The sequence below is a fragment of the Pleurodeles waltl genome, chromosome 9 (assembly GCF_031143425.1).
Source record: "Pleurodeles waltl isolate 20211129_DDA chromosome 9, aPleWal1.hap1.20221129, whole genome shotgun sequence".
Taxonomy (NCBI): Eukaryota; Metazoa; Chordata; class Amphibia; order Caudata; family Salamandridae; genus Pleurodeles; species Pleurodeles waltl.
This window is the reverse complement of record NC_090448.1, coordinates 654,089,350-654,350,791: the sequence shown is the minus strand read 5'-3', so window position 1 is coordinate 654,350,791 and position 261,442 is coordinate 654,089,350. Positions and strand designations below refer to the sequence as shown.

The 261,442-nt window shown below is 47.1% G+C and overlaps 1 protein-coding gene across 1 annotated transcript; it reads right to left on the bottom strand.

The window, feature by feature from the left end:
* Positions 1-23,045: 23,045 nt before the first annotated feature.
* Positions 23,046-220,393, bottom strand: LOC138259729 (uncharacterized). The gene is made up of 4 exons (XM_069207622.1): positions 220,232-220,393; positions 143,248-143,319; positions 30,344-31,657; positions 23,046-23,060 (listed from the first exon to the last, which is right to left on the bottom strand). Exons 2-4 carry the CDS (start codon positions 143,281-143,283, stop codon positions 23,046-23,048), a joined length of 1,365 nt encoding a protein of 454 aa, XP_069063723.1. The 5' UTR covers positions 143,284-143,319; positions 220,232-220,393.
* Between the last annotated feature and the right edge of the window lie 41,049 nt (positions 220,394-261,442).

Below are 261,442 nucleotides of genomic sequence, written 5' to 3'. Positions count from 1 at the left end.
ATCTGCCCTGGGTATAGGGTGAGCATCAGTTTTGGTTACAGTACTAAGACCCCTATATTCCACACAAAAACTCATTTCTCTCTTTCCTTCTTTGCTATGAGGTTTGGGAACAAGCACCACTGGGCTAGCCCATGGGCTATCAGAAGCCTCAATAACTCCTAGATCCAACATTTTCTGTACCTCTCTTTTAATGCAATCTCTGACATGGTCAGGCTGTCTGTAAATTTTACTTTGGACAGGTAAACTGTCTCCAGTGTTGATTGTACATTCACACCAGGTAGTTGTACCAGGTATGAGAGAAAAGAGGTCAGAAAACTGTCCTAGGAGATTTTTATAGTCTTCCTTCTGCTCAGCAGTAAGGCAGTCTGCCAGAACCACTCCTTCCACTAAGCCATCAGCTTCAGTGTTGGAGAAGAGGTCAGAGAGAGGGTCACTCTCTTCCTCCTGCTCCTCATCTGTGGCCATGAGCAGGGTTAAGTCAGCCCTGTCATAGCAAGGTTTCAGGCGATTGACATGAAGCACCCTAAGGTGATCTCACCTTTCTTTTCCACAATGATATGGGGTCCACTCCATTTGTCCTGGAGTGATCTTGGGGCCACAGACTCCAATACCCACACCTTCTGTCCTGGGTGGTACTCTGTCAGGACAGCCTTCTGGTCATGCCATTGCTTTTGGAGCTCTTGGCTGGCCTGAAGGTGTTTAGTGGCATTTTTCATGTAGTCAGCCATTCTAGATCTTAGGCCAAGCACAGAGTCCACAATGTCTTACTTTGGGGGTTTTAAAGGTTGTTCACAACCCTCCTTAAGAAAATCAAGGGGACCCCTAACAGGGTGACCAAATAGGAGTTGAAAGGGGCTGTAGCCCATTCCTTTTTGGGGTACCTCCCTGTAGGTGAAAAGGAGGCATGGCAAGAGGATATCCCATCTCCTTCTGAGTTTTTCAGAGAGTCCCATGATCATGCCTTTGAGAGTTTTATTAAACCTCTCAACCAGTCCATTTGTTTGTGGATGATAAGGGGTGGTGAACTTGTAGGTAACACCACACTCCTTCCACATTGCCTTGAGGTATGCAGACATGAAGTTACTACCTCTGTCTGATACAACTTCCTTAGGGAAACCTACCCTGGAAAAGATTCCCAGGAGGGCCCTTGCCACTGCAGGTGCTGTAGTAGTCCTTAAGGGGATAGCGTCTGGATACCTTGTAGCATGGTCCACCACCACAAGGATGAATCTATTGCCAGAAGCTGTTGGAAGGTCAAGGAGGCCAACAATGTCAACCCCTAACCTTTCAAATGGCACCCCAACCACTGGCAGGAGGATTAAAGGGGCCTTTGGGGTGCCACTGGCTTGGCAGGTGACACAGGAGCGACAAAACTCCTTTGTGTCTTCTGACATATGGGGCCAGTGAAAATGTGGAACAAGTCTGTCCCATGTTTTACTCTGGCCTAAATGTTCAGCCAAGGGATTTTCATGAGCCAGAGTTAGGAGGAATTCCCTGTACTGAAGGGGGATGACCAGTCTCCTGGTGGCACCAGGTTTAGGGTCCCTTGCTTCAGTATAGAGGAGATTATTCTCCCAGTAAACTCTGTGGCTATCATTGACATCCCCCTTCTGCTGTTTGACAACTTGCTGTCTGAGACCCTCCAGTGAGGAACAGTTTTGCTGTGCCACACTCATCTCTTCCCTGGCAGGCCCCCCTGCACCCAAAAGCTCAGCTGTATCAGCGTCCAGCTTCTCTGGTGTAGGTTCTGCACAGGGAGAGAATTCCTCTTCCTCAAAAGGGGACTCATCTGGAGAGGGAGGGATAGTGGACAAGGGTTTGCCCATCTTACCCCTAGTTTTTGGGAGCACTTGGTCCATTATTCCAGGATCCACGTTTCCCTGTCCTCTTTGCGTCTTGGCCTGAGCCCTGGTAAGAGCAAAGATATGCCCAGGAATGCCCAGCATTGCTGCATGGGCCTCCAACTCCACTTCAGTCCAAGCTGAAGTCTCCAAATAATTGCCTAGCAGACATTCTACAGGTAAATCAGTGGCTACCACAACTTTCTGTGGACCAGTAACCCCCCTAGTTGAAATTCACAACAGCCATGGGTTGGCTAACAGTGTTGCTATGGGCGTCTATCACTTGGTACTGATGACCAAGTAGGTGCTACTCAGGGGCAACCAGTTTTTCCATCACCATTGTGACACTGGCACCTGTGTCCCTGTAGGCCTCAACCTGAACACCATTAATCAGGGGTAGTTGTACTTATCCATATTAAGGGGACAAGCAACTAAAGTGGCAAGGTCAATGCCACTATCAGAGACTAAAACAGCCTCAGTGATCTCCCTAACTAGACCAACCCCAACTACATTACCAATGGTGAGCCCAGCTACACCCTTTGATTGGCTATTAGTAGTGCTCTTCCCACCACCACTATTACTAGGGGCACTAGTGGTTGCAGTAGGGGTTGTGGTGGTGGGAGGTTTGGTGTTTCTTTTTGGACAATGAGGATCAGTCGCCCAATGACCTTTGGCTTTACACAGATAACACCATGGTTTCTTATTATTGTGAGAAGAGGATTTGTGCCCACCACCCCCAGAGGATTTTTGTGGACCTGATGAAGACTTTTAAGATGTTTTCTCTTTGTCCCCACCCTTGTCATGTGACTTACCATCCTTCTTCTTGCTGTCCTTGTCACCCCCTGTTCACCCTTGTTCTGACCCATTTGTCTGCCTTCTTTCCCAATTCTTGGGGAGAGGTCAGATCTGAGTCCACAAGATACTGATGCAACAAGTCAGACACACAATTATTCAATGTATGCTCTCTCAGAATCACGTTATACAGGTTTTCATAGTCAGTCACCTTACTGCCGTTTACCATCCTTCTAGGGCCTTCACTGAACAGTCTACAGTCTGTCTAATCCTGTGATGACTCCTTTCTGGTCTCTCTGAACACTATCCTGTATTGTTCAGTGGTTAAGCTCAGACCATCTAAGAATGCACTTTTGAGAATTTGGTAATTATCTGCGTCATCCTCTCTGACAATAAGGAGTCTGTCTCTCCCCGTGCCAGAGAAGGATATCCACAGGATAGCAGCCCACTGAACAAGAGGGACCCTCTGAACTTTACAGGCCCTCTCACGTGCAGCAAACCACTTATATATGTCATCTCCATCCTTGTAAAGAGGAACAACTTTGTGCAGATTTCTAGAGTCAAATGAGGGTTCCCTAACATTTGAATTTCTGAAACTGCTGCTGCCACCATGGGGAACTGACCCCAAGCCCTTCCTTTTCCACAGCCAGGGATTCCCTGTCTAAGGCCACCTGTTGCTGCAATAGCCTCAGTATGGCCTCCTCTAACATCATCTTTCTGAGTTCCCTATCTTGGGATTGGTCCTCAGGGTTAGATGTGTGGGATACTTCTGTTTCCTCGATTCACAATTCCAGAACCTACACTCGGTCAGAAAGAGCTTGTAGTGAAGCATCCATGATGAGGACTTTTGGACTTTTGGTTGCAGTGAGTCAAGTGCGTGTTCTGTTGCGTTTACCTTGTTCGCAAGTTTCCGGTGGTCTGCGTGTAGCAGGCTAAGATCGGATGCCACAGTGTCTATTTTAGATTCTAGCGAGGACCTGGTTTGTTCAGTGGCAGATAGCACTGCATCTAGCTTCATCTCCAAAGAAGCAGGTCACACACCCTGGTTCGCGAGTCCTGCAGCGTTGTCAATGTTAAGGATGTTGCTTGCCCATGAGGAGTTGCCTGAGAGTCTGTTTTCCGGGTTTTCCCCATCTTGCTCACTGTGGCCTCTGCACCACTGCCAAGGGGGGTCTAGAGTGCCAATCCACACTCTGTTGCTTGGGGTTACCTGACCTAGTCCATCTATTCCCCGGTTGTGCGCTGAGGGCCAGTATTTCCAAAAGGCCGCAGGGGCCAGTACACACAAACACTCCCACATCAACAGCCACTTGGCCCACCTCAGAGGTTGCTCCTATGGGTCAGGAAATCACAATGTCTTAGCGCTTCACTCAGGTCGATAATCGTCTCACATTGCAGTGTCTATAGCAGCACTGTCTCCGCTGTCTGACGTGATTTAGTGATATGCAGCAGCATTTCTATTGCTTTGGCATCAGTGACTACAATGATCAGTCATCAGGCACCATGATTCCCACTCTGTGGTTATAGAACTTGCTCCGTATCTCTGGTCTGTCTGGTAGGTTTTCAGTGCCTCCTCTACCCAAAGTGGCCAGGGTCCCTGTTAGGGCACCATATTTACCCAATCTGCCCGGTGCCTCCTGTTGAGTTGGGTTGCCAACAGCTTGGTCCTACAGTGGGCGTAGAGCACGCCGGTCCTCCTGCTGGGCCACATACCTCATCTCAGTCAGGCAGTCCCACAGTTTTAGGCCCCGGAGTGTCGATTATCTGCTTTGCCCCTCAGGCCCGTTCAACATTCCTTCTTTGTGCGCCAGCAGGTGCTGCAACCCCCACTGCAGTAGCTTCCTCCGTCGTGGGGCTGTGCCCTGTTCAGCCCTCGTCTGCTGGGCCCCTGTACGGGTACTCCGGATGCCGATCCCACAGTGCAGGCCTCAACGCAAGCCTCGTAGGCCTCCCTCATGGCCCTGATCTACAAGGCTGCAGGTCGCAGCCGGTCAGTCTCTCTGTTCGTTCCTGATCGCTTGGGCTGCCACACAGTCCTCCACCGTCACAGAGCAACAGGGGTCGTTTTTCAGTGGCGGTCTGTGATTATGCCATGCGATTGTGGCAGATTATGGGGTGGCTGAGCGGAGCAGATTTAATTTGCATCCTCCCTGCTTTCCCGCTGGCCACACCCACCTCCTGTTTGTCTTATAATGTCATGTTCTTGTTGTCTGTAGTCTGCTTTTATTTTTTTTTCATTCCACGATCTTGCTTTGTAGAGATTGGTAACTTGGAGAGAACGAAGAGACGTCAACTATTGCAATTTAGCGTCCATAATCTGCTTGTCATAAATATTTTGCTTGTTACAAACTTCATAAAAACTATTTGAATTGTATCATTAGAGGATAAGTAATTAAAAAGTTTGGCAGGAATGTTCTTCAACAGTTTTGGAAACTTTAAGTTACCAATATATGTCATAAAATCACAAGAGTATAAGAGAGTAATCCCCTCACATTCTCCTGCTATGCAGTGGTGGGCATGACTCCTGTAATTCTGTGTGACATAAATATGAGAAATTATCACAAAATTAGGTGAAAGGCATCTCACACCGGAAAAATGAATTCAGGTAAAAATTCAACTACAACTGTAATTTTGAGTTGATTTCCGTTTGCTCATGTTCAAAATAACACAATGGAATTTGTGGTTTTGTGCAAAAAAAATTACTTGAACAATCCGATCGGGTAAAAAAAATCTACCTCAAAAGTTAGTTGACTACCCATGTTAAAGGAACTGCCACTCGGATTTGGATTGGTGGTTTCACGCTAAACAATTACCCAGACAGTCCGTGTAGGTAAAAAACTACCAGAAATAGCGCTCGTGTTAAATAATTACCCAAATAGTAAATTTCTGCTCGAAATTCCGCAGTGTGGTGTAAATGCATTAGCTCTGTAATTTCAAGTACATTTTTTATGTGAAATTACAAATATTAAGTCACTTAGTTCTGCGTAATTAAAACTTCACCAAGGCCTACTATTATTATTGTCAGTAAGAGTGCCGTGGAAAAGTTTGAGCTCCCTGCATTGGCTATTTGATCCAAAGTTCAATAAAAAAAAATAATTGCAATTGCTTTCTTCGGGGGGAATTATTTTGAAAATGAAACCCAGGGATATGAAAGAAGACATAGGCCCTCATTACAACATTGGCGGTAAAAGCCGCTTACCGCCGTGCAGAAGATCGCCAACACACCGCCGCGGCCGCGGAATTCCGCCACAGCTATTATGACCCACATCTTGGAATCCGACAAAATTCTGACACCCACACAAGTCCGCCACACCAAAGGTCAGTGATAAACTGGCAAAAACAAAACCGACACCGTCACGCCAACAGAAATACGCCCACACTATCACGACACACTAATCCACGCGGTGGTCTTTCAACCGCCGCGCTCAAAATACACACACTTTTACAAAACACCGCCACATTGGACAATTCGAAATACACACAACTGATACACATACACACACCACTCCCACACACCCAATACAATATAAAACACACACCCACATCACCCACAAACCCCTACCACTATTACAGAGAGAAGGCCAGAGAGAGACACCACCATCCACAAACTAGCATCCACAGGCACACAACACCATCACCCACACAACTTCCACGCACAAACCACACACACCACCCCACACATCACCTACACGGGAAACATCCTTTATTATGATGTTTTTTTAACAAAGTCGTGGTTAGCGAAAGCGCCACAGTGCTTTTTTTAACCACGACTCCATTATTTTGTGACTTAACTACGTATGTTCTTAACAACGAACATTCGTGGTTAAGGTACAAAGAAGGGAGTTAGGTTTTGGGGTGGGGTTGGGGGGGTGGGGTGTTTTTGGTTTTGGGGAGGGGGTGGGGGTGTGGGGGTTTTAGGTTTTGGGGCGGGGTTGGAGGGTGGGGCGTTTTTGGTTTTGGGGGCGGGGTGGGGGGTCAGGGGGTTTTAGGTTTTGGGGTGGGGTTGGGGGGGTGGGGTGAGGGATGTAGGGTCACTGGTGCCTTTTAGTAATGCTTTTATCAGGAATGCCTTTACAACGAAAATCGTTGTTAAGGCATTCGTGGTAAAATCATTAGTAGTAACAACGAGGTCGGTGTTCCGACCTTGTTGTTAAGGCACTAGTTGTTTTGGAAGTCGGTGTTCCGTCGTACAACCCACCTACACCACCCCATGGCACGGCAAAGACACCCCAGGTTCTCGGAGGAGGAGCTCAGGGTCATGGTGGAGGAAATCGTCCGGGTAGAGCCACAGCTATTTGGAGCACAGGCAGGTGCAGCACACCTCAATTGTAAGGAAGATGGAGCTATGGCGAAGAATAGTCGACAGGGTCAACGCAGTGGGACAACACCCAAGAAATCGGGAGGACATCAGGAAGAGGTGGAACGACCTACGGGGGAAGGTGCGGTCCGTGGTCTCAAGACACCACCAGGCGGTTCAGCGACTGGCGGCGGACCCCCACCTCCTCCCCCACAACTCACAACATGGGAGGAGCAGGTCTTGGCGATTCTGCTTCCTGAGGGCCTCGCAGGAGTCGGTGGAGGAAAGGACTCTGGTAAGTCAAACCTTTAACTACCATATCCCCCACCCTACCTGCATGCCATCACATACCCCCACCCTCGCCCCCACCCCTATCACTCCATCTCCTCACAAATGTACCAATATCACAAACCACACATCCCAACACCAAGCCCTGCATGCAACACCAACGCATGGACACCCATCACTAAAGCATGCCCATTGCACATACACATACACCCCCCTAAACCATCATCACACAAACCCCCAAACAGGAATGCCAGCACTGGGGTACACGCTCACCCACCCATTGCACACCATGACACACACAGATGCAATAATCATGCCTTTACACCCCTACAGGACCACTACCCAACGTCACCAGACAGGAGGGTCCAGGCATCTCCACTCCACCCACAGAAGAGGCCCACAGTGATGACAGCACCTCTGTCCTCCTGGATCTAGATGACCAGCCCGGACCATTGGGGGCCTCGGGACAGTCGGTTCCCCTCACACAGGCACAGGCCACCACAGACCTTCCCCCCTCTGGAAACACCAGCACAGCACCCACCCAGTGGGCCCATACCTCTGTCCCCAGGACACGTCAATCAGCTGTGTGTCCACCACTACAGGGAACCCAGGATAACCCACCACCCCAACAACAACAGGGACCTGGGGGCAGTGGGCACATGGTCCAGGGGACGGAGGCCCAGGAACACAGGGGGACTGGGAGGGCTGCTGTGCAACAGGGGGCGGACAGGCCAAGGGAACCCACTCTCCACGAGGCCCTCTCCTCCATCAAGGGAGCATACCACCACTCCCAGGAGATGATGGCAACGGTACTGGCCAAGTTTCAGGAGACCCAGCAGCTGTAGGAGGAACAGTATTTGGGGTTCAGGGAGGAACTCAGAACCATCAGTTCCGCCCTGGGCACCATCGTAGGGGTGCTGAAGGAAGTACTCAACACCAGGAGGGACACTGTGGCACTACAAGGGGCCCCTGACACTAGCATGGACGATGAACTGCCCACCACCTCAGCCGGCGCTAGTGGACAGGAGGCACCTCCACAGGACCACCACACCAGCACCCCACCCCCTGCAGAGGGAGAACCACCCCTCAAACGGTCCCTGAGATCCAGGAACAAGACAGAGCACGATGCCAAGACCCCCGCCAAGAAATGAGACCACCCTGATTGTCATCCCACTGTCCCACTTTGTCACCCTGCCCATATTGAAACTGCCCCAGCTCCACTTCCTATGCCCATATGGGCAATGCACCTGTGAGACTAATAGACTGGACTCTGCCATGGACACTCCTTCGCCATCACCCCTCACCATTTAACTTCCCCCTCCAATATATTGTCTTTAAATAAACACACCTAAAGCACCAAAAGATCTGGAGTCTGTCTGTGATTTCGAAATAGTATATTTTCAATTACAGTGACACAATGTTCAGGAAAAAGTAATGTCAACATACCTATGTCACACAGCTCTAGCCCCTGAGGAATCTAAATAGATGACACACGTTGGGACCCACACCTGTGAAACCGTAAGGGAAAGTGACAACTCAGTGACCATACACTGGGTGAAAACGACAGACAGGATAGAGGTAGAAGTGTAAAATTACATGTAGTGGGCAGGAATGTATTCTCACCTGTGTGTCACTGGAAATATTGCTGGATGACTGAGTCCCTGTTCTGCATGTCTTCTTCCTCTGCTTCCTCCTCATCACTGTCCACAGGCTCCACAGCTGCCACAACACCGCCATCTGGACCATCCTCTTTCAAAAAAGGCACCTGTCGTCGCAAAGCCAAGTTATGAAGCATACAGCAGGCCACGATGATCTGGCACACCTTCTTTGGTGAGTAGAATAGGGATCCACCTGTCATATGGAGGCACCGGAACCTGGCCTTCAGGAGGTGAAGGTCCGCTCGATCACCCTCCTAGTTCGCCAATGGGCATCATTGTAGCGTTCCTCTGCCCTTGTCCTGGGATTCCTCACTGGGGTCAGTTGCCATGACAGGTTGGGGTAACCAGAGTCACCTAATAGCCACACACGGTGCCTCTGGAGTTGACCCATCACATAAGGGATGCTGCTATTCCGCAGGATGTAGGCGTCATGCACTGAGCCAGGGAACATGGCATTCACATGGAAGATGTACTGGTCTGCCAAACATACCATCTGTACATTCATGGAATGATAACTCTTCCGGTTTCTGTACACCTGTTCACTCCTGTGGGGGGGGGACCAAAGCCACATGGGTCCCATCAATGGCACCTATGATGTTGGGGATATGTCCCAGGGCATAGAAGTCACCTTTCACTGTAGGCAAATCCTCCACCTGAGGGAAAACGATGTAGCTCCGCATGTGTTTCAGCAGGGCAGACAACACTCTGGACAATACGTTGGAAAACATAGGCTGGGACATCCCTGATGCCATTGCCACAGTTGTTTGAAAAGACCCACTTGCAAGGAAATGGAGCACTGATAGCACCTGCACTCAAGGGGGGATTCCTGTGGGATGGCGGATTGTTGACATCAGGTCAGGCTCCAACTGTGTACACAGTTCCTAGATTGTGGCACGGTCAAACCTGTAGGTAATAATCACATTTCTTTCCTCCATTGTTGACAGGTCCACCAGTGGTCGGTACACCGGAGGATTCCGCCATCTCCTCACGTCACAGAGTCAAACAACTCAGAGGTATGTACCCACAGTCTACACAGAACACCATTCACACACAAAATGTGGCCTGTATGTGTGTTGAGAGTAGGCCTAGGTATGCGTGACACAATTGGTAATTAGGCCATGTGGGCCCCTGAAATGGCGGCTGCCTGACCTGTAAAGTGGGACAATGGGATGTGAGGTAACTGCGCTGGCGTTGTACACCGTCGCGGTAGGCGATCGAAGACTGCGGCGCAATGCTGCATTGGTTAACATTGGACCCTATGTGTCCCAGGAGCCAATGACGATGTACGTCGGCAGTGATGGTACGCACCGCCGCGGACGTGACCGCCATTTTCTATCTGTTGAATCACTCGATACCTGATCTTCGACAGGAGAGGACCTACACTGCAAGTGCTGCTGTGACCTCGGTCTGGAAGAGACAATGGCTCGTGCTTCTGGGAAAAGGGCCCCTGCCTTCACATCGGAGGAGTTGGAGAAGCTCGTGGATCTACGCTACTCTACGGTCCTCCAGACCAACAGGTAAGTACACAGGGAGCATGTTGTATGGGCTATGCCTGTGTGGAGAGGGCTGGTTGTAAGAATGAAGGGGGCATGAAAGACGGTGGGTGCATGTGCCACATGGCAAGGGTAGGGATGGGGGCCACTCACTTTGACGGCGCAGTTGGTAATGACTTCTCTTCTTCCCCTGTATATTTCATGTAGGTCAGCGCCCACCAGAAGAAGAATATTTGGCGTGCCATCGCCAAGGATGTCCGGACCCTGGGGGTCCACCACAGACGGAGCACCCACTGCCGGAAAAGATGGGAGGACATTCGCTGCTGGAGCAAGAAGACGGCGGAGGCTCAGCTGGGGATGGCCTCCCAACGTGGGGGGGGTGCCGTCGAACCATGACCCCCCTGATGTTCCGGATCCTGGCGGTGGCCTACCCGGAGTTGGATGGGCGCTTTAGGGCATCACAGCAGACACAAGGGGGTGAGTACATTCTCATTCAGCTGACTTTGCGCGCAGTGGAGGTGTCTGGGTGGGGGAGGAGGGCTGTGGGTTTCCCTAGACCAGGGCGAGTTCCGTAGGGTAGGCCCCTTTGTAAGGCATGGCCCTGTGGCCCCCACCCCACCTCTGTAGAGTGCCAAGTACAGCTATTCATGCACCTGTGTCATCTATGTGTGCAGATGTCGTCCATAGCCTTGTAGGCCATTTCCCAGGAATTGCACTGTAGAGCCCAATAGCGCGACGTAGTGCAGGGGACTTCAGTGTCTGTCTTGTCCGCCAACTGTAGCGGTAAGCCATGCACTCAACATGTCTTCCTTCTGTTTCGCCCCCCCCCCCCCTTTTTGTGGTCTCCCTGTTCTTGTGTGCATTAGCATCATCAGGCGGAGGAGCAGTGGCACTGGACCACGAGGGAGCTGCATCCCACATGGCCATGGAGGGCCACACTACGGACTCTGAATACACCAGTGGGACGGAGGGAGAGGGGAGACCCACAGCGGTTACAGGAGCTGAAACCAGCGACACGGACTCGTCCTCCGATGGGAGCTCCATTGTGGTGGCGGCAAAATCTGTGCCACCCACTTCTACAGGTACAGCCGCCACCCCCCCTACCAGCACCGCCCTCCCACCATCCCCTCGGCCTTCGCCCCGTGCCCGCTCACCCAGGAGGGTGGGCATCCCCTTCGCCCCAGGCACCTCAGCCCCTGCCCCTGTCACCTATGCGGCCCTCAGTGAGGAGGCCATTGACCTCCTCAGGTCGCTCACTGTTGGGCAGTCTACCATTTTGAATGCCATCCAGGGTGTAGAAAGGGAGTTGCAACAAACCAATGCATTCCTGGAGGGCATTCATTCTGGTCAGGATGCCATTCACCGAACCTTTCAAACTCTGGCCTCAGCACTGATGGCAGCTATTGTCACTGTGTCTAGCCTCCCCCCTCCAACTTCCTCCACCCAGACCCAATCCCCTGTACCTCTGCCTATCCCAAGCACACCATCAGACCAGCCTGCACACACCTCACCACACAAGGGAAGCTCAGGCAAACATAAGCACCACACATCCCACAGGCTCTCACGCAAGCATCACACACAGAAAGACACACCAACATCCACTGCCTCCAATGTGTCCCCCTCCTCCTCGTCTCCCTCCTCCCTCCTGTCTCGTCTACACTCACACCTGGATGCACTACCTCTACAGCCACTACGTCCCGCACCAGCACACCCACCAGCACACCCCTCTCACGTGCAGTCACCACCCCCACTACCATTCACACGTCCCCTATGTCCTTTCCCAGTGTGTCTGTGACGCCCCCTCCGAAGATACACAAATGCAGGCACACACCCACCCAACATACATCCACCTCACAACAGCCTCCAGCGCATGCACCCGCACCCAAAGCCATAAAACTTACACCTCCTACAACCCCCACCTCTTCCTCCACTCCCAAACCCCCTCCAGATACCCATCCCAGTGTCTCCAAACAGCTTTTCCTGTCCACCCTTAACCTATTTCCCACCCCCCCTCCAACTCATAGGTCCCGAACTAGCACCTCAGCCACAAAATCTCCGGGACCAGTGGTGCCTGTTGTCACAGGTATGTGGAGTGCACCGGCCACCAGGACAGCCAGTGTGGCACGGAGCCACAGCACAGCCAGTCCCCCTCCTGTGAAGCACCAGAAGTTGGCCAGTGCCCGGCGGGAGAGGGAGAAGACTCCAGTCACCCAACCTGCTCCCAGGGGTCCCGGTGGGAGTGTGGACTCAGCTGTGACTCCTCCCAAGGTGGGGATGGGCCAGTAGAAACCCAGCAAGTCTGGGAGGAGCAGCACGGCGGAGAAGACCGCCATCATCCCCGCTGGCCAGGAGGGCCCCATCAGCCCCATCATCGCTGCCCAGGAGGCCACCGCCAGCCCCATCGGTGCTGCCCAGGAGGGCCCCGCCAGCCACAGCCCAGCTGCCCAGGAGGGCCCCGCCAGCCCCATCGTCGCTGCCCAGGAGTCCACCGCCAGCCCCATCGTCGGTGCCCAGGAGGGCCCCGCCAGCCACAGCTCAGCTACCCAGGAGGGCCCCGCCAGCCACAGCCCAGCTGCCCAGGAGGGCCCTACCAGCTGACAGCTGGGCAGTGAAGGACCGCCAAGTCAAGCACCGCTGAACAGGGCAAGCACCGCTGAACAGGGCAAGGACCGCCAAGTCAAGCACCGCTGAACAGGGCAAGCACCGCTGAACACGGCAAGGACCGCCAAGTCAAGCACCGCCAAATCAAGCACCGCTGAACAGGGCAAGGACCGCCAAGTCAAGCACTGCTGAACTGGGCAAGCACTGCTAAACAGGGCAAGGACCGCCAAGTCAAGCACCGCTGAACAGGGCAAGCACAGCTGAACAGGGCAAGGACCGCCAAGACAAGCACCGCTGAACAGGGCAAGCACCGCTGAACAGGGCAAGGACGGCTGAACAGGGCAAGCACCGCTGAACAGGGTAAGCACCGCCAAGTCAAGCACCGCTGAACAGGGCAAGGACCGCCAAGTCAAACACCGCTGAACAGGGCAAGGACCGCCAACTCAAGCACCGCTAGCCCATGAGCGGCAGGGGCACTGACGCAACAGGGACCGTCACGGGGTGAGTGATGCACTCTGGGCACCAGTCCCCCTCCAGAACCAGTGGAGACATGCATCCACTACCTCAGTCCTTGGCAGGATGAAGCACTCTGGGCACAAAGCCCCCTCCAGAACCAGTGGAGACATGCATCCACTACCTCTGTCCTTGGCAGGATGAAGCACTCTGGGCACAAAGCCCCCTCCAGAACCAGTGGAGTAAGGCATCCACTACCTCAGTCCTTGGCAGGATGAAGCACTCTGGGCACAAAGCCCCCTCCAGGACCAGTGGAGACACGCATCCACTACCTCTGTCCTTGGCAGGATGAAGCACTCTGGGCACAAAGCCCCCTCCAGAACCAGTAGAGACATGAATCCACTACCTCAGTCCTTGGCAGGATGGAGCACTCTGGGCACAAAGCCCCCTCTAGAACCAGTGGAGACTGTCATCCACTTGAGAGACTGTGGCTTTGCACTCCCCAGGAGTGAACAGTGGGCAACCCACCCACTGTAGAGACTTGAGAGACTGTGGCTTTGCACTCCCCAGGAGTGAACAGTGGGCAAACCACCCACTGTAGAGACTTGTGAGACTGTGGCTTTGCACTCCCCAGGATTGAACAGTGGGAAAACCACCCACTGTAGAGACTTGTGAGACTGTGGCTTTGCACTCCCCAGGATTGAACAGTGGGCAACCCACCCACTGTAGAGACTTGTGAGACTGTGGTTTTGCACTCCCCAGGATTGAACAGTGGGTAAACCACCCACTGTAGGGACTTGTGAGACTGTGGCTTTGCACTCCCCAGGATGGATCAGTGGGCAACCCACCCACTGTAGAGACTTGTGAGATTGTGGCTTTGCACTCCCCAGGATACATCAATGGGCATGGAGGCCCCTCGTGGATCTGGCATCGTACACTCATCCGGCTGAGGTACCCCCTCTTCCCTTCCCCCTGAGGTGCCTGTTGTGTTTCTATCTAATGCCCCTGCAGTGTTCTCTCCGTTTTGATCTGGTATCGTGTGTGGGCCTCGCCCATGCATTTTGGGCCCAGTGGTCCACGGACTATAAATGGTGCAATACCTGGACTACTAATCTTGGTGTATATTTTGTTAATAGTGTATATATGTATATTTTTGCTTACTGAATTTTGATATATTACAATGGTTACACTCATTTTCTTTGTCTTTGCATTCTTCCGGTGGGGGTTGGGGGGTGTAACTGTAATGTATAGATATGCATTGGTGTGTGTGTTGTAGTGGGTGGGGGTGGGGATGAGGGTGGGGGTGTTGCGTGTGTGTGTCCCTGTTTTTTGCCTCCCCCCTCCCCTGTGTCATAGGTGCAGTACTCACTGTGGTCTTCGCCGCCGGCGTTGGTGCTCCTGTACAGGAGCAGGAAGACTATTGCAGGGAGAATATGGAGTTTCGGCTCCATGGTGTCCTCGTTCCTCGTGGAGTGTGTAGAGGTGAGCGTTTTTCCTTCGAAGTTCCTGTTTCCGCTGTGTTTTTATCTGCTGTGAATCCGCCCCGGAAAAGGTGGCGGATTGGCCTGTCATAATAGTGTGGGCGGTACATTGTCCTCCGCCTGTCTGTTGGCGGTGACCGCCGAGCTGTTTGTTTGTACCGCTGTGGCGGTCTGATTGTTAAAGTGGCTGTCTTTGTTGGTGGTTTCCGCCACGGTCGTAATTTGCAAAATTTTTACCGCCGGCCTGTTGCCGGTCTTACCGCCGCTTTAACACCGTCCGCCAGGGTTGTAATGACCACCTTAGTCTAAAATTGTGCTGCAATCATGTGAGAATTGAATGCGGTCAGTAGGGCAATCAGGGCAATAATAACCATTTTAGCAGAGAAAGCCAAACTCTTGCATGGTCGAAACGGTCTGCATGAGATTGATGCTCCAGGTAAATAATGGTAGTGGTATATTGTTCTGATACTCTTGTGAATAAAAAAAAATGTATTAGGGTCACGTTGTCTTAGTAAGTTTGCATTGAAGTCCCCAGTTATTATTATTCAAGTATTGGAGTACTTTGCGGTCAAGTATTGACTTTTCAATAATGTATTTTTTAAGACAGACAAACATTTAAGAATTGCTGGAGCAAAAACATTAATTATTAGCTTCTAACCACTAGCAATTGCTTGAAATAGCATACCAGCACAATGTTTTTTTGCCCACCATGCCACCTCAGATTAGACTTGGCTATGTTCAAAAGTAGCCTGGGTCCAGCTCCAATAACAACTGTCCAGGCCAAACTGCCAATCCAATCCTTTCAGAACCAGAACGCAAGCAACCCAAATCAGCTTCTGCCTATCTGTGCCTCTTCAATTGGGTGAAGCTCGGTTTCAGTGGCACAGTGAGCATGGACCCATGTCTGGGAATAACCTTGGCCACTTTTGTATTATATCAGACACAAAAATGGATCTCTGTAAACGCGAACATGGTTTCAGGCAAAAGGTGATGACATAAATGATTGCAAATGCTATCCCGAGAAACTGTAGATTGCTAGAACATTTGCGAGCATTCCTTCCTTCGCCATCTCTGTGTTCGGTGTAATGCACTTTTATGTGCTTTTCATCTTCACATCTGTTATTTTGGAAATCTGATGATAGATGATCTTGTGTACGTGGCTGGGTCGAAATAATATAAGTAATCAGGACAGTTGTGACAATATTCTTCCTCAGGTTTGACTGGTGTTGATCAACAGCTACAGAGATTGGAGTAGTTTATCTGTTAATCATAGTCAAGGAAAAAGATTTGATAGTCTGCTACTCACTTATTTGAGGTTTGGCTTGGCACACAGCATCGGAAGCATTTTTACTTTGTTATCATCATTACCTTTGAGGGAGCGTAGCTTTTATACTCAAAATTAACATGAAATGTTTATGAACTAATGCATAATAATGCCGCATAGAAAATGTATTAATGTGTTTCTGCTAAACGTGCGCTTGAAATGTGCCCACTGGGAGTGACCGCCAATGTATACAATGATTAATGAAACTGACTAATGATGTAGAATTAATGTGTTAATGTATGGTTTTACACTAAATGTTAAGGGTTATATGTTAAAGTTCTGCAAATAAATCATTAGGCCTTAGTTAGCATGAGTCGAGGCCTAGCTGCCGGGTTTCCTATTAAATGTGTTTTTCTAACGTACAGTGTGCTGACTTGCTGAAGGACATGAACTCGTACTTTTCCAACAGCTAGAAAATGAGTGTAACCGTAGTAGATCCGTTCTCATGAAATTCGACTTACTCAAGGAAACATTCTTGCTGAATGCAACAGTGTAGACTAGTTACAGGTACAAGGTCGCCTGAACCGGTACAGACAATGGAACCACTGACTAGAGATGCGAAAAGGACCACGAGAGTATGAAATCATACCGGACATTTTACCCGCTGGAGACGTCAATCACACAAATCAATAAACTACGTGAGAACTGTTATGGGGTGACTATTTTGATGAAATCACTGAAAACCTACTGGATAAAGATAGTGGGGTGCCAACCCTACCCAATCAGAAATTCGGAGACTGTACAATAGAAAAGGGATAAAAACCTTTGACCCGACGAGCCGAGGAGGAGATGCCATTGCAAACATTTCCTATGACCCAGACACTTTGTCACTCTGCCTAGAGACTTTGCTGTTTGGTTCTTCAAACCATCCTTGCCCTTATCTTGCCCGTTAAATACTTTTCCCCCTTCTTACCTATCTTGCTGGATTAACTGATGTCCTGAGGACGAAGATTGAATCTGTATGCTGACCCATTACGGAGGGTGACTTTATGACAATGAAATTGTAATTGTTTGTTTGCTTTTCCTTTCTAGGTACCAACTGCTTCTTTTGACAGAGACCATAGTTAGATGTTTTCTAAATTGGTGTAGTCAAATTGTTTTGCATGAAGCCCAACATGCCAATGCTAATTCGAGGTTAGATAAGGGGTTCATTAAACGGACGCAAATAGACAAATGACTGAATCAAAGCTTTGTTGAATAATGTGCTAATAATACTCTGCTGGAGATAATTCATGTTGACGTCGTGCTGTGTTCTAATGTTTGTGATCTTTGCTTTGATGAAATCTTATTCGAGTTGTCATATTGTGACAATGCAAATGTGTTTTATGGTTTTGAGACTAATAAACTTACTAGTAGAATTGTAATCAATAGGGAATAAACATCATAAAATTGTATCAAACTGGTGTGGTTATTCATGACTGAAAGTTCATGGTGGTTCCTGAGTCTTATTAATGTCATTGATTAATCTAAATTGTCTTGTTATGGTAAATATTGATGACAATATTGACATATTGATTGACATGTTGATCAGTTATCTCGTCCTAAGGTGTCTTCAATCAGGGTCAAAAGATTCATTGGCCTAAAACGAGTCCCAGAGTAAATAAATTAATTATAAAGGGACCCGTTAACACCTTCATGATCAGCATGGTCACCTATGCCTGTTAGAAAACAAACGTTTTTCATGGAGCAAGTAATCAGAATTAAATAATTGCAACAAAATTAGATGTTAAAGGGAATGTAGTCTTAGAGATGTGCTGAAGGCAGGACAAAAGCTTGAGTGCAAAGAATGTAAAAGCTCTCTGCCTTGGAATACTTCACCCGGTGGTAGGAGGATAAAGTTTTACTGTGATGAAGGCTATACCACAGGATGCTTTCTTTTGCGCAATCAATGTTATTTTAGCAGGAGCAAGACAAATAAGAAACGCAGTGAAGCTTTACCTTCTACAGGTTTGAGGACTTTGTTGGGCTATTGATCAGTAAAAGGTTATCAAATAATCAGAAAATTGCTAAGTGGTGATCAAACTAGACACCAGTCTAATTTTGCAGGTACTGATCGACTAACAATCAAAGATTGTGATTTTAAAAAACACATAAGCGTTTATGCCACAGATCAGACTCTTCTCAAATGCCAACTTCTGTTTCCAGGTGCCTGGTAAAACCGCTTGACCACTAGCAACAAAGCTGCTATTGTGCCAAAAGACTCAGTTCATTCTGCAGAGCCTTCGTTGACCATGTCCCAGCCCAAACATGTAGTCAGACACCGCCTGTAAAGGTCCCACCTCCCCGACAAACAGTTCAGCAAGCTTACATTGGGCAATGGGCATGTCTGTCCAAGCAAGCTGACTTTAGCTGTAAATGTCACAGTGAGAAAGTTGAGTCCAAAGACAGTCCAAAATGACTGCCGCTGTAAATGTGGAGACTGCATAGAGGTGCAAACCAACGTGTCATGAACATCTGCTAGTAGTGGCAGCAGCAGCAATTGATCTATGATATCCAGTAGCAACAGTGGCATAACGAAATTGGAAAGCCCCCCCCCACCCAAAACATGGAGGGCACCCCTCTCCGGACTCACTCAGACCAGGTACTGTGATGAGGGGACCCCCATGAGCTCGCCCCCCCCTCCCGCACCACAGGGGCTGGGGGGCCTTTGTTACACCCCTGTGTAGCAAGAGACATTTGAACTTGAGACAGACTCCATGCAAACTTCAACCTCAAGGTCGAAACTCCAAGTGAGCTTTGAGTCTGTAAAGCAGCAACACTAAAACAGACCAGCAACAGAAATGAATGTGCAGCGTATGGATGAGTATAGGAACACTGACCATCATATATTCACAAAATTACTTTCTATGGCAACACACCAAGCAGCATTTGAAAATATACCCAGTATGATATGTCAACAAAAGCAACATCTATGCCTACTCCCAAACCATAAGAATAACAAAAAAAACTATGAAATCCCTAAAAAGACTAATATGTTAACATTGACTTCACCATAAAAACTAAAAAGTCATGAAACTGAAAAGTTATGGTGCTACCTAACTCAACTTTAACCTTGACCCCAGTATACAGTCTCAAAAACGCCAAATATGTTTCCAAACACAAAGACACACCATGTGTAATATGCAACAAAATAATTTCCATCATATGACAAGACACTCATCATTGTTTGAACAACCAGCCAAAATCATATTGCAACACCCACATTATGAATCACCAAAACACCCACCTTCATACATGTACCCAACCACCATCAAAGAAAAACACATTCCCCATTATATGGCTACTCACCCTGCATCCCATATGGCTTCATAAAGTAGGGTATATCCACCTAACTGCAAGTATATTTCCACACATATGTTCACCCTGCCACCAGCATATGTCAGGACACTCACCTTTATATGGCAAATAACCCTACATCATATATGGCGTCACCAACTAGCATAATTCCAAACAATCACAAGCATAATTCCACATACCAAACATCAAACAGCCACACATCATGGGCATCCGCAGGAAGGCGAGGGGGTGCTTGCCCACCCCCTGGATTTAGGTACAGACTGATGTGCAGGCTTACAGTGCAACATAACACTACGGCCGCAGGAGAAACATGGCACATCTGTAAAGCCTCAGTCTGTACTTTTGTAGTAGGCAAAAACAGTGAGTTTTGATAATGGAAGTAGTCCTGATCCTATTTTAATTGAGGACTCAAAGTATTCCATTCTTCAAGTGGAAGATACTGGTATTCTGATTGAACACGATCAAGAAAGGACTGAGCAACCCCGATGATACGACTGGATTCTATTATATTTGGAGAGGAAGTGTTAGCGCTTTCTGGATATCGACGGGATAGTGCATCAGCTACAAAGTTCTGGGAATGTAGGTCACAATGAAGTCATATTGGCTGAAAAAGAAATCCCATCTTGCCTGACGGCTATTTCGACATTGGAAATTTCAGAGACATTGTAAATTACGATGATCAGTTCTTGCTTCAAATGGTTCTTTAGTACCCATTAAGAAATGTCTCCATTCTTTACAGGCAGCCTTGAGAGCAAGTAATTCCTGTTCTAACACAGAATAATTGTGTTTGGCTTCTGTCAGTATGTGGGATAAGTAAAAGATAGGATGTTCCAAGCCATCGTCTTCTTGTTTCTGAAGTAAGACTGCACCAATTGCTCTCTCAGAGGCGTCAGTGACTACTATAAACTTCTTAGTAGTATCTGGCCATTTCAGCACTGTCAGTCCCGACAAATCCCTTCTTCAGATTTTCTCCAGTGATGGTCTGGGTGATAAAACTTTGTTGATGGGCAAGGTCTTGGATAAATTGCAGATAGAAGTTGGAGAGACCTAGGAAGCATTGGGTTTCCTTAACAGAAGAGGGAGAGGGCCAATCCAAAATGGCTTGTACTTTGTCTGGATCCATAGCTATTCCAGTCTGATTGATGCAGAACCCAAGATACAGAACATCAGTCTTGTTAAATTCACATTTTTCAGGTTTGCAGTATAGCTGATTCTGTCTGAGTCTTTCCAAAACCTGAAGTACATGCTCAGTATGCTGTTCAGGTATACAAGAATATACTAGGATGTCATCCAGATAAATTACCACACTGTGATTCAATAAGTCAGAAAATACAGAGTTCATGAATCGTTGAAATGTGGAGGGTGCATTGGTTAAACCAAAAGGCATGAGTCGGTTTTCACAATGACCAAATGGAGTACGAAAGGCTGTTTTACATTCTTCTCCTTCTTTGACACATAAGAGATTATAGGCACCCCTCAAATCCAATTTTGTAAATCTCTTGGCACCTTGGACGGCATCAAGTATATCCCTAATAAGGGGTAAGGGATATTGATCCTTAATGGTTATTTTATTAAGTCCACGAAAGTCAACACAGGGACGCAGATCTTTCGTTTTCTTTGGAACGAAGAAAAGAGGAGCCCCTGCAGGAGATGAAGAGGGGGCGATTAAACCATTCTGTAGATTATCATTTAGGTATTCTTTAAGTACCTTCTTTTCTTGTTCAGTCAACAAATACATCCGTTCAAAGGGAACCACCTCTCCTGGAATGAAAGGAATGGCACAGTCATAGATCCGATGAGGAGGTAAAACGGGTTTTCAGGACTTCTGGAATACGTCACAGTATTCTTGGTACCAACTTGGTACTCCCTGTACCATGTTGATAGAGCAACTTGTATCTTTGGAAGAAACAATTAAACCTTTTGGAAACCTGTAAGAGTTTGTGGAGTAAAAGTTCTGTTGGCAAAACTGTGATGATAAAGATATTGTTCTTGTTACTGAATTGATATATGGGTTATGCCGAATTAACCAGGGAATTCCTAATATCATGGTATGATTTGGAGAGGATATTACATCAAAGGTAATATGTTCCTGGTGACTCCCAAAACGCAGACAGAGAGTGGGTGTAGAATCCATCAACTGTATGGACGTGTGCCGACATTTCTTTAGGAACTCATTGTATACCTCTTCCTTCGGCCCAAGTCTCATCCAAATATATACCGCTGGCTCCACAATCCAATAAAGCAAAAACCTGCTCTTCTTGACTTTGGGAACATTGTACCGTAACAGACAGTATAAACAGAGCGGAGATATTCTCTCTGGAGGAACATATTGAAGGTAAGTCTACTCCTCCTGTCCCCTTCCTCCTCACAGGGGGCGGGAGATGGCATTTCGTGAAGGTCTCGAAGGACAAACAGGACACATCCGGATCAAGTGACCAGCTTTGCCACAATATAGACAAAGGCCCTTTTGTCGCCTGTCCTCTCTTTCTGAGTCAGATAAATAACCACGGACTAGATCTATCTGCATGGGTTCTTCTTCTGTAGGCTTATTCACCTCAAGATGGACTTCGTCAGAACGACGGGTTGTGGAACGGGGTAATCCGGACTGACACTGTAAGCGAGTCTTTTGCCTTTCCATCTTACGTTCCCGCAACCTATGCTCTATATTCAATGCTTGATCCATCAGTTCTTTCAGAGATCTAAATTGAGTAGAATGCACCAATTCATCTTTTATTTCTTTTCGAAGTCCTCGGCAAAACAGGATTACAAAAGTGCGTTCCACCCAAGTGGTCTCAGCTGCCAGCTGTTTAAATCGGGTTATGTATTGTAATACATCCTAATTGCCTTGCTGTATGTCACATAATGTTCTTCAGCAGCTGCCATCAACCTAGGTCATTCAAACATCTGCTTAAAGAGTTTAACAAAGGCAGGATAATTAGGTAATACAGGATCCTCAGCAGAGACCAAGGGGGTCGCCCAAGCTAGTGCCGGGCCATACAAGGCACTGACCAAATAACCCACCTTGGCTTTGTCAGATGAGAATTGTAAGGATCGAAAGGCAAAGAAGACTGTCAAAGAGTCCAGAAAGTCCTTTACTTTATGCGGATCTGCGGAATATCGAGGTGTTGCGGTAGACACATGAGGTGTATCTACAGGTTGAGAAGACAAGGTTTTCCGTAGTGCGGTATTCTCTGCCCGCAGCTGTAATTCTTGAGCTTGTTGCTGCACAGTATGGATCATCGATTGTGCATTTTCTACTATATCATCCTGTAATCCCTCCATGGTCTTCACACAACGCTGATTCTTTTGGCGTTGCAATATGTCATGGTCTGCACGTCTCTTACCACCGTAGGCTGAAGAACTTGAAGGAACACCCAGTCTTTTACTGGTTCTGGACTGGCCAAGATAGGGGCGACCCTTACTAGTAGCTGCAGTGCTGCTGACTGGAAAAGATGGCAAGGCAGACCGCACCCTCCAGAAGGAGTCCCAGAGGAAAAACCCCAAAATTGGGAAAAAACCTCTACCACAGGAACTCCTGAAAAAGAAGAAAAAAAACAATGAAAAAAGGGAAAAATAGAATATAATCTTGCAGGAAGAAGCAGGAGCACGGAAAAAACTGAAAACAGCAGCGAGGATCACCACCAGAACGGGAATGTTTGCAACGCAAGGAAGAAATGAAGTGCAGTGCTTATATACCAGAAAACAGGAAGTGACACAACAGGAAGAAATTACGACACCATCTTTGATTGGGAAAGACCATATATAAATGAATAGGAAAAAAGAGCAAGTAGAATAGGAAAAGGAAAAAGGCATGCTGGGAAGAAGAACACCAAGGAAGAAGACAATATGGAGACCAAGAAGAAAGAAGAAACAAAGACAGAAGAAAAAGAAAAAGGAGGAAAGAAGAGGAAAAGACCCAAGGAGGCGAGCAGAAAAATCAGGGAGGCTGTCAGGGGCTGTGGTGTGACCCAGAGCACGAAATGTGCCTCCTGGACCGCACCGCAGCACAATGAACACAGAAAAATGGACCGCGGTCCGATATTGAGACGCCGCAGTAGTTTGCTGCATCACATTCAGTCTACATGGGGGTAGGGGGGTTTGATGGTCAGAGGAGGAGCTTTGCCTCCATATCAATTGTCTGGAACTTCTAGTGGTTTGTTTGCCATCAGGCCTCTCGCATCCTTCTGCGGCTGGCAGTCCGCTACATCAACAAGCTGGAGGGCACCAGATCTTGCATGCTGGCAGAGATGGCCAAGGACTTTTGGCCTCTTTTCCTGCAGAGCAAGATTTTGGTGATTGCACAGCATCTGCCAGGTCAGGACAACATGATTGTGGATTGGAATTCCAGGTTTCTGAAGAAGTCCAGCGATTAGAGGTTATTGCCTCCTGTCTTTCAGTGGCTTCAACATCTTTGGGGTCTGTGTCAAATAAGCTTGTTTGCATCCTAGCTGAACTCTCAGATCCCTGTCTTCTCTATGGCCCAACCAAAATGGCTGTTGGGAGAAGGTAAAAACACAATCCCCCAACCACCAGGGATGTACAAGTGAAGTTTACTAGGAAGAAAACATGAGCTTTAACAGGTTCTGCGTAAATGCCCCATTGATGTGCAAATTAAGCCCCACAATTTGGGCAATATAGATTTCGATGAAGGTAATAGCAGCATTTTAGTCACAATTCATATCACTCAGATTTCTAAAGTCTCTAAAAACAATGTCTAAAAACAATGAAAATTTGCCTCCTTAATGAAAATAGCAGCAGTTTAAGAATACCGATTAGTAGTGCAAAGAAAAAGTGGGTGTTTCTGACCGAAGAATCAGAGCATCGGCCGACTCTTAAAGTTAGTTGGTCACGCTGGCAGAGTCAGCACTAGAATGCTGACCTGCTGTTCACCATGGTCCAACCAAAATGGCCGTCGGGAGAAGGTAAAAAAACAATCATCCCTGCATTCAGCAAGGTACAAGTGAAGTTTATTATCAAGAAAACATGAGCTCTGACAGGCTCTGTGTAAATCCCTTAAGGATGTGCAAAATAAGCCCCACAATCTGCAATATAGACTTTGATGAAGGTAATAGCAGCAATTCAGACACAATTCATATCACTCAGACTTCTAAAGTCCCTGGAAGCAATGTCTAAAAACAACTAAACTTGCAGCCTTAAAGAAAATAGCAGCAGTTTAAAAATACAGATTAGTAGTGCAAAGAAAAACCGTGTGCTTCTGACTATCATTTGCTTGGAGTTTCTAGGAGGTAAGGCCTAGCTAGATGATGGGCCTGCCACCTCTTTTCTGTTTTCAGAGGGGTTCTTTAAAGATTACCATCCCAATGTTTTCAATAGGCCATGCTCTGCTGGTTGTTTCTCAGTACTGTGCAACCTCAGAGCAGGGCATCTGTTGCCGCAGAGGGACTCAGCAGGTTTTCGACCTTACAGATTTGGTTACTGGATCCAGTGGTGCCCTGGTCTTTATATCTAAGGTGCAGTGATCCTGTTTGGTTTCAGATCCGAGGAGGAGCCTTTTATCTATCTTCTGTTCCAATTCTCAGGAACTGCATTTTTTGGGTATCCGTGTGCTCTTCAGCACACCACTGTTCTGTCTGTATACCTCATTTTGCTTCTCTTGTGGAGGCTCATGAGGTCATAAGGAAAGTGTTGGTGTGTGCTAGACTCTTCCATTGGTAGCACTCTCTATGGTTTTGGTATTGAAAGGCTTAGGTCAGTTTTTGGTGAAGCCCCCACTCCCTTGAGTTTTTCCTATCACTTTGGCTTTCTAATCACACAAATGTTCATAACTAAGGGGATAGCGTTTCTTTTTTCACAATAACTTATTCTTAATTTTCCTAACTGCTCTTCTTTTGTGACCTTTTGCTACACTTTCTCATTGTGCAGTGGGGGCTGCTGGTTTTTTCAATGTGAGTGGGCATGGTTTTGCTTATCTGTCCACTCTTGACTGGTATTGTATTGTATTGTATTGCATTGCATTATGCTATTTCTGTAGCTCTTACTACCCATATGTGAGGCAGTGAAGAACTTGTCCATGCAGGTAGCATGCTGCACTATTTGGGTGAGTGATTACAAAAGCGTTGTCTTTGCTTTGAGCCTACAAAGTAAGTGTGTCCAAGGTGTGCATGAGGACCACAGAGGTGGTAGTCAGGTTCACTGATGCTATTGCCTTGTACCGCTGATAAAGCATTGGGGTTTTGGGGCTTTCATAGATTCAACAGTTTTTTACCCACTAGGATTTGATGAAGAATCCCCAAGTTTCTGTCTGCTTCAAAACAGCTATTCTGGTCACTTCTCCCAAGGTATTGAGGGAGCTGCTGTTTGTGTGATGCCTTTCAGTTTTAGTAGATGACATTCTTATTTTCAGTTTTAGTAGATGACATTTTCTAATCTTGGAACTTTAGTGCACTGTATAACTTGTTTCCTCTGATGTACTGTGTTGTAGGTGTTGTTCAGGTGTTGCATTAGCTTGCCTCTGCAGGTATTGGTTTGGCCATGGCTTATCTCTGGTTGGCCAGCCTCTGTGGCTGCTTTGGTATTTTTCATATCTGTAAAAACTGTAACAAGTAACTGGACGAGGAGGTTCTATTATAATTACTTATCAGTAATTTCATTTCTCTGAGTCTATTTTTCCTTGTTACATACATTGCCCCTCATTACGAGCCGGCGGTAAGGATCGCAACATTAAGAGTTGTGGGGCTTGGCACATGCCAAGCCTCCACAACCCCGCCTGGCTGGCCGGTGCGGTCACACAGCCATGGCCGGCGGTGTAACCCTCCAACCCAGCGGCAGGCCTCAGCCTGCCATCTGGATTACAAGGCTGCAAACCGCCAGGCTCTCCGTGGCGGTCACCCCGCCATAAAAACCCTGGCGGTCACACACCCGGCAACAGGAATCTTTATTCCTGTCACTGCCACACACATGAACACTTGTCCCCACACATGCACACACACCCCCACCCATCCACAGACTCACAAACACCTCCCACCCCTTCACGCACGCATGCATTCACATACACAGCCATTCAGCATACGTGTACATGCACTCAGACACCCCCACTCACTCGCATTCATTCACACAGATGCCCCATAAACGCGCACATACACACATTCACATTTACTCACATACACGCACGCATTCACCACCCCCTCCGCAGACATACACCCACGCACCCACACACAAGGGCACCCCCCCTTTCGGATGCCCACTTACTTTCTCAGCCGAGGAGGACATCTGGGAGGGGATGGGTCCTGGCGGTCTTGCATCACCAGCACCACCACAGCAGTAGGACTCCGCCAAGCTGTATCACAGCTTGTAATACGGTGGGAGGAGTCCTGCTGCTGTGGTGGTGCTGACGATGCACCCGCCTCTGCACCGCCAGCAGAAGTTCAGGTGGCTTTCCACCACAAATATGGCAGACGGCTGCCAGCACTCGTAGTATGGCGGTCTGCAGACCACCAGCACTGGCAGTCTAGTGGCAGGTTTGGCTTTTGGGGGTCAGGGAAATTGACCGCCAAAGTCAAAATGAGGGCCATTATGTCCCTTCCTACTTCACATTTGGTCACTGAGTCTGGCTCTCCCGGTGTCCTGAGAACACTTTAGGATGTTTTTCCAGTAGGTGTTCTCTATATTCACACCCATTTGAAGGAAAGATGACAATGGAGTGCCTGTGTCAGAGATTTGTATGTGTATATAATTTGTATGCATCATTAATAACATGCAGAATGTATTTTCAAATGTGATTACACGTGCATACACTGGTATAGTACTATTGGCCCTGAAACATTCTCCATGATGTGTAGGAATATGATTTTGTGATATATGTTAACTAGGCCTCAATTTATGTATAAACGCCATTGTTTCTAAGATGGAAGTCACCTTTGTCACTGTCACTGATGTCTTTGCCCTTGCCCAAGTCTCTTCTAGCATTTTCTAGGGCCTAGTGTCAAGCTGAGATGTACTTGTTTATTTCTACTGTTATTGTTACGCTACTTTGGTTGAACTTTCCCTGAATAAACCACAAACTGCAACAATGACCATCAAGTCCATTTGTCTGGTTCACTGTGCCCTACTCATTCACATAACACTCTGTTGTTTATTAATCTAATTTGTTATAGCGTCTCCAGGTGACATTAGAATAGAGGGGGCTGAACAATTATTCATGTAGAGGAATAGTGCTTAGGTGTTAAGATAATATGAGGCTTATTTTCCATGTGCTCTGATTTGCTGATGAGATGATACATTTGCTCATACCATAGTGATTCTGTACTTTCTGTAATTTCATATGCAAAAATAATGTAAAAAAAAATAAAACTCAATTATGGGGGTTAGCCAAAAACATTCCTGTTTTACTAGGGTTGCTGTCTGTTACTCTCCTGCCCATTCAGGACTTAGAATAATTTCTAGTTTTGAATTTCTCTGTATTATCCTATTCATGGAGAGCCTTTATTGGATTGACTCTGTACCAATTGCTTTTTAATTTTGTATGTTTTGTACGGAAACTCCTTACCATTCTCTTTATCTAGAACTTAGGTATGGAGTGGGCTCATTTACTAAATAGTTTCCTAACATTTGGTGCACTGCGAGGTGTCTTGATGTGGGGATACTTTGCCTTCTTGAAACACTATCTCCAATCAAGTAAATGTGGGTATTCTGATTGAGGCGAAATTTGTAATCTATAATGACTTTAACATGGAAGAATGAGCTCAGAGTAATGGAATTACTGGTAAGTAATTAAAACAGAATACACCATCAGGATTCAAGCATGCTGTATTTACTAAACATTACCATTGACTACTAAGTTCAAAGGAATGAGCATCATTTATTGATACACCCATACTAGAACAGGCAGTAATTTAATGCAAACTCTTCAGACCAACCTTTGATGAGGGGCCACTACACCATTACTTAAACTAGTCATCTCACTGAGGTATAATGGTTGGGAATGTGGGAGCCTCCTGAATGGCGTTTCCTCTGGAACAGTAAAAAGATGTTTAGCACTCTGGGAAAAACAGCATAGTAAGAGGGCAAAAGGTGATGGAAGGATGCTTGCAATAATTCTAACCACTAGCAATCTACTGGGGAAGAATTTCAAATCCATTGTTTTTTTGCCTATCATGCCACCTCAGATTAGACCCAACTACATGCAAACCATTCTTGACCCTGCTCCAATAGGAACAGTCCAGCCTGGACTTCCAAGCCAGGCCCTCTATGAATTGGATCACAAGCAACCTAAGACCGGTTTTGCCCTGATTGGGGCTCTTCAGTCGGGTGTAACTTGGTTCCAGTTATGCAGTGAGCAAGGGGTCCACATCTGAGTATTCCCTTGGCCACTTAGGGCGGTATGTCGAACAAACAAAAGGTGATGGGAGGATGCTTGGAGCGAGGTCAAGACTGATTTCCATATGGCTTGGTCAAATCTGAGGTGACATGATGGCCCAAAAACAATGGGTTGGAATGCTACCCCAAGCGATTGCCAGTGGTTAGACTTATTGCAAGCATCCTATCATCACCTTCAGTGTTTTGTTGCTCACAATAGCTTATTGACAGCTGGAGTAATTTTCACACACTAATGTTTGTGGCCTTTTGTAGTAATCTGGCCATTCAGGGATGCATAGGGATGCTGCCTTACTACACATTAAGAAAGTGCTAGGGCAACAGCTGTACAGACATACGTTATTTTTCCAATAACAGGTAAACTGAATCTTTCAATGTACTTCTTTTACTAGCAAATCTACAGCAGATGGGTGCTACAGTACAGTACAGTAGTATCATTGTGGCTCCCCGACTTTCTTTCATTTCTACAGAGCAATGCTCCCTGTCATATGATGATATGTGATAAATAAAGCCCTACAATTCACAGGTGATATGATGTTAAAACTAAGGAGCCCTTCGCAAGTTGGGTTCTAAATGGCCTGGCAATCTTTGTCCCCTTGAGGTACAGATGCAGGAAGCATCAAAAACTCAGGGATGTGGTAATACTCCCCATCCCAAGTATTTAGGAAATATTGTATGTATGCATGTGGTATTTCTTCAGTGCGCAACTAGCTGGAATATGTGTTTCTGCAGAGTTTCTCAATTCTTTTTTTGTCAGTTGAAGCCCCTGGGTGAAATATTCCCCCTGCCATGCTACCTAAGATTTTGGAATGAGATGGGAAAGTGTGGAGGAAGCAACAGAAAAGCTGGAGGTAGAAGCTAATGGGAGAGGTGGAAGAGTTGGGGTGGTTAGGGGAAGCAGCAGATGGTAGGAAAGCACAAAAACCCATCCTTCCATTGAATGCTAAAATAAAAAAAACTGTAGTTCCCTGAAGAAAAGATACATGTTATCCAATCAAAAGGATGATAAAGAAGCTATCCTCCAGGGGAGGGACAACACTAGAAGAGGAATTCATGCCGTGGAATAAGAAGTAGGCAAATGAGATTGACAAGAAAGCCGATCACTGATAAGAAATGGGCTAATCCAAAGCCATTTTTAGTATTGGCATTTTACACAGTGGATCTTTCGGCAATAGACAACTAAAGCTGTCTGTGGGTAAGGCCTAAAAAGTATGTTTGCATAAGAAAACAAATTTTTAAAATTCCCATTAAATTTATTAAGAAATCTAACAAAGAAAGCTGCAATTTTGAAATAGAGGGCCAGGGTAGACAACATAATATAAAAATGTTTTTTTGAGTAAAAGGACATACTTTTGGATTCTTATCTCAGAACTGGCCTGATCTATGGATTTTCTAATGGAATTCACGGCACAAAAAAAGATTGGGTCTTCTGAGTGACAGCATTGCAAAGCAAACATGTCAGAGAAATGTACCTAAGTGGCTTACCTTCTCCTTCTCTATTGCGCCAGTGGCTATCTCCATCTGGATATTGCTTCCTTCTCTGCTTCCTGGGAATACATCACGCTGTGCACTCCCATATAATCTCCACCGAGCCAGACACTTCCTAAAGAACATTGACATGACTTCATCATCGTCACTGTTAAAGACAATGCTTTTCAGGATCGTAAAAGGATGTAAACAGCAATGCCGATGAAGGCCATCAACCACAACGTTTATATAATCCAGTTTAGAAAGCAGGTCACTCTCAATTTTCTGACCACAAATAGCCACTGAGGACAACTGTTCCCTCTCTGCAAACTCCAGAGCAAATCCTAGTGCCTCTCTCAGCACTAGTACTAGATCACCTACACCCCTCTCTGATGTATTAGATCTCTTAAGCAGAGCCACTAAGCTGATAACCCTCTGAAATCTCCCTACTGAAGAGGTTTGGGTTTGCAATAATACTTGCACTGCATGTCTCTGAGCTTCACCCAACATGGAAAACTCATTTTTAGCACTGAAGCCTTTCCACTCCTTTGTGTCTTCGATGCATCTCCTCCCTTCCTTAACTAAAGAGATCAAGACATCCACATTTGGAAGAAGCTTCCTGCTGTCATTCTTGCAAAGAGAGAGGGTGGTGTCTCCAGTCAGATGGAATGGTAGTTCATTTCCCTGCTTGGTTCTTGGAGACATTGCTGATACTGCCTCCTTGTAAAGGAGTTTGTCTACAAGGCTCTTTGCTTGCTCCACGTTAACTCTGGGCCCACGAAACAATATGGCTGGTGCTTTCAAATCAAACCATAACTTCAGTTCCACATGAAAAGGGGAATTTGGGAAGACACACTCCAAATCCTTAAACCGCAAAAGGTCTCGGGAACCCACAGTGAGCGACCCATCACACAGAACCTTTCCTTGCAAGAAATCCAACATTTCAGACTCTGTCTGGGTAAAACAATCCTTGAATCCCACTAGCTCTATCTCAAAGGTGTCCGTATCTCCATTCTGAACAACAGAAGCCTGCACCCTCTGTCCTGATTCTTTAAATCTGCGGTTGAGCCAGTTCTTTAGGAGCTGCCATTCATAATGCCTAAAACACTCCACTCCAATGGGGAGTTTCCTCTCACACAGCATATCCTGGAGTAACTTCTCAGCTTGTGCAACATTCTCCATAGAAAAAGAGGAAACATCAAGATACTCCCCAATTTCCAGTTCTGTTGGAACTCCCAGAAGACTGAACAATTCCAAGATGAGCTCCTTTAGATTGATAGATCTCAAAAACTTCATTTTCACAGCAGAAAACTTTATCGTTCTTCGACATTTCTGATGAAAAAAATGAAAATATACATTTTTTACAGTTGTAGGACTACAGTTTCAAAGAAAATAGTTTAAGCATTTGCACATGTCTATGCATACAAAGTAGGGCATACAAAGGTCCACATTTTTTAGATTTGTGTATATTGGTTAAAACAAGGAGACACTGTTTAAATAACAAAGGTGGTGTTTTCAGTATGTAAGAAGACATTTTCAACTCTTCTCCTATGTGGGAGGAGCACCCACATTTAAAAAATAAACATTGCCAAAGCAACTAAATCTGGCCCTTTGTTAAGGGAAGTGTTTCATAACAGTTAGGTGACGCTGTCTTGTGGCCCCATATGTCAGGCGAGAAGGTCGTCTGGCTGGGAATGGGAAGGGGCGCCAGCAGGACACCGCCAGACAGTATTAATAGTCATAATACGGCTGGCACCTAGGTGCCTCCAACCAGCAGCATGGATACTGCTGGATTTCCGTTCAAAGTGTGGTGGAAATCCAGCAGTACCCATATTATGGCGGGCAGAAGACCGCCAGCACTGGTGTTCTCCTGGCGCCCATGGTTTCGGCAGTCTTAAGACTACCGAAGTCATACTGAGGGCCGAAGTCTGTATTGTAACTGGTGAAATTAGAAGGCATGCACAGCAAAATACAGCACAGTAGATACTCTTGACAAAGACCAGTATTTCTACTTTGTGAACAAAAAAAAGATATAAATCTAACAACATGTTATCAAGACAGCAAAGTAAACAAACGAACATGCAAGTGCAATTCCTAAACAGCACTGTGTTTTTATATAAGGATAAGGAATCTAAACAGCAATCAGTTCCTAAACAAAAACATTCATACCCTGCAATTAAAATGCTGTTGCTTCAGCAATGTAAATACACCACGCAACGCACATTGATTTAATTGCAAGTTACACATAATGCTGCATCTCAATTGTAACAAAAGGACTACTTGAAGTTCGATCACCAAAACCTAGTGGGAATCACAATTGGGACAATGCAATCATCCACCGGGTAACAAAGGAATTATTAAGGTATCGCCTTTGATGATTAATTAAAATATGGCCACCTAACCAATTTAAGACATGTGGTTGCAGAGATTGATTGATGCGGTTTCTTGGTTTGTATCGAGGCTTTGGTACACAACTGTAAAGGGGCATACTTATGTCTACAGAACTAAATGTATCCCGGTTCGATAACACGGGCAGGAGTTTGGGGGTTGTATTAACACTTTTCATTTACAGAGAATTTACAACAACTTTTTACATAAACTGCTGTCAGTGCCCACGTGTACAGCCAACATAATCTGTAATGACAATGAACTATTTAGAGGACTTGATAGGTACGGCCACCACTCTTGTTAAGGTATACAATCTGCCATTTTCTGGAAACAAAACTATCAAAACTGTTTACGGACTGTTTAGCACTTGACAATGTGCCCAAATTCCATGGTTTACATATCGGATATGTACTTTCACTGCGTTGGATGTCCCTGAATATTGCAATTTTACGGAATCGCTGGAACAAGTCTCCATGGCCTCTATGAAACCAATACCATCTTTCAGTTATAAAGATAGATTGTGTAACTTAAACTTAAAGGCAAACTCTATGCAGACGGTTGATACCCAGGGGCAGCTCCTTCATAATGGCGAAGGAGCATCGTCACCCCGGCCAACAGCCAAGAGCCGAGACACGAAAAATAAAACAATAGTGTAATGTTGTTTTATTTTTTATCTGCTGGCTCAGACAGCAGGGAGGGGAGGGGCTGGGTCATGGGAGGTGGGAAAGGGGAGGAGGAGAGAGTGCACCTAAGTGTGCATGTGTGCTTGGCCGGCCATCTTAGGCCGGTCAAACACCAATTCACACTTAGGTTTTTCCAGCCCAGCCATGGTGAACAGCCAGGCTGGAGAAACTTCACAGATGCCAGCGCTGTCTCTGAGCGTCAGTCTGAGCCGCTCAGACCAATCCTGACGCTGCTTTAATGCCATGTTTATCATGAAAGCAGCACCAAGATTGCTGGGGAGCCTGTGCTGGTGTCCCAGTGAATGCTGGGACATTACATTGAGGCGAGAGGATCGAGGAGGCAGGAGACAGCGACAGAATTGAGGTAAGTTTATGATAATTTTTGTTTATCTTTTTTCACCTCCGTCTCTGTTCCCCTCCGCCGCCCCTCCCCTTGAGGTTTGCAGCAGTGGCTGCCTTTGGTACCCATTCTGTCCTCTGTACCAGTATGGTAATAGAACCCTATTTAACACATAGAAAATTCTCAGTACAGATTTTATCTTGCACATTTTAGATTAAGCACTTTACACGTTTTAACTGCCATCCTGAATCAGGGCAATTATTATGAACAACTTCCTATTTGTCCATGTGATGTTCCACAGCATCAAAGCACTAGTCGCTCTATGTGACTTTGCACACTTTATAGTACTCCTCGTAGGCTTTTTCTTGTCTTTTGTTTAGACGCTATTAATATCAGACAACATCATATTGCTTTACTGTTCCTACAAAAATTAGGCTACCCAGAAAATTGTTATGCTGTTCTAAATTATATTAGAGCAGCTCTGATTATTAGAAAACAATATGACATTTTTGTCACACTGTAAGTCTTTATATGCTGTTTTGATTGCACGTATGAAAAAGCTTTATCAGATTGTAACAATGTTATTGTTATATGATTGTATCTTACTATTGCACTAATGTATCTGTCTTTATTATCATGCTTTTATGACTTGCAGCCGAATAAAGGAATCGTGATTATGGAAGCAACATGTTTATTCATGTATTCAAAAACACATCATTTTCATTCATAATATACCAACACCATCCCCACATCCACCCACACTCAACCATACCCCATTAAACATTTATACATACATTCACCCACATATATTCATACAGCTATCACAATTATTAAAAGAACCCCAACCCGCAAGTCCAATACTGAAACTCAACCCATTCTTATAATTTCTTTCTATACTCCATTTTATTATTTCATCCAATGGGATTGTCTAAAGTGTTTCCTCCTTTTGTTCTCTGTATTCTCAATACAGAACTCCATTCAATGGTGTCATCTGGAGTATCAGAGTGTGAATGGGTGTGGGATGTTAAATACAAAATACAAAAACAGGAGCTACAGCATGACCCACAAGAGGCCAGAGCACCCAGAGTCAGTCACAGGCTCCTAGGTGCCATAGTCTCCCTTCTTAGCACGTGGCCCATGTGGCCCTCCAATCTCACAAGCCAAAGAGGGGAAAATTAGGGACTAGCCCATCTGGTAGTGGCAGCTCTTACCGCAGATGACAGTGGGTGCCCAGTGGTGGATCCGAAGGGGTGGCCCTACCCTGGCTCCTAATGGTGCTGACGTTCACAGGACGGGCCCGCCCTTTGCCCACGCACATCCTACACCATGGGAAATGGTATGTGCTTAAGTGCCTGCAGCACAAGCAATCAGGCTAAGCCCCTCCTTACAGCAGGCAGGCAGTATGGGACAGTGAGTCCCCTGGTTCCTGGCAGCTCCTGAGCGTCCTGCGCAACAGGAGGTGGTAGGAGCTGTAGTGTGTGCAGCACAGGGATTCAGGGTCTGCCCCTCCTCACAGCAGGCAGACAGTCTGGGACAGTGAGCTCCCTGGTTCCTAGCAGCTCGTGAGCATCCCACTCTGCGGAAGGTGGTAGGCACATAAGTGCATGCGGTGCAGGAAATCAGGCCCGGACCCTACTCACAGCAGACAGGCAGTCTGGGACCGTGAGTCCCCTGTTTCCCAGCAGCTCCTGAGCGTCCTGTGCCATGGGACATGGTAGGTGATTTAGTGTGTGTAGCTCAGGGAATCAGGCTCTGCCCCTCCTCATAACAGGCAGGCAGTCTGGGACAGTGGGTCCCCTGATTCCCGGTAGCTCCTGATCATCCTGCACCACAGGAGGTGGTAGGCACTTAAGTGCATGAGGCACAGGGAATCAGGCTTGGCCCCTCCTCACACCAGGCAGACAGTCTGGGACAGTGAGTCCTCAGGTTTCCCAGCACCTCCTGAGCGGCCTGCACCGTGGGAGGTGCTTATGTGAGCATGGCCCAGGGAATGAGGCTCAACCCCTCCTCACAACAGGCAGGCAGTCTGGGACAGTGAATCCCCTGGTTCCTGGCAGCTCCTGAGAGTGCCGGATGGTATTTCTGTAAAACTTTGATAATGAGGGTATAAAGTAACAGACAGTATATTATGTGTGATAATGATAGGTTTAAACATGAAATGCAGATAAAAGGAAATATAGGTCTGTTGGTTTATATTATGTTTCCTGAGCTTATATCATACACAAAATACCATGCCCTTGATGGGCATCCCATCTAAGCAATACAAACCATGAAAATCATATGAAACTGTTGTGATGGGGCTATCCCACTGCATGACTTTGAGCATGCATCTGTGCTCAGTGTGAACCAAGAGGTAAGCCTCTTGTATTTTGTCTCTTTTTAGCTATAACACATAGGACAATCATGTGCATACATTGAAAACTGCTCAATAATGGATTGACACCAAAAGCAAGGCCTGTGGCCCCCACCACTGAAGCACCTTTATTGGCTCCCCAACTGGCTCTGAGAGCATTCTAGCCTTCCTACGTTGCCTTGGAGAGTTTGGTGGTGTTACCAGATTGAACTGGCACTGACCATTAACCACGTAATGAGCTCTTTGAGTCTGGGATCTTTCTTTCACCAGGTGGGTCCTCCACAGCTAACCAAAGCCAGAAACGCCTAACTGAAAGCAACTGCAACTAAACCTTTTTCCTGTGGCCCACAAAACACCATACAGCACTGTTTTTATTGCAGTAATGTGACCTTGGTCTGTAGTCATCATGACAGACCAGTAAATCTGGAGTAGTGGCCGCAAGTGTCAACATTAATTCTCCAATAAACTGGGGAGATCAAATTCTAAAAAGTGTCAATCCGACCAAAATAAAAGAAAACCTGGCTAGGTACAATAGATTTATCATGAAGATGCAATATATCAGACAAGTTCATGGATGTGAGACGTTGAGGCCTTCACCTACCTGGGCACTGAAATGGACAAGCAGGGTGGCACAGATGCCGACATCAAGGCAAGAATCGGCAAAGCAAAGGCTGCCTTCATTTAGCTAAATAAAATCTGGAGCTCCAAGAGCCAAATGCTGCAAACCAAGATCAGTTTTTTTTTAAACATCAATGTGAAAGTGGTCCTTCTGTATGGAGCAGAAACTTGGCGAACAACAGTGACCACCACCAACAAAGTCCAGACCTTCATCAACACATATCTGAAGAAAATCCTCCTAATGCGCGGACCAAACATCACCAGCAACAATGACATGAGGCAGCAGACTTTCGAACTCCCCGCTCATGAAGAAATCATGAAAAGACACTATGGGCCTGATTACAACTTTGGAGGAGGTGTTAATGCGTCCCAAAAGTGACAGTAAAGTGACGGATATACCACCAACCGTATTACGAGTCCATTATATCCTATGGAACTCGTAATACGGCTGGTGGTATATTCGTCACATTTGGGACGGATTAACACCTCCTCCAAAGTTGTAATCAGGCCCTATACCTGGATAGGTCACACCCTCTGCAAGTCTGCATCAAACACCACCAGGCAAACCCTCACCTGGAAGCCTCAAGGGAAAAGGAAAAGAGGAAAAGAGGAAGGCCAAGATGCACCTAGCATCGAGACCTCAAGGCTTACTACAAGGAGATGGGTTACACCTGAAGTCAGACTGAAAGAAAAGCCCAGGAAAGAGATGGCTGGAGAGTCCAGGTTGATGGCCTATACCCTAGGAGGCATAGTAGACACAAGTAAGTAAGTAAGTTCATGGCTGAGATGTCCGAGGTCGAGACAGCAGCTATCTTGGGCATGGACAGCAACCAACACTTCCATGAAAAAAATCACCCATCCACAGGTCACCCATAACTCATTAATCTCAATTCAATCAGAACACCACAGACTTTTAAATCACCTGTCCCTCCACTATATATATATATATGTTAAAAAAAACACATAGTTAACATTTATGAATAAATTGCACCTACCTACCATTTGTGTCATCTCATGTATGCATAGCCATGAAGATGGGTATAGAGGAATAATGTAATGCACTGGGTTATAGCATCTGTATTATTTAACATTTCTTCTTAAAAACTTAAAACAACTCACATCAAAAAACAGGCTAGCACACTCAGATATGAACAACAGTACATTTAAGTTGGTTGTTAAAATAAGCTATTTTCATACTTAAAAAAAAAGAAATATTTGGTGATGCATGAATTTTGATTCAAGTTGACTGTCTTTGGTAAGGAGTAAACGTACACAGATAGTGCCTAAGACCAAGGAATTAAGGGCCAGATGTACGACCCAGAGTTTTGCGACTCACAATTTGTGATTCATTTGCGAGTCGCAAAACCATATATACAATAATGTACTTCACACTGTTTACGATTCCCAATGTGGTCGCAAATGACCTACCTTATTAATATTCATGAGGTAGGTCGTAATTTGCGACCCCATTGGGAATGGCTGCTCTCACGGGGATGGTGGTGTGCTGGGCTCAGCAGATAACCATGTCTGTGACTGTTTTTAAATAAAGCATTTTTTTTAAAATGTAGCCCGTTTTCCTTAAAGGAAAACGGGATGTATTTCAAAAACAAAAATTAAAAGTTTCCTTTTCATTTTTTCACAGGGGACCACTACCTGATCTGAAAAAATAATTTTGCTAATATTCACAATGTTTGCGAATGGGTTAGCACAAATTTGAAATTGGTGCTAGCTGCAATTGTTTTGTGACCACACTCATGGTCACAAAACAATCATACATTGCACTGCGACTCGCAATGAGGAAAGAAACATCCCTTCCTAATTACGACCTGCGAACCTATCATGTGATTCGATAAATAGATTACTGAATCTCAAAATAGGGTTTGTGCAGACCAAAATGCTTTTTTCTTGTCGCAAGCAGCCCAATTCTGCGAAGGTTTTTTTTGCCTCTGGATCCTGTTTTCTCTGTTTTTGCCACTGCTTGTGCTCCTATTTGCTGTTTCTCTTTTGCCACTTTCACCCTCTTTCTGCTCTTTTCTGCCATTGTCTCACTTCCCACTTTTAATCAGTTTCTGCTCATTTGTTCCTTTGTCCTTTCATACATTTCAGCCACTTTTCTCACTTTTACTTTCACTGTTTTTGTCAATTTCCACTCTTTTCTCCACTTTTCACCCATTTCTGCAGGTTTCCCTTCCCACCTTCAGTCTTTTTCCTACACATGTCTGCAGTTTTCTTGCTTTCCACTTTTGTGCTTTTTTGCCCATTTCAACCACTTCGATCACTTTACTTTTTTGCTTTTTCTCCACTGTTGGATCCTTCCCTCACACTCTCTTTGTTCTCTCCTCTTCTTGAGACCTTCCTCCACCCTTTTCTAATTCTGCACACCCCGTAATGCTTTGTCGCCGCCTATGCTCTCCACTATCCTAGTGACCTGCAAACCTTCCCACCTCCCCCTCCGCCTTCCCATGGCCTGCTTAATGGCAGCAGCATCACATACACAAGCATTGGGCGTGCATCGTTGGCATGCCAAATGCAAGCCTGTATACATCTGTTCATGACCTGTTAGCTCCCAGCCCCAGGAGCCATTGTCATCCCCAACCCACACCTAACCCACTGCGACTCGCTGCATTCCAACCCCAAATGCCACTCATCATGCTGCTGAAACACAGCCCAACATTGAAGGAGCATTCATCTGCACATTCTGCAAATTCTGCACCATCCTTTACCCTCAACTCACCTGGCTCACACCAACAACCTCAATCTCTCAGAACCCTTTTCAGAAGGCCATGGGGTATGCAGGGTTTAGAGGGCCCAACAGTGGTGGTTGAGACCTTTTACTCCTGATGTCTGGGAGCCCAACCTACTATGGGCCCTAAGAAACTGCGTCAAGTACCTCTTCTGCACTTGACTCTCATTGGTGGCTGTGGACAAACAGTCAAAGGCTCCCTTGCGGTGGTGAAATGTAGTTACAGGTTAGCGGACAAGACTTATAACTCAAAGTGCACATAGTATTGTCAGCAAATTAACGTCCAGTGAAACATTTGCTAATATAAGAAAAAGTTGGAATTGCTACCAACTCTCCACATTCAAACAAATAACATTTTTAAGCAATAAAACAATAGCCTTGAAGTCAGGGCTTGTTATGCAAATCCTTGTCCCACTCTCTTCCTTTTCAAGTGGTTGGGGTTATTTCCCGTTCACTGGTGGCCACATCCAGGGACTGTTTACTTAGCAGGCATTACTTCAGAGTTCCCCTTTGACTCTTTAGGAATTAGTCACAATAGTCTATGGTGCTGCAGCTCCATCAGCAGAGTCCAGCGGGAACCAACCTGCCCAAATCATGTCTTACCCACTCCTGCAGCACAGAACAGAAGTGTTCAGCATTGTACTGAGTGCCATGAGTGTGGGCACTCACAATTCCTGGTCCTATTCAGAGAGGTGGGCTGCTTGTGGTACATGCGGCAGCACCCAGCAGGTGCAGGCTCTGTCTCCCGAGCGACGCTGGCAGCTTTTCCCAGTGGGAGAAGATGCTCCTAGCCTGCGATATTCAGTAAGTTCATCTTTTCCCCACAGGGGCCGGGATGGGGACAATTCAGTCCTCTAGCTCCCATCTGGAGCACAGCAAGGGTGCAACATCCCGCATAGCATCTTTCACAGTCTTTGGGAGTCAGTCTGGGGCACATCTTTGATGGTGGCCTCAATCTGCTGGTTGCAGCCTCAGTCTTCTCGAAGGCAATGGCTGAACTTCCTAGCAATGTTGGTACCACCAGCCCCTCCTTTCATACAGGGTTGCTGCAGTACTTTAAGGATGCTACTGCAATCACCCACAGCGGCCACTCCTGAAATGCAAGGTCACCGCTAAGGTGTCACAAGTCTTATCGTACTTGTAACAATCACTTTAATTGTGGCCCCCTTTGGCATGCGGGTCCACCACAACAAGGCGGTACGGAGTCGGCAAGTCCCGTATGATGCTCAATGCACATCTCAGTCCATGGGGGCTCTCTCCTTGCATATGGTTTTTCTGAATCAATCCTGACATGAGCAATGAACAGATCAGTGCATAGTCTTATCCTCACACCTTGTTCCAAGAGCCGTCTTGGGGGCAAACCCCACTGGCCCAGTGCTCTCCTTTTCCTCACAAAGCACACTGGTCTTGGCAAGCAGGCAGGTGCTGGTGCTCCAGAGCAGGTGGTACTGGTTTCCCTGGATGGTGTCCCCTCACCCATCAGGGACACTAGCAGGCCTTGACTCCCAGTCCTGGAAACAGGCAGAAGTCTTGTAGAGTTTCCTCTTCTCAAAAAGCCCTTCTGGCTGCTTGACAGATGACATACTTTCCCAACCTCCCCTTCTTATAGACCATTTCATATCTGGGTCTTTGACGTGGTATGTTGGGGCTCTGCTTTTCAAGCGTTCACTTTTCTTTCTTTGCTTTCCTCTTGAAAGGCGGTCTGTCACAGCAGGACTCTAAAGTTGGTTGTTCCCACAACTCAGGCCATGGGAGTGCCTAGATTTCACACCTCAATGTCAGTCATAGCGATATGTGCATCAAAAGGTTAATCCCAGGCTCCCCAGCCCTACTCTTTATGATTCCTTTACCAGCCCCATCTCTTCCGGAGACATGGCTGGACCCCTTCCTTGTGATCTCTCACTGAATCAAAGAGAAACCTTGAGAATTGTAAAGAAGGAGTCTCTTTCATCCTTCCTCCAATGTTTCCCACCCAGCTCATACAAATGGGGAAACATCACTAACAACGCGGTCATTGCAACGTTATGCGTTGACCACTCTGCCATTACCACTCATATGCGTTTACTACGCACGCGTTTAGCACGTATGCCTTTACCACGCATATGCGTGGTAATGGCAGAGAGAGCAGTGCAGGCGGAACGGGAAGGAGCTGCACCCAGAAGAGAGAGAGGTAAGTGGGGCCGGCTTCGGGGGGGGCGGGTTGGGGTCGTTTTTAGGACAGGGTGGGGTAGGTTTTCGTTTTTAGGATAGGGTGGGGTAGATTTTAGGACAGCGCAGGTAGCTTTTAGGGTGGGGTATTTTTTAGGACAGGGTGGGGTAGTTTCTGGGACAGGGTAGGATTTAGGGTTTAGGGAGGGGTGGGGGGGTCAGGGTAGGTTGTAGGAAAGGGTAGGTTTCAGGGCAGGGTAGGGTGGGGGAGTTAGGGCTCAGGGGGTGGAAGGGGCAGTTTTAAGGGCCTGGGTGGGCTGAGTATGGTGTCAGGTGTAGGGGCAGGGCGGGGGAAAATGTTCCATGCATGTTCCTTTACCAAACATGCTTTTACAATGAAATTTGTTGTAAAGGCATGTCTGGTAAAGACATGCGTGATAAAGATGCGGTTGTTGTAGAGACCATGTTGTAAAGGCATGCGTGATATACGCATGCGTTGTTCCATCATACATCCATACAAATGCAGCAATACACAAATCTGTCTGGGCAGGATACTCCACGTCTTCCCTAGGCAGGCCTAGGCTTCCAAAAATGGAACCCAGGGTCCTCCATCTAATGTACCATTGAAGGCACACTTAAACTCAGTGTACATTCCCAGTACACGTACTGTCCAGCACTGTTCCCTCCATATGTTGTGCCACCACAGATACACATTTCATCTTCACGCACTGTTCAGTACTGGAGTTTTTCTGTATTGTACCAGGGTGTGCAATGTACTATTTGCAAACACGCATTGCCAGCACACACTCTCTGCATGTGCGCATTGTACAACACTTTATTCTTCATGTATTGTACTTCTTGCAAGAACACATGCATCCAGCACATGCTTTTCACTGCTCACGTACTTCACAACACTACATCTCATATGTAATATATTCACTGGAGGCATACATTCAGCACTTGCACCAACCATGCATGTACTTCACAGTACTGCTATACCCCTGTACTGTACCCTTCCCAGGCACACACAGACATATAGAGCAGAGTCAACACTCTTGCGCAGCATTCTACAGCTACCAGATGTAGGCCAAAGGTGAGTTGAGCCCACAGCAGCAGAACATTAAAAAAGTGAGTGAGCCTGTAGGTCTCACTCCAGTTAGACAGGGTAAAAAGTACTTGTTCTCTCACACTTATCACTACATGGTATACTGCCTCCACAGCTCTACGGCTGCATAACTTTTGGTGAAGGTGGTAGCTTTCCACCCCTAAGAGGGCAGCGCTTTGGGCACCCCTCTCGTCCAACAAGACTACAAACTGTGAAACAGGCCTATGTCAAGACGCTCACACATGATCCGTGTTTGCCTATGACAACTAAATCAGCATTTGAGATCCAGACAACAATATAGTTGGGCACTCAGGGCAGGGGTACACGTCTTTTACTACGCAGAGGACTTTTCCAGTCCAACAGGTGCCTCTCCCAGATCGAAACACCCCAAAACAACTCCTAACGTAGAGAGTTTAGGTGGTCATAGCTGTAAAACTAGACAGAAAGTCTTACAGCATTCCCATGGCTCAATCTGGATTTGTGCTCCTGTAGGAAAGTTCCCTCTTTTTGGCATGTTACCCCCAATTTCTGCCTGATGTCAGTGTGTTTGACTGTGTCACTGGGATCCTGCTAAACAGGACCCCAGTGCTTATGCTCTCACTCTTCTAAAATTTGTCACTGCATACTGGTAAACCAGTAATTCATCCCAGATTGGTATACTGGTCACCCCTTATAAGACCCATGGCATTGGAGTTCCAGGGGATCCCTATGGGCTGCAGCATTACTTTTGCCGTCCACAGGGAGCCCATGCAAAGGCTTCTACAGGACTGCCATTGCAGCCTGTGTGAAATGGGGCATGGACCTTTTCACTGCCATTTACACTGTACCAGGTCACTTATAAGTCACCTATATGTCAGGCCTAACAACCCTGAAGGCTAGGTGCAAAGTACCTGTGTGTAAGGGCACCCCTGCACTAGCAGAGGTGCCTCCACGTCGTCCAGGACCATTTTCCCAGACTTCGTGAGTGCGGGGATGCCATTTTTACACGAGCACTGGACATAGGTCAATACCTATGTCCATCTTCACAGTGGTAACTCCGAATATGGCCAAGTAAGGTGTCTAACATCTTGGAATTATACCCCAATGCTGATTCTAACATTAGTTGTATAATTCCATGCACTCTGGGGGCTCCACAGTGGTCCCCCAGTACTGGCATACCATCCTTCTGAGGTTTTCCAGGAAGCTCCAGCTGCTGCCACCTCACATACAGGTTTCTGCCCTCCTGTTGCTCAAGCAGCTCGAGCCCAGGAAGGCAGAACAAAGAATTTCCTTTGGGAGAGGGGTGTTACACCCTCTCCCTTTGGAAATAGGTGTTACAGGCATGGGAGGGGTAGCCTCCCAGAGTCTCTGGAAATGCTTTAAAGGGCATAGATGGTGTCCTCCTTGCATAATCCAGTCTACACCAGTTCAGGGACCCCCAGTCCCTGCTCTGGTGTGAAACTGGACAAAGGAAAGGGGAGTGACCACCCCCTGCCAATCACCACCCCAGGGGTGGTGCCCAGAGCTCCTCCAGAGTGTCCCTGGGTTTTGCCATCTTGGATTCCAAGGTGGTGGGGCACTCTGGGAGCATCTGAGTGGCCAGTACCAGCAGGTGATGTCAGAGCCCTCCCCTGATAGGTGCTTACCTGTGTAGCTGACCAATCCCGTTTTCAGGGCTATTTAGGGTCTCTTCTCTGGGTGTTTCCTCAGATTTGGATTGCAAGACTCCAGCAGGAATCCTCTGCATCCTTTACTTAATCTTCTTACTAATGGAACTGCATCTGAACCCTCCAGGAACTCTACGAACTGCAACAAAGAAGCTACCATGACTTCTGCAACATTGTATCTTCAGCTCCTGCCAGCAACTGCAACTGTTTCCAGGTCGTACATCCTCAGAGGACTGCCTGTCTTCAGCCTGCACCAGACAAACAAAGGAATCTTCCTTGAAATGAAGGAGTCACTTCCCTGCTTCAGCAGGCACCCCTCTGCAGCGACGACCAGTGGCTTGGATCCCCCCTCCTGAAGAAGTGTGTGGATTCAGAAACACCGGTGGTTGACTGAAGTGGTCCTGATGGTCCTGAAGTCCAGCTGTCCAACTCTGGTGGAGGTAAGAGTTTGCCTCCCCACACATGAGAGTACCCCCATGCACTGCATGTTTTGCAGTTGTCAAGGCTTGTTGGCATCCTTCCACGAAGTTCTTTGTGCACCGTACAGCTCCGGCCCCTAGTACTCCTTCCTGTGATGCAAAGCCTCCTGCGTGGTTCTCCAGGGTGGTGGGATCCCTTTGTGTAGCTGCATGGGCCTCCTTTTGTACCTTCTTTGTCCCCATGCTGTGGGACTCCTGTGTGTGCTGCCTGGTCTGAGGGCTCTCTGAGTTGCTTAGATCCCCCTCTGTCTCCCTCTCCTGGGTAGAGGCCACCAGGTCCCTCCTTGTCCTGGGCAGTGCCATTTTCTGCTAACCCCGAGCTTTGCATGTGCCAAGGCTTGTTGCCGGAGTCCAGTGACGCAAACCACTCTCATCCAACCGGCGAGGGACATCATCTGCACCAACCAGGAACCCGCATTCATTTTCTTGGGTGCAGTACTGACTGTTCTTTTTCACCGGTGGTTCTTCTTTTGCACCTTCATCTGGGTTAGCAGGGGCTCCTGTTATCCATGGACTCTTCAGTGCTTCTTGGACTTGGTCCCCTTCTTCCACATGTCTTCAGGTCCAGGAATCCATTGTTGGTGTCCTGCAGTCTCGTCTGGTTCTTGCACAATCTTCTATCATGTGTTCTTGTGTGTTCTAGGAATCTTACTGTGATTTACCCCAGCTTTCCTGTGCTCTGGGGTGGGTTCTATTACGTACCTTTGGTGTTTTCTTACACTCCCAGCGCCCCTCTACACACTACACTTGCCTAGGTGGGCAACCGACTTTCGCATTCCTCTATTGTAGTATATGGTTTGTGTTCCCCCTAGGCCCATTGCTATCTATTGTGATTTTCACTATTTACACTGCTTTCTAACAGTTTTTACAGCTATTTCTGCATTCTAGTTTATATACTGTGTATATTACTTACCTCCTAAGGGAATATAGTCTCTAAGGTATTCTGGGCATTCGTGTCACCAAAATGAAGTACCTTTATTTTTGTAACACTGAGTATTTTCTTTCATGTGTGTAAGTACTTTGTGACTACAGTGGTATTGCATGAGCTTTGCATGACTCGCCCACACTACCCTTAGAGAGCCTGGCTTCTAGACACTGACTACATTTCACTAATAAGGGATAACTGGACCTGGTATAAGGTGTAAGTACCCTTGGTACCCACTACAAACCAGGCCAGCCTCCTACGGCTCCACCACAAAGTCAACTTGGGATTCTCTCCCTTCATAGCCACCAAAGTCTAATCCTTGCAAAGAAGGAGACCATCTCAAAAACTTGGGATTGCCTCCTTTCATAGCCATCAACTATTTCAGTGGCTTATGATCTGTTTGCACCACAAACATAGTACCAAACATATATGGGTGTAACTTACGCAAGGCCCACACTATGGCAAATAACTCCTTCTCAGTAGCCACCCAGTTCTGCTCTCTGGTTGGTAATATCCTACTAATAATGGCTACCATTTTATTTATACCTTTGTCATCCAGTAGAGCTAACTACGCGCCAACTCCTTTGTCATAGGCATTGATCCGTACAATGAAAGGCTGACTGTAGTCAGGAGCTTTCACTGCCAGCACAGTGCATAGCGCCCACTTCAGTTCCTGAAATGCTTTTTGATACTCTGCAATCCATATTACTTTCCTGGACTGCTTTTAGGAGGTCAAAGAAGTCAATGGGGCAACTATACTTCCATAGTTAGCCACAAAGTTCCTGTAACACACAATACATCCTAGGGCACACACTTCAGTCTGGGTAGTAGGCACCTCCCACTCCATCACGGACTGATTCTTTACATCCAACAGTTTTTATTCCTGTTTCCCCACCTCATGCCCAAGGTGGCTACAAAGGAGTGCCCCACCTGACTCTTGGGTGCCTTGTTGGTCGGTTTTGTCTCCTGTATCCTTGCCAACACCTGCTCTAAGTGGCTCACCTGGTCCTTCCATGAATTGCAGAACAGTGCAATATCATCCAAGTAGGGTAAAAATAATTTTTTCAACCCTGAGAGAACATGGCTCACCAGGGCCTGAAATGTGGCAAGAGCTTTCTTCAACCCAATGGGCATTACTGATACATCCCCTCTGGCATAGAAAATGACATCCTTCCCTTAGCATTTGGTGTCAAAGAGATCTGCCAATATCCACTGGTCCGGTCCATGGTTCTCAAGTACTTTGCAGCACCTAATCGATCCACAAGTTCACATGTCTATAGCGGTGCACCCAAAATGATAACTGAAAGAATTTTCAATTCAAATATCCAATTTCCTATGTTTCTTCTTTATTTTGTATTCCAATTTGCTTTTGTATTTTCATCAATGTTCAAACTGGTATAGCCTCAGCCAAAGTGTTTCATCCACAATAGTGAACTTCTTCAGGGCTGCAATACAATCTAATACATAAAAATCATGTATGAAGATAATTTAAAAACGACATACACCACTCAATAAAAAAAATAACAATTGAACAAAATCTAACGTGCTAGGTTCTCAAGTACTTTTCAGCACCTAACCGATCCACAAGTTTATTCTCTATTGGAATCGGATGGGCATCGATTTTGGTTAACCCACTGAGCATATGGTAGTCCACAAAGAACCACAAGTCAGTAAACCCTTCTTCTGGTACTATAATCACAAGACAAGACCAAGGATTACAAGACCTTTCAATGACTGCCACATCCAATATTTTGGCAACCTCTGACCCAATGCATCCCTGAACCTAGTTAGACATTCCATATATTCTGTCCTTCACTCCCAGACTATCGCCAATGCCTATGTCATGCACACAGATGTCAACCCTGGAGTCATTGAGAAGAGTCATTGAGAACCATCCCAGCACCTCTGTACACTCTCTCTGCAATGCAGGCATGAACTGTGGGACTAACTGAACTGAACAGTGCCCTCCTTCATGTCACTATGCAGCAAGTCATGAAAATGCTCACTGTCTTTCTCATCTTCCTCTGGCATAGCCCTGTCATTCACTGTATAGTCTCTCTGGGGCTAATGCTTCAACGTGGTCACATGGAACACCCTCTTGGGTTTCTTTGTGGCAGTGTTGTTTCTTTGTGGCAGCAGTTTCCACCAAGTAGTTTACCTCAGACACTTTCTGAAGTAACTTATATTTCCCACATCATTTGTCCTTTAAAGCCCTGGGACAAAAACGCTTTAGCACTAACATCTCCTTTCTAATACCCAGCCAGCGTAGCTTTCTGGTTGCAACATTCTTTCATTAACGCTTGGCTAGCGTGAAGGTTATATATCGCCTGACTCATGTACTGCACTATCAACTTTCTGAGGCAAATCACAGTCTACCAAGTCCTTCTTTGGAGACTCTGATGAGGCTCCATCATATCCTTCTCTTACTAAGGCAAGTGGACCCCCCACTGGGTTCAAAAGGACTGAACCCTATTTCCGTCTGCAAATTCTCTTGGTAAGCAAACAAGAGACACAGCAGGAGAAGATCTCTCTTCCTCCCGAGGTTCTCTGGCAGATTTCCCATTATGCTCTTCAGTGTTTTGTTAAAACGCTGCACCAAACCATTGGTTTGTCGGTGGTATACTGTGGAGAAGTGGTATGTCACTCCAGCTTGTTATCACATCTTTGTCATATAAGAAGAAATGAAGTTGGTTCCCTGGTCAGAAATTACTGTCCTTGGAAATATGACCCTAGAATAAATCCCTAAAGCTCTTGCTACCACCTTTTCAATCATGCTCCTCAGATGTACAGCTTCAGGGTATCTGGTGGCATGATCTCACACAACCAAGATATACTTGTTGCCTGACTGCGAGGGGTTCAAAGGGAATAACATATCTATTTCCACCTGCTCAAATGCAACACCTACAACTGGTAGAGGCACTATTGGATCCTTAGTCCTCCCTCTTGTCGTACCACTCATTTGGAAAGCTGACCGGTTGTACAGAACCTCTCTGTGTCTCTGCACATCCCTAGCCAGTAGAACAGAGGGTACAACATATCCTGGGTTTTTCTAATCCCCAATTGACCTGCTAAGGGCACTTCATGGACCAGTGACAACAGGGCATGCCTATGCACTAATGGAACCATTAGCCTCTTCCTAGTTCCTGGCTCAGGATTTACCAGTTCACTATAAAGTAGTCTATCCTCCCAGCTAACAAAGGGGGTCATTATGACCCCAGCAGTCAGTGTTAATGTGGCGGTAGTACCGCCAACAGCCTGGCGGTACATAACCGTCACATTATGACATTGGCGGGTTGGCTGAAGCCAACCCGCCAATGTACCACACCGATCGCCATGGCGGTAGCAGCCGCTGGGCTGGAGATAACAATCTCCAACCCGGCGGCCGCTACTGTCCTGCCGGCGGCATTATGACCCTGCCTAATGCCATGGTTTTCGTGATGTTCGGAACGCCACGAAAACCATGACGGTAGGCCCTACCACTGACAGTGAATTCCTTCCCTGCCACTGGTAGGAGGCCCAACCCCCAACACTCCCCATACTACCCCCACCCTCCATCCACTCTCCCCCCCTTCCATTCCTCCCCCATACACACACTCTTGCAGGCACACACCACGCATTCACACACAGGCATACACACATGCATCCATTCATTCACGCACACACCCGTACACACATCTAAACTTACACGCAGACACGCATTTACATTTGCATTCATACACGCAGTCTCACACATGCACACACACAAGCAAGCAACACTACACACTCATGCGCATGCAAGCACACACTCGCACATACATGCACACACCCCCCTACACACACACACAACACCCCCGTCCCCTGTCGGAAACCCGACTTACCAGAATCCAGGGAATCGTCCGGCAGGGGACGGGACACTGCTACCGCCAGCAGCACCCGCCAGCAGAACACCGCCAGGCTGTATTATTTTTCATAACACAGCTGGCGGTGGGTTACTGGCATGGAGCTCCTGGTGGTAGCAGTGCCACCTTAACACCGTCTGCCAGCATGGCCACAGCCGGATTTCTGCCCTTCTTGTGGCGGAAATCCGGCTGTGGTCATATTATGGCGGACAGATGTTAGCCGCGGCGACGGTCTTTTGGCGGCCGTCGCCACAGCGGTAGGCGGTTTTACCACCAATTACATAATGAGGGCTACAGGGTTTCCCAGCCACTCCTTTGCTTGACAGTTTATTGGCTTCCTGCTGAAGTCCCACAAGCGTTGGACACTCTTCTCATGCCTTGCAGAAATCTTCCCAGGAAGGCCCCTCCAACAGATAAACCCTGCAGCACTAGATGTGACCCAGCCACCAGCAACTGGCCCACTTTTTAGAAGCCCCATTCTCCCCTCCATCTGGAGCAGAGGCAATGAACCCACAGCCAATGCCTTCCTGGGGTGAGTCCTTTCCAGCAAACTACTTTGTCCTGGTCCCTGCAAATCAGAGATGATCCCAGCCTCACTCTGAGACTTTTGTGTAACCTGTGCCCTGGTGAACACAGCTTATGCTGTCCAAGCCCTAAACACTTTTGGCCCTGGCTCCAAGCCAGAGGCAATCAAATCATTGTCCTGGAGACGTCCAAGCTCTTTGCTTTTCCATTTTCCTGACATCAATCATGTCCGCCTTGTCACTGAGCTCAATCTCAACAGTGGGAAGCGGATACTCCATGCCCTCTGCACTGGCTACCAAACCTGTATTCTTTCTTTCCAGGAAGTAGCTCCTCAGGCTTAAGGTACTTCCTCCCAACCACAGTGTAGAATGCTCCAGCATCCGTTAGGGCAGTCACTTTCGTCCCACTGATACTAACTTCCTGCGCAAGTTGCATTGTGTTAGAATGAATGAGCTTCAGAGGATCTGGGTCTTTTTCAAAATGTACATAGCTACTAGGTTGAGAACAACCTGTCCCCACTTGGGTACCTTCACCCACGTGTAACATGCTTGCTATCACAGGTGGCACTTAAAACAAGTCACCACCTTCTACTTACAAGGGCTTCCTTGCCTTCTCATGATGCTCCTTCCCAGATACACCTTTACCAATCCCATGTTTCCTGGGCCCTACTTGAGTCCCATGAGAACTACCCTGGCCCTTATCCTCTGGCTTGAATCAGTTTGGGGAGAGTTCTACTCCTCTATCCCCTTAAACAAAACCATTTGATATATGTTTTAAAGTTATTACCTTGGGAATGTAGCAGACATTCTATGGCATTCAGTGTTAGTTCCATGGGTCTATTATAGGATGTGGTGAAATTATGAGTAAATATTTTTGTGAATCCATACCTCATGTAAACACGTAGTCATACTGTGAGTTAGGTAAGGAAGAGTGCCCTCTGCATGCCGTGCAGTTGAGTTCCCCTGCATTGAGTGCCCAACTGCAGGCATCTGGTATTCTGGTTTCACCCTACACTAAGAGTGTGAGTGTGTAGGGTTGACCTTGACATGAGTGAGGTTCAAACCTGTGTCCTCTGACCTGGAGTGACACACCAAGTGTGTCCTTATTATACAAATAGTTGAATGCAATCCCTGCTGTGTGTTTAGTGCATAAATGTTAGTGGCATAGTACTGTGTTTTGTGAATCCATTGTTGTGGCTAGACCTTTTTAGTTGTGTCACTGGAGTGGAAGCCTCCTGGCCCACTTGTATAAAATTCCCCTTCTCTGTGCTTACTCAGATCCTAGCACCAATATCCCAAGTGCCTGCTGTGCATGTTTGTGGCCGAGTGGTACATGCCTGGCATGTATGAGTGAAGCAGAGTAATGGAGGACTGTTGGATCTATTTCAGATATTCCTTGCCTGGCCTTTTGTATATAATAGAGAGGGGGCTGTTTTCTGAGTGTGTGGAAGTGTTTTTGTGACATTCCTGAAGTTGGAAGTAGAAGATCTAGACATTGAATTGGGAAGAGAGGAAGCAAAGCTCATTCAGAAATACAATTAGGGCTTTTACTGAGAGGAACAGCAGATTTGTTTTCCTGTAGACGTACCATTTTGTAGAAGGTGGGGATACAGTGGAACTGCAGCTTCTGCTGTTCAAAGTGAAAGGAGCCTCTTTTATCTTTTTCTTGCTCACTCTGCAATGTGGCTGATAGCATCTAAGTGAAGAAAGCTACATCTTTTTGGTGTCTGTTATAAGTACCCCATACTGGAAAGCATCACTCTACACAAAGGTTGTGTATGGAGAGAGAGCAGCCTGAATAGGAATCTTGAAAGGGGAACCACTCTAATCAGGTCCTGAAAGTGCAGACTGGAAGGGGCTGGCCTGGTTTGTAGTGGGTACCTGTTAGAAATGGGGTCTTTGGTTGACAGTCAGGTTACCCCCTGTCCAAGGTCACTCTAGTCAGAGTAAAGGAGAATCGCCCTCAGCTAACCGCCACTCACCCCCTTGGTAGCTTGGCACGAGCAGGCAGGCTTAACTTCAGAGTGCTAGGTCGAAAGTATTTGTATCAACACACTCAGTAACTTAATGAAAACACTACAAAAATAACACAACACAGGTTTAGAAAAATAGAAAATATTTATCTAAACAAAACAAGACCAAAATGACAAAAGTCCAGCTTGTGTATACAAGTCAAGTTATTAATTAAAAAGCAAAAAGAGTCTTAAATCCTTTTGTAAACAGACAAAACACGGTTAGCGTAGAAAAGTACCTGGGTTGCGTTAAAATAACACACAAGGGTGAGTGTGCGTCGAAAAATGTAAGCAGTGCGTCAATTTCTCACCCGCAAGCCACTTCGTGCATCATTTCTCCTTCTCCGGTCGGACCGGTGTGCGCTGTTTTTCCTTCCGCAGGGGAGCGATGCATCGATCCAGGCAGCACTCGGGTGCTGGTAGTCATTGCATCATTTTTCCACCCCAGCAAGGATTGTGTCAAAAATCCTGCCACACGGTGATAGCAAAACCACGCTGTGTTGTTTGCAACGATACCAGCCTCCTTCAGCGATGCGGTGCGTCATTTCTCCAGCCACGTGCATCGATCTCCCAGCCGCGCTACAAGCGCTGCATCGATTTCAGCCACGGAGCCGGTGGCGTGTTGTTCCTTCAGCCGCTCTCTGAGGTTGCGTCGGAAATTTCCCCGCACAGCAGTCTGTGCGTGGATTTTCAGGCTTGGTCTGCCAGCTTCACCTGTCAAGGCCCCAGGAACTGAATAGGGCACCAGTTGGCAGGGCAGGAGTCTCAGCAGAGAGTCCAGGTGCTGGCAGGGGAAGTCTTTGATGGCCCTGAGACTTCAACAGGAGGCAAGCTCAGGACAAGCCCTTGGAGATTTCTTCACACGCAGGAATGCACAGCAAAGTCCAGTCTTTGTCCCCTTTTACTAGGCAGAAGCAGCAACTGCAAGATAGCTCCTCAAAGCAGTCACAGGCAGGGACGCTCTTCTCCAGGCAAAGGTTCCTTTTGATTTCCAGAAGTGATCTAAAGTCTGTGGTTTGGGGTGCCCTTCTTGTACCCATTTTGGCCTTTGAAGTAGCCTTAGTTCAAAGGAAAGTCTCTCTTGTTTGTGAATTCCTTCCTTGTCCAGGCCAGGCACCAGACACACAACAATGGGTTGGAGACTGCATTGTGTGAGGGCAGGCACAGCCCTTTCAGGTGTGAGTGACCACTCCTCCCCTCCCTCCTAGCACAGATGGCTCATCAGGATATGCAGGCTACACCTCAGCTCCCTTTGTGTCACTGTCTAGAGAGAGGTGCAAACAGCCCAACTGTCAAACTGACCCAGACAGGGAATCCACAAACAGGCAGAGTCACAGAATGGTTTAAGCAAGAAAATGCTCACTTTCTAAAAGTGGCATTTTCAAACACACAATCTCAAAATCAACTTTACTAAAAGATGTATTTTTAAATTGTGAGCTCAGAGACCCCAAACTCCACATGTCTATCCGCTCCCAAAGGGAATCTATGCTTTAACCATATTTAAAGGTAGTCCCCCTGTTAACCTGTGAGAGGGATAGGCCTTGCCACAGTGAAAACCGAATTTAGCTGTATTTCACTGTTAGGACATATAAAACACCTTAGTATATGTCCTACCTTAAACATACACTTCACCCTGCCCATGGGGCTACTTAGGGCCTACCTTAGGGGTGTCTTACATGTAAGAAAAGGGACGGTTTAGGTCTGGCAAGTGGGTACACTTGTCAAGTCGAATTGGCAGTTTAAAACTGCACACACAGACACTGCAGTGGCAGGTCTGAGCCATGTTTACAGAACTACTAAGGTGGGTGGCACAATCAGTGCTGCAGGCCCACTAGTAGCATTTGATTTACTGGATTTGGGCACCTCTAGTGCACTGTACTAGGGACTTACCAGTAAATCAAATATGCAAATCATGGATGAACCAATTACATACACACTTGCACTTTAGCACTGGATAGCAGTGGTAAAGTGCCCAGAGTAACAACATCAGCAAAAACAGGGTCCCGCACACATCAACAATCTGGGAAACAGAGGCAAAAGGTTAGGGGAGACCACATCAAGGATGCCAAGTCTAACAGTACCTATGGTACTTACACCTTATACCAGGTTCAGTTATCCCTTATTAGTGAAATGTTGGCAGTGTCTAGAAGCCAGGCTCTCTAGGGGTAGCTATAGCTGAGCAGCCAAGGCCTATCTAGGAGACATGCAAAGCTCATGCAGTACCACTGTTGTCACACAGTACTCACACATATGAAAGAAAATACTCAGTGTTACAAAAATGAAGGTACTTTATTTTGGTGACACAAATGCCAAAAATACCACAGAGACTATACTCCCTTAGAAGGTAAGTAATACACAAATTATATACACTAGTATGCAGAAATAGCTGTAAAAACAGTTAGAAAACAGGGCAAATTGTGAAAATCACAACAGTTAGGAATGGGCCTAGGGGGAACACAAACCATATACAAAGAAAGTGGAATACGAATGTCAGTTCCCCACCTAGGCAAGTGTAGTGTGTTGAGGGGCGCTGGGAGCATTAGAAAACACCAAAGGTACGTAATAGAACCCACCCCAGATCAGAAGTAAATCACAGTAACTTTCCTAGAACACACAAGAACCCGAGAAAGACGATTATGCAAGAACCAGAAGAGACTGCATGACACTAAAGATGGATTCCTGGAACTGAAAACCTGTGGAAGAAGGGGACCGAGTCCAAGAAGAACAGAAGAGTCGAGGGAGAACATGAGCCCCTGCTAACCCGGATGTGTGAGAAAGTAGCCTCTTTCTATTATAGTTACCCCCATTTTTGGCCTGTTTGTGAGTGTTTGTCAATGTGTTTTTACTGCCTCACTGGGATCCTGCTAGCCAGGACCCCAGTACTCATAGTTTAAACCTATTTGTCAGTGTGTTTTGCCTGTCTCACTGGGACCCTGCTAGCCAGGACCCCAGTGCTCATAGTCTGTGGCCTATATGTGTTGCCAGTATGCTTGCCTGTGTCACTGAAGTTCTGCTAACCAGAACTCCAGTTCTTATGCTCGCTCTACTTACCAAATTTGTCACTACAGTTTAGTGACTCCATATTCCAATTCTGATTGGTGCACAGGACCCCCCTTATACTGGTGCTTCCTTATAAGTCCCTAGTATATGGTACCTAGGCACCCAGGGCATTGGGGTTCCAGGGGATCCCTATGGGCTGCAGCATTTCTTTTTCCACCCGTAGGGAGCCCATGCAAAGGCTTCTGCAGGACTATCATTGCAACATGTGTGAAATGGTGCATGCACCCTTTCACTGCCATTTACACTGCACCAGGTCACTTATATCAATACCTATAGCAGACCCTCCAGCCCTGTGGGCAGGGTGCAGAGTATCTGTGTGTGAGGGCACCCTTGCACTAGCAGGGGTGTCCCCACGACCTCCAGGACCATATTCCCATACTTCATGAGTGCGGGGACGCCATTTTACGTGTGTACTGGACATAGGTCACGACCTATGTCCAGCTACATAATGGTAACTCCGAACATAGGCATGTTTGGTACCAAACATGTTGGGATCATACCCCAATGTTTTTGCAAGCATTGGTTGTATGAGTCCAAGCACTCTGGGGGCTCCATAGAGTACCCCCAGTATTGCCATTCCAGCCTTCTGGGGTTTTTCAGGCAACCCCAGTTGCTGCCACCTCTCAGACAGGTTTCTACCCTCGTGTTTCTTGAGAAGCTCAGGGTCAGGAAGGCAGAAAAAAGGATTTCCTTTGGGAGAGGGGTGTTACACCCTCTCCCCTTGGAAATAGGTGTTACAGGCTTGGGAGGGGCAGCCTCCCCAAGCCTCTGGAAATGCTTTGAAGGGCACAGATGGTGCCCTCCTTGCATAATCCAGTCTACACCGGTTCAGGGACCCCCAGTCCCTGCTCTGGTGCAAAACTGGACAAAAGAAAGGTGAGTGACCAGTCCCCTGTCCATCACCACCCCAGGGCTGGTGCTCAGAGCTCCTCCAGAGGGTCCCTGGGCTTTGCCATCTTGTATTCCAAGTTGGCAGGGAACTCTGGGAGCATCTAAGTGGCCAGTGCCAGTAGGTGACGTCAGAGGCCTCCCCTGATAGGTGCTTACCTGTTTATCTCACCAACCCCGCTTTCAGGGCTATTTAGGGTCTCTCTCTTGGGTGGTCCTTCAGATTCGGATTGCAAGACTCCAGCAGAAATCTTTTGCATCCTTTACTTCACCTAATTACCAAAGAAACTGCATCTGAATCCTCCAGGAACTCTACAAACTGCAACAAAGAAGCAAAGAGAACTTCTACAACATTGCATCTTCCGCTCCTGCCAGCAACTGCAACTGTTTCCCGGTCGTGCATACTCATAGGACAGCCTGTCTTCAGCCTGCACCAGAAAAACAAAGTAATCTCCCTTGGAGTGAAGGAGTCTCTCCCCTGTTTCAGTAGGCACCTCTCTGCATCGATGACCGTTTGTGTGGGACCCCTTTCCTGACGAGTTGCGTGGATCCTGCATCACAGGTGGTGGACTGAAGTAGTCCTGACGGTCATTATGTCCAACTGTCAAACTTTGGTGGAGATAAGAGCTTGCCTCCCCACGCAAGACCGTACTCCCATGCACTGCATGTTTCGCAGTTGTCAAGGCTTGTTGGCATCCTTCCACAAAATTCTTCATGCACTGTGCTGCTCCAGCCCCCAGCACTCCTTCCTGCGATGCACAGCTTCCTGCGTGGTTCTCCGGTAGTTGGGACCCTTTGAGTAGTGCTGCATGGGCCTCCTTTGGCACCTTCTTTGTCCCTGTGCTGTCGGACCCCTGTGCAAGCTGCCTGGTCTTCTGAGGGCTCTCTGAGTTGCTAAGAGCCCCCCCTGAGTCCTCCTCCTGGGTAGAGTCCACTAGGTCTTTTCTGGTCCCGGGCAGCGCCATTTTCCGCTAACCACGAGCTTTGTGTGTGCCAAGGCTTGTTAGCGGAATCCAGCGATGCAAACCAGACTTCAATCATCCATCCGGCATGGGCTGCACCAACCAGGAATCCACATCCATCTTCTTGGGTGCAGTACTGGCACCAGTAATTCTTCTTTTGCACCTTCACCCTGTAGGAGGCTGGCTTGGTTTGTAGTGGGCACCTTATACCAATTCCAGTTATCCCTTATTAGTGAAATGTAGGCAGTGTCTAGCAGCTTAGGCTGTCTAGGGGTAGCTGTAGCAGACCAAGGCTGAACTAGGAGACATGCAAAGCTCCTGCAATACCACTATAGTTACACAGTACTTATACACAATAAAAGACAATACTCAGTGTTACCAAAAATAAAGGTACTTTATTTTAGTGACACAAGGCCAAAAATATCTTAGAGGCAATACTCCTTCTGGAGGTAAGTATTGTACACAATATGTACACTAGTAATGAAAATCAGGTAAGTAAACAGTTATAGAATAGTGCAAACAGTAGAAAATACAATAGGTTGCTATGGGCCTAGGGGCAACATAAACCATGTACTAAAATAGTGGAATGCGAATGTCAAATTCCCCCCTAGGCAAGTGTAGTGTGTAGAGGGGCACTGGGAGTGTAAGAAAACACCAAAGGTAGGTAAAGTACCCCAACCCAGAGCCCAGGGCAGCAGGAGTAAAATACAGCAAGTTTCCTCAGAACACACTACAAGTCGTGATGAAGAATTATGCAAGAACCAAGCTAGACTGCAAGCAACAAACAATGGATTCCTGGACCTGAAGACCTGTGGAGAGAGGAGACCAAGTCCAGAAGTTGAAGAAGAGTTCAGGAAGAACAGGAGCCCATGCCAACCTGGAAGAAGGTACAAAAGTGGATTCTCTGGTTGGTAGTAAAGTACAGAAATGCACCAAAGAAGATAGAGGCAGATTACTGCTTGATGCAGGAGATGTCCCACGTTGAGTTGTTGGATGAAGGCTGTTTGGGTCATTGGATTCCACCAACAAGCCTTGGTTCAGCCAAATACACGGTTTGCGTCAAAGTGGAGCTGCCTGAACCCAGGAGGGACTTGGAAATCTCAACTTGGATTGAGGAGACAGAGGGGGCGCTCAGCACTTTAGAGAGCCCTCAGAAGACCAGGCAGCACCCATAGGAGTCCCAGAACACAGGGACAAAGAGGATGTAAAGTGCAGTCATCGCAGCACTTCAATGGAGGGTCCCATGCCGCCGGAGAACAACTCAGGGAGCTGTGCGTCAGAGGATGGAGTGCTGGGGACCTGGGCTACGCTGTGCGTGAATAACTTTTGGAAGAAGTGCACAGAAGCCCAAGGAGCTGCAGAAGACACAGTTCACAGGGGTACTGTCGCAGCACGGAGAGCCAAGCTCTTACCTCCAAAAAATGTGGAAAGCTGTTCCTTTGGACAGTCTGGGTCACTTCGGTCCAACACCTATGTTCTAGGGATCATGCTTGATGACAGGAGAGGAGTCCCAGAGTACCGGTTGTCGTCACAGAGAGGTGCCCGCTGAAGCGGGGAAGTGACTCTGTCACTCCACGGGAGATTCCTTCGGTTCCTCTGGTGCAGGGTGAAGACAGGCAGTCCTCAGAGTGTGCACCCCTTGGAAACGGTTGCAATTACTTTCTGGAGCTGAAGTTGCAGGTCACAGGAGTCATCCTGGATACTTTGTTGCAGTTACAGCAGTTCCTGGAGCAGTCTGCGGTTGATACGATGTTCAGAAGCTGAAGCAGAGTATGCACAGGAGTCCTGGAGGAATCTTGCAAACCGAATCTGAGGAAACACCCAGAGGAGAGACCCTAAATAGCCCTGAGAGGGGGATTGGCTACCTACCCAGGTATGCACCTATCAGGAGGGGTCTCTGACATCACCTGCTAGCACTGACTACTCAGAGGTCTCCAGAGGGTCCCCACACCTTGGAATCCAAGTTGGCTAACACCAGGGACACTCTGGAGGAGCTCTGGGCACCACCCCTGGGGTGGTGATGGACAGGTGAGTGGTCACTCCCCTTTCCTTTGTCCAGTTTTGAGCCAGAGCAGGGACTAGTGGTCCCTGAACCAGTGTAGACTAGATTATGCAAGGAGGGCACCGTTTGTGCCCTTCAAAGCATTTCCAGAGGCCATGGGAAGATACCCCCATGCCTGTAACACCTATTCCCAATGGGAGAGGGTAGAACACCCCTCTCCTAAAGGAAATGCATTGTTCTGCCTTCCTGGGATTGTGCTGCTCAATCTCCAGGAGGGCAGAAACATGTCTGTGAGGTGGCAGCAGCTGAGGCTGCAGGGGAAACCTCAGAGAGCTGGTGTTTCAGTACTGAGGGTCCATGGTGGAAACCGCAGGTTACATGGAATTGGTCCCCCAATACTACATTTGGATTGGGGGTGAATTCCATGATCTTAGACACCTCACATGGCCATATTCGGGGTTACTATTGTGAAGCTACATATATGTGTTGACATATATGCAGTGCACGCTTATAATGGTGTCCCCGCACTCACAAAGTCTGGGGAATTGGCCCTGGACAATGTGGGGGCACTTTGCTAGTGCAAGGGTGCCCTCACACACAGTAACTTTGCACCAAGCCGTCAGTAAATGAAGGTTAGACATATAGGTGACTTTTAAGTTAGCTGGCGCAGTGAAAAATAGCTGTGAAATAGTGTGTGCACTATTTCACTCAGACTGCAGTGGCAGTCCTGATGATAGGTTTGTATGAGCTCCTTATGGGTGGCAAAAGAAATGCTGCAGCAAATAAGGATCTCCTGGAACCGCAATGCCCTGGGTACCTAGGCAGCATATACTAGGCACTTAAAAGGAAGCACCAGTATGCCAATTTTGGGTGACATACTGGGTTACCAGTACACAGTGACAACATTTAGAGGAGATTGAGCATAATCACTGGGGTCCTGGTTAGCAGGATCCCAGTGAACACAGTCAAGCACACTGACATCAGGCAGAAAATTGGGGTAACTATGCTAAAAAGAGGGTGCTTTCCTACACAGACAGCAAATCCACATCTTTCGTCAGCTCTGACCTTATAAACTGGAATTCCCTGACCCACTTGTGTTTCCAGTTACAAGTTTTCTTTGACCAAGGAAGGGAGTGCTTTGCAGAGCACTAGTACTGCTGTGGAGCCAGAGCTATTGTCTGCCTGACAGTCAGTTTCCCAGAGGTGAGAGGATATCACTTGAAGCCTACCTTAGCTACAAGAGCTGATCAACTGTCCTGAGCCCCCAGAAGCCAGTCTTCTTCCTGAGAGAGTGACGAACTTTGCAAACCCTGCAGTAGAAGTGACTGTCCATGTGGAGTGAGGTTCACATGACCACGGTGCAGTGGATCTGCAGGAGCAGAGAATTACAGCGAGAGATCTGTATGCCCTAGTGTTAGAAGACAGTGTTAGTGGTCTGCATATTTTCCTGCAATTCATGGTCAGCATAGTGAAGGTGCAACATGGCTTTGCTACTATGCCAGACGATATTGGCGGTGTGACCTCAGCCTCAGTTCCAAGGAATCAAGTGTGGTGCGGCCTAAGCCACTGTGCCAAGAGATTGAATGCATCTTGAATGTCGTTTATGGTGAGACCTGAGCTGTAGACAACATACACACCTATTGTAGCTCACCTGTCGCCATGACTGCTGCCAAAGACCCAATTGACCCATGGTTGCAACTTTCCAGAACTGCATAGGTTGGCGGGGGAGGGCTGCAAAGGCACAGCCAGGATCGCAGCACTCCAGTGCCTTTCTCGGAAACCATCAAGCAACTGAGCAGCCACAGATGCAACCTTGAGGGATGCCTGCCCGGGAAAGCTGCCTTGAGCTCAGCCCCAAAAGTAGGCAGAGTGACGAAGCCAGCCGGAAGTAGGGACGGTGCCAAGACTCAGCCCGATCAGCAGCCTCACATCGGGTTTTGGGTGAGGAACTGTATCAAGATTGAGACACTGAACACTATTGAGTATTGTGGGTAAAACTGCAACTGATCTCGTTCTTGCTACATCATGCCAATCAGGGGAGCCACATGTGGCACAAGGGGACCCAAGGACATGGAAGGGAGACGGCCTAATGGGCTACAACATGAGCACACTATCTTGAATCCTGAATGTATCTCTGTGTATAATCTAATCTTAGAGTGTAATAAACATATAGTTATTTTACTGGAAGTCAAGTACTGGGTTGGACAAACCTTTATTGTACAGAAGTGAGTGTTCAATGCGGAGCTCGATAACCACCACACTACCTCCCTGAGAGATCTGTGGCTGCTTGGAGTGCTTGAAATTGTTTGCACTCTGAGTCAAGTCCAGAGGGAGTTGTACCTGGGCTGGTCTGCAGAGCCATAGAAGAACAGACCCCGAGACTTCAGAGGAAAACAATTTAAAACCCCATGGTTGAGACCCCATAGCCTGACTTACCCGTGCACCCCCAAAATGGGGTCTAACAACAACCTCAAATAAGGGCGCTTATTCAAACCAATAAATAGTACTGTATTCATACTTGCCTCATGGTTCTTCTCAATGGTATTGTCATGTGATGTGATATCTGACCTGCAAGATTATTAATTTGCATCTATTTCTTCACGGTTAGGCCATGAGTTTCCACTTGATGAGCCTATTATGGTTTGCATGACTGTCTTGTGAATTATAGAGCTGCCTATAACTTGGGAATGTCACTGTTTCTATATTTAAATTCATAATCCCAACTGCACTTCAGCTGTGTTTTAAGTGAATTTCTGAGGTTAATGAAACATTACACTAAGGTGTTATAACCCAAACTAACAATAACTTTACTTTAACTTTTTTTTTTCAGTGAGTATATCTTTATGCAATGCCAGTAAAAATAAATGTAGTCCCATAGTACAGTTATTAGTGCAGCTGTGCTAGTGCAAGGCATATTCACATATTTATTACTACAGTGCAAAGGTCAAATGCCATGGCATTACCGAAGTACTGCAAAACTTACATGAGAAAAACAATGTTTATTGCTTTACGAGTACATGCTATAATAACTTTGCAGAGGAAAGCAACTTTTCTAATAGTCAAGGAGCCTTTTCTAAGTGATTAAGGTGGTCATTATGACAATGGCAGTGACTGTTAAAGTGGCAGTAACACCGCCAACAGGCTGGCGCTAATTAGTGCCAAATTATGCCCATGGCGGTGATAACCCTCATAGACAGCCAATGTACCATACCAACCGCCAGGGTGTAAACACCACTGAACACGACGGTAGCCATCAACAGCCAGGCAGAAGACAAGGTATTGCCACCATATTATGACATAGCAAACCGCCACGATTTATGGGGGCGGTAATAACGCCATCAAAAGCCTTGCGGAAACACTTCACAGAAGATGAAATACTCACAATCAGAGACACAGAGGATATCAGCGCCGCCATGGAACCGGAACTTCAAGTCTTCCAGATGCTCATCTACTCCATGCTCCACCTGGAACACCAATGCCGACGATGACAGTGAGTACAGCCGCCTAGCACACAAGGGAGGGAGGGAGGAAAAGGAGAGTGACACACACATGCACAACACGCACCATACATGCACACACCATACACACAACAAGCTGCAGAGGAAAACCAGTCACACAGGACACACGTCATAATAAAGCAAGGACAACATGTAGCCAGAACTGATAGTGTAATTTGATGCCACCATATTGTCCATGTGACAAGAGATATTTGAATCACTGTTCAGAAAGTGCCAATGGCCAGTGCAAAGCACGAAAGGCCCACATGGCCACAGGGCACAGTCCAAGCCCCAACTTTTTCCCTTACGTAATCCGCACAGTCTCTGAAGTGGGGAACTTGCCCACTCGTTCTGGAGGGGGCTCCATGCCCATTTCTCTTTGCTGGAGAGTGAAAGGTCTCAGTCTCTGCAGTGGGGAACGTGCCCACTGGTTCTGGAGGGGGTTCCTTCTCCAATGGTCCCTGGAGGGTGGCCTACATGCCCTCTGCTGGAGGTGAGGGCTGCTGTGCCCCAGCTGGAGGTGCCCACTGCTGGTAGAGGGGAAACCCTGCCAGCCTCTGCTAGAGGTGAGGGTTACTTGCCCACTGCTGGTGGAGGGGGCCTCTTGCCTCTCTTAGTTGGTGGAGTGGGAACCTTCCCTTTCTTGGGTGGTGGAGTGGGATCCTTCCCTCTCTTGGGTGGTAGAGTGGGATCCTTCCCTCTCTTGGGTGGTGGAGTAGGATCCTTGGAGTGGGATCCTTTCCTCTCTTGGGTGGTGGAGTAGGATCCTTCCCTCTCTTGGGTGGTAGAGTGGGATTCTTCCCTTTCTTGCCTCCATGACTAGGAGGTGCCTCCACTATCCCGTGGACTGTTTGCCTGAGGTGCTGGGCTGGGGCATTGTGAACCTGCTCTTAAGGGCAGAACGGGGGGAGGGGGAAGGAAGTGGTCAAGTTGGGCAAGGCAAAGCTTCTTAGGGACAGTGGGGCAGGATAAGGGAGGAGGGATGGGAGTGGAGTTTGAGGGAGTGGTTGTTGGAGGTGTATGTCTGCTGGACTTGGGTGCAGGTGCATGGGCAGTGTACTGATGTGAGGTGGATGGCTGTTGGATGTCTGAGTGTTTGCATTTGTGTCTCTTGGCAGGGAGCAGACAGGGTGGGAGAGGACACAGGGGACGCGTGGATGGATGTTGTGGAGGTGTCCGAAAGTGAGATGTGTGCGCTCCTTGGTGTGGTGATAGTGGTGGCTGTTGATGCAGTGCATGCAGGTGTGAGTGCGGATGTGACAGTGAGGGAGGAGGAGGAGGAGTAGGGGAGACAGTGGAGGCAGTGGATGTTGTGTGTGCAACTGTCTGTTGTTTGTGTGAGTGCCTGTGGCCTGAAGTGTGCTGCCTGTGTTTGTCTGTGCCATTCTTGTGTGATGTTTTGTGTACATGCTTGTCTGTATGTGTGCATGGGATGGGTTGGGGTTGAAGAGATTAGGACTGGGAAGTGGTAGTTGGAGGGGGGATGGTAGGAACAGGGACAATTGCTGGCATCAATGAGGAGGCCAGAGCCTGGAACGATCTCTGTTGGGCCGCCAATCCACTGTGAATGCCCTCCAGGAATGCATTGCATTGCTGTATCTGGGATGCCAGCCCCTGGATGGCATTCACAATGGTTGACTGCCCTACAGAGATGGACCTCAGGCGGTCAATAGCCTCCTCACTGAGTGCAGCAGGGCTCACTGGGCCAGGGCCAGAGGTGCCTGAGGAAAAGGAGATGGCCACCCTCCTGGGTGAGCAGGCAGTGGCAACTCAGTGAGGGGCTACTGGGAGGGCGGTGCTGGTACGGGGGGTGGTAGCTGTACCTGTAGCTGGGGTGGTCCCAGAGATGTCCGCCACCACCAGGAAGCTTCCATCGGAAGAGGAATCAGAGTCAGTGTTGTCACCTCCTGTCTCCGCCGTGGTGCTCCCCTCGCCCTCCGTCCCACTGGTGCCCTCGTCGTCGGTGGACTCTGCCTCCTGGGTCCTGTAGGATGCTGCTCCCTCTGTCGCCGGTGCCCCTGCTCATCCGCCAGATGATGCTAAAGTGCACATTGACAGGATGACAGAAGAAAAAAGGGGGGGGGGGGGAGAAAGGGAGCACTGGGTCAATTACAGCACCAGCACCACAGATGGCATACACATTACCGTCACACACAGGGAACAGGATTGAGCACCATGCACCACACTGGCATTTCATTGGCTTGGTACCACAGCAAGATGTGAGCCAACCCCCGCCAACAGCACCCCTCCTGGGAGTCACTAAGCCCTGTCTGACATGGAATGCAACCTCGCTAATTTACCAGATTCTGCAATGCAACCATTACCCTTGAGCTGGATCAGGCTGCAATGTCTGACCTGGCATTAACGGGCACCCGCTAACTGACACCCACCACCAGGATCCTATGTCTCCTACCAATTATTGTTGTAACGCCCACTGCACTCAGACCCTTGTGGCTGCTGTGATGCCCTCAAGCACCCATCCAGCTCTGGGTAGGCCACTGCCAGTATGCAGGCCATCAAGGGGGTCAGGTTCCAATAGGCACCCCGCCCTCGTTGGGAGGCCATCCCCAGCTTGGCCTCCATGGTCTTCCGGGCCCAGTGTCTCAGGTCCTCCCACCTTTTCCTACAGTGGGTGCTCCCCCTGCAGTAGACCCCCAGGGTCCACATGTCCTTGGCAATGGCACCCCACAATACCTTCTTCTGATGGATGCTGACCTGCAGAGGAAACACAGACAGGAGGACACCATAACACATACAATCCAGCCTGTCACACATATGGCCCACAAATCCCATTTCCAGCTCCATTGGCACACACATCACCCAGTCCCCACCATGTACACTACCACCAGACATACCACCTCCCCAAATGACACAATGCTTGCACACACATCTCCATGCAACCTTGTCACATGCATCGTGCCCAAGGTGTACTCACCTGTTGGTCTGGAGACCAATCCAGCTGTCCATACTGGGGTAGGACCCCATCCACTAAGTGTTCCAACTCCTCCGAAGTGAAGGCTGGGACCCTCACCCTGGTCACACAGGCCATGCCAGGATCCAGACACAGGTCACAGCAACACACGCAGTGTAGGTGTTGTCCTGTGGAAAGTCAGGAATCAAGTGAGGATTTAGATTGAAAATGGCAGTCACGTCCGTGGCGGTGTACACCGTCACCGCTGCCACTGATCCCCATTGGCGAATGTACTCCATAGAGCCCCATAGTAGCCGAGGAGGATTTGCACGGCGGTGCAAGACCGCCTTCCGCCATGATGCCCAAAGTCGGCAGAGTTACCTCACTTCCACCTGTCCCTAGATACAGGACAGACGGACGCCATTTCATGGTGGTGGATTACATTCAGATAATCCATAACTGTGTCATTGCTACAATGTGCACATAAATTGACATTCCCACTGTCCCATTACATCAGTGCTAAATGTGCACTGAGGAGGTGGTTCCATTGTTCACATTGTGACACCCTACTCACTCATGTGTCCCTTACATACCTACCACTGTGGATGTATTTGAGGAGACAAGACCCCGTGTACAGACCCCTTGTGGATTTGGCTACACTGGAGAACAGGAACATAATACTGACCTATAGACTGGACAGGACCACAATCACAGAGCTGTGTGCTCAATTGGAGCCTGATCAGATATCAGCTATCCGTCATCCCACTGGGATCCCCCTCTTGTGCAGGTTCTATCAGTGCTCCATTTCCTGGCAACTGGTTCTTTCCAAGTGACAGTGGGCTTGGCAGCAGAAATGTCGCAGCCAATGTTCTCAATCATGCTGGCAAGGGGTTTGTCTGCGTTGGTCAAACACATGTGCAGCTACATTGTATTCCCCCAGGTGGAAGACTTGGCCACTGTGAAGGCAGGATTCTATGCAATGGGACATATACCCAATATTATTGGGGCGACTGATGGTACACATGTTGCGTTTGTCCCCCCCCGCCAGAATGAACAGTTGTTCAGGAATCGGAAGAGTTTCCACTCACTTAGTGTGCAAATGGTGTGCCTGGCGGACCAGTACATCTTCCACGTCACTGCAAGTAACCTGGGTCGGTGCATGACGCCTTCGTACTGAGGAATAGCAGCATCCCAAATGTGATGGCACGACTACAGAGGCACAGGGTGTGGCTAATAGGTGAGCCTGACTACCCACCCTATGTGTGTCAGTGTATGCCTTCTGGTGTTAGCCCCATACCACTGCGTAAGGCTGTTTGTCCCTCATTACTTGAAGGTGACTCTGGCTACCCACACCTATCGTGGCTCCTGACCCCTGTGAGGAATGCCAGGACAGGGGCTGGGAATCGTTATAATGATGCAAATGGGTGAACCAGGAGAATTATTGAAAAGACCTTCGGCCTCCTGAAGGGCAAGTTCAGATGTCTCCATCTAACAGGTGGATCCCTCTGCTACTCACCCGAGAAGGTCTGCCAGATAGTAGTGGCATGCTGCATATTGCACAACCTGGCCCTCAGATGACATGTGCCTTGTCTGCAGAAGGAGGGGGTTGGGAAATGCCCCTGTGGCAGCAGTGGACCCTGAGGACAGTGACGATGAGGAGGCAGAGAATGAGGATGAGAATGTGGACAACAGAACATCAGTTATACGTCAATACTTCCAATGAAACACAGGTGAGACAGTGGAACTGACCATTCCTCTGATTGTTGATGTTTTCAGTGTGGCTGTAGCAGGATGGCATTCACTTCCTTTGCATCCCTTCTTACTTTCACCTATGGCTTCTCATTTTGCAGATGTTAGTGATATAACAAGTATATACTGATGTGATGACTACAGACAGCTACAGGTCATTAAATGTATGCTAACACAGTGTTCCAGATCATTTGCACATGAAGTGACTGTTTCCTTAAATGCACATTTTCATCACATAAAACACTTTCACTAAAGTTATGTTCAAGGGTGTTTATTGTAGTGCAAATAATAGATGGGAAAGTGCAATGGAATGGGGTGATGGTGGAGGAAAGTCCAGGGTATTGTTGCAGTCTGTTTGTAGCACAGGTCCAGTGTCCAAGGGGCCATAGGAAGGGAAGCAAAGGCAGTTCAAAGTGGACAAGGTGACAGGGTGGCGGTGTTACCTGGCGGTGGTCTTGGTCTTGGCAAGTGTCTCTGGCTTCTGTCTGGGTCACAGGGAATGTTTGTAGGGTAGATCACCTTCCGGAGTGGGAGGGGTGCTGGTGGCCTGTTGGTCCTGTGGCCTCCTCCCCACTAGCTGCAGTGGAAGTGGTGGAATGGTCAGTAGACTGGCTAATGGTAAGGGCCCGCTGGTGTGGTGTCCATTCCCTCATGATGTTGGTCATATCTGCCAATACCCCTGCTATGGAGACCATTGTGGTGTTGAGGGCCTGCAAATCCTCCCTGATCTCCTGATGGTGTTCCTCCTGCAGCCGCTTGTTATCCTGCATGTTGGTAAGGATCTTGCCCACCTTCTCCTGGGATTGTTGGTATGGCCCCAGGACATTAGTGAGGGGCCTGTCGTCCCCCTGGCGCACAGCGGTCCTCCCAGTGTCCCTGTTCCCCTGTGCCTGTGTCCCCTGAACGGTGTGCCCACCGCCACTGACCCCAGCTCCCTGATTGTCTTGGGGGTGAGGTGTGGACTGGGGTCCCTGTACAGGTGGGCACACTGCTGATTGACATGTCCTGGGGACAGCGGTGTGGGGACGTTAGGTGGGTGCTGTGGTGTTGGATACTGATGGGGAGGCTCTGCGGTGGACTGTGAGTGGGCTGGGGTGGCTGACTGACCAGTGGCCCATGATGGGCCAGGTAGATCATCCAGATCCTAAAGTCCAGAGTTACTGTCATCACGGGGGCATCATCTGTTGGGGGACTGGATAGTCATGGCACCTCCTCACCGCTGAGATTGGCTTGGGCACCTGTGGGGATGTAAGTGATGTATTATGCTTCATATCTGTGACATATTGTACATCCCTAGCTTCCACTCTATCGTTGCTGTTGCCCTGCCACCTCTGTTTGTGTATGGTGATGTATTGTGGGATTGTTAGTTCTCCATGCTGTGCATGCTTTGGTGATGGGTTTACATGCAGGGCTGGGAGGGCTGTCCATGCATTGGTATAGCATGCAGGGCTTGGCATTGGGGTTAGTCAGATGTGTGGGTACAGTGTGTTGGATGGGGTGGAGTTGTCAGAAAAACTATTGCCAGTGTTGTTAAGTTCTTCCCTCAGCAAAAACGATTCCCCTTTTCCTTTTACCCACGTTGGTTGCAGCGGCGTCTTCACTCCTGGTGGCTCTTGCGGAGGCTGTTGTTAGAACTAGCTTCTTCAGGTTTAACTACCACTCAAGATGGTGGCCGCAAATCTTTGTGAGGTCAGTACTGTAGTGTTTCTGTCTCAGTCTCGTGCTGAAGCTTCCCTCCAGCTGTTTCTCTCTGGGAGCTGTGCACTTCAACTGTCATCCTGGGGATAATGAGCAGTGTTTCTGAGGCGCTTCGTTTCATAAAGAATTCTTTCAGTTTTGAGTAATTAATTATTTTTCTTGTTACGGTGTGCACACCAGCTACTTTTTCCCTTCTGGAAAATCTGAATTTCTTCCTTCTGGCTATCGGATTTCTGACGAGAATTTGTTTTGGCTTAACAGAACTTCAAGCAACTTCAGTAAGGAATCCTTTTGGATGATTTCCAGACTTGCCAATATATATATGTACATATATATTCAAAAACTCTTCGCCTTGCAGACTTGCCAGTCTTAGAGACAAACCTCAGTGCTCAGACTAATTCCTAGAGACTGTGAATGAGAAAACTGAACCTTGAGAAGGAGTTTTCGTTTCCTGTAAAATACATTAGTAGATTGTATATTTGTGAACCTTTGAACTGTTCTCCAGAGAACCTTGGATACCTCTGACTCCTGAAGAAAAGAAGATATTAAGTTACCATTGTTCTCTTAGAGAGAGGCTAGTTTCTCAAAAGATCCCGGTTAGCAGAACAATAGAATTGGGTGAATGTGAATGGCTGAACAGTTGAATGAGCAGTAGGACTGTACTTATCAATGCTCTTATCAACCCGACTGCAGGTCTTTCCTTTAAAGAAATCCCAATAAGAAGAAAGGTGCAGGTTACAGAAGCACACACTCAATATCCTATCATCAAGTGGGAAACACAGGCTGGAACTGGATCTAGAGACGGTCTCTCTTTTTCTATTCCCATTCCCCTTTCACCCTAGCGGATGCAGGGTTCAGACAATCAGTAAAGTCTGAGCACGCATCTTTTGGAGGGAGTTGGGTAAAAGGCATCTGCTCCTGTGGAAGTTTGATTTAATGGGTAATCTCCTGACAGGAGTGATGGGAGTGAGGGTGAGGTAGTGTTATGGCATGCAGGTATGGGGGATGATGAGTAGTAAATATTGACTCACCAGTGTCCAGGCCTCCGGTCCCTCAGGATGCAGTATTGCGAAGGCCTGCTCCTCCCATGCTGTGAGCTGTGGGGGAGGAGGTTGGGGTCCACTGCCAGTCCTCTGAATGGTGATCTGGTGCCTTGCTTCCACGGAACGCAGCTTCCCCCGTAGGTCGTTCCACCTCTTCCTGATGTCGTCCCTTGTTTTTGGATGCTGTCCCATGGCGTTCACCCTGTCCACAATTCTCCGCCATAGCTCCATCTTCCTAGCAATGGATATCTACTGTATCTGTGCTCCAAACAGCTGTGGCTCTACCCTGACTATTTCCTCCAACATGACCCGCAACTCCTCATCAGTGAAACGGGGGTGCCTTAGTGGGGACATGGGTGTTGTGTGGTGTGTGTTGTGCAGAGGGTGTTAAGTGATGTGGTGGGGTGTGAGATGTGGGGTGCATGACGGATGGATGAGTGTTTGTGGTGTTTGTGTGTAGTTGTCTCAGTGGTCTTCATGTTAGTCTTGTGGTGATTATTGGTATTCGTAAAGGGTTGTTACTTATGTGGGTGTGTGTTTTAGAGTGCTATGGTGGGTATGTGTTGTGTGTGTGTATCAGTGTCAGGTGTGTGATTTTCGTTTAGGCCAATGTTGTGTTGTTTTGTATTGGAGTGGCCATTCTGAGCACGTCAGTATGTACAGCCAATGGGTTACCACCAATGAATGTACGCCATGGTGATTCGTGGGTCATAATGTGGTGGGCGTTGTTTTGTTTGCGTAACGGTATGGGTGTTCATACCAACACTTTACCACTGACATTTGGGCTGGCGGATTTGTGTATGTGGCAGTATTCTGTCAATTTTGTGTGTGTGTATCATAATATGGTGAACGGATGTTCGCCACCGCAGTAGTATGTTGGCGCCAGTCACCGCGGCGGTATTTATCGCCAGTGTCATAATGAGGGCCTAAATCTCCCTGCACACATTTAACACATAACAGATTTCGTCCTGGTTTTAAGTAAAAACAAAATTGTAAAACTCAGAATTTTCACTGCATACACAGTATATGCAGATGTGAAGTGTGTTATGCTACTTACTACCATTGTGTTTTTTTTTAGGCTTGATGTACATTTATTCAGCACTCAGGTTTGCCCAAATAATAATTCAATGCAATTTACAACTACTAATCAACATGAACGTAAACATATTTCAAATACAATGGTCAATGCAGATGATATTTCTGTAAAAGAAAGAAAAGAGTAAACACTGTTGTAAGCACTCTCATAACATCTACGTGTGTATGAACAGATATTAGACTCCGATATTTTCCTTGCTGGCATAAAACTTACAGATATTAATGATCTATTAGGAGATAACTGTTTTTTTATTCGCTCAACAGCCTCATGTTTCAGAATTTTAACTTGGGCAGAACGAAAGCACTAATATTGGTTGATTACCAATGTTGCAGGGGCTGTTTCTCCTTTAGGGATGAAGGGCTGTGCCTCTCTGAAAGTCCTACACATTAATAGCAAAAAATATTAGATAGATCAATTTATTTAGAGATATACAGTCATATCTCTAAACAAATCGATGCATTTAAGTCGAGACTGCCTTTCCTAGGCTGCCTGACCTATCTCGATCTGAAGCAGGAGACGGAAGCCAGGAAGTAATTCAACTTTCTTCACTGTGACTCGTGATGCTGGGCTTACTGCTCTAAAGGCCTTCATTTTTATTGTGGTCTATGAGAGTATCCACTATAGGCCAGAGACGCTTTTAGCGTCATAGCCATGCATCCTACCCTTTCCCCATTCGTCACGCAGTAGGAGTGGATGCAAGCATGGGTAACTTAATGCCCTGTCTACGGTAATGGTAAGTGTCATAATGCTAATCTTGTGTTATTTTTATTATACTGAGACCCCTTGTCACAATAGCTTCCCCCACTGTGACACCACAGGCCTTGGCTGCAGATCACTGGCTCCTTTGGAAGTGGAGCTTCCGTATTTGTTCCCCCATGAAATTGTTACAAAAGATGAGCAGAGTACTAATTCTCTTGTGAAACTGATCCAAATATTGGAGTCAAGTGCAAAGGGAGAACTATGTGCTTACAGTAAAGGCAGTTATCTGTTGTATGGCATTAAAACTGGTCCTATCATCATGCCCTCAGCATTTATGTCAAAAACATGGTGTAGGAGGCTGGCCTTGGTTGTAGTGGGTACCTTGGGTACTTACACCTTATACCAGGTCCAGTTATCCCTTATTAGTGAAGTAGTAGTGTTCTAGCAGCTTAGGCTGATAGAGGTAGCTATAGCAGAGCAGCTTAGACTGAACTAGGAAACATGCAAAGCTCATGCAATACCACTTATAGTTACACAGTACTCATACACAAGACAATACTCAGTGTTACCAAAACTAAAGGTATTTATTTGGGTGACACAGTACCAAAAATATCTTAGAGACAATACTCCTTCTGGAGGTAAGTATTATACACAATATATACTCTAGACACGTACATAGTCATAGAACAATGCAAACAGTAGGAAATCCTATAGAATGCAATGGGAGAAAATAGGTCTAGGGGCAACATAAACCATATACTAAAAGAGTGGAATGTGAATCACATATTCCCCCCTAGACAAGTGTAGTGTGTGCAGAATCGCTGGGAGAGTAAGAATACAGTAAAGGTAAGTAAATTACCCCACCCCAGAGCCCAGAAAAGAAGGAGTAAAGTACTGCAAATTTCCTTAGGACACGCTACACCTCGTTTTTGGGATTTTGCAGCAGCCAACCAAGTCTGCAAATAACAACTGCTGGATTATTGGACCTGAAGACCTGCAAAGGAAGGGGACCAAGTCAAGAAGTCAAAAGAAGTTCCAGGAAGGACAGGAGCCCCTGCCAACCGAGAAGAGGGTGCAAAAGAAGAGTCCCCGGTTAGTCCTAGACTGCAGAAATGCACCCTAGGAAGATGCCAGTGGGTTTCTGTATGAAGCAAAAGATGTCCCTGTAGGAAAGTACCATCTTGCCTGGCATGTTACCCCCATTTTTACTTGTATGTATGTTTGTTTTTGCCTGTGCCACTGGGATCCTGCCAGCAAGGTGCCCTGTATGTGTTCCCTGTGTGGTGCCTAACTGTATCACTGAGGCTCTGCTAACCAGAACCTCAGTGATTATGCTCTCTCTGCTTTTAAAATTGTCACTGCATAGGGAGCTCAGACAATTCTTACACAGGACTGCCACTGCAGCCTGAGTGAAATAACGTCCACGTTATTTCACAGCCATTTTACACTGCACTTAAGTAACTTATAAGTCACCTATATGTCTAACCCCACTCAGTGAAGGTTAGGTGCAAAGTTACTAAGTGTGAGGGCTCCCTGGCACTAGCCAAGGTCCCCGCACATTGTTCAGGGCAATATCCCCGGACTTTATGAGTGCGGGGACACCATTAAACGCGTGCACTACATTTGGTCAATACCTATATGTAGCGTCACAATGGTAACTCCGAACATGGCCATGCATCCCCGGGGCTCCAGCATAGAGCCCGGGTACTGCCAAACTAACTCTCTGGGGTTTTCTCTGCAGCTACCGCTGCTGCCAACCCTCAGACAGGTTTCTGCCCCCCTGGGGCCTGGGCAACCCAGTCCCAGAAAGGCAGAACAAAGGATTTCCTCTGAGAGAGGGTGTTACACCCTCTCCCTTTGGAAATAGGTGTAAAGGGCCTGAGAGGAGTAGTCTCTCCTGGCCTCTGGAAATGCTTTGAAGAGCACAGATGGTGCCCTTCTTGCATAAGCCAGTCTACACTGGGTCAGGGATCCCCCCAGCCCTGCTCTGGCGTGAAACTGGACAAAGGAAAGGGGAGTGACCACTCCCCTGACCAGCACCTCCCAAGGGGAGGTGCCCAGAGCTCCTCCAGTGTGTCCCAGACCTCTGCCATCTTGGATGCAGAGGTGTGAGGGCACAATGGACACCTCTGAGTGGCCAGTGCCAGCAGGTGACGTCAGAGACCCCTCCTGATAGGTGCTTACCTTTCTCTGTAGCCAATCCTCCTCTGAGGGCTATTTAGGGTTTCTCCTGTGGGTTTCTCTTCAGATAACAAATGCAAGAGCTCACCAGAGTTCCTCTGCACTTCCCTCTTCGACTTCTGCCAAGGATCGACCGCTGACTGCTCCAGGACGCCTGCAAAACCGCAACAAAGTAGCAAGAAGACTACCAGCAACATTGTAGCGCCTAATCCTGCCGGCTTTCTTGACTGTTTCCTGGTGGTGCATGCTCTGAGGGCTGTCTGCCTTCACCCTGCACTGGAAGCCAAGAAGAAATCTCCTGTGGGTCGACGGAATCTTCCCCCTGCTACTGCAGGCACCAAACTTCTGCATCACCGGTCATCTTGGTCCCCTCTCATCTTGACGAGTGTGGTCCCCGGAACACAGGAGCTGGATCCAAGTGACCCCGACGGTCCAGTGGCCCTTCTGTCCAAATTTGGTGGAGGTAAGTCCTTGCCTCCCCACGCCAGACAGTAATCCTGTGAACTGCGTGATCTGCAGCTGCTAGGGCTTCTGTGCACTCTTGCAAGGATTCCTTCGTGCACAGCCTAGCCCAGTTCCCCAGCACTCCATCCTGCATTGCTCAACTCGCTGAGTTGACCACCGGCTTCATGGGACACCCTGTTGTAGTGTTGAGATGACCACTGAGCTCAGATTTCTTGAATGCTTGTTCAAGTGCTTCTGCGGGTGCTGCCTGCTTCTGCATGGGCCCCCTCTGTCTCCTCCTCCAAGGGGTGACCTCCTGATCCTTCCATGGCCTTGGCAGCACCCAAAACCTTCAACGTGACTCTTCCAGCTAGCAAGGCTTGTTTATAGTCTTTCTGCGTGGAAACAACTCTGCATCCTCCAGCACGCCGTGAGACATCTTCTGACCAAAGGAGAAGTTCCTGGCATTTTCTGTTGTTGCAGAATCTTTGGCTTCTACCACCCGGAAGCAGCCCTTTTGCACCTTCATCCGGGGTTTAGTGGGCTCCTGCCTCCCTGGACACTTGCGTGACTCTTGGACTTGGTCCCCTTCCTTTACAGGTCCTCAGGTCCAGGAATCCATCTTCAGTGCTTTGCAGTCAGTTGTTGTCTTTGCAGAATCCCCTATCTCGACTTTACTGTCTTTCTGGGGTAGTAGGGTTACTTAACTCCTACTTTTCAGGGTATTGGGGTGGGGTATCTTGGACACCCTTAGTGTTTTCTCACACTCCCAGCGACCCTCTACACACTACACTAGGCCTGGGGTCCCTTTGTGGTTCGCATTCAACTTTTGGAGCATATGGTTTGTGTTGCCCCTAGGCCTATTGTCCCCTATTGCATTCTATTGTGTTCTACACTGTTTGCACTACTTTTCTAAGTGTTTTACTTACCTAATTTTGGACTGTGTGTATATTTTGTGTATTTTACTTACCTCCTAAGGGAGTATATCCTCTGAGATTCTTTTGGCATACTGTCACTAAAATAAAGTACCTTTATTTTTAGTAACTCTGAGTATTGTGTTTCCTATGATGTAGTGCTAAGTGATATAAGTGGTACAGTAGGAGCTTTGTATGTCTCCTAGTTCAGCCTAAGCTGCTCTGCTATAGCTACCTCTATCAGCCTAAGCTGCTAGAACACTACTAATCTACCAATAAGGGATATCTGGACCTGGCACAAGGTGTAGGTACCATCAGGTACCCACTATAAGCCAGGCCAGCCTCCTACATTGGTGGTGCAGCGGTGGGATAAGTACTTGTAACTGCTTTACCACTTTGTCATTGGTATTTTTCATAAGAAAAACAAATACCAAATACTTAAGAATATGCACAGTGACCTAAACAGTTTCACTTTCCTTCTCTAAAACTTTCTAAAAAGTTTCTGAAAAATTCCTAAAACCTTTTAAAAGTTTGCAAAAGTTTTCAAACGTTTTTCTCTGTTCTTTAAAAAGTTCTGAAAACTTTTTTCTCTCTCTGTCCTAAACCTTTTCTATCATGTCTGCAGTAGAGCTTACTCCCACAGTTGTCCAGGCAACATATGGGAATCTAAACTTTAAAAGTTTGAGGGGTCTCTGCATATAAAGAGGTTTAGCAATTGGGAAGAATCCTACAAAAGATCTTCTCAGCCTTCTCCTAGAAAGTGACCAAAACCAGTCTGGCCCATCCCAGGATCAGGAGGTAGAGGAGGGGGGTACCCAGTCGTACTCAGAGGAGTCCCCTGAGGTTGCTGGGGAGGGTTCTTCTGGGGACCTGTAAGCTAGCAGGCCACCTAGTGACACTGGTAGTGGGAGGGGGTCACACATTAGTAGGGCACCTTTCACTCCTAAAGGCCAGGTTACTAGAGTCCAGTCAGTTAGAGACAGGTCCAACTCTGCCAATTCCCACATAACTTCTGTGTCTCACAATTTCCAAGCCTCCCACCCTGAGGATAACTTAATGGAAAGGGAACTCAGAAAGCTGAGGTTGGAAGAGGCCAGGCTGAATCTTAAACAGCAACAGCTGGCCTTAGACAGGGAATCTCTGGCTGTGGAAAGGGAAAGGCAGAGGTTGGGGTTAGTTCCCCATGGTGGCAGCAGCAGTGTGTTTTATAGTAATCCTGTTAGAGAGCAAGATTCCAGAAACCTGCATAAGATAGTCCCCCCTTACAAGGAGGGGGATGACATTAACAAGCGGTTTGCTGCACTTGAGAGGGCCTGTATGGTACAGTTGGTCCCTCAAAGGAAGTGGGCTGCTATCTTGTGGATATCTTTCACTGGTAAGGGTAGGGATAGGCCCCTTACTGTCAGAGAAAGTGATGCCAATAACTACAAAGTTTTAAAGGATGCACTTTTGGATGGATTTGGTTTAACCTCTGAACAATAGAGGATTAAGTTCAGAAGCACCAGAAAAGAGTCCTCTCAAGACTGGACAGACTTTGTAGACTGTTCGGTGAAGGCCTTGGAAGGTTGGTTACATGGCAGTAAGGTGACTGACTATGAAAGCCTGTATAATCTAATCCTGAGAGAGCATATTTTAAACAATTGTGTGTCTGATTTGTTGCACCAGTACTTGGTAGACTCAGATCTGACCTCTCCCCAAGAATTGGGAAAGAAGGCAGACAAATGGGTCAGAACAAGAGTGAACAGAAAAGTTCATACAGGGTGTGACAAGGATGGCATGAAGAAGGATGGTAAGTCTTCTGACAAGGGTGGGGACAAATATAAAAAACAGAGTCTTCATCAGGCCCACAAAAATCCTCTGGGGGTGGGAGGTCCAAATCCTCTTCTCACAATCAGAAAAAAGTCATGGTGCTATTTATGTAAAGTAAAAGGCCATTGGGCAAGTGATGCCACTTGTCCAAAGAAAGGCACCAAGGCTCCCACTACCACAACCCCAATTGCAACCTCTAGTGCCCCTAGTAATAGCACTGGTGGTGGTAAGTCTACTATGAATAGCCAATCCAAGGGTGTAGCTGGGCACACTTTTGGCAGTGTAGTTGGGGTTGGTCTTGTTAGGGAGACCACAGAGATTGTTTTAGTCTCTGATGGTGGCATTGACTTTGCCACCTTGGTTGCTTGTCCCCTTAATATGGGTAAGTACAAGCAACTACCCCTAATTAATGGTGTTGAGGTTGAGGCCTAAAGGGACACAGGAGCCAGTGTAACTATGGTTATAGAGAAACTGGGTAACCCTGATCAACACCTACTTGGTCAGCAGTACCAAGTGACTGATGCTCAAAATAACACACTTAGCCACCCCATTGCTGTTGTGAATCTCAACTGGGGGGGGGGGGTTACTGGTCCAAAGAAAGTTGTGATAGCCACTGAATTACCTGTAGATTGCTTACTAGGCAATGATTTGGAGACATCAGCTTGGGCTAAAGTGGAGTTGGAGGCTCATGCAGGAATGCTGGGCATTCCTGGGCATAATTTTGCTTTGACAAGGGCGCAGGCCAAAAAGGACAGGGAAACTTGGATCCTGGAACAATGGACAAAGTGCTCCAAAAAGCTAGGGCTAGGAAGGGTAAATCCATGCCCACTATCCCTCCCTCACCAGAAGATTCCCCTTATGAGGAAGAGGAATCCTCTCCCTGTGCAGAACCTACACCAGATGAGCTGGCAGCAGACACTGCTGAGCTTTTGGGTGCAGGGGGGCCTGCTAGGGAAGAGCTGAGTGTGGCACAGCAGACCTGTCCCACACTACAGGGTTTAAGACAGCAAGCTGTCAAACAGCAGAATGGGGATGTCAGTGATAGCCATAAGGTGTATTGGGAAGACAACCTCCTGTATACTGAATCAAGGGACCCTAAACCTGGAGCTGCCAGGAGATCGGTCATCCCTTTGCAAAACAGAGTTTCTTCTTACCTTGGCACATGACATTCCTGGTGGTAGTGGACCATGCCACTAGGTACCCTGAAGCCATCCCTTAAGGACCACTATAGCTCCTGCAGTGGGAGAGGCCCTCCTGTGAATCGTTACCTGGGTGGGTTTCCCTAAGGAAGTGATGTCAGACAGAGGTAGTAACTTCATGTCTGCATACCTCAAAGCAATGTGGAAAGAGTGTGGTGTAACATATAAGTTCACTACTCCTTATCATCCACAAACAAATGGTCTGGTTGAGAGGTTTAATAAAACTCTCAAAGGTATGATAATGGGACTCCCTGAAAAACTCAGAAGGAGATGGGATGTCCTGTTGCCTTGCCTCCTTTTTGCTTACAGGGAGGTACCCCAAAAAGCAGTGGGCTTTAGCCCCTTTGAACTCCTCTTTGGGTACCCTGTGAGAGGTCCCCTTGCGCTTGTTAAGGAGGGTTGGGAACAACCTTTAAGAGCTACTAAACAGGACATAGTGGACTATGTACTTGGCCTAAGATCAAGATCGGCTGAGTACATGAAAAAGGCCAGTAAAAACCTTCAGGCCAGCCAGGAGCTGCAAAAGCAATGGCATGACCAGAAGGCTGTCCTGACCCAGTACCACCCAGGACAGAAGGTGTGGGTATTGGAGCCTGAGGCCCCAAGAGCACTCCAGGACAAATGGAGTGGACCCCATCTAATTGTAGAGAAAAAGGTTGAGGTTACCTACTTGGTAGACCTGGGCACTGCCAGGAGCCCCCTTAGGTTGCTCCATGTCAACCGCCTAAAACCCTACTATGACAGGGCTGATCTCACCCTGCTCATGGCAACTGATGAGGGACAGGAAGAAGAGAGTGACCCTCTCCCTGATCTCTTCTCCACCACTGAAGCTGATGGCTTAGTGGAGGGAGTAGTACTGGCAGATTGTCTTACTGCTGAGCAGAAAGATAACTGTTTAAATCTTTTAAGTCAGTTTTCTGAACTCTTCTCACTGATACCAGGTACCACTACTTGGTGTGAGCATACAATCAATACTGGAGACAGTTTACCTGTCAAATGTAAGATTTATAGGCAGCCTGGCCATGTCAGGGACTGCATTAAACAAGAGGTTCATAAAATGTTAGACTTAGAAGTGATTGAACCTTCAGAAAGCCCATGGGCTAGCCCAGTGGTGCTTGTCCCAAAACCTCACAATAAGGATGGTAAAAAGGAAATTAGGTTTTGTGTTGACTATAGAGGGCTCAACCAAGTAACCAAGACAGATGCTCACCCTATACCCAGGGCAGATGAGCTGATTGATACACTTGCTGCTGCCACGTATCTGAGCACTTCTGATTTAACTGCAGGCTTTTGGCAGATTACATTATCAGAAGATGCTAAACCCAAGACTGCATTTTCAACCATTGGAGGGCACTATCAATTCACTGTAATGTTCTTTGGTCTGAAGAATGTACCTGCCACTTTTCAAAGGTTGGTGAACACAGTCCTGCAAGGGTTGGAAGCCTTTAGTGCAGCATATCTGGATGATGTAGCTGTCTTTAGCTCCACCTGGGATGATCACCTGGTCCACCTGTGGAAAGTTTTAGAGGCCTGCAAAAGGCAGGCCTCACTATCAAGGCCTCAAAGTGCCAGACAGGGTAGGGGAAAGTGGTTTATCTAGGCCACCTGGTAGGTGCGGAACAGATTGCACCACTGCAGGGGAAGATCCAGAGCATTATGGAATGGGCTCCCCCTACAACTCAAATCCAGGTGAGAGCCTTTTTAGGCCTCAGATGGTACTACAGGGAGTGCAGAATTATTAGGCAAATTAGTATTTTGACCACATCATCCTCTTTATGCATGTTGTCTTACTCCAAGCTGTATAGGCTCGAAAGCCTACTACCAATTAAGCATATTAGGTGATGTGCATCTCTGTAATGAGAAGGGGTGTGGTCTAATGACATCAACACCCTATATCAGGTGTGCATAATTATTAGGCAACTTCCTTTCCTTTGGCAAAATGGGTCAAAAGAAGGACTTGACAGGCTCAGAAAAGTCAAAAATAGTGAGATATCTTGCAGAGGGATGCAGCACTCTTAAAATTGCAAAGCTTCTGAAGCGTGATCATCGAACAATCAAGCGTTTCATTCAAAATAGTCAACAGGGTCGCAAGAAGCGTGTGGAAAAACCAAGGCGCAAAATAACTGCCCATGAACTGAGAAAAGTCAAGCGTGCAGCTGCCACGATGCCACTTGTCACCAGTTTGGCCATATTTCAGAGCTGCAACATCACTGGAGTGCCCAAAAGCACAAGGTGTGCAATACTCAGAGACATGGCCAAGGTAAGAAAGGCTGAAAGACGACCACCACTGAACAAGACACACAAGCTGAAACGTCAAGACTGGGCCAAGAAATATCTCAAGACTGATTTTCTAAGGTTTTATGGACTGATGAAATGAGAGTGAGTCTTGATGGGCCAGATGGATGGGCCCGTGGCTGGATTGGTAAAGGGCAGAGAGCTCCAGTCCGACTCAGACGCCAGCAAGGTGGAGGTGGAGTACTGGTTTGGGCTGGTATCATCAAAGATGAGCTTGTGTGGCCTTTTCGGGTTGAGGATGGAGTCAAGCTCAACTCCCAGTCCTACTGCCAGTTCCTGGTAGACACCTTCTTCAAGCAGTGGTACAGGAAGAAGTCTGCATCCTTCAAGAAAAACATGATTTTCATGCAGGACAATGCTCCATCACACGCGTCCAAGTACTCCACAGCGTGGCTGGCAAGAAAGGGTATAAAAGAAGGAAATCTAATGACATGGCCTCCTTGTTCACCTGATCTGAACCCCATTGAGAACCTGTGGTCCATCATCAAATGTGAGATTTACAAGGAGGGAAAACAGTACACCTCTCTGAACAGTGTCTGGGAGGCTGTGGTTGCTGCTGCACGCAATGTTGATGGTGAACAGATCAAAACACTGACAGAATCCATGGATGGCAGGCTTTTGAGTGTCCTTGCAAAGAAAGGTGGCTATATTGGTCACTGATTTGTTTTTGTTTTGTTTTTGAATGTCAGAAATGTATATTTGTGAATGTTGAGATGTTATATTGGTTTCACTGGTAATAATAAATAATTGAAATGGGTATATATTTGTTTTTTGTTAAGTTGCCTAATAATTATGCACAGTAATAGTCACCTGCACACACAGATATCCCCCTAACATAGCTAAAACTAAAAACAAACTAAAAACTACTTCCAAAAATATTCAGCTTTGATATTGATGAGTTTTTTGGGTTCATTGAGAACATGGTTGTTGTTCAATAATAAAATTAATCCTCAAAAATACAACTTGCCTAATAATTCTGCACTCCCTGTATAGGAGGTTTATTAAGAATGATGGCTCCATTGCAGCTCCTCTTAATGACCTCACTAGTAAAAAGATGCCTAAAAAGGTATTGTGGACAGCTACATGTCAAAAAGCATTTGATGAGCTCAAATAGGCCATGTGCTCTGCACCTGTGATAAAAAGCCCTTGCTACTGGGGTATGTGGGCCCAGGAAGGACCAGGAGGTCGCCCCTTGGAGGAGGAGACAGAGGGAGCGCTCAGCAACAGAGAGAGCCCATGCAGAAGCAGGCAGCACCCGCAGAAGTACTTGAGCAGGTGTTCAAGAAATCTGAGAACGACGGTCGTCTCAACACTACAACAGAGGATCCCACGAAGCCGGTGGTCAACTCAGCGAGTTGAACAATGCAGGACGGAGTGCTGGGGACCTGGGCTAGGCTGTGCACGAAGGAATCCTTGCAAGAGTGCACAGAAGCCCTAGCAGCTGCAGATCACGCAGTTCACAGGATTACTGTCTGGCGTGGGGAGGCAAGGACTTACCTCCACCAAATTTGGACAGAAGGGCCACTGGACTGTCGGGGACACTTGGATCCAGGTCCTGTGTTCCAGGGACCATGCTTGTCAAGATGAGAGGGGACCCAGAGGACCGGTGATGCAGAAGTTTGGTGCCTGCAGTAGCAGGGGGAAGATTCCGTCGACCCACATGAGATTTCTTCTTGGCTTCCAGTGCAGGGTGAAGGCAGACAGCCCTCAGAGCATGCACCACCAGGAAACAGTCGAGAAAGCCGGCAGGATTAGGCGCTACAATGTTGCTGGTAGTCTTCTTGCTACTTTGTTGCGGTTTTGCAGGCGTCCTGAAGCAGTCAGCGGTCGATCCTTGGCAGAAGTCGAAGAGGGAAGTGCAGAGGAACTCTGGTGAGCTCTTGCATTCGTTATCTGAAGGGAAACCCAGAGGAGAGACCTTAAATAGCCCTCAGAGGAGGATTGGCTACAGAGAAAGGTAAGCACCTATCAGGAGGGGTCTCTGACGTCACCTGCTGGCACTGGCCACTCAGAGGTGTCCATTGTGCCCTCACACCACTGCATCCAAGATGGCAGAGGTCTGGGACACACTGGAGGAGCTCTGGGCACCTCCCCTTGTGAGGTGCTGGTCAGGGGAGTGGTCACTCCCCTTTCCTTTGTCCAGTTTCACACCAGAGCAGGGCTGGGGGGATCCCTGAACCGGGGTGTAGACTGGCTTATGCAAGGAGGGCACCATCTGTGCCCTTCAAAGCATTTCCAGAGGCCAGGAGAGGCTACTCCTTTCAGGCCCTTAACACCTATTTCCAAAGGGAGAGGGTGTAACACCCTCTCTCAGAGGAAATCCTTTGTTCTGCCTTCCTGGGACTGGGCTGCCCAGGCCCCAGGGGGGCAGAAACCTGTCTGAGGGTTGGCAGCAGCAGTAGCTTCAGAGAAAACCCCGGAAAGTTAGTTTGGCAGTACCTGGGCTCTATGCTGGAGCCCGGGGATGCATGGAATTGGCTACCAGATTTGGAATAGCGACAATACCATGATCTTAGACATGTTACATGGCCGTATTCGGGGTTACCATTGTGAAGCTACATATAGGTATTGACCTATATGTAGTGCACGCGTGTAATGGCGTCCCCGCACTAACAAAGGCCGGGGAAATGGCCCTGGTGCCCTTTGCTAGTGCAAGGGTGCCCTCACACTTAGTAACTTTGCACCTAACCTTCAGCAAGTGAAGGTTTGAAATGTAGATGACTTATAAGTTACTTAAGTGCAGTGAAAATGGCTGTGAAATAACGTGTGCGTTATTTCACGCAGGCTGCAATGGCAGGCCTGTGCAAGGGTTTGTCTGAGTTCCCTATGGGTGGCAAAAGAAATGCTGCAGCCCATATAGATCTCCTGGAATCCCAATGCCCTCGGTACCTAGGTACCATATCCTAGGGACTTATAAGGGGGGTCCAGTATGCCAATTGAAATTGGTAAATGGAGTCACTGACCTACAGTGACAAATTTAAAAGCAGAGAGAGCATAAGCACTGAGGTTCTGGTTAGCAGAGCCTCAGTGGCACAGTTAGGCACTACACAGGCATACACATAAGGCCATAAACTATGAGCACTTGGGCCCTGACCAGCAGGATCCCAGTGAGCCAGGCAAAACACACTGACATGTAAGTTTTTATCTATGAGCACTGGGGTCCTGGCTAGCAGGATCCTATTGACACAGTAAAAACACACTGACACACACTCACAAACAGACCAAAAGTGGGGGTAACCATTCTAGAAAGAGGCTACCTTCTCACACATGGGTTGATATGCAAACGTTGAATGTTAAAAAGCAATTTAGTTCCTCTCTTAATTTATGTTTGACTTAATGTTGCATTCGCCAAGAGTTAACTGTTTCAGCATTCTCTCTTTATGTATTTCTTTTCATAAATTTTATTGTTCTTGCATAGTGCATACCTTGACTCATGCCAGGTGTTTATGAGAGGCTTTGATTGAGTTCGCTGGAGCTGAGGCTGAAGGCAAAGCAATGTGCTTGTCAGTGAGTTGGAGTCTCTGCAGAGCACAGAACAATGGTCATATATTCCCGGTGCCATTGAAGTTCAGTGTAAATGTGTGTAAAGGGGTGCACAGAGATCGAAATATTTAGAAGGCAAAAGCAAAAGGAAATAAAGTGCTGAAATGTGAATGAGTGCAGTGTATGTTTGGGGTGGTAAAATGAGGGGGATGCGGGGAAAGTGCATTCATGGGAGAGTGAAAAGAGGGTGCTGAACAGGAAAGAGAGGAGGAGCTTACATATCTGACATAAAGTACACATAACTGAAAGCCCTACTCCTTCCACAGGCCTCAATATTATTTAATTCACAGTCTCAGAATTTCATAATAGAAACATTTCTATTGTTAATTATTTATAACTAATCATTGTTGTTACTCCTTTACCTTAAACAGCTAACAACCATTGACAAAGCCAACAATACTGACAGGTCTTACGTGTATGTCAAGTGTGTTATATTTCTGGATGCAATAACATCTCAGAGAGAAACCAAAATATAGGCGAGGTGGCACACTATGGGAATCACAGAAATGTGTTTTGCATTCTCCGTTTTAGAGAGCCCTCACTTTTGTCATCCCACTTAAACACCTGCCAGCACATATTTCTGTATGACTGATTGCAGCCTGAAGCTGTGGGTGATTCCTGATCCCTGGTTAGAGCATTTTCTTCCAATGTTGATGCCGCATGCAGTGCAAGGCACTTGGTAAGCACACACTTTAAAGGGCCTGAAGTCGTACAGTGTACAATTCACACATTGAAGTAAAGGGTGAACAGATTGATGTAGTGAGATATGGGGCAGTTTTGAATGTGTTTAATATTTCACGACTATACATGCCCACTGCATTATAAACCCTGCTTTTTCACTAAATGTATTTCTTTTCAAATGCACCACTTGTCAATCTTTTTTCATTTATTTCGTGGGACGAGGACCCACCCTGGACCCTACGTTTCTCCATTAAGATTGCTGGCTGCCACTGTAATGTTCTAGGGTAGATCAATTGTTTTTTGATATTTTAATCTTTCCAAAGTATTTGCCCACATATGTGGTTAATACAGTTCTGCAAAGTAAGTTTAAAGAAGGATTACATTTTATTCTGTGTATGAAAGGTTTCTCCATTCTGAATTCTGAGTCTCTACCAACCAGCTTTCGAGGACAGGCTAATTCACTTTCCATAATTTTGAATTTACATTCAACTAAATCAAATTATGATAGCAAAAAACTAAAATAGAAAGGAAAAATGCAGTTCACATAAATATAATTATATAAAATGTATTCAATAACATTGCTCTTAATACAAAACATTTAACAAATGCATTATAATACATTTTTACAATTTTGCAATTTCATCTACTGTAATGTATTGGTAAATTTTGTTTCAGAACAAAAAAGCAGCACTGATAGCACTTAAACCTTATTAGTACTGTCTAGTTAAACACACCATATGTTGATGAAAGGACATAACTTGGCTGTGCCATTAAGTCTTATAGCACGTGAAATAGGGGAGTGTTCATTTCCCTATGTAAACATGTTGAAAATGGATTTCTCCATAACGTGTTTCAACTGAATGCATACAAGTAAAGTGCATGGATAATAATATTCCTACATGTAACCCACATGTATTCATCATTTGCAGATTTACTCATGTTAAAGTATTTGATAAAATGTTTTCTATAAACATTTTATATTCACTGAGAGAAATGTGTTTAAAATCATTTAACTAAAAGTACAATCTCTATAAATGTTAGCTTTAGCTGGAGTGAAGGCTCACATTTTCCTGTGTTTAATCTTCAACCTGTAAGTTTGTTTTATTTCATGTTTTTCTCAGCTGCAGGTGCAGTGGCATGAGTTTGAGACTAATAAGGGTTCTATTGTGCAGAAAAGATAAGGGGGCCTGAGACAACATGTTACCAAGGTCGAAGAAGAGTAAGGTGGCGATGGGAATCAAACACCCCTCTGAATTCCTGAGCACAGGAGTGAACCAAAGGATGCTTCAAGGATTAGTTGCCAATTAGACGGTTGATGGAGTTGCTGCTTAGTGGAAAATTTCATCTGTGATGTCACTCCTTGGAAGGATTGAGATTTAACAGTGGTATCATTAGCTAAAGGGCAGATTCCCTTTTCCCTTTGAACTGGGCAGACCGTTCGGAGGAACAGGCCGCTATTTCCAAAGACTTAGCAGCTTTAGGCTGACACACAATGATGTGTCTGATCCGGTATGAAAGGGTAACGATTGCCTTGACGCATTTCTAAAGATGAGAGAATTACTCTGTCGTGCACTGGCTCTAGGGATTTCTGATTATAACAAATTGTTTGCACTTTTCTGAAGTGAGAGGGAGGGCTGTGCTCTTTAAGTGCTGATTCAAACGCATGGAAATGCTAAGAGACCTGCAGCTTATTTTTCCGCCTTGTTAGACCCTGTTGCTTCTGCACTGCTTGGCTGCCTTAAATAGGTAGCAGCGGTCAGCACCAACACAGACAGGTGTGAAAATATTGTTTGAGTCGCCCATTAACTGTCTATGTTCCTCATTTGGTAGAGCTTTTGCTGACTAGAACAAAAAGTCCAGTTTGGCCGCTCTCCCTCAGGCACTTCCTTTGTCCTGGGCCCAGGCCACTTCACACCTCATCAAGGCAGCCTGGCCAGGCTGCCAGGGGCAGGCCATTCAGTGAAGGGCACTACAAAACTGAAGTTGTCAAATTTGAGGTAGAGTTGTGTTGGGTTTGTTCTATCGAGTCTCGTGTTTATTGTAAAATCTTAAGGGCACGCGACTCGACGGAATGGAACGGACGGGAGGACGGTTGGGGCGAATCGGATGGAGGTGGATGCGGGAGTTGTGCTGTCCTGCTGATGAAGATAAAAATAAACATACCTGGTTAAACCGACTCATTATTGGCGACGAGCGACGCTGCAGGACAGTACGTGTTTTCACGTGTAAACTGTCCTAACTTCTTAGACATCGGAGCTGCCTCTGGATTCCCTGGCCTTCCGAAGATTTTGGTTTGGGAGGCGTGGCCCACCTCCTTCCATCTAGACATTTCAGTGGAGTTGTCTGCGTCCAGAGGAAGTGTTTGGTTGGCCCCCGTAAACATGCGAAGGCAGGATCTGCTTGGTGCACGCTAGTTTGTGAATGTGCGAGCCGCATTCGTCTGTTTTGGGCATGTCTCCCTTGTGAACGTGCAATGTGCGAGATTCTGCCTCACGCGCGCCACGTACATTTGTTTTGTGCGTGCTTCCTGGTGGACGTCATCAGCACGTTGCTGGGAGACTTTGTTTACCATCTCCAGAGCAACAGGGAAGAAGTGCTGTCTTCCGGTTCTCGTTCTGTGTGCCGGTTATTAAGTTATGAGTAAAGGTTATTTTTCCTTTGATCTTTATTTGCATTCCCTGCAATTTATGGCTGGAATTCTGCTTTGGTGCTGATGACATTTTCAAACAGTGATATGCACACCTTGTTTACCAAGCGTGTCACTTTATTTTCATTTTAAAGGTTGAGTTATATTGCTTTACGGTAATACGCACACCATATTGACTGAAGATTATTAACTTTTGCCAGTCCCCTACTTCATGACATTTATAATTTTCAAATGGTGATATGCACACCTTGTTGTGCACCTTGTTACGCACACCATGCGTGTCACTTTGTTTTCATTTTAAAGGTTGACTACTGTGTCACGTTATATTTGCTTTACGGTGATACGCACAACATTTCGGTTGAGGTTTATCAACTTTTGCCATGCAGCACTCTATTGTACCTCCTCCTGTTTTTTCTAATGATCCAGTTTCTTCAGAATCTGACTGGGATTCGTGGAAGGAAGGGTTTGAAGCCTATTTGGATGCTCTTGATGATGATTCCTTTACTCAGAAGAAAACATTTGCCATTCTTCTTCATTGTTTAGGACCTGAAGGTCGTAAAATTTTAAAACACATTCCTCAAGTTAGCGTACCATTGGCTGAGGCAGAAGGGGATGGAGAAATTGATGAATATGCTTCTGCCATTAACTCACTTGATGTTAGATTTAAAGCGTATAAAAATGTCATTATGGAGAGGCATACGTTTTACAAGAGAGTATAGGTTTCTGGTGAACCTGTTGCGAGCTTTGTGGGGGCTTTAAGAATGTTAGCTGTTTCATGTGATTATAAAGCGTGTGAGGACAAAATGATAAGGGATTAACTGGTTGAGAAAACTAATAATAAGAAGGTACAAGAGACTCTTCTGTCTGTGCCAAATTTAACGTTAGAGAAAGCGGTGGAAATTGCCACCAGAATTGAGAGTACTACTATGATCATGGAGCAAATTAACACACCTAGTGATAAGGACTCACATCAGTGTGTATCATTAGTTAAACAGAAGTTTAACACAAACATATGAATATTAGACCTGAAACATCTGTTAAAAAGGAGAATTCCAAGAAGCTAGAATGTTTTAGATGTGGTAGTTCTTCTCATTTAGGTAATGCAAGTGGTTGTCCGGCATTAGGAAAGAAGTGTTCCAAATGTTTTAAGGTAGGTCATTTTGCTAGGGTGTGTAGAACCGCTAGTAGGACGGGATCTCGTTCAAAAGACAAAGGCCCTCATTACACCATTGGCAGTAAAAGCCGCTTACCGCCGTGCAGAAGACCGCCAACACAGCGCAGCGGCCGCGGAATTCCGCCACAGCTATTATGACCCACATCTCGAAATCCGACAAAATCCAGACACCCACACAAGTCCGCCACACCAAAGGTCAGTGATAAACTGGCGAAAACAAAACCTCCACCGTCACGCCAACAGAAATACGCCTACACTATCACGACCCACGAATTCACGCGGCGGTCTTTCAACCGCAGTATTCCATTGGCGGTACACACCGCCGCGCTCAAAATACACACACATTTACAAAACTCAACCACATTAGACAATTCGAAATACACACACCTGATACACATACACACACCACTCCCACACACCCAATACTATATAAAACACACACCCACAAACCCCTACGACAAAAACACAGAAAGAAGGCCAGAGAGAGACAATACAAACTACTACCAAGCATCCACAGGCACACCAGACTATCACCCACACTACTTCCATGCACAAAACACCACACACCACTACATATCATCACACTTATCACCACATACACCACCCCACACATCACCTACACCACCCCATGGCACGGCAAAGACACCCCAGGTTCTCGGAGGAGGAGCTCAGGGTCATGGTGGAGGAAATCGTCTGGGTAGAGCCACAGCTATTTGGAGCACAGGTGCAGCACACCTCAATTGCAAGAAAGATGAAGCTATGGCGAAGAATAGTCGACAGGGTCAATGCAGTGGGACAGCACCCAAGAAATCGGGACAACATCAGGAAGAGGTGGAACGACCTACGGGGGAAGGTGCGTTCTGTGGTCTCAAGACACCACATCGCGGTACAACGGACTGGCGGCAGACCCCCACCTCCTCCCCCACAACTAACAACATGGGAGGAGCAGGTCTTGGCGATTCTGCATCCTCAGGGCCTTGCAGGAGTAGGTGGAGGAATGGACTCTGGTAAGTCAAATCTTAACTATCATATCCCCCACCCTACCTGCATGCTATCACAGACCCCCACCCTCACCCCCTCCCCTATCACTCCAACTCCTCACAAATGTACTAATAACACAAACCACACATCCCAACACCAAGCCCTGCATGACACAACAAAGCATGGACACCCATCACTAAAGCATGCCCACTGCACATACCCATAAAGCCCCCCTCAACCATCATCACACAAGCCCCTACACAGGAATGCTAGCACTGGGGTACACGGTCACCCACCCATTGCACACCATGACACACACAGCTGCAATAATCATGCTTTTACACCCCTGCAGGACCCCTACCCAACGTCACCAGACAGGAGGGTCCAGACATCTCCACCCCACCCACAGAAGAGGCCTACAGTGATGACAGCAGCTCTGGCCAACTGGATCCAGATGACCAGCCCGGACCATCGTGGGCCTCGGGACAGTCGGTTCCCCACACCCAGTCACAGGCCACCACAGAGCTTCCACCCTCTGGTAACATCAGCACAGCACCCACCCAGCGGGCCCATACCTCCGTCCCCAGGACACGTCAATCAGCTGTGTGTCCACCACTACAGGGAACCCAGGATAACCCACCACCCCAACAACAACAGGGACATGGGGGCAGTGGTAGTGGGCACACGGTCCAGGGGACGGAGGGCCAGGAACACAGGGGAACTGGGAGGGCTGCTGTGCGACAGGGGGCGGACCGGCCTAGGGAACCCACTCTCCACGAGGCCCTCTCCTCCATCATGGGAGCATACCACCACTCCCAGGAGACGATGGCAACGGTACTGGCCAAGTTTCAGGAGACCCAGCGCATGCAGGAGGAACAGTATTTGGGTTTCAGGGAGGAACTCAGAACCATCAGCTCCGCCCTGGGCACCATCGTAGGGGTGCTGAAGGAAATACTCAACACCAGGAGGGACACTGTGGCACTACAAGTGGCCCCTGACACTAGCCTGGACGATGAACTGCCCACTACCTCCGCCGGCGCTAGTGGACAGGAGGCACCGCCACAGGACCACCACACCAGCACCCCACCCCCTGCAGAGGGAGAACCACCCCACAAATGGTCCCTGAGATCCAGGACAAAGACAGAGAACGATGCCAAGACCACCCCCCAAGAAATTAGACCACCCTGATTGTCATCCCACTGTCCCACTTTGTCACCCTGTACATATTTAAACTGCCCCAGCTCCACTTCCTATGCCCATATGGGCAATGCAGACAGAGACTAATAGACTGGACTCTGCCATGGACATTCCTGCACCATCACCCCTCACCATGTTACACCCCCCTCCAATTTTTAGCACTTCAATAAACACCCTTGAAGCACAAAACAATCTGGAGTCAGTCTGTGATTTTGAAAATGTGTATTAGCAATGACAGAGACAAAATGCATTTTCAAATGTATTGTCAACATACCTATGTCACACATCTCAAGTCCATGAGGATTCTAAGCAGATGACACACGTTGGAAACCACACCTGTGAAACCGTCAGGGAATTGTACAACTCAGTTACCATATACTGGTTGAAATCGACAGACAGGATAGAGGTAGAAGTGTGAAAGTACTTGTAGTAGGCAGGAATGTGTTTTCACCTGTGTGGCACTGGAAATATTTCTGGATAACTGAGTCCCTGTTGTCAATGTCTTCTTCCTCTGCTTCCTCCTCATCACTGTCCACAGGCTCCACAGCTGCCACAACACCGTCATCTGGACCATCCTCCTGCAGAAAAGGCACCTGTTGTCGCAAAGCCAAGTTGTGAAGCATATAGCAGGCCACGATGATCTGGCACACCTTCTTTGGTGAGTAGAATAGGGATCCACCTGTCATATGCAGGCACCTGAACCTGGCCTTCAGGAGGCCGAAGGTCCATTCGATCACCCTCCTTGTCAACCCATGGGCCTCATTGTAGCGTTCCTCTGCCCTGGTCCTGGGATTCCTCACTGGGGTCAGTAGCCATGGCAGGTTGGGGTAACCAGAGTCCCCTAATAGCCACACCCGGTGCCTCTGGAGTTGACCCATCACATAAGGGATGCTGCTATTCCGCAGGATATAGGCGTCATGCACAGAGCCAGGTAACATAGCATTTACCTGGGAGATGTACTGGTCTGCCAAACATACCATCTGTACATTCATGGAATTATAACTCTTTCGGTTCCTGTACACCTGTTCACTCCTGTGGGGGAGACCAGAGCTACATGGGTCCCATCAATGGCACCTATGATGTTGGGGATATGTCCAAGGGCATAGAACTCACCTTTAACTGTAGGCAAATCCTCCACCTGAGGGAAAACGATGTAGCTCAGCATGTGTTTCAGCAGGGCAGACAACACTCTGGACAACACGTTGGAAAACATAGGCTGGGACATCCCTGATGCCATGGCCACTGTTGTTTGAAATGACCCACTTGCAAGGAAATGGAGCACTGATAGCACCTGCACTTGAGGGGGGATTCCTGTGGGATGGCGGATTGCTGACATCAGGTCAGGCTCCAACTGGGCACACAGTTCCTGGATTGTGGCACGGTCAAACCTGTAGGTGATGATCAAATGTCTTTCCTCCATTGTCGACAGGTCCACCAGCGGTCGGTACACCGGAGGATTCCGCCATCTCCTCACATGTCCCAGCAGACGGTGCCTAGGAGTGACAACAGCGAACACAGAGTCAAACAACTCAGAGGTATGTACCCACAGTCTACACAGAACACCATTCATGCACAAAATGTGGCCTGTATTTGTGTTGTGCGACAAGGCCTAGGTCTGTGTGACGCAGTTGGTAATTAGGGCATGTGGGCCCCTGAAATGGCGGCTGCCTGACCTCTAAAGTGGGAGAATGGGATGTGAGGTAACTGCGCTGTCGTTGTACACCGTCGCGGTAGGCGGTCGAAGACCGTGGCACAATGCTGCATTGGTTAACATTGGACCCTATGGGTCCCAGGAGCCAATGACGATGTACGCCGTTGGTGATGGTACGCACCGCCGCGGACGTGACCGCCATTTTCTATCTGTTCAATCACTTGATACCTGATCTTCGACAGGAGAGGACCTACACTGCAAGTGCTGCTGTGACCTCGGTCTGGAAGAGACAATGGCTCGTGCGTCTGGGGAAAGGGCCCCTGCGTTCACTGCAGAGGAGTTGGAGAAGCTCGTGGATGGGGTCCTCTCCCAGTACACGCTACTCTACGGTCCTCCAGACCAACAGGTAAGTACACAGGGAGCATGTTGTATGGGCTATGCCTGTGTGGAGAGGGCTGGTTTTAAGAATGAAGGGGGCACAGTTCTGCGTGCATGAAGGACTGTTAATGCACGTGCCACATGGCAAGGGTAGGCATGTGGGCCACTCACTTAGACGGTGCAGTTGTTAATGACTTCTCTTCTTCCACTGTACATGTCATGTAGGTCAGCGCCCACCAGAAGAAGGATATTTGGCGTGCCATTGCCAAGGACGTCCGGACCCTGGGGGTCCACCATAGACGGAGAACCCACTGCCGGAAAAGATGGGAGGACATTCGCTGTTGGAGCAAGAAGACGGCGGAGGCTCAGCTGGGGATGGCCTCCCAACGTGGGAGAGGTGCCCGTCGAACCATGACCCCCCTGATGTTCAGGATCCTGGCGGTGGCCTACCCGGAGTTGGATGGGCGCTTGAGGGCATCACAGCAGACACAAGGGGGTGAGTACAACATCATTCAGCGGACTTTGCACGCAGTGAGGGTGTCTGGGTGGGGGAGGAGGGCTGTGGGTTTCCCTAGGCCAGGGCAAGTTCCGTAGGCTAGGCCCCTCCCTAATGCAGGCCATGTGGCACCCCACCCCACCTCTACAGAGTGCCAAGTACAGGTATTCATGCCCTTGTGTCACCTATGTGTGCAGATGTCGACCATAGCCATGTAAGCCACATCCCAGGAATTGCATCTCTAGAGCCCAACAGCGCGACGTAGTGCAGGGGGCTGCTGTGTCTGTATTGTCCGCCAACGGTAGCGGTAAGCCATGCACTCAACCTGTCTTTCTTCTGTAGTCCCCCCCCTTTTTGTGGTCTCCCTGTTCTTGTGTGCATCAGCATCATCAGGCGGAGGTACAGGGGCACTGGAGCATGAGGGAGCTGCATCCCACATGGCCATGGAGGCCCACACCATGGACTCAGAATACACCAGTGGGACGGAGGGCGAGGGGAGCACCACGGCTGTCACAGGATCTGCAACCAGCGACACGGACTCGTCCTCCGATGGGAGCTCCCTTGTGGTGGCGGCAACATCTGTGCCCCCCACTTCTACAGGTACAGGTGCCACCCCCCCCTACCAGCACCACCCTCCCAGCAGCCCCTCAGCCTTCGCCCCGTGCCCACTAACCCAGGAGGGTGGGCATCACCTTCACCCCAGGCACCTCAGCCCCTGCCACCTCTGCTACCCTCAGTGAGGAGGCCATTGACCTCCTCAGGTCCCTCACTGTTGGGCAGTCTACAATTTGAATGCCATCCAGGGTGTAGAAAGGGAATTGCAACACACAAATGCATTCCTGGGGGGCATTCATTCTGGTCAGGCTGCCCTTCATCGAACCCTGCAAACTCTGGCCTCAGCACTGATGGCCGCCATTGTCCCTGTGTCTAGCCTCCCCCCTCCAACTTCCTCCACCCGACCCAATCCCATGTACCTCAGCCTACCCCAAGCACACCTACAGACCAGCATGCACACATGTCAACACAGAAGGGAAGCTCAGGCAAACATAAGCACCACACATCCCACAGGCACTCACGCAAGCATCACACACATACAGACGCACCACTGCCTCCACTGTGTCCCCCTCCTCGTCGTCTCCCTCCTCCCTCCCAGTCTCGTCTACACTCACACCTGCATGCACTACCACTACAGCCACTACGTCTCGCACCAGCACACCCACCACCACACCCCGCTCACGTGCACTCACCACCCCTACTCCCATTTACACGTCCCCTGTGTCCTCTCCCAGTGTGTCTGTGACGCCCCCTCCGAAGATACACAAACGCAGGCACACACCCACCCAACAGCCATCTACCTCACCACAGCCTCCAGCCAATGCACCTGCACCCAAATCCACAAAACTTACACCTCCTACAACCACCACCTCTTCCTCCACTCCCAAACCCCCTCCATCTACCCATCCCGGTGTCTCCCAAAAACTTTTCCTGGCCCCCCTTAACCTATTTCCCACCACCCCCCCGTCCAACTCATATGTCCCGTACTAGCACCTCAGCCAAAAAATCTCCGGGAACAGTGGTGCCTGTTGTTACAGGTATGTGGAGTGCACCGGCCACCAGAGCAGCCAGTGTGGCACGGAGCCACAGCACAGCCAGTCCCCCCCCTGTGAAGCACCAGAAGTTGGACAGTCTCCGGCGGGAGAGGGGGAAGACTCCAGCCAGCAAAGCCGCTCACAAGGGTCCCGGGGGGAGTGTCGACTCAGCTGTGACTCCTACCAAGGTGGGGAAGGGGCAGAAGAAATCTCCAAAGTCTAGGAGGAGCATCACGGCGGAGAGGACCGCCATCATCCCCGCTGCCCAGGAGGCCACCGCCAGCCCCATCGTCACTGGCCAGGAGGCCACCGCCAGAGTCACTGCCCAGGAGGCCAGCCCCATCGTCACTGGCCAGGAGGCCATCGCCAGAGTCACTGCCCAGGAGGCCAGCCCCATTGTCACTGGCCAGGAGGCCACCGGCAGAGTCACTGCCCAGGAGGCCAGACCCATCCTCACTGGCCCGGAGGCCACCGCCAGAGTCACTGGAAAGGAGGCCACCACCAGCCACAGCCCAGCTGGCCAGGAGGGCCCTGCAAGCCACAGCCCAGCTGACCCATGAAGGACCACCGGCCACAGCCCTGCGAGGCAATGAAGGACCGCCTTGGCAAGCACCGCTGAACAGGCCAGGGACCGCTGAACAGGGCAAAGACCGCCATGGAATGCACCGCTGAACAGGTCTGACACTGGCAACGCAAGCACCGCTGAACAGGCCAGGGACCGCTGAACAGGTCAAATACCGCCATGGAATGCACAGGTGAACAGGTCTGACACTGGCAACGCAAGCACCGCTGAACAGGCCAGGGACAGCTGAACAGGGCAAAGACCGCCATGGAATGCACTGCTAGCCCATTTGCGGAAGGGGCAGTGACGCAACTGGGACCGTCACGGGGTGTGTGCTGCACTCTGGGCACCAGTCCCACTCCAGAACCAGTGGAGACTGTTATCCACTTGAGAGACAGTGGCTTTGCACTCCCCAGGATGGTACAGTGGGCAACCCACCCACTGTAGAGACTTGAGAGACTGTGGCTTTGCACTCCCCAGGATTGAACAGTGGGCAAACCACCCACTGTAGAGACTTGAGAGACTGTGGCTTTGCAGTCCCCAGGATTGAACAGTAGGCAAACCACCCATTGGAGAGACTTGAGAGACTGTGGCTTTGCACTCCCCAGGATACATCAATGGGCATGGAGCCCCCTCGTGGATCTGGCGTGGTGCACTCATCCGGCTGAGGTGCCCCCATTCCCTTCCCCCTGAGGTGCCTGTTGTATTTCTATCTGATGCCCCTGCAGTGTTCTCTCCATTTTGATCAGGTATCTTGTGTGGGCCTCGCCCATGCATTTTGGGGCCAGTGGTCCACGGACAATGAATGGTGCATTACCTGCACTACTAATCGTGGTGCATATTTTGTTTAATGTGTATATATATATATATGTATATATTTGCTTCCTGTATTTTGATATATTACAATGGTTCAACTCATTTCCTTTTGTCTTTGCATTCTTCTGGGGGGGGTTTGGGGGGTGTTACTGTAATGTATAGATCAGCATTGGTGTGTGTGTGTTGTAGTGGGTGAGGGTCGGGTGAGGGTTGGGATGTTGGTTGTGTGTGTCCCTGTGTTTTTGCCTCCCCCCTCCCCTATGTCGTAGGTGCAGTACTCACCGTGGTCTTCGCCGCCGGCGTTGATGATCCTCGTATAGGAGCAAAAAGACTATCTCTGGCAGAATATGGAGTTCCGGCTCCATGGTGTCGTCGTTCCTCGTGGAGTGTGTAGAGGTGAACGCTTTCCCTTTGAAATGGCTGTTTCCGCCATGTTTTTATCTGTGGTGAATCCGCCCCGGAAAAGGTGGCGGATTGGTAGGTTGTGATACTGTGGGCGGTACATTGTCCTCTGCCTGCCTGTTGGCGGTGACCGCCGCGCTGTTTGTCTGTACCGCCTTGGCGGTCGGAGTGTTAAAGTGGCTGTCTTTGTTGGCAGTTTCCGCTACGGTCATAATTCCAATTTGTTTACCGCCGTCCTTTTGGCGGTTTTACCGCCGCTTTAACACCATCCACCAGGGTTGTAATGACCACCAAAGTTCTTAAACTACTTAATGACAATCTGGGTGGTTTGGAGTCTACAACTAGCGAGGAGGATGAAATTCTAACTGTCTCCAATATTTCTAAATTAAGTGAAGGTAGTCATGAAGGAATATTAACCAATAAGTCTAAAAGGCCTTCTTGCAAATTGTTAATCAATGGCTGTGAAGTTGTTGTTGTGGCTGATTCAGGTTCACCCTATACTCTCTTGAGTGAGAGGAAATGGAAGGAGTGTTTTGGCCATATTGAGCTTAGGAAGTCCCACATCATGAAAATGGGTTATGGAGGAAAACCTATGGAGGTCTTGGGTGAATACAAAGTTGTTTTCGGTTTCCAGGGAAGCACTGCTAAAGGTATAGTGTATGTGGCAAAGGATGACACATGCTTGTTGGGTTGGGAAGATCAAAAGAATTTGGGAATTTTATTGGATCCTAATAACCCAGAACAAGTAATTTTAAGCAAGAATTATAAACATGTGCTGTTGGGTGGATCTACATGGGTTGATGCTTTTCCTGATGTTTTCAAGGAAGGAATTGGAATGTTCAAGGGTTTTTCGCACAGGATTAAGTTAGCAGATGATGCTGTTCCTAAAGTTCATAAAGTACGTAGAGTGCCTTTAGCGCTTAGAGCGGAATTGAGGAAGGAACTTGACAGGTTGTGTGAACAGCACGTAATTGAGAAAATTGAAGCATCTGATTGGGTGGCCCCTATTATGATTGCTCATAAAGCTAATGGCTCGATCCGCATGTGTGTGGATTTGCGTGATCTCAATGCACAAATTTAGGTGGATCGCCATCCTTTGCATAACATTGCTGAAATGTTGTCTACACTTGGCAATGCTAGTAAGTTCAGTTTATTGAACATGGCCTCAGCTTTACATCAAATCAATTTGCATCCTGATTCTAGGCACTTAACGGCTTTTGTTACGCCTGAAGGGTTGTTCAAATTTAGACGCATGCCGTTTGGCTTAGCGTCAGCTTCTGCTGTATTCCAAAGAGTGGTGGATAGTTTATGCAAGGACATGGAAGGAGTTATTGCTTTCCAGGATGATATTTTGATTTTTGGGAAGGATCAGAAGCAGCATGATGAAAGGATGAAACAAGTGTTGTCTGTGTTGAGTAATAAAGGGATCGTTCTCAGGGCGAACAAATGTAAGTTCAGTACATCATGCATTGATTATTTAGGTTATAAGATATCAGAACGAGGGGTGGAACCGAGGGAGAGTTTGATTAAAGCCATTGAGGATTTTTAGTCACCATGGAATAAGGATCAAGTTAGATCTTTTATGGGTCTGATTGAGTTTTATGCCAGATTCATTCCCAATTGTGCCAGTAAAACTCATAACATAAGGACTCTTTTAAAAAAAATTGTTAAATTTGATTGGTGCCACGAATGTGAGCAGGAGTTTGCAGCTGTTAAAAAAGAAGTTGCACTGGCCATTCCATTAAAGGTTTGATACTAAGGATGAGATTATAATTATGACTGATGACGGCCAACTAGGTTTAGGGGCTGTTTTACTGCAGCGAAGGAATGGTAAGGATGAAGTGATAGCTTTTGCCTCACGAAGTCTGAGAGGGGCTGAAGCTACTTATTCAACAATAGAAAGAGAGGCACTTGCACGTTAGTGGGGAATTATGCACTTCAAATCTTATCTTTGGGGTGTGCATTTTACGGTCAGAATGGATCATAAACCATTAGGGCAGTTGTTTTCTACCACAGGTGCTCAACGTGCTACTCCAAGAATTGCCAAATGGCAATACAGATTGCAGATGTATGATTTCCATGTGGAATATGTGCCCGGTGCGAGAAATTTGCTTGATGATTGCCTTTCTCATCTTCCTCATAGAAGTGTGCATGATGAAGAGGGTGCGGATGAGGATTATGTTTTGGTATGCTCCCCAGAGTGTCGTTTGGAGGGTGTGGTGACATAAAGTGAATGGATGGAAGCGTGTGGAAGGGAGGAACAAATAAAGGAGGTTATGGAGGGTATATTGCAAGGGTGGTCTACCTGCAAATTTGTTCGGTGTGAGGCATACAAGCAGGTCTCTGAAGAATTGTCTGTAGTGAACAACACTTTAATGCGTGCTGGTGTTCTGGTTGTGCCAGAAGGGATGAGGAACAAAATATTAACTTTGGGGCATGAAGGACACATTGGAATGCAGGCCACGAAGAGGAGGATTCGGGAGAATTTTTGGTGGCCTGGGTTGTATAAAGGTGTGGAACACTTTGTGAGAGATTGCTTGGCGTGTGCGATTAGTGACAAATCTCAGGTTACTCTGCCCTCTCCTGTTGAGGCAATTGAGGGGCCCAATAAAGCATGGAGTAAGATTGCTGTGGACTTGATTGGTCCTGTTAGCCTGTCGGATGGGGTGGTAGAATATGGCATAGTGTTAATTGACTTTTATTGTTGTTGGCCTGAGTTTAAGCTGGTTAAAGTACCTGATTCACAAAAAGTCATTGTGTTTTTAGAATCTGTTTTTGACAGGGAAAGTATTCCTGCTGAAATACTCACAGACAATGGAAGTCAGTTCACGTCTGCTCAGTTTTCTAGTTAAAACTTTACTATATCACTCTAGGAGAAATGGACTGGATAAACATTTTAATAGGGTGATCAAGAAGAATGTACAACTGGCTAAGGCCAGGGATTTGAATTGCAAGGTAGAGTTGAGTAAGTTGTTGTTGGCAGTGCAGACAACTCCCATTGCAGTACCGGTGTGTCCCTTTTTTGTGTTTTTGAGAGATAGAGTTCCTGCAAGCAAGTTGACAAGACAATGGATGGGTGAATTTGCGGTTAAGGAAGGATTGATTGAGAAGGTGAATGAGAAAAGGATGTCTGCTCAAAATAAATATAAGGGGGAACTAAGGAAAACAATTTGTGTTAAGGTGGGAGATTATGTGAAGATTAAAAGTGCCCGCATTGTCCAGAAGGGTGAATCTAAGTTTTCGGGCCCTAAAAAGGTCATCAAAATTTGCAAAAATGCAGTCAAATTGGAAGATGGTAATTGGTGGAATAAGGAGAAGTTATCCTTGGCTCGTGATGTGGAACTGTTGGGTAAGCCATTGGATGGATCTACCATGGTGAAGCATGAAACAAAGAACAAAATACGAAAGACTTCGCCTCGTGATGTGGATCTGTTGGGTAAGGCATTGGATGGATCTACCATGGTGAAGCATGAAACAAAGGACGTAATGCGAAAGACTTTGCTTAGGAACAAGATGCTTCCCAGCAAATACCGTGATTATGTACTTTTTGTATGAAAGTAGGATAATTATTTCTTGTTGCGTCCTAGTGTTGATGTTACATTATATTGCAATTTCTTTTTATTGTTGTTATGGGGGAGATGTGTTGGGTTGTTATATCGAGTCTCATGCTTATTGTAGAATCTTAAGGGCACAAGACTCGACGGAATGAAACGGACGGGAGGACGGTTGGGGCGATTCGGATGGAGGTGGATGCGGGAGTTGTGCTATCCTGCTGATGAAGATAAAAATAAACTTGCCTGGTTAAACCGACTCATTAAGTTCTAAAACGCTTTCCCTGAGTTAGTTATGTTAAATTCAACAATGGTAAGTTGTTGGGTTTATTATGACAATCGGTTTGATACCACACTTAAAATAGTTAGCTCCTTTTGAGACTTTATTAATTAAAAACTAAAGTCTCACCATGTTAGCCTAAGAAGTCCCTTCAGTACAGTGAGGGAAAACGAATGTGGCTATTTTTCCTTCACCGGGGCTGATAAAAACAACTTTTATAAGGTCCCTCCTTATAGTTACACTGCAACCAACCCTGAGGGCACCTAAGGCTCACCTTAGGGGTGACAGATATAAGGTAGTTTATGACTTTGGAAGTACTTTTAATTCCAAAGTTGAAGTTGAAGGTAACTTTAATTTAAAAGCAGCCAGGAAGGCAGGCCTTCCTTTAAAATGACACTGGGCACCTCTGGCGCCTCAGCAGTGCACCTATGGGAGCACTACCTGTGCTCAGGTCCCTAAACCTACATGCTCTATCATATACTAGGGACTTATAGATAGGTTGATAGAGCCAATTATAATTAGCCTAATTTGAATATCCACTTTACACAGAGCAATGGCCATGGGACTGGTTAGTAGTACCCAGAGCACAGCCAAGAGTCAGTAACCACAAGTATCTGTCCAAAAGGTTTGGGGGTGACTAGGCAAAACGGGAGAGGTACAGAACTCTATTTCCAAAGACTTGGTGACTTTATGCTGCACACACCTCTTTTGACAGAACCTTCTGCTGAAGTTCTATTGTGCTGACGCTTTTCTCTGAACTCTGGTTAGATGTTAGGAAAATTAGCTATTCATATCAAATGGTTGGGCAGGAGGATTTTTCTTTAAATCCAAGCATCATATACTTTTCCTTCTGTTTTGTATTGCTGTTATTGAAATATTAGTTTTCTATATGTTTGTTAAGTTTAGAGTAGATTGTCGTTTTGATTCTCCTTTGGTAATGCTTTACGTTTACACTATAGTTTTGAGTCTTTGAGTCTGCAATAAACGTTTAACTTCAACTTGGTCTCCGAGATTTATTGTGTGGTTAGTAGGTTACACTGTGATTGATAAACTACTGGAAAAGTTATCTTCTCACCCCTCAGAACAAAGGAAAAGATAAATCAAGCTTAAGGGTTTAGAAATAGTAGATGGATCACTGATTTTCATGGAAATCTACATTTTGAGCACATGAAAATAAATGATATGCTACTCCAGCTGATCCATATACGGGGTGTTTTTGAATATCCCAGAATGGTTTCAGGTTTCCTCAAGACAGAAGCTGAAGGTCCATGACAAAGGGATTTTAAATAAATTCTCTCCAAAATACTACTATTATTAACAAATCCCTATTTTGTTTACAGGCATCTAGAGGGTCAGTCAAGTGCCATTTAATTAACAACATTATTTACTGGCAATATTTGATAACATAGACAATGTTGCATTAAAGTGATGAAGTGTTGTTTGAGAGCATCTGCGCTCTTTAAGCAAAGGCTTTGCTCAAGATGGTTCAAGATGTTGGTCATTGAAAATAATTGCATTATTCTAGGAACATTTAGCAGATTACAAGATAAACAAATCAAAATGATAAATACCAAACTTAAATATTCCCAACCAAACACATGCAAATAAAGTATTGCTTGGAAACTTTATATTGTCTGTTTGACAGACACTTTTACTAGGCATCTAACTGATTTACTACCACTGCTGAGTGTGAAGGGGTAGGCATGAGTCCACTCACTTACTCAAACATTGCCCCTCCTCTTGATCAACACTGTTACTAAATAGCATACTATAAAATGTGGATATGCATATTTGATTTGTGCCATGCTGATTTGTCATTTTTAAAAGTTATAAATAAAGGCATTCATCAGAACCAGAACACATGGAGTTAAATATATGCTTTGGTTTAAAGACTCGTTAGACAGTCCTCATCACTATTAGCAAAGTTGTTTTGTTCTTTAAAGTCATTGTAACATGCAATCTGTAAGAAAATAAGCAGTGTTTCTCAAAGTTAGTTACCCTGCACTGTGGTAATGTTGTGGAAATTAACAATTAGCATTTAGTAATAAATATGTGAATGCGCATTACATGCTCTAAATAACTTGTGTTACTGGTCCACATTTATTTCCACTTGCATAGCATACATACATGCACACATACTCACATTTCTTCATTTAAAACAATTGTATCACTGATGGCATTGCTAAAAAATACATTCACGAGACAACAATCCTATGCGTCAATTAGCCCTTGGCAGATGGCTCACAGGCCTACCAGGTCAGCATAAGCTATGGCCTCTCCTGTCCTGTCAGAGGGCCACCAACCCATATTTTGAGATCCCAACGTACCTGGCGGAAATCTCGAACCTTCCAGTGGTGCTACTACACAGGCAGCTTCACTGTATGCATGGCAAGTGCAATGTCGTGTTGGCCCTGACCTGGCTCCTAGTTTTATTTCTGTACTGATCGAAGATTTGTTTTTGAGAAACAAACATTTAAGAGCCTTGTCATGCAGGGACGTCCCCCCCCCCGTTTTTTGGATCATTTCTTGATTTCTGTGGCGGAAAGGATGAACTGCCACGAAGGCCAACTCTGAATGACCCCATAGACAGCAATTTGACTGAGATTACGATAAAGATGAGTAGTTGTTTCAGCTACTTGAAAAACATATATTCACAGATATTAAGAGCTGTAAAGCTGAGGGTCCACTGTCAGAAACGAGATGAAGGTGTAAGGCTGCTAAATGGGGCATAGGGTTCCTTACAGCGCAGTTTTAAAATTCAGTACAACTATCAGAATATAGATGCTCTCAGATAGAAAATCCAAAGCAGAAAGGCTGCTACAAAGCTACTTGCACATTTAAGATATTATTACTGCCATTAAAATAAACAGGAAGGGTTCAGTACCTCTGTCAACATCTAGTTATCATCAAAGAGTTTATATAGCAAAAACAGGATATGTTTTTACAGTCAATACAAACATATGAAAAAGTCAATAGTTTGTGACCTCTGCGATTTAATCAATGGTGCCATTGATGAAGCTGATATTACCCGTGATGTCATCAGTGAGATTATGCGTGAGGATATAAGCACTGAGCTGCTGGACACTTCTTTCATAACTAACCACGAATACATTGTTTTTCAAAGTTTAGATCATAGCCGTAACGTCCCAACAAGTGCCAGTTATTGATCTTATTAGATAACCATACCAAACATATTTTTCAATTACTTTTTGGGATTTTTTTAAAGATGTATTTGGAAAAGCCCACTCAATTTCCAACTGCTCCTACACCTATGTGGTCTTTGCCGCTTCGCTTTTCTCAGATCCCATGTACCGGTGCACTGCCTTGATCCATGCACTGAGGCTACTGGCTCAGGATCTAGTTTTGGCCATGCCATGTCCTGTCTCCACGTGTCTTCAGAGTCTGCTAGCTCTAGACCTGGGCAATATAATGTTTCACTGGCCCTGGCTAAAACTTCAACTCCCTCTTTTTCAGTGTGGTTCTTACTACCATGCTCTGCACCAATTACGCCTTATACCTCTTTAGTTCCATTTTTCCAGACTATGACTATTTTTGGGCGCCCTTGCAGTAAAGTAATTTTTTAACCATATCATGGTAATTTGAGAACCAGTAGAATCACTTTAATTTTAACTTTTTTGCTAAACAAAAGACATTTTCCAATCCTCAGGTGTGTCTTGCTGCCCCCTAGGATTAAGGAGTCCTCACCATTCACACACAAGGGCACTGCAACATTTTTGTCAACATTTGTGGCGAAGTACATGAAGCTAATGTTTCACAAGTATTGCATCTCAATTTTCACAATATTTTGCAGAAACAGATGTTTTCTGCCCTTGGGAGCGTGACTAATTCCGCTGAGGGTTTTGGTGTGTTCAATGTGTGCTCACATGCCCCCATCAAACATTTCTTCTCAACAAGGCATACCATTTGGGAGAATGTTGACAACCTCTGTGATGACCATCTGGACTTACACATACAGATTTCAGTGGATGGGAGATCCGTCACCATAGTAACGGAGTAACCCATCTACAGAGTTCTAAATCAGGTCCTTATTTATTATCATTTCGTTTTCAATTTCAATACCTGTGATATGATGGCACTGTCCATTGCTTTGCTGGTACGTAAGATTTCTGTCAGGAGCCAGTCGAGATTAAAGCTCACTTATTTTTATACCATCATTTGAGGGCAACTTTCCTCAGGTGGTCAGCGACTCCACAGCCTTTGCATGTGCTAGGAATCAAATGGGGGCTGTGTGTGCTTCCTTGCTGGTAAGGTCCAGGACCAAAGGAATTATTTAAACCAAGTGGTTATTTCATGTTAATAAGAAGGACCCCGAGATAGGATGCCAACTCCAGGCATAGAAAACACAAGATCCAGAAAAAAAACTCAGAGGCACAAGAGAAAATTTGAACAGTTGGTAGGTATTGGGATCAAGAGAAGTCATACCAAGTTATCAACATAAAACTTAATAAAGTATCATGAGTTTGTTTCCACTTGAAATGTGTCATAAATTAGCACTGAGGAAGAAAGATGTCAGGAGCCCTGGTCCACATTACATATGGGGCACACTGTCCCACTTTGAGCCATGGCAAACATTTAAATGGGTATGCTGGGTTCGGACTGGGACAGTGTGCTTTACTGCAGTTACTGTGCTGCCCCTAGCACAGCTACAAATTTGTGTCTGCTGATAAGGAAGTGTATTAGTGAAAAGCGGACATGTTGTTTGAAGCTTGCAGTCTGCCTTTCATGGTGCAGGTCGCAACCAGGCCTGAATTTGCAAGGGGAACAAAGATTACCCTGTAGATTGTGCAGTGAGTATCATACAAGCAAGTCGAACTGGGACAAAAAATACACCCGGGTACAAAAATAAAATTAGCGAAGCTTATAGTTTTAAAAAAAGTGTTCATAAATATCAGGGAAATCAACAGACATACGGCTCCAGGTGTTAGTTATCAGCTGCTAAATTTGTAAAAACAAAGTAATAGAAGTTGCCTTGCAAAAAGTAAAATGATTGGGTGTAGGAGGCTGGCCTGGTTTGTAGTGGGTACCAAGGGGTACTTACACTCTGTACCAGGTCCAGTTATCCCTTATTAGTGTAGAAGAGGTGTTTCTAGCCGCTTAGGCTGATAGAAGGTAGCTATAGCAGAGCAGCTTAGGCTGAACTAGGAGACATGCAAAGCTCCTACTATACCACTGGTGTCATATGCACAATATCATAAGAAAACACAATACACAGATACAGTATACTAAAAATAAAGGTACTTTATTTTTATGACAATATGCCAAAAGTATCTCAGTGAGTACCCTCAGTATGAGGATGCCAAATATACTCAAGATACATGTACACAATACCAAAAATATGCAGTAATAGCAAAAGGAAGTAATGCAAGCAATGTAAAGTTACAGTAGATTGCAATAGGAGCACATAGGTATAGGGGCAACACAAACCATATACTCCAAAAGTGGAATGCGAACCACGAATGGACCCCAAACCTATGTGAGCTTGTAGAGGGTCGCTGGGACTGTAAGAAAACAGTGAGGGCTAGAAAAATAGCCCACCCCAAGAACCTGAAAAGTAGGTGTAAAGTGCACCTATATTCCCCAGAGAGCACAGTAGTCGTGATAGGGGAATTCTGCAAGGAAGACCAACACCAGCAATGCAACCAAAGTGGATTTCCGGATGAGAGTACCTGTGGAACAAGGGGACCAAGTCCAAGAGTCGCGACAAAGTCGAGATTGGGCAGATGCTCAGGAAATGCCAGTTGAGGGTGCAAAGAAGCTGCCACCGGATGGTAGAAGCTGTGGATTCTGCAAGAACGAAGAGGGCTAGAAACTTCCTCTTTGGAGGATGGATGTCCCAAGTCATGAACAAGCTTGCAGAGGTGTTCCCACACAGAAAGACCACAAACAAGCCTTGCTAGCTGCAAGGATCGCAGTTATGGTTTTTGGTTGCTGCTGTGGCTCAGGAGGGACCAGGATGTCGCCACTTGGATGAGGAGACAGAGGGGGTGCCCCGCAAGTCAGGGAGCCCTCACAGGAGCAGGCAGCACCCACAGAAGTGCTAGAACAGGCACTACGAAGAGGAGTGAACTGGAACTCACCTGAAGACACAAAAGGGAGTCCCACAACGCCGGAGGACAACTCAGGAGGTTGTGTACTGCAGGTTAGAGTGTCGGGGACCCAGGCTTGGCTGTGCATGAAGGAAATCCTGGAAGAGTGCACAGGAGCCGGAGCAGCTGCAAATCACACGGTACCCAGCAATGCAGTCTAGCATGGGGAGGCAAGGACTTACCTCCACCAAACTTGGACTGAAGAGTCACTGGACTGTGGGAGTCACTTGGACAGAGTTGCTGAGTTCCAGGGACCACGCTCGTTGTGCTGAGAGGGGACCCAGAGGACCGTGATGCAGTCTTTTGTTGCCTGTGGTTGCAGGGGGAAGATTCCGTCGACCCACAGGAGATTTCTTCAGAGCTCCTAGTGCAGAGAGGAGGCAGGCTACCCTCAGAGCATGCACTACCAGGAAAACAGTTGAGAAGGCGTCAGGATCAGCGATACAAGGTTGCAGTAGTCGTCTTTGCTACTTTGTTGCGGTTTTGCAGGCGTCCTGAGCAGTCAGCGGTCGATCCTTTGGCAGAAGGTGAAGAGAGAGATGCAGAGGAACTCTGATGAGCTCTTTGCATTCGTTATCTATAGAATTCCCCAAAGCAGAGACCCTAAATAGCCAGAAAAGGAGGTTTGGCTACCTAGGAAGGAGGATAGGCTAGCAACACAGGTAAGAGCCTATCAGGAGGAGTCTCTGACGTCACCTGCTGGCACTGGCCACTCAGAGCAGTCCAGTGTGCCAGCAGCACCTCTGTTTCCAAGATGGCAGAGGTCTGGAGCACACTGGAGGAGCTCTGGGCACCTCCCAGGGGAGGTGCAGGTCAGGGGAGTGGTCACTCCCCTTTCCTTTGTCCAGTTTCGCACCAGAGCAGGGCTGGGGGATCCCTGAACTGGTGTAGACTGGCTTATGCAGAGATGGGCACCATCTGTGCCCATCAAAGCATTTCCAGAGGCTGGGGGAGGCTACTCCTCCCCAGCCCTGACACCTTTTTCCAAAGGGAGAGGGTGTAACACCCCCTCTCTAAGGAAGTCCTTTGTTCTGCCTTCCTGGGCCAAGCCTGGCTGGACCCCAGGAGGGCAGAAACCTGTCTGAGGGGTTGGCACCAGCAGCTGCAGTGAAACCCCGGGAAAGGCAGTTTGACAGTACCCTGGTCTGTGCTAGAGGCTCGGGGATCATGGAATTGTCTCCCCAATTCCAGAATGGCATTGGGGTGACAATTCCAGGATCTTAGACATGTTACATGGCCATGTTCGGAGTTACCATTGTGACGCTATACATAGGTAGTGACCTATGTATAGTGCACGTGTGTAATGGTGTCCCCGCACTCACAAAGTCCGGGGAATTTGCCCTGAACGATGTGGGGGCACCTTGGCTAGTGCCAGGGTGCCCACACACTAAGTAACTTAGCACCCAACCTTTACCAGGTAAAGGTTAGACATTTAGGTGACTTATAAGTTACTTAAGTGCAGTGGTAAATGGCTGTGAAATAACGTGGACGTTATTTCACTCAGGCTGCAGTGGCAGGCCTGTGTAAGAATTGTCAGAGCTCCCTATGGGTGGCAAAAGAATTGCTGCAGCCCATAGGTATCTCCTGGAACCCCAATACCCTGGGTACCTCAGTACCATATACTAGGGAATTATAAGGGTGTTCCAGTATGCCAATGTGAATTGGTGAAATTGGTCACTCGCCTGTTAGTGACAATTTGGAAAGCAAAGAGAGAGCATAACCACTGAGGTTCTGATTAGCAGAGCCTCAGTGAAACAGTTAGTCATCACACAGGGAACACATACAGGGCACACTTATGAGCACTGGGGCCCTCGCTGGCGGGGTCCCAGTGACACATACACTAAAACAACATATATACAGTGAAATATGGGGGTAACATGCCAGGCAAGATGGTTCTTTCCTACACTGGGTTGTTCTGAGATTTTGTATTGTGGCCATTCAATGGCCAGAACTTCCTCTTTAATCTTTTGGTCTAGGGTCATAATAAATGGAGGTCCGTAGGGAGCCCACTCCCTGCAAGTACCAACTATCCAACTACTGTACTTCCAAGAGTGAGCATGAAGGTTAGGGATTTTTACTGATTACATTAATGCTTTGGCATCAGATCTTATACTGCCATATATCATTTAAGAAAGAACATATTGAAGTTACTGTAGATACCACCATGAGTGTAACTTTCTTCATGCTTACAGGTTGAATGTGGTATAGCCACCACTTACCCTTAAGAGTTGCAGGTCTCTTTATCCTTACTGCTTCCATGCTAATTACTCCATTGCTGAACTGAACTTTTGGTACAGGTACATTCTAACAATCAGCGATCAGATTGGATCTTTTCAGTTCTTCAGTAAAGAAGGCAGGGTCTTGGATCTTACAATCACTAGAATTTCTTAAAATCGCTAGAATTTATAAATGGTTTATCTTATAGTTCCTGGGCACAGAAAAACAAAGCCTTTACCTGCAGCTTCTGATATGGCCGCATTATGCTGGGAGCAGTAATTACATCTCCCATTCCGCTGCAAGGAGAAGAGGCGGGGGAGCAACGCAGCACTAGTCGGGCATTTGATTAGCCCGCTTGTCTCCCACAGCGCGGGTTATTTGAAACTTTCGCTACATTATGCTGAGGGCAGTAATTACATCTCCTATATCTCCACAAGGAGAGGAGCCAGAGGGAGCAAACCAGCACCCATCAGGCGCTTAATTAACCCACTTCAGCCTCAGTGTGGGCCGCAGCGTGGGACGTGCCTAGGTGAAAACAGGGCCAAAAGCGGGTGCATCTGCACCCATCAGAGCCCAGATGTGGCTGGGCTGGGCCATTCCCCTTGGTTCTGTCTTCCAGTTTCCACAGCCATTGTTTTGGTCCAGTCACTCTTAAGGTTGGTGACATTTGATAACTTTTGCTTCGGTTTTTAGTTGTGTTTATTAACAAACTGATAATTGGAAAACCGTAAGGCTTATGACTCACTAACAGCTGGCAACTGTAAAAAGAAACATCCCTAATAGCATTGTGTCTCAGGCTCCGTCAGAGCTCTTAACAGACTAATTTGATATCCTTTTAACTGACATACCAGCGCTTCCTTCAATAGCTTTTTCTGTTCACAATCCACCAACCAATAAAAGAACTACGGTATCATTGGCAGACTGCAACATTGTAACTAAGAATCTGCAGGCCCTGTGGAGACTATAGTGCAGCCACTGACTAAATAAGTCAAAAAGGCAAGTGAAGGACAAAAAGGCCAGAGTTTTTTTTTGTTGAGGAGCATTTCTAAACCATCTGATATCCTCCCCTCTAGAATCGGAGGGAAACTAGAATTTGAGACTCCAAGCAAACATGACTAGTTGAACTGACTTTAAATTTACTAAGGTAAGTCTACCTGATGGGCACAGTGACTCTGTTCAAATGGGGGACCAACACGAACGCAGTGCATGTGCATCCACTGAGTGCCTTTATCTGGCCCCACAGCAAGGTACTACATTCAATCATGATGCTATATTCTCCGAGCTACTTTGTCTCCAGTCCCACAGTTGAGAGCTAAAAAGCTTGGCTTTCTCATTGGTGAGTGCTATCAAGTCTGTTAAACATACCCCACGTTTAAACATATCCTTTATAGTGCAGGGTAGCAGCAACGGGGCGTCAGTATCAGGCTCACCCAGCAATAGGAGGTCGTACTGCAGTCAAAACCTAGCATGGAGCCTCTGACTCACAACGAAGAGAAGAAGCCAATGGAAAGGGACATTTGCCAATCAGTGGGCAGACCTAGAACACCCTTACCATCATCCTTGTCTACTGTGAGTATCGCCACACATTTTGGTAAGAGCTTGATGCCCCAGCAAAGTACCAGAATGAACTCTTTGCCCCATTGGACCGACCCCTGAAGACACTCCTTACGTCCTAGTGATTAAGAACATTCCCAAGCCTTCAATGTTTGAGACACAAGCCTCTCTAAAAAGAAAAATTGTCCACTAGCTTAGCCATTATCTAAAGGATGTAACCATCCGAACTAATGAAATAACTGTGGCACCCGAGTAACCTGAAGGAGGTGTACAGCAAAAGACTGTCAGGAAGATTACAAAAGATTTTCACTCACCAGATTTTGTGCACTTTATTTTACCAGCATACTATGCTAAGAATTCCCAAAGAGAGAGACTCTAACTCGTGCTGCTTGGCTATTTCTACAAAGCCCAATTTGATCGTAAAATATAATTTGTATGTGCACATTGAATGATGAGGGGACATTCCATAGGGCAACCTGTCTTTGCTATTCCTTTAGCTAATCGGTTCGAACCTCTAAATTATATGGAGGAGACAGACTGTTTTGTGCCTTCAGAATTGGGCTGTTTCAGCCAAATGGGTCATGTGAGGGGGCAGCAGGTCATTCCTTCCCACATAGGCCATAATATACGGCATGAATGTCCAAATCAGTCCCTGACATTTAAGAGTGGTGTGGTGTCGCCACTAATCAAGGATCAACTAAAATAAGGGCCCCTAGCACTATCTTTTTATCTTCTAAGTCCAAAAAATTCAACATCTTAATTTCTTTTGGGGATGCAAGTCAGTCCTCTGTGAGCCACGTAATCAAATACCGTTAGTAAAGCCTAATGGTGGTCTTGATAGCATCTAAGTGTCTATAAACAACAAGATAGCAACACCTCTCCCTTGTCACATAAAGTAATGGAAAGTAGTGGCTTACCAGACGATGTTGGGGTACAATAAATTAATAATGCAGTCCCCACCTCTAAATCAGTGTTGAGTAATCTTGCTGGGTTATCCTCTAAACCAGGGACATCCAAACTATGGCCCACTACAAGGTTTTATCAGGCCTGCATCACCTTTATCAGTAATAGGCTATATAGTCAGGGGCACCACAAACAGATGTGCACAACAAGCCAGGTACATCGATATCCATCACTCTGCATCAGAGTGAAGTGTCTGACGTAGATAGTAGGCGGGGACAAGTGTTCTGCTAGTCAGAAACTTGCAACAGAAGTCACCTTGCAGAGCGCAGCATCGCTCTCACATAGTTTTCATGTTGGAGAGTGTGCTGTGTTCCCTCAAATGCTGCTGCGGTGAAGTGGGCAGGTCATTGACAGCTTCTGCCAGCGGAGATCTTGGCGGTGTAGCGTCACGCCAACTCGCTTGCGCGCGGCTACTAAATAAACACACGGAGCCCTGTGTGTTTATAACTCCGTTTATTTCGTCTCAACCAACACTCCGTACTTCACTAAACTTCCCGCTCGCTACATTCCCCTTTTATGCCCTCCCCCTCCCGCCAATGGTGCAACCCACCTTGCACCTGTTTCAGAGGGGTCGGGCTCCAGACCCCCCTCCCCGGTTTCCTTCCTTTGGTGTTGACCGCTTCCGCTGTCAACACTACATCCCTCCCCAACAGGGAGAAGGGTGGAAGTTAAAATTTCAAACAAATAACTAAACTTGGTTAGCTGGAACAGCTCATTGTTCACACAAAACATTAAATGCGTGCGGCTCGGGTTAGAGCAGCATGCTGGAGGGATCAGTCACATGCGAAATCAGCATACCGCCGTGAAGGCCCAGGGTTGTGCCGTAGCAAGTATCTCCCTGCGCACGACCGCCCTGATGTTTGTGCTCCTTCTCTGCTTGGTCCAGGCGTTTCTGCCTCTGTTGCTTGTGCTTGCCTTTGTTCCGTTGGTGGTCGGTCTCTTGGTTGCTTCTGACCGTGTCCCGGTTCATCTAGTGTGAAACTCCAGTCGTTTGGTTCTGTGTCTGACTCGCCTCTTGTCTCTGCGTAGCTCCTGTCCTCTCTGCTGGGTGTTTGTGGGGTTAGCCGCTTGAAGAATGCCACATTCCTGGTTACTTTTTCTTGGCCCCTCTGGGCCGTCACCATTGTGCCTTTTACGGTGGTTACCGTCCATGGCTTGACTTCGAAAGGTAGTCGGAATTTGCTACCTGGGTGGCGGTCTTTCACTAGCACCGTGTCTCCCACTTGCATCCTTATTTGCTTGGCTCCTCTTTTCCGGGAGGCGTACATATTTGTGGCACTCCTCCTGGTTGTTGACTTGCTGGGTGGTGGTGTGCTCACTGCCCAGGATGGATGTTGCGGGATGGCATCTACTACCGTGCTGCCGAAACAGAGTCGGCTGGGCGTGACTCCTGTGGTGGCATGTGGTGTTACTCTGTACTCCCTTAGGAACACATAGATTGCTCTCTCTATGTCTCTAGCTTCTGCCACCGCTATACGGATGACTTTATTGAGGGTCCTCACGAACCTCTCCACCTCGCCGTTTGCTTGTGGCCACCGTGGAGTGATGCGTCTGTGTTTCGTGTTCGTGGACTCTAGGAATTGTTCCCACTGTTGGACGGGGGTCCATTGTCTGTGCGGATTTCGCCAAAGAATCCGTGAGTGGCCATGAGCTTCTCCACTTTGGGAATGACTGCTTGTGCTGATGTTGATTTTATCACTTCCACTTCTGGATACCATGAAAAATCGTCTATCATGATGAGCATGTGCGACCCGTCTGGTAGGTGTCCAAAGTCTGTGCTCACTCTTTGCCATGGTGCCGTCGGGTCTTGTTCCGTTATGATGGGTGCGGGGGGTCGGGGTTGCCACTGGCTTGGCAGGCCATGCACCTTTGGATTGTGTCTTCCACTAGTCTGTCCAGGCCTGGGAACCAGACTTTGTTCCTGATGCGGGTTTTGGATTTGACCATCCCTTGGTGTGCTTCGTGTGCCAAAGACACTACTCTGTCGGTGAGGCTGGTTGGTATTACTAGACGGAGCCCCCTGAGTAGGCAGCCTTCCTCGCTTACTGACAGTTCTTGGCGCACGTTGGATAGTGCGTGCAGGCAGGCCTGGGCTTGCTGCGTGCGAAATGAGTCCAGCCTTTGGAGGGGTCTCCATTCTCCTGTGTGGGTTGCCGCTATGGCTAGTTGCAGACACTCGTCCTGTTTGGTTGCCTCCGCTACCTCCTTGAGCGGTATGGGTATCGGCTGTGCTCTTTCTACTATCAGTCTCACATATTCTTCTGTGTCTTTAGCTTCCTCAATTTTTTTTTAAGTGGCTGGGCTGCGTGCCTGGATAGGAAATCCGCTGGATTCTTTGTGCCAGGTTGATATGTGAGAGTGAAGTCATACTCTTGTAACTGCATGATCCACTTTTCAATTCTTGGGGGTGGTTTGGACGATGACACTTTGAACAACAGTAGTAGTGGTTTGTGGTCTGTCACTACTGAGAATGAGTTCCCATAAAGGTACAGGTGGAAATGTCGGCATCCCCAATGGATGACGATGGCTTCTCTCTCGATTTGGGAGTACCTTTGCTCCGTGGGTGTGAGCGTACGGCTTGCAAAAGCGATGGGGGCCCATCCGCCACAGTCTTGTTTTTGTCCCAGTACTGCCCCTAGCCCCGTGGGGCTTGCGTCTACTACAAGCTGTGATTGTCGACGGGGGTCGAAGAATGCTAGGGTGGTGTCTGCTGAGAGTGCATCTTTGGTGGCTTGGAACGCGGTCTCCTGCTCTTCCTCCCAGATCCACGGTTGGGCGGACTGTGTGAGCTTTCTTAGGGGCCCTGTGATATCGGCCAAGTTTTTCATAAATCTCCCGCAATATGTGACCATTCCCAGGAAACTTCTTATTCCTGTGACTGTTGTTGGTGCTGGGGCGTCCTGGATGTCTTTGACCTTCTGGGGATCCGGTCCGACTCCTTGTTTCGAGAATCGGTATCTGAAAAAGGAGATTTCTTCCTTGAAGAAATCGCATTTGTCTCTGTGGAGCGTCAAACCTTTTGTTTGAAGTCTCATGAAAACAGCCCTCAGTCGTTTCATGTGTACTTCGATAGTCGGGGTGTGAACTAAAATGTCGTCGCTGACGTTCAGTACTCCTGGGAGGCCATGTAGGACATCCTTGATTACCTGCTGGAAGATTTCCGCTGCGCTGGATATACCAAAATTCAGTCTTTTGTAGCGCCATAAGCCGTTGTGTGTGGAGAAGGTGGTGATGGGCCTCGATTCAGGGTGTAACATGATCTGGTGGTATCCTGATCGGAGATCCATCTTCGAGAACCAGCAGGACCCTGTCAATTCGCTCAGGATATCGTCGATTGTTGGGGTGAGGTGGCGCTCTCTCTTTATTGCAAGATTTGGTATTCGCATGTCCACACAAATTCTGACCGCGTCAGGTTGTTTGGGCTTCTTTGCGACCACAATTGGAGATACCCACGGTGTGGGCCCTGTGACCCTTTCGATGATCCCTGCTTGCTCCAGCATGTGGAGTTCGTGTTCCACTTTGTGGCGGAGGTGGAAAGCGACGCGGCGGTGTCTGAGCGCTGTTGGGGTGACCGACTTGTCTATGTGGAGCCGTAGAGGGGGCTCTTTTAGGCACCCAATACCGTCAAAAAGGGCCTTGAACTCTTGTGTGAGCTGGAGTAACGCATGTGCGTGTATGCTGAAAGCAAAGTGTACCAGTTCGAGGTCCTGGGCCGTTTGGCAGCCTAGTAGGAACCCTGTCCCGTCCTTGGATACATATATTTTTGTGGGTTTTGTGGTGTCGGCATGCCTGACCTCTTTGGTGAAAATCCCTGTTATTTTTAGGGGTTGGCTGTGCCCGAAAGCGAACACTTGGATGTTTGTGGGTCTTAGTGGTGGTAGCGGCTTAGGTAGGGTCTCATACACATCTGTGGCCATTAAATTTATTGATGCTCCGGTGTCTACCAACGCTGATACTTGTGTGCCTTGGATTTTAACTTTGCACGTGGGAAGTCGGCGGCCTTTGATGGTGTGTATGATGTGCACCACGTGAGATTCGTTGTCGGTGTCGCTTTCTGAATCGGGGTCCCAGGTGGTGTCCACCATTTTGACAGTTGTTTTGGGGGCTGCAGTAGACTGTTTTGGTGTTGACCTGCACACTTTCGCGAAGTGGTTCATTTTTCCGCAAGCACTGCACATTTTTCCCCACGCTGGGCAGGTCGTTGGGAGTGGTGCTGGGCCTCCGCACCATTTGCACATTCTGCTTTTGGGTTTGCCTTTGTATGTTTCTTTGTGTCGTGTGGCCTCCTTTGTTACTGCATTTGCTGTTTCGGCCTTCGGTTGGGCTGTCGGTGGTTGTTCCATATGTGCTGCGCGAGCCCGTGCAAGCTCTTGTGACCGCCCTAGCGTTAGTATGTCCTTCATTGCCATATTTGGCTGTTGCAGTATGCGTTCTCTGAGTTTTGATGACGAGCATCCTTGGATGAATTGTGCCCTGACCTCGTCGTCCTCGTCGGGCAGTGTGCAGGTGCTCGCTAGTTCTTTGAGTCTGGTGTAAAACACATCACCCGACTCGTCGGTTATCTGTCGGGCCTGGCGCAGGAGCAACCTTTCATAGTCTGCGTTTGCATATGGTTCGAAATGTGCTGTGATTGCCGCTTTTAGAGTGTCGTATGTGCGAGGTCTGGCTTCCGTGACGGTCTTGAAAATTTTGTGTATGTCTGCTCCCCCTATGTGGAGAAGAAGTGGTCTTTTCCTTTCTGCTTGTATGCCTAGAGCTTCAAAGTAAGTTTGTAGGCGCTCCACCCAGACTTTCCATTTTGCTGCTTGGGTGGGGGGGGCACCTGTGACTTGGAAGGGCTCTAGGGGCGGTATTCCGGCCATGCTGGCTTGAGTGGTGTCGCTGGGATTATTGTGCGCTTTCTGTTTCCTCTTTTTATTTATTTCGCCAGTGTCCTTTGTGCACAGCCAGTGGAAAGCAGAGAAACAGGAGAAAAGAGGAAAAAAATTCGTGCCTTGACCCCTTTTTTTTTTCTAGTCCTTTTCCTTCTTTAGTTTGTCTTATTATTATTATTTTTTTTCTTGCAGAGCGGCGCAGCGGGCGTCTGGGGCTTGGCGTTGCTGGTGGGGCTCACGGGCCACTTGCGCTGTGGTCTGGGTTGCAGATCTGCGCAGCGGAGCACTCGGGAGTTCGAATCTGCCTTGGGCGCCTCACCTGACGTGCTCCGTTGGTTTGATTTAACTCCGGGGCCTGCAGGTGGGTGTTCCCTCCAGCAGGCGCGCAGTCTTCTGGCTGTTGGCCGCGACCTCCTCCGTTCGGCTGCCCGCGTTGGAGCTGGATCGCAGCAGCGCCGTGCTGACACGTCTGTGTCAGTCTCCGATGGCCTCGCGGGACGGCGAGGCCCAGCTGGATACGTCCGCTTATATCGGTAAGCGTTGGTGTCGATTCCGTCGTTCTCCCCCCTTTTTTTTTTTTTAAGTCTTTGATGCGGGCCAAGATTCCTTTCAGTGCTGTGGCACGCGGGGATCGTACTTCCTTCGTCGCCAAATGTAGCGTCGCGCCAACTCACTTGCGCGCGGCTACTAAATAAACACACGGAGCCCTGTGTGTTTATAACTCCGTTTATTTCGTCTCAACCAACACTCCGTACTTCACTAAACTTCCCACTCGCTACATTCCCCTTTTATGCCCTCCCCCTCCCGCCAATGGTGCAACCCACCTTGCACCTGTTTCAGAGGGGTCGGGCTCCAGACCCCCCTCCCCGGTTTCCTTCCTTTGGTGTTGACCGCTTCCGCTGTCAACACTACAGGCGGTTCTCGTGTGCCGTTCATGGGCGAGGAGGAGACCAGGAAACTGGTTAGGGACCTTACTGTGCAGCGGAAGCCACAGCCTATGGCGAGCGGACTTGTTCTCGTGCCTCGTTCCATATTTCTGGCCCCAAGACGGTTAGATATCTAGTTTCGGGATATGCAGGGTGTCTCATATATGCAGGTGTTGAGGAGCGAGCCATGCACACTCACGTTTAATGCCGGGTTTCTATGCCCCACTCAGCCCTTGGGCGCTGTTGCTAATGTGCCTCACGTGCAACAATCCCCTTCCCACCTGTATCGTTTTCTCCGTGTTTAGTGAAGTGTATCAAAACAAGCCGTGTGTGGTTTCTAAGCACGTTTACTACGGCCAGGCCTTCAAGGCCGCACTTTCTGTTCGTGGTCTCACTGAATGTGTACTTTATGCCTTGAAAAACCGCTTTGCTGTAGGGTTCTGCATCTCGACATAGACAATGATATCGCTTGGTTTGAAGTCATGTGTGCTACTTATAGCACAATGCAGGCAGACACAGACGCAGAATTAGAATTATTAACGGCTTTTGGTTAAACGTGGCTGCCTTGCACATTGAAGGGGCATGTACAAGAACAAAAGGACCCCTTTAATTAAAGACAGTTTCTTGGCTTAACAATTAAATCTTGTCGTTACTTAGAATTGGGGCGTCTGTGTAGTATAACGATGTTCCTTAGCTAAAGCTACAGTTTTATGCCGGCCAAAGTTTGACATGTGCAGAATTACTCCACGCAATGCCGTATTTCTTGTTTTGTAGAATCTCATTTAAATATAATTGGTGTGACTGTAATTTTGTGAGAAATGTATGCCATCTATTCATTTAAATGGGTCAAAAGCTCAATGATCCAAGCAAACCTTACTCATTCATTTAAATTTTGTTCATTTACGTATAAAACATTTTTTGGCCCACAAATATATGTAAAATATACAATGTGGCCATCATACTGAAATGTTTGGAGACCCCTGCTCTAAACTAATCTGCCCAGAACAGTGCCAACGTATCGACCAACATGACATTTTCCTTTTTCAAGAGATATGGTCACTGAAGCCTCACTACCGTACTGGCTTTGTTAATTTTTTTCAGGAAGCTGCAACTATTGGGAAGGGTATGCCTTCTGTGGTGCTAACGGTTTGGCTGAAAACCACATAAACGTGAGTGATCAAGAAGGTTAAGATGGGCTCCCCTGATATACTGTACATCAGCCTGTCCTTTCCACCTAATGTAGTCTATAACAGATACAATGTATACTGCAGACCAGTGGGACACAAACCTGAGTCTTTGGTCACAGATCTTCTGAACTTCCACTTGGCAGCCCTACCTGCCGGCGGAATAAAAATTGAGGGTGAGGACTTCAACTGCCAATATGAACCACTGGATTTCAATAATGAGGCCCTCACAAGTGAGGAAGATGGTGGCGGTTCAGTTATGAGCCCAGCAATACCTCCTATTAAGAAATGGTCACCCTTGGCAGATCAATTAACCACATTTACCCTAAATCAGGGCTTACGCGCCTGTAACGGTAGAACAATTTCTGGTGGAGAAGGAAATCATATATTTAATCGTATGCATAGCACTGGCCTCATTTATTTCATATTGTTTGATGTAAGGTTGTGACCTAATCTGTTTGATATGATTATAACACCTCCCCAAGACAACGCTCTTCTTCTTGTCCTAGGACATATTAGCCATAACAACTGTAACAAGCCATTTGATTGGAGGCTTAGAATGACTAATAATCAGCAAAGAATTAAATTGAGTGTCATGGTACAATCCAAGGAGTTGATAGGGGCCATATACAAGCTGGTAGCTGATGGTATTGGAGTCTGGTTATTGTTGGATCTGACGCCCCCTTAAGACGACAACATTGTATATGAAGCTTAGATTTGGCATCTTGCTGTTGGCCTCCTACACACGTAAATGGGACAAGCAGGGTTCTGCATCGCCAAACTGCCCTTTCTGTCTGACTATTTCAGAATTTGAAGAGCATTTCTTGTTCTTTTGTCCAACCTATGACAAACCCCGGAGGAAGTGGATCATCCCTGTTAGGCATACATCAACTGGGGGTAGCAAGTAGAATTTTTAGATATGAGACCACAGAACACATTGTGTTTGCTTTTTCAAAGAATTTATCTTGGGCATGGAAAATTCACACAAAAAAGTTTGTAGGGAGTGGTGTGGGGGGAGCGATAAATGTTTAGTCATGGCCTTAAGCGAATAGTTTTAAATACACTATTATGTCATGGCAATGGCTGTATTGCACTAGTCACAGCAACTGTCTCTGTGGGATTTGCTTTTAGCTGTTTTATTGTTTGTACATTCAGTGTATTGTATCCTATTTGCTGGGATGTTTAATTGATGTTGTATTTATTGCTTTTATTGTTTTAGAAAACCAAAATAAAGTATTATTATTCCTTTTACGGTTGGACCGATGAACCCCCAAAATGGCTAATTTGGGCCAATAGTACTAAGACAGCATCATAGTGGTGAACCTTTAGAGATGGCTAATCAAATGACTGGATCTAGTGAGGAGAGTAACCACCTAGGTAGTTCCTTTATGTCCTCCCCTGGACTAAGTAAGACTATAAGTAAAATTACTCCCAGTGAAGCATCAGGGTTAGATAGGGTTCAAGGGGATTTATTTGCAGACGAAATAGTTGTCTGAAGTACTTACTTCTCACTTATTTTTAATGCCATCATGAAAGGGGCACCTCTCTCCCAACCTGGGCAGGGGCAGAAATAATTCCCATCTTTAAAAAGGGGTCCAGAGCTCTTCCAACTAACTACAGTCTGATAAGACAACACTCAAAAGCTATTTAGCAGGATAAGCTTGAATAGGTTACAGGAATGGATAATCTCAAAGGAGATCTTATCTCCTTTGCAAGTTGACAGTTCATGAATTTACTAGCACCATTGATCAGGTGTTTCGACTCCAGCTCCTTTTTTGGAAAACAGTCTCCTTATGTGTTGGTTTCCTCTAAGTGGTGTTCTTAGATCTTTGGTCTGCATTTGATTTAATGCCAAGATCTGGTCTTTGGCAGGTACTAGTTGAAATGGGTGTCCCCAAGTACCTGCTGGATATAATCATTAGATGGCATGCTGACAACTACATGCAAGTTAGATGTGGCCAAATGGGGGCACTATCTGATCCATTCCCTGTCAATAAGGAATACGACAGGAATGGCTCCTTGCCCACACATTATTTACATTGTATATTAATAACTTAGTAGCTCACCTGGAACAAAGTGTGAATGATGCAAGGAGTCTGGCCAACACTAGGGTTCCCACCCTTCTGTTTGGAGACAATACGTTACTGCCCTCCAAATCACCTATGGGGCTCCAAAAACTACTAGATCAATTCAAATGTTTCTGCAAACAGAGGGGTTTGGAGATTAACGTAAGAAAAACCAAGTAGATGGTTTTGAATCCTTGTTGCTCTACTAGATCCAACTCTATGCTAAAAGTATCTATCTAGGGATCACACCATCCGAGCAGTTTGATTGGCACACCCATATAGCCTATAGTAGGCTAACAATGGAACAGCAGGGTGAATGGTAAAAACAAATCGAGGTACCCAGTTTTATCCCGTTTCCCCTGAAATTCAAATTTACAAATATCAAGCCTTAGGAGTTGTTCTTTATGGTGCATTGTTGTGGGTCATAGGGATGTGACTGCCCTGGTTGTAGCTGAAATTTGATTTATACTCCGATTGACTGGTCTCCCCTTTAGCAAACCTTTGCGTGCCCTTAGATTAAATCTGTGGATTAGACCAATCTCCAATAAAATAGGAATGAGGCCCATTTTATCCCGGAGAAGAACCTGGGCTACTCCTGAACTGTATTCTTACCTTCAGGGTCTAGAGGATATACTAAGTATTCCAAGGTCATCTAATACCCCCTGGATTAGGTATGTAAAATTGTTCCTTGCACAGATTGGTAATGAGACCCTCTACATTAATGAGGGGGAAGCTAGTGTGACCTCAAACCTTCAATCAGGTCCAATTCCTGGAAATATAAATTGGAGATCCTACCAGGCACTCTAATCTTGGTTCTCTAACTGATGCCTTGCACTAAAGGACGATTTGCAGTGGATGTTTTCCTGGATGAAATTTAACCAACAGGAGAATTTCGTTTGCAATTTTGCTATGGGACACTGCTGCTCTGTTCCATTACTGCTAAATGAGTATATGATCCTAAGGTGGTGGATTGGTAATACCCCTCTTGTAGAGAGACTAAAGAAATGGTTGAACATGCTGTATTTTCTGCCCAGGCTATACAAGTAGCAGGAAGAAATACTATTGCTGAGCTGCAATTTGGGTATTAAGAAGATTAGAGAGGCAATATAAAATGTGAAATCAGATACAAAGCAACATATTGCTGTCCATGTGGAGAGTCAGACAGAAATGGAGTATGCCCCTAGATAAACTAGGTAGTGATGTATAGTTATCACTGCATCCCTTACTATATCAATGGGAATGATTCTAATTTATCAATAAGCGAGGATACACAACATGCTCTTCATAAGATAGTCATGAACTCCCTATATTTAGCCTAAAGTTTATATCTGTATTAATGAAATTGAACTGCTTATAGATCAGTTTATTGAAATGTATGTATATGTATTGATTGTATATTTATTTTTAAATTTGGATCTGATGTTGTATATGTGCTTTTATGGCTACATAGCTGAAATTAAGATTTGATGATTATAATACAGCACAACATCTTCAAGAGTTTTTTGAGCTCCTTTGAAACTTTTAAAAAATATATGGAGAGTCAGAGATGCTAGAACGATAATGCAAGATATTTGCAAATTTCATTAACTATGATTTAATTCTGAAATGGTGGAAGGAAATATTTAGTAAGATAAAGTTGATCACAAATGTAGATTTCAAGTTTGTTTCTTCTGTGCCATTAGTGGATAAACTTTCTTCTGCTGACATTCACGTTAAGTGTTGTAGTCCTCAGGCTGTTTGATTGCTAAACTAATCGTACTTCATTACTGGAAAAAACAAGAGAATCTGAAGAAAATTACCTACAGGCTGAGAGACAATAATTGGCTGTAGGAGTCTGGCCTGGTTTATAGTGGGTACGTACACCTTATACCAGGTCCAGTTATCCCTTATTAATGAAGTAGTAGTGTTCGAGCAGCTTAGGCTGATAGAGGTAGCTATAGCAGAGCAGCTTAGGCTGAACTAGGAGACATGCAAAGCTCCTGCAATACCACTTATAGGTACACAGTACTTATACACAAGTAAAGACAATACTCAGTGTTACCAAAAATAAAGGTATTTATATGGGTGACACAGTACCAAAAATATCTTAGAGACAATACTCCTTCTGGAGATAAGTATTATACACAATATATACACTAGACACCAAAATTAGACAAGTAAATAGTCATAGAACAATGCAAACAGTAGAAAATTCTATAGAATGTAATGGGAGAAAATACGTCTAGGGGCAACACAAACCATATACTAAAAAAGTGGAATGTGAGTCATGAATTCCTCCCTAGACAAGTGTAGTGTGTGCAGAATTGCTGGGAGAGTAAGAATACAGTAAAGGTAAGTACATTACCCCACACCAGAGCCCAGAAAAACAGGAGTAAAAAACTGCAAGTTTCCTTAAGACACACTACACTTCGTTTTGGGGATGTTTCACACCCAACAAAGTCTGCAAAGAACAACTGGTGGGTTATTGGACCTCAAGACCTGCAAAGGAAGCTGACCAAGCCCAGAAGTTGAAAGAAGTTCCAGGAAGGACAAAAGCCCCTCCCAACCCAGAAGGGGGTGCAAAAGAAGAGTCCCTGGTTGGTCAAAGACTGCAGGAATGCACCCTAGGAATATGCCAGTAGTTTCATGCATGATGCAAAAGATGTTGCATGGTGTGAAGATCGTTGCAGATGAGATTTCATGTTGGAAGTTACCAACAAGCCTTGGCTATGGCAAAAGCGCATTTTTTGTCAAAATGGCACTAGATGGACCCAAGAGGGACCTGGGGGCCTCAACTCTGTGTGAGGGGGAAGAGGGTGCTTTCAGCACTTTAGAGAGCCCTCAGGATGCCAGCCAGCACCCCTAGAAGCCTCAGGATCTGAGTTCAAGGGAGGTGCAAATCATGGTTGATGCAGCACAACAAAAGAAGGTCCCACGCCGCCGGAAAACAACTCAGCGAGTTGAGCGTCGCAGGGTAGGGTGTTGGGGAATGGGCCAGGCTGTGCATGAAGGAATTTTGCAAAGAGTGCACAGAGGCCACAGGACGTGAAGAAGACACAGTACACAGGGGTACCATCGTTCTCGGGGAGGAAAAGGTCTTACCCCCTCCAAATTGCGTCAGCAGGACCTCAGGACAGTCTATGTTGATGATGTCCACCCTCTGTGTCCTTAGGAGCAGGCTCGTCATTGTGAGAGGAGTCCCAGGTGACTGATCATAGTCTAGGAAGGTGCCTGCTTGGAGCAGGGGAGTGACTCCACGGGGGAGATTTCTTTGGATCTTCTGGGGCAGGATGAAGACAGGGAGTCCCCAGAGCATACACACAGTGGAAACTGTTGCAGTTGCTGACTTGGAGCTGAGGTTGGAGAAGAAAAGTGTCTCTTGTAGACACTTTGTTGCAGTTACAGCATTTCTTGAAGCAAGCTGCGGTTATTCTGAGGTCAGAAGAGTTTGAAGTTGTTGCAGAGGATTCCTGAAAGAAACTTGCAAGCAGAATCTGAAGACAACCCACAGGAGAGACCCTAAATAGCCCTGAGAGGGGGATTGGCTACTTTATCAGGTATGGACTGACCAGGAGGGGGTCTCTGACGTCACCTGCTGGCACTGGCCACTTAGAGCCCTCCAGAGCGCCCCCACACCTTGCAAAGCAAGATGGCCGAAGTCTGGGACACACTGGAGGAGCTCTGGGCACCACCCCTGGGGCTGTGATGGACAGGGGAGTGGTCGCTCCCCTTTCCTTTGTCCAGTTTCCCGCCATAGCAGGGGAGAAGGGGTCCCTGAACCGGTGTAGACTGGTTTATGCAAGGAGGGCACCATCTGTGCCTTTCAAAGCATCTCCAGAGGCTGGGGGAGGCTACGCCTCCCCAGCCTGTAACACACTTCTCCAAAGGGAGAGGGTGTAACACCCTGCTCTCAGAGGAAATGCTTTGTTCTGACTTCCTGGGACTGGGCAGCCCAGACCCCGGGAGGGCAGAACCCGGTCTGTGAGGTGGCAGCAGCTGTAGCTGCAGTGCAAGCCTCAGAGAGCTGGTTTGGCAGTACTGGGGGTCCATGGTGGAGCCCCAAGGATGCATGCAATTGGATCCTCAATTCCAGATTTGGAATGGGGGGACAATTCCATGATCTTAGACATGTTACATGGCCATATTTGGAGTTACCATTGTGAAGCTACATATAAGTATTGACCTATATGTAGTGCACGTGTGTAATGGCGTCCCCGCACTCACAAAGTCTGGGGAAATGTCCCTGAACTATGTGGAGGCACCTTTGCTAGTGCAAAGAGTGCCCTCACAGTTAGTAACCTTGCAACTAACCTTCAGCAAGTGAAGTTTAGACATATAGGTGACTTATAAGTTACTTAAGTTCAGTGAAAATGGCTGTGAAATAGGGTGTGCACTAGTTCATGCAGGCTGCAATGGCAGACCTGTGTAAAGGTTCGTATGAGCTCCCTATGGGTGGCAGAAGAAATCCTGCAGCCCATATGGATCTCCTGGAACCCCAATGCCCTGGGTACCTAGGTACCATATACTAGGGACTTATAAGGGGGGTCCAGTATGCCAATTGAAATTGGTAAATGAAGTCACTGGCCTACAGTGACAAGTTTAAAAGCAGAGAGAGCATAAGCACTGAGGTTCTGGTTAGCAGAGCCTCAGTGACACTGTTAGGCACTACACAGGCATACACATTAGGCCACAAACTATGAGCACTGGGGTCCTGGCTAGCAGGAATCCAGAGAGACAGGCAAAACATACTGACATATACGTTTTTATCTATGAGCACTGTGGTCCTAGCTAGCAGGATCCCAGTGACACAATAAAAACCCACTGACATACACTCACAAACAGGCCAAAAGTGGTGGTAACCATGCTAGAAAGAGGCTACGTTGTCACCCCCCAGTAAATTCTCAGAGTACATATTAGTATGTTTTAAAGTTGGGTGGTGGGATTGGTCCACTGGGCCTATGTCAAATGGAGGAAATGGTAGACAGGGATACTGTCTCAATAAAGCCATAGCTGAGCAAAAACCTTGTCCATATGGCTGTAAGAGAGAACAGGGTTGCTGTTTCTCTTGAGTTGGAGCAGGGCAGGGCTGCTGTCCTATAAGCTCCACACCAGGACAGGGCTGCTGTCCTAAGTGTTTAGAGGCAGTGCATTGCTGCTGCACTAAAGTTTCTCTGGGAGGGCTGGAGGGATGCTCCATATTTACTAAAATGGTGCAATTTTGCACATCTGGATTAGTAGTTCCACAGAGAGGTACTTTTACCTCTGGGAGTCCAGCTGTGGTAGCTGATGGCTCCTTTGGTACAGGTTCCACCCCAGGAGAGGTTTCTCCCACCACAGGCATGGTATCCTTAGTGACAGGGTGGGGAAGGAATGGAAAATGTCACTTACCCAGTGTACATCTGTTCGTGGCATGAGACGCTGCAGATTCACATGCTGTGCACATCCTGCCATCTAGTGTTGGGCTCGGAGTGTTACAAGTTGTTTTTCTTCGAAGAAGTCTTTTCGAGTCACGAGATCGAGGGATTCCTCCCCTTTCGGCTCCATTGCGCATGGGTGTCGACTCCATCTTAGATTGTTTTCCCCGCAGAGGGTGAGATAGGAGTTGTGTATTATAGTAAAAGTGCCCATGCAATGGAGTAAATATGTATGTACATAATGTGGTTTAAAGCGATATATTTAAAAATGTACAAATGTTCAAGATCAACTTCAAACGGTTACAGGCTCCCGGGGAGGCAGGTGGGCGCATGTGAATCTGCAGCGTCTCATGCCACCAACAGATGTACACTGGGTAAGTGACATTTTCCGTTCGATGGCATGTGTAGCTGCAGATACACATGCTGTGCATAGACTAGTAAACAGTTATCTCCCCAAAAGCGGTGGTTCAGCCTGTAGGAGTTGAAGTTGTTTGAAACGAAGTTCGTAGTACTGCTTGTCCTACTGTGGCTTGTTGTGCTGTTAACACATCCACGCAGTAGTGCTTGGTAAACGTATGAGGCGTAGACCATGTGGCTGCCTTACATATTTCAGTCATTGGAATGTTTCCTAGAAAGGCCATGGTAGCACCTTTCTTTCTAGTTGAGTGTGCCTTTGGTGTTATAGGCAGTTCTCTTTTTGCTTTGAGATAACAGGTTTGAATGCATTTAACTATCCATCTGGCAATGCCTTGTTTGGATATTGGATTCCCTGTATGAGGTTTTTGGAAAGCAACAAACAATAGTTTTGTTTTTCGAATTTGTTTTGTTCTGTCAATGTAGTACATTAACGCTCTTTTGATGTCTAATGTGTATAGTGCTCTTTCAGCTACAGAATCTGGTTCTGGAAAGAGCACTGGTAGTTCTACTGTTTGATTCAAGTGGAACGGTGATATGACTTTTGGTAAGAACTTAGGATTTGTTCGTAAAACTATTTTATGCTTGTGTATCTGAATAAAGGGTTCTTGTATGGTAAATGCTTGTATTTCACTTACTCTTCTTAGAGATGTGATGGCAATTAGAAACGCTACTTTCCATGTTAAGTATTGTACCTCACATGAGTGCATGGGTTCAAACGGTGGACCCATGAGCCGCGTTAAGACAATGTTAAGGTTCCGCGAAGGAACTGGTGGCCTCCTTGGTGGGTTAATTCTTTTCAGGCCTTCCATAAAAGCCTTTATGACTGGGATCCTAAAAAGTGATGTTGAGTGCGTAGTTTAAAGATAAGCTGAAATTGCGGTGAGATGTATTTTAATGGATGAAAAAGCTAGCTTTGACTTTTGTAAGTGCAGTAGGTAGCTGACGATGTCTTTAGCAGATGCGTGTAAGGCTTGTATTTGTTTATTATGGCAGTAATGAACAAATCTTTTCCACTTATTTGCATAGCAATGTCTTGTGGTTGGTTTCCTTGCTTGTTTTATGACTTCCATACATTCCTGTGTGAGGTCTAGATGTCCGAATTCTAAGACTTCAGGAGCCAGATTGCTAGATTCAGCGATGCTGGATTTGGGTGTCTGATCTGTTGTTTGTGTTGAGTTAACAGATCTGGCCTGTTTGGTAGTTTGACATGAGGTACTACTGATAGGTCTAGTAGTGTTGTGTACCAAGGTTGCCTTGCCCAAGTTGGTGCTATTAGTATGAGTTTGAGTTTGTTTTGACTCAATTTGTTTACCAGATATTGAAGGAGTGGGAGAGGGGGAAAAGCGTATGCAAATATCCCTGACCAACTCATCCATAACGCATTGCCTTGAGACTGATCCTGTGGGTATCTGGATGCGAAGTTTTGGCATTTTGCGTTTTCGTTTGTTGCAAATAGGTCTATTTGTGGTGTTCCCCATTTTTGGAAGTAAGTGTTTAGTATTTGGGGGTGAGTCTCCCATTAGTGGATCTGTTGGTGATCCCGAGAGAGATTGTCTGCTAACTGATTCTTAATCCCTGGAATAAACTGCACTATTAGACAAATGTGGTTGTGAATCGCCCAATGCCATATTCTCTGTGCCAGGAGAGTGTGTTGAGTGTGTTCCTCCCTGTTTGTTCAGATAATACATCGTTGTCATGTTGTCTGTTTTGACAAGAATGTGTTTGTGGCTTATTATAGGTTGAAATGCTTTAAACGCTAGAAATACTGCCAGTACTTCTAAGTGATTTATGTGAAACTGTCTCTGCTGAGTGTCCCATTGTCCTTGGATGCTGTGTTGGTTGAGGTGTGCTCCCCACCCTATCATGGAGGCATCTGTCGTTATTACGTATTGAGGCACTGGGTCTTGGAAAGGCCGCCCTTGGTTTAAATTTATATTGTTCCACCATTGAAGCGAGGTGTATGTTTGGCGGTCTATCAACACTAGATCTTGAAGTTGACCCTGTGCCTGTGACCATTGTGATGCTAGGCACTGTTGTAAGGGCCGCATGTGCAATTTTACGTTTGGGACAATGGCTATGCATGAGGGCATCATGCCTAGTAGTTTCATCACCATCTTCACTTGTATCTTTTGTTTTGGGTACATGGCCTGTATTACATTGTGAAATGCTTGTACACTTTGTGGCCTTGAAGTGGCAATCCCTTTTGTTGTGTTGATTGTCGCCCCTAAGTATTGCTGTGTTTGACATGGTTGAAGGTGTGACTTGTTGTAGTTGAGTGAGAAACCTAGTTTGTGGAGGGTTTCTATGATATACTTTGTGTGTTGTGAGCACCGTTCTTGCGTGTTGGTTTTGATTAACCAATCGTCTAGGTACGGGAACACATGTATTTGCTGCCTTCTGATAGGAGCAGCCACTACTGCCAGGCATTTTGTAAAAACTCTTGGTGCAGGTGTTATCCCGAATGGCAACACTTTGAATTGGTAATGTACCCCTTGGAATACAAACCTTAAGTACTTTCTGTGTGAAGGATGTTTCGGTATATGGAAGAATGCATCCTTTAGGTCTAGTGTTGTCATGTAGTCTTGTTGTTTGAGCAATGGGATTACGTCCTGCAGTGTCACCATGTGAAAGTGATCTGATTTGATGTAGATGTTTAATGTTCTGAGATCTAATATAGGTCTTAGAGTTTTGTCTTTTTTGGGTATGAGAAAGTACAGCGAGTAAACTCCTGTTCCTCTCTGATGAATTGGTACTGGTTCTATTGCATTTTTTTGTAACAACGCTTGGACCTCCAGTTGAAGAAGATCCATGTGTTGTTTTGACATATTGTGTGTTTTCAGTGTGACATTTGGAGGGATTTTTAGAAATTCTATGCAATAACCATGCTGGATAATTGCTAGGACCCAAGTGTCTGTTGTTATTTCCTCCCATTGTTTGTAGAACTTGGTTAGTCTCCCCCCCACTGGTGTTATGTGTTGGGGAATTGTGACATCGAAGTCACTGCTTGGTTTGTGGAGTTTTGGGACTTTGGAACTTCCCTCTACTTTTTGGGAATTGTTCCCCTCTATATTGTCCCCGAAAACTTCCCCGCTGATATTGGCTCTGATAAGTGGGCCTTGTTTGTGAGGTTGTGGGTTCCGTGCTTTGTCCTCGAAACCCTCCTTGAAACTGTGATTTACGAAATGTGCCTCTGCTCTGTGGGGAGTAGAGTGCGCCCATGGCTTTGGCCGTATCAGTGTCCTTTTTAAGTTTTTCGTTAGCAGTGTCCACCTCCGGCCCAAACAACTGCTGTCCGTTAAATGGCATATTCAGCACGGCTTGTTGAATTTCCGGCTTGAATCCTGATGTACGCAGCCATGCATGTCTCCTTATTGTCACTGCTGTGTTTACAGTCCTAGCAGCTGTGTCTGCCGCATCCATTGCTGACCGTATCTGATTGTTCAAGATACTCTGTCCTTCTTCCACCACTTGCTGTGCTCTCTTTTGGAACTCCTTGGGCAAATGTTCTATAAAGTGTTGCATTTCGTCCCAATGAGCCCTATCATATCTGGCCAACAAGGCCTGTGAGTTGGCAATACGCCATTGGTTTGCTGCCTGTGCCGCCACTCTTTTCCCTGCCGCGTCAAACTTACGACTCTCTTTGTCTGGAGGTGGTGCATCTCCTGAAATGTGTGAGTTCGCCCTCTTGCGAGCTGCCCCTACTACCTCTGAGTCTGGTGTTAACTGTTGTGTGATGTACATGGGGTCTGTTGGTGGCGGTTTATATTTTTTCTCCACCCTTGGAGTAATGGCCCTTCCTTTCACAGGCTCCTCAAACACTGGTTTGGAGTGTTTTAGCATTCCAGGTAGCATGGGGAGGCTCTGGTACTGGCTGTGTGTGGACGACAGTGTATTAAATAGAAAGTCGTCTTCAATTGGCTCAGCATGCAGGCTGACATTATGAAATGCCGCTGCCCTTGACACCACCTGTGTGTAGGCTGTACTATCCTCTGGTGGTGACGGTCTAGCTGGATAACAGTCAGGACTGTTATCTGACACTGGCGCATCATAAAGATCCCACGCGTCTGGATCATCCTGACTCATCTCTGTATGAGTTGGGGATTGCATCATTGGTAGAGTGGCTACCGGTGATGGTTGTGGAGAGCGTAGTGGAGATGGTGGCGGGGTTACTTGTTTAGCCACCTTCGCCTGTGGCTGCTTGTCTTTCTCTTGGAAGGCAAGTTTTTGTTTCATTCGAATCGGAGGGAGAGTACTGATCTTCCCTGTTTCTTTTTGGATGTGAAGCCTTCTTTGTGTGTAGTCTGGCTCCATTGTCTCCAGTTCCTGTCCAAATCTATGTGTTTGCATTTGTGAGGACAGGCCTTGTTCCTCTGTGTAGGAACTTGATTTCGGTTCCGAGGCCGGATGTTTCGGTATCGAAACCTTTTCGGCTGTCTTTTTCGGTTCCGACGACACTTTTTTGCTCCTCGGCGAACTGATTTCTCAGTGCCGACTTGGTTCGGTGCCGCTCTCTCAGTGCCGAGATTGCTCAGACCCGGTGTCTCGGGGTCGAGTCTGCTCTGACCCGGTGTCTCGGGGTCGAGTGTGCTCTGTGCCGGTATCTCGACCGTAGTCGGATAACTTCGACACATGCATGCCCTTTTTCGGTGCCGATGCCTGGTCCCCTATTTTTCGGGTTAAGCCATGGCCTGTTGGCGGTGGCGTCCCCTGGGCTTTACTGGTCTTTACGTGAGTCTTGTGTATCAACGTCTTACTCACGGTTTTCGGCGTCTGTTCAGGATCGACCTCTTCCGAGTCCGAATCCTCGATGTAGAAGGCTTCCTCTTCTTCCTCCATGTGTTTTTGTCCTGTCGGCACCGACGCCATCTGGAGTCTTCTTGCTCTTCGGTCCCTTAAGGTCTTTCTGGACCGAAATGCTCGACAGGCCTCACAGGTATCCTCTTGGTGTTCTGGCGACAGACACATATTTCAGACCAAATGCTAATCTGTATAAGGGTATTTGTTGTGACATTCGGGGCAGAAGTGGAATGGGGTCCGTTCCATTAGCCTTGAAGATGCACACGATCGGGCCGACCAGGCCCCGCCGGGGAATCGAAAACCCCGAAGGGCCGTCGGAGCTCTTCAAAATTCGGTGTCGATCCGTTGTAACTAACCCGATACCGAACGCAAACAATACCGTCGAATTTTCCGAGTTTTTCACTAACTTTCCGAAGCGCGGAGCAAAAAGGAACATGTCCGAACCCGATGGCGGAAAGAAAACAATCTAAGATGGAGTCGACGCCCATGCGTAATGGAGCCGAAAGGGGAGGAGTCCCTCGATCTCGTGACTCGAAAAGACTTTTTCGAAGAAAAACAACTTGTAACACTCCGAGCCCAACACTAGATGGCGGGATGTGCACAGCATGTGTATCTGCAGCTACACATGCCATCGAACACTTTGATACCCTGTTTACCTGTTGGTGGAGAGGGATCCTAAGATTTCAGGCCTTTTTCTCTCCTTTGCTTTTTCATTTCACCAGAAATGAGAGGAAACAATTCCTCAGGGATACCCAGCATGGATGCATGGGTACTAAACTCTACCTCAGCCCAACCTGAGGCCTCTAAGTCATTCCCTAAGAGACAATCTTTAGGTAAGTTAGGTGACACCACCACCTGCTTAGGGCCAGTAACTCCATCCCAACTAAGCTGAACTACAGCTAAGGGGAGAAACTGAGTGGAGTTATTGACATCAGTAACTTGGTACATCTGTCCAAGGTGATGTTGTGCAGGTGACACGAGGTTTTCAGTCACCAAAGTGATACTGACACCTGTGTCCCTGTAGGCTGGGCCTCAACACCATTTATTAAGATTGACTGCCTGTACTTATCCATGTTAAGGGGACAAGCAGCCAAGGTGGCAAGGCCAATGCCACCAGGTGTGACAGAAGCTGTCTTGGGACTGTCTATCCCAGTTTCTATTATGGTCCCAAAAGTGAACCCAAATACAACTTTAGTTTGACTATTGCCAGTAGTCCCACCACTATTACCACTACTGCTAGGGGCTCTAGAGTCTGATGTCTTAGTGGTGGTAGGCTCAGGGGCTTTACCTGTGCAGGACTTATCCCCAGGCCAATGGCCTTTATTTCTACACACATAGCACCAAGGCTTTTTCTGATTGGGTGAAGAGTTTGAAGAAGAGGAATACGTTTTATCCCCACCCCCAGAGGAGTGTTTTGGACCTGAAGAATGATCTTTATGTTTACTTTTATCCCCATGCTTGTCCTGAGATTTTTCATCATCTTTCTTCTTGCCATCCTTGTCACCCCCTGTATGAACCTTTCTATTCACCCTTGTTCTGACCCATTTGTCTGCCTTCTTTCCCAATTCTTGGGGAGAGGTCGGATCTCAGTCCACAATATACTGAAGCAACAAGTCAGACACATGATTATTTAAGATATGCTCTCTCAGAATCAAGTGATATAGGCTTTCATAATCAGTCACCTTACTGCCATAAAACCAGCCTTCTAGGGCCTTCCCAGAACAGTCCACAAAGTCTGTCCAGTCCTATTATGACTCCTTTCTGGTCTCTCTGAACTTAAGTCTGTACTGCTCAGTGGTTGATCCCAGACCATCCAAGAGTGCATTTTTAAGAACCTGGTAATTATCTGCATCATCCTCTCTGACAATAAGAAGTCGGTCTCGGATAACCAAAGGATAGCAGACCACTGTATATCAGGGACCCTTTGAACTTTACAGGCCCTCTCAAGTGCAGCAAACCACTTGTGGATGTCATCACCATCCTTGTAAGGAGGGACAACTTTGTGCAGATTCCTAGAATCAAATGAGGGTTCCCTAACATTTGTATTGCTAAAACTGCTGCTGCCACCATGGGGAACTAACCCCAAACCCTGCCTCTCTTTCTCCACAGCCAGGGATTCCCTGTCTAAGGCCAACTGCTGCTGCATTAGCTTCAGTCTGGCCTCTTCCAACCTCAGCTTTTTGAGTTCCCTATCTAGGGACTGGTCCTCAGGGTTAGAATTGTGTGATACCTCTGAAATAGAGGTAAGATGAAAGTGTGCAGAGGCAGACCTATCTCTAACAGGGGCCACTCTGATGACCTGGCCTCTAGGGGTGAAGGGAGCCCTACTTGAGTGTGAACCCTTACCACTACCAGTTATACTGGTGGGCTTTTTGATAGATAAGTCTGTGGAAAGACCCTTCCCAGGATTGCCATTCTGCTCCTCTGAGCTTTCCTGGTTGAAGTTATCCTCTACCTCTTCCTCAGTGCTGATTCCCTGGTCATCCTGTAGTAGGAGATTTAAGAGGTACTCCTAATTGGGGTTCTTCACAATTCCTAAATTTCTTTCAATGCAGAGCCTCTTCAAGCTTTTATAGTTTAAATGGTCCTGGGTAGTCTGGACAGCTCTAGGGGTGGCTTCTACAGAAGACATATTTAAAGAAAAAAGTTTAGGAAAGTGAGTAAAAAGTTAGTAGAATAACAGAGCTAACCTTTTAGAGAAAAGAAGAAAACTTTTCAGAACTTTGTAAAAACTTTTGCAAAGTTTAAAGAACTTTTAAAAAGTTAGAAAATTGTTTCTAGGTACATAATATATATGCTCTAAGTATTGGAGTAAGATTTTCTTGTGAACAGCACAGGTAACAAAGTGGTAAAGCAATTGCAAGTACTTACCCCACTGCAGCATCACCAATGTAGGACGCTGGCCTTGTTTGTAGTGGGTACCTTGGGTACTTACACCTTATACCAGGTCCAGGTATCCCTTATTAGTGAAGTAGTAGTGTTCTAGCAGCTTAGGCTGATAGAGGTAGATATAGCAGAGCAGCTTAGGCTGAACTAGGAGACATGCAAAGCTCCTGCAATACCACTTATAGTTACACAGTACTTATACACAAGAAAAGACAACACTCAGTGTTACCAAAAAGAAAGGTATTTCTTTGGGTGACACAGTACCAAAAATATCTTAGAGAAAATACTTCTCCTGGAGGTAAGTATTATACACAATATATACACTGGACATCTATATTAGACAACTAAATAGTCATAGAACAATGCAAACAGTAGGAAATCCTATAGAATGCAATGGGAGAAAATAGGTTGAGGGGCAACACAAACCATATACTAAAAAAGTGGAATGTGAATCACAAATTACCCCCTAGACAAGTGTAGTGTGTGCAGAATCGCTGTGAGAGTAAGAATACAGTAAAGGTAAGTAAATTACCCCACCCCAGAGCCCAGAAAAGCAGGAGTAAAGTACTGCAAGTTTCCTTGGGACACAGTAGACATCGTTTTGGAGATTTTTCAGCAGCGAACCAAGTCTGCAAATAACAATTGCTGGATTATTGGACCTGAAGACGTTCAAAGGAAGGGAACCAAGTCCAGAAGTCGAAAAAAGTTCCAGGAAGGACAGGAGCCCCTGCCAACCCAGAAGAGGGTACAAAAGAAGAGTTCCTGGTTAGTCGAATACTGCAGAAATGCCCTCTAGGAAGATGGCAGTGTGTTCCTGCATGATGGAAAAGGTGTCTCACGGTGTGAAGATCGTTGCAGATGAGCTTTTGTGTTGGAAGTCACCAACAAGCCTTGGCTACAACAAAAGTGTGTTTTTCATCAAAATGGCACTGGATGGACCCAGGAGGAACCTGAGGGCCTCAACTCTGTGTGAGGAGGAAGAGGGGGCCCTCTGCACTTTAGATAGCCCTCAGGGTGCCAGCCAGCACCCCTAGAGGCTGCAGGATCCAGGTTCAAAGGAGGTGCAAAACATGGTTGATGCAGCACAACAAAAGAAGGTCCCACGCCGCCAGAGAACAACTCAGCGAGTTGAGTGTCACAGGGTGGAGTGCTGGTGACCTGGGTCAGGCTGTGCATGAAGGAATTTTGCAAAGAGTGCACAGAGTCCTCAGGAGGTGTAGAAGACACAGTACACAGAGGTACCATCGTTCTTGGGGAAGGCAAAGTCTTACCTCCTCCAAATTGCGTAAGCAGGACCTCAGGACAGTCTATGTCGATGAAGTCCACCCTCTGTGTCCTTAGGAGCATGCTCGTTGTTGTGAGAGGAGGCCCAGCTACTGATTGTCGTTTTGGAAGGTGCCTGCTTGGAGCAGGGGAGTGACTCCGTCACTCCTCAGGAGATTTCTTTGGTTCTTCTGGTGCAGGATGAAGACAGGGAGTCCCCAGAGCATGTGCATCATGGAAACCTTTGCAGTTGCTGACTTGGAGCTGAGGTTGCTGTAGAAAAGTGTCTCTTGTAGACATTTTGTGGCAGTTACAGCGTTTCTTGGAGCAGGCTTCAGCTGATCGGAGGTCAAAAGAGTCTGAAGTTGTTGCAGAGGATTCCTGAAGGAAACTTGCAAGCAGAATCTGAAGAGAACCCACAGGAGAGACCCTTAATAGCCCTGAGAGGGGGATTGGCTACCTTATGAGGTATGGACCTATCAGGAGCGGTCTCTGTCATCACCTGCTGGCACTGGCCACTCAGAGCACTCCAGAGTGCCCCCACACCTTGCAAATCAAGATGGCCGAAGTCTGGGACACACTGGAGGAGCTCTGGGCACCACCCCTGGGGTGGTGATGGACAGGGTATTGGTCACTCCCCTTTCCTTTGTCCAGTTTCCCGCCAGAGCAGGGGAGAAGGGGTCCCTGAACCAGTGTAGACTGGTTTATGTAAGGAGGGCACCATCTGTGCCCTTCAAAGCATTTCCAGAGGCTGGGGAGGCTACCCCTCCCCAGCCTGTAACACCTATTTCCAAAGGAAGATGGTGTTACACCCTGCTCTCAGAGGAAATGCTTTGTTCTGCCTTCCTGGGACTGGCCTGCCCAGACCCCAGGAGGGCAGAACCCTGTCTGTGAGGTGGCAGCAGCTGTAGCTGCAGTGCAATCCTCTAAGAGCTGGTTTGGCAGTACTGGGGGTCCATGGTGAAGCCCCCTGGGTTCATGGAATTGGCTCCCCAATACCAGATTTGGAATGTGGGGACAATTACATGATCTTAGACATGTTATATGGCCATATTCGGAGTTACCATTGTGAAGCTACATTTAGGTATTGACCTATATGTAGTGCATGTGTGTAATGGCATCCCCCGCACTCACAAAGTCCGGGGAAATGGCCCTGAACTATGTGGGGGCACCTTTGCTAGTGCAAGGGTGCCCTCTCACTTAGTAACTTTGCATCTAACCTTCAGAAAGTGACGGTTAGACATGTAGGGCACTTATAAGTTACTTAAGTGCAGTGAAAATGGCTGTGAAATAGTGTGTGCACTATTTCATGCAGGCTGCAATGGCAGTCCTGTGTAAAGGTTTGTCTGAGCTCCCTATCGGTGGCAAAAGAAATGCTGCAGCCCATATAGATCTCCTGGAATCCCAATGCCCTGGGTACCTAGGTACCATATACTAGGGACTCATAAGGGGGGGTCCAGTATGCCAATTGAAATTGGTAAATGAGGTCACTGGCCTACAGTGACAAATTTAAAAGCAGAGAGGGCATAAGCACTGAGGTCATGGTTAGCAGCGCCTCTCGGACACAGTTAAGCACTACACAGGCATACACATTAGGCCACAAACTATGAGCACTGGGGTCCTGGCTAGCAGGATCCCAGTGAGACAGGCAAACATACTGACATATAGGTTTTTATCCATGAGCACTGTGGTCCTGGCTAGCAGGATCCCAGTGACACAGTAAAAACACACTGACACACACTCACAAGCAGGCCAAAAGTGGGGGTAACCATGCTAGAAAGAGGCTACTTTCTCACACTGTCCTTAACTTCAATTCGGTCCACATATTTTGATATCCATGCTCAACCTTTTATATACTTAGTCACACTTTTCGTATGTGATTCTGGACACCAGGTGGCCACACTACAACTTCCAGTGACCTTTGAGGCAGGGGGAGGACCCGCCAATGCGCCTAGAGGTGCATTTAATGCTGCTGGTGCTTCCGCTGTGCGGGACAGGATTCTGGATGCTGGAGGGGGGGGACACACTACAACCCCCCATTGGCCTTTGCGGCAGGGGGAGGAATCTCCAATGCGCCTGGAGGTGAACTTATTGCTGCTGGTGTTCCCGCTGCACAGGTTCAATTCTGGACGTCAGAGGGGGGCACACTAAAAACCCCAATTACCTTTGCAGCAGGTGGAGGAGCCGCCAATGGTCCTGGAGGTACATTTATTTCTGCTGGTGTTCCCGCTGTGGGGAACGTGCCTGGGCATCGCCTGGGCAAAACACCAGGCCCGTCTTCATCCGTCCTCTGCCAAACAAGGCTGGGCTGGGCCACCCCTTTTTGCTCTCTGTTACCCTGAAGCTGGAGGACTTCACAAGGTGCTGTTAAATACCTACAAAAAAACCTCGAACTGCCATAGGAGTGTCTTTTTGTTGCTCTTCTTTAATCCTTATGTTCGATTAGGTCACACATTAGGAGGAGACATGGGTAAACGTAAAGCCCCTAACTCCAGGGTCTCAGCAGCAGGCACTACTCTAGATGTTTTTTTGCAGCGTACAGTAGGGGTTATAATGAAATAAATTGAACTAGCTGAATGGAGACTGTCCCTATCTGCCTCCTCTCCCATTGAAAATAACGCAAGTCAACATTATGATTTATGTAAGGCTGAGCCTCAGAGGCTTTGCAGGCTCTAGTTCTATCTCCTCCTTTGTCTGGGAGTATGAACTCTCCTGCAGGCACGCCCATTTCAAATCTAGAGGCTGGTAGGGATGAAGGACAAAAAGCAAAATGTGTTAAAAGGAAAAGAATGGATGTGGGCATGAAAGCAAAAAGGCAAAGAACAGGACATCAACAAAACAATCCAATTCAGAATCTTAAACCAGAGGAAGGCTCACTTAACGTTGATTTGGACAAAGGCAGGGCAGTTAATCTAACAGAGGAGTTTTTTCTCCCGTATCGGAATTCTAATTGCTGATGTCCTAAAACCAGTAATGATCCGATTAGCGAAAATCGAGCACCAATTAGAGGTGCTTGTAAAGGGTCATCAAATATGCTTAACTCAAACAGAGCTGACAGGTCGTGCGTGAAATAATTCTTTAGAAACTGATGGGGAGTCTCAACAAGATACCTTTCCCCATGCTGCTGCAGCTCCAACAAGTTGCTCTACACCAACTGCACTTTCACAGGGGGTAGGGACACTATTTTGGACTTAGGTCAAGAGAACCAATGTTCTCACCCTCCAGGGGTAAATAAACAAGCAAATCAGCCTTTACTGCTTGCACCAGCTCAGTCAAAAGGGGCGCCAGATTGTTTGCACCTACCACCTTACAGCATCCTATATTCATTGATTCTTGCAAACATTCCACCTTTGGCAGAAGGTGTCCATGAGAGTTGTCAGAGTCTTATAAATAAAGCGGTTTTCTGGTGCAAGAAAAGTTTGGGATACCACCAATCTCTAATCAATAAAATCATTATGGCACGTTGAGTTAATTGGGTTGGCCGAATGACTATGGCTGTGGAAGGGGACTGCATGGTCCTGAATTTTAAGGGTCCACATGTGGTATATGTGCTTTTCTCCCAAGCTAGTTTTATTCATAGCAATTTAAGGGGAATATTGGTACATCCCTGAGGTTTTGTTTTATCCTCCCTCTTTTGCACCGACTGCTAATTCCCCATATGGGAGACCTCATAGATCTCTATGTAGGCCACAGAGGGTATTGCCTAAGAACATTCCTACCTATTTAAATCGTTTTGAACCTTTGTCACAGCAGACAATGACTCACGCCTAGAGCCATCAGACCACACAGATAAGGCTAATAGTCAAACTGAAGTAATGAGCATGCCCAACAACATTCCTCAATCACTGAGTAGTAAAAAGTTGTGAGAATTCTAACACTAGATCCCCCAGGCTTTACAGCTCCTCTCCTGGAACATTGCAGAGGCTCAGAGTAAATTTTAATAATGAGGATTGAGTGTCTTTCGTTAAAAAATGTGATGTTATTTGTTGTCAAGAAACGTGGGCCATTGATATGATAGCTCTGAATGGGTTTAAATCTTATTGTGCATCCTCAATACCGTCATCTGCAGGGAGAGGAAGCGAGGTATGGTTGTACTTATCTCCTGCGCTATTTCAGGTCTAAAGGAAAAAGTAGTCACAACTACCCCATGCTATAAAATGTTATATCTGCAATTAGCGAACATGATAAATATAGTTTTAATAAATTTGTATTTTTATTTTTTCTCGGCACAGCGTTTAGAGATAATTGAAGCGTTGGGACGTACACTTATGGTTTTTGTTGAGGGACAAAAGGATAAGGCTGGCTCAGTTATATGGGCTGGGGATTTTAATATTACAAAATGTTTGGATCTGGCAGAGTTAGTCTGTGGATTCATTGATAATATTGAACTCCTGTTGCTCATTTTTCTCACTCAGCTTATGGTGAAGCATTAAGTCAATTGATCCTATCGCACAATTTAATTTAATGCTCTGAAGCTCAAGGGCAAGGTAACCATGAGCTCCCAACCTTAACTGGTAAGGGTAGCACAATAGATTTCATGCTCCTTTCGTCCGATCTCTTGAGCAAAATAGAACACTATGATGTGCCCCCCCTACCGTTTAGTGATCATAATCCCATTCACTTGTTTTTCTTTTAATGTAAATCGTGGGGCAGCTGATACAGTAGAAGCGCCACTCTGTCATTCTGAAAATAGGGGGGGATATGGTTAAAGTGCAGAATATTGACCCAGTTAAATTATTTAAAGATTTAACAAGTGTAACATTCAGTAATGGCATATGCTGCCTTTCAATAGATAGACCATCTAATGATGTCATAGAGAGTTTTACCAAAATTGCCAGCCTGGCGGCAAAACCCTTATCTAAAACCATATCAAACAGAAAGTCACGTGATAATGTATGGTTTAGCCCATGATGTACAACAGCACTTACAATTTAAAAAAAGGCAATTAAAAAACCCTGCGTAATTTAGAAGAGGTAGGGGAGGCAAGGAAAGCCTATAGGCAGACCCTAAGGAACAGGAAACAGGAAATCAGAAGGAAGGCTTGGGAGGATTTGGAAAAAAGCTGTCCAGCTAAAATTTAACAAGCTCTTCTTGGAAATTATAAATCAGATGCTTTTTACTGATAAACAAACCACTGGAATTGAATGTCACATTAGCGAACAGGAGTGGATAGAACACTTCACTCGTATTTTTAACCCAGATAGTGAGGTGGGTGATCAAAGAAAGGATCCCAGTACACCGCCCAAAGACATAAGCGAGGAGTGGTTAGCTGATTTTATCAACTTCCCATCAGTTGCCACTGCCATTCAGTGTGCAACTAAATGCAAGTCCCTAGACCCAGATGGTGGACCTATTTGGAGATAATGTCGACTTCTGGCCCCTCTTTTGACCAATGTTTTAAGGGTGGCAGTTATGGGTAGCCTATTGGAAAGGGGCCATTATAGTCTCCATATTCAAAAAGGTTGACTGAAATCTGCCCTCATGCTATCGCCCAATTTTGCTACTAGATTCTGCGGTAAAAATCATTGGGCAAATAATCCTAGGCAAGTTGGAGGAATGGGCAGAGACTACCTCCTTCTTTTCACAATACCGATATGGTTTTAGACCTGGCTTAGGGACAGTAGAACAGGCCTTTAACTTGGCACTTATTTGGGGGAAGTATGTCAAGGCCAAGAGTGGTGCCCTCCACATAGCTTTTATGGACCTCTCCTGTGCCTTTAACTTAGTGGATAGGGAAATCTTCTGGTATCTAATGTGTCAGGTGGGTACTAACCAGCCTCTATTGGATTTAATAAAAAGTTTACATCAAAACACAACTACTATAGTTCATTATACTCCTGATGGGGGGTGTACTGCACCAATCAGAGTTTCCAGGGGTGTAAGGCAGGGCTGTATTCTAGCTCCATTTTTATTTTTAATGTATATGAACTCTCTACGAACCTTTTCACAGACATACAGCAAAGATGTCCCCCGAATTGGGTCTAAGGCGGTCCCTGTATATTGATATGCGGATGATGCCATTCTTTTAGCTTTAACAGCAAACGGCCTTCAGAGTCTTTTTAATGGATCTAATGATTTTATGAAAAAGGTAAAACTTAAGATTAATTAACAAAAGTCATTTTTAATGACGTGTGGCCCCGTGGTACAAAATCTAAGTGTTTTAATATTGGAGGGACAATGAATGAGAAAGTCCTATATTTAAATTTTTTAGGTTTACAGCTTGATGCCACTGGGTCTTGGGAGAGGTTAATTAAGCAGAGAGCTCAAATATATGGGGGCAGCGTGTAATATTGTATTTAGATTCACTGCAAGGATTGGTCTTAAGCCAATTAGGGGGATGATCCAGCTCTACAGAAGTAAATGTTTACCTGTGAGAACTTATGGGGCAGGAGTATCGGGTTGTGCCATGCCAACAAAATTATAGATAATGGAAAATACATTTTTTGTGTTGATTACTTGTGATCCCTCGTACCACTGCAAGTTATATTGTACATATTGAACTTGGAATGGAGTACCAAGAGGACCTCACAGGCATCGCCTCCTGTAATCGTGGCTGAAAATTTGAAGTTTGCCAGCCGCTGAATTTTTTCAAGAAGTTTTGAAAGACTGTTTATCTTTAGTTAATCTGCATTCCATCCCATTGCTGGCTTACATTAAGAATACTTTGCATAGTTTGGGCCTAAGTACTTTGTTTGACGTCCCGGAACTGATAAATTGCAGTGCAAAAGACAGAGTGAAAAGGGCATTTGCATCACATAGGGAAGAAGGCAGAATAGTAATGTCCCTGGCTATGCACTTTGTTGTAAACTATATTCAAATGTATAATGTGCCAGGAATGAATTTGTATTTAAACTGGTTTACAAGCCCTCAATTTAGGATTTATCTGACAAGGTTCAGACTAAATTTGGTCCACGATTTCTGTTGCTGGCCCTAAGGTGGATCTTTCTTCATGTTGTTCATATTATTTTGTAAATTGTTTTGCCCATTTAGAGCTCAGTTTCTGTGGTCCTATTTTATCGAATAAGCACTTTACAGGATATTAAGAAAGTCTTAGATACTGACAGTCTTTAGCTATTCCAGAAATTTGCTCTTCCGTACATAGTTATATAATTGCTGCCTCCTAAATTGAATCAATGGCTGTACGGTAGGATTTGCATGCATCTTTGGGTCCATTTTTAGGCATTTTTTAGGATTTAAAGTTTTTCTTTTACTTTGTAAATATGTGTATGGATTTATTGTGCTTTTATGGTCAGAAAATTTTGACCAAATAAAGATTGCTGAATCACTGACTGTCACACTTTTCGTAATAAGTGCCTCTGTGATACGTTATTACTGCTAAATCTTGTGTTGGCAGTTTTTATGCAAATTAGTAGTCACGTTTTATTTATTACTAGTTTCATTAACACTCTTTATTTGAGCATTTTGTTATATTACATTTCTTCTTTCATACATTGATTACAATTGGTAAAACAATTTGAAGGTAAGGGACAGCTGTGGAACTCTGGCGTCTTGGGGCCATCATTCAGACAGGTGGAGCAATCACTGCCAGCAAATGTTTAAAGCCAATTAATAAACCAAACAGTGAGTGGCCACGTTTGTAAGTTAGCCTTGATCATTCACTTCTCCCACTAAAACTGTAGTCCAATTTCAGTCCAAACTATACTCGAGACTGAGCCAGGAGTTTAGTCCTATAATTTGACCCATCCATGAAGAAGATAATCACAAAATTTGTGAGGAGATAACTTTCCCTCCATAGTGAAGCCAGCAACTGAAAGAGCACGGATAAATACCTTTTCTCAACCGTTGAGACTGATCCTTCATTGAAAAACCTCAAAACTGACTGGGCAAAGAGAATGAACTTTGTTCCAATAGGGAGAATGTCCTCCAACTGAGAGGATGATTGTTGGATACAAACAATTAAGAAGCAGTTTCGAAAATAATGAGCCCTGAGTTACCTAGAAAAATTAAGTAAAACTCCCCAAGTCTTACAATCCATTCCTTTGCTCAATTCCCTGTTCAAACAAATCTTTATTCTCACCTGACCATTAGACATTCTATTGCCAGGGGACTCCATCTCTAAATGATGGGACTTGAATACTTGGTGCTTGAGCTGCAAAATAACAGGTAAAGGTTAGTTAGATCTATGTGTTGTTACCATATGCAAACACAACGAAAATAAGTAAGACATAATGTAATAAAAAATAAAATACAATGATAATGAAGTTAAATAGTTCACAATGTGGAGAGAAAAGGCAGTATCTTGGATAGGCCATGAACCTATGTTCAGCTTCTACAGCATGATAGAATCAACAGAACCAGTCACATATTTATCTGAACAGCAAGGTCATGGAATGAGACCTTGAGATCCTGGTGCCCCTGCTGCCTGATGAAAAGCCAAAGTGCCTGTGACGACTTGATATACAATAGAATTGCACCTATGTCAGTGGTTTCCTTCTGACAAAGCTGAAATGCCGATAAAGGTCTAGCACACAGGGAAACCAAGACCACATTTGCAAAGGCTCGATTAGCAAAAGTGCCCCTGAAACGTGACGCTGAAACAAGATCAAAACTGCAGCCTAAGGGTACCTCGACCTCTGCTTGTAATCACCATTAATATATGGGGTGGACGCTTCACTTTGTTTGGGTGGTGCTTTTATGTTTGTGTCCAAGAAAGATTCACCCAACCCAATTGAAGCACAGTCTCCACTTCACCTGTTTGTCCATCACAGCGCCTTCACAGCCAGAGGCACACAGTTGTGCACAACATATGTAGACTGGCAATGTAGAAGAATCAGGCCAAGGCAGAGTCATTGTAAGCACTCCTAGTGGGTCATGCATGACCGCACACAACCACGTGCCACACATTCCCCCTCCCAGCCAGCAGAAGCAGGCCCTACCCTCCAAATACTAAAGTAAATGTTCAGTGCAAAAGTGTGGCATTGAGAGAACGGTGAACTTGGGACAATTCATGTGCCACCAAGAACCAAGCCATAATTAACTTGAGAGGGGCAGCCTAGGAACCCAGAGAGGTTCAGGTGGTCTGTACCCAGTGTTTTATCCAAAGAGGGCAATTTGCCCCAATTTGCACTGCCAGTATTTTTGCATACATATCTTGCCTTTGGTAACAGCCTAAGCTACTAGCTGCCTCTCTCACACAGTGATTTATTTGTTGTACATCGTATTTCTGCCCGGAGTTCAGTCATATAAGTTGATCCACCCATAAACAAGATAATCACAACATTTGTGAGGAGATAACTTTCCCTCCATAGTAAAGCCAACGACTGAAAGAGCCAGGATAAAGGACCCCCTCTCAACTGTTGAGATTGATCCTTCCATGAAGAATCTCATAACTGAAGAGAATCTCCTCCAGCTGAGAGGATGATTGTTGGATACATTATTGCACTATCTGTTGAAGTGAAAGTACTTTTTCTTCTTACAAAAAAGCACTGACTGGACAATGGTTATTGACTACTATTAAAAGTCTCATTGAGTTCTGAGTTTCTGCCACCCATCTCAGCCCTTAGTGCTTCCCTTCAGGTCAAGTACTCAATCAATGTACTTGGAGCTCAGTGTTGGGATCAACAACAAGGAACATCAGTGATAAACGGCTCACACAGTTACAATCTGTAGCCAGTAACCCACCTGCCCTGGAGCTCGTGAAAACGTCCCACATAAAGTATGCAAGATTTTATTCTAATGTTGCTTCTTTTGTCATTTTTTATGTCTCTGTCCCTGCCTTCCTGCCCTCAACATTTGGCAAGTGTGCTGGAGAGTTCCGAATTTGTCCCGATCACAGTTAGGACAGATCAGTACTAGCAAACGCCCTGCTTTGAGACCAACAAGAGAGCCTCCCCTGCTGAGGAACTGACTAATCATCTGACCCTTCTGTCATTGGGACAATAGTGAAATCCATAAATCAACAGTCAAACACAAAAGAGCCCCAGGTGGAACTTTCGAGTTCAGGTCTGCCGTGCCCTCTTGATTGCTATTTGCCAAGATCCAGTGCCGTCTCAATACTTCATCTGGACAAGAGCTGTCGGCCCCATCATGAGGTACCTAAAAGACTGTAATGTAATGAGAGTTGTGGAAACAGCATTACCAGCAGCTTTCGTCATTGTATTTAAAAGATATGAGGTGAAAATGAGGAACAACATTACTACTACTTCTACTACACAGACAAGCTGACTGAAGGAGTACTTGGTACAGAATTATAATGTAAAATACTTCCAACCACTCATGAATTGTACACAATTTGCGTTTATCTTACAGGGATGTAGGCCATGTTTCTAATACCCCAAGTATTTTCTTTTACCATTCTTCTAATTTCTAATCACTATCTTTCAAAACCGGGGCATCCCTTTAGGTCTGAATGTCCTCTATTTGAAGGTAGGACAATCTCCTGCATAAGCCACCGTACGTCAGTGGAATGGAACACAAAGTGGAATGGAACACAAAGCTGGAACGTGCCCTCTGAGGAAACCATCAGGGAAGAAAACGTCTGTGGCAGAACAAAAACACTAGGGGGCATATTTATACTCCGTTTGCGCCGGAATTGCGTCTTTTTTTTGACGCAATTCCGACGCAAAAGTAACTCCATATTTATACTTTGGCGTTAGACGCGTCTAGCGCCAAAGTCCATGGAGTTTGCGTCCTTTTTTAGCGTGGACACCTACTTTGCGTTAATTATATGCAAGGTAGGCGTTCCCGTCTAAAAATGTGACTCCGCGGCATGTGCGCCGTATTTACACTCCCGGGCAAAATTCACGCCCGGGAGTGGGCGGGTCAAAAAAAATGACGTACGGCCGCTTTTGTGCCGTTTTTTAGCGCCTGGAAAAGGCAGGCGTTAAGGGACCTGTGGGCTCGGAAGGAGCCCAGAGGTGCCCTCCCATGCCCCCAGGGACACCCCCTGTCACCCTTGCCCACCCCAGGAGGACACCCAAGGCTGGAGGGACCCATCCCAGGGACAATAAGGTAAGTTCTGGTAAGTATATATATATATTATTTTTTTTGTGGCATCGGGGGCCTGATTCGTGCCCCCCTACATGCCACTATGCCCAATGACCATGCCCAGGGGACAGAAGTCCCCTGGGCATGGCCATTGGGCAAGGGGGCATGACTCCTGTCTTTGCTAAGACAGGAGTCATTTCTATGGGGGTTGGGAGTGGAAAAAAATGGCGCAAATCGGGTTGAGGCGAAAAATTTGCCTCAGCCTGACTTGCCCCGTTTTTTCACGCCCAAGCTCCATATCCCCCTACGCCGGCGCTGCCTGGTGTACGTAGTTTTTTTCAACGCACACCTGGCAGCGCCGGCGGCTAACGCCGGCTAACGTCATTGCTTAAATACGGCGCCCGCATGGCGCTTCAGAATGGCGTTAGCCGGCGCTAATTTTTTTGACGCAAAACTGCGTTAGCGCAGTTTTGCGTCAAAAAGTATAAATATGGGCCTAGGAATTCGCCTATAGCTACAGCGCACAGATACCAAAAACAGGACTAGTGTGATGGTCTTAGAATTGCAAAAACAGGAGAAAGAAAACGTACTGACTCTTGGAAGTGTTGCAACACACCAAGTGATATTTCAGTAGGCTTAACCCCTTGGGTGCCCAGGACATAACGGTTACGTCCTCAGTTGCACTGCTCGGGTGCTGAGGACGTAACCGTTACGTCCTGCACCCGGCCCATGGGTGGAACGCTAGCGCTCACCTCGTAGGCCTTCCACCCCCTCCCCTGGGCAAGGATGGAAGGGGAACCGTTTCCCCTTCCACCCCTGACCCTGCCCATTGATGTCTCATGACGTCAGTGAGGAATCGCAGGCTGATCTCATCAGACTTCGTCAGAGGTTGCCTCCATCGCGAGGAGAAACTGATTTATTTTTCTTCGGTACGGGGGCAGGGGAGGGCAGGGAGGCATGAAAAGAAAAGGAAAGGCTTTTCCTTTCCTTTTCATGTCTCTCTGAGCATTCCTGCAGCACGATCACATAGGAATGCCCACTAGACACCATGGATTTTTTTTACCTTAGGTAAACAAAGAAGGGGAGTGGCCCCTTGGGCAAGGGTCGCTCCCCCAAGGGCGCAATATAACATAAGGCCATTTCTGCCTTCCCCCTGAGGGGCAGATCGGCATATGCTAATTTGGCCCATCTGCCCCCAAAGCACTGGGGATTTTTTTTCACAATAATATTGCACACAAGAAGAGCGATCCCTTAGGCAAGGGTCGCACCCGTGGGTGGCAAATTTATTTTAAGCCATTTTTGCCCCCCTTGGGGGCCGATCGGCCTATTTTAATTAGGCCGATCTGCCTTCAAAGGGGGACAGAAACCACTAGGCACCAGGATTTTTGTAATTTTTGTAATTTTTTCTGGGAGGGCCAATTTAGTTTAGGACATTTCTGCCCTCCTTTGGGGCAGACCGGCCTATTTCTATTAGGCCCATCTGTCCCCAAAGGGGTCAGAAACCACTGAGGTACCAGGGATTGGTGTGTGTGTGTGTTTTATTTGGGAGGGCAGTTCCTTGGACAAGGGTCGCTCCCCATGGGAGCACATTACTGATGGCCATTTCTGCCCCCCTTCAAAAAAAGAGGGTGGGGGTATGGCCATACCCTTACCCCAAATAAATGGGGACAACGTTGTTCTGCCCACCGGTGGGAAGATGGGAGAATTACCCCCGATCCATTCCCCGGAGCAGAAAGCCTACTAGAGCCCAAGGAGTTAAAAAAAATAGTTGGGTGTTGGCTGCCAACCAGTATGGGCAGGCTATGCCCCCACCCCAACTGAAAGGGGTAACAGTCTTTCAGCTCTCCCTCCCACACACTAAGAGATCTTATCCCAACAGCAAGCAAGAGGACATTAGATTATTTTGGGTTTTGGTTTTATATTTGGGCCATGAGAGCTTGGCTAACTCTCAAAATCGTCCCACTTGGAATGGTGAGGGCTGCACTTTTTGGACTTTGGGATGCTGTCATGTAGAAAAATCTTCGAGACCTAGACACATCTGAAAACTAAACATCTGGTTCAAACTGATCTTTTGGACCTGCTTTGGTTCCCCCTCAATTTCAACATGTTTTTGGCACTTCCCTGTCACAGGCACTTGGCCCACCTACACAAGTGAGGTATAATTTTTATCGGGAGACTGAGAGATGTTAGGTGGTAGGAAACTTGTGCTGGTGCAGTGATCCCACAGAGAAATGTGGGGGAAATGTGATTTGTTTAGCTAAATTTGAGGTTTGCTGAGGATTCTGGGTAAGAAAACACTGGGGGATACACGCAAGTCACAGCTCCCTGGACTCCCCCAGGTGTTTAGTTTTCAGAAATGCCTGGGTTTGGTAGGCTTCCCTAGATTGGAGCTGAGCCCAGGAACAAAAACAAAGGTGCCCCCCTTGCAAAAACAGGTCGTTTTGTAATTGATCATTTTGATGTGTCCATGTAGTGTTTTGGGGCATTTCCTGTTGCGGGCACTAGGCCTACCCACACAAGTAAGGTACCATTTTTATCATTAGATGTGGGGAAATGCAGGGTAGAAGGAAGTTTGTGGCTCCCCTCAGATTCCAGACCTTTGCAGTACCAAAATGAGAGGAAAAGGTATTTTTGTGCCAAATGTTGAGGTTTGCTAAGGATTCTGGGTAATAGAACCTGGTGAGAGTGCCACAAATTACCCCATCCTGGGTTCCCCTAGGTGCCTAGTTTTCAGAAATCTCCAGGTTTGCTAGGTTTTCCTAGGTGCCGAATGAGCTAGAGGCCAAAATCCACAGCTAGGCACTTTGCAAAAAACAGGTCAGTTTTCATAAGAAAAATTTGATGTATCCTTGTTGTTTTTGGGGGCATTTCCTATTGCAGGCACCAGGCCTACCCACACAAGTGAGGTATCATTTTTATCTGGAGACTTTGGGGAATGCTGTGTGGAAGGAAATTTGTGGCTTCTCTCAGATTCCAGAACTTTCTATCACTGAAATGTGAGCAAAAAGTGATTTTTTTACCAAATGTTGAGGTTTGCAAAAGGTTTCTGGTAACAGAACCTGGTGAGAGCATCGCAAGTTACCCCATCCTGGGTTCCCCTAGGTGTCTAGTTTTAAAAAATGCACAGGTTTGGTAGGTTTCCTAGGTGCCGGCTGAGCTGGAGGCCAAAATCCACAACTAGGCACTTTCCAAAAAACATGTCAGATTCCAATGTGAAAATGGGATGTGTCCATGTTGCTTTTCCTGTTGTGGGCACTAGGCCTACCCACACAAGTGAGGTACCATTTTTATCAGGAGACTTGGGGGAACACAGAATAGAAGAATAAGTGCTATTGCCCATTGTCTTTCTCTACATTATTTCCTTCCAAATGTAAGACAGTGTGTAAAAAAGAAGTCTATTTGAAAAATGCCCAGTAATCCCTATGCTAGTATGGGGACCCCATAATTCAGAGATGTGCAAATAACCACTGCTTCTCATTTTGGAAATAGAAAGGTTTCATTGATACCTATTTTTCACTCTTTATATTTCACCATATGAATCGCTGTATACCCGGTATGCAATGAAAACCTGTTGCAAGGTGCAGCTCATTTACTGGGTCTGGGTACCTAGGGTTTTTGATGAACCTACAAGCCCTATATATCCCAGCAACTAGAAGAGTCCAGTAGATGTAACGGTATATTGCTTTCAAAAGCGTGCCATAGCTGGAAAAAGTTATAGACGACAATATGGACAGAAATGGCTCTTTTTTCACCTCAATGTCAAATTTGTTTTTTATTTTAGCTGTTACTTTCTGTAGGAAAACCTTGAAGGGTCTACACAAATGACCCCTTGCTGAATTTAGAATTGTGTCTACTTTTCAGAAATGTTTAGCTGTCTAGGTCCAGCATTGGTTTCACACCCATTTCTGTCAGTAACTGGAAGGAGGCTGAAAGCACAAAAATAGTAAAAATGGGGTATGTACCAGTAAAATTCCAAAATTGTGCTGAAAAATTTGCTTTTCTGATTCAAGTCTGCTTGTTTCTGAAAGCTGTGAAGATGGTGATTTTAGCACAGCAAACTCTTTGTTTATGCCATTTTCAGGGAAAAAATACATGTGTTCTTCTACAGCACTTTTTTTTTTTTAAACAAAATTTTAGCTGTATTTTGACTAATTTCTTGGTCTCATCCAAGGGAACCCACAAACTCTGGATACCTCTATAATCCCTAGGATGTTGGAAAAAAGGTTGCAAATTTGGCATGGGTAGCTTAACTGGACAAAAGTTATGAGGGCCTAAGCACAAACTACCCCAAAAAGCCAAAAAAAGGCTTAGTACCTGAGGGGTAATGGTATGGCAGCAAAGGGGTTAAACACTGAGCCATGACCAAGAAAAGGAACCAGAAACCACAGGAACTGATTTATTCATGTTGAAATTGACGAATTCCATTACCACACATGAGACATTGGTCATGATAAATTGGGCTGAAGATTAGAAAGTCCTGTTCCATCATGGGGCTGTCCATTCCTGCTTCTTGGTTCACTGTCTCCAAGGGTGGAGTAATCGAGGGCCCGAGAAACACCTTTTAATTAATTTTGCAATAACATTTTCTTCTTCTTAAAATCCAAATAAGTTTTGTACTTAGTCTGAATCCAGAAATTTATATAATGGGTTAATCTGTTAAATATCCCAACTTACCACTTCCAAATGTACAGACAAAGTATGCACTTCTTATTCTAAGGCGTGTTTGTCACAACAATCCTATCCCAGAGTTCCATGCACCCAAAAACCAAATTGGCAATTCCCTGTCTCAGTTGTGTGGACCTTTATTTGGTCTCCTAACTCTATCCCTCAGAGCTGAGTTCATTGCACTACAAAAAGATCCCCTCACCTGAGCTAGTACTTGGTCCGATTCTCCTATAGTGTCTGCCTTGAAAAAAGCTATGTGACCGCTTTTATACATGGCAATGGTGTTATAGAGGTAATTTTCAACAAATAGTTTCCACTTGGAAGACCCTTGAGACACCTATTTTCGAAATCAGCAAATTGTGTGGCCAGTTGTTATGCGTAGCAGTGGGCAGGCAGAAGCTGCCAGAAATGTATGAACTAAGGGGCAGATGTAGCAAACGATTGCGACTCGCAAACGGGCCAAATCGCAATTTGCGACAGTGCAAAATCGGAAATGGGATGCAAAAAGCCCATTTCCGACTCGCAAAAAGCAATGGGACCCGTTTGCGAGTCGCATCCGGTGCGACCCCATTTTGCAACCCGCAAATTGCAAGTCGCAATTTGCGAGTCGCAACCCATATGCAATTGCAACTCGCAAATTGCGACTAGTCGCAAAAAGCCCAGTTTGCATGTCCCATTTACCACTAACTCAGAGCAGGTGGTAACCATTACCAAAGTATAAAAGGGGACCCAGAAGGCATCTGGCTTACTCAAGATGGCGGAGATATACCTGATAGCAGTGAGGAGGAGAGTCTACGCAGCCCAGCAGAGGAGGAGGAGGGGCCACAGACAGGAGAAGATATATAGAACCAGGCAGACTCTTTTTTCAGCAAACTGAAGAGGAGATCTATGACAAATGCCGCCTTAGCAGCGCAGCCATTCTAGAATTAATAGATTTACTGAAACCACAGCTAGAACACAAGACTCTGCGTGGCTGCGCCATCCCTACGCATGTGCAAGTACTATGCGCACTGCACCTCTTGGCCTCAGGGAGCTATCAGGGGGTCATTGCCGTGGCAGGTGGGGTATCCCAAAGTGCAGTGTCAAGGTTCCTCAGGGCATTCCTAGATGCCTTAGTCACGCACATGTCTCACTTCATATACTTACCAAGGAATGAGGCAGAAATTAACAGCACCAAGCTGGACTTTTACCGCATTGCCCCCTTTCCTCATGTCATAGGGTGTGTAGATGGGACACACATTCAAATATGCCCCACTGCTAATCTGGAACACATTTTCCGCAACAGGAAGTGTACCCACTCACTCAACATACAGGTTGTTTGTGATGCCCATTATGTCATCACGGACATCGTAGCTAAGTTTCCTGGCAGTACCCATGACTCATACATTTTTAGGCATAGTGGGATTCATCAACGCCTGGAACGTGGGGAATTTGGAGACGGTTACCTCCTAGGTAGAGCCACAGACACTTGCAGACATACACAGAGGTCACTGTGCACGACTATCTGGACTTCCTAACAGTGTACTTTTGTGCCCAACAGGTGACAGTGCATATGCTCTCAGGCCTTGGATCATGACTCTGTTTTTAACACCCAGAACTGAATCAGAGAGGCAATACAACAGTGCGCATAAGAGGACCAGAAACCTGATCGAGCGCTCCTTCGGACTGCTGAAGGCAAGATTCAGATGCCTCCACCGCAGTGGAGGCGCCCTCCAATACACCCCCATTACCGCTTTCAAAATTGTGGTCGCATGCGCCATCCTCCACAACATAGCCACCCGACGTGGGCTACCTCTCACCCCTGCAGACCCAGATCCTGATGATGAAGAGCAAGAACAACCACATCGCCATCATGGGGATAGGAGTCTAGCTAATCAAGGCAGACTGAGACGGGACCACATTGCAACGCAATACTTTGGACGGTACGTGTCAACTCCCACCATACTCACCTATTAACCAAAAACTCCATTTGTTAAGTGGAACAAAAATAACTGTTTTATTAATGTCATGAAGAAACTATATACAAGTTGAAAATGTCCATGGGCAGGAAAATGCCAACCAGTCATGTGGCACATTAACGCCATGTGCCACATTAATCTGTACTGGCTGTTGTCTATGATCTCCTGCCCCTCCTGCCAGCCTGGCTGGTCCCTGCTGCGTCCATGGTGCTGTGCCTACCACTCCTCAGCACCCTACTGTCAGTGGCAGAGACACTGCTCACTGTTGAGCCCTCCTCACTGTCTTGGGGTGTTTCCCCGGTGGCCCTCCACATCTCCTGTGTCTCCATAAGTTCAACTATGTGGGTGAGACGTCCCAGGCCCCTGGCAACATTTCCAGAGTGTTCTGGTATGCTTTCTGGAGTGTTCTGCTGCACCTGCAAGCAATTTTGAAGGTAATCGCAATGTGCGACACCCACTCGCTAATTGCGAGTTCGTTTTTTGCACACTCGCAAACAGCGACCTCGCAAACTGCGGACTCGCACACAGCATTGCGAGTCCGGCTGCGAGTCGCAAAATCGGATCGCTTTTTTTTCTGACATTCCAATTTGCGACTCGCATTTTGCGAGTCGCATCAACTCGCAAAATGCCAGTCGCAATTTTTATTTTTGCTACATCTGGCCCTAAGTGTAGTCAGAAAAAGGAGATGAGAATGTTTTTGGACCTCACTTCAACCTATATGAAGCAGAAGCTCATATTTCAACACTGAAATAAGAGTAATAGGCAATACGAAGTTGATTTTACCTCTGATCTTTTCAGCCTAGATTATCTATATCCTGAAACATTCAAAAGAAATAGCATTTTTTTGTATCCAAGGTTTACAGATTGAGGGCCTCATTACAACTTCGGCGGTATTTTTGTAAGACCGCCAAAGCTGCTGCAGCCAACAGACCACCACAGCTGGCGGTCTGCTGACCGCTGTGTTAGGAGTCAGTTGCGGACTTCTGCCCATTTATAAGCCGAAGTCCGACTCCAAAGAGGCGGTTGCATTGCCAGCACGGCCACGGCAGCAAGGCTCATCCTACCGTATTACGAGCCGTAATATGGCTTTGCGGAGTCTTGCTGGTGTTGTGGTGCTGGTTATGCACAACTGCCAGGACCCATCTCCTTACGGATGACCAGCTTGCCAGAAAAGGTAAGTTGATCATCCGATGGGAGGGGTTGGGGGAAGGGGAGGGTGTCTGTGTGAATGGGTGCGTGAGTGCGAGTATGCAGAGGGGGGTGGTGAATGTGTGCGTGTATGCGATTTAATGTGAATGTTTGTGTGCGTGTATGTGCGCGTGAATGATGTTTGTGTGCATGTATGGGCGTGTGAATGGGGTGTCTGAGTGCGTGTTTGCGAGTGAGTTGGGGTGTATGTCTGCATGTTTGCGAGCAAGTGGGGTGTGTCTGCATGTATGCGAGTGAGTGGGGGTGTCTGTGTGAATATATGCGTATGCCGAGGGGTGTGTATGTGAACGCATGCGTGCGTGAAGTGGTGGGGGTGTTTGTAAGTGTGTGGATGGATGGTCGAGGTGTCTGCATGTGTGTGGACGTGTGGGGGGTGCATGTGCCGGTGACAGGAATAGGGGATTCCTGTTGCCGGGTGCGTTACCGCCAGGGTTTTCATGGCGGGCTGACCGCCACAGAAAGCCTGACAGAACTGTTGCCTTGTAATCCGGCAGGCAGGCAGAGGCCTGTCGCCAGGCTGGAGGAGCTCATCGCCGGCTGCGTCAGAGCGACCTGCACTGGCTGGCCAGGCGGAGTAGTGGCAGTTTAGCTTCTGCTAATCCCCACAACTCGCAATGTGGCAGTCTTCACCACTGGCTCGTCCGCAGTGAGACTGCCACCGTGGCCCTGGTGGTCTTCTGACCACCAGAGTAGTAATGAGGGCCTTAATGTTTTAGTATGTCTTACACAAAAGTAATATGGCCTAGGTACAAACTGCGAGGAGAATCTTGTAAACCAAATCACTTGCTATGTTTAGGAGCAGAGAGGAGACATATTTCCTTCACCACAGTCTGCTGCCTTACCAGAGTGGAAGTTATATTGATTGGAAATTAGTGTGGCTGTAGAAGGCTGGCCTGGTCGTAGTGGGTACCTTGGGTACTTACACCTTATACCAGGTCCAGTTATCCTTTATTAGTGAAATACTAGTGTTCTAGAAGCTTAGGCGATAGAGGTAGTTATAGCAGAGCAGCTTAGGCTGAACTAGGAGACATGCAAAGCTCATGCAATACCACTTATAGTTACACAGTACTTATACACAAGTAAAGAAAATTCTGAGTGTTACCAAAAAAAAGGTAGTTTATTTGGCTGACACAGTACCAAAAATATCTTAGAGCCAATACTCCTTCTGGAGGTAAGTATTATACACAATATATACACTAGACACCAAAACAAAGTAGGTAGTTAGACATAGGATAGTGCAAACAATAGGAAATTCTATAGAATGCAATGGGAGAAAATAGGTCTAGGGCAACACAAACCATATGCTAAGAAAAGTGGAATGCGAATCATGAATTCCCCCCAGACAAGTGTAGTGTGTGCAGAATTGCTGGGAGAGTAAGAATACAGTAAAGGTAAGTAAATTACCCCACCCCAGAGCGCCCAGAGCCCAGAAAAGCAGGAGTAAAGTACTGCAAGTTTCCTTAGAACACACTACACCTCATGATTGGGATTATTGCAAGAACCAAACAAGTCTGCAAACAACAAACAGTGGATTCCTGGATCTGAGGACCTGCAAAAGAAGGAGATCAAGTCCAGAAGTTGGAAGAAGTTCAAGGAAGGACAGGAGCCCCTGCCAACCCACAAGAGGGAAGCAAAAGAAGAGTCCCTGGTTGGACGAAGACTGCAGAAATGCACCCTAGGAATGTGCCAGCCTATTCCTCCATGATGCAAAGGATGTCCCACGTTGTGAAGTTGGAGGTAGGTGAGTTTTTACACTGGATTCCTCCAACAAGCCTTGGTTCTGTCAAAGTCATGTTTTGCATCAACTAGGTACTATCTGGACCCAGGAGGGATGTGGGGGCCTGCACTCTGTGTAAGGAGGAAGAGGGGGCTCTTGGCACTACAGAGACCCCTCAGAGCACCAGATAGCACCCATGGGAGTCCCAGGACACAGGGACAAAGGAGGTGCAAAATGTGGTTGGTGCTGCACTACAAAGGAAGGTCCCACACTGCCGGAGAACAACTCAGCGAGTTGAATGTCACAGGATAGAGTGCTGGGGACCTGGGCCAGGCTGAGCACAAAGGAATTCTGAAAATAGTGCACAGACGCCTCAGGAGGTGAAGAATACTGTTGTTCTGGGGGAAGGCAATGTCTTACCTCCTCCAAATTGAAACAGCAGGACCTCAGGGCAGTCTGTGTTAATGGGGTTCACCCTCTGTGTTTCAAGGAGCACATTCGTCACTGTGAGAGTAGTTCAAGAGAACCAGTTATCGACTTAGAAGGTGCCTGCGTGAGCAGGGGAATGACTGCTTCACCCCACAGGAGATTTCTTCGGGTCCTTCTGGTGCAGGGTGAAGACAGGGAGTCCTTAGAGTGTGCACACCATGGAAACTGTTGCAGCTGCTGGCTGGAGCTGAAGTTGCAGAAGAAAAGTATCCCTTGTGGATACTTTGTTGTGGTTACAGCGGTTCCTGGAGCAGGCTGCGGTTGATCCGAGGTCAGAGGATGAAGTAGTAGTTGCAGAGGATTCCAGCTGGAAACTTGCAAGTAGAATTTGAAGAGAACCCACAGGAGAGACCCTAAATAGCCCTGAGAGGGGGATTGGCTACTTTATCAGGTAAGGCCCTATCAGGAGGGGTCTCTGAAGTCACCTGCTGGCACTGGCCACTCAGAGCCCTCCAGAGTGCCCCCACAGCTTGCAAAGCAAGATGGCTGAAGTGTGAGACATATTGGAGGAGCTCTGGGCACCACCCCTAGGGCGGTGATGGACAGGGGAGTAGTCGCTCCCCTCTCCTTTGTCTAGTTTTGTGCCAGAGCAGGGGACAAGGGGTCCCTGAACCGATGTAGACTGGCTTATGCAAGGAGGGCACCATCTGTGAAATTCAAAGCATTTCCAGGGGCTGGGGAGGCTTCCCCTCCCCAGCCTGTAACACCTATTTCCAAAGGGAGAGGGTGTAACTCCCTGCTCCCAAATGAAATGCTTTGTTCTGCCTTCCTGGGACTGAGCTGCTCAGACCCCAAGAGGACAGAACCCTGTCTGTGAGGTGGCAGCAGTTGTAGCTGCAGTGCAAGCCTCAGAGAGCTGGTTTGGCAGTACTGGGGGTCCATAGTGGAGCCCCGGGAGGCATGGAATTAGCTCCCCAATACCAGATTTGGGATGGGGGGACAATTCCATGATCTTAGACACCTTACATGGCCATAGTCTGAATTACCATTGTGAAGCTACATATAGGTATTGACCTATATGTAGTGCATGCATGTAATGGCATCCCCGCACTCACAAAGTCCCGGGAAATGGCCCTGAACTATGTGGGGGCACCTTTGCTAGTGCAAGGGTGCTCTCACGCTTAGTAACTTTGCACCTAACCATCAGCAAGTGAAGGTTAGACATATAGGTGACTTCTAAGTTACTTAAGTGCAGTGAAAATGGCTGTGAAATAGTGTGTGCCCTATTTCACGCAGGCTACCATGGCAGGCCTGTGGAAGGGTTTGTCTGAGCTCCTTATGGGTGGCAAAAGAAATGCTGAAGCCCATAAGGATCTCCTGGAACCCCAATGCCCTCGGTACCTAGGTGCCATATACTAGGGACTTATAAGGGGGGTCCAGTGTGCCAATTGAAATTGGTAAATGAAGTCACTAGCCTATAGTGACAAATCTAAAAGCAGAGAGAGCATAAGCACTGAGGTTCTGATTAGGAGACCCTCAGTGACACAGTCAAACACTACACACACCACACACATTAGGCCATAAACTATGAGCACTGGGGTCCTCACCAGCAGGATCTCAGTGAAACAGGCAAAAACATACTGACATACAGGTAAAAATGGGGGTAACATGCCAAGAAATATGGTACTTTCCTACACTGGCAGTTTGAACGGAACATACGAATCTCTCCCTGTTAAGCAGGTTGCAGCCTCTACAGAGGTCAAAGTACCAGATGCCCCTGACAGACAAATAGGCAGTACGTGCTAGATTTGTTTTTTAGAACAATACTTTGCAAGGGGAAAGTTCAGCACTAGAAATATGGTCTATGTTGTGAGAGTGATGTGGTGAACCCACAACAGCTGTTTTTCTTTTATTTTGCATCCTGGCATGTGAAGGTTTGCGTTGCTGACTATCTAGAATTGTGGTTTTATGGAGTTACCACTTGTTTGGGATGGAACCAAACATTTATGGCTATGGGCTATTTGCGGATTACATTAGCACTGGGACAAAGCAGAGTTACCGATTCCTTCCATAAGTAGCTCTTCGAACTCAGGTGATGCCTTTGCCTTGTGCTGCTTGCAGTCCAGGATAAATAATGGTTGAAAGAGGTGAAGCTAGCGAAATATTTTTTTGCCCCCGTGCTACATTTCCGCTAGTCCTCGGAACCGTGTATTTCGCCTGCATATTGGCTGATCAAGAAAGCACCATCCATCATGTAGGCATAGTTCACAAGGATGGACCTTTATGAGAATACTTAGGACTGCCAGAGGTACAGCAGGGTACATTTACAAAAGTGTGATCACCATTTTGCTCTTTGAAATCAAAGGCAGCAACAACAATATGTATATTTTACAATTCTTTAACAATACCCTTGACAGTACTTTATGCAAACAACGGTAGTGAATACTAGAGTGAGTTACATCAATGGGACTCTTTCCATTTAAGCGGGAATTGAGATGTTCAGGCTCGCGGATGCATGCCCTTTAGAAAAGACAGCGAATATTTAGTGAGGAAATCTTCAAATACCCTTATATTAAACTCATTAGGTGATTATGAACATTGCGGCTGCCTGGCCATCCAGTGGCAGAGATGTTTAAAAGCGATTTGGTTTAATCCATTGTTCTCTATCCTGGTATGGCTTCACAGATTATGGCCAAAGAAGGTATGCATATTTTATGAACTGCATTCTGTTTTTAATTGTTCAACAGACAATTACTCTGAACTTCCCATTGGCTAACTGAATATAATTCGCAGAAGCGGATGTTAATAAAAGTAGCAGAAAATATTGAAAGCTAACAAAAGCCGGTATTTTAATTTTTACCATTTTGACAGAAATGCAAACAACTTATTTTCTCTTCATCCCTTTCTTTAAGTCAGCAATGAATGCCTCACCCTTTCTCGAGCTGCACGACTGACAAGTGTAATGTCCTCGGAAATGCAGAAACTCCTTCTAATGTGACTAATACTAGTGTTTTTATGCACTTTATTACTCTGAAAACATGGGGCCAGAGTGTGAAAGACTACCCTTGCATGAGATAAGAAGAATGATGATCAACGGATTGAGCACATGAGCAGGTACAATATAAGGCTTTCAATTAATATTGATGAATGTGAGCAGTGTTAAAAAATACTGCCCGCATGCATGCAACAGTATGAATTCATTAGTGAAGGGCATTTTCATGTTATTGCACAAGCGAGCAGGGAACACAGGGACCACAGGGACTGCAAAGGAAATCTGGCCTGGATTACTTACAGAATTAGACCGGGAAATTTGGGAGCTCTGTAGTGGGAATCAAAAAGGATATGATATGAAGAACGAGTGCTGGTCCTATAGTAGTGCAGATTGCTTGCCGAGACTGTGTCTCCTCGTCAAACACTCTGCAACTTTTTACAGAATATTGCGATATGAGACCTGTATTTTCACTTTTAACATTGTAACGACTAAAGTATCCCAGCATCCAATATACTATTGATAAAAAGTGTGGCTGGATACAGCATCTCAGTCTGGTTTGTGACTTTGACATGGCGCTGAAAGCACCTTTTTGAGCATTTGTGAAAACTCTTCATGTCAGTCATATCATGGTATGTAGATTTTTATAGGTCACATTACCCACAAGGGAATCCTGGCACTTTGCAGATGTGTGAAAAGCCCTTGGGAGGCTTCCTCTAAGAGCCATGTCTTCAGTTTCTTGCAGAATTCAAGAAGAGATGAAGAGGCTCTAATGTGGCATTGGAGGTCCTTCCAAGCTTTAGGAGCATTGTATGACAAGGCACAACCTCCTGATCTGATTGTGATTATGCATGGCATGTGTACTAGTGAGAAGTCAGCTGAAAAGAGTTTCCAGGTTGGTGGAAATAAACATGGCTGTGTTAAAATGTGCTTTCTATGTGCGGGGAAGGAGCTTGAACAGTGTGCATTTCTTTATAGGATGCCAGTTTAGTTCCCATAGGTGTGGTGTGACATGAGAATGGCTTGGGAGTTTGAGGAGGAGTATGGCTGCTGGTCTAGAGTCGTTAAGTGAGTTGGTTGTTGTTCCCGTAGTTCAGTCTGCAGGCTTGGTGACGGTTTTCCTGGTGTTGGATAACCACTTCAAAATCTTTTTCAGCATGTTCATGGTGTGGAAGCAGGTCACAACAACATAATTGACTTGGTCAGACATGTCCAGCTTAATGTTGTTAATGATCCCAAGGTTTTTTTGCTGGAGTGCTGGACGTGGGCGTGGGTTTGAGGTCCATAGGCCACCAGGCAGAGGTCGATGGTGAGGCCTCTTTCCAAAGATCACCACTTCGGTCTTGTCTGTATTGCATTTGAGGCAATTGGATTTCATCCTGTGTCACTTTGGTCATGCACACTTTGAAGTTGTTCCTGGTGTTGGTTGTTTTGTCTAAGAGAGACAATATCAGTTGTGAGTCATTAATGTAGGTGAGTCAAAGTTGCGTGTGCTGACAATGTCTGCCAGCGCCGTCATGTAGATGTTGAAGGCGGTCGGGCTGAGCGAGGAACCCATGTGGGACCCCACAAATTAGTTTCCAGACTTCTGAGGAGTGTGGTGGCACTTTGACTGTTTGTATTCTTCTGGTAAGAAAAGTGTAAATCCATTGGGGGTGGGTCCTTGAATGATGGCCTTGTGAAGTTGTCTGATCAGGATGGGATGGAAGACTGCATCTAAAGCTGCAGAGAGGTGCGTAAGACGAGGGGTGGCATTTCTCCTTTGTCAGGGATTATCCAAATGCCATCTGTTGCTGGATGGAGGTCTGTCACAATACTGCTGTTTGGTGTGAAGCCTGATTGTATGGTGTGGAGGATCTGATGATTGATGATGTGGTCGGTGAGGTGTCTGTTGATGGCTTTTTCTAGGATCTTGGTCAGGTAAGGTAGGAGAGAGATTGGTCAATTGTTTGTGAGTTTGGCTGGGTCTGCTGACCGCTTCTTCAGGAGAGCAGTAATAGCTGCACACAGCCAGGCCTCTGGGAAGGTGGCTGTGTTGATGGAGGTGTTGAGGATGGGGTGAGGGCTTTGCTGATGGGGTGGATGATCTTCATGATTGTTGTGGTCTTCTTAGCGGCAATAGGGTTCCAAATTGTCTGGATGTTACCTGTATCTTGTAACAGGAGACTTATTGCAAGGTTGATGGGGTCCGGTTGTGTATCAAAGTTGTTTAGATGGCTGTAATTTTGTTGCAGAGAGCTTTTCCAGGTGCTTTTCCTTCCCATCTTCCTCCAGCGGTTGCTGTCTTCTTTTTTTGGCATTCTCCTTCTTTCTCTATTTTCTGCATTTCTTCTTCATGCTCAGGGTCAAAGTACAATTAGGAAAAGTCATAAAAAATGAGCGACTACACCCACCACTGCCCCTGACCACAAAAGTCCTCTTCTAGGAAAGAACTAAGGCCCTCATTATGACTCTGGTGGTAAATCCTGTTTACCACCATGCTGACGGCCGCTAACTTACCATGGCGGTGGCGGATATCCGTTCACCATATTATGACACACACACACTAAACTGACAGAATTCAGCCACATACACAAATCTGCCAGTTCAACGGTCATTGCCAAAGTGGCAGTATCAAAACCTACACTGTTACGCCAACAGAACAACGCCCACCACATTATGACCCACAAATCACCACGGCGGACATTCAATGGCGGTAAACCTTTGGTGGTACATACTGCCGCGCTCAAAATGGACACCCACATACAGAACAACTCCACATTGGACAATTCAAACAACACACACCTGACACCCATGCACATACCACGCCCACACCACTATAAAACAAAAACACACATTACCCACAAACCTTTACGATTACAAAGCATTGCCACCAGAGAGACACCAAGACCACTGAGACAACTAGAGCCACACACCAATGACACCCATACACCACTCACACACTCCACATCACACACCCCAACACATTACCCAACACACCCTCACCAACATACCTCACATAACACCCATGGCACCACAAAGACACCCCCATTTCACAGAGGAGGAGCTAAGGGTCATGGTGGAGGAAATTGACAGGGTAGAGCCACAGCTATTTGGAGCACAGGTGCAGCAAATATCCATTGCAAGGAAGATGGAGCTATGGTGGAGAATCGTGGACATGGTCAACGCCATGGGACAGCACCCCAGAAAAAAGGTTGACATCAGGAAGAGTTGGAATGACCTATGGGGGAAGGTATGTACCATTGCAGCAAGACATCACTTGCTATACAGAGGACTGGTGGTGGACCCCCACCTACTGCCCCACAACTCACAGCATGGGAGGAGCAAGTCTTGGCAATAGTGCATCCTGAGGTCCTGGCCACAGTCAGAGGAGGACTGGACTCTGGTAAGTCAACTCTCTACTATTATCACACCCCTACCTGAATGCCATCACATACCCTCACCCTCACTCCCATCACTTCACTACATTCCACACACTCCAACATCACATCTCACTAACCCCAATGCCAAGCCCTCCAAGTTCTACCAATGCATTGATACCCTTCACATCCCTACATGGACAACCCATCACTAAAGCATGCACAGTGTAGGGAACTAACAATCCCACCATACACTAAAATGCTAAAGTGAAAGCTGGCAGGGCAAAAAAAACATAGAGTGGAAGCCAGGCGTGTACAGTATGCCATACACATTAACCATAACATATCATTTACATCCCCACAGGTACCCCATCCAGTGTCACCAGAGAGGAGGTGCCAGTACTATCCAGTCCATCAACAGAAGACTCCAACAGTGATGAGAGTAGCTCTGGACTTCACGATAAGGATGACCTACCTGGCCCATCAGGGACCACTAGACAGACGGTTACCCAAGCCCAGTCACACACCACCACAGGGCCTCCCCCTTCAGGAAACACCACCACAGCACCCACCCAGCGTACCCACACCTCTGTCCCCATGACACGCCAATCAGCAGTGTGTCCACCTCTACAGGGACCCCAGGCCACACCTCGCACAAAAGACAATCAGGGACCTGGGGTCAGTGGCAGTGGGCACACAGTTCAGGGGACAGAGGCACAGGCCAACAGGGAAACTGGGAGGAGTGCTGTGCACCAGGGTGAGGACAGGCCCAGGGAACCGATTCTCTAGGAGGCACTTTTCGAGATCCTGGGAGCCTACCAACATTCCCAGGACATAATGGGCCAAATCCAGGACAATGTGCAGGAGAACAGGCGGCTGCAGGAGGGACAGTACCAGGGGATCAGGGAGAACTTGCAGGCCATCAACAACACCCTGATCTCCATAGCAGGGGTACTGGCAGACACGGCCAACATTATGAGGGAGGGAGTCTCACACCAGCTGACCCCTGCCACTGGCCAGTCATCTGAACAGCCATCCACTTCCGCTGCCGCTAGTGGCCTGGAGGCCCCGCCGCAGGACTCACAAGCCACCAGTACCCTTCCCCCTGCAGAAGGTGAACCACCCTGCAAACGTTCCGTGCAATCCAGACAGAAGCCAGAGACACTTGCCAAGACCCCTGCCTGGAAATGAGACTCTCCTGATTGTCCTCCTTGTGTCCCACTCAGTCACCCTGTCCCCTTGGACGATGCACCTGTGCTACAAACAGACTGGAACAAAACCTTGGACTTTCCTACATCATCACCCCATCCCATTGCACTTTCTCCTCTATATATTAGCACTTCAATAAACAACCTTTGACAAAAATCGATTTCGAGTATGTCATGTATCTCAAATATGTATTCTTTGAAATAGGTACAACCATTGCAAATGAACGGTACATAGAATGTGCATAGATTTAATGACCTGTATCTGGCTGTAGTGATCACACAAGGAGTATTATTCAAATCACCAACATCCGCAAAATGAAGAGCCAGAGGGAACAGTAAGTGGGCATTGAACTGGGAATTACTAGCATGCCAATGCCACACAGAGTATAACCAAAGTCACTGAAATGTAAAGTTACACTGTCTTACCTGTGTGTCATTGGAAGTACTGACGGATCACAGATGTTCTGTTGTCCTCACTTTCATCCTCTACCTCCTCATCCTCACTATCCACAGGGCCCACTGCTGCTACACGGGCATCTCCAGTCTCCTCGTCCTGCAGAAAAGGAACATGGCGTCTGAGGGTCAGGTTGTGCAACATGTAGCATGCCACCACTAACTGGCAGACCTTCTTGGGTGAGTAGCACAGGGATTCACCTGTTAGATGGAGGCACTGAAATCTAGCCTTTAGGAGGCCAGGAGGCCAAAGGTTTTCTCAATTATCCTTCTGGTTTGTCCATGTGCCTCATTATAGCGTTCTTCTGCCCTTGTCCTGGCATTCCTCACAGGGGTCAGTAGCGGTGATAGGTTTGGGTAACCAGAGTCACCTGCAATTATTGAGGGATAACATTTAGCCACACACTATCCTATATGGCCCACACCTTACCCACACACCAACATATACTGGGTGGGAACCAGGGCTCTCCTATAAGTCACATCCTGTGCCTCTTTAGTTGGGCCATCACATTTGGGATACTGCTATTCCTCAGGACAAAGACATCATGCACTGACCCAGAATACTTAGCACTGAGGTGGGAGATGTAGTGGTCCACCAAGTACACCATCTGCACATTTATGGAGTGGAAACTCTTATGATTCCTGAACACCTGTTCATTCTGGTGGGGGGGGGCAAATGCAATATGTGTTCAATCAATCGTCCCAATTATATTGGGGATATGTCCCATTGCAAAAAACTCAGCTGTCACAGTGGGCAAATACTCAACCTGGGGGAATGCAATGTAGCTGCACATGTGTTTCATCAGGGCAGGCAACACTCTTGTCAGCACTATTGAGAACATTGGCTGTGACATTGCTGCTGCCCAGCCCACTGTCACTTGGAAAGAACCAGTTGCCAGGAAATGGAGTACTTATCGCACTTGCACAAGAGGGGGGATCCCAGTGGGGTGACGGATAGCAGATATCATGTCAGGCTCCAATTAGGCACACAGCTCTGTGATTGTTGCCCTGTCCAGTCTATAGGTGAGTATTATATTCCTGTCCTCCAGTGCAGCCAAGTCCACCAGTGGTCTGTACACGGGGGTCTGTCTCAATCTCCTATTCATCCGCAGCGGTAGGAATCTATGGGACAAAAGAGTGAGGAGCCTGTCACAAACTGAACAATTGAGCCACAACAGTAGTTTGCATTCTGTGAACATGTAATGGGTCAGTGTGATTTGTCCAGTATGTGCCTATTTCTCCAGTGACGCAGCTTTATCCCATAGGGCTCAACCCCTGAAATGGCATCCGCATGTCCTGTGTGGAAGGACAGGTGGAAGTGAGGTAATTCCGCTGATGTTGTGTGCCGTGGCTGGAGGCGGTCGGGAACCGCTGTGCAAATCCTCATTGGTTATTATTGGGCCCTATGGGTTACAGTGGGCAATGGTGATGCACGCCGGCGGTGACGGTATGCATCGCCGCAGACGTGACCGCCATTTTCTATCATATTCCTCACTTGTTACCTGACCTTCCATAGGAGAGGACCTACACTGCATGTGCTGCTGTGACCTGTGTATGGACCCTACTGTGGCCCGTGTGACCGGGGAAAGGGCCCCAGCCTTCACTTCAGAGGAGTTAGAGCAACTGGTGGATGGGGTCCTACCCCAGTATGGACTGCTGTATGGGCCTCCAAACCAACAGGTGAGTACACTGTGGGCAGGATGCATGTGTCATGGATGCATGGAGATGTGTGTGAAGGCATTGTGTAAAGGTGGATTATCTGTTGGCGGTGTACATGTTGTGAGCTGGCCCATGCATGTGCCAATGGTGATGTTAAGGGGGTATGGTGGGCTATGTGTGTGACAGGCTGGACTGTTTTTCGAATTGTGTTCTCCTGTCTGTCTTGCCTCTTCAGGTCGGGCCCATCAAAAGAAGGGTATATGGCATGCCATCACCAAGGAGGTGTGGACCCTGGGGGTCTATGGTAGGCGGAGCACCCACTGTCGCAAACGGTGGTAGGACCTAAGATGCTGGGCACGGAAGACCGGGGCAGCCCAGCTAGTGATGGCCTCCCAACGAGGAAGGGGTGCCCCCTGATGGCCTGTATACTGGTGGTGGCCTATCCAGAGCTGGATGGGCGCTTGAGAGCAAACACAGCAACCACAAGGGGGTGAGTAAGTTGGCTATCACCACAGCTTACGCCTGGTGGGGTGGTGTCCGGGTGGTGGGTGGGTGCCCTTGGGTGCCCCTAGGTCAGGTCAGAAATAGCAGTTTAGGGTCCTCTGGTGGCTAGGGGTTTGATTAGAAAAAGATAGCTACTTAGCTTGTTAGCATCCACTACTGGGCAGGGCTGCGGTGTACCCCAACGGTGGTGTTGATTAAGTCATTGACCCTGTGTATCCTTTGTCTCTCTCCCCCCCTTTCTTGTTTTGTCATCCTGTCCTTATGTGCATTAGCATCATCTGGCAGAGGAGCAGAGTCACCGGCAACGGAGGGAGCTGCATCCCACAGAACCCAGAAGGCAGAGTCCACTGACGCTAAGGGCACCATTGGGACGGAGGGCGATGGGAGCATGACGGTGGAGAATGGAGGGGACAATACAGACTTTGATACCTCCCCCACGATGGGAGCTCCATGGTGATGGCGGACACCTCTGTGACCACCCTAGGTACAGGTGCAGCAGCCACCCCCCACCCCCGTACCAGCACCGCCCTCCCAGCAGCCCCTCATTGAGTTGCCCGTGCCTGCTCACCCAGGAGGATGGGCATCTCCTTCACCCCAGGCACCTCAGGACTGACCTCCTGAGATCCATCTCTGTAGGGCAGTCAACCATTGTGAATGCCATCCAGGGGCTGGCTGCCAAGATGCAACAATCTAAGGCATTCCTGGAGGGAATTCACACTGGATTGGGCCTCACAACAGCATACAGCCCATGCACCTGCACCCAAATCCAGCAGACGAACACCTCCAACAACAACTCCCTCATCCTCCATTCCCATCATTTCTCCCTCTTCCCACCCCAATGTCTCTAAGAAGCTTTTCCTTTCCACCATTGACCTCTTCCCTACCCCATCCGTCCTGCACGTATGGCCAGGGTATCCAGACCCTAGCCAAGTACCTCAGCCACACAGTCCACAGGACCACTTCCATCTACACTTACTCGTGGTGGAAAGAATTCCAGGCCACAAATCCTGAAGGAGAATGAGCCTGCACCAGCCAGCAGAAAGGGGAAGGACCCTGCACCAGCAAGCAGTAGAAGGGGAAGGAGCCTGCACCAGCCAGCAGAAAGGGGAAGGAGCCTGCACCAGCAAGCAAGAAGGGGAAGGAGCCTGCACAAGCCAGCACAAAGGGGAAGGATCCTGCACCCTCAAGCAAGAAGGGGAAGGAGCCTGCACCAGCAGCTGTCACAGAGCCCCCACCACCAACCATAGTTCTCAAGCCATCAGTGTGTGCAGGGGCTTAGCAGGAAACTCCCACCACCAAATCACAGTGCAGGCATCGCAGGGTGCAGGGGCTGAGCAGGAGCCTCCCACTACCTCCATCACCACCTCAGTGCAGGCATCGGAGGGTGCAGGGACTGAGCAGGAGCCTCCCACTACTTTAACCAACCACCACCACAGTGCAGGCATCGCAGGGTGCAGGGGCTGAGCAGGAGCCTCCCGCTACATCCACCACCACCACAGTGTAGCCGTCACCGCCGGCGGATGCAATGTGATCCAGCCTCCATGGGCTACTGTGCGGCCTGTCCCCTCCAGAACCAATGGGCAAGTCACTCACCTGGGAGATTGTGGCCTTGTACTCCCCAGGACCAAGCACAGGCCATGTTGCCCCCTCCAGAACCAGTGGGGTATTCACCCACTTGAGAGACTGTGGCCTTGCACTCCCCAGGACCAAGCTCAAGGCATGTTGCCCCCTCCAGAACCAGTAGGCAAGTCACCCACTCGAGACACTGTGGCCTTGCACTCCCCAGGACCAAGCACAGGGTATGTTGCTCCCTCCAGAACCAGTGGTCTTGTTTCCCACTCCGGCTGAGGTGCCCTCCTCTACCCCCTGAGGTGCCTGCCTATTTGCCAACTGATGATCCTGCAGTGTTCTCTCCGTATTGATGCAGGTAACAAGTTGGGCCTTGGACTTTGACCTGTGGCCATGTGGCCCACGTGGACTGAGGACTGGGCAGTGTCCCTTTTTTGTACATATCTGTTGCATTGGCATATTTATTATTTATACTGTGTTGATTTTATTACAATCACTTTAGTCAATTATTGTAGTCCTTCCATTATTTAGCCAATTTAGGGGGATCAACTTGTGTTCTTGTGCAGCTGGTTGTGTGTGTATGGTGTGTGTGTATGGGGTGTGTGTTGTGCGTGTGTGTGTGTTACTGTTGTTTTCCTTACCCCCTTCCTTGTGTGCTAGGCAGCTGTACTCACCGTCGTCGTCTTCGCCGGTGTTCTTGGTGGAGCAGGACGTAGAATATCATCGGGAACACTTGCAGTTCTGGTTCCATGGCGGCGTGGTTCTTCCCTGTGTCTCCAATGGTGAGTCCTTTCACTTCTGTGCAGTGTTTCTGCCAGGCTTTTGATGTCATTGGTACCGCCCTGGAAAAGGTGGCGGATTGTCTGGTCATATTATGGTGGGCGGAACTTTGAGTTCTGCCCGGCTGTAGGCGGCTACCACCGCAGTGCCTGTTGTTTCCGCTCTGGCGGTCGGTGTGGTACATTGGCTGTCTTTCGGAGATCTTTCAGCAATGGTCATAATTTGGCGGTAGTTACAGCCAGCCTGTTGGCGGTATTACTGCCACTTTATCACCAACTGCCAGGGTCATAATGAGAGCCAAAGTCACTGGACACATTCTGATTACTGGGTATTTGAGTCAGATTATCAGTAGCTGCACTGTGAATATTGTGATGCTAATGTGTGTAGCAGGAGGTCTTTTCTAATACATGCCACATAGGAAAATTGGTATGTACATTGCCTGTCTTAAAGAATGTGTTTGAGGTAATCGAGATCATGGAATATGATAGTTCCTTCATATCTAATGCCCAGACTAATTGTTGGGTGTTGGTTGGGTGTTTTAGTATGTTAGTTTTTTTTGTGTTGTGATACATTGCATCTAAAGAGTGGAAAATTATACTTTTCTGCAAGTAAATAAAGATGTATGGCCCTTAGAGAGTTGTTAACATGAATACTGCATTCTTAATCCATTTATAAGCTCTCCGCTCTCAGTGTGAGACCAAAGAATTTGGCTTTTTGACAGGGAGCTTACAGAAAATGCATAGAGGGCTGTGTGGGACGGAGGGAGGCAGCCAGGTAGATACTTTTTTGTAATGGGGTGGCAGAGGGTATCATGAAGGCTAAATGGGGAAGGTTGATAGGACTCCAGATAAGGCTCCAGATAAGGTTGTTTTTTATGAAGGAAGGGTTATAGAACAAAACACACAGAGGGTAGAGTTGGAGGGTGGCAGGATGCGAGGTAGGGTTTTTTTTGTATTGAGTGGGGAAGGATAGCAGGACATGAAGTAAAAATATATGCCCGCATTACGACCCTGGCGGTCAGTGATAAAGTTGCGGTAACACCGCCAATAGGCCGGCGGTAACTACGGCCAAATTATGACCATGGCGGAAAGATCTCCGAAAGACAGCCATTGTACCACACCGACCACCAGGGCAGAAAGAACAGGCACCAAGGCGGTAGCCGCCTACAGCCAGGAGGAAGTAATGTTCCGCCCACCATATCATGACCAGACAATCCGCCACCTTTTCTGGGGCAGTACCAATGACATCAAAAGTCTGGGGGAAACAGAGCTCAGAAGTGAAAGGACTCACCATTGGAGACACATGGAAGAGCCACGCTACCATGGAACTAGAAATGCATGTATATCCGATGATATTCTACATTCTGCTCCATCACGAACACCAACGCCAGCGAAGATGACAACAGTGAGTACAGCTGCCTAGCACACAAGGGAGGGGGGGAAAGAGAGTGACACACACACGCACAACACACAACCCATACACAAACATCACACACACAACCAGCTGCACAAGAAAACAAGTTAATCCCCCTAAATTGGCTGAATAATGCAAGAACAACACAAACTTACTAAAGTGATTGTGATAAGATCAACACAGTCTAAAAATAATTTTGCCAATTCTATGTCAGGACCGGAGGCTCCGATTATGCATTCTCTTTCTTTACTGACTTAAAATATCAGCCAATTACATACAAATAAACAAAAAACTAAACATCCCATGATGCTCTACACAATGTCACATGGTCCAATCACCTATCGAGACCTCTGTCCATAAATCACATGACCCTCGACGTCACTTCCTCTTTCTTTGCTGCTTCACAGCAGATAAGTGCCTCTAAATATTACTATTCTTATTGCTTATATTTATGTATTTTTATACTTGTTTGTGTGCCAAATTTAGCATCGCGATTTAGCGCGCTTTACTTATTTGTGCAAGCGCTCTCACGCGCTGATAGTTTTTCAGCCTTTTTTGCCGATTTTGAATGCCCAAATTTTGTGGAGTGGGAGCGGGAGCATTCTGCGTGTGCTCTATGCAGTCTTTCTTCCCTTTTTGTAGCCCGGTGCCTGCGCGCGCATGCATCTCATTCTCGAGCCGATCCTCCATTTCGTTTTATGAAGGATCGACTCGTCGAGTGCTGCGCGAGTATGTCTGGGCATTTCAATTCCGCATTTTCAGTGCTCCCAGACTCCCCGTTCATGAAATAAAGAACGTGGGTTGTAAAATTATTATTAGGCTTCTGCCTAGAGTGCCATCAGGCAGCTCCCTCCACGTTCTATAGTGGGCACATTCAGTGGTTTGCCTGTTTTGGGTTTTTTGCACTCCCCCTGTTATTTGAAGTATATGAATAGAATTTTACAAGAATATTATATATTTACAAACAGATACTTCTCTCAAGGCTAGGTACAAGGCCAACCTCCTCAACCAGACGGTAAAAAGGCAAAAAAAAAAAGCAAAAAATTTCGAAGAGTCTAACACTGATCTTAGTGGTCTTCATGCAGATGCCTTTGATAAACTTTGTAAGAAGCATAGTGGTGAACATAATTATAGTTCAAAAAAGGATATTCCCTTTTCCCCTTCATCCTCGGATAAAGATTCCTCTTCCGAGGATTTGGACGACTCAGAGACTCCAGTTCCTAGTAAGAAAGCAAAGAAAGTCGTTCCGCCTTGTCTTGTTTTAGACTTCGATCCCACAGAAATTATGCACCCCAGAGCTTCCAATTGGGTTCCTCCTCCTGAGGTGGCCCAATATGTGCTGACTAACATTAGAAAAAATTTTGATAAGTGGTTCGTTCTCGCTTGAAAGCTGAGTGTCCCAGGCCGGATTTAGAGGGTAGAGTCTCTGATACCGCTGAAATAGACCCCACTACGGTTACATTTATGAAGAAGTTTGCTAAGGATCCTAAAAAAGGATTGGATAGAACTTGGCGAAATTGCCAAGATAAACTGTTTTACCTTTCTGGTCCTCTGACTAAGATTCTTGAGATGGCTTACTTGGCTAAAGAGTCACGATCTCCTATGGACACAGACGTCCTTATTGGTTGGGCTCAAATAGCTGTTTGTCAGCTAGGAAACACTAATTGCGCCATATCTTCTGAACGCAGGAAATCTATATTGATGCGCATCGACCCTAAATTGTCTGATTTAGCATCTTCTGAAGCGGGTCCTTCGGCCGAAGGTCTTCTTTTTGGGTCATCATTTATTAAAGATCTAGCCAAGTTTTGTTCCACCTTTTCATCACTAGACAAAGCCCAGATGTCTCTTAAAAAAGGTTTTAAACTGGGCCTTTTTGTCAGGGACGGTCGTTACGGAGGACGCATGCCCGGCCGAGGAACATTCAACAGTCCTCAGAACTATTACCCCAGAGGCAGAGGTGGTTGGTATGGTGAAAAGGACTCCACCTTCTACCCTACTCGCCCTAGAGGAGGGCACCCCCGCTTCCGAAGAGGCCCTCGCAGAGGGCAGCAAGGTGCCATACAGGACACTAGTTTCGCAGGTGAGCATTATTCATTTTTCTCAAGTCACACATTCGGGGTAGAGTGGCATTGTTTTTAAAAAATTGGAGAAAGATCACCGGAGATCCTTGGATTCTCCAAACAGTCATGGGTTTTCACCTAGAGTTTATCAGTACACCCAAACAGCTCAACCCTCCTCTTCAGATGTGTTTTTCCCTAGAAAATCAAGCTTTTATAGATAAAGAGGTCCAGGCCTCATTAGAAAAAGGCGCCGTACAGTTTTCCCTCCCTCATCCTTACGGTTTCATCAGCCCTATTTTTGTAGTAGACAAAAAAGGGGGAGGACACCGTTTAGTTTTGAACTTAAAGGATTTCAATCATTGGATCCTGTACAGACATTTCAAGATGGAAGGCATACACATGTTAAGAGATCTTCTATTAGAAGGGGATTGGATGGTCCGACTGGACCTAAAAGATGCATATCTGTCGATCCCAGTTTTTCCTCCTCACAGGAGATTCCTACAGTGTCAGTGGAAAGGTCAGTGTCTAGAGTTTCTTGCTCTCCCATTCAGTCTGTCATCAGCCCCTTGGTGCTTCACAAAGCTACTGAGACCTGTGTTGGAATGGTTAAGAACCAAGGGTTTCCGGTTGATCATTGATCTGGATGATATTTTACTGATGGCTCAATCTCCCCAGGTCCTTCTGTCTCATTTGAACTGGACCATCAGTCTTCTGCAGGATTTAGGTTTCCTTATCAATGTGCAGAAGTCATTGTTGAATCCGACCCAGGTGATAGACTTCCTGGGTTTTCGGATAGACTCAGTCATATGTCAGCTTCTTCTGCCCTCTCAGAAAATTCGCAACATTAAGAGGGAATTGAGGTCATTTGTGACCAGATCGACGGTTTCTCTAAGAAACATAGCCATGGTAGTGGGATTGTTAGCCTCATCCATTCAGGCGATCTTCCCAGCTCCCTTACATTACAGAGCTCTACAGAGACTCAAGATCAGACATCTACAAGAGGGTCTGAGTTACTCAGAACAGATCCCATTGACTGTTGAGGTAAGATCAAAGATTCAATGGTGGCTCCAGCATTTGAAAGCCTGGAATGGCAGAGCTATCTTCGGGTCTCACCCAGATGTGGTGATCGAATCTGATGCCAGCCGTTGGGGAGCCCGTTGCAACTCTCTAGTGACAGGAGGCAGATTGTCAGAATGGGAACAAACCTTACACATCAATTGCCTGGAACTTCTGGGGGGTTCCTTTGCCAGAAAGAGTCTCTCCCCTTAGAAGACAGATTGTTGCATACTTTTGCGGATGGACAATGTCTCAGCAGTGAGGTATGTCAACAAATTGGGGGGGACGAAATCCAGAATTTTGGCAGAGATTGCCAAGGATTTTTGAGATTATTGTCTGACACAACGATTAGTGGTTATAGCGGAATATCTGCTGGGGGACCAGAACATTGTAGCGGACTGGAATTCCATATATCTGAAAGATTCCAGCGACTGGAAACTAGATCCAATGATTATCTCTCAGATAACCAAAGAATGGGGCAGTTGCGATGTAGACCTGTTTGCATCCCGCCTCAATTTTCAGATTTCCAAATTTTTCAGTTGGCGCCCAGATCCTTGTGCAATGAAGACGGATGCATTTCTCCAAGACTGGTCTTAGATTCGGGGTTATGCTTTTCCGCCATTTCTGATGATTGCCAGGGTGCTGTCTCAGGTTCGGAGACAGAAGACGGAGCTTGTTCTAGTGACACCCTTCTGGAGAGCACAGCTTTGGTTCTCTGTAGTTCTGCATTTAGCTTGTGCCTCTCCTCTTCTCATCCCTCCTCGTCTGAATCTTCTTCTGAATCCGGAGGGGCTTCAACATCCAATGATCTCGTCAGGGAAGCTGACTCTGTTGGCTTGGTTGTTTTCAGGTCAAGATGGAGTTCCTCAGGCCTTTCACATCAAGCTGAGGACTTCATTAAACAGGCCTGGGCCGGTAGTACCCATAAAAGGTATGACTCAGCCTGGCGCAGATGGAATAGTTGGTGTGATGGAAGAGGTGCCAATCAGGTGGAAGCACATATTGAGTTGATCATTAACTTCCTAGCGGAATTAGCTAGTTCTGGTTTAGCATATCGGACGATCAATAATTCTAGATCAGCCATTTCAGCGGGACATATACCTTTTGAAGGTAAACCTGTGGGAGAACATCCTCTAATTTGTAAATTGCTGAGGGGCATTCGTCTATCTAAACCGCCTCAAGCAAAATATTCAGTTTTATGGGATGTTAATGTTATTTTAAAATTCTTAGATTCTTGGCCTGCCAATAGGGTTTTATCTCGCAAGCAGCTTTCAGCAAAATTGACCATGCTTTTATGTCTCATTTCTTGTAAAAGAGTGTCGGATGTCAGAGCGTTAGACTTATCTGGTAGGGTATATTCTCCAGATGGGGTTACCTTTACGATAACAAGAAGGACTAGAACGAATTACAGGTCAGTATCATATCCAATGTATCCTGTCAATTCTAAGCTATGTGTAGTTCATTGTTTAAAGGAATACAAAGCTGTTACAGACGGGTTTAGACATGATGTTAAAGGTCAAGTGTTAATTTCCTTGCAAAAGCCTTTTAAACCAGTTACATCAGCTACCTTAGCCTGATAGATGAGCTGGTTAATGAATGAAGCTGGTATAGATACCAATCTTTTTGGAGCTCATTCTGCTAGAGGAGCTATGGCCTCAAAATCTTATGCCCTGGGTTCTGGCATGGAAGACATTATGAGGGCTGCAGATTGGTCTTCAGAAAAAACTTTTCGTAAATTTTATCACAAACCTGTGTTGGATGTAGCATCTGTTGTAATGGAGCAGCTTTAAACTAGCATAATCGGAGCCTCCGGTCCTGACATAGAATAAAATCATTTCTAGCTTACGTGTCAAGAATTTTGGACACGGATGCAAGGATTATCCCACCCATAAGAACAATTATTATTGAATAAAACATCTTTAACTGTTGAGATTGATGATTATTATTTTCCCACCCAATTTAGGGCCAGATGTAGCAATCTTCCAAATTGCGACTTGCAATTTGCGAGTCCCAGCGACTCGCAAATTGCAACTCGCAATTTGGAATGCAGTACGGTGTCTCAGACACCGACTGCGACTCGCTATGGGGTCGCAATGACCCACCTCATGAATATTCATGAGGTGGGTCACAAATTGCGGCCCCATAGCGAGTCAAGGCACTCGCAAACATGGAGGCCTGCTGTAGTCAGCAGACCTCCGTGTTCGTGACTGCTTTCAATAAAGCAGTTTTTTTTTAAGTGTAGCCCGTTTTCCTTAAAGGAAAACGAACTGCACTTAAAAAAAAAAAAGAAACCTTTAGTTTCGGTTTTTTTCAGGGCAGGGAGTGGTCCCTGGGACCACTCCCTGCCCTGAAAAAATATTTGTGGGTCCATTCACAAAGTGGAAGGGGTCCCATGGGGACCCCTTCCAATTTGCGAGTGGGTTACCATCCACTTGAAGTGGATGGTAACTGCGATGCCATTTGCGACCGCTCATACCACTCAGACTCGCAAATAGGAAGGGAACACCCCTTCCTATTTGCGAGTCGGAAATGCATTTTGCGAGTCGGTTCCGACTCGCAAAATGCATTTCTGCATAGCAAAGAGGCATTTGCGCCTCACAAACGGCGATTTTCGCCGTTTGCGGGGTGCAAATCCTTTGCTACATCTGGCCCTTAATGTCAGTTATATGAATATTAATTTTATTGAAGTTTATTCAATGTACTTTGAATATTACCTATCTGTTTTATTATTTATAGGTTCTGATCAGAAGACTACCTGAATTTCACGACTTCATGTAAAGATTTGTGCGTATGCTTTTTGCTGGGACTGTTTTCCCTTCGAGTTGGAGCCTTCAAGTTCTTGTTATCTTGTGGAAGTGGATCTTCCCGATTCCTGGTTTACAAGTTTGATGTAAGAAGTTTCGATTTCAATTTGAACTATATCTGCCTTGACCAAAGAAAGAGGAAATGACGTCAAGGGTCATGTGATTTATGGACAGAGGTCTTGATAGGTGATTGGACCATGTGACATTGTGTAGAGCATCATGGGATGTTTAGTTTTTTGTTTATTTGTATGTGATTGGCTGCTATTTTAAGGCAGTAAAGAAAGAGAAAGCATAATCCTTGCCTCCGTGTCCTTAATAGAATTGAAAATTCTTGACGCTTAAGCTAGATTTTTTTTTATTTTACAGATATTTACAAATGTACAGAAAAAGGGACACTGCCCAGTACTCAGTTCACGGTGGCCCCATGGCCACAGGGCAAAGTCCAAGGCCCCACTTGTCACCCTCATCAATACGGAGAGAACACTACAGGGGCATCAGTTGGCAAATAGGCAGGCACCTCAGGGCGAGGGGGGGCACCTCAGCCAGGAGCGAAAACAAGACCAATGGCTCTGGAGGGGGCAACATGCCCTGTGCTTGGTCCTGGGGAGTGACAGGCCACAGTCTCTCGAGTGGGTGGCTTCTTCTGGTTCTCGAGTGGACAGGCCTCACAGCAGTCCATAGAGGCAGGATCACATTGCATCAGCCGGCTGTGACGGCTGCACTGTGGTGGTGCTGGTGGTGGAGAGAGGATCCTGCACAGGCCCTGCAACCTCGGATCGCTGCACTGTGGTGGTGCTGGTGGTGGTGGTGGGAGGCTCCTGCACAGGCCCTGCACCCTGCGATGGCTGCACAACCACGGTTGGTGGTGGGGGCTCCGTGACAGCTGCTGGTGCAGGCTCCTTGCCCTTCTTGCCTGCTGGTGCAGGCTCCTTCCCCTTTCAGGCGGCAGGTGCAGGCTCCTTCCCCTTCTTTCCTGCAGTTGCAGGCTCCTTGCCCTTCTTGCCTGCTGGTGCAGGCTCCTTCCCCTTTTGGATGGTAGGTGCAGGCTCCTTCCCCTTTCAGCTGGCTGGTGCAGGCTCCTTTCCCTTCAGTATATGTGGCCTGGAATCCTTTCCACCACAAGCAGGTGCAGATGGAACTGGGCCCGTAGACTGTGTGGGTGAGGTGCTTGGCTGGGTTTGTGATACCCTGGTGTACTGCCATTTGATAAATTTTGTTTGACCAATGACTTTGTGTTTCACCACTACGCATATTAGTTGCTCAATGTTCACCAGTAGCACATTGTATGTTTTGTTCAGTTGAGCCGCCTATTTACTTTGACATGGCATTAGCCATTACTTTCTGTATCCAGTTTCGCCGCCTATTGGCTTTGACATTGCATTAGCCATTACATTCTGTATTCTGCCTATTGGCTTTGACATGCTGTATCCAGTCTAGCCGCCTATTGGCTTTGATATTGCATTCCTATTGGCTTTGACATGATGTATTCAGTTTAGCTGCCTATTGACTTTGACATGCTATTAGATATTCTGCCTATTGGCTTTGACATGATATCATATATTACATTTTCTAAACAGTAGACTAGACCTGATAAGAGAGGGTACACTGGTTGTTTTTCTCTCCGCTTGAGCCTGGGAAGAGGAGAAGTCTCGGAGACCTGGCCAGTCTCCAAAGACTTGCTCAATTTTCCCGAGTCTGAGAGGAGGGGGCACACCTTTGTAACGAATGTCACAGGCTGCAGAGATTCAGATTCAAATCTGCCTGACTTCGTGCTGGAACGAGGCGCCCGTTGCCAGTATCCCGTGTGGGTAGATGAATCTCTTTCTCGCGGCTGACAGGGGGTCATCAGCTTGCAGACCTTAGAAAGATGAAGCTGTAAATAGTTTCCCACACGGTGAAGTATTTGTTTTGCTTTGCATTCAATATCTTATAAATATAACCTGCTGTGTATATTGCAAACTGATATATGTTGTTTGATTAACGCGGGCTTGAAAGCTACTAATTCGTCATTCATAAAAATTGTGGTTGGGGAAGAATTAACAACAATAAAAGTCTTCTTTGAACTCAGAAGTGCATTTCTGGTGTGTTATGTTAGTGGTTAGAAACTAGATAAGAGGAAAGCACTACAATTGGTACCAGAAGTGGGGTCGATCATTAAGAGGTGATTAAGGGGTTTGACGAGTTAGTAGATTTCTAAGTGCACACTTTAAAAGTCTAATTGTTTTGGTTGTTTGAAGAATTACAGGAATTGTTTTTTTGTTGTTTGGAGAATCACAGTAGCACGGCAGACCATGTTTGAAAATGCATGTGTTGTTAAACTGCTTGATGGTGCTATGAAAAACTGTGAACTGTTTTCTGTTTTCTGTTTGGAGAATTACAGAAGCACGGCAGACCATGTTTGAAAATGCATGTGTAGCTAAACTGCCTGATAGTGCTTTGAGAAATAATTTCTGTTGTACATATGTAGAAAATGTGTCTTTTGGAAGTAATGATGACAGAAAGGTCTGGATACCTTTATCTGCTTATAGAGAAATGCAGGAGAAATGTAGGCAGTTGGAACATGAAAATAGGAATTTACGTGAGCAAATTAGCCAGGATACAATAATTCAAAATAATGCTGAAAGTTATAAAAATGCTGTTTTTGAAGAATCTTTCTTTTCCCATTCCAGTAATGAGGGGCTTAAGACAGCTTCCAGCTGCTTTGAGTTTTCGTGTGAGCCAGGGTTTTTGACAGACAAAATGCATTCCTTAACTGATAACACCGAGAGAGCTCAGAATGTGATTTACGAGTTACCGTTGCAAAATGCACAAGTAAAACGAAAGAGTTTCATTAGCTTGTTTGATTTTTGGAAACAGAATAGCCCTCATTGGAGTGAAATCCTAACACTTTTGTATATGGTCACTGTGAAAAATAATATGCAGTTGCGCGCTTGTGATTTGGCAAATGAAATAATGCAGACTTTAGGTTTCTGCGCAGTGCAAGAAGGAAATACTTATGTACATGTAAATCATGAACAGGGAAAGAAAATAGTGCCCCTAGCTAGAATCATACAATGGATCTGGTACTTGCAAGACAGGGCTAGAGTACCACAGGTAAAAGAGTTACCAGTGAAGTTGAGTGCACCATTTGAATTCGTGTCCACTGAAGATAAAAAGCATGTTTGTTTTACTAATGATTCATTGACTGAAATGCAGTGAATGGAGGTTTGTTAAAGAAGGAGTCTGCCCCAGCCCTTCTGACAGTGCAAGAAAAGGGAAGCTGTGGTGCAGCAGATAAAAACCTCAGTGCTGATGTGTGGGTTAAAGTCCCAAGTGACCCTCCAGAACCTGCAGAAATTCTAACAAAGGGCCCCAAAAACGTCCTGCTGATTATAATGCAGGGAAAGAAAGAGGAAGGGTGCAGTTTAAATGAAAAATGTTGTTTGCAAGAAAAGTCATACTTTTTTCTTTTGCAGATCCTACCACGTTTCGCCACTGTCCCTGAGTGTGCTGCATGGTCCCCCTTCCGGTGTGTGCGTGTGGGGTCGGGGAAGGGACCGAACCCCCAACCTGAACCTGGCTGAGTAAAGTGCCAGCACCATGGATCCATTTTGCGCAAACTGCGCCTTCAGTTCAAGTTCAACTTGTTTGATTGCATTCTTCCACTGGAACTAAGCTGTGTTTTTCTTTTTTTTTTTTTCCTTCTCGTATGGAACTCTGACTTTTGCTTATCTTCTAGAAAACCTTTCAGATGGACCGTGCACCTTTACATGAGCAGAACTCATGCCACATCAAATTGCTAACACTGTTGAATTAGAGACACATTCAGAGTACAAATTGCTCAGTCTTTTCTGTGTAGATGTATCTGAGGTGAAAGGTTATGAGATCAATGTGTTAACCCACTTCTATTGCTTTACAGGGATTGTTTTGATCATTCAAATCTGACTTGCTGATAATGTTTTTTTTTTTGTGCTGATGTTTTTTGTTTTTTGTTTTTGTTTGAAACAAGAGATATGTGAAACAAAAATTCATTGGTCAAAGGGCGGAATGTACTGCCATTTGATAAATTTTGTTTGACCAATGACTTTGTGTTTCACCACTACGCATATTAGTTGCTCAATGTTCACCAGTAGCACATTGTGGCCCATATTTATACTTTTTGACGCTAAACTGCGCTAACGCAGTTTAGCGTCAAAAAATTTTGCGCCGTCTAACGCCATTCTGAAGCGCCATGCGGGCGCCGTATTTATGGAATGGCGTTAGCCGGCGCTAGCAGACCGGCGCTGCCTGGTGTGCGTGGAAAAAAACCACGTAGACCAGGCAGCGCCGGCGTAGGGGGAAAATGGCGTTAGGGCGTCTTAAAATAGGGCAAGTCAGGTTGAGGCAAAAAAATCGCCTCAACCCGATTTGCGCCATTATTTTCGACGCCCAGACGCCATTTAAATGACTCCTGTCTTAGTAAAGACAGGAGTCATGCCCCCTTGCCCAATGGCCATGCCCAGGGGACTTATGTCCCCTGGGCATGGTCATTGGGCATAGTGGCATGTAGGGGGGCACAAATAAGGCCCCCCTATGCCACCCAAAAAAAATTAAAAAATATAAAAAATTATACTTACCTGAACTTACCTGAATGTCCCTGGGGTGGGTCCCTCCATCCTTGGGTGTCCTCCTGGGGTGGGCAGGGGTGGCAGGGGGGGTCCCTGGGGGCAGGGGAGGGCACCTGTGGGCTCATTTTGAGCCCACAGGCCCCTTAACGCCTACCCTGACCCAGGCGTTAAATAGTGGCGCAAATGCGGGGTTTTTTGACCCGCCACCTCCCGGGCGTGACTTTTGCCCGGGAGTATAAATACGACGCATTTGCGTCGCCATCATTTTTTTAGACGGGAACGCCTTCCTTGCATCTCATTAACGCAAGGAAGGCGTTCACGCAAAAAAATGACGCTATTTGCCCATACTTTGGCGCTAGACGCGTCTAACGCCAAAGTATAAATATGGCGTTAGTTTTGCGACGAATTTGCGCCATCTGTTGCTGGATGGAGGTCTGTCACAATACTGCTGTTTGGTGTGAAGCCTGATTGTATGGTGTGGAGGATCTGATGATTGATGATGTGGTCGGTGAGGTGTCTGTTGATGGCTTTTTCTAGGATCTTGGTCAGGTAAGGTAGGAGAGAGATTGGTCAATTGTTTGTGAGTTTGGCTGGGTCTGCTGACCGCTTCTTCAGGAGAGCAGTAATAGCTGCACACAGCCAGGCCTCTGGGAAGGTGGCTGTGTTGATGGAGGTGTTGAGGATGGGGTGAGGGCTTTGCTGATGGGGTGGATGATCTTCATGATTGTTGTGGTCTTCTTAGCGGCAATAGGGTTCCAAATTGTCTGGATGTTACCTGTATCTTGTAACAGGAGACTTATTGCAAGGTTGATGGGGTCCGGTTGTGTATCAAAGTTGTTTAGATGGCTGTAATTTTGTTGCAGAGAGCTTTTCCAGGTGCTTTTCCTTCCCATCTTCCTCCAGCGGTTGCTGTCTTCTTTTTTTGGCATTCTCCTTCTTTCTCTATTTTCTGCATTTCTTCTTCATGCTCAGGGTCAAAGTACAATTAGGAAAAGTCATAAAAAATGAGCGACTACACCCACCACTGCCCCTGACCACAAAAGTCCTCTTCTAGGAAAGAACTAAGGCCCTCATTATGACTCTGGTGGTAAATCCTGTTTACCACCATGCTGACGGCCGCTAACTTACCACGGCGGTGGCGGATATCCGTTCACCATATTATGACACACACACACTAAACTGACAGAATTCAGCCACATACACAAATCTGCCAGTTCAACGGTCATTGCCAAAGTGGCAGTATCAAAACCTACACTGTTACGCCAACAGAACAACGCCCACCACATTATGACCCACAAATCACCACGGCGGACATTCAATGGCGGTAAACCTTTGGTGGTACATACTGCCGCGCTCAAAATGGACACCCACATACAGAACAACTCCACATTGGACAATTCAAACAACACACACCTGACACCCATGCACATACCACGCCCACACCACTATAAAACAAAAACACACATTACCCACAAACCTTTACGATTACAAAGCATTGCCACCAGAGAGACACCAAGACCACTGAGACAACTAGAGCCACACACCAATGACACCCATACACCACTCACACACTCCACATCACACACCCCAACACATTACCCAACACACCCTCACCAACATACCTCACATAACACCCATGGCACCACAAAGACACCCCCATTTCACAGAGGAGGAGCTAAGGGTCATGGTGGAGGAAATTGACAGGGTAGAGCCACAGCTATTTGGAGCACAGGTGCAGCAAATATCCATTGCAAGGAAGATGGAGCTATGGTGGAGAATCGTGGACATGGTCAACGCCATGGGACAGCACCCCAGAAAAAAGGTTGACATCAGGAAGAGTTGGAATGACCTATGGGGGAAGGTATGTACCATTGCAGCAAGACATCACTTGCTATACAGAGGACTGGTGGTGGACCCCCACCTACTGCCCCACAACTCACAGCATGGGAGGAGCAAGTCTTGGCAATAGTGCATCCTGAGGTCCTGGCCACAGTCAGAGGAGGACTGGACTCTGGTAAGTCAACTCTCTACTATTATCACACCCCTACCTGAATGCCATCACATACCCTCACCCTCACTCCCATCACTTCACTACATTCCACACACTCCAACATCACATCTCACTAACCCCAATGCCAAGCCCTCCAAGTTCTACCAATGCATTGATACCCTTCACATCCCTACATGGACAACCCATCACTAAAGCATGCACAGTGTAGGGAACTAACAATCCCACCATACACTAAAATGCTAAAGTGAAAGCTGGCAGGGCAAAAAAAACATAGAGTGGAAGCCAGGCGTGTACAGTATGCCATACACATTAACCATAACATATCATTTACATCCCCACAGGTACCCCATCCAGTGTCACCAGAGAGGAGGTGCCAGTACTATCCAGTCCATCAACAGAAGACTCCAACAGTGATGAGAGTAGCTCTGGACTTCACGATAAGGATGACCTACCTGGCCCATCAGGGACCACTAGACAGACGGTTACCCAAGCCCAGTCACACACCACCACAGGGCCTCCCCCTTCAGGAAACACCACCACAGCACCCACCCAGCGTACCCACACCTCTGTCCCCATGACACGCCAATCAGCAGTGTGTCCACCTCTACAGGGACCCCAGGCCACACCTCGCACAAAAGACAATCAGGGACCTGGGGTCAGTGGCAGTGGGCACACAGTTCAGGGGACAGAGGCACAGGCCAACAGGGAAACTGGGAGGAGTGCTGTGCACCAGGGTGAGGACAGGCCCAGGGAACCGATTCTCTAGGAGGCACTCTTCGAGATCCTGGGAGCCTACCAACATTCCCAGGACATAATGGGCCAAATCCAGGACAATGTGCAGGAGAACAGGCGGCTGCAGGAGGGACAGTACCAGGGGATCAGGGAGAACTTGCAGGCCATCAACAACACCCTGATCTCCATAGCAGGGGTACTGGCAGACACGGCCAACATTATGAGGGAGGGAGTCTCACACCAGCTGACCCCTGCCACTGGCCAGTCATCTGAACAGCCATCCACTTCCGCTGCCGCTAGTGGCCTGGAGGCCCCGCCGCAGGACTCACAAGCCACCAGTACCCTTCCCCCTGCAGAAGGTGAACCACCCTGCAAACGTTCCGTGCAATCCAGACAGAAGCCAGAGACACTTGCCAAGACCCCTGCCTGGAAATGAGACTCTCCTGATTGTCCTCCTTGTGTCCCACTCAGTCACCCTGTCCCCTTGGACGATGCACCTGTGCTACAAACAGACTGGAACAAAACCTTGGACTTTCCTACATCATCACCCCATCCCATTGCACTTTCTCCTCTATATATTAGCACTTCAATAAACAACCTTTGACAAAAATCGATTTCGAGTATGTCATGTATCTCAAATATGTATTCTTTGAAATAGGTACAACCATTGCAAATGAACGGTACATAGAATGTGCATAGATTTAATGACCTGTATCTGGCTGTAGTGATCACACAAGGAGTATTATTCAAATCACCAACATCCGCAAAATGAAGAGCCAGAGGGAACAGTAAGTGGGCATTGAACTGGGAATTACTAGCATGCCAATGCCACACAGAGTATAACCAAAGTCACTGAAATGTAAAGTTACACTGTCTTACCTGTGTGTCATTGGAAGTACTGACGGATCACAGATGTTCTGTTGTCCTCACTTTCATCCTCTACCTCCTCATCCTCACTATCCACAGGGCCCACTGCTGCTACACGGGCATCTCCAGTCTCCTCGTCCTGCAGAAAAGGAACATGGCGTCTGAGGGTCAGGTTGTGCAACATGTAGCATGCCACCACTAACTGGCAGACCTTCTTGGGTGAGTAGCACAGGGATTCACCTGTTAGATGGAGGCACTGAAATCTAGCCTTTAGGAGGCCAGGAGGCCAAAGGTTTTCTCAATTATCCTTCTGGTTTGTCCATGTGCCTCATTATAGCGTTCTTCTGCCCTTGTCCTGGCATTCCTCACAGGGGTCAGTAGCGGTGATAGGTTTGGGTAACCAGAGTCACCTGCAATTATTGAGGGATAACATTTAGCCACACACTATCCTATATGGCCCACACCTTACCCACACACCAACATATACTGGGTGGGAACCAGGGCTCTCCTATAAGTCACATCCTGTGCCTCTTTAGTTGGGCCATCACATTTGGGATACTGCTATTCCTCAGGACAAAGACATCATGCACTGACCCAGAATACTTAGCACTGAGGTGGGAGATGTAGTGGTCCACCAAGTACACCATCTGCACATTTATGGAGTGGAAACTCTTATGATTCCTGAACACCTGTTCATTCTGGTGGGGGGGGGCAAATGCAATATGTGTTCAATCAATCGTCCCAATTATATTGGGGATATGTCCCATTGCAAAAAACTCAGCTGTCACAGTGGGCAAATACTCAACCTGGGGGAATGCAATGTAGCTGCACATGTGTTTCATCAGGGCAGGCAACACTCTTGTCAGCACTATTGAGAACATTGGCTGTGACATTGCTGCTGCCCAGCCCACTGTCACTTGGAAAGAACCAGTTGCCAGGAAATGGAGTACTTATCGCACTTGCACAAGAGGGGGGATCCCAGTGGGGTGACGGATAGCAGATATCATGTCAGGCTCCAATTAGGCACACAGCTCTGTGATTGTTGCCCTGTCCAGTCTATAGGTGAGTATTATATTCCTGTCCTCCAGTGCAGCCAAGTCCACCAGTGGTCTGTACACGGGGGTCTGTCTCAATCTCCTATTCATCCGCAGCGGTAGGAATCTATGGGACAAAAGAGTGAGGAGCCTGTCACAAACTGAACAATTGAGCCACAACAGTAGTTTGCATTCTGTGAACATGTAATGGGTCAGTGTGATTTGTCCAGTATGTGCCTATTTCTCCAGTGACGCAGCTTTATCCCATAGGGCTCAACCCCTGAAATGGCATCCGCATGTCCTGTGTGGAAGGACAGGTGGAAGTGAGGTAATTCCGCTGATGTTGTGTGCCGTGGCTGGAGGCGGTCGGGAACCGCTGTGCAAATCCTCATTGGTTATTATTGGGCCCTATGGGTTACAGTGGGCAATGGTGATGCACGCCGGCGGTGACGGTATGCATCGCCGCAGACGTGACCGCCATTTTCTATCATATTCCTCACTTGTTACCTGACCTTCCATAGGAGAGGACCTACACTGCATGTGCTGCTGTGACCTGTGTATGGACCCTACTGTGGCCCGTGTGACCGGGGAAAGGGCCCCAGCCTTCACTTCAGAGGAGTTAGAGCAACTGGTGGATGGGGTCCTACCCCAGTATGGACTGCTGTATGGGCCTCCAAACCAACAGGTGAGTACACTGTGGGCAGGATGCATGTGTCATGGATGCATGGAGATGTGTGTGAAGGCATTGTGTAAAGGTGGATTATCTGTTGGCGGTGTACATGTTGTGAGCTGGCCCATGCATGTGCCAATGGTGATGTTAAGGGGGTATGGTGGGCTATGTGTGTGACAGGCTGGACTGTTTTTCGAATTGTGTTCTCCTGTCTGTCTTGCCTCTTCAGGTCGGGCCCATCAAAAGAAGGGTATATGGCATGCCATCACCAAGGAGGTGTGGACCCTGGGGGTCTATGGTAGGCGGAGCACCCACTGTCGCAAACGGTGGTAGGACCTAAGATGCTGGGCACGGAAGACCGGGGCAGCCCAGCTAGTGATGGCCTCCCAACGAGGAAGGGGTGCCCCCTGATGGCCTGTATACTGGTGGTGGCCTATCCAGAGCTGGATGGGCGCTTGAGAGCAAACACAGCAACCACAAGGGGGTGAGTAAGTTGGCTATCACCACAGCTTACGCCTGGTGGGGTGGTGTCCGGGTGGTGGGTGGGTGCCCTTGGGTGCCCCTAGGTCAGGTCAGAAATAGCAGTTTAGGGTCCTCTGGTGGCTAGGGGTTTGATTAGAAAAAGATAGCTACTTAGCTTGTTAGCATCCACTACTGGGCAGGGCTGCGGTGTACCCCAACGGTGGTGTTGATTAAGTCATTGACCCTGTGTATCCTTTGTCTCTCTCCCCCCCTTTCTTGTTTTGTCATCCTGTCCTTATGTGCATTAGCATCATCTGGCAGAGGAGCAGAGTCACCGGCAACGGAGGGAGCTGCATCCCACAGAACCCAGAAGGCAGAGTCCACTGACGCTAAGGGCACCATTGGGACGGAGGGCGATGGGAGCATGACGGTGGAGAATGGAGGGGACAATACAGACTTTGATACCTCCCCCACGATGGGAGCTCCATGGTGATGGCGGACACCTCTGTGACCACCCTAGGTACAGGTGCAGCAGCCACCCCCCACCCCCGTACCAGCACCGCCCTCCCAGCAGCCCCTCATTGAGTTGCCCGTGCCTGCTCACCCAGGAGGATGGGCATCTCCTTCACCCCAGGCACCTCAGGACTGACCTCCTGAGATCCATCTCTGTAGGGCAGTCAACCATTGTGAATGCCATCCAGGGGCTGGCTGCCAAGATGCAACAATCTAAGGCATTCCTGGAGGGAATTCACACTGGATTGGGCCTCACAACAGCATACAGCCCATGCACCTGCACCCAAATCCAGCAGACGAACACCTCCAACAACAACTCCCTCATCCTCCATTCCCATCATTTCTCCCTCTTCCCACCCCAATGTCTCTAAGAAGCTTTTCCTTTCCACCATTGACCTCTTCCCTACCCCATCCGTCCTGCACGTATGGCCAGGGTATCCAGACCCTAGCCAAGTACCTCAGCCACACAGTCCACAGGACCACTTCCATCTACACTTACTCGTGGTGGAAAGAATTCCAGGCCACAAATCCTGAAGGAGAATGAGCCTGCACCAGCCAGCAGAAAGGGGAAGGACCCTGCACCAGCAAGCAGTAGAAGGGGAAGGAGCCTGCACCAGCCAGCAGAAAGGGGAAGGAGCCTGCACCAGCAAGCAAGAAGGGGAAGGAGCCTGCACAAGCCAGCACAAAGGGGAAGGATCCTGCACCCTCAAGCAAGAAGGGGAAGGAGCCTGCACCAGCAGCTGTCACAGAGCCCCCACCACCAACCATAGTTCTCAAGCCATCAGTGTGTGCAGGGGCTTAGCAGGAAACTCCCACCACCAAATCACAGTGCAGGCATCGCAGGGTGCAGGGGCTGAGCAGGAGCCTCCCACTACCTCCATCACCACCTCAGTGCAGGCATCGGAGGGTGCAGGGACTGAGCAGGAGCCTCCCACTACTTTAACCAACCACCACCACAGTGCAGGCATCGCAGGGTGCAGGGGCTGAGCAGGAGCCTCCCGCTACATCCACCACCACCACAGTGTAGCCGTCACCGCCGGCGGATGCAATGTGATCCAGCCTCCATGGGCTACTGTGCGGCCTGTCCCCTCCAGAACCAATGGGCAAGTCACTCACCTGGGAGATTGTGGCCTTGTACTCCCCAGGACCAAGCACAGGCCATGTTGCCCCCTCCAGAACCAGTGGGGTATTCACCCACTTGAGAGACTGTGGCCTTGCACTCCCCAGGACCAAGCTCAAGGCATGTTGCCCCCTCCAGAACCAGTAGGCAAGTCACCCACTCGAGACACTGTGGCCTTGCACTCCCCAGGACCAAGCACAGGGTATGTTGCTCCCTCCAGAACCAGTGGTCTTGTTTCCCACTCCGGCTGAGGTGCCCTCCTCTACCCCCTGAGGTGCCTGCCTATTTGCCAACTGATGATCCTGCAGTGTTCTCTCCGTATTGATGCAGGTAACAAGTTGGGCCTTGGACTTTGACCTGTGGCCATGTGGCCCACGTGGACTGAGGACTGGGCAGTGTCCCTTTTTTGTACATATCTGTTGCATTGGCATATTTATTATTTATACTGTGTTGATTTTATTACAATCACTTTAGTCAATTATTGTAGTCCTTCCATTATTTAGCCAATTTAGGGGGATCAACTTGTGTTCTTGTGCAGCTGGTTGTGTGTGTATGGTGTGTGTGTATGGGGTGTGTGTTGTGCGTGTGTGTGTGTTACTGTTGTTTTCCTTACCCCCTTCCTTGTGTGCTAGGCAGCTGTACTCACCGTCGTCGTCTTCGCCGGTGTTCTTGGTGGAGCAGGACGTAGAATATCATCGGGAACACTTGCAGTTCTGGTTCCATGGCGGCGTGGTTCTTCCCTGTGTCTCCAATGGTGAGTCCTTTCACTTCTGTGCAGTGTTTCTGCCAGGCTTTTGATGTCATTGGTACCGCCCTGGAAAAGGTGGCGGATTGTCTGGTCATATTATGGTGGGCGGAACTTTGAGTTCTGCCCGGCTGTAGGCGGCTACCACCGCAGTGCCTGTTGTTTCCGCTCTGGCGGTCGGTGTGGTACATTGGCTGTCTTTCGGAGATCTTTCAGCAATGGTCATAATTTGGCGGTAGTTACAGCCAGCCTGTTGGCGGTATTACTGCCACTTTATCACCAACTGCCAGGGTCATAATGAGAGCCAAAGTCACTGGACACATTCTGATTACTGGGTATTTGAGTCAGATTATCAGTAGCTGCACTGTGAATATTGTGATGCTAATGTGTGTAGCAGGAGGTCTTTTCTAATACATGCCACATAGGAAAATTGGTATGTACATTGCCTGTCTTAAAGAATGTGTTTGAGGTAATCGAGATCATGGAATATGATAGTTCCTTCATATCTAATGCCCAGACTAATTGTTGGGTGTTGGTTGGGTGTTTTAGTATGTTAGTTTTTTTTGTGTTGTGATACATTGCATCTAAAGAGTGGAAAATTATACTTTTCTGCAAGTAAATAAAGATGTATGGCCCTTAGAGAGTTGTTAACATGAATACTGCATTCTTAATCCATTTATAAGCTCTCCGCTCTCAGTGTGAGACCAAAGAATTTGGCTTTTTGACAGGGAGCTTACAGAAAATGCATAGAGGGCTGTGTGGGACGGAGGGAGGCAGCCAGGTAGATACTTTTTTGTAATGGGGTGGCAGAGGGTATCATGAAGGCTAAATGGGGAAGGTTGATAGGACTCCAGATAAGGCTCCAGATAAGGTTGTTTTTTATGAAGGAAGGGTTATAGAACAAAACACACAGAGGGTAGAGTTGGAGGGTGGCAGGATGCGAGGTAGGGTTTTTTTTGTATTGAGTGGGGAAGGATAGCAGGACATGAAGTAAAAATATATGCCCGCATTACGACCCTGGCGGTCAGTGATAAAGTTGCGGTAACACCGCCAATAGGCCGGCGGTAACTACGGCCAAATTATGACCATGGCGGAAAGATCTCCGAAAGACAGCCATTGTACCACACCGACCACCAGGGCAGAAAGAACAGGCACCAAGGCGGTAGCCGCCTACAGCCAGGAGGAAGTAATGTTCCGCCCACCATATCATGACCAGACAATCCGCCACCTTTTCTGGGGCAGTACCAATGACATCAAAAGTCTGGGGGAAACAGAGCTCAGAAGTGAAAGGACTCACCATTGGAGACACATGGAAGAGCCACGCTACCATGGAACTAGAAATGCATGTATATCCGATGATATTCTACATTCTGCTCCATCACGAACACCAACGCCAGCGAAGATGACAACAGTGAGTACAGCTGCCTAGCACACAAGGGAGGGGGGGAAAGAGAGTGACACACACACGCACAACACACAACCCATACACAAACATCACACACACAACCAGCTGCACAAGAAAACAAGTTAATCCCCCTAAATTGGCTGAATAATGCAAGAACAACACAAACTTACTAAAGTGATTGTGATAAGATCAACACAGTCTAAAAATAATTTTGCCAATTCTATGTCAGGACCGGAGGCTCCGATTATGCATTCTCTTTCTTTACTGACTTAAAATATCAGCCAATTACATACAAATAAACAAAAAACTAAACATCCCATGATGCTCTACACAATGTCACATGGTCCAATCACCTATCGAGACCTCTGTCCATAAATCACATGACCCTCGACGTCACTTCCTCTTTCTTTGCTGCTTCACAGCAGATAAGTGCCTCTAAATATTACTATTCTTATTGCTTATATTTATGTATTTTTATACTTGTTTGTGTGCCAAATTTAGCATCGCGATTTAGCGCGCTTTACTTATTTGTGCAAGCGCTCTCACGCGCTGATAGTTTTTCAGCCTTTTTTGCCGATTTTGAATGCCCAAATTTTGTGGAGTGGGAGCGGGAGCATTCTGCGTGTGCTCTATGCAGTCTTTCTTCCCTTTTTGTAGCCCGGTGCCTGCGCGCGCATGCATCTCATTCTCGAGCCGATCCTCCATTTCGTTTTATGAAGGATCGACTCGTCGAGTGCTGCGCGAGTATGTCTGGGCATTTCAATTCCGCATTTTCAGTGCTCCCAGACTCCCCGTTCATGAAATAAAGAACGTGGGTTGTAAAATTATTATTAGGCTTCTGCCTAGAGTGCCATCAGGCAGCTCCCTCCACGTTCTATAGTGGGCACATTCAGTGGTTTGCCTGTTTTGGGTTTTTTGCACTCCCCCTGTTATTTGAAGTATATGAATAGAATTTTACAAGAATATTATATATTTACAAACAGATACTTCTCTCAAGGCTAGGTACAAGGCCAACCTCCTCAACCAGACGGTAAAAAGGCAAAAAAAAAAAGCAAAAAATTTCGAAGAGTCTAACACTGATCTTAGTGGTCTTCATGCAGATGCCTTTGATAAACTTTGTAAGAAGCATAGTGGTGAACATAATTATAGTTCAAAAAAGGATATTCCCTTTTCCCCTTCATCCTCGGATAAAGATTCCTCTTCCGAGGATTTGGACGACTCAGAGACTCCAGTTCCTAGTAAGAAAGCAAAGAAAGTCGTTCCGCCTTGTCTTGTTTTAGACTTCGATCCCACAGAAATTATGCACCCCAGAGCTTCCAATTGGGTTCCTCCTCCTGAGGTGGCCCAATATGTGCTGACTAACATTAGAAAAAATTTTGATAAGTGGTTCGTTCTCGCTTGAAAGCTGAGTGTCCCAGGCCGGATTTAGAGGGTAGAGTCTCTGATACCGCTGAAATAGACCCCACTACGGTTACATTTATGAAGAAGTTTGCTAAGGATCCTAAAAAAGGATTGGATAGAACTTGGCGAAATTGCCAAGATAAACTGTTTTACCTTTCTGGTCCTCTGACTAAGATTCTTGAGATGGCTTACTTGGCTAAAGAGTCACGATCTCCTATGGACACAGACGTCCTTATTGGTTGGGCTCAAATAGCTGTTTGTCAGCTAGGAAACACTAATTGCGCCATATCTTCTGAACGCAGGAAATCTATATTGATGCGCATCGACCCTAAATTGTCTGATTTAGCATCTTCTGAAGCGGGTCCTTCGGCCGAAGGTCTTCTTTTTGGGTCATCATTTATTAAAGATCTAGCCAAGTTTTGTTCCACCTTTTCATCACTAGACAAAGCCCAGATGTCTCTTAAAAAAGGTTTTAAACTGGGCCTTTTTGTCAGGGACGGTCGTTACGGAGGACGCATGCCCGGCCGAGGAACATTCAACAGTCCTCAGAACTATTACCCCAGAGGCAGAGGTGGTTGGTATGGTGAAAAGGACTCCACCTTCTACCCTACTCGCCCTAGAGGAGGGCACCCCCGCTTCCGAAGAGGCCCTCGCAGAGGGCAGCAAGGTGCCATACAGGACACTAGTTTCGCAGGTGAGCATTATTCATTTTTCTCAAGTCACACATTCGGGGTAGAGTGGCATTGTTTTTAAAAAATTGGAGAAAGATCACCGGAGATCCTTGGATTCTCCAAACAGTCATGGGTTTTCACCTAGAGTTTATCAGTACACCCAAACAGCTCAACCCTCCTCTTCAGATGTGTTTTTCCCTAGAAAATCAAGCTTTTATAGATAAAGAGGTCCAGGCCTCATTAGAAAAAGGCGCCGTACAGTTTTCCCTCCCTCATCCTTACGGTTTCATCAGCCCTATTTTTGTAGTAGACAAAAAAGGGGGAGGACACCGTTTAGTTTTGAACTTAAAGGATTTCAATCATTGGATCCTGTACAGACATTTCAAGATGGAAGGCATACACATGTTAAGAGATCTTCTATTAGAAGGGGATTGGATGGTCCGACTGGACCTAAAAGATGCATATCTGTCGATCCCAGTTTTTCCTCCTCACAGGAGATTCCTACAGTGTCAGTGGAAAGGTCAGTGTCTAGAGTTTCTTGCTCTCCCATTCAGTCTGTCATCAGCCCCTTGGTGCTTCACAAAGCTACTGAGACCTGTGTTGGAATGGTTAAGAACCAAGGGTTTCCGGTTGATCATTGATCTGGATGATATTTTACTGATGGCTCAATCTCCCCAGGTCCTTCTGTCTCATTTGAACTGGACCATCAGTCTTCTGCAGGATTTAGGTTTCCTTATCAATGTGCAGAAGTCATTGTTGAATCCGACCCAGGTGATAGACTTCCTGGGTTTTCGGATAGACTCAGTCATATGTCAGCTTCTTCTGCCCTCTCAGAAAATTCGCAACATTAAGAGGGAATTGAGGTCATTTGTGACCAGATCGACGGTTTCTCTAAGAAACATAGCCATGGTAGTGGGATTGTTAGCCTCATCCATTCAGGCGATCTTCCCAGCTCCCTTACATTACAGAGCTCTACAGAGACTCAAGATCAGACATCTACAAGAGGGTCTGAGTTACTCAGAACAGATCCCATTGACTGTTGAGGTAAGATCAGAGATTCAATGGTGGCTCCAGCATTTGAAAGCCTGGAATGGCAGAGCTATCTTCGGGTCTCACCCAGATGTGGTGATCGAATCTGATGCCAGCCGTTGGGGAGCCCGTTGCAACTCTCTAGTGACAGGAGGCAGATTGTCAGAATGGGAACAAACCTTACACATCAATTGCCTGGAACTTCTGGGGGGTTCCTTTGCCAGAAAGAGTCTCTCCCCTTAGAAGACAGATTGTTGCATACTTTTGCGGATGGACAATGTCTCAGCAGTGAGGTATGTCAACAAATTGGGGGGGACGAAATCCAGAATTTTGGCAGAGATTGCCAAGGATTTTTGAGATTATTGTCTGACACAACGATTAGTGGTTATAGCGGAATATCTGCTGGGGGACCAGAACATTGTAGCGGACTGGAATTCCATATATCTGAAAGATTCCAGCGACTGGAAACTAGATCCAATGATTATCTCTCAGATAACCAAAGAATGGGGCAGTTGCGATGTAGACCTGTTTGCATCCCGCCTCAATTTTCAGATTTCCAAATTTTTCAGTTGGCGCCCAGATCCTTGTGCAATGAAGACGGATGCATTTCTCCAAGACTGGTCTTAGATTCGGGGTTATGCTTTTCCGCCATTTCTGATGATTGCCAGGGTGCTGTCTCAGGTTCGGAGACAGAAGACGGAGCTTGTTCTAGTGACACCCTTCTGGAGAGCACAGCTTTGGTTCTCTGTAGTTCTGCATTTAGCTTGTGCCTCTCCTCTTCTCATCCCTCCTCGTCTGAATCTTCTTCTGAATCCGGAGGGGCTTCAACATCCAATGATCTCGTCAGGGAAGCTGACTCTGTTGGCTTGGTTGTTTTCAGGTCAAGATGGAGTTCCTCAGGCCTTTCACATCAAGCTGAGGACTTCATTAAACAGGCCTGGGCCGGTAGTACCCATAAAAGGTATGACTCAGCCTGGCGCAGATGGAATAGTTGGTGTGATGGAAGAGGTGCCAATCAGGTGGAAGCACATATTGAGTTGATCATTAACTTCCTAGCGGAATTAGCTAGTTCTGGTTTAGCATATCGGACGATCAATAATTCTAGATCAGCCATTTCAGCGGGACATATACCTTTTGAAGGTAAACCTGTGGGAGAACATCCTCTAATTTGTAAATTGCTGAGGGGCATTCGTCTATCTAAACCGCCTCAAGCAAAATATTCAGTTTTATGGGATGTTAATGTTATTTTAAAATTCTTAGATTCTTGGCCTGCCAATAGGGTTTTATCTCGCAAGCAGCTTTCAGCAAAATTGACCATGCTTTTATGTCTCATTTCTTGTAAAAGAGTGTCGGATGTCAGAGCGTTAGACTTATCTGGTAGGGTATATTCTCCAGATGGGGTTACCTTTACGATAACAAGAAGGACTAGAACGAATTACAGGTCAGTATCATATCCAATGTATCCTGTCAATTCTAAGCTATGTGTAGTTCATTGTTTAAAGGAATACAAAGCTGTTACAGACGGGTTTAGACATGATGTTAAAGGTCAAGTGTTAATTTCCTTGCAAAAGCCTTTTAAACCAGTTACATCAGCTACCTTAGCCTGATAGATGAGCTGGTTAATGAATGAAGCTGGTATAGATACCAATCTTTTTGGAGCTCATTCTGCTAGAGGAGCTATGGCCTCAAAATCTTATGCCCTGGGTTCTGGCATGGAAGACATTATGAGGGCTGCAGATTGGTCTTCAGAAAAAACTTTTCGTAAATTTTATCACAAACCTGTGTTGGATGTAGCATCTGTTGTAATGGAGCAGCTTTAAACTAGCATAATCGGAGCCTCCGGTCCTGACATAGAATAAAATCATTTCTAGCTTACGTGTCAAGAATTTTGGACACGGATGCAAGGATTATCCCACCCATAAGAACAATTATTATTGAATAAAACATCTTTAACTGTTGAGATTGATGATTATTATTTTCCCACCCAATTTAGGGCCAGATGTAGCAATCTTCCAAATTGCGACTTGCAATTTGCGAGTCCCAGCGACTCGCAAATTGCAACTCGCAATTTGGAATGCAGTACGGTGTCTCAGACACCGACTGCGACTCGCTATGGGGTCGCAATGACCCACCTCATGAATATTCATGAGGTGGGTCACAAATTGCGGCCCCATAGCGAGTCAAGGCACTCGCAAACATGGAGGCCTGCTGTAGTCAGCAGACCTCCGTGTTCGTGACTGCTTTCAATAAAGCAGTTTTTTTTTAAGTGTAGCCCGTTTTCCTTAAAGGAAAACGAACTGCACTTAAAAAAAAAAACGAAACCTTTAGTTTCGGTTTTTTTCAGGGCAGGGAGTGGTCCCTGGGACCACTCCCTGCCCTGAAAAAATATTTGTGGGTCCATTCACAAAGTGGAAGGGGTCCCATGGGGACCCCTTCCAATTTGCGAGTGGGTTACCATCCACTTGAAGTGGATGGTAACTGCGATGCCATTTGCGACCGCTCATACCACTCAGACTCGCAAATAGGAAGGGAACACCCCTTCCTATTTGCGAGTCGGAAATGCATTTTGCGAGTCGGTTCCGACTCGCAAAATGCATTTCTGCATAGCAAAGAGGCATTTGCGCCTCACAAACGGCGATTTTCGCCGTTTGCGGGGTGCAAATCCTTTGCTACATCTGGCCCTTAATGTCAGTTATATGAATATTAATTTTATTGAAGTTTATTCAATGTACTTTGAATATTACCTATCTGTTTTATTATTTATAGGTTCTGATCAGAAGACTACCTGAATTTCACGACTTCATGTAAAGATTTGTGCGTATGCTTTTTGCTGGGACTGTTTTCCCTTCGAGTTGGAGCCTTCAAGTTCTTGTTATCTTGTGGAAGTGGATCTTCCCGATTCCTGGTTTACAAGTTTGATGTAAGAAGTTTCGATTTCAATTTGAACTATATCTGCCTTGACCAAAGAAAGAGGAAATGACGTCAAGGGTCATGTGATTTATGGACAGAGGTCTTGATAGGTGATTGGACCATGTGACATTGTGTAGAGCATCATGGGATGTTTAGTTTTTTGTTTATTTGTATGTGATTGGCTGCTATTTTAAGGCAGTAAAGAAAGAGAAAGCATAATCCTTGCCTCCGTGTCCTTAATAGAATTGAAAATTCTTGACGCTTAAGCTAGATTTTTTTTTATTTTACAGATATTTACAAATGTACAGAAAAAGGGACACTGCCCAGTACTCAGTTCACGGTGGCCCCATGGCCACAGGGCAAAGTCCAAGGCCCCACTTGTCACCCTCATCAATACGGAGAGAACACTACAGGGGCATCAGTTGGCAAATAGGCAGGCACCTCAGGGCGAGGGGGGGCACCTCAGCCAGGAGCGAAAACAAGACCAATGGCTCTGGAGGGGGCAACATGCCCTGTGCTTGGTCCTGGGGAGTGACAGGCCACAGTCTCTCGAGTGGGTGGCTTCTTCTGGTTCTCGAGTGGACAGGCCTCACAGCAGTCCATAGAGGCAGGATCACATTGCATCAGCCGGCTGTGACGGCTGCACTGTGGTGGTGCTGGTGGTGGAGAGAGGATCCTGCACAGGCCCTGCAACCTCGGATCGCTGCACTGTGGTGGTGCTGGTGGTGGTGGTGGGAGGCTCCTGCACAGGCCCTGCACCCTGCGATGGCTGCACAACCACGGTTGGTGGTGGGGGCTCCGTGACAGCTGCTGGTGCAGGCTCCTTGCCCTTCTTGCCTGCTGGTGCAGGCTCCTTCCCCTTTCAGGCGGCAGGTGCAGGCTCCTTCCCCTTCTTTCCTGCAGTTGCAGGCTCCTTGCCCTTCTTGCCTGCTGGTGCAGGCTCCTTCCCCTTTTGGATGGTAGGTGCAGGCTCCTTCCCCTTTCAGCTGGCTGGTGCAGGCTCCTTTCCCTTCAGTATATGTGGCCTGGAATCCTTTCCACCACAAGCAGGTGCAGATGGAACTGGGCCCGTAGACTGTGTGGGTGAGGTGCTTGGCTGGGTTTGTGATACCCTGGTGTACTGCCATTTGATAAATTTTGTTTGACCAATGACTTTGTGTTTCACCACTACGCATATTAGTTGCTCAATGTTCACCAGTAGCACATTGTATGTTTTGTTCAGTTGAGCCGCCTATTTACTTTGACATGGCATTAGCCATTACTTTCTGTATCCAGTTTCGCCGCCTATTGGCTTTGACATTGCATTAGCCATTACATTCTGTATTCTGCCTATTGGCTTTGACATGCTGTATCCAGTCTAGCCGCCTATTGGCTTTGATATTGCATTCCTATTGGCTTTGACATGATGTATTCAGTTTAGCTGCCTATTGACTTTGACATGCTATTAGATATTCTGCCTATTGGCTTTGACATGATATCATATATTACATTTTCTAAACAGTAGACTAGACCTGATAAGAGAGGGTACACTGGTTGTTTTTCTCTCCGCTTGAGCCTGGGAAGAGGAGAAGTCTCGGAGACCTGGCCAGTCTCCAAAGACTTGCTCAATTTTCCCGAGTCTGAGAGGAGGGGGCACACCTTTGTAACGAATGTCACAGGCTGCAGAGATTCAGATTCAAATCTGCCTGACTTCGTGCTGGAACGAGGCGCCCGTTGCCAGTATCCCGTGTGGGTAGATGAATCTCTTTCTCGCGGCTGACAGGGGGTCATCAGCTTGCAGACCTTAGAAAGATGAAGCTGTAAATAGTTTCCCACACGGTGAAGTATTTGTTTTGCTTTGCATTCAATATCTTATAAATATAACCTGCTGTGTATATTGCAAACTGATATATGTTGTTTGATTAACGCGGGCTTGAAAGCTACTAATTCGTCATTCATAAAAATTGTGGTTGGGGAAGAATTAACAACAATAAAAGTCTTCTTTGAACTCAGAAGTGCATTTCTGGTGTGTTATGTTAGTGGTTAGAAACTAGATAAGAGGAAAGCACTACAATTGGTACCAGAAGTGGGGTCGATCATTAAGAGGTGATTAAGGGGTTTGACGAGTTAGTAGATTTCTAAGTGCACACTTTAAAAGTCTAATTGTTTTGGTTGTTTGAAGAATTACAGGAATTGTTTTTTTGTTGTTTGGAGAATCACAGTAGCACGGCAGACCATGTTTGAAAATGCATGTGTTGTTAAACTGCTTGATGGTGCTATGAAAAACTGTGAACTGTTTTCTGTTTTCTGTTTGGAGAATTACAGAAGCACGGCAGACCATGTTTGAAAATGCATGTGTAGCTAAACTGCCTGATAGTGCTTTGAGAAATAATTTCTGTTGTACATATGTAGAAAATGTGTCTTTTGGAAGTAATGATGACAGAAAGGTCTGGATACCTTTATCTGCTTATAGAGAAATGCAGGAGAAATGTAGGCAGTTGGAACATGAAAATAGGAATTTACGTGAGCAAATTAGCCAGGATACAATAATTCAAAATAATGCTGAAAGTTATAAAAATGCTGTTTTTGAAGAATCTTTCTTTTCCCATTCCAGTAATGAGGGGCTTAAGACAGCTTCCAGCTGCTTTGAGTTTTCGTGTGAGCCAGGGTTTTTGACAGACAAAATGCATTCCTTAACTGATAACACCGAGAGAGCTCAGAATGTGATTTACGAGTTACCGTTGCAAAATGCACAAGTAAAACGAAAGAGTTTCATTAGCTTGTTTGATTTTTGGAAACAGAATAGCCCTCATTGGAGTGAAATCCTAACACTTTTGTATATGGTCACTGTGAAAAATAATATGCAGTTGCGCGCTTGTGATTTGGCAAATGAAATAATGCAGACTTTAGGTTTCTGCGCAGTGCAAGAAGGAAATACTTATGTACATGTAAATCATGAACAGGGAAAGAAAATAGTGCCCCTAGCTAGAATCATACAATGGATCTGGTACTTGCAAGACAGGGCTAGAGTACCACAGGTAAAAGAGTTACCAGTGAAGTTGAGTGCACCATTTGAATTCGTGTCCACTGAAGATAAAAAGCATGTTTGTTTTACTAATGATTCATTGACTGAAATGCAGTGAATGGAGGTTTGTTAAAGAAGGAGTCTGCCCCAGCCCTTCTGACAGTGCAAGAAAAGGGAAGCTGTGGTGCAGCAGATAAAAACCTCAGTGCTGATGTGTGGGTTAAAGTCCCAAGTGACCCTCCAGAACCTGCAGAAATTCTAACAAAGGGCCCCAAAAACGTCCTGCTGATTATAATGCAGGGAAAGAAAGAGGAAGGGTGCAGTTTAAATGAAAAATGTTGTTTGCAAGAAAAGTCATACTTTTTTCTTTTGCAGATCCTACCACGTTTCGCCACTGTCCCTGAGTGTGCTGCATGGTCCCCCTTCCGGTGTGTGCGTGTGGGGTCGGGGAAGGGACCGAACCCCCAACCTGAACCTGGCTGAGTAAAGTGCCAGCACCATGGATCCATTTTGCGCAAACTGCGCCTTCAGTTCAAGTTCAACTTGTTTGATTGCATTCTTCCACTGGAACTAAGCTGTGTTTTTCTTTTTTTTTTTTTCCTTCTCGTATGGAACTCTGACTTTTGCTTATCTTCTAGAAAACCTTTCAGATGGACCGTGCACCTTTACATGAGCAGAACTCATGCCACATCAAATTGCTAACACTGTTGAATTAGAGACACATTCAGAGTACAAATTGCTCAGTCTTTTCTGTGTAGATGTATCTGAGGTGAAAGGTTATGAGATCAATGTGTTAACCCACTTCTATTGCTTTACAGGGATTGTTTTGATCATTCAAATCTGACTTGCTGATAATGTTTTTTTTTTTGTGCTGATGTTTTTTGTTTTTTGTTTTTGTTTGAAACAAGAGATATGTGAAACAAAAATTCATTGGTCAAAGGGCGGAATGTACTGCCATTTGATAAATTTTGTTTGACCAATGACTTTGTGTTTCACCACTACGCATATTAGTTGCTCAATGTTCACCAGTAGCACATTGTGGCCCATATTTATACTTTTTGACGCTAAACTGCGCTAACGCAGTTTAGCGTCAAAAAATTTTGCGCCGTCTAACGCCATTCTGAAGCGCCATGCGGGCGCCGTATTTATGGAATGGCGTTAGCCGGCGCTAGCAGACCGGCGCTGCCTGGTGTGCGTGGAAAAAAACCACGTAGACCAGGCAGCGCCGGCGTAGGGGGAAAATGGCGTTAGGGCGTCTTAAAATAGGGCAAGTCAGGTTGAGGCAAAAAAATCGCCTCAACCCGATTTGCGCCATTATTTTCGACGCCCAGACGCCATTTAAATGACTCCTGTCTTAGTAAAGACAGGAGTCATGCCCCCTTGCCCAATGGCCATGCCCAGGGGACTTATGTCCCCTGGGCATGGTCATTGGGCATAGTGGCATGTAGGGGGGCACAAATAAGGCCCCCCTATGCCACCCAAAAAAAATTAAAAAATATAAAAAATTATACTTACCTGAACTTACCTGAATGTCCCTGGGGTGGGTCCCTCCATCCTTGGGTGTCCTCCTGGGGTGGGCAGGGGTGGCAGGGGGGGTCCCTGGGGGCAGGGGAGGGCACCTGTGGGCTCATTTTGAGCCCACAGGCCCCTTAACGCCTACCCTGACCCAGGCGTTAAATAGTGGCGCAAATGCGGGGTTTTTTGACCCGCCACCTCCCGGGCGTGACTTTTGCCCGGGAGTATAAATACGACGCATTTGCGTCGCCATCATTTTTTTAGACGGGAACGCCTTCCTTGCATCTCATTAACGCAAGGAAGGCGTTCACGCAAAAAAATGACGCTATTTGCCCATACTTTGGCGCTAGACGCGTCTAACGCCAAAGTATAAATATGGCGTTAGTTTTGCGACGAATTTGCGTCGAAAAAAACGACGCTAATTCGGCGCAAACGGAGTATAAATACGGGCCTGTGGCCCATATTTATACTTTTTGACGCTAAACTGCGCTAACGCAGTTTAGCCTCAAAAAATTTAGCGCCGTCTAACGCCATTCTGAAGCGCCATGCGGGCGCCGTATTTATGGAATGGCGTTAGCCGGCGCAAGCAGACCGGCGCTGCCTGGTGTGCGTGGAAAAAAACCACGTAGACGAGGCAGCGCCGGCGTTGGGAAAAAAATGACGTTAGGGCGTCTTAAAATGGGGCAATTCAGGTTGAGGCAAAAAAATCGCCTCAACCCGATTTGCGCCATTTTTTTACGACGCCCAGACGCCATTTCATGACTCCTGTCTTAGTAAAGACAGGAGTCATGCCCCCTTGCCCAATGGCCATGCCCAGGGGACTTGTGTCCCCTGGGCATGGTCATTGGGCATAGTGGCATGTAGGGGGGCACAATAAGGCCCCCCTATGCCACCCAAAAAAAATTAAAAAATATAAAAAATTATACTTACCTGAACTTACCTGAATGTCCCTGGGGTGGGTCCCTCCATCCTTGGGTGTCCTCCTGGGGTGGGCAGGGGTGGCAGGGGGGGTCCCTGGGGGCAGGGGAGGGCACCTGTGGGCTCATTTTGAGCCCACAGGCCCCTTAACGCCTACCCTGACCCAGGCGTTAAATAGTGGCGCAAATGCGGGGTTTTTTGACCCGCCACCTCCCGGGCGTGATTTTTGCCCGGGAGTATAAATACGACGCATTTGCGTCGCCGTCATTTTTTTAGACGGGAACGCCTTCCTTGCATCTCATTAACGCAAGGAAGGCGTTCACGCAAAAAAATGACGCTCTTTACTCATACTTTGGCGCTAGACGCGTCTAACGCCAAAGTATAAATATGGCGTTAGTTTTGCGCCAAATTTGCGTCGAAAAAAACGACGCAAATTCGGCGCAAACGGAGTATAAATACGGGCCTGTATGTTTTGTTCAGTTGAGCCGCCTATTGGCTTTGACATGGCATTAGCCATTACTTTCTGTATCCAGTTTCGCCGCCTATTGGCTTTGACATTGCATTAGCCATTACATTCTGTATTCTGCCTATTGGCTTTGACATGCTGTATCCAGTCTAGCCGCCTATTGGCTTTGACATTGCATTCCTATTGGCTTTGACATGATGTATTCAGTTTAGCTGCCTATTGACTTTGACATGCTATTAGATATTCTGCCTATTGGCTTTGACATGATATCATATATTACATTTTGTATTCAGCTCAGCTGCCTATTGACTTTGACATGATATTATACATTGCATTTTGTATTCAGCTCAGCTGCCTATTGGCTTTGACATGATATTATACATTGCATTTTATATTCAGCTTAACTGCCTATTGGCTTTGACATGATATTATACATTGCATTTTGTATTCAGCTCAGCTGCCTATTGGCTTTGACATGACACTAGACATTGCATTTTGTATTCAGCTTAACTGCCTATTGGCTTTGACATGATATTATACATTGCATTTTGTATTCAGCTCAGCTGCCTATTGGCTTTGACATGATATTATACATTGCATTTGATATTTAGGTTAGCTGCCTATTGCCTTTAACGTGGAGTTAGACCTTGCAGTTGAGAATCCAAGCTGTATTTTTCCAAGCTGTGTTTTTGCACAAGATGAACCAAGATGTTTTTTCTCACAGTAGACTAGACCTGATAAGAGAGGGTACACTGGTTGTTTTTCTCTCCGCTTGAGCCTGGGAAGAGGAGAAGTCTCGGAGACCTGGCCAGTCTCCAAAGACTTGCTCAATTTTCCCGAGTCTGAGAGGAGGGGGCACACCTTTGTAACGAATGTCACAGGCTGCAGAGATTCAGATTCAAATCTGCCTGACTTCGTGCTGGAACGAGGCGCCCGTTGCCAGTATCCCGTGTGGGTAGATGAATCTCTTTCTCGCGGCTGACAGGGGGTCATCAGCTTGCAGACCTTAGAAAGATGAAGCTGTAAATAGTTTCCCACACGGTGAAGTATTTGTTTTGCTTTGCATTCAATATCTTATAAATATAACCTGCTGTGTATATTGCAAACTGATATATTTTGTTTGATTAACGCGGGCTTGAAAGCTACTAATTCGTCATTCATAAAAATTGTGGTTGGGGAAGAATTAACAACAATAAAAGTCTTCTTTGAACTCAGAAGTGCATTTCTGGTGTGTTATGTTAGTGCTTAGAAACTAGATAAGAGGAAAGAACTACACCTGGTTGAAAGGAAAAGTTTCTTAGGGACATTGGGGTGTGAAGAGGGAGAAGGAATAAGAGTGGAGGATGAGGGAGTGGTTTGTTCGAGATGTTTGTCTGCTGGATTTGGGTGCAGGTGTATGGGCTGTATGCTGTTGTGAGGTGGATGGTTGTTGGGTGTCTGAGTACTTGCGTTTGTGTACTTTAGGGGGGATTGACACAGTGGGAGAGGACACAGGGGACATGTGCATGGATGTTGTGGAGGTGTGTGCCAGTGAGGTGTGTGTTCTGCTTGGTGTTGTGATGATGCAGATAGTGGATGATGATATCGTGCATGCAGCTGTGAGTGTGGACGTAACTGGGTGGGAGATGGAGGAAGAGGAGGGGGAGACAGTTGAAATAGTGGATGTTGTTGTGTCTGCAACTGGATGGTGTTTGTGTGAGTGCCTGTTGGATGAAGTGTGGTGCTTGTGTTTTCCTGTGACACTCTTGGGTATTGTCCTATGTGCATGCTCATCTGGCTGTGTGCCTGGAATGGCTTGGGGTTGAGGGGTATGGGACTGGGAAGTGGTAGTTGGAGGGGGGTCGGTTGGAACAGGGACAGTGGCTGCCATCAGAGAGGAGGCCAGAGCCTGGACCGCTCTATGTTGGGCCCCCAATCTAGCGTGAATGCATTCCAGGAATGCATTAGATTGTTGCATCTGGGCTGCTAGACCCTGGATGGCATTCACAATGGTTGACTGCCCTACAGAGATGGATCTCAGGAGGTCAATAGATTCCTCACTCAGAGTAGCAGGGCTCACTGGGGCAGGGCCTGAGTTGCCTGGGGCAAAGGAGATGCCCACACTCCTGGGTGAGCGGGCACAGGCAACTCGCTGAGGGGCTGCTGGGAGGGCAGTGCTGGTACTGGGTTGGCAGCTGTACCTATAGCTGGGGTGGTCACAGAAGTGTCGGCCACCACTGGGGAGCTTCCATCGGAGGAGGTATCTGAGTCTGAATAGTCCCCTCCAGTCTCCGCCCTGGTGCTCCCCTCGCCCTGCGTCCCACTGGTGCCCTCATCGTCGGTGGACTCTGCCTCCTGGGTCCTGTGGGATGCAGCTCCCTCTGTCGCTAGTGCCCCTGCTCCTCCGCCAGATGATGCTAATGCACATAAGTGCAGGATGACAAAACAAGAAAGGGGGGGAGAGACAAAGGATACACCGGGTCAATGGCTGCACCAACACCACAGTTGGCGTACACAGCACCCTCACACACAGGGAACAGGCCTACGCACTATGTATTGCACCACCACTGATATTGCTAGCCACCAAGGCATGAGGAGGGGCACACGCTGCCAACTGCAGCACACCTGGGACCCACGCAGTCCTGACCAGTAGTGGATGCTTACAAGCTAGGTAGGCAGGATTATCCCTTTAGAACCCTAGCCAGTAGAGGACTTACGATACTATGTCAGGCCTGTCCTAGGGGCACCCACTAAAACACATCCACCACCCAAATACCACCCCACCAGGCGTAAGTTGTAATGATAGCCACTGTACTCACCCCCTTGCGGCTGCTCTGATGCCCTCAAGCGCCCATCCAGCCCGGGATAGGCCACCTCCAGTATGCGGGCCATCAGGGGGGTCAGGGTTTGACGGGCACCCCTTCCTCATTAGGAGGCCATCCCCAGCTGGGCCTCTGCTGTCTTCCATGCCCAGCATCTCAGGTCCTCACCGTTTGCGACACTGGGTGCTCCACCTCCCATAGACCCCCTGGGTCCGCACCTCCTTGGCGATGGCAGTCCATATTCCCTTCTTTTGATGGGCGCTGACCTGCAGAGGCAATACACACATGAAAAGACCATTAGACAAACAGTCCAGCCAGTTACACATATGGCCTACCATACCCGTTTCCATCACCATTGGCACACACATAGCCCAGCACACAACATGTACACTGCAAAGAGGACATCCACCCACCCCTCTTACATGAGGCCTTCACACACACAACTCCATGCATCCATGCCACATGCATTGTGCTCACAGTGTACTCACCTTTTGATCTGGAGGCCCATACAGCAGTCCATGCTGGGGTAGAACCCCAAACACCAGTCTCTCCAACTCCTCCGAAGTGAAGGCTGGGTCACTTTCCACGTCACACCAGCCCTGGTAGGTTCCAGACACAGGTCACATCAACACATGCAGTATAGGTCCTCTTCTATGGAATGTCAGGTAGCAAGTGTGGAACCAGATAGAAAATGGCAGTCACCTCTGCGACGGCGCATACCGCCACCACCGGCGTAGATCACCATTGCCCACTGTGCCCCAGAGGGCCCAATTGTAACCAATGAGGAATTGCACGGTGGTTCCCGATTGCCTCCCTGCCACGGCGTACAACGTCAGCGGAATTACCTCACTTCCACCTGTCCCTCCACACAGGACAGGCAGACGCCATTTCACGGGGGGCAGCCTTCTGGATTCATGCTGTGTCACAGGAGAAATAGGCACATACTGGACAAATCACACTGACCCATTACATGTTTACAGAATTCAAACTTCTGTTGCGGCTCCAATGTTCAGTTTGTGACAGCCTCCTCACTCTTGTGTCCCTTAGATACCTACAGCTGCGGATGAATAAGAGATGGAGACATACCCCCGTGTACAGACCCCTGGTGGACTTGGCTACACTGGAGGACAGGCACATTATCCTCACCTATAGACTGGACAGGGCCACAGTCACAGAGCTGTGTGCCCAATTCGAGCCTGAACTGATATCTGCTAACCTTCACCCCCCTGGGAATCCCCTTCTTGTGCAAGTGCTATCTGTACTCCATTTCTTGGCAACTGGTTCTTTCCAAGTGACAGTGGGCTGGGCAGCAGGAATGTCACAGCCATTGTTCTCAATAGTGCTGACAAGAGTGTTGTCTGCCCTGATAAAACACATGTGCAGCTACATTGTTTTACCCCAGGTTGAGGATTTGACCACAGTGAAGGCCGAGTTTTATGCAATGGGAGATATCCCCAACATTATTGGGGCAATGGATGGTACACATATTGCATTTGTCGTCCCCCCCCCCCCCTGGCAGAATGAACAGGTGTTCAGGAATCGTAAGAGTTTCCACTCCATGAATGTTCAGATGGTGTTCTTGGCAGACCAGTACATCTCCCACGCCAATGCTAAGTATCCTGAGTTGGTGCATGATGCCTTTGTCCCGAGGAATAGCAGCATCCCAAATGTAATGGACCAACTACAGAGGCACAGGGTGTGGCTAATAGGTGAGCCCTGGTTCCCACCTAGTATATGTTGGTGTATGGGTATAGTGTGGGCCATTTAGGACAGTGTGTGTCTAAATGTTGTCCCTCAATATTTGCAGGTGACTCTGGTTACCCAAACCTATCATGGCTGCTGACCCCTGTGAGGAATGCCAGGACAAGGGCAGAAGAACAATATAATGAGGCACATGGGTGAACCAGAAGGATCATTGAAAGGACCTTTGGCCTCCTGAAGGCCAGGTTCCGCTGCCTCCATCTAACTGTTGGATCCCTGTGCTACTCACCCAAGGAGGTCTGCCAGATAGTAGTTGCATGCTGCATGTTGCACAACCTGGCCCTCAGATGCCATGTCCCTTTTCTGCAGTAGGAGGAGACTGGAGATGCCTGTGTAGCAGCAGTAGACCCTGTGGACAGTGAGGATGAGGAGGCAGAGGATGAGGATGAGGACAACAGAACATCTGTGATCCGTCAATACTTCAAATGATACACAGGTAGGACAGTGTAACTTTACATTTCAATGTCTTTGGTTGTAAAATGTGTGGCAATGGCATGCTGATATTTCCCATTTATATGCCCACTTACTGTTCCCTCTGGCAATTCATTTTGCAGATGTTGGTGAATTGACATATACTCCTGGTGTGATCACTACAGCCAGCTACAGGTCATTCATCTATGCTCATTCTGTGTATAGTTCATTTGCAATGTTTGTACCTGTTTCAAAGAATAAATATTTCATATACATGACATACTCCAAATGGATTTTTTTCAAAGGCTGTTTACTGAAGTGCTAACATATAGGGGAAAAGTGCAATGGAATGGGGTGATGATGGAGGAAAGGCCAGGGTATTGTTTCTTGTCTGTTTGTAGCACAGGTGCATTGTCCAAAGGGACATAGGAAGGGAAGCAATGGCAGTTCAAGGTAGACAGGGAGACTGAGTGGGACACAAGGGTGACAATCAGGAGAGTCTCATTTCCTGGTGGGGGCCTTGGCAAGTGTCTCTGGCTTCTGTCTGGATCGCAGGGAATGTTTGCGGGGTGGTTCACCTTCTGCAGGGGGAGGGATTATGGTGGCCTGTGAGTCTTGTGGCAGGGCCTGCTGGCTTCTAGCAGCAGCGGAAGTGGAAGGCTGTTCAGATGTCTGGTTAGTGGCAGGGGCCCGCTGGTGTGAGACTGCCTCCCTCATAATGTCATGTTTTCCAGCACCTCTGCTATGGAGATCAGGGTGTTGTTGATTGCCTGCAAGTCCTCCCTGATCCCCTCATACTGTACCTCCTGCAGCCGCCTGTTCTCCGGCACGTTGTCCAGGATCTGGCCCATCGTGTCCTGGGAATGTTGATAGGCTCCCAGGATGTTGGAGAGTGCCTCCTGGAGAGTTGGTTCCCTGGGCCTGTCCTCCCCCTGGTGCACAGCACTCCTCCCAGTTTCCCTGTTGGCCTGTGCCTCTGTCCCCTGAACTGTGTGCCCACTGCCACTGACCACAGGTCCCTGATTGTCTTGGGTACAAGGTGTGGCCTGGGGTCCCTGTAGAGGTGGACACACTGCTGATTGACGTGTCCTGGGGACAGAGGCGTAGGTACGCTGGGTGGGTGCTGTGGTGGTGTTTCCCGATGGGGGAGGCTCTGTGGTGGTATGTGACAGGGCTTGGGTAACCAACTGTTCAGTGTTCCCTGATGGGCCAGGGAGATCGTCCAGATCGTTTCATCACTGGCGGCCTCTTCTGCTGGGGGACTGGATAGTGCTGACATCTCTCTGCTGACGTTGGCTGGGGTACCTGTGGGGATGTAAATGATGTGTTATGGTTTATGTGCATGACATATTGTCCATCAGTGGCTTTACCTCTGTGGTTGGATTTGCCCTGCCAGCTTTCACTTGTGTATGTTAGTGTATGGTGGGATTGTTAGTTCTCTATGGTGTGCATGCTTTAGTGATGAGTGTCCATGCAGGGCTGTGAGGGGTGTCATTGCATTAGTACAGCATGCAGGGCTTGGCATTGGGATAAGTGAGATGTGGTGGTGGTGTGTGTGGGATGTACTGGAGTGATAGGAGTGAGAGTGAGGGTATGAATTGGCATGCCGGTAGAGGGGTGATAGTAGTTGAGAGTTGACTTACCAGAGTCCAGTCCTCCTCCGACTTCGGCCAGTCCCTCAGGATGCAGTATTGCCAAGACTTGCTCCTCCCATGCTGTGAGTTGTGGGGGAGGAGGTGGGGGCCCACCGCCAGACCTCTGGATGGTGAACTGGTGTCTTGCTGTTATGGAATGTACCTTCCCCTGTAGGTCGTTCCACCTTTTCCTGATGTCATCCCTAGTTCTCGGGTGCTGTCCCACAGCGTTGACCCTGTCCACGATTCTCCACCAAAGTTCCATCTTCCTGGCTATTGATATTTGCTTCACCTGTGCTCCAAATCGCTGTGGCTCTACCCCGACAATTTTCTCCACCATGACCCTTAGCACTTCCTCTGTGAAACGAGGGTGTCTTTGTGGTGCCATGGGTGTTATGTGATGAGTGTTGGTGAGGGTGTGTTGGGTAATGTGTTGGGGTGTGTGATGTGGAGTGTGTGAGTAGTGTGTGGCTCTGGTTGTGTCAGTGGTCATGGTGTCTCTCTGGTGGCAATGCTTTGTACTCTTAAAGGGTTGTGGGTAATGTGGGTGGGTGTTTTATAGTGGTGTGGGTGTGTGGGTGTGGTGTGTGTATGGGTACCAGGTGTGTGCTGTTTGAATTGTCCAATGTGGTGTTGTTTTGTATGTGGGTGTCCATTTTGAGCACGGTGGTGTGTACCACCAATGGTTTACTGCTGTTAAATGTCCACCGTGGTGATTTGTGGGTCATAATGTGATGGGCATTGTTCTTTAGGCATAACGATGTGGGTTTTGGTACCACCAGTTTATCACTGACCTCTGGACTGGCGGATTTGTGTCTGTGGCTTTATTCTGTCGGATTGGTGAGTGTGTGCTTCATAATATGGTGAACGGATATCTGCCACCGCGGTGGTAAGTTGGTGGCCATCAGTGTGGCAGTAAGTGGGATTTACCACCAATGTCATAATGAGGGCCATAATCCTTGAAACCATGGTGTGAAGACCAAAATTCAGACAGAGCCTCAAGAGCACACTAATGGCAATAGAGCACAATATAATTTGCAGCAGCATTACATATTGGTATGAAACTGGATTATGTTTATTCGTGGTGTTTAGCACCCTCAATGAATAATCACAACCTTGTCAGGGTGAACTCTTAAAGTCACTAAATTCACCTGTGCTCAACCCCTTGTAGCCATGGCACAGAGAAGACAAACTTAACTTAGAGGAATAAGTAAAGTATTTATGCAATAAAAATCCCAAGCCAAGTTTGTAAAATTTAATAAACAAAATGAAAACAAAATGACAAAAATTTAACAAGGGGAACTGGAGATATGATTTTATTTTATTTTTTAGGTAGAAGCAGTGCCAAAAAGCACAAAGTGTGACTGATAGGCAATGGTCATGGGACTTTGGCACAATTTGATTCTGACTTTAATGGAGAGAGGATCAGATACACCTACCAGATTTGCCCTAGTCAAAGATTTTACCTTTTGACTTAGGGCTTGGGTACCAGCTTGGCAGAGGGGATTACCTTGTCACAAACATGACGAATGTCCTGAAGGCCATATTACAAGTTCCATTATATTCCATGGAACTTGTAATACGGCGGACAGAATATCCAGCACGTTTGTAACGAAGTAATCTTCTCCGCCAAGGTCGTAATCAGGCCCTTTGTCATTTAAGCCCCAGGAGACATCTAAAAACCTCCAGGATCTCAGGGTAGGCACATAAAGACTCACAGGGTGTCAGGAAGAGGGCAATTGCAGGATACAGAGCATGTCTAGTTGCCCATGGTCAGCTGTGTATTTCCAAATAAAGAATCCTTGCATCCTTGTAGCTTGAACAGGGATCCCTGGAGTCTACTTCTTTGTACTGGCTACAAGAGGGAACAGGTCCAGTACTTCATGGCTCCTCTCAGGTCACAGTTAGCAGGTCTAGTCCTCTTCTGGTCTTCCACAGGTACAGGAATTGTTCACAGGTAGGTGCTTCGAGGAGCCAGGTTTATGCCTGATACTAGCTAGTCAGTAGGAATGACTCATGGACAAGGTCTAACTAATAGGTTTAAGGTCCATGGTGCCAACCCTGCCCACTTTGGGAATTTTCAGGATGTGCAAATATTTTTGGCCATATTAAACATGGTCTCTGAAGGCTGGGTGTGGATGGGGGGTTGTACTATGGTAATACCAGTGTTCTCCCTCGTCTAACACTAAAGTCTAGTTTGAGGCTGCCGCTGTACCCACAAAAAGCCCAGGGACAGAAGTATGGTAAGAGAAAAGCAGAGACCTTCAGCAACCTGAAAGTGGATCTAAAATAATTGCTTCAGCATCCTGTTCTCTCCCCTTTCAAGTGTTCCCCAAGAGTTATATGTAAACCAAGACAACCTGACAAGACGTATTTGACAACTAAGGAGAATGGAATTCAGAGGATTTATCTCTGCCCATTCACATCAGCTTATTGTTTGCTCCTGGAGAGTATTTCACACCTATTTAAGGCTAGTGACTGGCTGGGGGAAAACACTAAACCTGAGAAGACTCTGAGCAGCATAGTCAGCACCCCTTAATTTCACTTGTTACTCTATACTGAGAAAGGACAACAATCCTTCCTGAAGCACATGTCTAGGGATGCACGCCACTGGCTTTACCAACAATAATGAATACTAAAGTCTTTTAACTGAAGTGAGTGTTATCATGCACTGCATTACCACAATGCATCTGGGCTAAGTGGGCATCTCTTCAGTATGGGGAGCCAGTGGAATTGCCTGAGGTGGGGTATGATGTGGGTTTGTTAGGGAAGGCCGAGGATGAGTCTGGCCGCGGCGTTTTGTATGATCAGAAGTCTCTGTAGGAGGTATGCGGTGTTTGCTACGTAGAGGGCATCGCCATAGTCCAGTTGGCTAGTGATGAGGGCCTGTGTCACAGTACATCTCATGTGTAGGGGTCGCCACTTGAAGATCTTACATAGATCTTCGTGTTAGTGATTCTATGTCAAATGTAACCAACAGCTGTGTGTTCTCATCAAAGGGGAAAGGTTTGATCTTATTAATAATGTCCATGGAGTCACAGAGGTTACTAGGAAGGTACTTGAAATAAATCGAGCACCCCCCCAGAGTTTCAAGTTACTCTAGCAACACTATGCCTCAAACAGACCTTTTTCAAATACAAAGAAAACTTGTATCGCCAAATCAAAGGTGTAGCCATGGGGTGTAGCTTTGCACCGGAAATAGCTAACCTAGTCATGGATTGCTTTGAACAGAAATGGGTCTACTCACATGCTAACCCTTTTAAAAAAAACATTGTGAAATGGTTCAGGTAGAGAGGACTGTAGGTGCACTTGCAGCATGACAAATTTGTGGACTACATTTGTTTACCAGAGAGACTAGACTCTTGCTCTGGGCAACTGTATTAGATACGAGATGCTCGTTTTTAATGAAACGCCTAGCAAGATAGGCTAGTTCAGCCGCGTCGAGCAAGCATGCGGATATGCGAGACCTTAGTAAAGGACTGTGAGAGAGGCAGCAGACCTTCGCGCATTTGCCTTTTAAGAACTGTGGGTCCACTGGTTTGCTCCCCATGGACTGGCGTTAGCAGGGAGCACACTTTACCCTTGATTCATTAAGCCCTGAAACGCCCCTCCAAGATGGCGGATCTATTAGATGACATTTTAGCCTTAGGTTCTAGGCTCGATGTGGGGGCAGGACGTTTATAAGTGAACGTGGCCGCCGGCATTGCCTTGTTACGGCAAGCTTGTGCGATGTCCATCCAGTGGTTCCCGATACCTCAGCACAACTCACTCCGACTCACCAGAACGACGGAGATTTGAGCGGATGCTTCATGTGACACGCACAGTGCGCTGGCAATCCTGAAAACTATTTATCTGAAGTAAGTTGTTTCTTAGTGAAGCACACTACCCGACCCACAGGTTCGGTCAGCTGCTACCTGTCACGTTGGCCGTAGCCAATCTTATATATATAATGTTTGCACTTTTTGCTTTAGGACCCCAACAGACGAGAAGTGCCTTTTCAGGCATAAGAATAAGAGATCAGTAAAGGTAAAAACAGAAGTTTACCTCTAACACTACAGCAAATTTGTTCTAGTAGAAGCACAGATTATTTTCACTGGTAGATTCGATCGAGCAGTAATGCATGAAGTGGCCACAGAAATCAGCGCTAGAGTTTCGGGCACCTCTGTTTGTGAACAGGTCGGCTTAGAAATTATACAAGGTAGCTGACACACAGCAAGCACTTGGTGAAGGTCCACTTAATTTCTTGCAATGCGTCTTAATTTTTAACAGCTAACAGTGTCCCTTTTTGGTTTGCTTCAGGCAGTGTTGTCTCCATTTAGTCCTGATGAGGCCCATAATGAAGGGGCTGAAATGCGTCGACTCTTTAGGATTGAGGCGAGGTTGGGCTTAAAACTTATTCTGCCATTAAGAGTCATTCCACGCAATATAAAGAGTCCTGAGAAGAAATTGACAGGCTATCAACAATTGCGTGTAGAATATTCTACAACCATCGAAGGCAGGTGGATTACGACTGTAAATGGCCAACGTAACCACTCTTACCTCTAATAGAGGAAAATCTTGTGGGACAATGTGCTTGTGATTTATATTTTATGATTGTGTTACATCCCCATTCCAGTGTTCCCTTGTATTTGTTATGTTTTGAGTATGATTGGGATGCATTTTTATGTCTTAGTATTTGGATTCTTCGTCCTGCCCTGAAATGCTTAAATAAACTGTGTGAAGAAATCAGATCACCGAGAGAGTAATAATAACTCTTTGTTGATGGTAATAAAAGTAAAAATTGGTTCCCTGCTTCTGGACACATTTTCTTTTGCTTTGGCGTGTTTCCAGGCATCAGGATATGTCATGGTGGTGATAGAAGTGTTGAGCAGGGCGGTGAGTTCTTAGCTGATCCCTTGGTTTTCAAGGTTGAAGATGTGGTGTGGATACGGGTCTGTGGTAGCTCCCGAGTAGATGGATTACATGGTGAAGGTGACGTCCTGGGTGGAGAGGAGGTACCAGGTGATCAGTGTGTGGTTTGTGTCGGTTATGGTGGTGCCATATCTGTTGAGGAAGCCAGTATGTATAGGTTTGAAGTTTCTGTATATGGTTGCGATCTTGTCATGGAGGGAGTGGGGGAGGCTGTCACACAGTTTCTGTGAGAGTACGATGTTGTTTTCACTGGCAGCTGGGTTGGAGGATTCCTTAACAATGTTGAACAGTTTCTTGGTGTTGTTGGCGCTGATTTTGATGTGTGCGGCAAGGGATGTCTTCTTACTTGCCCTCAGCAGATGGTGGTAGAGGTTGAGGGAGGTCTTGACGGCTGCTTGGTCAGAGGCATCCTTGGTGGCACGCCATCTCCCCTCCAGCTGTTTGCTGTCTCGTTTTGCTATTTTGATTTTTTGGGTGTACCAGCTTGCTTTTTTTGAGGATTTTCTTTGGTTGTTGCTCTTGATGGGGACAATGCTATCGGTGCAATTGGTGTTTCAGGCGTTGAGGTTTTTCACTCCCTTTTCGAGGTTGGTGGCTTTATTGGGTTTGGAGGTGCTGAGTGTGTCTTCCCAGCTGGTCTCTGGAATTTTGTTCCACCTCCGGTGGGGGGGCACTAGTCATCTTGAGGGTGCAGGGGCTGGAGATGATGAAGTGGATGATGGAGTGATCAGTCCATGTGAGGTCTGTGACATGTCTGTATTTGACGTGGTTGCTGGAGGTGAAAATGGGGTCCAGTGTGTGTCCTGTGGCATGTGTAGGGTCGTGGGTGATCTGGGTCAAGTCCGAGGCTGCTCATACAGTCAAGGAGGGGTGCAGTGTTGTTGTCAAACCGGTCGTCAATGTGGAAATTCAGGTTGCAGAGAAAAATGTAGTCCTTGGAGTCTAAGGCTAGGGGCATAATGAAGTCTGTGATGGTGTTGCAGAAGAAGGAGGGTGGGCCTGGGAGTTGGTATGAGGGGGTGCCTCTGATGGCTGCTCCTCCTACCCGCTTTTTGGTTCGGTCCTGGTGAGTGATTTTATCTCCATCGGGGATTGTTGTGGCAATGTCTGGGGCAGATGTGAGGTTTAGCCAGGTCTTGGTGAAGAAGACGATGTCGGGTGCAAGCGTGGCAATGAGGTTCCATAATTAGGTGGAAGGCTTGCATAGTGAACGTGTGTTTTGAAGGGTGCATGTGATTTGGTCTTTTTGTTCAGATAGTGTCTGTGGTGTGTTCGGGGTGTGGATGATTGTTGGGCTGGTGTGTGTGCTGTGGCAGGTGAAGTGGCAGTGGGTGCAGGTGACGGTCTTAATGGAGCATGGTCGGCACAGTGGCAGTGTTTGTTGCAGTGTCCGGGGTTGAGGGTGTAGAGCTCGGTGATGGTGTATCTTTGGGGGGGAGGGAGGACCAGGGATTGTGGATCTGGGTGTGGTCCAGGCACTGACGGGTGCAGACGGGCTTGCATTTGGTGTTCCTTCAGTGTACAAGTGGCACGCCCCCTGTGCGCGTCCGCTGCACAGTCGTGCTGCAGCCTGCATTAAGTAGATCCTGGTGTGACCAGGTCTTCTGCTGGTGGGAAGAACAGTGAGTAGGAAAGCCTGGTCGGGGAAACCCAGCTAGAAAAGCCCAGGAAGCTACGGTATCACTGGATGAGTCTGGAGAAAGCAGGAACTGGAAGCCACAGGCAAGTGGCACACTAGGGGCCTGATTCAGACCTTGGCGGGCGGCCGAGGCCGCCCGCCAAGGTCCCGCCGACAAATGACCGCACCGCGGTCAAAAGACCGCGGCGGCCATTCATACATTTCCGCTGGGCCGGCGGGCGCTCTCCAAAAGAGCGCCCGCCGGCCCAGCGGAAATGCCCCTGCAACGAGGATGCCGGCTCCGAATGGAGCCGGTGGAGTTGCAGGGGTGCGACGGGTGCAGTGGCACCCGTCGCGTATTTCAGTGTCTGCATAGCAGACACTGAAATACTTTGTGGGGCCCTCTTACGGGGGCCCCTGCTGTGCCCATGCCATTGGCATTGGCATGGGCACTGCAGGGGCCCCCAGGGGCCCCGCGGCACCCCCTACCGCCATCCTGTTCCTGGCGGGAGACCCGCCAGGAACAGGATGGCGGTAGGGGGTGTCAGAATCCCCATGGCGGCGGAGCACGCTCCGCCACCATGGAGGATTCTGCAGGGCAGCGGGAAACTGGCGGGAGACCGCCGGTTTCCCGCATCTGACCGCGGCCGAACCGCCGCGGTCAGAATGCCCTGCGGGGCACCGCCGGTCTGTCGGCGGTGCTCCCGCCGACCCTGGCCCCGGCGGTCTCTGACCGCCGGGGTCAGAATGACCCCCTAGGTGTCTAGGTGCCATGGGCTGCATCACAGCTATGGGCCCCGAGATGAATGATGAACAACACTGCCTCATTTGTACTTGTATTGTTGATTACCCTGCGCTCTTAAATTCTGAGCAGCAGCCCTTGACAATAGAAAGTTTCTCAAACCTGTGAATAAACAAATACTTTCTCAACAATGTCTTTGTGCCACTTATCAACATCACTGAACAGTATAACCATGATAAACTCTCCAATCCTCTTCCAGCTAAAGGTAATAATGTTATAGGTAATAGGTTTGTGCATAAATTGCTCATCCAGTGCAAGTGTTTTACTTTGTATACTGGGACTTATAGCCATGTTTATCTCATTATAAATCCGGTCTATAAGTCCTAGAACGGAAAATAAAAAACTTGTCCTGGATGAGTCACTTAGTGCCAGATGTAGGTAATGTTTTGCATGGCGCAAACTGCGAAATTCGCAGTTTGCGCCATGCAAAACGCGCATCGCGATGCACATTCCCATTTTTCGAGTCGGTACCGACTCGCAAAATGGGAATGCGACTCGCAAATAGGAAGGGGTGTTACCCTTCCTATTTGCGAGTCGCACCGCGATGCAGAATTGCTTTGTGACCGCAAACGCGGTTGCAAAGCAATTTGCAGTTAGCACCCATTTGAAGTGGGTGCTAACTCATTCGCAAAAGGGAAGGGCTCCTTTTGGGACCCCTTCCCCTTTCTGAATGGCTCCAAAAATATTTTTTCAGAGCAGGCAGTGGTCCTATGGATGGTTTCATTTTCCCAAGTGTATTGCAACTCGTTTTCCTTTCAGGAAAACGGGCTGCAATACAAAAAAAAAAAAAACTGCTTTATTAAAAAAGCAGTCACAGACATGGTGGTCTGCTGTCTCCAGCAGGCCACCATCCCTGTGAGTGCAGGGAATCGCAAGGGGGTCACAAATTGCGTCCCAACTCATTAATATTAATGAGGTGGGTCTTTGCGACCCCCTTGCGATTTCACAGATGGTGTCAGGGACACCATCCTGCATATGGAATTGCGACTCGCAAATTGCGAGTCACAATCCTGTACTTACCTACATCTGGCCCTTGGTGTGGACCTAGACTACTTGAGAGTTACGTATGTATAAACCTGCTTCCTATAGGTAAATTGTTTTTGACAGAATGTGACGAGGGGCCCCAGAGACTCTTTTATCTCACAGATATTTATTGGCATTCGGCTGAATAGACCCCCTGAAGGGTGAGGACCTGCTCTATTCTACTGGGAGGGTGCAGGTGGAGCCACAGTGTGTAAGGGCGGAGAAGAAGTGAATGCATACTTTTGGTGGGAGCAGGTTTAGCATTGGTTGCACCTGATATGACAATCTTTGTTAGTGCCCCCCCGTAACTTCCTCCTTCATAGATTCCATTGTGACCAATCTCCAATGGTGCCCCTCATCTTTCCTTAGCTTCTCTCTCACATTTATTTTTTCATAGCATTGTGCATGCAAAAGTGGACTGTCAGAGTGCTTCACATCACAAACATACAGAGACAATTAGTCATACAGGTGTGCAAATCAATGTATAGGTAATGTTACTTAAGACGATAAAGACTATAAAGTGTAGGACTCCTGTCATCCACACTGCTAGGCATTATATGCTAAGAGTGCTTGGTCTGGAGAGATGAAGGGGGCAGATTAACAATGTTTTTATGATATGCAGTAACCAAAGTTACTGTGCTGCATTACATAAAAAGGAGAGAGTACAGCAGCCCCCTACCTATCATGGTGAAAGGGTGTTTTAGTGTTCTCAAGCTCATGTTTTATATTGGAGGGGTTCCCTTTTAGTGCATAATTCCTTCCTTCAGCAAAGTTTACCAATTTACCACTTTGTATGTGTGCTGTATGGTGCAGCACACATGCATGGTTGGAATTTTTTTAACAAAATAAATATTTTCTCCAATGTTATGCCTTCCTCAAAGAGCCATACATTTTTTATGCCAATCCTTTTCTCCAAAAGTTTGTAGACAGGGATTAACGTCAAAATCCATGGGTAATTGAATGAGAACACCCATGTGCCACCCATGATATGCCTCCTTGACACAAAGTAGCACTTAGTGCTCGTTTTGGTTTCTTTATGGGTACTGTTCAACCCAATTCAGGATTTTTACTAAAAAGTAAGCTCCATAACAACACTTTACATCAGGTTTGCATCACTTTTGTGATGCAATATAAGAACACATTGTTAGTAAATCTGCTCCATAAAGTACCACAATGACTGGGGAGTCAAACTCATACAATTCTTTTGCTACGTAACCTATAAGAACCCATTTTAGCAACTTTAGAATAACAAAACATTGTGGGACTAAATATTACGGTGCTGCGCCTTTTAATCTGCAATCAACACTTTGATGTCAGTTAGAACTCCAAGTAATAAAGGGATCTCTGTGACAAAAGCAATTACCCACTGAGTAATCAACATAAAATACTAATCTATGATCTGTTTGTCATGCTTTAAAGCAGGAAAATCAACCCTGCTGCAGTGCTTAATTTGTAAATAAAAAGGTGCCGGTGCCCAAAGCCCTCCTCTTAAACATGCGGCTGCTACAATTTAATGGAATACTGAAGCTGCGTAATCCGTAAACCATCTCGAGCTTCTTCAATCCATATAAAGCCATCCCCTGCCCCTTCAGCTCACTCTTGTAGCTTTCTACATTCTCCCATTGTGACGATTTTTCGTTTTTCTCTTCCTCAGTCTTTCCCATATGTGTTTATCGCTCGCAGCAAATGCTTGAGGCAGAAGAATTATCCCCGACCATCAAAAATAAGTGGCGGTGCTCAGCAGCGGAAGCAACAAGCACAAATGAAGCACTGCCCTGCTGCTATAGCCATGTCAGATCTGTGACTAGACAAATCACAGATGCTCCTCCAGGGGGCATTAACCAGCAGAGTTATCATGCCATCGTAATTTGCTGGCAAATCAAAGATTTCAGTTGCCTTTTATCTTGATTCAGCCTGTCATGCAGAGGGCGCTCCACTGAACTTAGCGCCCGATGCGATGCACCGGTCGTATCCCCAAAAGCAGACACTGTGTGGGAGCGCCTCCACTGTGGAGGCGTCCCCAGTCTGGCGTTTTCGTTGATAGGCTGCGCCCGTTGTCGTTTCCAGGAAAATCGCTCATTGTTCTCCCTCGGGGGAAAAAAAAAAAAAAAAAACTGTTCTCGGCCCCGGGAATCGAATCTGCGAAGGCAGAGTATTGAAACTGAAACTAAAGTCCAGCCACAATTGCAGTTGCGCATCTTGGCACCACGGGTGAAGTTTCTACTCACAAAGAGGGCTATAATATGGGAGAAACTGGGCTTCTCACCACCTCGAAGGTGTTGGAAAACGCGGAGAAAAAACATAGTGTTTATGACATACAATTTAGGGTCATAATAGCAGCCACATATTTCAAGGCATCGTATCGTCCTGCGCTGCTGATGCCCGTGAGTCACCTGTTTGGTATGAGTTAGTGACAGTTGGGACTGAAGACAACTACTGGAGTTGTGTTAATTTAAATCTTGGCACTGGGCCGAAAGCTGGAGAGGAGAGAGGGAGAAAGACGAAAACGAGGAATAAAGGAAAAACACAAATGTAGAAAGAATTAGAACGGGAGAAAATATGTTACGACTTCTGGTCAGAAATATAAACGGAGCTCAATAGAGAATGTTTGAAAGACAAATAGTGAGATAATGAGAAGGGACTAGAAAACGGAAGAGAACGAGTGAGATTTGACGAGGAAGAAATATAAAAATAAAAAGGAGAAAAACAGCAGAGTTACATTCAAGTTAAAAAAGGGACAGATTTCACTGGCAATGTCAGGGACGACAGACATCATTTGAAGTGAACTTTAAATTTATGCTAGATGAACCACTTCAGAAAACGTACAGTTAATTCTACCTCAGAATTACGTTTCATAAAATAAACAAGCTCTCTGGTGTCAGGAAAAAAAAGTTAAACGAGACGTCTTTCAAGTCATACAAAGGGGTGTGTGGCGCGACCTTTTGACCTGCAAGTTTCATGGAACTTAAAGAGGGACATTGAAGGAAGCACGCAAGCAAACGCTGTGACAGTTTCAAAAGATGCTCAATAGAAAGAGAGTGCTTTCGCCTCATCGCGGGCTGATAGTACATGCTGAAGGTAACTCTAGTGCGTGACTAGTTTAGTAAAGCCCCCTAGCATCCACTGGATAATGTTGGAGCAACAGGAAGGCATCATGAATACATACAAACTGACAGGATAAGCTACTGGCATTTCTGAAAACAAAATAATGGTACCCACTAACCTTAGTCTGCACCGATTGCGCAGTTGCAGCAGGTAAAGCAGCAGAGAGAGACAGCGGAGGCTTCACCCGAGCGCTCTCCGCCGAAGCACCTCACGAACTGTGATGAAGCACCTGGTCGCTCTCTGCCAACACATAAAGCCGGATTAATTCCCTCCCTTACTATTCCCATCACCGAACTTTCAGAAAGAGGGTGTGTCTTGTTTCTACAGGAGGGCAGTGCAATAGCGGTATTTACTGATCTCAAAGAACACCCTGGAACAGAGTGGGGCAATCGTCCAAAGGAGAATCAAAAGTGAGGAGACTCCCTCAACGCGCAGAGACAGAAGGAGCTGCCAGAGACACCGATTCCGGCGAGTGTGTGAGATACTCTTGTGCACGGAGGAATGCTCTCTAGTTTCCTCAGACCTTGTATGAAGAGCCGATCTAGCACTGGGTTAAGTTTGCATTCTGGACGTGTAGTGTTGATTTAAATCTTTCCATTCTTAGGAATATAAGTGGCAGAGTGCGAGTTTCTCGCCTTCAGTTGCGCTTTCAGAGCAGCAGCAGTAGGCATGGCAGGCAAGGGGAGGCCACATTTATTATTCTAACTCCTAGCCCCAGAATTTTTGAGGAAATTCCAGATTTCCTCAAACTACTCCAGGAAACTTCTTTACTAATGTAACTCTGGCCCTGGAACATTTTGAAGAAAATTAAAAATTCACCAGCATTTTTTAAAAATGGTAGGAATGGGCAATTTTGAACTCACCAAGGTTTCGCCAGCTAGGACTAAAGGCCTGGGTGAGCTACTTATACGTGAGCAGTGCTTAACATGGGCAGATAATGTCTGGTACTGAGTACCTGCACTTCTTTAATTTGAAAGGTAGAGTACCTGCACTTCTCAGCAGAGCTACAATAAATTTAGTGGTAGAGTACCAGCACTTCTGAAGAGCAAAGTGGTACTCTGAATGGTGCATACCTGCATTTTTATATCTCCATGTTAAGTGGGTAGGGAAAACTTAAAGATCTGGGACATGCAGTTCTGTTTATCCCATTAAACCTGGTTCAGGTCCTGAACTCGCCCCTCACGACCGCAGCACCAACCTGCTGCCTTCTGCCTCTGCCCCACAACCACGCTGCCGTCTGCGTGTTCGAGGCCCTCCTCCACCCGCAGGCATCCTCCTGCGCCTCATCCCTGGTGGCTAGTGGGCTCACTTGACCCGAGTGCCGCTTCCGCCGTCCCGTAAGTTTGTTTTTCAGCTTTTTTCCGCTTTTCTGCGCCTCGCCGCCGGCGCTTTTTGCCCCATTGTGCCCCCCTGATTGCTGTCTCCACGATCGTATTTAGTGCCAGTATTGTGTCCATATTGTGTTTTTTCCTGCATTTGTGACTGTTTTTGCCCGATTTCTGTGCCTTTCGCCCCTTGTGCGCTCCTCGACCCCAGCCGCTGCTTCCCTGCGGCCCCGCCCCCCTCGCGCCCCCATTTGCCGCTCCCTCCCGCCTCCCGCCTCCCAGCTGCTCCTCCCTCCCCCCTCCCTTCTTAATGGCTGGCGCTGCATGTCCGCGCAGCGGACGCGCGCAGCGGGCGCGCCGCTGGCGCGCCAGAGGCGCGCCAGAGGCAAGCCCGTCTGCGCCCGTCCGCGCCTGTACCGCGCCCAGCGCCACCCTCCCTGGTCCTCGCGCCTCCCGCGCCCACTTCTCGGCCGAAGAGCTCCGCGCCCTCAACCCCGGGCCCTCCACTGAATGCTTCCGGGCATCCCCGAAGCTCACTAAAGGACCTTTCTCCTGTCGCACCTGCAACTTCTCCTGCACCAGAACGACGAATCCAACTACAAAAACTTTCAACCCCAATCACCTGAACTGCATCCTCATCAACACCCGCTCCGCACGAAAACACGCCATCGAGCTCTGGGACCTGCTCGACACCACTACACCTGACGTGGCCTTCCTGACCGAAACCTGGTGGAACGACTCCTCTGCTCCGGACATCGCCATCGCCATACCGGACGGATACAAAATCACCAGAAGAGACCGGATCAACGGGATCGGCGGCGGAATAGCCATCGTTCACAAAGCCACCCTCAAAATCCACACCCACTCGGACGACACCCTCAAAACAGCCGAACACCTCCATTTCCAGATCCACACGGACCCCAAAACAACCCTCAGAGGAACCCTGATCTACCGCCCTCCAGGACCAAGAGCCCCCTTCAACGACACCATCGCAGACCTCGCAAGCTCCCACGCCCTAGCATCCACTGATTACATCCTCCTGGGAGATCTCAACTACCACCTAGAAAATACTTCCGACGTCAACACTACTTCACTGACCTCCAACCTCCTCAACCTCGGACTCCGCCAACTAGTCAACACTCCCACCCACATCGCCGGACACACCCTGGACCCCCTCTTCACCTCAAGCAACCACATCGCTTTCAGCCACACCTCCGAACTCCACTGGACCGACCACCACTGCGTCCACTTCACCTACAAGAAAATCACAGATCATCACCGCATCCAGCCACCTCCCCACCGCCGCTGGGGCAAAATCACCCAGGACCAACTGGCCAGCACCCTCACCAACAACCCTCCACCCGACGCAACCGACCCGAACACAGCCGCCATCAACCTCCATCAATGGATCCTCGACTGCGCTAACACCCTCGCCCCCCTAAAGAAACACACCGCCATCCAAGGAAAGAAAAAACCAGCCTGGTTCACAGATGACCTTACAACCTCCAAAAGCATCTGCCAGAAGCTCAAAAAGAAATGGATCCAAGATCGCACACCCGACAACCTCGCCACCCTCAAAAACGCCAACCGTGAACACCACCAACGGATCCTCGTCGCCAAGCGCACCCATTTCACCGAACGCATCAACAAAAACGCCCACGACTGCAAAGAACTCTTCGGGATCGTGAAGGAACTCTCAAATCCTAAAGCCAACTCCAACGACATCCCGCCCTCCCAGAAACTCTGCGACGACCTCTCCACTTTCTTCCACCAGAAAATCGTTACCATCCACGACAGCTTCAACTCCAGCCCACCGCCAGACCCCACCCCCGGCGTCTCCTCCCACGACTGCCGCCTCACCGCCTGGACCCCCGTGGACGATGCAGAAACCATAACAACCATGAACACCATCCACTCAGGCTCCCCTACGGACCCCTGCCCTCATCATGTTTTCAACTCGGCAAACGCCACCATCGCCCCCGAACTCCGCAAGATCATCAACCTCTCCTTCTCCTCCGCCACCTTCCCGGACAGCTGGAAACACGCAGAAATCCAACCCCTTCTCAAGAAACCCAAGGCTGACCCCAACGACCTCAAAAACTTCCGACCGATCTCTCTCCTCCCTTTTCCAGCCAAAGTCATCGAGAAGATCGCCAACTCTCAGCTCACCCACTTCCTCGAAGACAACTCAATCCTGGACCCCTCACAATCCGGATTCAGACGAAACCACAGCACTGAGACTGCTCTCCTCGCCGCCACAGATGACATCAGACTTCAAATGGACAAGGGCGAAACCTCAGCCCTCATCCTCCTCGACCTATCCGCCGCCTTTGACACAGTCTGCCACCGCACCCTACTGACCCGCCTCCAGGAAGCTGGGATCCAAGACAAAGCCCTCCACTGGATCTCATCCTTCCTCTCCGACAGAACTCAGAGAGTCCGCCTCTCCCCGTTCCGCTCCAAAGCCTCCAACCTCATCTGCGGCGTCCCCCAAGGATCCTCCCTCAGCCCTACGTTGTTCAACGCCTACATGGCCCCCCTCGCCAAACTGGCCCGCCAACATCATCTCAACATCATCTCCTACGCCGACGACACCCAGCTCGTCCTCTCCCTGACCAATGACCCGCTCACCGCCAAAACCAACCTCCACGAGGGACTTAAATCCATCGCCAACTGGATGAACATCAGCCGCCTGAAGCTCAACTCCGACAAGACGGAAGTCCTCATCCTCGGGCGCACTCCCTCGGCTTGGAACGACTCTTGGTGGCCCTCCGCCCTTGGTCCCCTGCCCACCCCTGCCAACCACGCAAGAAACCTCGGCTTCATCCTGGACTCCGCCCTCACCATGTCCAAACAGGTCAGCGCCGTCTCCTCCTCCTGCTTCAACACCCTTTGTATGCTCCGCAGAATCTTCAAGTGGATTCCAACAGAAACCAGAAAGACGGTGACCCAGGCCCTCGTCAGCAGCAGACTTGACTACGGCAACGCACTCTACACAGGCATCCCTACCAAAGACATCAAACGACTCCAACGGATCCAAAATGCCTCCGCCCGACTGATCCTCGACATACCCCGCCGATGCCACATCTCCCCACACCTGAGGGAACTCCACTGGCTCCCAGTAGACAAGAGGATCACTTTTAAACTCCTTACCCACGCTCACAAGGCGCTTCACAACACCGGACCCTCCTACCTCAACACCAGACTCAACTTCTACACCCCAATACGCCAACTCCGATCCGCCAACCTCGCCCTAGCCATCGTACCCCGAATCCAGCGCAAGACCTCCGGCGGCAGATCCTTCTCTTTCCTCGCCGCCAAAACCTGGAACTCTCTCCCCACTCCGCTACGCCAGACCCAGGACCTCCTCACATTCAGAAGGCTCCTCAAGACCTGGCTCTTCGACCGCTAAACAGCCTCTCCACCCCCCCCCCACCTCAGCGCCTCGAAACCCTAACGGGTACATAGCGCGCTTTATAAATACTATGATTGATTGATTGATTGATTGATTATAAAATGAGAACTACAAGACTCAGCACTGTAGGAGGCTGGCCTGGCTTGTAGTGGGTACCAGAGGTACTTACACCTTGTGCCAGGTCCAGTTATCCCTTATTAGAGTAGAAGAGGTGTTTCTAGCAGCTTAGACTGATAGAATGTAGCTATGGCAAAGCAGCTTAGGCTGAACTAGGAGACATGAAAAGCTCCTACTATACCACTTATATCATATGCACAATATCATAAGAAAACACAATAAACAGAGTTACTAAAAATAAAGGTACTTTATTTTTATGACAATATGCCAAAAGTATCTCAGTGAGTACCCTCAGCAAGAAGGTAATATACATACACAAGTTATATGTACACAAACCAAAATTAGGTAAGTAAGAGCAAGAAAAGTAATGCAAACAGTGTAGAATTACCATAGGTTGCAATAGGAGCACATAGGTATAGGGGCAACACAAACCATATACTCCAAAAGTGGAATGCGAACCATGAATGGACCCCAGACCTATGGAAGCTTGTAGAGGGTCGCTGAGACTGTAAGAAAATAGTAAGGGTTAGAAAAATACCCCACCCCAAGACCCTGAAAAGTAGGAGTAAAGTACACCTACTACCCGCAGAGAGCACAGAAGGCGTGATGGGGGATTCTGCAGGAAGAACAAACACCAGCAGTGCACTGACAATGGATTTCCAGACCTGAGTACCTGTAAGACAAGGGGACCAAGTCCAATAGTCGCGACAGTATCCGGGGGGGGGGGCAGGAGCCCAGGAAACCCCAGCTGAAGGTGCAAGGAAGCTGCCACTGGTTTGAAAAAGCTTGGAGTTCTGCAAGAAAGAAGAGGACTAGGAACTTCTTCTTTGGAAGACAGATGTCCCACGTCGCGATCAAGCTTGCAGAGGTGTTCCCATGCAGAAAGACCACAAACAAGCCTTGCTAGCTGCAAGGGTTGCAGTAGAGGTTTTTGGGTGCTGCTGAGGACCAGGAAGAACCAGGATGTCGCCTTTTGCAGGAGGAGACAGAGGGGGCATTCAGCAATCCAGAGAGCCCTCACAAAAGCAGGCAGCACCCGCAGAAGTACCGCAACAGGCACTTAGAAGAAAAATGAACCGGAGTCCACGTGAAGTCACAAAAGGGAGTCCCATGACGCCGGAGGATAACTCAGAAGGTTGTGCACTGCAGGACAGAGTGCTGGGGATCCAGGCTTGGCTGTGCACAAAGGAAATCCTGGAAGAGTGCACAGGAGCCGGAGCAGCTGCAAATCACGCAGGACACAGCTTTGCAGTCTAGCGTGGGGATGCAAGGATTTACCTCCACCAAACTTGAACTGAAGAGTCACTGGACTGTAGGAATCATTTGGACAGAGTTGCTGTGTTCCAGGGACCATGCTCGTCAGGATGAGAGGGGACCCAGAGGACCAGTGTTGCAGTCTTTTGGTGCCTGCGTTAGCAGGGGGAAGATTCTGTCGACCCACGGGAGATTTTCTTCGGAGCTTCTGGTGCAGGGTGAAGGCAGGCTACCCCCAGAGCATGCACCACCAGGAAACAGTTGAGAAAGCAGGCAGGATTAGGTGCTACAATGTTGCTGGTAGTCGTCTTGCTACTTTGTTGCGGTTTTTTAGGCCTCCTGGAGCAGTCAGAGGTCGATCCTTAGTAGAAGGTGAAGAGGTTGATGCAGAGGAACTCTGGTGAGCTCTTGCATTCGTTATCTGAAGAATTCCCCAAAGCAGAGACCCTAAATAGCAAGAAAAAGAGGTTTGGCTACCAGGTTATGAGGATTGGCTACCAAGATTGGTAAGAGCCTATCAGAAGGAGCCTCTGACGTCACCTGCTGGCACTGGCAACTCAGAGCAGTCCAGTGTGCCCCCAACACCTCTGTTTCCAAGATGGCAGAGGTCTGGGACACACTGGAGGAGCTCTGGGCACCTCCCCTGGGAGGTACTGGTCAGGGGAGTGGTCACTCCCCTTTCCTTTGTCCAGTTTCACGCCAGAGCAGGGCTGGGGGGTCCCTGAACCGGTGTAGACTGGCTTATGCAGAGATGGGCACCATCTGTGCCCATCAAAGCATTTCCAGAGGCTGGGGGAGGCTACTCCTCCCCAGCCCTTCACACCTATTTCCAAAGGGAGAGGGTGTAACACCCTCTCTAAGAGGAAATCCTTTGTTATGCCTTCCTGGGCCAGGGCTGCCTGGACCCCAGGAGGGCAGAAACCTGTCTGAGAGGTTTCCAGCTGCAGTGGAAACCCCAAAAAGGCTGTTTAGCAGTACCCGGGTTCTGTGCTAGAGACCCGAGGGATCATGGAATTGTCCCCCAAAACCAGAATGGTATTGGGGTGACAATTCCATGATCTTAGACATGTTACATGGCCATGTTCGGAGTTACCATTGTGACGCTATACATAGGTAGTGACCTATGTATAGTGCATGGTGTTCCCGCACTCACAAAGTCCGGGGAATTTGCCCTGAACGATGTGGGGGCACCTTGGCTAGTGCCAGGGTACCCACACACTAAGTAACTTTGCACCCAACCTTCACCAGGTGAAGGTTAGACATATAGGTGACTTATAAGTTACTTATGTGCAGTGGTAAATGGCTGTGAAATAACGTGGACATTATTTCACGCAGGCTGCACTGGCAGGCCTGTGTAAGAATTGTCAGAGCTCCGTATGGGTGGCAAAAGAAATCCTGCAGCCCATAGGGATCTCCTGGAACCCCAATACCCTGGGTACCTCAGTACCATATACAAGGGAATTAAATGGGTGTACCAGTATGCCAATGTGATAAATTTAGTCACTAGCCTGTTAGTGACAAATTTGGAAAGCAGAGAGAGTATAACCACTGAGGTTCTGGTTAGCAGAGCCTCAGTGAGACAGTCAGGCATCACACAGGTAACACATACAGGGCACATACTTATGAGCACTGGGGCCCTGCCAGGCAGGGTCCCAGTGACTGTAGGAGGCTGGACTGGCTTGTAGTGAGTACCAAGGGGTACTTACACCTTGCACCATGCCCAGATATCCCTTATTAGTGTAGAGGGGTGTGTAGCAGCTTAGGCTGATAGAAAAGGTAGCTTAGCAGAGCAGCTTAGGCTGAACTAGGAGACGAGTGAAGCTCCTACAGTACCACTAGTGTCATATGCACAATATCATAAGAAAACACAATACACAGATATACTAAAAATAAAGGTACTTTATTTTTATGACAATATGCCAAAAGTATCTCAGTGAGTACCCTCAGTATGAGTATAGCAAATATATACAAGATATATGTACAAAATACCAAAATATGTAGTAATAGCAATGGAAAACAGTGCAAACAATGTATAGTCACAATAGAATGCAATGTGGGCACATAGGGATAGGGGCAACACAAACCATATACTCTAGAAGTGGAATGCGAACCTCATATGGACCCCAAACCTATGTGACCTTGTAGAGGGTCGCTGGGACTGTAAGAAAACAGTGAGGGTTAGAAAAATAGCCCACCCCAAGACCCTGAAAAGTGGGTGCAAAGTGCACCTAAGTTCCCCAAAGAGCACAGAAGTCGTGATAGGGGAATTCTGCAAGGAAGACCAACACCAGCAATGCAACAACAATGGATTTCCTGAAAAGAGTACCTGTGGAACAAAGGGACCAAGTCCAAAAGTCACGATCAAGTCGGGAGTGGGCAGATTCCCAGGAAATGCCAGCTGTGGGTGCAAAGAAGCTGCCACCGGATGGTAGAAGCTGTGGATTCTGCAAGAACGACAAGGGCTAGAAACTTCCCCTTTGGAGGATGGATGTCCCACGTCGTGAAGAGTCGTGCAGAGGTGTTTCCGTGCAAAAAGACCGCAAACAGGCCTTGCTAGCTGCAAGGGTCGTGGTTAGGGTTTTTGGATGCTGCTGTGGCCCAGGAGGGACCAGGATGTCGCCAATTGCCTGAGGAGACAGAGGGGGTGCCCAGCAGACAAAGAGCCCACTCAGAAGCAAGCAGCACCCGCAGAAGTGCCGGAACAGGCACTACGAAGTGGAGTGAACCGGAGCTCACCCGAAGTCACAAAAGAGGGTCCCACGACGCCGGAGGACAACTCAGGAGGTCGTGCACTGCAGGTTAGAGTGCTGGGGACCCAGGCTTGGCTGTGCACAAAGGAAATCCTGGAAGAGTGCACAGGAGCCGGAGTAGCTGCAAAACACGTGGTTCCCAGCAAGGACTTACCTCCACCAAACTTGAACTGAAGAGTCACTGGACTGTGGGAGTCACTTGGACAGAGTTGCTGAGTTCAAGGGACCTCGCTCGTCGTGCTGAGAGGAGACCCAGAGGACCGGTGATGCAGTTCTTTGGTGCCTGCGGTTGCAGGGGGAAGGTTCCGTCGACCCACAGGAGATTTCTTCAGAGCTTCTAGTGCAGAGAGGAGGTAGCCTACCCCACAGCATGCACCACCAGGAAAACAGTTGAGAAGGCGGCAGGATCAGCGTTACAAGGTCGCAGTAGTCGTCTTTGCTACTTTGTTGCAGTTTTGCAGGCTTCCAGCGCGGTCAGCAGTCGATTCCTTGGCAGAAGGTGAAGAGAGAGATGCAGAGGAACTCTGATGAGCTCTTGCATTCGTTATCTAAGGAATTCCCCAAAGCAGAGACCCTAAATAGCCAGAAAAGGAGGTTTGGCTACCTAGGAGAGAGAATAGGCTAGCAACACCTGAAGGAGCCTATTAGAAGGAGTCTCTGAAGTCACCTGCTGGCACTAGCCACTCAGAGCAGTCCAGTGTGCCAGCAGCACCTCTGTTTCCAAGATGGCAGAGGTCTGGAGCACACTGGAGGAGCTCTGGGCACCTCCCAGGGGAGGTGCAGGTCAGGGTAGTGGTGACACCCATTTCCTTTGTCCAGTTTTGCACCAGAGCAGGGCTGAGGGATCCCTGAACCGGTGCAGACTGGCTTATGCAGAGATGGGCACATCTGTGCCCATCAAAGCATTTCCAGAGGCTGAGGGAGGCTACTCCTCCCCAGCCCTGACAGCTATTTCCAAAGGTAGAGGATGTAACACCCTCTCTCTGAGGAAGTCCTTTGTTCTGCCGTCCTGGGCCAGGCCTGGCTGGACCCCAGGAGGGCAGAAACCTGTCTGAGGGGTTGGCAGCAGCAGCAGCTGCAGTGAAACCCCGGGAAAGGCAGTTTGGCAGTACCAGGGTCTGTGCTAGAGACTCGGGGATCATGGAATTGTCTCCCCAATGCCAGAATGGCATTGGTGTGACAATTCCATGATCTTAGACCTGTTACATGGCCATGTTCGGAGTTACCATTGTGACGCTATACATAGGTGTAGGAAAGTACCATCTTGCCTGGCATGTTACCCCCATTTTTCACTGTATATATGTTGTTTTAGTTGTATGTGTCACTGGGACCCTGTTCTCCAGGGCCCCAGTGCTCATAAGTGTGCCTGAATGTGTTACCTGTGTAGTGACTAACTGTCTCACTGAGGCTCTGCTAATCAGAACCTCAGTGGTTATGCTCTCTCATTTCTTTCAAATTGTCACTGACAGGCTAGTGACCAATTTTACCAATTTACATTGGCTTACTGGAACACCCTTATAATTCCCTAGTATATGGTACTGAGGTACCCAGGGTATTGGGGTTCCAGGAGATCCCTATGGGCTGCAGCAATTCTTTTGCCACCCATAGGGAGCTCTGACAATTCTTACACAGGCCTGCCACTGCAGCCTGAGTGAAATAACGTCCACGTTATTTCACAGCCATTTTACACTGCACTTAAGTAACTTATAAGTCACCTATATGTCTAACCTTTACCTGGTAAAGGTTAGGTGCAAAGTTACTTAGTGTGAGGGCACCCTGGCACTAGCCAAGGTGCCCCCACATTGTTCAGGGCCAATTCCCTGGACTTTGTGAATATGGCCATGTAATATGTCTATGATCATTAAATTGCCCCCTCTATGCCATCCTGGCATAGTTGGCACAATCCCATGATCCCAGTGGTCTGTAGCACAGACCCTGGTACTGCCAAACTGCCCTTCCTGGGGTTTCACTGCAGCTGCTGCTGCTGCCAACCCCTCAGACAGGCATCTGCCCTCCTGGGGTCCAGCCAGGCCTGGCCCAGGATGGCAGAACAAAGGACTTCCTCTGAGAGAGGGTGTTACACCCTCTCCCTTTGGAAAATGGTGTGAAGTCAGGGGAGGAGTAGCCTCCCCCAGCCTCTGGAAATGCTTTCTTGGGCACAGATGTGCCCAATTCTGCATAAGCCAGTCTACACCGGTTCAGGGGACCCCTTAGCCCTGCTCTGGTGCGAAACTGGACAAAGGAAAGGGGAGTGACCACTCCCCTGACCTGCACCTCCCCTGGGAGGTGTCCAGAGCTCCTCCAGTGTGCTCCAGACCTCTGCCATCTTGGAAACAGAGGTGCTGCTGGCACACTGGACTGCTCTGAGTGGCCAGTGCCACCAGGTGACGTCAGAGACTCCTTCTGATAGGCTCCTTCAGGTGTTGCTAGCCTATCCTCTCTCCTAGGTAGCCAAACCCTCTTTTCTGGCTATTTAGGGTCTCTGTCTCTGGGGAAACTTTAGATAACGAATGCAAGAGCTCAGCCGAGTTCCTCTGCATCTCTCTCTTCACCTTCTGCCAAGGAATCGACTGCTGACCGCGCTGGAAGCCTGCAAACCTGCAACATAGTAGCAAAGACGACTACTGCAACTCTGTAACGCTGATCCTGCCGCCTTCTCGACTGTTTTCCTGGTGGTGCATGCTGTGGGGGTAGTCTGCCTCCTCTCTGCACTAGAAGCTCCGAAGAAATCTCCAGTGGGTCGACGGAATCTTCCCCCTGCAACCGCAGGCACCAAAAAGCTGCATTACCGGTCCCTTGGGTCTCCTCTCAGTATGACGAGCGAGGTCCCTCGAATCCAGCAACTCTGTCCAAGTGACTCCCACAGTCCAGTGACTCTTCAGTCCAAGTTTGGTGGAGGTAAGTCCTTGCCTCACCTCGCTAGACTGCATTGCTGGGAACCACGACTTTTGCAGCTACTCCGGCCCCTGTGCACTTCCGGCAGAAATCCTTTGTGCACAGCCAAGCCTGGGTCCACGGCACTCTGTCCTGCATTGCACGAATTTCTAAGTTGGTCTCCGGCGACGTGGGACTCCTTTGTGCGACTTTGGGTGAGCACTGTTTCACGCATCCTTGTAGTGCCTGTTTCTGGCACTTCTCCGGGTGCCACCTGCTGCTAAGAGGGCTCCTTGTCTTGCTCGATGTCCCCTCTACCTCCTTGTCCAATTTGCGACCTCCTGGTCCCTCCTGGGCCACAGCAGCATCCAAAAACGCTAACCACATGATTTGCAGCTACCAAGGCTTGTTGGCGTTCTTTCGGCGGGAAAGTACTTCTGCACGACTCTCCACGGCGAGCGAGATCCGTCCACCAAAGGGTAAGTCTCTAGCCCTTTTCGTTCCTGCAGAAACCTCAGCTTCTTCTGTCCAGTAGAAGCTTCTTTGCACCCACAGCTGGCATTTCCTGGGCATCTGCCCATCTCCGACTTGCTTGTGACTTTTGGACTTGGTCCCCTTGTTCCACAGGTACCCAAGATTGGAAATCCATTGTTGTTGCATTGTTGGTTTGTGTCTTTCCTGCATTATTCCTCTAACACGACTTCTTTGTCCTTAGGGGAACTTTAGTGCACTTTGCACTCACTTTTCAGGGTCTTGGGGAGGGTTATTTTTCTAACTCTCACTATTTTCTAATAGTCCCAGCGACCCTCTACAAGGTCACATAGGTTTGGGGTCCATTCGTGGTTCACATTCCACTTTTAGAGTATATGGTTTGTGTTGCCCCTATCCCTATGTGTCCCCATTGCATCCTATTGTAACTATACATTGTTTGCACTGTTTTCTAAGACTATACTGCATATTTTTGGTATTGTGTATATATATCTTGTGTATATTTCCTATCCTCTCACTGAGGGTACACTCTAAGATACTTTGGCATATTGTCATAAAAATAAAGTACCTTTATTTTTAGTATAACTGTGTATTGTGTTTTCTTATGATATTGTGCATATGACACTAAGTGGTACTGTAGTAGCTTCACACGTCTCCTAGTTCAGCCTAAGCTGCTCTGCTAAGCTACCATTATCTATCAGCCTAAGCTGCTAGACACCCTATACACTAATAAGGGATAACTGGGCCTGGTGCAAGGTGCAAGTACCCCTTGGTACTCACTACAAGCCAGTCCAGCCTCCTACATTGGTTGTGCAGCGGTGGGATAAGTGCTTTGAGACTACTTACCACTCTTGTCATTGTACTTTTCATAAGAGAAAAATATACAAAACAAGTTCAGTGTATATACACATAACCAAAAAGTTTTGCATTTCCTCTTTTCACTCTTTTCTAAGTGCTGAAAAGTACTTCTAAACTTTCTAAAAAGTTCTAAAAAGTTTTAAAAGTTTTTTTTCTGTCTTTCTAAAAAGTTCTGAAAACTTTTTTCTCTTTTTCTATCACTTTAACTCTCTCTAAAAATGTCTGGCACAGGCCAAAATGTTGATCTGTCCAAACTTGCATATGACCACCTTAGCTGGAAAGGAGCAAGGAGTCTCTGTGTAGAGAGAGGTTTGAGTGTAGGGAAGAATCCTTCCTTGGAATTGTTACTTAACATGCTTAGAGAACAAGATAAGGCTAAAAGTGCCCCATCTGTTGAAAAAGTAGCTAATGGTTCCCAATCTGATCCAGGGACTCCCCCAGGAAAAAGTTCAGGAAAGAAACTTCCTAGCCTGCCCATTACCAGACAGTCTAGCATAGTTGGTACTGATGTTGAGTCACACCATACAAATAGTGTTGTCTCACATCATAGCAAAAGCATTTATTCTCACCACAGTGGTACTGATGTTTCTGTTAGCCAAGCTGTTATGGTGCCCTCTGTAAGGGACAGGTCTCCTTCTGTTCATTCCCATCATACCTCTGTATCTAGGAATGTCACTGCCACCAACCCTGATGACAGATTGTTAGAGAGGGAACTCAATAAGTTGAGGGTGGAACAAACCAGACTGAAGCTTAAAAAGCAACAGCTGGATTTGGATAGACAGTCTTTAGAACTAGAGAAGGAAAGACAGAAGTTGGGTTTTGAAACCCATGGTGGCAGCAGCAGTATTCCCCATAGTCATCCTGCAAAAGAGCATGATTCCAGGAATCTGCATAGGATAGTTCCCCCTTATAAGGAGGGGGATGACATTAACAAGTGGTTTGCTGCACTTGAGAGGGCCTGTTTTGTACAGGATGTCCCTCAAAGGCAATGGGCTGCTATCCTATGGCTATCATTTAGTGGAAAAGGTAGGGATAGGCTCCTTACTGTGAAAGAAAGTGATGCCAATAATTTTACAGTTCTTAAGAATGCACTCCTGGATGGTTATGGCTTAACCACTGAACAATACAGGATAAAGTTCAGAGAGACCAAAAAGGAGTCTTCACAAGACTGGGTTGATTTCATTGACCATTCAGTGAAGGCCTTGGAGGGGTGGTTACATGGCAGTAAAGTTACTGATTATGACAGCCTGTATAACTTGATCCTTAGAGAGCATATTCTTAATAATTGTGTGTCTGATTTGTTGCACCAGTACTTGGTGGACTCTGATCTGACCTCTCCCCAAGAATTGGGAAAGAAGGCAGACAAATGGGTCAGAACAAGGGTGAACAGAAAAGTTCATACAGGGGGTGACAAAGATGGCAACAAAAAGAAGGATGGTAAGTCTTCTGACAAGGGTGGGGACAAATCTAAAAATGAGTCTTCATCAGGCCCACAAAAACACTCTGGTGGGGGTGGTGGGTCCAAATCCTCCTTTAATCAAAACAAAGAAAAGAAACCATGGTGCTATTTATGTAAAGTAAAAGGCCATTGGACAACAGATCCCAGTTGTCCAAAGAAAAGCACCAAGCCTCCTACCACTACAACCCCTACTGCTACCCCTAGTGTCCCTACTAATAACAGTGGTGGTGGGAGCAAACCTACTAATAGCCAATCCAAGGGAGTAGCTGGGCTCACTATTGGTAACTTAGTTGGGTTTGGCCTTGTTAGGGAGGCCACAGAGGCTGTGTTAGTCTCTGAAGGGGCTATTGATTTAGCCACCTTAGTTGCTTGTCCCCTTAATATGGATAAGTACAAGCAGCTACCCCTAATAAATGGTGTTGAGGTTCAGGCCTACAGGGACACTGGAGCCAGTGTGACTATGGTCATAGAGAAACTGGTCCACCCTGAACAACACCTACTTGGTCTCCAGTACCAAGTAACCAATGCTCACAACAACACACTTAGCCACCCCATGGCTGTTGTAAATCTCAACTGGGGGGGGGGGGTTACTGGTCCAAAGAAAGTTGTGGTAGCCACAGATTTACCTGTAGACTGTCTACTAGGAAATGATTTGGAGACATCAGCTTGGTCAGATGTGGAGTTGGAGGCCCATGCAGCAATGCTGGGCATCCCAGGGCATATTTTTGCTTTAACCAGGGCTCAGGCCAAAAAGCAAAAAGGTCAGGGAAGCTTGGATCCTGGAACAATGGACCAAGTGCTCCCTAAAGCTAGGGCTAGTAGAAGCAAACCACTTCCTACTATCCCTCCCTCTACAGTGGATTCAACTTCTGAGGAAGAAGAATTCCCTCCCTGTGCAGAACCTACACCAGAGGAGCTTGAAGCAGACACTGCTGAGCTTTTGGGTGAAGGGGGGCCTGCCAGGGAGGATCTGAGTGTGGCACAGCAAACCTGTCCCACATTAGAGGGTCTAAGACAGCAAGCTGTCAAACAGGCTAATGGGGATGTCAGTGACTCTCACAGAGTTTACTGGGAGGACAACCTCTTGTACACTGAGGCAAGGGATCCTAAACCTGGAGCTGCCAGGAGATTAGTGATTCCTCAGGAGTACAGAAAGTTCCTTCTAACTCTTGCCCACGACATTCCCCTAGCTGGGCATCTGGGTCAAATGAAAACTTGGGACAGGCTTGTTCCCTTGTTTCATTGGCCTAGGATGTCTGAGGACACAAAAGAGTTTTGTAAGTCCTGTGAAACCTGTCAAGCCAGTGGCAAGACAGGTGGCACCCCAAAGGCACCCATTATTCCACTGCCTGTGGTTGGGGTTCCCTTTGAGAGGGTAGGGGTTGACATAGTTGGCCCCCTTGACCCTCCTACTGCTTCAGGCAATAGGTTTATCTTGGTGGTAGTGGACCATGCCACAAGATATCCTGAAGCTATTCCTTTAAGGACCACTACAGCACCTTCAGTGGCAAAAGCCCTCCTGGGAATATTTTCTAGGGTGGGCTTCCCAAAGAAAGTAGTATCAGACAGAGGAAGCAATTTCATGTCTGCATACTTAAAGGCCATGTGGAAGGAGTGTGGTGTAACTTACAAGTTCACTACACCCTATCATCCACAAACAAATGGACTGGTGGAGAGATTTAATAAAACTCTCAAAGGCATGATTATGGGTCTCCCTGAAAAACTCCGCAGGAGATGGGATATCCTGTTACCATGCCTCCTTTTTGCCTACAGGGAGGTACCCCAGAAAGGAGTGGGCTTCAGCCCCTTTGAACTCCTCTTTGGTCACCCTGTTAGGGGTCCACTAACACTTGTCAAGGAGGGTTGGGAACAACCTTTAAAAGCTCCAAAACAAGATATAGTGGATTATGTACTTGGCCTCAGATCAAGGATGGCTGAGTATATGAAAAAGGCCAGTAAAAACCTTCAGGCCAGCCAAGAGCTCCAGAAGCAATGGCATGATCAGAAGGCTGTTTTGGTTCAGTACAAACCAGGGCAGAAAGTGTGGGTCTTGGAGCCTGTGGCCCCAAGAGCACTCCAAGATAAATGGAGTGGACCCCACACAATTGTTGAGAAAAAGGGTGAAGTCACCTATTTAGTTGACTTAGGCACTGCCAGGAGTCCCCTTAGGGTGCTCCATGTCAACCGCCTGAAACCCTACTATGACAGGGCTGATCTCACCCTGCTCATGGCAACTGATGAGGGACAGGAAGAAGACAGTGATCCTCTACTTGATCTCTTCTCTTCCACAGAACAAGATGCTCTTGTGGAAGGTGTAGTTTTGGCAGATTGTCTTACTGCTGAGCAGAAAGACCATTGCATAAATCTCCTAGATCAATTCTCTGAACTCTTCTCTACTGTGCCAGGTACCACTTCTTTGTGTGAGCACACTATAGATACTGGAGACAGTTTACCTGTCAAAAGTAAGATCTATAGGCAGCCTGACCATGTCAGGGACTGCATAAAGTAAGAGGTGCAGAAAATGTTAGAACTAGGAGTGGTCGAGCACTCTGAAAGTCCATGGGCTTCTCCTGTGGTACTTGTACCAAAACCCCATTCCAAAGATGGAGAGAAGGAAATGCGGTTTTGTGTAGACTATAGAGGTCTCAACCTGGTAACCAAAACTGATGCTCACCCTATACCCAGGGCAGATGAGCTCATAGATACACTGGCATCTGCCAAGTATCTAAGCACTTTTGATTTGACTGCAGGGTATTGGCAGATCAAATTGTCAGAAGATGCTAAACCTAAAACTGCATTTTCAACCATTGGAGGCCATTACCAATTTACAGTAATGCCTTTTGGTTTGAAAAATGCACCTGCCACTTTTCAAAGGTTGGTGAACACAGTCCTGCAAGGGCTGGAAGCTTTCAGTGCAGCATATTTGGACGATATAGCTGTCTTTAGCTCCAGCTGGGATGATCACCTGGTCCACCTATGGAAAGTTTTGGAGGCCCTGCAAAAGGCAGGCCTCACTATCAAGGCTTCAAAGTGCCAGATAGGGCAGGGTAAGGTGGTTTATCTGGGACACCTTGTTGGTGGGGAACAGATTGCACCACTTCAGGGGAAAATCCAAACAATTATTGATTGGGTTCCCCCTACCACTCAGACCCAAGTGAGAGCCTTCCTAGGCCTCACTGGGTATTACAGGAGGTTCATTAAGAACTATGGCTCCATTGCAGCCCCTCTTAATGACCTCACATCCAAGAAAATGCCTAAAAAGGTATTATGGACAGCAAACTGTCAGAAAGCTTTTGAGGAGCTGAAGCAGGCCATGTGCTCTGCACCTGTCCTGAAAAGCCCTTGTTACTCTAAAAAATTCTATGTCCAAACTGATGCATCTGAATTAGGAGTAGGGGCAGTCCTATCACAACTTAATTCTGAGGGCCAGGATCAACCTGTTGCTTTTATTAGTAGGAGGTTGACCCCTAGAGAAAAGCGTTGGTCTGCCATTGAGAGGGAGGCCTTTGCTGTGGTCTGGGCACTGAAGAAGTTGAGGCCATACCTGTTTGGCACTCACTTCATTGTTCAGACAGACCACAAACCTCTACTTTGGCTAAAACAAATGAAAGGTGAAAATCCTAAATTGTTGAGGTGGTCCATATCCCTACAGGGAATGGACTATACAGTGGAACATAGACCTGGGAGTAGCCACTCCAATGCAGATGGACTCTCCAGATATTTCCACTTAGACAATGAAGACTCATCAGGTCATGGCTAGTCTTATTGTCCTTCGTTTGGGGGGGGGGTTGTGTAGGAAAGTACCATCTTGCCTGGCATGTTACCCCCATTTTTCACTGTATATATGTTGTTTTAGTTGTATGTGTCACTGGGACCCTGTTCTCCAGGGCCCCAGTGCTCATAAGTGTGCCTGAATGTGTTACCTGTGTAGTGACTAACTGTCTCACTGAGGTTCTGCTAATCAGAACCTCAGTGGTTATGCTCTCTCATTTCTTTCAAATTGTCACTGACAGGCTAGTGACCAATTTTAACAATTTACATTGGCTTACTGGAACACCCTTATAATTCCCTAGTATATGGTACTGAGGTACCCAGGGTATTGGGTTCCAGGAGATCCCTATGGGCTGCAGCAATTCTTTTGCCACCCATAGGGAGCTCTGACAATTCTTACACAGGCCTGCCACTGCAGCCTGAGTGAAATAACGTCCACGTTATTTCACAGCCATTTTACACTGCACTTAAGTAACTTATAAGTCACCTATATGTCTAACCTTTACCTGGTAAAGGTTAGGTGCAAAGTTACTTAGTGTGAGGGCACCCTGGCACTAGCCAAGGTGCCCCCACATTGTTCAGGGCCAATTCCCCGGACTTTGTGAGTGCGGGGACACCATTATGTTATGTTATGTTATGTTATGTTATGTTATTTTTATTTGTACCGCGCACAGCTGCCCCAGCAAAGGGGCGTCCCGGCGCTTAACACTGCATTACACGCGTGCACTACATATAGGTCACTACCTATATGTAGCTTCACAGTGGTAACTCCGAATATGGCCATGTAATATGTCTATGATCATGAAATTGCCCCCTCTATGCCATCCTGGCATAGTTGGCACAATCCCATGATCCAAGTGGTCTGTAGCACAGACCGTGGTACTGCCAAACTGCCCTTCCTGGGGTTTCACTGCAGCTGCTGCTGCTGCCAACCCCTCAGACAGGCATCTGCCCTCCTGGGGTCCAGCCAGGCCTGGCCCAGGATGGCAGAACAAAGGACTTCCTCTGAGAGAGGGTGTTACACCCTCTCCCTTTGGAAAATGGTGTGAAGGCAGGGGAGGAGTATCCTCCCCCAGCCTCTGGAAATGCTTTCTTGGGCACAGATGTGCCCAATTCTGCATAAGCCAGTCTACACCGGTTCAGGGGACCCCTTAGCCCTACTCTGGCGCGAAACTGGACAAAGGAAAGGGGAGTGACCACTCCCCTGACCTGCACCTCCCCTGGGAGGTGTCCAGAGCTCCTCCAGTGTGCTCCAGACCTCTGCCATCTTGGAAACAGAGGTGCTGCTGGCACACTGGACTGCTCTGAGTGGCCAGTGCCACCAGGTGACGTCAGAGACTCCTTCTGATAGGCTCCTTCAGGTGTTGCTAGCCTATCCTCTCTCCTAGGTAGCCAAACCCTCTTTTCTGGCTATTTAGGGTCTCTGTCTCTGGGGAAACTTTAGATAACGAATGCAAGAGCTCAGCCAAGTTCCTCTGCATCTCTCTCTTCACCTTCTGCCAAGGAATCGACTGCTGACCGCGCTGGAAGCCTGCAAACCTGCAACATAGTAGCAAATACGACTACTGCAACTCTGTAACGCTGATCCTGCCGCCTTCTCGACTGTTTTCCTGGTGGGTCATGCTGTGGGGGTAGTCTGCCTCCTCTCTGCACTAGAAGCTCCGAAGAAATCTCCCGTGGGTCGACGGAATCTTCCCCCTGCAACCGCAGGCACCAAAAAGCTGCATTACCGGTCCCTTGGGTCTCCTCTCAGCACAACGAGCGAGGTCCCTCGAATCCAGCAACTCTGTCCAAGTGACTCCCACAGTCCAGTGACTCTTCAGTCCAAGTTTGGTGGAGGTAAGTCCTTGCCTCACCTCGCTAGACTGCATTGCTGGGAACCGCAACTTTTGTAGCTACTCCAGCCCCTGTGCACTTCCGGCAGAAATCCTTTGTGCACAGCCAAGCCTGGGTCCACAGCACTCTATCCTGCATTGCACGACTTTCTAAGTTGGTCTCCGGCGACGTGGGACTCCTTTGTGCGACTTCGGGTGAGCAGCGTTTCACGCATCCTCGTAGTGCCTGTTTCTGGCACTTCTCTGGGTGCCACCTGCTGCTAAGAGGGCTCCTTGTCCTGCTCGACGTCCCTTCTACCTCCTGGTCTAATTTGCGACCTCCTGGTCCCTCCTGGGCCACAGCAGCGTCCAAAAACGCTAACCGCACGATTTGCAGCTAGCAAGGCTTGTTGGTGTTCTTTCGGCGGGAAAACACTTCTGCACGACTCTCCACGGCGAGCGGGATCCTTCCACCAAAGGGTAAGTCTCTAGCCCTTTTCGTTCCTGCAGAAACCTCAGCTTCTTCTGTCCAGTAGAAGCTTCTTTGCACCCACAGCTGGCATTTCCTGGGCATCTGCCCATCTCCGACTTGCTTGTGACTTTTGGACTTGGTCCCCTTGTTCCACAGGTACCCAAGATTGGAAATCCATCGTTGTTGCATTGTTGGTTTGTGTCTTTCCTGCATTATTCCTCTAACACGACTTCTTTGTCCTTAGGGGAACTTTAGTGCACTTTGCACTCACTTTTCAGGGTCTTGGGGAGGGTTATTTTTCTAACTCTCACTATTTTCTAATAGTCCCAGCGACCCTCTACAAGGTCACATAGGTATGGGGTCCATTCGTGGTTCGCATTCCACTTTTGGAGTATATGGTTTGTGTTGCCCCTATCCCTATGTGTCCCTTTGCATCCTATTGTAACTATACATTGTTTGCACTGTTTTCTAAGACTATACTGCATATTTTTGGTATTGTGTATATATATCTTGTGTATATTTCCTATCCTCTCGCTGAGGGTACACTCTAAGATACTTTGGCATATTGTCATAAAAATAAAGTACCTTTATTTTTAGTATAACTGTGTATTGTGTTTTCTTATGATATTGTGCATATGACACTAAGTGGTACTGTAGTAGCTTCACACGTCTCCTAGTTCAGCCTAAGCTGCTCTGCTAAGCTATCATTATCTATCAGCCTAAGCTGCTAGACACCCTATACACTAATAAGGGATAACTGGGCCTGGTGCAAGGTGCAAATACCCCTTGGTACTCACTACAAGCCAGTCCAGCCTCCTACAATAGGTACTGACCTATGTATAGTGCACGCGTGAAATGGTGTCCCCGCACTCACTAAGTCTGGGGAATTTGCCCTGAACGATGTGGGGGCACCTTGGCTAGTGCCAGGGTGCCCACACACTAAGTAACTTAGCACCCAACCTTCACCAGGTGAAGGTTAGACATATAGGAGACTTATAAGTTACTTAAGTGCAGTGGTAAATGGCTGTGAAATAACGTGGACGTTATTTCACTCAGGCTGCAGTGGCAGGCCTGTGTAAGAATTGTCAGAGCTCCCTATGGGTGGCAAAAGAAATGCTGCAGCCCATAGGGATCTCCTGGAACCCCAATACCCTTGGTACCTCAGTACCATATACTAGGGAATTATAAGGGTGTTCAAGTATGCCAATGTGAAGTGGTAAAATTGGTCACTAGCCTGTTAGTGACAATTTAGAAAGCAGAGAGAGCATAACCACTGAGGTTCTGGTTAGCAGAGCCTCAGTGAGACAGTTAGTCATCACACAGGGAACACATACAGGGCACACTTATGAGCACTGGGGCCCTGACTGGCAGGGTCCCAGTGACACATACACTAAAACAACATATATACAGTGAAATATGGGGGTAACATGCCAGGCAAGATGGTACTATCTGCATTGGAGTGGGTACTCCCAGGTCTATGTTCCATTGTATAGTCCATTCCCTGTAGAGATATGGACCACCTCAACAATTTAGGGTTTTCACCTTTCATTTGTTTTAGCCAAAGTAGAGGTTTGTGGTCTGTCTGAACAATGAAGTGAGTGCCAAACAGGTATGGCCCCAACTTCTTCAGTGCCCAGACCACAGCAAAGGCCTCCCTCTCTATGGCAGGCCAACGCTTTTCTCTAGGGGTCAACCTCCTGCTGATAAAAGCAACAGGTTGATCCTGGCCCTCAGAATTGAGTTGTGATAAGACTGCCCCTACCCCTAATTCAGATGGAGCAGTTTGAACAATGAATTTATTGGAGTAACATGGGCTTTTTAGGACAGGTGCAGTGCACATGGCCTGTTTCAGCTCCTCAAAAGCTTTCTGACAGCTAGCTGTCCACAATACATTTTAGGCATTTTCTTGGAGGTGAGGTCATTAAGTGGGGCTGCAATGGAGCCATAGTTCTTAATGAACGTCGTGTAATACCCAGTGAGGCCTAAGAAGGCTCTCACCTGGGTCTGAGTTGTAGGGGGAACCCAATCTATGATAGTTTTGATTTTCCCCTGAAGTGGTGCAATCTGTTCTCCACCTACCAGGTGACCCAGATAAACCACTTTCCCCTGCCCTATCTGGCACTTTGAAGCCTTGATAGTGAGTCCTGCCTTCTGCAGGGCCTCCAAAACTTTCCATAGGTGGAGCAGGTGATCATCCCAGGTGGAGCTAAAGACAGCTATATCATCTAGATATGCTGCACTAAAAGCCTCCAACCCTTGCAGTACTGTATTCACCAACCTCTGAAAAGTGGCAGGTGCATTTTTCAAACCAAAGGGCATTACTGTGAATTGGTAGTGCCCTCCGATAGTCGAAAATGCAGTTTTTGCTTTTGCATCCTCCGATAACTTGATCTGCCAATACCCTGCAGTCAAATCAAAGGTGCTTAGATACTTGGCAGATGCCAGTGTATCTATGAGCTCATCTGCCCTGGATATAGGGTGAGCATCAGTTTTTGTTACCTGGTTGAGACCTCTGTAATCTACACAAAACCTAATTTCCCTTTTTCCATCTTTGGAGTGAGGCTTTGGTTCAAGCACCACAGGAGAGGCCCATGGGCTTTCAGAATGTTCAACCACTCCCAGTTCAAGCATTTTCTGAACTTCTTGTTTTATGCAGTCCCTGACATGGTCAGGATGCCTATAGATCTTACTTTTGACAGGCATGCTGCCTCCAGTATCTATATTGTGCTCACACCAAGAAGTGTTGCCTGGCACAGTAGAAAAGAGTTCAGAAAATTGACCCAGGAGATTTATGCAGTTGTCTTTTTGCTCAGCAGTAAGACAGTCTGCCAAAACTACACCTTCCACTAGAGCATTCTGTTCTGTGGAAGAGAAGAGATCAGTGAGAGGGTCACTGTCTTCTTCCTGTCCTTCATCTGTTGCCATGAGCAGGGTGAGATCAGCCCTGTCATAGTAGGGTTTAAGGCGATTGACATGGAGCACCCTAAGGGGACTCCTGGCAGTGCCCAGGTCAACTAAATAGGTGACCTCTCCCTTCTTTTCAACAATGATGTGGGGTCCACTCCATTTGTCTTGGAGTGCTCTTGGGGCCACAGGCTCCAATACCCACACCTTCTGTCCTGGTTGGTACTGAATCAGAACAGCCTTCTGGTCATGCCATTGCTTTTGGAGCTCTTGGCTGGCCTGAAGGTTTCTACTGGCCTTTTTCATGTACTCAGCCATTCTGGATCTTAGGCCGAGTACATAGTCCACTATGTCTTGCTTAGGAGCTTTTAAAGGTTGTTCCCAACCCTCCTTTACAAGTGTTAGAGGACCTCTTACAGGGTATCCAAATAGGAGTTCAAAGGGGCTGAAGCCCACTCCTTTCTGGGGTACCTCCCTGTAAGCAAAAAGGAGGCAAGGTAACAGGACATCCCATCTCCTCCTGAGTATTTCAGGGAGTCCCATTATCATTCCTTTGAGAGTTTTATTAAACCTCTCAACCAGTCCATTTGTTTGTGGATGATAGGGTGTGGTGAACTTGTATGTAACACCACATTCCTTCCACATGGCCTTTAAGTAAGCAGACATGAAATTGCTTCCCCTGTCTGATACCACCTCTTTTGGGAAGCCCACCCTGGAAAAGATTCCCAGGAGGGCCTTTGCCACTGCAGGAGCTGTAGTGGTCCTTAGAGGGATTGCTTCAGGATATCTGGTGGCATGGTCCACTACCACCAAGATAAACCTATTGCCTGAAGCAGTAGGAGGGTCAAGGGGGCCAACTATGTCAACCCCTACCCTTTCAAAGGGAACCCCAACCACAGGCAGTGCAGTGGAATAAGGGGGGCCTTTGGAGTGCCACCAGTCTTGCCACTGGCTTGGCAGGTCACACAGGACTTACAAAAGTCTTTTGTGTCCTCTGACATCCTAGGCCAGTGAAACAGGGGGACAAGCCTTTCCCATGTTTTAATCTGACCCAAATGTCCAGCCAAGGGAATGTCCTGTGCCAGAGTTAGGAGGAACTCTCTGTACTGCAGGGGAATTACCAATCTCCTGGCTGCTCCAGGTTTTGGGTCCCTTGCCTCTGTGTACAAGAGGTTGTCCTCCCAGTAAACTCTATGTGAGTCACTGACATCCCCATTTTGCTGTTTGACAGCTTGCTGTCTGAGACCCTCTAATGTGGATCAGGATTGCTGTGCCATACTCAGCTCCTCCCTGGCAGGCCCCCCTCCACCCAAAAGCTCAGCAGTGTCTGCTGCCAGCTCCTCTGATGAAGGTTCTGCACAGGGGGGAAATTCTTCTTCCTCAGAAGTTGAATCATCTGTAGAGGGAGGGATAGTGGGTAGGGATTTAGCCTTACTAACCCTATCTTTAGGGAGCACTTGGTCCATTGTTCCAGGATCCAAGTCACCCTATCCTTTTTGCTTTTTGGCCTGAGCCCTTGTCAAAGCAAAAATATGCCCAGGAATGCCCAGCATTGCTGCATGAGCCTCCAACTCCACTTCTGCCCAAGCTGATGTCTCTAAATCGTTCCCTAGTAGACAGTCTACAGGTAAATCTGAGGCAACCACAACTTTCTTTGGATCAGTACCCCCCCACCCCCCAGTTGAGAGTCACAACAGCCATGGGGTGGCTAAGAGTGTTGTTATGAGCGTCTGTCACTTGTAATTGGTGACCAAGTAGGTGTTGTTCAGGGTGTACCAGTTTCTCTATTACCATGGTAACACTGGCACCTGTGTCCCTGTAGGCCTGAACCTCAACACCATTGATTAGGGGAAGTTGCTTGTACTTATCCATATTAAGGGGACAAGCAACCAAGGTGGCCAAATCAATGGCACCTTCAGAGACTAGCACAGCCTCTGTGGTCTCCCTAACAAGACCAACCCCAACTAAATTACCAAAAGTGAGCCCAGCTACTCCCTTGGATTGGCTATTAGTAGGTTTGCTCCCACCACCACTGCTATTACTAGGGGCACTAGAGGTTGCAGTAGGGGTTGTGGTAGTGGGAGGCTTAGTGCTTTTCTTTGGACAACTGGCATCAGTTGTCCAATGGCCTTTTATTTTACATAAATAGCACCATGGTTTCTTTACTTGATTAGAAGAGGATTTGGACCTACCACCCCCACCAGAGTGTTTTTGTGGGCCTGATGAAGACTCATTTTTAGATTTGTCCCCACCCTTGTCTGAAGACTTAGCATCCTTCTTCTTGCCATCCTTGTCACCCCCTGTATGAACTTTTCTGTTCACTCTTGTTCTGACCCATTTGTCTGCCTTCTTTCCCAATTCTTGGGGAGAGGTCAGATCTGAGTCCACTAGATATTGGTGTAACAAATCAGACACACAGTTATTCAGAATATGCTCTCTCAAGATTATATTGTACAGGCTTTCATAGTCAGAAACTTTACTGCCATGTAACCACCCCTCCAAGGCCTTCACTAAATAGTCAGCAAAGTCTACCCAGTCTTGTGAGGACTCTTTTCTGGTTTCTCTGAACTTAATCCTGTATTGTTCAGTGGTTAAGCCAAATCCATCTAAGAGTGCATTCTTCAAAACTGTAAAATTATTGGCATCACTTTCCTTCACAGTAAGGAGCCTATCCCTACCCTTTCCAGTGAAAGATAGCCATAGGATAGCAGCCCACTGCCTTTGAGGTACCCCCTGTACCATACAGGCCCTCTCAAGTGCAGCAAACCACTTGTTAATGTCATCCCCCTCCTTATAAGGGGGAACTATCTTATGCAGATTCCTAGAATCATGTTCTCTCACAGGATTGCTATCTGGAATACAGCTGCTGCCACCATGGGGTCCAAACCCCAACCTCTGTCTCTCCTTTTCTAAGGCTAGGGATTCCCTGTCTAGAGCCAGCTGTTGCTGTTTAAGCTTCAGCCTGGACTCTTCCACTCTCAACTTGTTGAGTTCCCTTTCTAACATCCTGTCATCAGGGTGGGTGGGTTGGGAATGTTTTGACACAGAAGAATGATGTGAATGAACAGAGGGAGACCTGTCCCTAACAGTTGGCACCCTAGCAACCTGGCCTGCAGGAACAAAAACATCCTTACTGTGATGGGAGCTTCTATTGCTACCAGCATTGCTAGGTGGTCTGCTAAGGGGCAGATTAAGAAGGGAACCCTGCAACACTCCTACTGGGGGCTCCCCTGAGTCAGAGTGTGAGCTATCTATCAACTTTTCAGATGAGGTGCCACCCTGGGCCTTATCATTCTCAATAAGCATATTAGACAGTAGCTCTCTAGAAGGGTTCTTACCTACCACTAAACCTCTATCAATGCAGAGACGCCTTAGGCTCTTAAAGTTAATGTGGTCATAAGTAGTATTGACCAAATTAAGAGGGATTCCTACACCAGACATGATAGAAAAATGTTTAGAGACAGATAAAGGATAGAAACAGTTTTAGGACTTTTTACAGAACAGGAAAAAAACCTTTTCAAACTTTTGAAACTTTTTTTGAAAGTTTAGGAGTACTTTTCAGCACTTAGCAGATAGTGTAAGAGAAGAAAAGCAAAACTTTTTGGTTAGGTGTACATACACTGAACTTGTTGTGTATATGATTCTCTTATGAAAAGTACACAATGACAAAGTGGTACGTAGTTGCAAGTACTTATCCCACCGCTGCACAACCAATGTAGGAGGCTGGCCTGGCTTGTAGTGGGTACCAAGGGGTACTTACACTCTGTACCAGGTCCAGTTATCCCTTATTAGTGAAGAAGAGGTGTTTCTAGCAGCTTAGGCTGATAGAAGGTAGCTATGGTAGAGCAGCTTAGGCTGAACTAGGAGACATGCAAAGTTCCTACTATACCACTGGTGTCATATGCACAATATCACAAGAAAACACAATACACAGATGTACTAAAAATAAAGGTACTTTATTTTTATGACAATTTGCCAAAAGTATCTCAGTGAGTACCCTCAGTATAAGGATGCCAAATATACACAAGATATATGTACACAATACCAAAACTATGCAGTAATAGCAAAAGGAAGTAATGCAAGCAGTGTAAAGTTACAGTAGATTGCAAAGGGAGCACATAGGTATAGGGGCAACACAAACCATATACTCCAAAAGTGGAATGCGAACCACGAATGGACCCCAAACCTATGTGAGCTTGTAGAGGGTCGCTGGGACTGTAAGAAAACAGTGAGGGTTAGAAAAATAGCCCACCCCAAGACCCTGAAAAGTAGGTGTAAAGTGCACCTATAACCCCCAGAGAGCACAGAAGTCATGATAGGGGGTTTCTGCAAGGAAGACCAACACCAACAAAGCAACCAAAGTGGATTTCCGGACCTGAGTACCTGTGAAACAAGGGGACCAAGTCCAAGAGTTGTGACAATGTCGAGAGTGGGCAGATGCCCAGGAAATGCCAGCTGAGGGTGCAAAGAAGCTGCCACCGGATGGTAGAAGCTGTGGATTCTGCAAGAACGAAGAGGGCTAGAAACTTCCCCTTTGGAGGATGGATGTCCCACGTCGTGAAGAAGCTTGCAGAGGTGTTCCCACGCAGAAATACCGCAAACTATCCTTGCTAGCTGCAAGGGTTGCAGTTAGGGTTTTTGGATGCTGCTGTGGCCCAGGAGGGACCAGGATGTCACCACTTGGATGAGGAGACAGAGGGGGCGCCCAGCCAGTCAGGGAGCCCTCACAGAAGCAGGCAGCACCCGCAGAAGTACCGGAACAGGCACTTAGAAGAGGAGTAAACTGGAGTCCACCCGAAGTCAGAAAAGGGAGTCCCACGACGCCGGAGGACAACTCATAAGGTTGTGCACTGCAGGTTAGAGTGTTGGGGACCCAGGCTTAGCTGTGCACGAAGGAAATCCTGGAAGAGTGCACAGGAGCCGGAGCAGCTGCAAATCACACGGTACCCAGCAATGCAGTCTAGCGTGGGGAGGCAAGGACTTACCTCCACCAAACTTGGACTGAAGAGTCACTGGACTGTGAGAGTCACTTGGACAGAGTTGCTGAGTTCCAGGGACCACGCTCGTCATGCTGAGAGGGGACCCAGAGGACCGGTGATGCAGTCTTTTGTTGCCTGCGCTTGCAGGGGGAAGATTCTGTCGTCCCACGGTAGATTTCTTCAGAGCTCCTGGTGCAGAAAGGAGGCAGGCTACCCTCAGAGCATTCACCACCAGGAAACAGTCGAGAAGGCGGCAGGATAAGCGATACAAGGTTGCAGTAGTCGTCTTTGCTACTTTGTTGCGGTTTTGCAGGCGTCCTGAGAAGTCAGCGGTCGATCTTTGGCAGAAGGTGAAGAGAGAGATGCAGAGGAACTTTGGTGAGCTCTTGCATTCGGTATCTGAAGAATTCCCCAAAGCAGAGACCCTAAATAGCCAGAAAAGGAGGTTTGGCTACCTAGGAAGGATAGGCTAGTAACACAGGTAAAAGCCTATCAGAAGTAGTCTCTGACGTCACCTGCTGGCACTGGCCACTCAGAGCAGTCCAGTGTGCCAGCAACACCTCTGTTTACAAGATGGCAGAGGTCTGGAGCACACTGGAGGAGCTCAGGGCACCTCCCCTGGGAGGTGCACGTCAGGGGAGTGGTCACTCCCCTTTCCTTTGTCCAGTTTCGCGCCAGTTCAGGGCTGGGGGATCCCTGAACTGGTGTAGACTGGCTTATACAGAGATGGGCACCATCTGTGCCCATCAAAGCATTTCCAGAGGCTGGGGGAGGCTACTCCTCCCCAGCCCTGACACCTTTTTCCAAAGGGAGAGGGTGTAACACCCTCTCTCTGAGGAAGTCCTTTGTTCTGCCTTCCTGGGCCAAGCCTGGCTGGACCCCAGGAGGGCAGATACCTGTCTGAGGGGTTGGCAGCAGCAGCAGCTGCAGTGAAACCCCGGGAAAGGCAGTATGGCAGTACCCAGGTCCGTGCTAGAGACTCAGGGATCATGGAATTGTCTTCCCAATGCCAGAATGGCATTGGGGTGACAATTACATGATCTTAGACATGTTACATGGCCATGTTCGGAGTTACCATTGTGACGCTATACATAGGTAGTGACCTATGTATAGTGCACGCGTGAAATGGTGTCCCCGCACTCACAAAGTCCGGGGAATTTGCCCTGAACCATGTGGAGGCACCTTGGCTAGTGCCAGGGTGCCCACACACTAAGTAACTTAGCACCCAACCTTCACCAGGTGAAGGTTAGACATATAGGTGACTTATAAGTTACTTAAGTTCAGTGGTAAATGGCTGTGAAATAACGTGGACGTTGCAGTGGCAGGCCTGTGTAAGAATTGTCAGAGCTACATATGGGTGGCAAAAGAAATGCTGCAGCCCATAGGGATCTCCTGGAACCCCAATAACCTGGGTACCTCAGTACCATATACTAGGGAATTATAAGGGTGTTCCAGTATGCCAATGTGAATTGGTGAAATTGGTCACTAGCCTGTTAGTGACAATTCAGAAAGCAGAGAGAGCATAACCAATGAGGTTCTGGTTAGCAGAGCCTCAGTGAGACAGTTAGTCATCACACAGGGAACACATACAGGGTACACTTATGAGCACTGGGGCCCTGCCTGGCAGAGTCCCGGTGACACATACACTAAAACAACATATATACAGTGAAATATGGGGGTAACATGCCAGGCAAGATGGTACTTTCCTACACTGTTGAACTCAATTCAGGATTTTTACTGAAAAGTATGCTCCATAACAACACTTTGCCCCAGGTTTGCATCACTTTTGTGATGCAATATAAGAACAAATTGTTAGTAAATCTGCTCTATAAAGTACCACAATGACTGGGAAGTCAAACTAATACAATTCTTTTGCTACGGTAACCCAAAATAACCCATTTTATCAACTTTAGAATAACAACACATTGTGGGACTAAATATTAGGGTGCTGTGCCTTTTAATCTGCAATCAACACTTTGATGTCAGAACTCCAAGTAATAAAGGGATCTCTGTGACAAAAGCAATAACCCACTGAGTAATCAACGTAAAATACGAATATATGATCTGTTTGTCATCATGCTTTAAAGCAGGAAAATCAACCCTGCTGCTTTATCCATGTCAGATCTCTGACTAGACAAATCACAGATGCTCCTCCAGGGGCATTAACCACCAGAGTTAACCAGCCATCGTAATTTGCTGGCAAATCAAAGATTTCTGTTGCCTCTTATCTTGGTTCAGTCTGTCATGCAGAGTGCGCTCCACTGAACTTAGCGCCCGACGGGATGCACCGGTCGTATCCCGAAAAGCAGACACTGTGTGGGAGCGCCTCCACTGTGGAGGCGTCCCCAGTCTGGCGTTTTCGGTGGTAGGCTGCGCCCATTGTCGTTTCTAGGAAAATCGCTCATTGTTCTCCCTCAGGGGAAAAAACCCTCTGTTCTCGGCCCCGGGAATCGAATCTGCGAAGGCAGAGAATTGAAACTGAAACTAAAGTCCAGCCACAATTGCAGTTGCGCATCTTGGCCCCACGTTTGAAGTTTCTACTCAAAACGAGGGCTATAATATGGGAGAAACTGGGCTTCTTAACCACTTCGAAGGTGTTGGAAAACGCGGAGAAAAAACATAGTTTTATTACATACAATTTAGGGTCATAATAGCAGCCACATATTTCAAGGCATCGTATCGTCCTAGCTTTATTATTTTTTAGGGTCGAGCCTGCGTTGCATGCGCTCGCCCATGCGTTTTGCAGGGAGACTCTTTTGTATTTATAAAAGGGCTCGGAGCCCTGTCAACTTCACGTCAGTGTTTTTTATTGGTTGGTGGGCTTCCCTAATAAAATCTGCTTGCTTTCATTAGTCGAAGGCACGCATATGGCATGCCTTTTCCGGTGGCTAGCCCTCCTCCAGCGCAGCGACCAAGTACAGAAAACATGCGAGGCTCGCTGTTTTCCATCGGGCTCGTGGACTTTTTTTTCTCTAATTTACGAGCCCGATCTCGCTTGGCAGAAGTCGAGCGCTTTACGTACTTGATTTCACTTTTTTGGGTTATGTACATAAATGCACTTTTGCCCGATAGGTGAAAAGTCGGGTTAGGAGTTTACAACGCGATCAGCTCTAACATGAGCAAACGCGAGACCCGATGCATTGTAAATGCTTGTCTTTTTCAGCTCCCCACACTTAACTCCCAAAGCTCATTACTCCCTTTGTTAACTACATGGATGGAGGGCAGCGAGGACCACTGGCCGTGCGCTTTCTCAGCCAGCAGCTACTAAAATGAGTGAGACATCCCCTTGGGGCCTGCAGCCAGGCCCCATCTCCACCCGGAGCCCCCAAATCTGACAACATGCCAGAGCTGCTTGACGGCCACTTCCCCCCTCTCCTGGATATTATAAACATTACCAGTGCAAGAGCACACACGAATCAGGGGACCAACACTGCCCTTAGCTAAGAGCAGGGCAGAAACACTCATCCACCAGAAGCATACACAAGACTCATCAACATTTTTTATTGGTAATATTTTATCATGGAAAGTGGCAAGACGCCACCGCAAAGAAGCACAAAGCGCTACACAATAAAGGAAAAGAAATCAATTAGGACAATCCGTTTCTACATGCCTGTTTTTGAGAATACGACTGATGTCCAGTGAAATGTAACGTCTGTAGCATTCACTTTAAAAACTATGCTCACTAATCTGCAGGGCTTGCGACATATGGCAAGACAATTGCAAGTAGTTATGACTGGAGCCCGAAAGGCATCCTGGGAACACCTGGTCTGTAGAAGGGAAGGGTGCAAACGTTCATGCGATGGGTTATGCATTTCATGTTCTTATTACAGCCCATAATGCAACATTTGTTACTTTACAACTATGTGATGATCGCAGGAACATATCCAGGATCCAAGATTACGCTGGTGCCAAGCAACAAAAGATCAATTGGTCTAATCATTTGCCTATAGAACATCGCTGGAGCTGCCATGCCACAAACCCAGGCACAAAGTCCTATAAAGAATCCTGGCACAACTCAATCTCAAAAGAACAAAAGCAAAGCAAACAGTAACGTCTCAAACTAATTGTTTGGAACAATACGGGGTTTAGTAGATTACTGGACAACAGTGAGGCATTCGAATTCCTGACCAACTGCGACATCCTATGTCTCCAAGAAACTTGGAGCGATTGGCTTCTCCCATTTGAGGGGTATATAGAGGTCAACTACCTGGCTTCAAAGTCACAATCGTCAAGGGGCATTCCTCTATACATCACAACTACCCTAGAGACTAATATTAAACCCATAAACTGCTCATGTCGCACATGACAGGCTGTCACACCAGGACAGTGTAATTTCAGCCACATCTGATTGCTATTCTTTACATGAAATTGCATTGAGATGACGATAGAAAGGCAGTCTTGGACTTCACAGAGGAAACTGAAGCAATACTACGCAGGCACACAGGGCACAAGATGGTCATTACTGGTGACTTTGCCCAACACTAACTAGATTACCGTAAGCATACACAAACTCCAGACGCTGAAGGAGGACCCTTTAACATTGCTTACACTCATACTTGCCAGATCAGCAATCACTTCATCTCATTTGGTTTCCAGTCCCTATGCAATTGTGAATTTACCACCCAGCTCCTAATGCACAATTATGAGTCTTGAAACAAATCTACCAAGATGGACTACACTTGCAACTCACCAAAACTATGTACCATATGCAACTCCTTTGACAAAACTTGTCGAACAGAAAGATACCACCCTCCCCAAACATAAGTATCTAACTTTAAATTCACAGAGTTGAGGAAATGACCATGGAGGGGAAGTTAGCCCCATCAGCATCAATGAAGAGACTAAAACAGAACTCAGTAAATCTTAACAAACTAAATGCTTGGAAGCAAATCATTAGCAGCATGGTGTTGCTGGATTGCCTCTCAGGCCCAACCTATTCTACAATTACCTGGTCCCAAGTTATTAAATCACTGCACACATTTCTACAGTGGGTAAATGCAATGGACTCTCTTTCATAGCAGAGAACTTCAAGCACCTGATTCATGTCTATGTTGAAAGCACTAAAGGCCAAGATTCTCAAACTGAGCAGAAACAGAAAAAAACCCTGCTGAACCCCGCACCCTAACATGCAATACTCTTAACCAAATTTAAGAAAAAAATGTTATCACAAAAATCTGTGGGAGGAAAGAGAAAGCAAAGTGGATCTATGTGAACAGTCTCTCAAGGCACAAATGCCAATCCAAGGTAGGGCAATTCATAAACATCTTAGATAATTACACATTTGGCTCTAAGAGAAATGTGGTATGTGTAGCTTCCTCCCTAGTCCCGGAGCAAGCAAAACAACATGGCACACACGGAGCTCTAAACTAGATGTCTTTATTCCTTGGCATACAATCACACACTCTTCACTGATTACATCATAAACGTTAATCACCACACCTTAACACCTCCCAGCACGCTAGGTGATCTCTCTTAAGTCCGTCCAGAAGTGCAAGAGTCCTAGCATACCTGGTCTCACAGCACTGCAGAATGCTCACCAGCGTGGACTATACACATCAAAATCCTTTGCTGCTTCACAGAAAATTCCAATGAGTTGAGTAAACCAGACTATAAGAACTTGTACGTCCAACAGGGTTCCGGGACCCTATGGGATCTCAGCCCCACTATATAAATACAACTTAAATAGCTGTGCAATTAAAATAAAGCCCCTTATTTTCTGCAACATTTGAATCAGAATAGGTTCCAAATTCACGGAAAGGCTCCATCCTACATACTATGGTGAAGACAGGTGACAGACAATGATTGCACTTCTAGATGCAAAAGGTAACGTTTATGCCAAAATCCTTTTGGAGGAGTTAAAACAAGGGGTTAGTGATAAATGCTTTAACCCATTTTCTAGCCAGAATTTAGGCCTAAATGTAGTACAATGGGCAACTTTCTTGCACTGACTTACATGGTACATCATTCTATCATTTAACCCGATTAATCTCTCTTTGCATGTTTTATTGACTATTCAGCTGCTTGTGACAGAAGGGATCGAAGTAGACAGTAGTCAATACTTGCAAATTGGAATAATTCCGAACCTCTTTTGCGAGCTATTCTTTCTCTTCTCACAGATAAGAGGTTCCAGTTCAAGACGGGACCAAGCAATTATGTCCCCGAACGAACCAAAACAGATACTGGGCTTACAAAAGGCCGTGCTCCGCTCCACTCCTATTTGGTCTCTGTACCGCAGACACAGCCCCAGCCTTAGTCAGAGCACAAAGTCTACCCTTTGTGATTGGATCGCAAAGATCCAGCTCCTTCAATACGTGTAAGACCGGGGAATGGTTCTCTGTCAGTGAGCACAGAATGAGCTCCGTATCACCAGTCAGCATAACAAGCTCATAGTGAACGAAACCAAAACCAAAATAAAAATCTTTGAGAAAGACAAAACTAAACAGTGCTGGATTCTTGGCTGTATGCCTCTGCACAAAACAGCACTGTCTACCTATCTGGGCGTACAGCTTTCTGATAACACCTCTCCCAGATACCAACTGATAAATATCACAAAGCATCCACCTCAACATTAGCCATCTGAAGAATAATCCGCGTACACCATTCTTAAAGTAATAAAATCCAAGTTCCTTCCATCACACCCATAAGCCTAACATATTTTTAATACTAGAAATCCCCCACTGCTGGAATTACTTCAATGTAACATTTTCAGGAACGTTGTATCACTCCCAAATCATGCAAAAAAATCACAGATCTACTTGGAATTTGTTTTAATTAACCAGGAACCAGCATATAATATTACATTCAAAACATTTAGCTACAGTGTTCTAAAATTTAAGGCTGGTAAGTGAAAAGTCCCCTCTGCAAGATATTGTCAAAGCTCAGGGCGGCCCCACAAACTCTTGGGCCAAACAGTTAAGCAAAGCCATCACCGATCTAGAACTCACCACTGAACAGAGCAATTCAGGTTCTAAAAAATCACCTTCTACTACCTTGTCGACGCGACCCTAGCTCATCTTGCATTCTAATGACCACACAGCCTTCATCCAATTCAATAATGCATTCTTGATTAGTGACTCATACAACACTCTAACAAAGCAAGGCTACTTGGAGAAAACACTAAACAAGCAAAACTGACTCAGCATTATAAGTATGTACTTTCTGCTGTTTCCAACATGACTTCAGAAGATGATGGGTACAATACGAACAAAAAATAATTTCAATGTGTTGTGCCACTATCAAAAGGAAACTATATTACATCTTTGTTTTAAAAAGGCAGCATCTTCATTTGTAAGGAGGCACTCAAGCACAATCTGAATTCAGAAGATGTCACATCTTCAGCGCTGTCGGACAACAGCATTTTTGTATAACATTTTAAAAAGAAATTCACTGGAGTACCCTCAAACTTTTTAAGGACGAAATGGAAACCACTGGCTCCCTCGCGTGGCAGCATATGTAGCGAGTGCTGCACTTGTTCTAAGCAGGATGCTTCACAGTGGTCTTGTAAGCTTGCCACCTAAATAGCAACAAGTTCCAGGCCAGGTATGTGACACACTAACTACTGCTGTTCGCATTTCCAAATAAATGTAACTATTTTCTGTTTTTCAAATGTTAATATTAGCCCATTATCGGTTAAATGTTTGCATTTGGTTCTGAAAGGCTATCTCTGCCCTCTGAGCCACTGGGCTGTTTAACCCGTCATTCCATACGAAAATGGCAGTAACTAACATTTTAGTTTGCATCTTGCAACTCTGTACTTTGGCAGTACGACATAGGGCTACGTGTATTTTTGTTCTATTTTTTAAGCAACTGGCATGTTGATTTGTGGGGCTTATAGTTTTGCTTCATTATAGGCTTAACACCCCAACATAGAAAGTGTTACTGGCTAAAATATCAGAATTGTCCACTTGATAAAGTTGTCTTGTTGGCTATATTTTAAAATTGTAACAGAGTGCATTACTACATTTTCAAAAATGCTTGTTTCACACGTAAATCCCTTCTCTCCCATCACACACAATAATTGGCAATGTGAATTTATTTTTTCTTATATATAGTGGAAAGGTTTATACTGAGCTTCACAACACAATGAAGGTACAACCCGGATAGAAGCAGCGCAAACTTCCCTAACACATAATAAGTTGAGGACAGGAGGCAGCAGCAGAAGGAACATAACACAAGTATCTCACACACACAGGATAGGTACAACACTGATGGCTCATACAATAAACAGTGCCTAAAAGGCTTTAATGGACTGTTGTACAATTTCCATAAACATACAAGAAATACAAAACTCCTGAGAGAAATGGCTACATTTTGTATGGAATTAACATACATTCATGTACTCATCTTGGAAGATGAATATGCATCTACTTAGCATCTTAAGCTTCATTAGTGGGTTCCATAACTTTCACTAGGAAGTATTCAAGAGTACTACTGTTCACTGATTATACAATCTTTTAACTGTGGAATCCCAAGTTTGGGTGTAGTTATGCCACTTATGTCGACATTTATGTTCTCCCTTAAACTGTCAGACTTGTAAAATGGCTTGAAAAATTGCTAAAATGTTGTTTACTAGTGCCTCCCTACCACAAAAATAAAAACAGGAGGGCTGAGCCACATACCCTACTTCTCTTTTCCATAAACATGTTTCAGTGCTTGAATATTGCCCCTGTAGGGTCAAGCGAGGAATACAGACATTCCACATCCAATATTGTGAAACAGTCCCTGCTTCATACAGCATGTTTAATATCCTCAGAATAGGAGAGGGTGGGTGATGAGCGAAATCTCCGTAAGCCTCACTTTTTGAAGAAGCCTTACAACATGATATTGGTGACACTCTGCAAGTGCAGCATGGTTCACAGGTCAAGTCACTGTAATCATAGCCTGTACTATAAAAGAGGCCATGCCCATGCTACCATGCCACACTCAGAGCTGACTAGGTGTAGGAAGTGGGAGTGGATATGCCTTGAGATTGTGAGCCATGCATCCAACACAAAAGCATTTCCTGCATCGCTACCATCACCAATAGGGAAATGGTAGTGATGCAGTGATGTCCAAGTCCCATAATTCTGGGCTACAATTCTTGAATGCTTTACTTTTTCTCTGTGACATTTCTATTTACTCTCTCCTTTGAATTTTTCCATCTTTATTTTTTTCTTGTTTATACATAGCAAATAAGCACATTAGCAGTCGTGGCTCACGACAACCAGAAGGGACGGGTCGGCACATGGGGGGCCGGGAGCAGAAGGGGATAAATAACAATGAAATTAAAAATGTTAAAAAAAAACTTACCTCCTCTGCCACGCCGCTCCTCTGTCCCTTGTAGTTCCAGGCTGCAGGCACAGGGTCCCAGCAAGCCTGTGCAGCTCTCCCCAGCCCGGCAACTGTGTTGCTGGGCTGGAGAGAACCTACTGCGCATGTGTGTTTGGTCGGCCCGAGATGGCCGGCCAAACCCACATGCCCTCTGATCGGAGTGCTCTATGAACTCTCCTAAAGTGCTCGTCACCCCCAATGCCCCGCCCCTTTTCAATAAAACAATAATAGACAGATTATTCTCCTTTTGCTGAAAAGATTTTGCAGCTGCCACTGCTGGCGGGGTGGCGACACTCCACCGCCCTAATGGAAGAGCTGCCCCTGCATATTAGGCAAAAGCCAATAATCAATACAGGATTTATTATAACCCCTCAAAAGCCACTTGTACTATTTCCAAGATAGTTACTTATAGCAGGGGCTCCTTTACCCAAGGTTCCTAAGACACTACTTGTTTTTTAGTTTTCTGTTGCAGACTGTGAGTCAGAAATGTCCACTGAAAATTCTTCTAACATCTTATTCATCTGGTGTGTATGAACAATGTTGAGTATTCAACATTCTACAGACTTCACCTTTCTATGCCAACAATATGACTAAGCCACTTGATCTTGCAAAACCACTGATCTGATAACTACTAATCATGTATTGACTGCTACAAAATCTGGTAGAATGTTAATGTAATCCGGCATGATTCCATTGAATTAAACACCGACAAACTCCGCACACCCTTTATCTTTATGCTCCGTCCTTTTCAATGATCTTATGCCATTGATGTAGACACAAACATGTATGGAGTGCTACATTTGTCACCACATAATGAGATAGAGAACCTTCTGGTGGAGTTTCCTTGCCTCTCAGACAAGGACTCGCACTTCACCCTTAAATGTCTAAGGGTTTTCAAACATTTCTTTCAATTTAATTATTTTCAAAGTTTTTGTTCACATCACAATTCAGTAAAAATTGAAATTCGCTTCTAATCTGAAATTCCAAAGGCAGACTCTTTCCCTCGTAAAACTATCACCACACGGCACCTGATCGCTCACCACCAATTGCAGCACGACATTATGCACCAGTTCTATCCCAGTGAGGGACTGTCTAACGGAATTCTCACTCTTTTCCAATTTTCTCGTAACTAATTTCCACACGTACAATAAAAAATAACTCTTGTCTGCTCCACTTAATTTCAAAGTAGTTTGTTCATTCACCCGAGTTTTGGACAGAAATACTTTTAAAGGGGTATTTTCAAAGCCATCAAGTGGCTGCACTGTTTGTTGGGACCCTATCTGCACCAGGGGACTCCATCACCACCAAGAAACATGCCAGGAGGTGCAGTTGCTGAGTGCTGCCTGGTGGGGTTGGAACTACTGACGTGCTTAAAAGCCTCCTTGCATCCCTGCAGGCAGCAAAGGATGTTTTCAAAGCCATCAAGGGAGTGCACTGTTTGTTGAGACCCTATCTGCACCAGGGGCCTCTATACCCCACTGCGAAATGCGCCAGGAGGCTCAGTTGCTGATGCTGCGTGGAGGGTGCAGGGCCACTGACATGCTTAAAAGCCTCCTTGTATCCCGACAGCGCAGGGCGCACCCAATCATGTGCCTGGGCAAAGACCAGGCAAAACGGGCACATCTTCGCCTACCATCGCCTGGAAGAATCTGGGCTGAGCCCTCTCTCTTTCAGCCTAAGTCTGTTGTGAGGAACCATAAGTGAATATGCTTCATCGTTACTCGTGGAGCTATTTTAAAAACAAACACAGTCCTTGGTAATTTACTTCTAACTGGTTTACTTTAATAATTGGACAAGCAAATTGGCTAATAGGAAATGGGGAAACAAAAAGCATCAGAATTAGTTAAAACTAATGCTAAAAAATCCAAGAAACCTGCCATGGAGGTTACTCCCCCTGGTTTTATAGCAGAAAAAAATCCACTTTGGAAGATATTGATCATTTGATTTACGAGGTTGAGACAATATTAAACACAGTCTTGGTTAAGGGTGGTGACCCATCTACGAAAGCCAAAGTTAAAGTGCCAGCTATGTTTAAAAAAATGCACAGGAAGCAGCATCCGAAGAGTGTCCTATTGCTGGACGTCATAGTGAGATTTTAGCACGGAATATGATGCGCATATCATCTAATCCACTGCTGTCCTCTGAGATTACTATTCTTACAAACGTCCATGTGCAGAGTTAGCGGGCAAGGCAATATTAAGTCTGTACTCTAATTCTGCCATAACACATCCTTGTGATAATTCTCCATCTACTCCGTCACTGCAGGAACTAAAACAGGTTCAGGTTCCCTTGTGGGACTGACCAATCAGTGTCAGTGGGGACAATAGCCTTCTTGGGCTGCATTGTAAAAAAATTGATGACCTAAAGGGACCTAAAGGTATTGCTATCAGGTTTAATTGATCAACTTACAAAGGTGAATGTGCACAACAAACCTTGCTGTTGCAATTGCCACAAAACCTCTGAATCTGTAGTAAGAAGGGTCCAATAACTAAGGCCATCACCAGTGGCATAGAATCATTAGCTTAAACTTCCATCAAAACTGCAATTTCCTATGCACCACAGCAGAACTATTCCTGTGATTCAAAGATTTTAAAGTGTGGACAATATGATCAAGGCAAAGCAGCAGCTGAATGGTCTGTGTATGAGGTAATAAAGGTGATATTATATGGCCGACCATTGGGATACCTTCTGGGGCTGCACATGTTTAAAGGTTCTTTCCAATCTTATGCACCCATATTACATCCAAACTCTTACCATTACGTTGCAAGCAAAACGCAGACTTCCAGACATCCAGTGTGTCATCGACCTCATAACTTGGATGATAAACAAAGAAGAACAGCCTATTTGATTGTAGTACCTAAATTGAGGAGTGATGCTTTTGAAGACACAGATTCCCTGATTAATAAGGTTACTTATTGGCTCAGATCTAATCAAGGTTGTTTATCCTTTGTGAGGTCTGACATAGTCCATGCCAAAAGATACATTGATGCTTCGTCCCTTACGGATTATATTGTAGTGGAGTTAAAAAATGAATCATTGGTTGGAGACTTGGTTAACTTTGAATTACGTACTTGTAAACTTATGGACACTGGCATCAAAATAAATAAATCTTCCCCGCCTGGGCTGACATTTACCATGATCCAGACAAAGCCACTGGCCATTCCTGGTAATCTCCCAATTGACCTGGGTTGGAGTCATTCATTTAACAAAGCAAAGGAAGGAGTCTTTTCTTTGATTACGACTGACTGACAGGGTCAGCAAGATAATGTTCCGGAAGGGTTTAATACAGTACGCTCCCCCACGACAATGCAGAGATTTAGGGGTAGATTTAAGGGGCCCTAGCGCCTCCTTGGGCCACATTAGCATCATTTAGTTTACGCTAATGTGATCCAATGAGGCCAAAATTGCCATGCCAAATTTACAAAGTGTTGCAATGCATGCACTAGCGTCAAAAATTCTGAGGCTCGTTCCCTAACTACCGCCATGGTGCGCCGTATCTTAGATACGGTGCAAACATGGTGGCGTTAGGTGGGCGCTAA

What these genes read in the sequence shown, in the direction of transcription:
- LOC138259729 (XM_069207622.1), bottom strand. Translation starts at nt 143,283, where the DNA reads ATGGAGTCCCCTGGCAATAGAATGTCTAATGGTCAG. An exon ending in ATAGAATGTCTAATGGTCAG is followed by an intron (nt 31,658 to 143,247) that starts GTGAGAATAAAG and finishes TTTTTTCATCAG; the next exon opens with AAATGTCGAAGAACGATAAA.